The sequence below is a fragment of the Chanodichthys erythropterus genome, chromosome 5 (genome assembly GCF_024489055.1).
Source record: "Chanodichthys erythropterus isolate Z2021 chromosome 5, ASM2448905v1, whole genome shotgun sequence".
Taxonomy (NCBI): Eukaryota; Metazoa; Chordata; class Actinopteri; order Cypriniformes; family Xenocyprididae; genus Chanodichthys; species Chanodichthys erythropterus.
In genome coordinates, this window is record NC_090225.1 from 33,883,693 (window position 1) to 34,144,686 (window position 260,994).

The following is a 260,994-nucleotide window of genomic DNA, read 5'->3' on the forward strand; positions in this document are numbered from 1 at the left end:
TGTTATATATTTTGTTCACTTGACTACCTACAATATCCCAAATGTTCCCAACTATTTGTAAATCATGAGAAAATTTACATTTTAACCAAGGCTCCGGGACGTATGAGGAGTCTCCTGTCAATTGCGTCATACCCGCGTTACCCTCGGTTTCCGGTTTTATTTTGTAGAAACCACGGAAACACCAAATTAATACACTTTAATATATTACACGTTTTAATAGACATACTTGTTTAACAGTAATACATAATTTTCTCCATCATACAATACATTTTAAAATTTTTAAAATGAATTGCATGCCATTTATCAGCACAAGACATCCAATATTTAAAATGATAATCTAAAATCAATAGCTTACTGCAGTGTGCAACAAGTGTCTCACAGCAGCCGCCAAGCGAACGCACAGAGTAACATTATAACATTTTCAACACATTCAAATGTATCTAATATGATAAACAGAGCTGTGTTACCTCATACTCATGACCGGAAAAGCGGAAGCGGTGCCGGCGACTGTGTTATAATAAAAGTTCTGCTGCTCGTGAGGCGTGTGTTGCGCAATCGCTCCAGCGGCCTCGTTCAGCTCCCACAACACTCGGTCCTGCTCTGCTTCATACTAAATAACCTCATCCATGAACATGATTTGTTCCCGAGTCCTATCCCTATTCTTTTGCACCATCCATTGAGATGGAGACCACATGTCCCAAGATTCCGCTCTCAAACTTGGTGTCATCAAGCGACGCCTTTGTTTTGAATAGACCTCTAGCGACCTGTAGCGGACAAAATTATTACATATTGTACCTTTAAATAATATGGGTAACAGTTGATGGATCCCTTTGACTTTCATGAAAAAATACTATGGAATTCAGTAGGGTCCATCAGCTATTTGATTTCCTACATTCTTCAAAATATCCTGTTTTGTGTTCAGCACGAAGAAAGGAATTCATACAGGATTGGAACAACTTGAGGGTGAATAAATGATGGCAGAATTTTCATTTTTGGGAGAACTCTCCCTTTAAATGTTTAAACTAATTGAGTTTACAAACGTTTTTGCTTATTGATTAAAAAACTACTATCAAACACATTTTAAAACAGTTTGATGTAAGGAAGCCTCGTTCGCAGAAATCGCGTGACAGTCTAAGCACTGATTCGGGAAAAAAATATTCAAAATAAGATTTCAAAGAATCAGTAATCACTAATTCACTAATTTTTAATATAGAAAAAATGGCACTGCAATCCAGTCACAAAGCCAACAATCTCATCAGTCACATTGCTCGTTCCTGTGAATGTTGTTTTTGCTGCTCAGGTATCTGGTTTTTATATAAACATGGTATCACTTTACACACTTTGGCACATTCAAACAGTTGCTATAGTGACTAAAGAGCAGTGCAAAGTGATCATGCAGGAGAGCAAGTGGCCACAGGATAATCACCGATATATGATACTGACCATGAGACCTGGGTCCTCGTGCAAGCTGTGCTGCAGGAAAATGACACGCAACACTGAATGTTTATTGTAAACTCAAGATTCTCATTTATGCATTTGGCACACTTACTGTACATCCAAAGCATCACAGTGCATCAAGGGTAAGCTTTTGAACCATGTGGTTCAATCAAACCCCTGACTTTGGCATTGCTAATGCTATGGTCTACCAGTTGAGATACAGGAATTAAACTAATTTCTGATAATAATGAACTATTTGGGGCAAAAATAGTGACTAATAAGCAGTACCATCACAAGACGAAATAGCCACATGGGCATGAGCTCTTCAAAACAAATGTATTCTCTCAATTTACTCTTGAAAAATAATATCTGAAGGGTAAATTTCTCTCAGGATCTTTTAAAATGCATGCTCAGCACTGATATATGCTCCCATTCTCTTTATAAGTGCACTACGGACCGTATTGTCTAGTCTCAAGGAGAGTAGACTGATAGGCACCAGGCGACTTCCATTAGCTCTGAGATACTGTGAGATACTGAATCTAATACCCTGATTTCATTTAGTCTCTGCCTCATTTGTGGTCGTTTTATCAATCTCATTTGTCCTTTGTACAATAACCTGACATGAAAAGCTGGAAGTACAGAACATGATGGAAATTTCTAAGTCTCTAAATAAACCTTTTTTTTTTTTTTAGAATTTTCAAAGTGGCCTTCTATTATATGATATACCAACTTATATTTACTTCAGAGAATGTCTCAAATTCCAACAAAAACAAGATAAAGGTTGTTAATCCATGCTTCTGCTGAAGCCATCAGCGCGCATTATTTCAGCTTATTTTTAAAATAATCATGTTTGATTATTGAACCTTATAACAGTGAAATTCCTGGTGAAAAACATTACCCATGATGCTGTACAAAAAAATTACACCAATTAGGAAGTCAAAAAAAGCAACATGCGCCAAAGTAGCTCTTTAGCTCCGTCCCATGAAGCACTGCAAGTAATGTAATTGAGTTGATGTCGTGATGCTCTTGAACTACTTATAAATATGCATGTATTGCAATAAACTTTTGAAGCCTAAATATAAAACTATTCATATATATATATATATATATATATATATATATATATATATATATATATATAGGGCTGTTCAACGATAACCGTTGTTATCATATACAAAATAAGAGTCTGTGTTTATGTAATATATGTGTGTTTGTTTTGTGTATAATTAAATACACACACAAACATGTATATATTTAAGAAATATACGAATGTATGTATAAATATATAAATATATTTATATTTTTATATATTTAAATGATATATAAATGTAAATATTTGTATAAAAATATAAGATATTTTTTTCTTAAATATAATATATATATATATTAAATATAATAATAACCGCGGTTATCGTTGAACAGCCCTAATACAGTATAATTATATATATATATATATATATATATATATATATATATATACAGTATATGAGTAGTTTTATATTTAGGCTTCATATCGTAATTACTGTAAAAAGCTTTAACGATTTGTACCACATGGCTGCTGTACCAGCTGACCACTGCAGATTTACGGTGTGTGGGCTTTAAATCAAAGTTTGTAGTGTTGTGATTCACCTCGTAGCTGCTTTTATAATGGAAAAAATGAATGGAAAAAATACTTCTGCAACTAAAACATATATTTTGACCTGCAAATCAAAATTTGAAATATGCTAAAAAGCGTAATATATCTCATACAAGTCTAATAATTTGAATTTTAAAATCCTCAACTCTTCAGTACCATGTGAGGTTTTACAATAATATATATCAAATTCAATGTCAATGAATGACTTTGGCTTGCCAAACATCGGCAGACTGCATTTAGTTGTTCGTCTTTTGTATTAGACCTGGATAAATGTGAGCTCACCACTGCAGCAAAGTGAATGAGGTTTTTAGGACCTCTTGTTCTCAGTTGTGTGCCATGTCCATTTATTTTTCACTGACAAACCAAACAACATGAGATGCAGGAATAGAGCTATTGTCTGAGAAGCACTTTGGGGAAACAAAGCATGTGTACAAAATATACAAACCATATGGCAATAAGAAAGAGTAATATAACCCATGCTCTGGGTGATACAATGAGCTAAAAGACATTTAGATAGTGAGGAATATTCAACAAATGAGCAGAATGTAAACAGTATTACCTCTATTTCAATGACAGGTGTGTTGGAAAAACAGGTGTTCTGTCTGATATCAGATGATGTGTGGATTGGGATGTTTGTTTGCCAGGAAAACAGCCTATTTTAAAGTTTCAAAACCTGAAAAATTGAAAGAATACAAGAAAGCGTGCAATTTGAGAGCCAAACAGCAGCACCTATGAAAGTGGAGCAGAAGAGAAGTTAGTGTATTCCTCTGCTATATAAGAGAGGATCTTAAAATCCATGTACTAAGAGTTTGTTTGAAAGTGAATTAATTACTGTAACACACATCATCAGTCTAGAGATGAACATGATGTCTGCTGATAAAACTTGTGTATAAAGATTTAAAGGGGTTACTGGGGGATTATGATAAATCATACATGATTATGCTTTTTAATTTTTAACAGATTCCTTGTGCGTCTTTGCATGCGTAAACAAGTGAATGTTTTTCAGACTTCTCAGCCGTCTAGGCTCTGAAATAGGTGAACTTGCTTTGAGAAAACCCATTTCCACTGGTTATGATTTTTTGTACATGGTTTCCAAAGCAAAACAATATATATATATATATATATATATATATATATATATATATATATATATATATATATATATATATATATATATATATATATATAGTCTCACTAAAGCTGCATTTATTTGATCAAAAATACAGTAAAAACAGTACTATTGTAAAATGTTATTACAATTTTAAATAACTGATTTCTATTTTAATATTTAAAATGTAGTTTAATTCTTTGATCGCAAAGGTGAATTTTCAGCATACTCCAGTCTTCAGTGTCACATGATCCTTCAGAAATCATTCTAATATTCTAATATTCTATTTAATATTCTAATATGATTCTTCAAGAAGAATCATTTCTTATTATTATCACTGTTGAAAAACATTTTTTTCTGCTTAATGTTTTAGAGAAAACCATGATAAACTGCCATTCAAGTAAGATAAAAAAAAAAAGATAAAAAAGAAAAAGGAAATCAATACTTTTATTCAGCAAGGATGCATTAGAATGATCAAATATATATAGGCCTACTGTAAAAAAGAATTGTTGGTTTAACATAAAAAGTAAATTACCTGGTTACCTTAAAATTTTGAGTTCATTGAAATAAAAAAAATGAGTTAATACAATGAGTGATTGGTTTAATCAACAGAAACTCAAAATATTATGTGACGTAGATGTGTGTGTGTGTGTGTGTGTGTGTGTGTGTGTTTGTTAATAAAAATAAAACAAATATTATAACACTATATTACAATTTGAAGAGAAAACAAAACAGAAGCATTTTCACTAGTGTATACTCAAACTGTATTTGTCATCATCCAGGGGAATATCACAACCGATATTGATCTTTCATACTAATCTAGGCAGAGAAGTTTGATTCTCGGCCAGCATGTTGTCTTACATGTTTTCCTAGTGCTGAAATTCCCATCTGCAGGCTTAAGGTGGTTGTTCCTCGATGGTGGGGCATTCTTCAGCAGAACACAGGGGACATTATGATGCTATCACAGCCGAAATGCAAGTCTGCAAGTGAATCACAGCTGAGAAGTCTCATTGATTCCTTGTCTGAGAAACAGCTGTTCTGAAAGCAGCTGGGTTGGGGGTGCATGGTAATGTGGAGACACACTAAAAAGGCCAATACAAACACAACCCTAAAAATGTGTCTCATTATTCATCAGTGTTGAGGGCCTTGTGTAAACACAAAAGTGGTGGTCACATTAGTCAGATGGTCAGGTGACATACTGCAATGTGCTGCAAATCCCCGCTTCAATTGAATAAAAGTAGTAGATTGATATGAAAGCATCCAGAGGAATAAACAGGTTGCAGACATATTGAAAACACAGTGTTGGAATTCATATCTTGAGAAACACATTGTGTATGCAGTGTAAACTCACAATAAACCATTTATTCAGTTACATTTCTTTTTTTTATTTTAATTAGTTTATTAATACATTTTTATCTAAAAAATATTTGTGGTATTTATAGACTGAAACACACAAAATAACAAGCTCAACTGAACCAATGATTATTAAAACTAATGAACAATGACCAACCATAAGACATGATTAATAAACCAATAGAAAACTAAAAATAAAAGAGGAAAGGGAAAAGCGAACCCAGGCAAGACAAAGCACGATACAAAATAAAAGTTATATAAACTTCAAAATAAAAGACAATACTTAACTCAAATATGAAACAAAACCAAGTTTACATTTTATTAAAATATTTGTCAGCCAAACGGTGGCTGATATTTCCATGTTAGCTTTCAAATTGCTCTGTTTTGTGTATCAAACGTTGTTTTTACTCTTACTGAAATACCCTTTTTAAGGTTGTCTTAAGATTTTTAAAGCATGTGATAGAAATCGTTTTTATTTCATGCTGAGAAATATTTAATGGAGTAAAGTACTCTGGTTTCATTCATTTATATAATAGGATAGAATATAATATAGGCTAATATAATCGGCTAATATAATATGATAATATAGTATAATAGGCTATAATAGGCTACAATATAATAGGCTATAATATAATATAATATAATATAATATAATATAATATAATATAATATAATATAATATAATATAATATAATATAATATAATATAATATAATATAATATAATATAATATAATATAATATAATATAATATAATATAATATAATATAATATAATATAATACACTCTAAAAAATGCTGGGTTAAAAACAACCCAAGTTGGGTTGAAAATGACAAACCCAGCGATTGGGTTGTAGTTTTATTTAAACCAACTATTATTTAAAAATTGCTATATGGCTAGCTTAAAATGAACCCAAAATAGTTGGGGAAAAAAACAGATGCAATTAGAGACAACAATAATAGACAAAAGGTTAATGTTTATTAATAAGCTTTAATATTTTATTAATATAAATTTATTAATAAGCAATTTAATAAATGTTTATTGTTTAATAATTATTCATTAAACATTAATAAATGTTCATTTCCAACATACTTTGGGTTAATTTTAATTAAGCAATACAGTAATTTTTAAACAATAGTTGAGTTAAATAAAACTACCCAGCAGGTTGGGCAAACATTTAACCCTACAACAACCCAATTGCTGAGTTTGTCCATTTTCAACCCAACTTGGGTTGTTTTTAACCCAGCATTATAGAGTGTATAATACGCTATAATATAATATGCTATAATAGGCTATAATATAATATGCTATAATATAATAGGCTATAATACGCTATAATACGCTATAATATAATATAATATAATATAATATAATATAATATAATATAATATAATATAATATAATATAATATAATATAATATAATATAATATAATATAATATAATATAATACGCTATAATATAATACGCTATAATATAATATAATATAATATAATATAATATAATATAATATAATATAATATAATATAATATAATATAATATAATATAATATAATATAATATAATATAATATAATATAATATAATATAATATAATATAATATAATATAATACAATAGGCTATAATACGCAATTATATAATAGGCTATAATACGCTATAATATAATAGGCTATAATACGCTATAATATAATAGGCTATAATATAATCTAATATAATCTAATATAATATGCTATAATAGGCTATAATCTAATCTAATCTAATCTAATCTAATCTAATATAATATAATATAATATAATATAATATAATATAATATAATATAATATAATATAATATAATATAATATAATATAATATAATATAATATTATATAATATAATATAATATAATATAATATAATATATTATTATATTATATTATATAATATAATATAATATAATATAATAGGCTATAATATAATTTAATAGGATAGAATATAATATAATATAATATAATATAATATAATATAATATAATATAATATAATATAATATAATATAATATAATATAATATAATATAATATAATATAATACGCTATAATATAATATAATATAATATAATATAATATAATATAATATAATATAATATAATATAATATAATATAATATAATATAATATAATATAATATAATATAATATAATATAATATAATATAATATAATATAATATAATATAATATAATACAATAGGCTATAATACGCAATTATATAATAGGCTATAATACGCTATAATATAATAGGCTATAATACGCTATAATATAATAGGCTATAATATAATCTAATATAATCTAATATAATATGCTATAATAGGCTATAATCTAATCTAATCTAATCTAATATAATATAATATAATATAATATAATATAATATAATATAATATAATATAATATAATATAATATAATATAATATAATATAATATTATATAATATAATATAATATAATATAATATAATATAATATAATATAATATAATATAATATAATATAATATAATATAATATAATATAATATAATAGGCTATAATATAATTTAATAGGATAGAATGTAATATAATCTAAAAGGCTATAACAGGCTATAATAATATAATATAATATAATATAATATAATATAATATAATATAATATAATATAATATAATATAATATAATATAATATAATATAATATAATATAATATAATATAATATAATAGGATAGAATAGAATGTAATATAATATAATATAATATAATAGGCTATAATATGCTAAAATATGTTATAATATGCTATAATATAATATGCTATAATATAATAACCTTTAAAGAATCCCATTAAAATACTGTATACAGTATATGAATATACCCATATATTAATAGCCAAACAAAATAAATTTAATTTTGACATTACAAATTGCTGATTTAAAAGTTACTTCAACTATTTTCCACAGCATTGTTCTCACATTTTATTTTATTCAGTTCTATTATAATTATTACACTTGCCGTCATCATATTACTAATAAAAAAAAATGCATACAATTGATTACAATGTGGAAAAACTTATAAAAAATATAAACGATATAAAAAAATATAAACGATCTTACTTTTTATTTAAAGTTTTTCTTAAAATGTTGACCTGTAATTAAAAAAGAAAAAGAAGAAAAAAAAAAGTTAGTATCCATGCTATTGGTCAAGTACCCCGTGTACTGTAGCGTGTTCCACAGGGAGCCCCTCAGAGTGTCCTGTCCGTCCTGATGTGTGGTGCTCTAATGAGTGGGTGGGAGGGTCAGGCAGTGCGACAAATAAGGACACGGTTCCTGCACGAGCTTTCATTCTCACTTTTATTTGCAAGTGTGCTTTGGACCCACAGCTGCCTAAAATGCGCTAATTAGCCAAACAGGAATTGCTTGTACTGTGGGTTTACGCTGGAATAATAAACTTTCTCAGCAAATGTAAGTAGCCGGTGTTCATTTATCTTGGTTGCTGTGACTTTGTAGGTGTTTTTGCTCACTATGTGTGCGGTGTCATTTTCAAATGGTCATGTTTGATGTCATCTGAGTTTAACACGACACTGTGAGTCCTGTGCTGTCGGCGTTCGTGTACTTCAAGGAGAGAGAGAGAGAGAGAGGGAGCGATTGAATGTTCAGCATTGCTGATTTATCATCATTCATTTACACAGAGAAATTGCAGTAAACAGTAGCTTTTGACACATTTCACGTGACACATTTAGGTATCAGCTGTATGTTTTATTGTTGTTTATTGTTTAGTCAGTTTGGGTTGAGTTTTAAGAAGCTATTTTGACAGTATTAATTCTGTATATTTATTATTAAACAAGTGCACGTGGCGTTTGAGCACTTTTATTTATGGGTTAATATACTGAGATTAACGCTTAAGCTTCACATTGAATACATGCTTAGATAAAATTATACAGTTTCTCTAATTTAGATTAGCTACTATGGTTTTAGTGTGTATTAGACTTAACATATTTAAAATGTGTATGAATGATATTAGACTTAACATGTTTAAATGTGTATGAATGATATCTAGATGTTAAAATTCACGTTTAAAAGTACAAAAAAATACTAGTACAAAATTCCACATAGCACAATAAGAATGGCTTGTATAATCAGAGAGCAGCATAATTGGTTACAAAAATGTGTCATTTTTGATTGATAGGAGTTTTCAGATTTTTAACTTGATTTTATTAATCAGTAAAGCCTGAATTAGTTCAACTGCAGGTTGAAACTTTGATTTTACTTAAATTTCATTCACTATTTTCATTGCATAAACTACACTACCAATGTAGTATTTTGCATTCTACAAAGCATCTGATTTTCTTAGCTTTAATTAGAGATTGCACATTTTCAGTGTATTTCTTTCTTGAAAGTTTTTAAACTTTGAACTTGAGTTTGAAGTTCACAACAAACCAATTTACTCCATGTTTATGTGCAGAGATGCACTAATGATCGTAGCCTACAAAACTGCATGTGTTTTAAAACTCCACAGCAAGTGTTAAATTATTTAGCGCAATTTGTTTGCCCTGTTACTTAAGAGCTCAATAACAACAGTCAGCGGTGGGTAACGGATCGTATTAGTTTACAGGAATCTGGCACTGGGTCCCCAGAAGCACCTCATGCTGGAAACTTACTCTGGCCTGCTGGAGTTTATTCTGAGGAGTGAAATGTCACACTTGACATTTTTACGTTAAGACGTTTCACCACATAATTGAAGTGCTAGACGAATTTTGCACAGCATGATCTGTTTCTGCATATTCCATCTGATAAAGTAGCTCATATTCGTTTGATATCCTTGATTACAGGACACTAAAGTTAGTTTCAATGGTTGTTTATCAGTAAAACCTATTGAAAAGTAACTGAATTGCGAAGGAATATCAAAAAGAAGCAATCAATCATCATACAGACGGTAACAAGTGGTGCTGAGTTACCCAGAAGAGCATCAAAGAGTTGTAAAAGTGACGTTGCTTCTATTTCTAGGTTTTCAAGGAGCCCTTTCTCATGTGCCAAAGACGACATGATTCACTATCTCAGATGGACTGTTTTCCTGTGGATCGTAAATTCCATTCCTTTTACTTCAGGAATGGCAGTGAATGAGAGAATAGGTATGTATGCTGTCACCAAGAGCTCTGCACCAAGATGTTTGCTTATTCTTGTCCATTTACAAAAGGTTTGATTAGAAGAGATTACATCTGTTTGGTTTTTCAAGCCTTGTTCATCTCCGCAAAGAGGTCAATGTTGACTTCAGCGCTCTAGTGCAGAGCACCGCTGTCATCGCCGTTAATTAGCTCTCTGTTTTGGCTTTCTTGTTTGGTATTCTTGTATGCAAATGAATTGTTTGTGATGAAAGGCGTCTCGCCCTCCTTTAAGAAGCAGGGACTCTTGCACAGCTATTTGAAATTCCTTCCTGCGAGGACATGGCGTCAAGCCCTTGACCCGGGTGGCGTTAGTCAGAAAGCACCGGGACACATCCGCCGTGGTGTTATGTGTCCGATAGAATCGCTTTATCGGCCCCATTCAGATTAACCTGTGGCGGTTTAAGGAATATTATTGCACAGTGTAAATGCCCATGAATGAGAGTCGCCTGAACAAGAGGACAGGCAAGCAATATTTTTGCCAGCTGAGTGAATTGCTATCTCCCGTGATCCACTGTGCGAGCGTGACATCCAGGAAGAGATTTAGAGAGGATTTACAGCATGTGCTCCTTCTCCTTAAGAGTCGGCAGTTTGCCAGCAGATGTGCTGATTTTTGGAATTTCCTGTTAATGCTGTGTTTTGTGGGGGTGCGGCTGTGGATGTAGATATGTTTGTGTGTTTTTTTGCGTTTTTGTCTGTGTGAGCATCCTTCTTATTTGGTATGATTGTTGTTGATGAAGCAGAATTCGTTCTTCAGCAATATCAGGCTGCCAATGTTGACCGGGGCTAGTTGTCACATTGGGGTCACGTAGGGATGTGCAACGATTAATCGCGATTAATCGTTTGCAAAATAAAAGTCTGTTTACGTAATATTTTTGTGTGTTCTGTGTATAATAATTATGCATATATAAATACACACACATATATAAATTTAAGAAATAGATGCATGTTTAAATAAATATATATTTATATATATTTTATATATAAATATAACTATTATATATAAATATAACATTTTTCTTAAATATATACATGTATGTGTCTGTATTTATATACAGAACACACAAATATATTACGTAAACACAGACTTTTATTTTGCAAACGATTAATCACGATTAATTGTTGCACATCCCAGTAATTACTAATACTTATACTGAATTAAAACTTGGATACATTGACGCAAAAGTCAACTATATAAGGTGGATTTTGACTGAAATATTGAATTGTGTTCTCAGCATTGGGGTGTTTTAAATAAATATCAGGTTGGGGCAAGTTGTCGCGTTTTAAATTTTGTAATTTGCTTACAGTTTATAAATGTACAATATTTGTCAACCAAAACAATGGTTTGGGATGTTAAATTTTATATGTTTGCTGTTTCATACTTGTTTTACTGGTTCAGCTTCAATGAAAAGACTAGAGTGCAAAAGTGGGGTTTCGGAAATAAAAATCCTATTAATTTTCTCCATAGGGAAGTGATTTTTAACTTATAAACTGTTAAATTCAGACAGACTGTGAGCTACAAGGTTGTTAATTAATGTATGTTTTATTATTTCAACTTGTTTTTTTGTTTTGTTTATAATAATCAGAATTCTTGATGAAAATCTACATTACCCATGATTCTGAAAAAAATCCAGCAGGAATCACAACAAAAGCCTTGTCCAAATACCCACACTTGCCGTCTTTGCACTTGACCACTTGTCTACTTGCATGACGTATTTCCTGTATTTGGCTCAAGTGTTCAAGTGGGTGTGAAGAACTTCTGATTGCCCGATGGGACACGCTTATAGTCTTGTAAAAAATGCGAGCGTTTACAGCTTTTTATTATTATTATCAGTACTTTGCATTTTAAAATACACTTCTAAATGTCTGTTCAGTGGTGGCTATGCAACTAACATAAGACACTGTTTTAAAATTGTGGTGCTTCTTTTAGTGATAAAAAGCAGTTGCAAATGTTGTACAAAATACACATGGCCCACTTATCTTTGCATCAATAAAATGCGCAACACTTTATATTTTACTACCAAATTATATGTAATATATAATTAATTTAACTTACAGTCGTATGTTTTCCTTGACATCTTGCGATTTCGGGGCATGCAAGGTCCCAGACATAATACATAGTGGGATACGCTAGCCTCGAATACCGCTCAGAAGCGGTATTCAAGGTAGTGTGGGTTTAGTGTGCATTAAGGGCACTGCACTTGGGCATTTTTAAGACATGGGACAGTCTTGCGCACTTACTTCCTGTCGTGTGCACGAGCTCTCAAGTGGTCAAGACCGGAAGTGTGGGTATTTGTACAAGGCTCCGCCACTCACTCCCATGAAGCTTTGCGAATCATTATAATAGTCAGTCTTCCTAGGCTGTCAAACTACTTAAATATTTGTATATAAATATCCATGTTTTCCAATGAATGTGAAATATAGGTCTGGTTTCACAAACAGGGCTTAGATTAAGCCAGGATTAGGCCTTAGTTCAAATAGGATATTTAAGTATATTATATAAATGAGCTTTAGAAAAAAACATCACTGGTGTGCATCTTGAGACAAAACAATGGCACTGACATATTTTAAGACATGTCAGTCGAAGTTGCTTTCAGTTAAAGGTGCTAAAGAGGATATTTTCGTCGACTGAGAAACCAAAGACTGTCACTGAGTTTTTGAAATGAGCGCATGCGTAAGAACAACCCCCCTCCTTTCGAGGGAACGCCTCCCAAAACTCGTGCACAAGTATTGGAACACGAGTGTTTACCACCGGCATTCGCTGTGTCGTGTTAGTGGATTCATTATGTCGGACTCACCGCAGGTAACTCATAATCTGCAGTTGTTACTCCTGTCTCCTGACAAAAACATTGCCTGTGGAGTGTGGAAAGTTACTGGAGCGCGCAGCCACGCTCGTCTCTCACAAGGAACGTCACGGCAGTGATTGACAAGGCAGAGGGCCAATCGTTTACGCGATCATCGCATAAACGATTGGCCCGCTTGTCAATCGCTGATGTTTTTAAGGCCCTACCTTGTGCACAGATGATGTATATTAATATTATTCCTTTCAGTGCACCTAATAAATAGTCTTTTATCAGTTAGTAAAGACAGTTTCAAGTAATATTGCAAAAAATGTATAAAACAAATCCTCTATAGTACCTTTTAAAATGGCTCAAACATGAGTTTTAGTCTGGGACTTGGCCTAAGCCTTGTCTGTAAAACCAGGTGATATTGTTTTATATACATAATCAGCATCTTTAAATCAATAGTTTTATATTCGTCCTTCATCTTTTATTTTGATTGTCATTTGCAGTTCTTCATAGAATTGTACTTTTTTCCTACTTAAAAGCATTTAAGTATGCAGTCTTAATAACTTTTGTTTTTTTGTCAGATTTTCAAATACTTAAATTTTTTGATTCAAATCAAATTTTTAGTTCATCTTTTATGAATGTATAAAACATTGGTGTCCGACACACCATGAGCCTGCAGAGTGTAGTGTACACCGTGAGTTTTTAAAAGCTTAGCTTAAAGGTGTGCTATAAATGAATAGTGCTCATAAAGTCTGTTGAGGTGGTATTCTCACCTGAAACTAAGTAGCGGCTTGAACCTGGAAAGGTATTTGATGCATCACGACTAAACAAGCGGATAGGCTGTTTAACTCTTTCCCCGCCATTGACGTAATTTTTCAGCAATCCACGGTTTTCACTGTTTTAAGGTAGTAGGGGGCGCTATTATGCATCTTCTGAAAGAGTACAGAATCTCCGGATCTCAAAACAGGTGAAAAAGGAGCGGAAACAAGCAATATTGCTTATGCACATGTAAAATAATGCGATCGTCAAACATTCAACGGCATATAAATCAAAACTGCCTAATGTTAATGAATGAAATGTTGACCCAGGAAGAGGTATAGGACTGTGCAAGCTTTGGGGGTGTTGATGAACACAATCTACTCAATTTATGTTTTGGTAATCTTTCTTTCTGGCTCTGTTCTTTATTTTCATATATTGCATGTTCAGATAGTCATACATTAAAATATTCTGGGGGTGCTGGCAGAAGCTGGCAACGTTTTAAAAAACACTGGTGAGGAAAAATTGAATGGTAGATTTCCACTGTGACAACTAACCTTCTCTAATGAACTATCCCCCGGTTTCACAGACAAGGCTTAAACTAGTCCTAGGCTAAAATGCATGTTTGAGCTGTTTTAACTGAAGGAAACCTGGACTGACATATCTTGAAATATGTTAGTGGCATTGTTTTGTCTCAAAATGCACACCAGTTATGTTTATAAAAGCTACTTACATGTCCTAAATCCTAATCCTGGCTTAATCTAAGCCCCGTCTGTGAAACCATATATATATATATATATATATATATATATATAATATATATAATATATATTCAGCACCCCCAGAATATTTTAATGTATGACTATATATAATATATATATAATATATATATAGTGGTGTTAATATTTATTTATTTATTTTATTTTATTTTATTTTCTGTGCAATAACTAGCCGAGACTTGAAGTAATGTGCCTATACAAAACGTTGACCTGTGAAAAAATTGACCTGTGGAGTAAAGTGTGAGAAATATAAGTTCAATAAGCTAAAACATTACCAATTCAGTTGCTTCATTAATGTATAATATTCCTCTCCCCTGCAGATCATACATGTCCACCCTTAAAGCTGGAGGAGATATGGCATACCAGTGTGAACATTCACAGAGAATTCACAGGTACAAACAAAGATACTGTATAAACACATAGAAATCAAACACAGCTCATCCTTATGCAGTGCTGTTAACCATCAAACTGGCTGTTTAAAACATCCCTAATGTTGTACATGGCTGAAGCTGACAGAGCAGTTTATACAGTTAATGTTGCATTTCCTAAAGGAAATGCCAGTTTTTGCAAGCCAGCTAAAGAATACTGTTGTTGGTAAGCTTAATTTTTAAGATTTGATTCTGTGAAATACAGCATCAGTTCAGAGTTTTTGCTATCCGTTGGCTGCACATAAGAATCAATCAACAGTCACTGTGTAAAGATGCATATACTCTACCAATCAAAAGTTTATGGTTGGTAAGATTTTTCAGTGTTTTTGAAAGAAGTGTCTTATGCTCACCAAGGCAGCAAATTTGATCAAAAATACAGTAAAAACTGTAATATTTTCTTTTTTTTTTTTAATATATATGTGATGGCAAAGCTAAGTTTTCTAGCATAATTTCTCCAGTCTTTAGTGTCACATGATCCTTCAGAAATCAATCTAATATGATGATTTGGTTCTCAACAAACATTTTGAAAAATTTGTGAAATAGAATTTTTTGTGACATTATAAATGTCTTTAGTGACAGTAAAGACATTAATAATGTCACAATTTCTATTTTATCAATTTAATGCATCCTTACTGAATAAAAGTATAGACTTTTATCCCCCCCCCCCCCCAAAAAAAAAAAAAAAAACTTAACTGAACAGTGGTGTTAATGGTTAAATAGAGAGCAAGAAAGGAAAGACCAACTATTTAATATACAAGTATACATATATTAGTATATGCAAATATCATAATGCCATCATTGTATGTTAATGACAGGTTTCTGTCATTAATTACTCACCCTCATGTCGTTCCAAACCTGTAAGACCTTTGTTCATCTCCGGAACAAAATTAAGATATTTTGGATGAAATCTGAGAGGTATTTGTCTCCTCCATAGACAGCAATTTAACCATCACTTTCAAGGTCGGTGTTCTGATGTAGAACCTGAAAGCACTGAACGTAAACAGTATAATATCATGTCGATATTAAGATATTATTAAGATATTTTTGATGAAATCCATGTGTTTTTATTTTCTTCTTTAAATGTCCCATAGAAAGCAGCAAAATTACCACATTCAAGGTCCAGAAAAGTAGTAAAGACATCATTAAAATAGTCACCATGACTTCAGTGGTTCAAACTTAATGTTATGAAGCGACGAGAACAATTGTGCGCAAAAACAAAACAAAAATAACAACTTTATTTAACAATTTCTTCTCTACCCTGTCATTCTCCTGCGCAGTTTACATTGAAGACACATTGCAGAGCTTCCGTGTTTACGTATAGCATTTCTCAGGAGCAAATTACCCTCCTCCATCCCCAGCTCCTCCTCTCGTCAGTCAGGATTTAGCCTTATGATTTCCCTGAATCCGCGGTCACACTAGACTTTGAACGTGCAAAATTTTTTCGGATGCTGTAACGGTGGTGATATGACGTCACGGTCTACAGCGTCTTTTTTATAAACATGGGTTATTGCTGCTCTCCCTGCTCTTATCCATGCTAGGCTGCATGGATGCGCAGGGAGTTCTTGAACAGAACCATACCGCCAATACAAACTCTATGCATTATCAATCATATTTGACGATATTGGTCCCGACAGAAATATCTTAATTTGTGTTCTGAAGATGAATGAAGGTCTTACGGGTTTAGAATGCCTTAAGGGTGAGTAATTAATGACAGAAATTTAATTTTTGGGAGAACTAACCCTTTAAGTGTAAAGTAAGTATAAAGTGTATCGGAACAATGTGCCTAAAGGCTGAAATCATCTACAAAATGTACAAATTGCATAACTTTAATATTTAGAGGTTTATGACAGGCCCTAAACCAGAATGTTTTATGAATAACAATACAGTGATGCCATGCTAACACTAATCATTGCCCATAAAAGACTACAAATGTGTGTTCAGCAGTTTGTATGGGACGACATTTAGTGAAAATCTCTTTAGCCTGAAGCTAAGATTGTTCCTTTAGCAGAACATGGTGCTTACAGCTCTAAGGTCATGTTTTCAATTCCCCAAATGTTTACACTCAAATGTATTTTACGTTTCTTTTGACAGGCAAATGCATAAATGTAATGTATGTTTTTCTTTTTCTCCTTTTGTTTACAGGATTCGATTTAGCCGAGAAGTTCCTTCTCAGAAAAGGCATGGTGACGGATGACAGGCTGTTGTTTAGACTGGGGAGTAAACCCCTGTTTAAACCAACAGAGTAAGTTCTGCAAATGTTGATGAGGTTTTGATATTGTGCCTTTTATTTTTCCACTCGCACATCAATCAGATGGTCGTTTTGTCTGAAAACGGTGTACAGCTAACTGTGACGGCTAAGCTGGAAGTTATTGCAGCAAATGTGCATATCCATATGGATGTTTACGTAGTTTGGACGTGATCGATGATGTGCAGAATCTTCTCGCATCTGGAGAGCAGAAAGTAGGACAGTTCCTTGCAGAATCAGTGCTTCGATGAGCATGTTATGATGGGAGTTTGAATTAAAGCCCACATCCACATGTTGCGTGTTTTGGTTCGCCTTTCTGACAGATTCTCATATAAATCACCATGAGAGAGAGCGCAGGTCGCTTAGCTGAACAACTGCATTCTCGGAGCGGTTCGCACGAGCTTCCACCGCTCAAGTTTTGATAACACGCCAGGCCGTTATTGGGTTCCTGCAGAGCAAACCGATATTTTCTCATGGTGTAAGCTTGCTTTCACTTCAGCTGATATCCGGTGGAAGACTAGGTACATGTCGCGTACGCTTTTAATGGTGTGTTGACATGGAATGACCCAGATATGGCAAGCTCGCTGAGATAATTCCCCTCGCATTGGCTAATAAGGATAAACTGTGAGGTGAGCCGTGAGACATGTTGAATAATTTGGACAGAATTAATTTGCAGACCGTGGGCAGTGGGCTCGACCAAGGAGAAAGAGAGGTGACTGTAATGGAGTGCCGCCTAGAAGAGAAATCAAGCTGTAATAGGGAATCATGTCCTGTATATTAATTGCCTTAAAATGACTCTAATAACTTACAGCTCAAGGGTGACACCAAGTTCAAAGAAGGCTTCTATGTTAGTTAGACACTGCTGGTATGTTTAATCTACATATGACAGCATTGGACATGTATGCATGTTGTGTACGCTGTGTTCTGTCAAGGTCAGTTGTTCAGACCACAAGAACCCACGGCATATTCATGAATCCAAAGAGCTCAAATGAGTTCAAATTGATGTTCAAAAGAACTCCTTTGTAGTTTGCTGAAAAACTGGTGGGATTGGTGCACTCCAGACAGAGTTGGAGTTGGGAAGTCTGAGATTGAAATTGAAATTCTCTATTTCTGACTTCAAAGCATTCCAAAGTCGGCCATACGTCATGGCCAAACATAAACAAAATAGGGTGGTGCCATGACTGATTATGTTAATTATGACAGAAACAAAAAATGTTTTTGACTAAAAACATCTGACAAAAAGTGAAAAAAAAAAAAAAAAAATGTTATCATTACATTTTGTAACTCATTACACATTAAAGCATGTCTCTAGCAAGACCTAGATTTTGGGTTTGTTTCCTAGGGAATTCATAAAATGATCAAGTACAACTTGAATGCAATCTGCTTTGGATAAAAGCATCTGCCAAATGCATTTAGAAATAGGCTGCATTTGTAATTTTGGTTTCATTGTGATGCTGTGAGCATTTCATATTTAATATTTTTTGACTAACAATTTGAAATTTGTTTTCTTAGATGTATAGTGTCTGGCACACTGAAATCAATTGTAGGTGGGATGAGTGAACTTACATCAAATTTAAAATTATGTGCTTCTGTTTCGGGGTTGATGGTTCTACTTTTCAAAGTCTAATGTCTGTTCTTGAGTACCATTCCAGTGGTTATTTTCATGTAGGAAGTAGGAGAATTCTGAGTTGAGAGTTTTCTGGAACACAGCTTTATTTTCCTGTCTTTTAATGCACAGTGGACACAAACCTATTATCATTTATTTAAAGAGTTAGTTCACCCAAAAATGAAAATTCTGTCATCAATTACTCACCCTCATGTCGTTCCAAACCTATAAGACCTTTGTTCATCTTCGAAACAAAATTAAGATATTTTTGATGAAATCTGAGGCATCTGTCTCCTCCATAGACAGCAATTTAACCACCACTTTCAAGGTCGGTGTTCTGACGTAGAACCTGAAAACGCTGAACATAAACGGTGTAGGAGAATGACGCAGAAGAGAAGACATTGTTGAATAAAGTTGCTATTTTTGTTTTGTTTTTTACGCACAAAAAGTTTTCTCATCGCTAAAATTAAGGTTGAACCACTGCGTGGACTATTTTAATGATGTCTTTACTACCTTTCTCGACCTTGAAAGTGGTAATTAAATTGCTGTCTATGGAGGAGCCAGATTTCATCTCTCGGATTTCATCAGAAGTATCTTAATTTTTGTTCCGAAGATGAACAGATGTCTTAGGGGTTTGGTTTGGAATGACATGAGGGTGAGTAATTAATGACAGAGTTTTCAGTTTTGGGTGAACTAACCCTTTAAGAAAGATAGCACAGGCATGCTTCCTTAGCAAAATATAATTGTTGTAAAATACAGATTATTTTGATGGAAATGATTTCAACCATGAATTAAATAATGAACTATATTACAATTTATTGAACACTGGTACACTACCATTCAGAAGTTTTGTGTGTGTGTGTGATTTAGAAAGAAATCTCTTTTGCTCCCCAAGGCATTTATTTGATCAAAAATAAAGTAAAATGATTTTTCATTCTTCTGTGTCACACGATCCTTCAGAAATCATTCTGATTTGCTGATTCTGTACCCAGGAAATATTTCTATTATTATTTATTATTGTTATCAATGCTCAAAACAGTTGGGTTTTGTAGAAACCATGATATGTATTTTTTCATGATTCTTTGAAGAATGGAAAGTTCAAAAGAACACTATTTATTTGAAATATAAATCTTTTGTAACATTATAAATGTCTTTACTGTAACTTTTGACACTTAATCAGTGTCCTTGCTGATTAAAAATAATTGTTCCCTCCCAAAAAGCATTACTGTCCTCAGACATTTAAACTGTTCTTTAAGGTTGACCCTTTCTTGTGATATAATTACTGTACCACACAGCCGCTCATTGCTTTAGGATACGGTTCAAGATTAAGACAAAGCATTTGGACACTTTCAGTATGCTCATAGTTAATGTGATGTGCTACATCTGTGTAAACTTAAGGAGAACTGACTACATAAATCCATTAAAAATGTCCCTGGGACCAGTTAGTTAAATGTAATTGCTAGAGGAGGTTCTGAGAAAAGGTCTGGGGTAATTTGTTTTCGCAAATGCCACCCGGTTTGATAATTTATCTAAAGCAATAAGATTAATACATTAAGTGTCCAAAAGTCCAATATTTTGGGGCTACTATATCCTAATATGGAAAAACACTGTGCATTACGCACTAAAGGAGTACATTGTTTAAGGTTTATAGGCCATTTGTTAATTTGTGTTTCATCATAGTCTTTAGTTTTTATTCTCTGTGGTTTCAAGCACACCTGCTGGGTTGGCCACAGAGATTCGCAGAGCACCCAATGGACATCTCTTGTACCTCCATACATTTCACCAGTGAAAAATAACACCATGTCATCTGCACAGGGAAAGGGAGGATATTTTTAGCGTTTTTTTATACAACTGTAAACACACCGTTTGCTCCCTGGGACCCTGAAAGGACCGTGGGTCAGATGATTTGCGATCTGTTGCTCTATCTAGCGCTTGGTGGTCAGCGGCCTGCTGTGGGGCTTTCTCTCTGCCGCTCAGACCGGCCCTCATGGACCAACTGTGAGTCTCCTTGACTGGAGGTGGAGGGCAGTTTTGGGGTACGAGAATGCCAAGTTGTCTACCCGGACCCCCATACAGACGCATACACACACCGCGCCAGACCTCAATTAAGCTGAACTCTGACAGGTGATGGCGTTAGTCAGCTGGAGGTGTCAGGGGGTGCAGAAGAGGGGTCAAAGAGCCCCCAGAACAAACTCCAAACATCTCTCACTTTACTCGCAGGAAATGCAGCTGGGCCAGTCATCCAGTTGATACGGTCACATGGAAAGAGAAGGCTCCACTACCCCAGACTATTTTCCATTAGTTGTTTCACAGATGATTCTGCTAAGATGTGTTAATTGCGTGTTTGGTATTCATTTTTATGAGAAGCAAGGAGCGTGGGAACGATCTGAAAAGTGTTGGGGGAAGCGCAATATAAAGCTTATGAGCTTTGCTCATGAATATTAATTGTGTGACTTGATGTTTGCCCATTAGTCCTGAGTTGATGTTAATAAAAGGCACTATCTATAGTCGGCATACTGCACATTTATTCAGTTCACTGCTACGGCTGAATCTTCTGAGGCTTGTTCTTTGTCTTAAAGTTGCCGTTTCTGTGTGGCCGACTAATTTTATTCTTTTTTTTTTTTCGTTTTGGCCAAAATTAAACTCTTAAAGGTGAAGTCTGTAGTGTCTGTGCCACTATCAGCACAAAGCTGGCTCATATGCAATTATAAGTTTGGGGTAGCATTTTGTACCCATTGACTATGGAAGACTTGTGGAATGTTTTATTTATTTATTTATTTATTTATTTATTTTTCAGTGCTTTGTAGTGCCAGTAGTAGCACACAATTTTTCACTCTTCACTGACTTTTATAATTAGGGCTGTCAAGCGATTAAAGATTTCAATCTAATTATTTACACAATGTGGCGATTATCTAACTAATTATTCGCAAATTAATCGCACATCTAATTTGGCTGGGAATTACCCCCAAATGATATTCTAAAGTCATTGTGTTAAATGAGAAAAGCATCAAATAGACATTACAAAAAGTAGCTTTAGAATTTTTTTTTTTTTAATTCGATTTAACAGAATTTATAACACAAAATTTTAGGTTTCAGTGGCTATGAGGGTGAGTAAATGATATAATTTTCATTTTTGGGTAAACTATAATTTTAATGTTTTTTTTTATTCATATGGAAATATGATTTTATTTATTTATTTATTTTTTATTTATTTTTTTTTACTGAAATGATACTCTAAAATAAAAAAAAACTAAAACTGCCAGTAGGTGAAATGTCGTTAAATGTCTAAATGAGTAAGTCATTGGGCCCTATCTATACACCCGGAGCAATGCGACACCAGGCACCACGCAAGTGTTTTTTGCTAGTTTCAGCCCCACGCAGTTATCATTTTCATGTCCAACGCCACGTTGTTTAAATAGCAAATACACTCATGCCCATCTGTTCGCCCATGCATGCTGGTCTGAAAACAAGGTGTGTTCAGGTGCATTGTTGACGTGTTGTTAATTCGAGGCAACTGAAAACGACTGTGCCATTGACCAACAAAAACCTGGTCTAAAGTCAATGGTGCTATATAGCTATAATATAGTATTTTTTGTTGTTGTTGTTATTTAAAGGGTGCGTTAATAATATGTGCCTATGCGTCAGGTTGAGGGTGTCTATATTCCACCATGTAAATAGCGAATCTGCCATGGTGCAAGTAGGGCTGCACGATTAATCGCATGCTATTCTCACGCGCATTTCGTCAGTAAAGCCGGTTCCCTGATTACCGCTAAATCGCCATCACCTGCTTTTAAACGGAGCGCCTTTTAATAGACAGAGCCGTAGTTCACAGACAAGCCACGCAATATCGCGTTCATTATCGCAGGCGATTCATCTGCGATATGAACGCGATATTGCGTGGCTTTTCAGTGATCTATGGCTCTGTCTATTAAATGCCGCTTCATTTGAAAGCAGGTGATGGCGATTTAGCGGTAATCAGGGAACCGGCTTTACTGACGAAATGCGCATGAGAATAGCATGCGATTAATCGTGCAGCCCTAGGTGCAAGTGCACCTGGCTTTTAAAGGGAATGGGAGATGACACTCTGATTGGTTTATTGCACGTTTATGCCTAAAACACTCCCATGACTGATTAACAGACTAGGAACAACCCTTTTTAAACATGCCAACCAAACTAGCAAAAGCGTTAAACTGGCAAAAGTGGATTCAGAAAGTGCACCTGCGTCATGCGCTTCAGACCATGTGCTTAGATTGTTAAAATAGGGCCCACTGAGTCATTCATTCATTTATTCATTCAATTTGTTCAAATGACTGATACATTCAGGAATTAAGTAAATGGCTCCCTTTATGAATGGACCATTAAATCATTGGTTCACCTGATTGAGTCACTCAAAATGTGGATTCATTCAGAAACCAAGCACTGCGTTGTTTTGCTGAGTGATGCAGAACAGTTCTGCACTGGCTTTATAGGATATATATTTTTATTGGCAAAATTGAGCAAAAGCAGACAATATTGTGTCTAAAATATGACACAATATTAACTTCTTATTTATTGAACTGTTTTATAATATATTAATCAAAATGTGGGACACTTTAGTCGTTATGTTGTGTTGTGTTGTGCATGGTTGAATAAACTTATGGCTACTGTGAGATACTTTTTGTTGCAATGGCAGCATTTATTTGCTTAATCTGAATGTTCAGAGATTATTTTAAAATGGGCTGCGTTAGAGTGTTACATCCCATCATATTTGGCATATGGCCTCTGATGTCCTCATTTAACAGCTCAGTGATGAAGTGAATTGATGTCACGGTGCCCAGGTTGGTGTGCTTCGAAACACTGCCCTCACTTATGAGGTCTCGCTCAGCACAAGTCCATTCCACCGGCTGGTCGTATTAAGTCTAATTTAGGGTTGTAGTCATAAAATCAATTACTCAGCAAATCCATAAGTCTTTGTCTTGTTTTAAGTTATTGTTGTAAGTGTATCTTTTTCCTTTTTTTAGATAAATGTTAGATGGAATTCTCTTGGAATCCTCTAGACTTTCCAAAACTTCACGAATCTCTTTCTTCACTACAAGGTGAATTGACAACTGAATTTAGCTGCAGTGTGCATTCTTTTTGCACTTAACATATCTTCTGAAACCATAAGGTTTTTTTTTTTTGAGAAATATATTAAAGTTTAAGGCATTATTCAAAATCTTCTCACGCCTTCCACACATTTTTCTTTGTGTTCCACGGTATCTTAAGGGTAAGTAAATTACAATTTTCATTTCTGAGTGAAGTATGCCTTCGAGTTAGCCAACCAAATGCGTTTGAAAATTTTGTGGTCAGTTTTAGTCATCCGGCCATTGTCCCAAAATACGTCTTGACTAGTTTCCCATAAGCCTCTCTCTTGTGTCTTCCTCTTATCCAAAAGCATTTGATCTTGCAGCATGTAAAGTCAGAGTGTATATATCATTTTAATAATGTGCATTTTCCCTATTCAGCCTGTGAAAGCTGGAGACACACTATGCAGACGTGCCTAGAGAGAATAAAGAATGATCTATTTGAACAGAAACTCATTTTCAGCCTGTCTCTTGCAAGTCTGCTCTCTATCTCTCTCTCTCCCTCTCTCTCTCATTCTCTTTTGTCCTTTTAAAGTATTCATACATGAGATTTCCCCATTGTCAGTTTTCCTGATTGTGTTTGATGAAGTGCCAGTAAATTACCAAATAGTGTGTGAAAGGAATGAAAAAGGAAAATGGGGAGTAATTCTTTTTGTAACACTTACAGTTATGAGATTCACTCAAAAATGTAATATTATTCCTTCAACAATTTTAATAACCAGATAGAAGCTTCAAAAGTTTAAAGCATATTTTTAGTGTCTTGTTCCTTGAGTTTGCTTTTAGTCACAGCTACTGAAGTTCATTTAGACCAATGAAAACATCTCAGTGGTTTCAAACAATAGGGCAGGGTAGGCGAGTTCGGTCCTAGAGAGCCGCTGTCCTGCTGAGTTTAGCTCCAACCTTAATCAAACACACCTGAACAAGCTAATCAAGCTCTTCAGGATTACTAAGGCTATAGGTTTTTTTTCAGGGTTAGAGCTAAACTCTGCAGGACAGCGGCTCTCTAGGACCGAACTTGCCTACCCCTGCAATAGGGTGATCTCCTGTTATGAATGGACACATTTACATTGTTTTTGATCTGATGAACACTACAGAAAAAATATTAGTGCACTGGCATTCATGTTCTCCTCAGTATAAGTTATTGAAGCTAATAACACACAGGTTAACTGTCATTTCATATATAATATGTTGCTTTTAATATTTAGTAACTGTTAAATGACAAATGATTGAAAATAGCACTTTACTGCTGAACTGAAGCAATAATCAAAGATGTTTTTCTAGAACGTTCTTGTTAGGAAGTCTGATTCCTTTAGTTATTTTGTCTCGGCAGTTCCTATACAGTACCATTTCATAAACAATTTCATTTAATATCACTGTTGATGTCTTTCTCGTTGTATGAGGTACTGTATTTAATTAAATGCATATGTTTGTCACTTATTTTCTTACATAAAGGGTGTTTCTGGTGGAATTACTTGTATTTTATTTTTTAGAATTAATTTAAAGGATTAGTTCACTTTCAAATTAAAATTTCCTGATCATTTATTTACCCCCATGTCATCCAAGATGTCCATGTCCTTCTTTCTTCAGTCGAAAAGAAATTAAGGTTTTTGATGAAAACATTCCAGGATTTTTCTCCATATAGTGGACTTCAGTGGACCCCAAACGGTTGAAGGTCAAAACTGCAGTTTCAGTGCAGCTTCAAAGCATTTTACACGATCCCAGATGAGGAATAAGGGTCTTATCTAGAGAAACCATCGCTCATTTTCTAAAGAAAAAAAAAAATTATATACATTTTAACCATAAATGCTCATATTGAACTAGCTCACTTCTTCTTCTCTATTTGAATTCCAGCAGTGTAGACACTGCTAAGTGTATTACTGCCCTCCACAGGTCAAAGTTTGAACTAATTGGTATATACTTGCACTAGCATATTGTATATGACAATTTAGTTCAAACTTTGACCTGTGGAGGGCAGTTCTATGGTTAAAATGTATAAAAATTTTTTTTTTTTTTTAGAAAATGAGCAATTGGTTTCTCTAGATAAGACCTATCTAGATAAAATCCTGGAATGTTTTCATCAAAAAGCTTTATTTTTTTTCGACTGAAATAAGAGGGACATGGACATCTTGGATGACATGGGGGTGAGTAAATTATCAGGAAATTTTAATTTGAAAGTGAACTAATCCTTTAAATTGAATAAAAGGACCCTGAGAAGTATTCACTGGAGTAGGGTAACAGATAGACCTGGTCTATTACCGTTCAAAAGTTTGGAGACAGTAAGATTGATTATTTATTTATTTTCTTTAAGAAGAAATGAATACTTTTATTTAGCAAAGATTCTTTAAATCATTCAAAAGTAACAGCCAATACATTTTGAACTTTCTATTCATCAAAGAATCCTGAAAAACTGTATCACGGTTTCCACAAAAATATTAAGCAGCACAACTGTTTATTAATATTATTTCACAATAACAATAATATTTCACAGTTTTACTGTTTTTACTTGACATTTTATTCAAGCCTTAATTGGTAAGTATAAGAGACTTACTTACTCTTTCTTACTGTTGTGTCTCTTGTCTAAAGATCTGTGTTCCCAAATGGACTTTCTCATGAATACTCCATTATTGCCACGTTCCGGCTCAGAAAAACCACAAAGAAAGATCGCTGGTTTGTTCTGCAGATCTTTGATAAAAGTGGAGATACACAGGTATGTAAAAGATCCAAGAATTTAGATTTTATTTCTTTTTTTTTAATCTGTAAAATAGACATTGATCAATCAGGGTTTGCTCAAAACCAATATCTTCTGCAAGACTGACAAAATGATCATTATTTAAATGGTACTCTTTTGCAAAGTCAATCTCTTCTGACTTCAGTCAGCTTATCTCATTAACTGTCTTAATGAGCCACTAATGTTCATCTCTTTTTTCCTACTTCATTTAGGTGTCATTAATAGTGGATGGGGCTAAAAAAACAGTAGAGTTTTTAGCTCAGGGTTTTCTGAAGAACAGCCTCCTGTACATCTTCAAGAACCGAGACCTTCATGCCCTCTTCGATCGACAGTTTCACAAGCTGGGCGTTTCTGTCGAGAGCAACGCCGTCTCCATCTACCTGGACTGCAAATTAATTGAACGTCAGGTGACCGCTGAAAGGTCTGGCATGGAAGTCAGCGGACGCACCTTCATCACCACTCGAGTGGAGGATGGACGTCCTGTGGATGTGAGTTTTGGACAGAGGTTCTCATCATTGGTCGTAAATGAGGCTACACTCAGTCGCTAAAGCTGAATATGTATGCAAACGCTTGGTACAGTTAGTGAATGTGAAAGCTCCCTCAACCTATGATGGAAAGCACTTATAGATTAAGGGAACTTCACTAACTTAAGTCTGAACCTGATGCAGGTCAAAATTGAATAAGGTTTACTGAAAATCTGTTGTATTCATTTATCAGTTATGTGTGTTCATGCAAATAAATGTCAGTTTTACCTTTGCAGATTGAGCTTCAAGAGATTCTGATCTTCTGTGATGCTAGAATAGCCGACCTGGACAGATGCTGCGATTCTCCTGGAGTTACGGTAAGATGTTCAGGTTTATGGTGCTGCACTGTTCATGATACAGACTCTGTGATCCTTCCTAACTGACTGTAAACTAAGCCCATAATTTTCTGCACTAAACTTGAAGGCTTGGCATATTCATAAAATAAAATCTCAGCAGGCCAGTCACATTTTAACACTGCTTTGGAATAACATTATTCTTTCAGGGAATGTGTGAAAGATTGAACTGTCCCTTTTTGTTTTATCAGTTGTGTTTTCAAAGGCTCTGTTCCAAAATCAAGTGAGCTACCTTGCCGTCTACTGCCTACATTGACAGCTTCCTCGCAAGGGCTCATGTGGTGGTTTTGTTTGAGTAATAGACTAAAGTTTATGGCATTGTCTGAAAATTTCAGTTTTTGGTGTATATTTATAATAATCTTTCTCATTTCCTTTGCTGTTTTCAGTGTTTTTAAATTTTTTTTTTTTTTACTGATCTCATTGCAGTGCATTATGGGATTTGTTCTCTGTGACAGATATATTTACATGTATTCATTTAGGAGACGCTTTTATACAAAGCGGCTTACAATTGAGGAATACAAGAGATTCATCATAAAGAGGCAATAAACCCAAGAAGTGCCAGTAATACAAAGTTTCAGCCATCACTCAGGATAGTCCAAGCTAGAATAGGGAAGAATAAGAAATGGTGAGAACATAGAAAAAGTAATATAGTGAAGTAAATAGTGAAATAATTTATTTTATTTATTTATTAAGGGTTAGTTCAGCCTAAAATTAAAATGAAGTCATCATTTACTCACCCTGGTGGTGTTCTAATGCCGAATGCCCTTCTTTCTTTTATGGACCACAAAAGGAGAATTAAAAAAAAAAAAAAAAAAAAATGTCCCGTTTACGCTTGTCCATATAATGGCAGTGAATTAGTGACCAGCGTCAAGCTTTTTAAAAAAGACACAAAAGTATCATAGAATGATCCCATGTGACGTGCCGTATATTTCAAGTGTTCTGGGGTTATACGATAGGGTTTAGTAAAAAACAAATAGAAATTGAATGTATTATTATTTAACAATAATTATTTAAATAATAATTTCTAGGCATTGTAATTTATGCCATGTTTTTGTTAATTTTGATTTCTCACAACTTGTGTGCTTTATCTGGGCAAGACGGAGTAAACTGCAGCGCTAATGGGGTCTCACGAACACTCATGTCTCTCGGCTGTGCATAGAAGACCAATGGCCAAGGTCAAGAATTTCATTAAATAATACATTAAAGGGTTAGTTCATCCTAAAATGAAATTTTTGTCATTAATTACTCACCCTCATGACGTTCCAAACCCGTAAGACAGGGGCGCAGGAGACATTTTCAAAGTGGGGGGGACGAAACTGCATGTGGGGGGGGGGGGGGGGGGGGGGGGGGTTAATGACTAAATGTACATGTAAATTACCACGGGCGGTGCACATGTGCATACGTCTTTCCACGCTCATGGGCAAAGGAGCTTCTTTGAAAGGCTGAGCGGAATGCGGGAAATGAAGTATGCCCGGGCCTTAACCGCCTTACATTGTAATGGACTGGAGCCATTACAATGTAAGTTTCTCGGTTTCTGAATGGACAGTTTGGCTTTGATTGACAAACGCTAACGTGTCGGGCATGATTTATATATCATGACCTGTCCTAAAACGTTAGCATGCTCTGATCGATTGCTTGGAGATTGTGTGTTTCTCCGTTCGAGAGTGCATTTCCTGTTCACATTCGTGACAAAACAGTTGACTATTTACGAACGAAAGCTCACAGAAACGTGAAAATGGTCTCATTTGAAAGAAAATATCCTAAGCTAAAAGATGATATAGCCTAGTTTGACTGATTGAAGCCCTTATCAAAAGTGCGGGGGTCGATTTCTCTCTTTTCAAAACTGTGGGGGTCCTGACCCCCCGTCCCCCGTGTCAACGGCGCCCCTGCCGTAAGACCTTGGTTCATCTTCGGAACACAAATTAAGATTTCTGACCTCCCTATACACAGCAACACCATAACCAATTTCAAGGCCCAGAAAGGTAGTAAAGACATTGTTAAAATAGTCCATGTGACCACAGTGGTTCAACCTTAATGTTATGAAGCGACGAGAATACTTTTTGTGCGCAGAAAGAAAAAACTAAAATTGTGACTTTATTCAACAATTTCTGTTGATGGTATAAACAGGTTGTACAGCGTCAGCCATTACTGAGCTGGTGTTCTGACGTAGAACCTGGAAGCACTGCATTGCGGTTACAACAACATAGGGGATGTTGTTTTTTTTTTTTTTGTTTTTTTTTGGTGAACTATCCCTTTAAGTGCTCATGGATGGAAGAGTTCTCAGATGCTTCTTGAAAATTGTTTGGAATTGGCTATCTGGATGGGGTTTGGAAGATCATTCCACCAGCACGAAATGAAAATGTTCTCGAGAGTGATTTTGTGCTTCTCTGTGATGGCACCACAAGGTGCCGCTCACTTACCGACCGCAGGTTCCTGGAGGGCATGTAGACAAATCAGAGAGTCCTGTGGTCTTTCTGCAGGCAAGCACCAATGTCTTGAACCTGATGCGCCCGGAGGCCAGTACAAATAGATAAACAGCTGTGTGATATGGGCTCTTTTGTGTTTGTTGCCTCAGAATTTGGCCTAAAGAATGTATTCTACCTTTTGAAACTGTCTTAAAATGCTGTTCACATAGGCATTGATGTAGGTTTTGGAACAGAGCCATAGCAATATCCGTGTATTGTTCTTGGACTGAATGTTTCTACTGTGGACAAAGCCCTTGAGGGCATCCTTTTAGCTCGAGTTGCTCCGGTCAATAATTTCTGATTAATTAAAGGCAACATACTGTCTTAAACGATTGGATTAGAGAAAATCCACATCCCTGCTCAATGTTGTAATTGGTACATGGTCTTTACAATTGTGTGCTAATCCCCCTTCTCAGCATTTGGGATAATGTTTCCTTAGCATTTTCCACATGGAAGTGGAATGGTCCAAGTGGCCAACAGGGCCGGTCACATAATTAGGCAAAACATTCGACCATCTCTTTTGGGGCCACAGTTTACTGAGCCAGCTTTATTGGGGTAAGAGTAGGGATGGGGATATTAAGATTCCAGTCGTGAATCTGTACTAATAAATGTATTAAAAAACAGTAGTCTGTATGTATTGGATTCACTGAAAAGAACTGGCTCATAATCTACAGAGCCCCTAAAGGGACATGGTGAAGGAAAAAAATATGAGATTGGAGGAAAAATCAGTGCTTTTCCCTTCTCTCACAAATGTTTTTTGTTCCCCCGTTTTTTTTGTTCCCCCTCGCAAAAAACACAAAGTTTTGCGAGCGAATGCAAAGTTTCTCGGGGGAACACGAACATTTTTAAAGCGAACACAAAAACATTGACTTACTTTTCCTCCCATCTCCATTTCCACCACAATGTCCCTTTAGGGGCTCCATAGGAATACGGCTATATGGTTTATGTGGTTTTGTTTCAGTAAAAATAACTTGTCATTCAGGTTTAGTAAAATTGTCTATGTTGGCAATTAATTCCAAATGATTCAGAGAGCTTTCTGCGGAAAAGTTTGAAGTGGTTTCTCACTCAGGAAAACGTAAACCAAATAATATAGGACACAGAGAACAGAAGAGTGCTGGAAGAAAAATGTTTGCAATATACAGTATATGTACTCTTTAATGTTGCACAGTAATGCTGATATTTTTATTTTATTTATTTTTTTTTTTTACAAATATTATTCCCAAAGTCATCAGAATTGAACTCGTATTAATAACTTTACAGTACCAAATGATATATTTACCACAACAGTTTGCCAGTGTTAAGCATTACACAAGAATATGCATGCATGCACTATGCACATACTAATGTTAAAAAAAATCCCCTACATATCGCATTCAAAGCATATAATTGATTATCTTGGTGTACATTTGAATAATTTAACACCGCTTCATGTATTTCTTTATTTTCAATCTGACCAGTGTGAACCTGTAGTAACCCACAACCCCACAGCGGCCCCACTGGTCACAGGATACCTCCACAGAATGCTGTCCATGCCAGCTCAGCTCCCAACCGACCGATGCCACTGTCCCGCTCTGAAGGTAAAGTTAAACCATGAAAGCATCTTTAAAATGAGCGAGTTAGCACTCCACAATGGATGCTGAGGTAATGCCGCATGCAAAATGAATGGCCAATTAAATCACATTTATGCCAGTCCGTATACCTGGATGACAGCCAGAGGCAGAAATAAAAGCTTATTAGAAGCAATTTAGCACAAATAAGGGGGTGTTTGGGCACAGACATGCACTTCATCAGTGGGTGATGCTCAGCTAATCTCTTCTGAAGTACAAAGAGCCAGAGTTCAGGCTAGGACTCCTCTTTGAATTTTGATCATAGTGTTTTAGACCTGATACAGAGAGCCGATTTAACATATTAACATTGCATAATGTAACTTGTGTGTATTTGAAAGGGGGATCAAGGGCTTCCGGTTTTGGCAGGACATTCTGGACAAAAGGGAGATAAAGGAGACATGGTAAGGAATGGGTTTCATCAATCACACATTGATTTTTTTTTTTTTTTTTTTTTTTTTTAATTGCACAAAATTGCTTAGTTCTTTGTTCAGTGACATTTAATAGATTTTACTTTTAAAAGACATGACAGAGTGCATGTACATTTTAAAACTCACAATTTCTGGTTTACAGTACAAGTTACTAAAGTTGCTTTATGGCAGTTTTCTTGTCATTTATTATAAACTTTGTGGCACACTTTAGTTCATTAGCTTTTATCGGAAGTTATTATTATCCCAACGTATTTAATGCGATATTTGGCTTCTCTGTAGTCTTAAGGATATTGGCAGTAAATAGACATGTTCCCTTCCTTGTCTCACTTAGAGATTGGAGCTACTGCAAGAATGATTGGAATGCATACAAATGAACAGCTGATGATATGTTTGTTAAGGACAAATGGTCTTTAAGGTCATTAGTCTAATTAGTTTGTTGTGTTTTGGAATAGAGACGTTTCTTGACAAGAACCACTTGCTTAGTTTGGGGTGGGAAATTCGGAATACCTTTTGGGAACAAGCAGCCAATAAATTGCACTCCTATAGGACCAACTTCTGAGAAATGTTGCTTTACTTTCTTCATAATTAATGCAGCTGCTGCCAAAATTGTTTTTTGTTTTTAAATCCGGTAGGAAATGAGACTACAGTTTTTCTATTGATCTTTTTAAAATGATCCTACACAACACAGTTACATTACTGTATAGCCTGTGTTGCAAATGCAGACCACATATTTGAAATTTATCAGACAAATGTCTGTTCAATTAATTGCTCTGTTTAAACAATGAAGTTTTGCATATATTTTGCAGTAGGTGTTAACTGTCGACTGGAGTTTGTTATATTATTGCATTCTGTGGCTCCTGCACCTTCAGATGTCACATTTTTCATTGATTGAATCCTCAATGAATGACTGTTCAATGTCAAACTATATGTGTTTTTATCAAATATGATGCAGTACTTTCTCAATCGAATAGAATACAGGACAAGTGTAATTACTTTTGGAACAAGAACATGACATTCTGTTAATAGCATATTGAATTTATGATGCATTTCCAAGACATTGTATCAGATCTGTGAATGTAACATTTTAATAGAGGCCTGCTGAAGGTGAAAGTGAATTTATTGTGTTCAGGGTGCCTCTATGCTTGATAAAAATCATTGTTTTGGCTACTGGAATCTCAAATATCGTTACAGTGTATGGGCAGATAATTGGATAATTCAGCATTTCATGACACTCTGGCCTATTATTTTCTTTTTTTTTTTTTAATCGCTGTACTGTAGATGTGCATGCTCAGGTTCTCAAATTGTCATGGCTGGAATACTACATAGCTCCTGTGGAATAAGTTGACAATCCCATGGGATATTCTAGGATCAGCTTTAATGCTTGTCGGAGACTCAAATCTCCACTTGCAGTAGTTTAAAGTCAATAGGTCATCACGGGGAATTTAGTCTTCCATTGTCCCATTTTAGAATGAAACACTCTTGCATATCTGCCTCTGACTTTCGTCTTGTCACAATAGGGCGGTCGTTAATCAGCGCTCAGTGTCAGAACTGTTGGGACACACTTAAATTGTTACCCCTTGTTCGTGATATATTAGACAAAAGGGATATTACCATTCTACTAGATAGCATTTTATTGGACAAAGAAACTATATAAACCTCAGTGAACGTCATTTTTAGGAGTGTTCTTAAATTTGACTTTGATTTCCTGGAGGGCATTTAGACACTTATTTTGTTGCCATTTTCTCATTTAAAGTGAAATATTTTTTGCACTGGTCTGGTAGGGCTGGACGATTAATCGAAAAGTAATCGAAACCGAAATTCAGAACCTCTAATTGCTGTAATTTTCCCATTTCAGTTATTTTTTTATCCTGTTAATACTTTCCCCTAAAAACATACGGCTGTGTGTGTAGTCATGTGATTCCGCCCCATATATAATTTAAAATATATAAAACATATATTTTCAATAAATATATATATATTTACAAAACATGTTCAACTCTAAGGGTGCGTTCACACTCTTTATGTTTGGTTCGATTAAAACGAACCCTGGTGCGATTGCTCGGATAGTGCGGTTCATTGGAACATATGTGAACGCTGCCATCCGAACCCTGGTGCGCACCAAACAAGCGGACCGAGACCGCTGAATAGATGGGTCTCGGTCCGCTTCCAAACGAACTCTGGTGCGGTTCAAATGATATATGAACGCAACACGGACCAAAGACATGTAAACGAACCAAAAACGGTAAGACGAGGCCCTAAAAAGGACAGAATCCTCACGCATGTCGGTTTTTCTTGTCATAGTCGCGAGTTTGCCTATGACAGGCATCAGACGCGCGTCTCCACGCAGCAGATCGTTTGTGTGTGTGACGGAGGGATTCCCGCCGCTGTTTTGACTACTTTACACATTTTGTAAGCTCTTCACGAGTTCCCAGCTAGCCAAAAAACCATCACATGCAGGCTATACGCACCGCTACGCACACACAACGAGCGCATTTACCTCAGCACACAGCATTGTTTTGGATGTTCCGTAAGTTCCGTCTCAAAATAGGCAATACGTCATAAAATCCGACCAATCACATTGTGAATGTATCCCTATGCCTTAAAGGTTCGGTATCTAATCAGACCAGGACTTTTTTTCTTCTTTGGTCCGGACCAAATGAACCAAACGAACCGAACTACAAGTGTGAACGCACCCTAAAACTTCAAGAAAATCAAAGCTAAATATCTGAACAATTCCTGTGCCAAATTTTAGGTTGATATCTCAAAAAAACAACTTTCAGTAAGATTTTTTTTTTTTTGGTGCGCAATACCAGACTTTTTCACTAGTTGACATCCAGACTCCACCGGTGACCATATAAGGACTCTTCGATTTCCATATATGGTTTGAGTGATCTGAACCATATTTTTCAAAATATTTATGAAATAGACATCATATTCATAAGAAGTTTGGGCAGTAATGTTAATATTTTATTTGAATTCAATCCCTAAAACACATATAAAAAAACATACGGAAAGAATCAGAGCGTGTGTTATCACATCACAAATGAGGAATCTATCGCTATTTATCTATTGCTCTGTATGTATTGTATCTAATTAGGGTCACTTTGACCTGGCAGTCGCCAGAAACTGAACAGTGCATGAGGGTTAACGCTGTTGCCGCGGGTTGAAGCAACCCCAAGTAACATGATATTTGGCTCCTGGAATGTGAATTTTACCAGTAGAAACCCCGCCAAAAACGCAGATTTTACCCCCCAGAACGTGATTTTTACCGGGGTCCCCCCACCCCCACACTCACAAAACGTGATTGGGCTAATTTGGAGTTGAAATTGAGCGGGTTTTGTTGTGAAAACCTATCAACACACACAGAAAAGATCACTTTTGCTTGTGTCTTCACTAAACTTTTTCAATGGCATGCGTTTTAAGGCTTGCCAGTTTAAAATTACTGCTGATGGTGAGCTGTTAGGTCAGAGCACTTTTTCATTAGGAAAAAATATCCCACCCTAATAGTCAAACAAATTTATAGTACAAAAAAAAAAAAATTGCAATGTTCATTAATCGTAATGGAGGTAAAATGTTCAATTAATCAAGGTCATAGCGTCCAGCTCTACAGTCTGGAAACACTAAGAGTTCACAAATATGGACTAAAAGACACAAACCTTAGATTTTTAAATACATGAGGTCTTTTTTGAGTGTTATTTTGTTAGCTGTTATTGTCTAGTATCAATTATTCATACATTTTTGCCTTATGGCTGTTATCTTGTCTTGTTGCTCGCTCATTAATCAACATTCACTGTCAAAATACTCTGGACACACTTAATTTGTTGCCCATATTAGTTCTTCTGAATGTGTATTATGATTAGACGCCAATGAAAATGATGATTCCATGAAAGTTGGCACTCATTAATTGGATGTTAAGTTTTGTAAACAGATTGTAATGAATTTCTGCCCAAGCTCATTTTAACAACTTACTTTTCACTATAAGAACCTATAAAACTGTTTGACAAAACTTTCCTGTGTATTTTCTATAGATATAGTCAGTAGCTTTTGTTTACATCACAGCAGTGTACCATTTTCTATTGCTAAAGCTACATGTAGCAATTTTACTAGACAAAAGCCTTTTTTAATTTCAATTGCATAGTAAAATTCCATCAAATTAAATTGAATAATCCTTCGTATTATGAATTAAGAATTTTAAATGAGTAAAAAAAAAAAACTAGAGCTTAATAAAACATTTTGCATAAATCTTAATGGAACTAGGGAATTGACCATTTAGTTTGTGATTTGTATTCATAAATTGTAAACATTTAATTTATTTATTTAATTTATGAATACAAATCACAAACTGGTATCTTTTAGTAGTGTGCTGGCATATATAGTTGGTCTAATAAACATAAACTAAAAGCCACAAATCTTTGATTTTTATTTCATGGCGTCTTTATGTAAATGATTGCTGTGGTTACATAAGCCTATTGTGTGTATTTGCCACATATACATTAAACTCATAATTCAAAACTCATGAGAATCTAAGCCTCATGTTTCAGAGACTGTTTAAGCCAAAAGGCTCATCTCCAGCATTAGGAGAAGAATCAGACCTACATTTTTGCTATGTGGAAATTGGAAACTGAAAATGCATTACAGATAAACGAAGCACATGCATTTCACGACTGGTGGTATTTTCGGCGTCTCCCGCTGACTCTCTCCTCTTATTGCTTCCTCAAAGAGAAACATTTGAATATCATAGACTAGCAAGCTGGTATCAAACGGACATTTCAAGCTTTGTGTTGTCGATGTAATTTGTCAGCGACACACCATTCTTAGTGATGTTTTTTGTAGAAAAGAAATGCAAAGTTATGGAGGCAGGGAGGGATGGGAGGCATGCATATGTATTAGTACAGGCTAGATTTACTGCAGCACAGTGAATGGAAAAGTGGGGAAAAAAATCTTATATTTATAGACTGCATGCAGAATTTATTTATTTACATAAGTGTCTGTCTTTGAATTGCCTGATACTAGTATTTTTCACTATTGAGTTGCATGGTGTCTTGTGTACCATTCCTGTGTGCTAAAAAGTACGGAAGAGGATTAGGGCCAAGCAATAATAAAAAAATAAAACCTAGAGATTAAAGTTGTTAAATTTCGAGAAAAAAGTCTAAATAAAATGTTGAGAATAAACTTGTAAAATTTCAAGAAAAAAGTCGAGATAAAATGTCGAGCATAAACTCGTTAAATTACAAGAAAAAAATAGTTAAATTTCGAGAAAAAAGTCGAAATAAAATGTCGATAAAAAGTTGTTAAAGTTCAAGAAAAAAGTTGAGATAAAATGCTGAGAATGAACTTGTTAAATTATGAGAAAAAACTTGTTAAATTTCAAGAAAAAAGTCAAGATAAAATGTTGAGAATAAAGTCATTAAATTACGAGAAAGTCATTAAATTACGAGAATAAACTCGTTAAATTATGAGAAAAATGTCATTAAATTTCGAGAAAAAAGTCGAGATAAAATGTTGACAATAAACTCATAATTTAACGAGTTTATTCTCGTAATTTAACGACTTTCTCGTAATTTAATGACTTTAACATTTTATCTCGACTTGTTTCTCGAAATTTAACAATTCTTTTCTCGTAATTTAACAAGTTTATTCTCGTAAATTAAACAACTTTATCGTAATTTAATGACTTTAACATTTTATCTCGACTTTTTTCTCAATTTAACAAGTTTTTTTCTCGTAATTTAACAAGTTTATTCTCAACATTTTATCTCAACTTTTTTCTCGAAATTTAACAACTTTAATCTTGAGATGGTTTTATTTTTTTATTGCCTGTATTTGCTTTTTTCTTTTTTTTTTTTAATTGACTACTAACCATTTTACTCCTCATTATATTATTTTAAAATGACCCTAATGCTTATCTTGAATTTGCAAGCATAATGTATGCTCAAACCAATTGTTTATATGTTTAAGTATATTATTTGAAATCCGGTTCAATGAAACATCAGATGTATAAACTAGCCAATTAGTGTAATATGTTGTAATGCTACTAACCAACAGCCATTTAACTGCACTTACAAAATATGGTCATGATGGCCAAGTGTTTAATGTGATGTGTATTAAATCTGCTAACAGAAAGGGTCTCTGACCGTGAACATAGTCACCTTTAACCCCGAAAGAGAAACGGAGTATAAAACTCTGCCAATTTGCAAGGTAGTGTACAGATATTACAGCTTTCGACGATTACAGTGTTCTGAGCTATTAAGCTCACCGAATGTCACCCAAAGGTTAATTGCAGTGACCTACACAAGAACACGTTTTGTGGATCACTCCGAATGGGTCTCTCAAAAGAGTTTGTACCCAGCAATGAAAATTGCCAGTCGCAATCGTATTTCATGGATTGAGTGAAGTGGGATTAATCGCATGAGGAGTTCTGTTCAGAGCGAACCAGCATTTCTAGATCCTTAATACTAGCCAATGCACAACACGTCCAAAATGCAATTACCTGGGCTGTTTTTTTGTTATGGAGATGTACTTTCTAAACCACACTGCCTCCCTAAGAGCGCTCTCTCTCCTCCTGTAATCCAATATTCAACTATAACCAAAACGACGTGAGTTATTTTTGGGCAGCAAACCTGAATTCAGGGACCACTGGCATGCCTGAATTATTTATGAACTGGAGTAGTTGTTTTAATGGCACCGCAATTTATTAAAGTTTACTCAATATTGTTCTTTGTAAACGGATTAAAATCTAGGTAGTTTCAAGGTTATTTTTAGGTGAAATTGACAGCATGAGTGTAGTTTGATTGATAAGACCCCATGGCTTACAAAATAGGACTTTTTTTTTTTTTTTACCAGTTCATTTCTTAGTGTGTACTGCAAATTTTAATGAACTTCCACTGTAAAAAACAAAAAACAAACAAACTTTATTTAGCACATATCTTGTACATAAAGTACAAGGAATAAACACAACATCTAGATCAGGGATGGGCAATTCCAGTCCTGTGTCTGAAATTACCCCCATACCCTCATTCATTATTCCCTACATTAGTCCACCTATATAGTTTACTTAAGGGAGTAAATGAAAACAAGTGAGTGAATTCAGACACTGAGTGTGCCGGAAGGGCTGCCGCTTTTTCATAGTTTGTACTTATTGTTTGATGATTATTTGAAACCTAGCAAACTGGCAGCTCCAGTAGTAAAATGATAAAATTTATCTTGAACTCCGTCATGAAAATGTCTGTGAAGTTTCAGCTCAAAATACCCCATAGATTTTTTTTAATAATTTTTTTTAACTGCCTATTTTGGGGCATCATTAACTATGAGCCAATTCATGCTGCTGCCCCTTTAAATCGCGTGCTCCCTGCCCCCTCTGAGCTGTCGACTATAATACAGTGCATTCACACAGCTAATATAACCCTCAAATGGATCTTTACAAGATGTTTGTCATGCATGCTGCACGCATGCATCGATTCCTGTGAGTATAGTATTTATTTGGATGTTTACATTTGATTCTGAATGAATTATATAGTAGCTAGGCTGCAGCTAACGGGCTAAAGCTAACATTACACACTGTTGGAGAGATTTATAAAGAATGAAGTTGTGTTAAGCATTATACAGACTGCAAGCGTTTAATAATGAAAATAGCGATGGCTCTCTTGTCTCCGTGAATACAGTAAGACACGATGGTAACTTTAACCACATTTAACAGTACATTAGCAACATGTTAACAAAACATTTAAAAAGACAATTTACAAATATCACTAAAATATCATGTAATCATGGATCATGTCAATTATTATTGCTCCATCTGCCATTTTTCGCTGTTGTCCTTGCTTGCTTACCTAGTCTGATGATTCAGCTGTGCACAGATCCAGATGTTAATACTGGCTGCCCTTCTCTAATACTTTGAACATGGGCTGGCATATGCAAATATTGGGGCGTACACCCCGACTGTTACGTAACAGTCAGTGTTATGTTGAGATTCGCCTGTTCTTCGGAGGTCTTTTAAACAAATGAGATTTATATAAGAAGGAGGAAACAATGGAGTTTGAGACTCACTGTATGTCATTTCCATGTACTGAACTCTTGTTATTTAACTATGCCGAGGAAAATTAAATTTTTAATTCTAGGGCACCTTTAATTAAACAATTTAATAATCAATTAAAAATGAATTTTTACCTGTATGATATTATGCTGTAGCCACATTGGACCAGCGGTTTGGAAAATGGATGGATGAATGGATGATTCAGCTGTGGGCGCCATCACAGTGCATTATGGGTATTCTCTAGCCGTTGAGCTTACACTGGTTGTACTCATTATTGCTGTGCATTGTGGATTGAGTGAATACACTCGATAACGTCTACTATGCTTTCGGACATCACTACAAATGGCTGTCCCCTCAAATAGTGCCCTATTTAAGGGTATGGGGGTGATTTTGGACACTGCTTATCAATCATGAAAACATTGATTAGCTTGTTCAGGTGTGTTTGATTAGGGTTGGAGCTAAACCAGAGATTGGTCTTATTATTGGCAGATGTGAAGGTCTAGGGTTTTAACATTGGAGAAAACGTAATGGCTAACTTGGATCACGTGAGGCACCTCAGCCTATTATATAATGGCAGTGACGTCAGTGGCCAGCGTTCCTGACAGTCATGACGTTTTATAAAAGTCAGTTAAGCCTCGTTTACACCGGTAGCGGCACGTTAAGGCTGCGACGCGGCTACCGGAGCTGATACATGACCACTCTAGTCAATGCTCGTGTTTACACCAGCCGCACTGCGGTGCGTTTGAGAAGCGTCCCAGAAGCGGCTCGCCGCGCCACTTCGCCTATTTTTGACGGACGCCGCGTCCAAGACGCGCAGCTCAAATACAAAGTGAAAATCATCACCTGGTGTAAACTCCTGCTCATAGAAACTGACGACAAGAGATTCAAAGTTGAAAAACTTGTTGTCCATTACTGGAATTTTAAAGGTACAATATATAAAATTTTTGCAGTAAAATATCCAAAAACCACTAGGCTATTGTTATATATTTTGTCCAGCTGATTACAAACAATATCTCTAATGTTTTCAACTACTTGTAAATCATGAGAAAATTCCCATTCTAAACAGTGACACGGGGCAGTGCAGTCGCCTGTCAATGACGTCAGTTACCTTTGTTACCGCCTTTACTGACGTAGAAACCACATGACAACAGTGCCGTGGACAAATGCGGAAGTAGTGTCTAGCGTCCAGTAAACCACTAGCTTGCTTCAAGCAGTTCCTTATTTACTTCTTGCACGTTTTATGGTGGATTGTGTTACTTATTTATGGAACATAATTACTGTTTACCATCTGCCGCTGGTTCTGTCGACAAGGACAGCTCCCGTAAACTCAAAAACCGGAAAAGCGGAAGCGGCGCCGGCGACTGTCATAATAAAAGTCCCGCTGCTCGTGAGGCGTGTGTTGATCAATCGCTCCAGCTCCTCGTTCAGCTCCCGCAACACTCGGTCCTGCTCTGCTTCATACTACAGTAACGTTAATAATCGCATCCACGAACATGAGTTCTTCCAGACTCCAATCCCTATTCTTTTGCACCGTCCGTTGAGATGGAGACTACATGTCCCAAGTTTCCGCTCTAAAACTTGGCGTCATCAAACTACGCCTTTGTTTTGAATAGGCTTCTAGCGACCTCTAGCGGAAAAAAATATCACAAATTGTACCTTTTAAGTGTATTAACTTCATCTGTATGGCTACAGCAAAATAAAGTATGGCATAGCAATAAACACAATAAAACCGGACAAAATATAACAATTTAGTCATTAAAAATATGAAAAAAATCAACGAAAACAACGTTGGACAGGCAAATCTAGTGGTCTCGCGAATTCAGCCGCTTCGCTTCTGAAATGCTTCTGATGTGAGTTGACACCGCTGAGAGGACGGAACAAAACCTTGCCAGAGCCGTAACGCACCGCAGATGCATGCAGTGTAAACATGGCTTTACAATTTACTTTGCAAACAGTTTATTGTGGATTAGCATGTCTATCTTGTAAATAAATGTTCTATATTTTGAGCTGTGTCGCTAGTAAACCTACAGTACAACTGCAATGTTTGTGGAATGTCTTACTGAGCGGAAAAAAAGAATGAATTGCTCTTAGCTGCAGATTACTGGTCACTACATTGCGCATAAAACCACATTTAAGATTAGACCTGAATCTGTTAATTAAAAAACAGCTTTATAGGGCATACATAGCAATGATGCTAGTCACTAAAAATGTAATTGTAATTTAATTGTTGAAATCTGGAAGCCATAGAAAGAATACATATATAAAAATCTTTATATTTTGTTTACCTTCATTCATCACCTATTGCTACACATTTGCTGGTGGTAATGGCGTAAATTAAGATATTTTTGATGATAAATGAGGCCTGCATTGACAGCAAGACGGTTAAAACTTTCAATGCCCAGAAAGGTACTAAAGACGTATTTAAAACAGTTCATGTGACTACAGTGGTTTAACCTTAATGGTATGCAGCGATGAGAATACTTTTTGTGTGCCAAAAAAACTAAATAACGACTTTATTCAACAATATCTAGTGATGGGCGATTTCAAAACACTGCTTTGTGAAGCTTCGAAGCTTTATGAATTATTAGTTTTGAATCGGTGGTTTCATGAAGTAGTGTTCTGAAGTCGCGCATCACTAGATATTGTTGAATAAAGTTGTTTTGTTTTCACATGAACGGTTTTAAATGCATAAAATATCTTTAGTAGCTTTCTGGGCATCTGAAGGTGTTAATTATCTTGCTATCAATGCAGGTTGCACTAAGCCATCAGATTTATCAAAAATATCTTAATTTGTGTTCCAAAGATGAACGAAGGTCTAACGGGTGTGGAACGACATGAAGGTGAGTAATTAATGACAGAAATTTCATTTTTGGGTGAACTAACCCTTTAAATGAGAAGCTATTTTCTCACCAAAGCAGTTCATCCAGCATAGTGAAGCCTTTTAATTTGTCAGTTACACTGAATTATAATTTAATTCAATATTTCAAAACCATGGTAGGGCTGCACGATTAATCGCATGCTATTCTCACGCGCATTTCGTCAGTAAAGCCGGTTCCCTGATTACCGCTAAATCGCCATCACCTGCTTTCAAATGAAGCGGCATTTAATAGACAGAGCCGTAGATCACTGAAAAGCCACGCAATATCGCGTTCATATCGCAGATGAATCGCCTGCGATAATGAACGCGATATTGCGTGGCTTGTCTGTGAACTACGGCTCTGTCTATTAAAAGGCGCTCCGTTTAAAAGCAGGTGATGGCGATTTAACGGTAATCAGGGAACCGGCTTTACTGACGAAATGCGCGTGAGAATAGCATGCGATTAATCGTGCAGCCCTAAACCATGGCATCCTCAGAATATGCTTGCTAGTACTACACATGGACCACAGACTTGCAGTAGTTTTACTCTATTAACCTTGACTCTAATGTTCTCAGGCACATCAAACAAGGTTACTGTGGGTCTTGAGCTTGTAGCCTCCCAATTATCAAGTAATATTATCCAGCTCTGCAGCTGCTGGCCAGTGTGTTACAAAGAGCCCCAGACAGCTGTAATAGTGCAGAGCACTATAGACCTCAAAATCCACTGCTTAATGTGTCAATACGGGATTGTCCACCAACATACCCATCTGCCATGTCTTCTCCAGGGGGATGCAGGAAAAAACAGACTCGCTGTTACACCAGGAGAGAAGGTATGGCATCACTGTGGTGTATGTTAACAGAGGCTTTCGACTGTTGCCTTGCTGTAAGATGGATGCCATACTAATAGATTTGTATTATCTCGGTGTGCTTCAGAACTCATTAGTCTGTCATTAGTTTCTTTCCAATGTTTTCATTGGGCAATAAAGGGACCATAATATGCAAACCGTACTGTTAGACTTTTAACATAATATGCAGGGTATCATAAACCCATTTTATGAGGATAGATGCAGAAATTGGCAAAGCGTTCCTGTGAATTTCACTGTACTCTGTGACAGGTGGTAAATGTAGCCTGATGTTTCTCTGCAGATGTTATGAATATCTCCCATGAAAACACTTTGGTAATGCAAAACAAGTGAGCTGCATCGCCCTGTAGGATTAGACAAAACCTCTTGAAAATAGCATCTCTGGAAGTGGTAGAGGTTTTGCCGCCAGCCACTCTAGTGGTGACTAGAAGTATTTGTGTGATTCCACTACAAAACACTTTCAAAACCTAGTGAGCTATATGCATATCTAGACAGTATTTTAAGGCATGACATTCACATCAGTGCTGCTTTTAAAAATATAATATTTTGACCCATATCCTTTGCATATGGCAATCCCAGATTGCACTGCAACAACTGGGGGAAAAAAGTGAAAAGAAAGAAAATAATCTTAGTCACCATGAAATCAAAATGTGCCCTGGTCCACAAAACCAGTCATAGGTTGCACAAGTATATTTGTAGCGATAGTCAACAATATATTGGAGACATTAAGATATTAAGTAAAGATTTTGTTCCATGAAGATATTTTCCTACTGTAAATATATCAAAAATGTATTTTTGGTGTATGCATTGCTCAGGACTTCATTTGGACAACTTTAAAGGCAATTTTCTCAATATTTAGATTTTTTTGCACCCTCAGTTCCCAGATTTTCAAATAGTTGTGTGTGTGTGTGTGTGTATATATATATGTATATAATATATATATATATATATATATATTATACACACACACACACACACACACACACACACACACATAATATTATATATATATAATAATATTATGTGTGTGTGTGTATATATATATATATATATATATATATATATATATATATATATATATATATATATATATATATATATATATATATATATATATATATATATATATATATATATATATTATACACACACACATAATATTATATATATATATGTATATGTATATGTATGTATGTTTGTATGTGAAAAAATAAATAAATAAAAACAAAACAAAAAAAGTGTGTGTCAGAGCATTAACTAGGCTATAGGTGCCAGACATGAGTATATATCTAAGTTATGGTGACCAGATTTCTCATGGAGGAATAGGGATGGGATTTATTAATGTTTACGTTTACATTCACCTCACCGACTGCGTTTACGTGAGATACTCCATGATGGGCATTTTGACAACTGTGTCTGTATTTGACCATTCAGGTGTAAAAAGAACTGAATTCAGGATTGTGCACTGACTTTACATCTGACTTGATCTTCTCTGCCCTCACTAACTGCTAGTTAATTGATAATGAATTGTGACTGGATGGTAATTTTGTTCTCCAAAATATAGCCTGCTATGGCACGGTTGGCTTGATTTGGCTATTCTTGCATATGACAGAAGACTACTGCTCGCTTTTATGATCACCTATAGCAAAGAGAATTTAGGAAAGAAGACAAAGGGGTTTTTTCATAAGTCAGGACACTAAAAATAGAGCTGAAAGACAGGAAAATTGGGAAAACGGGACATCTGGACACCCTAATTTAAGTAGTAGAAGGTAGACATGATACAGCAAGGTAGTTCACGGTTTTAAAACCAAGCTAAAGTGTCCATTGAGAGATTCACAAGTCACATAAATTTTAAGTAGGTTTTAAAACCCTCTAATAACTCCACAGCAGCAGGGACACATACTACAGTATTTTATTGCCGTTGTAAATTTTAAGAAAACTCTGGAGAAAATTAGCCCATGAACCTCAATTATGATGAACATCTTTACCTAATGACGCTTATACAAATCTCCTTAATTTCAGACTTGTAAATTTCAAGCAACAATTTAAAAAATCAACAACTCTTGTTGTAGATCACTGTGAGACCCGAGTATTTGGTGTTTTCTTTTGTAAATGAAGTCAGTTGTCTTTCCTCAGGGTGACAGGGGTATAGTTGCTCTTGATCTGGATGGTATTTTTGGCAAGGTGAGCATTTATCCACACAAACTACCTATCCTTTCTTTAAGCATTTATAAAATAGTCTAAAAGACTTTGAATAGCATCTTACGACTATAAGTGGCTTCCAATTACAGTTTCTGTCGCTGGTCTGAAGTGGTCCTTCACATAGAGGTCCAAAAGCACACTTCAGAATGCATTCCGTTCTGTTTGAGGATGAGGTGTTTTTTTTTTTTTTTTTTCTGCCAGTGGATCTTGACCAGATGCATATAATCTGCTAGAAAGGTTTATTTTATCATGGGTTGTCTGGAGGGACTTGAAATCAGATTATGGCGATGGGATCTCTTCCATCAGTCAGTTAGGGATTAGACAGTGACAGACCACAGGGGATGAAGTCTGCAGATTTATGACTTCACATGCTTGTATTGGACTGAGCTGTTCACTTCTGGACTTTTAATCGCAGAGTTACTTTGTGGGAGAAAAGACTTTGATTTTAAGGGAATTGTTGACTGGAACTGCTTTAGCTACTGGAGATGGGATATACAATTTGTATGAAGTTTAACAGATTGTGACTGAAGGCATTTAGTTGTTTAAGCTGTCAAAATATAAAGGTCTTAAATTGATTTGGCTTTTTGTTTAGTACACATTGTTTTGCGGGTTCAGTAGTGCCTGCAAGGCAACACTGTATTGAAATTGTTCTCTTTATTCTCCACCCTTATTCAGCTTGAACGGTTTAATGTTTTTTTTAGATCATGTCAGACTTGGATGTGCCCTCAGTATTTTATGTATTTTATATTAAGGCTGTCAGTCTATTAAGTTGAATTAAATTATTAACACTGGTTTTATATAATGAATCATTGCAGCCCTCAAATTAAGATAATTCAAAAACATTATGTACATTTTATTCTGCCATTAAAAAGTGACTTTAGAAATTGCTTACTGTAAGAAAAATCGGGCAGTGTCCTGGCAGAAAAATACCAGTTCCATTAGGAGTACAGATATTTCTTTCAGTCCTAAAACACAAAACAATGAAATGTGTAATTCAAAGTATGACTGAAACACCTATGAAAAATCAATACAGAATATTATTTCATATTAACATGGTATATTGTACCATATATATATATATATATATATATATATATATATATATATATATATATATATATATATATATATATATATATATATATATATATATATATATATATATATATATATATATATATATATATATATTTTTATATATATATATATTTTTATATATATATATATTTTTATATATATATATATATATATATAAATATATATAAATAATATATATAAGCTAAATGCAGACGTTTATGTACCAAGTCACAGACTGGACTGATGAAACCTGCAATGATTAGTCTACTATTAAAGCATGAATTTGATGTAAACAGTATGTCTACATAATATTCACATGCAGTTCATAGCAGTTACAGTATGCAGTGATATTTAAACCTGTAACATTTTTCTCTCACAATTCAGATTTTTTTTTCTTGCATTTGCATGTTTATATCTCCCAGTTTGGACTTTATAACTCGCAAATTGTGAGTTTATATTACGATTCGGAGAAAAAAAAAAAACAGAATTGCGGGATATAAACGTGTAATTCTCTGGAAAAAATACAGAATGAGTATACCTCACAATTCTGTTTTTTTCCTTCTAAGAATTGTGAGATATAACTCGGATTTGCAAGAAAAGAATCAGAATTGTGATATATAAACTTGAAATTATTATTATTTTTTTTATTCTTCCACAAACTGCTACTGCAGAACTGGCCTTTTCTGCCAACAAGCAGGCTCAGCCCACAAAAAACATCACTGTTTGCAAACACAAAATAGGTCTATTATTGTCATATGCTTTTATTTTTCAAGATGTCATGTCAAGTTAAAAACAATTAAACTTGTCTCAAAAGCCCAGAATTCTTTCTTCTCACTTTGCTGCAGACTCTGGAAAACATGAACTTGGCATTTCAAGCTTGAATCGCTCTGAATCCCATTTTTATGAATTTGTTCAGATCCAAAGCCTAAAATATAAGCTTACCTTAAACTTTAACACCATTCCTTTACCGCCTTGCAAGCACTGGAAAATTTATTTTTGCAAAAGTGTATCTAGTTTAGTTTTCTGGTGGTGAACGTGTGAACCTTGACAGGAGGGCAGGGCATTGCAGGTGAAAAGGTAAACCGCTTCAGTTTATCACCTTGAATGCAAGAAGAATTCACATTCTGATTTCCATTCCATGCTATTAATATTTGATTTACCTGCAGAGTCACGGCTGTTGTGGAGTCAGTGTTTGCTTTTTAGAAGTACTGACAGCACAAACCCACTTTTCTCTTACATTCTCTTACTGTGTTACACGCAAATAAACAAACACATTTGCATAGACTTGCTGTAGCTTGGAAACCAATGGTGCTCTGTCAGGAGCGCATTGGCAATGAGCTGCATACATATTCATGTGTATATAAATCCCTTTATGCAGATGGGCAATTTAATGTGCTGTAATTAAGACTGTCCAGTTTGTAATCATCTCACCATGATTCGACTGAAAACACACAACTGACTTGTACAGAGAAAGACAGAGAGATTGTGTTTCTTTGGCCCCTGGAGAGCACGGGGTGGTGCATTGTGCATCGCAGAGAGTGAACCGTAATTATGAACTGATGCAAAACCACTAAAACAGTTTAATTGAATCTCATTAGTGAACAATAGCCTGTTTTAGTAAACACTCACACTGAGTAGCTTACAGCCAGAATTATTCACTGATACTAGTTGTATTATACAATATAAGGTGTATACACAGTTGTAGTCAAAAGGTTACATACACCTTGCAGAATCTGTTAATTTTTTTTAACAAAATAAGAGAGATCATACAAAATGCATGTGAAAATGCATGTGATCATACAAAATGCATTTTTTTTAGTACTGTCCTAAATAATTAAATAGCACAAAATAACACAAAATAGGTCTACTGTCCTAAATAATTAAAATATTTTACATAAAAGAGGTTTTTATATATATAGTCCACAAGACACAATAATTGAATTTATTCAAATGGACCCTTTTCATGGACTGTGATGGCGCATCAGCATCGTGAGTCTTGCAATTTTTTTTTATATTTTCATTTTTTTTTTAAATGTATGTACATTTATAACACTATACTTAGTATTGTATTACCTTTTTTTTTTTTTTTTTTTTTTTTTTTAGCAAATTACACAAACTAAACACTGTGTGAGGGTGTTTTTAATACAGTGGCTATGGGAGTTACGGTAAAGTTGACATCTTTCTCTCTTCTGACTGCCATATCAATGTCTCCCTATTTTTGTTCCTCTTTTTGAAAGTTGTGAAAGCACTGTTGTTGAGTTTATCTTTTGCTATTTGTGAAAAGGGGCATAAAAACTATATTTAATGTATTCTCTCACTCACCACCATAGAATTTTATAAATTTTACCCAACTATGACAACTTCCGCGTCGAGAAACCCGGACATGTGAAAAGGGTCTATGGCCCCATTCAAAAGTTCACATACACTTGATTCTTAAAGGTGCCATCGAATGAAAAATTTAATTTATCTTGGAATAGTTGAATAACAAGAGTTCAGTACATGGAAATGACATACAGTGAGTCTCAAACTCCATTGATTCCTCCTCCTTATATAAATCTCATTTGTTTAAAAGACCTCCGAAAAACGGGCAAATCTCAACATAACACCGACTGTTACGTAACAGTCGGGATCATTAATATGTACGCCCCCAATATTTGCATATGCCAGCTCATGTTCAAGGCATTAGACAAGGACAAAACGTCTGGATCTGTGCACAGCTGAATCATCAGACTAGGTAAGCAAGCAAGAACAACAGCGAAAAATGGCAGATGGAGCAATAATAACTGACATGATCCATGATATCATGATATTTTTAGTGATATTTGTAAATTGTCTTTCTAAATGTTTCGCTAGCATGTTGCTAATATACTGTTAAATGGGGTTAAAGTTACCATAGTTTCTTACTCTGAGAAGTAATTCTTATTCACTGAGACAAAAGAGCCGTCGCTATTTTCATTATTAAACACTTGCAGTCTGTATAGAAGATCTTTACACAGAAAAAGCGGCACAGAAACCAACTCTGAAGCGGCATAAAATCACAAAAATTTGCATTTACACAGACTGTTTAATGCTCCTCTGAAACAGCATAAATGCATTTACACAGGAATTAAAATCGCGGGAAACAATGCTTTGAACATAAGTATTTCAAAACTAACAGTTTTAACAAACAATGAAATATAACTCGAAATAAAAAAATACGAAAATTTAAAGTAGTAAACTGCGTGCTATATCTCACGCTTTGATGTTTGTCGTAATAAAAATTGAACGATGCAGCAAAAAAATATTCATTATTACACCGGGTAGTTCACAACATGATTAAAAGAGGTCGAACATTTTATTTTATTTTTTTAAAGGGACAGAAACAACAAACGATGCTAGCATTTGCGTGTATCAGGCAGCAGCCGATCACCAGACAGACCGTTGTGTGTGGGTGAAATATCGTCCTCAAGGAGATGATTTTTGGAATATAATATAACAGTACACAATCAAAGTGGGAACCGATTGTGTTAAGCATTTACCTTATCTGAGAGAAATGTAGCATTGCGTTGATCTGACAGTCTCTTAATAGGAAGATTACAAACGGCGAAAGCCAATTGATGACACGATGATTCTCTGCTGTTATTTTGGTGGTTTGCTTCACGATGTGAGTACAGGACTCTTACTTCAATGCCCCTTGTTGGAAGACATTATTTTTATTATTTGCCCTAAGTTATATGTTTCGTCTCCCTGCTTCTTGAATCTCGCGCCGCCTGAGCTGACTGGAATGCTTTTGGTTGTCATGACAATGACGTAGTTTAGAGCGGCTATATTTCGCGTTCATTTACACTGAACCAGAACAGTATCAGACTCGCCTTTGATACTAGGGGCTGCTGAGGTGGGTCAGACCCGGCGTATTTTAGGTCTTCTTTAACACGGCATTGCGTCTTTACACTGAATTCTGAGCAGGTACAGACCCGCTTCAGAACAGCCATAAATCGGCTGTGTAAAGATGCCTTAATTCATAAACACAACTTCATTCTTTATAAATCTCTCCAACAGTGTGTAATGTTAGCTTTAGCCACGGAGCACTATCAAACTCATTCAGAATCAAATGTAAACATCCAAATAAATACAATACTCACAGGAATCCATGTATGCGTGCAGCATGAATGACAAACACGAACTTTGTTGGTTGAGGCAGTCGAGAACTCAGGGGCGGGGGAGCGCGAGATTTAAAGGGGCAGCAGACCTGAATCGGTGCATATATAATTATGGCTCAAAATAGGCAGTTAAAAAAAAAAAAAAAAATTCTATGGGGTATTTTGAGCTGAAACTCAAATGTGGGAAGTAATGTTCTTCAGAAAAATCCTCCAGGTCCTGCAAATTCTTTGGTTTTCCGAAATCTTTTGCATATTTGAACCCTTTCCAGCAGTACCTGTATGATTTTGAGATTCATCTTTTCACAAAAGGGCGTTTCACACTGCACTTAACCCCAGGTTATCTTCGTTCTAAACACAGCTTTCACTGAAAACGTGACAATTTAAATGAAAAAGAGAGGTTTCAGTCTTACCTTTTATAGTCCGAAATGTCCATTCAGTATAAACTCGATAGTACAGTCGGCAATATGAAAACTGCGCAATGCTAGAATTATGTAAACAGGTTGCATGCTGCGATTATCTAATTAATGACACTGACACTGCAAATATGCAAATAAGAACATTAACCCAGGGTTAAGGAATGTACATTGTGAAACGTCAGCTTATGAATACCCAGGATGAACTGTTAACCCGAGGTAAATTATGAGCAGTGTGAAACGTAAAGCAAGATAACCCAGGATTCCATTTACCCGGGGTTTAGAATGATCCAGGATTAACTATTTCAAGTGTGAAAAGCCCTAATGAGGACAGCTGAGGGAATCATACACAACTATTGCAAAAGGTGAAAACATTCACTGATGCCCCAGAAGGAATTACGATTCATTAAGAGCCGGGGGGGGGTGAATATTTTTGAACAGTCCTCATCCTGATTTGCAAGCGCAGAAAACAGCGTGCAACAATGAAGACAATATGCTGGCATTATGCAAATTTGTTACAATCCTATTTAGATATGTTCAGAAGTGAGACCGGATTTGCTGACTACTCGTTTCAGCAGTTCAGAATTGATTCTTTCTTTTAGGAGATAATTACTTTATTTGTCATGCACTTTAATCTTTGCAGACCTTTCACATTCACAAACAGCTATATTACACATTGTGTGAAAGGTAATATTCGAAAAAGCATAATGGGGCACTTTAAAAATCACACTGCTGAATTGCATGGTAGCCAGTTCTCACATTCTTTTTACCCGTCCCTGTAGAGAACAGCTAGATCCTTCCATTAGCAGTGTGCAAAGCTGCATTGTTAGACAGCAATGAGGAACCAGAGGCCAAGTAGTTTGGATTGGATCTCCAATGAATCAAACGTAACTGAGAGTTGTCGTGACATCTTGTAGAAACCAAATGCTCAGCAAGGTGCACATATTCTCGGTCATTCTCACTATATCCGTCACATATTAGCGTCTCCTGAGGTTCGACATGCAGCTGTCAGCTTCACCTGCTAGACCGTTAAACACATTTGATCCTTAGTACATGCTGGTATGTCTATTTCAATTGTAAGTGCACAGATTTCTGGCAAATATTGCCAGAATATACAGTAATTCCAGCAACACAACTGGTCCACTTTGTCTGGGATGTTTATATTATCGTTTTATTTGTTTATACTGTCTTTTATATTACCACTCCTTCAATGTGCATTTTGCTGTGCTTTTTGCACACTTGGCAAACTTTTTAAATTTAATTATTTTTTTAGAAGGAAGCAAATGAGATGATTGACCTAAGTGTATAAAGTTTTAAAAGGAATGTGGATAGTATAGCTCTGATCAGTTAGTCTTAGAAAAAAATTTAAAATTATATTTAAGTAGCTTTGTTTTGGCAGATGTGAGCACAGTATGTGAATTTGAGATCTGTTCTGAAACCCTATAGGAGACACGTCTTTTGTTCAATCAGAGAAAGTGATTGTTACATCAAGCAAGGCTTTGTTTTTTTTTTTAAATATGGGGATGGGGGCAAAATGTGATTTGAGGGAAATGTTTGCAGGAGTTTCAGCATCACACCGAGGTCCATGTGCAATTTCAAAGATGGAAAGATGAACTCATTAAATCGTTAATGGGCTTCTAATGTGATGCCAGTTTATGCATTCTTAAATTCCACAGACATTTACTTCAGGACATAAACCATGATACTCAGTACTTTTTGAAAGGAATTGAGGTTTCTTCTAGTGGTCGACTGATATATCGCCAAGGGGCGATAGTTGACATTTTTAAATTATCGGGATCGGTCGATAAGTTTCTCTGTTTGGCCGATGTGTCAGACGCGAGACTTTTATTTTGACGGTTTTTGACAACGGCAGCTCCAGAGCACACATCACTCCCATTTTCTGTCTTGGTTAGTTTACCATCTCTTGTTTAACTGTTTTAAACCTAAATAAGTTGGGCTAACACTTAAAAAATTGAAGTAATCAGTTAATTTTTTTTTTTTTTTTATGAGTTATGATTTTCCCAGTTTTAAGTAAGCAGAACTATCAAGTTTTTGTACTTATGCATTTTAATTGATCCTAACTTGAAGTACTGAGTGAGCCAACTTGTACATTTTTATAGCAATTAACTTTTTTTTTTTTACTTTTTTTTTATACTTGCAAATCAAATTAGTTATTTACTTCGCTGTAAACCCTAATAAGTTGTCAACTCAAAGTTGAATGAGATTTTAAGAAACTCAAAGTTTAAGTAACTCAAAGTTTTATTTTGTACTCATACATTTTTATTGTTCTTATATACATTTACCTTAAAATTATCAGGTTATCTCAACGTAAATAATTTTCTAGCTACAGCAAAATATTTAAAAAAATGCTAACTTGCTATTTTGCTAACATGTTAACAATAGCATGGTATAGCACTTCCCAGCCCAGTTTCAGTTAAATTTTAAGTTGTGGTTCCCAAACTGGGGTACGTGAGGTGACAAAAGGGGGTACGCGAACGAAATGCTGAGTAGTTCATTTAAATAATTTAAACCTTAAAATAATATTAAAACTGAGCATGTATTCATCCAGTACTTTAATCTAATTACCTCATCTTTAGCAGTCAAAAACGACTGTATCCACAGAAGCAGCATGCACATGATAGATGTGTGCAGCATGCTGCCTTAAATCACACTAAATTACTGTTGTTCTTGACCATGCACCTTTTTAAAAGTGGGGATTTAGCACTTACTCGCATGAAGAACATATAGACACAGATAGTGGATTAATTGTGATTTAAGACTCAAACTTTCTCCGATACAAAAACATACCTTGTGTGAGTTCTTGTATTTAATGATGATAATGAGCAAGAATGCAGTTGTTCCCAAATATCCACTGCGAACGTGACATTAGACAACAGGTCAAAAAACAAAACATACATTTTAAACACAGTACTTACCGTATTTACTCTATTTTGCAATGAAATCATAGTTCTAACGAAAACCACAGCAGAACTAAAACACACGTCTGTGTTTTGCGAACAATTCTGCGGCTTTGAACGAATCGAACGAGTCAATGATTCAGACACTTGCTTCGTTACTGAATGAATGACTCGATGACTCATTCATAAAAAGTGACATGCTGCCACCTACTGGCGATTTTATAGTTTAATATTTAAAAGTTTTACTTAGTTTTACTATCATTGCATATTTCAATATTGAACTTTTTTTTTTTATTTAAAACATTATTTATTTTAGAAAGTTATTCATAAAGGTAAAAATATGCACTGGAAAATCAATTTAAGGTGGGAAATATCGTCCAAGGTGTGACTGCAGTCTAAGTGGAAGTGAGGGGGTACTCAGAAGGATGGTAATCCAAGCTAAAAAAGTTTGGGAACCACTGAGTTAGTCTAAATCAAAATAAATGAGTTCATACAACTCAAAACAATGAAACAGTTCAGCTTATTTGAAATGTCAGTGCTGTGAACTCAAAAGAAAAAGTTCTAAATACTCATAACAGTTAATTTAACTGAACTAATATGTTTAATTTCAGTTTGTCCTACTCAATCCAATTAAGTATTTTGAGTGTTAGGGTTGACATAGAAAATAGTTTTCTGTGATTACAAGGAGAATGTTCAGCAAACACTCATTTATATAATTGAAACAAGTCTTTGAGTATCTAATAAACATTTAATTTCACAAACCTTGCAAGACGTAGTTGAATTCAGCTGTGAGAGCTTCTGGAGTGTGCATTTGTACACTGCATACAAATGTGTGTATTCTGTGTGATTGTCTGTGCAAATTTAATGTGGACAAAGGAGTTGAGCTTCGTTGGAGATGTACGATCGACAAACGTTAAATCCTTTATTTCAAACTATGCTGGGCTTTATCCAATTGGCCACTATTACATTAAATTTATTTTTGAAATTACAGAATCAAAAATTGTCATCTAAAGTATGTCTTTTCATTTTACACTTTTTTTTTTTTTTTAACAAGTTCAATTTCTTTCATGTAATTCATTTTCAAGCGGTTAATTTCTAATTTAGCAAATATTAAGTAAAATGCATATAAATTACAGTATATAATTTCTGCAATTGTTATTCATGTGTTTTTACTATCTTTAAATTAGTGTGAGATTTAATATCAGCCACCCCGCTCTCTAAGGCATGAGCAAAAGAATCAATATTGGTCGACCACTAGTTTCTTCTCACTTTTTCACATTTAGTTTTTTTTTTTTTTTCTCAATGCAAGACAGTGTATTGCTTTCATAATACTAGTTTTTTGACAACTTGTGTATATAATGGATAAGACAAGAAACTACAAGCGGTTGTCATCTTTTATTTATTTATTTAATTCTCCAGCCAGGGACACTGGCAAGGGTACAGTGGCCCCATCCTTGATTATATTGCCGTGGTGACAGGCAGTTTTACAGCCTGTCTGATAGATTTAGCCATACTTTTAGGGGTGTGTTTAGACTGAACAGCCTCCCATGTCATTCAAGTGGCCATCAAAGTGTCTCAGAAACACTCATTGTGGCTGATTCTGACAAAGCTTCGATATGAAAATAAACTTCTTTCGCCAGACTGCTGCTGTTCTCTGTGAATTATGTCATGGCTGGGAGAGATTTTCAGCTCTAGAGTTCACTAAGCAACAAGTTTGATTTCTGCTTCTCTATAAAAACATGTATGTATGTGTAGATTGTTAGATCTGGTTTATATCTCATGATGAAAGTATATTGCTTACTTTAGGAGGCCCTTCTCTTTTGGTTGTTTATCCTAAGTGTTATGCAAGAATGAGGCTGGAATTGGGTGTGGTCTCTTTTATTGGTCGACCATTGTGATTTAAATCAACACAAGAATCCTATACATCCTATATGATGAATAACTGTGCAAAGAGAGAGCTTGAACAAAAAGCCCTTAAATGGAGATGGTTTGGGGGTGTATTATGCTAATTTCTATGCTAGCTGTGGGCATGCGCAATTATCTAAAATGATCCAAATTCATCAACTTTAAGAATGAGGGTATTTATGTGCATGGCTAAAACAAGTCAACTTTATTTTATTGTCTTTAAATTGATCATGGTTTGATTCTACAGAAAGATTTCTTGAATCTTTTCTGCACACAATTAGTGTTATTACTGAAGTCAGTCTTGCATTTGAGAGTTAACAGTCTTTTATTTCCTTAATGCAGATGTGGCACACCCAACTTAACTTACTAGACATTGAAAAAAGACATATATCATCTCCTCATAGGACACAGCTGTGAAATGATCATTTTTTGCCAGTGTTTTACACGGTTTGTTGAGACATCTTGGCAGAGGCGGTGTATTCGGTGTAGTGGTATTTACATGACGTCAGTGTGAGAGTTGCAATTGTTTAAGAATGTGAGTGTGCAATATCAGATATGAGACACAAAGAATACTTTGACATTTCCTTGGGAAGATCCTTTCTACAGTAATGAATGGCCATTTCATAAACATGATTGGCAGATGGATTGTAGATAGCATCGGCCAAGACTTCTGAGCTACTCCCTCTGAAAAAGGCGTGCTTGAATGGATATGCGAGAACAGATAACTCTCTAGGGTGAACAAAGCTACCGTCAACTGCTGTTCGAAAATCTGCTTTCTTTTCTTAATATAATGGAGGCTTTTTCCAAACTTCCCTCATTAAGTATGATTGCCCTTGATGTTGAAAAGTCAGAACTTTCCAGTTTCCACGCTTTCCTTTGCTATGAACTCCTTTCAAATCGCACATTAATTGAGCAATAGCCTTGTTTTATACAGTATGTTGATTGCAGGCAGCCAGGCCGCTAGAGTATGTGTGGACTGATTTTTGTTTGATATTCTGCATCGAGATATTTGTTAATCCTTCCTAGTGTTAAAACGTACATAAGTAAAGATGGTGCAAACAGATTGAGCATTGCACAATACCCTAATTTAGTTTAGGCTTCATTTGACATGTTTGCGAAACTTAATGAACATTATGGTTCCGATTCCTTCAACTACTTGCCAGATGGCAGGGATCAAAAATAAAGCTAGACCTCTATATTGTACTTTTTCAGTAATGTACATGCATGTTTATGATTTAAACACTTAAAAAAAAAAAAAAAAAAAAAAAAAAATATATATATATATATATATATATATATATATATATATATATATATATATATATATATATATATATATATATATATATATATATATATATATATATATATATATATATATATATATAATAAATAAGACTCTATAATACTGATCTATTCATTGAACACACCATTAGAAAGTATAATGCTTTAAAACACATGACAATTATTTATGAAAATAGGAATACATTTATAATGCTTTAAATACAGGCTTTTAAGAGATAGTTTACCCAAAAATTAAAAGCAATCCAAGCTGTATATGATTTTCTTCTTTCAGATGAATACAATCGGAGATATATTTTAAAATATCCTGGCTCTCCCAAGCTTTATAATGGCAGTGAATGGGGGGGGGCTGATTTTAAACCCAAAATAAGTGCATCCATCCATCATAAAAGTACTCCAAACCGCTCCTGGGGGTTAATAAAGACCCTCTAAAGTGAAGCAATGGGTTTTTGTAAGACTGTAAAAAACTTTAGAATCTATAATAACTGGCTTCCGGCAGAGGGATATTTTTTTTTTTAATATATCTGTGTTCATCTGAAAGAAGAAAGTCATATACACCTAGGATGACTTGAGGGGTAATCGTAGGGTAATTTTAATTTCTTGGTGAACTAACCCTTTTTGTAAAGTGTTACTGAATGATTTGTGATGGTGTATGTCATCAACTAGAATGGGTTGAAAATTACACATTAGTGAGTAATATTTTGTCATGAAAATCATAATTTCACAGAAAAAGTGTTTTTGAGTTTGTGAATTTATTTGCCTATAATTATAACAACGGTATACTATTTAGCTGAAAATACTTTTGAGAAAATGATACATTTTATTCGCTTGTTAAAGGTGCAATATGTAATATTTTTGCAGTAAAATATCCAAAAACCACTAGGCCGGTGTTATATATTTTGTTCACTTGAGTACTTACAATATCCCAAAAGTTTCCAACTATTTGTAAATCATGAGAAAATTGCAATTTTAACCAAGGCTCCGGGACGTGTGAGGAGTCGTCTGTCAATTGCGTCATACCCGCGTTACTCTCGGTTTCCGGTTTTATTTTGTAGAAACCATGAAAACACCAAATTAATACACTTTAATATATTACACGTTTTAATACACCAGGGAACAACTGTTTTGATATATTTATAGACAGAAAATGAATTTGTAGTATAGCTCAACACATTTAGTCTTATGGTTTAAACAAATTTTCTTAATTTTTTGTGAGTACCATGCTTTACCATGTCTCAGAGAAAAACACTATTTTGTGAAGTAGCTAACATAGCATAATCAGATGCAGCTTTATTTTTAGTAACAGTAATACAGTATTTTCTCCATCATACAAATGTTTTAAAATGAATTGCATGGCATTTATCAACACAAGCCATCCAATATTTAATATGATATTCTAAAATCGATCTAGCTTACTGCTTACTATTGACTGGAAAAGCGGAAGTGGCGCCGGCGACAGTGGCATATATATATATATATATATATATATATATATATATATATATATATATATATATATATATATATATATATATATATATATATATATATATATATATATATATATATATATATATATATATATATATATATATATATATATATATATATATATATATATATATTTATATTTTGAATGGGCTTCTAGCGGTCAAAATTATTACATACTGCACCTTTAAGTTGTGACGTAAGGAACGCTGTTTCTGGGTCCAAGCCTCAACTCGTTTCACTTGAGAATGCCGTTCTCAATGGCCGTTTATGAGCGCTATTTATTCATAATAAACATTTAACATTTCAAAAACTTAAACATTTAAAATACTTACAACAGTCTCCGTGCTCACAGCGTCACAGACATTAATATTTTAACTATTTATAAAAGATGAATCACTGTCTGGCCATCTGGGATTTTGGTATGAAGATAAAGGTTATGATTATAATTTTTAATTTTCTATATATATATATATATATATATATATATATATATATAATATTTTTTTTTTATTATTTATATATATATATATGATTTATAATTTTTTTTGTTAGTATTACACCACATTGTGTGTGTATATTAGCACCATTTGTTGTTTTCTTGAGGTATGAGATAGAGCGTTTGGACCCGGAAGCGCTGCCGCGTGACGTCAGACTCAACAACCAAATACTAATAAATGTTTTCAAAATTGTAAAAATATTAAATATGTAGGGAAAAAAAATGTTGAGTAAGCACTATACAATCAATTACTCATTACACAGATTCATAAGCTATACAAAAACCACATAAACGCTTTTCAGTTCGGTTTTCAAGACTCATTTCAAGTCAAGAATGGTCCAATTGAGTCACTGAGTGAGTCATATGAATGATTCAAAATGCTAATTAATGTTTAAAACAGTTTTGACCAATTCAATCTAATAACTCACACGTTTGTGAGTCTGAGTAAAAGAACCAGCTTATAAGAATCATGCATTTGTGAATCAAACTAGTTTGTTGTTGTGTTCAACCTGCGAGGACACTGCAAATGAAATATTGATCTGATTATTCTATTAATCTCATAAATTGTCTTGGTAGTATTTTGTGGCACCCATTCTTCGTTTCTCATCGCACTCAATTCAGACTTGCAAGGCCACAGCTCGGCTAAAACATCATCATTTCTTTTGCCATGCTGCTGTAGATTCAGTGTGCGTTCTGATGCTGTGTATTAATACTTTGATTGTAAGGTGCAGCCGCAGAGCCCGACACTGTGTGATCACCTTGAAAAGTTGAAAGAAACTTGATCAATCTACTATATCTAAAGACGTATGGCATTATTCACAGAGAGTCACCACCCTGAGTCAAAATGTTCTAATGCCTGGCTAATTTAAGTCTTTTAAAGTCAATACCTGATATCTGAGGCCCATGGGGGTTATGTGAGAACGTTCAGAATGGAATGTGCATGACGCCTTGTATCACTTGTCCGTTGAGACACTCGGAGCATAACATGGCGTGTTAGTTACACTATCCTTCAGAATATGACAGGTTACGTGTAGTGTTAATATAGATGTCCTATGCTATGAAAGGATGCAAATTTGTTTTCAATACTTGAATAGCTGAAGAAAGCATTTTTCATATGACATGTACTCTGAAAATGTAGAGTACAGTGTCATCTATGATAGACAGATATCACTGGCAATGGTGAAGCAGCTCAGCATGTTTTCCAAGTGAAAGCTTAATTCAGATGGTATCATCCTGAGCTCCACTACAAACATTTGTAGCAATGAATCGCTGAGCAAACGGAAACTTGCAAAAAGCATTTCCTGGCGTAACCCTCTTGGCATTTGTGGCCAGCGCTTGAGATATCTCTGTTACTCCACTGTATCTTGTTCCAAAGGTCTTTGAAGGCCTGCCATTCAGCATATCAACAGTTCTCTCTGCTTAAAACACGCGCGCCTCTGAGACAGACCGTGTTCGTTTTTCCTGATGAGAATTTGAATTTGAGTTGTAAAACCGCTGTGGAAACCAGTCGCTGCATGTTAAATGTGTTTTTGAGATGTGTTATAGGGTGTTATTATGTCTGTGAGTGTGTAAACATGTCTGCAAGTCCCTGTGCGTAGATATTGGCCAGATTTGCACACTTTTGGACACTCAAGTCACTCTTAATTAAATGGCATCTCCAAACATCTCAGAACTAACTTTTATTATTTTTGTAATCAATTGGTGTGATTGGTGGTGGTGTCTTTCCAAACCTATAAGACTTAACACAAATGAAGATCTTTTTGATGAAATCTGAGAGCTTTCTGTCCCTCTATAGAGAGCTACGCAATTGAAACTTTGATGCTTCAAAAAGTTCATAAAGAGATCGTAAAAATAATCCATATGAATTGAGTGGTTTAGTCAAAATTTTCTGAAGAGATCAGTCACTTTATATGATGAACAGATTTAATTTAGGCATTTACTCCCATATAAACACTGATCAGTGAACATAAACCTCTTGCGAAAGCTCGGACGTGCTGTGTATTGTGCGTAACGCGAGAATGAACCTCATTGGTTGATGAATGTTTATATGTGAATATAAGGCCCAGTTTACACTAGTGTGTTTTCGTTTTAAAACGCATAACTTTTGCAGCGGTTACACCTGTAATTTACACTACACTGGTGTGTTCGACCCTTGAAAACAGAGACTTTCGTGGCGTAGCTGTGCATGTTTGCTCGGTGTATCCTTGATGACCACGTAAACGCTAACATGGAGACTGAACTGCAATCTTTGCTGGCTTTGTTGTAATTTTTAGGCACCATTGTGCAGTTAAACTCTGCTTTTATTTATATATACATATATATATATATATATATATATATATATATATATATATATATATATATATATAATATACTGCAGCTACCTACATGCACAAGAGGGAACTGTTTACACTTGTACGCGAATGAACGGTCATGCGTTTTCGGCTGTGTAGTGTAGACGGAGATCGTTTCTGAAACGCTGTGGAAAAGCCAGTGTAGACGAGAATCGTTTTCATTTTAAAACACTGTTTTAAAACGAAAACGTGCTAGTGTAAACCAGGCCTAAGCCTAAATTCAATCTGGCCCCATTTACTCTAGTGCCTTTTTGTTTGAAAACGCATAAGTTTTGCCACGGTTACGCCTGTCGTTTACACTACGCCGGCGTTTTCGAACCTCAAAAACGGCGACTTTCAAAAATGCTACAGAGCCCATTTTAGTTTGAAAACACTGGGCTTGCTTTTCTGTGTAAACGTATCAAAACGGACACTTTTGAAAACAATGCCGTGGCTGCCCACATTCGCTCTGTGTATCCTTGACTACTGTGTAAACAATAACATGAAGACTGAACTGCAATATTTGCTGGCTTTGTTGTCATTTTTAGCAGCCACTCTGCATTTTTTTTTTTAATACTGCAGCCATCGACATGCGCAAAAGGCATCTGTTTACTCTTATATGCGCATGCCCAGTGTGCATAAACGGTCATGTGACATGCATTTTCGGTCATGTAGTGTAGACGGAGATTGCTGTGAAAATGCCAGTGTAGATGAGGATCGTTTTCATTTTAAAACACCATTTTAAAACAACAATGCACTAGTGTAAATAGTGTGCAATTTGAATGAACTGCTCGATTAATATGGATTAGTTTTACGATCTCTTTATGAACTTTTTGAAGCGTCATAGGCTGTCTATGGAGGGACAGAAATCGCTCATATCTCATTAAAAAGATTCTTGTGGTCCGAAGATGAATGAAAGTCTTATGGGTTTGGAACAACATGAGGGTAATTAATGAAAGAATTTTCATTTTTGGGTGAACTAACCCTTTAAATAATTAACTTTTTTAGTTAGTGGAGAGTGCTGGGTAGTAACTGATTACATGTAATCTGGATTACATAATAAGATTCCAAAAATTCCAAAAATCCAGCAACTAGTAATTAGATTATATTACATTTTAAAATACTCATAATCAGACCGCAGTTTGATTACTTGATTACATTTTACTCTCAATGGCAGTAAATTATTCATAATTCATTGATTCTCCCTACTACTTTTTTTTTATAGTTTTTAAAATTTCCTTTCTAAAAAAGCATACTGTTTATATATGTTCAGAAGGTCTTCCAGGTTTGTGGAATTGCACACACAGACCAGCCACTAGTCATGTGACTATCACTGAAAACTGAGTCACACAGTATTTGATCAGTGCATTTACAGAAATCATTCTCAACATTGCATATCTAATCAGTTCGTGACGAACACATTATTATTTGAATTATCATTAATGATTCATTTAACTATGTATTACTCTCTTTGGAAGGCTTTTGTCTTTCAAACACATTAAAATGTACCAATCCATGTCATTTATGTCATTTCTCTGTCTTTTTATATCAATATGGTCCAAGATTATCCTATTCAATTCAATGTAATAAATGGTCAAAAGTATTCTAAAAAAATAGGTCAAAAGTAATCTAAAAGTAATCAAATCGTCTAGTAGTCAGATTATATTACCTTAAATGTGTAATGTAATGGATTACGTTATTTAACTCTAAATTTTTGTCATGTATTTTGGAATCGGTAACAGACTACAATTTGTAAGTAATTACCCAGAACTGTTAGTGGATGTGTATGAAATCATACAGATGTTATAGCTGAATAACCATGTTTCCATTAGATTTTTTTTTTTTGTCTATTGTTTTGTAATTTGATCAATTTAAGCCTGTTTAGGTAGAAATAGGCTTCAGTAGAAGCTGTACATCTTTTTAGGAAGTGTTTTCAAGAGTGGCTTCAGTGTCCAAACACTTTTTGGGAACACTGCATGTGCCTCTGTATTGGGAAGATGCCAGATTGTTTTGTGACCTGGCCTGTTCTGCAGCCAGGACGCGCTGTGCTGTACATAATTATCAGGCAAGTGAGCAGCATCCCTGCAGCATTTTGACCTCACGCTGATGTGACGGGACCTGGATAGGGACACAGCCCTGATTTTAACCCATCCTTCACCTCAACGCTTGTGCTGAAATGCCCAGGGCAAGCAGAGGCTAACTATGTAGTCGGTCTCTCCATCCTCACTCCCGAGGTTGGAACAGCCTGTAGGCCTGGAGCTCAAATCAAGCCTCTCTGAAAAGGGCCAATGCAGCTGTTCTTAACTGGGGCTGCTCTCGGGGAGGTGGAACAACAAAGGAAAGGTGCACTGGTTCCCTCAAGGAGTCATTAGATTCTGCTAAAAGCAGGACAGGAGTGATCTCTCCAAAGACCCCTCTGAACATACATCATTTAAGGGCAGCCACAGTCTAACCTCCATCATGCCGTCCCAATGTGAGCTTTACCTCCACGTGTGTTTTCACAGTACTGCAGTCCTGATAAAGTTCAAGTGCTGATTCTTACTTGCATATACATTTTATAGCTCCAGTTTGGCAAAAGTTATAGCAAAGTTTGGTCTTAAAACCATAGGTTTAGAAATGTAATCGCTTGCTAGTAAGTGAAATAATAGGTATTATGCAACGATAATTGCTTCAAATTGTAGCATGCAACATTGTCACATGAGTTTTGCACGTGAGTGGCGGCAAGTTATCTTGAAAATAGTTATTTTGCCATTTTAATTAATTGGTAAGTTTACAATAAGGTCTCATTACTTCACGTTAGTTAATGCCTTAAAGGATTAGTTCACTTTCAAATTAAAATTTCCTGATAATTAACTCACCCCCATGTCATCCAATATATCCATGTCCTTCTTTCTACAGTCGAAATGAAATTGATAAAAAAAAAGTCACTCATTTTCTAAAAACTTTTTTTTTAAATTATATACGTTTTAACCAGAAATGCCCATCTTGAAGCTCTCTTCTTCTTCTCTATTAGAATTCCGGCAGTGTAGACACTGACCTGTGGAGGGCAGTAATACATTTAGCAAAGTTTGAACTAATTGTTATATACTTGCACTAGCATATTGTATATGACAATTCAGTTCTATTTTTCTATCTGTCGTTCTATCTATCTGTCGGTCTGTCGTTCTATTGTTCTGTCTGTCGTTCTATCTATCGTTCTATCTATTGTTCTATCATTATATCCATCGTTCTATTTGTTCGTTCTTTTGTTCTGTCATTTTATATGCTCTTTCTGTCTTTCTATCTATTGTTCTGCCGTACTATCTGTCGTTCTGTTTGTACTTTTGTTCTGTTGTTCTATCTATCATGTTCTATCATTCTATCTGTCATGCTATCTATTGTTCTGTCGTTCTTTCTATCGTTTGTTCTGCCATTCTATCATTCTATCAGTCATTCTATCTGTCGTTCATTTGTTCATTCATTGTTCGTTCGATCGTTCTATTGTTCGTTCTTTCGTTCGATGTTCTATCTATCATTCTCTGTCATTCTGCCATTCTATTGTTCTATCTGTCATTCTGTCTGTCATTCTGTCGTTCTATCTGTCATTCTGTCGTTCTATCTGTCATTCTGTCGTTCTATTGTTCTATCTGTCGTTCTATCAAGTTCTATCGTTCTATATGTCATTCTATCTATCGTTCTATCATTCTATCTATCGTTCTATTGTTCATTCTTTTGTTCTGTCATTCTATCCATCGTTCTGTCGTTCTATCTATCGTTCTGTTGTTCTCTGTTGTTCTATTGTTCTGTCCTTCTATCTCTGACGTTCTATCTGTCGTTCTATCTATCTTTCTATCTGTCGTTCTATTGTTCTAAATGTTCTATCATTCTATCTGTCATTGTATTTCTGATCTATCGTTTCATCATTCTATCTATCTATTGTTCTGTATTGTTCTGTTGTTCTATCTTTCATTCTATGTTCTATCGTTCTGTCATTCTATCATTCTGCCGTTCCTTCTATTGTTTTTTCTGTCATTGTTGTTCTATCTATTGTTCTATCATTATATCTATCGTTCTATTGTTCGTTCTTTTGTTCTGTCATTCTATCTGTCGTTCAATGTCTGTCTATCTATCTGTCCGTCCGTCTGTCCGTCAGTCCGACCGAGCAATTGTTCTCTCGCAATTTCATTTGCACTCTTTTGAACTACAGCCAGAGAATGGGAAGATTACATACCTAAAATGAATTTTCTATTTTGAATAACTTTTTTTTTGTAAAGCTTCACCATCATCATTCTCACAGAACAAGTCTCATAGTAAGACAGCTGATGCAAAAGAAGGTTTTCCAGATTTACACACTTTATTTGTATTGATCTTGTTTTATGGAGACATGGCTCCAGATTACTGTTCTCGAGAACGAGCTTTCACTCAACTGTCTTGACAAGTTTCGCCATCATAAGAGTAAATTAGTCGCATCTCTATCCGCGAACTCCGAGACATGATTAAAAAAAAGGGCAAGGCGCTCATCTGAGCCTAATATAATTCAGTATTAATAGTCTCACTCGAAAGCTTAACTAAGACAAATTGCTGTGTTTTGAGGGCCAGTGTTCCCTTCTCTCTAAGTACCCTCTGACTTATTTCAGAAATCTCTCTCTGTGTAGCTGCCAGTCTTGATGTGTCACACCTAACAAGAGTTGCTGTAAATTTAACCTGTCAATACGTGTCAGGCCTCGTTTATCAGCCACCTCTTCTTGGCCAGTTTTCTCTCCCTCACCTTCTTGTATTCCCCTTTTTTCTCCCCCACCTGTTCTCTCTCTATGTTGCTTTTAAGCACTATGACTTTTGACTTTGCCTGTGGTTTTGCCTTATCTCCAATCAGATTCCCCCTCACAAAGCTCTAGCTGGCAGGCGATGGGAATTCTAATCCCGACTCCAGCCGGAGGGCTTCTGAAAGAGAGTGTTTTTGTATATTTCGGGTGTGCAATTTGTGCAAATCATTCACTAAAATGTGCAGAACTAAACAGATTTGTCATGTAAATGAGACCACATCAACACCTTGAGACACACATTCTCGCCGCTTCGCCAAACACATACAGCATGATTTTACAAAAAGATGGCTGGAGTGGTTCCCTGCTGAATTCTTAACTTGGAGGAAGTCAAACTGATACATTGTTCACTGACTGGAAAGATTTCCCCTAAGTTATCCTGTCAGGATGCTGTGAGGTAGCAGACTCTGTGATTAAACTGGTTCCTGTTTGTTGTGTCTCCTCAGGGTTTGAAAGGGGATCCTGGACCTCAAGGCCTACCTGGTCTCAAAGGTGATAAAGTAAGTCGGCCTGCCAGTTTGATTTCTTGTAACAACCTTTACAAACCGTAGCACAGAGAGAGATAGAGGCAGAGTATCTATGATCTTAAGGATGTTTTTCAGTCAGTGAACTTTCCAGAGTTTCTGTATACATAGAAAGCCATAGTCTGTATGTGAGTCATTCTTAGGAAACTGTGCCATTTGAACATTTTTAATAAATTTTTATTTTAAAGTTTGAAAATGTCACCCCTAAACTTTTGAAAACTCATATTTTTCCCACTTTAGTCCCAATGTACCAGGGCCATATCTGCTAAAGACACCTTCAGCCCAACATTCAGATTAGCAGTCAGGTATTTGATATTGGTTTCCCATAAATTTGTGGTGATAGCCTTATCAGTAGTTATTTGCTGGAACTCAAATATGACGTCAGAAAGGTCAGACTATTATTTTTGTGGGAGAAATGTCTGCATAATAGGTTTGAACAGAAGGGACAAAAATGCATTCTGAATTTTATCAGAAACCTTTTACTTCTTTTAGGAAAAAAAGGTACATACTGAAATTATTATATATTTATTTATGTCATTTATATTATTTATGTATTTATTTATTTTTTTTACTATTCTGTATATCCCAATAAAATGTAATGATGGTGAATGAGACATACATTTGCTGACATTCTGATTAAATTTTTGGTATGCTACCGTTGAAAAAAAATGTAGGCAAGGATATTAAATTGATCAGAAGTGACAATAAAGCTGCAAAAAAAATGTGTTTCAAATAAATGATCTTTGAACTTTGCTCATCAAAGAATCTTAAAAAATGTAGCAGGGTTTCCCCGAAATATTAATCAGCACAACATATAAAGAAATGTTTCTTGAGCAGCAAATTAGAATGATTTCTGAAGGATCATGTGACACTGAAGACTGCAGTAATGATGCTGAAACTTAAGCCTACTATCATAGGAATAAATTACATTTTTTAAAAATATATTTAAATAGAATATTTAATATTTCACAATAAGTTAATTCACAATTCCTTGTTTTTACTGTATTATATAAAAGCAGCTTTGTCGAGCGTAAGAAACTGCTTTCAAAGACATAAATTCTTACCATAAAAGTGCTGTCAATCGATTAAAAAAAATAATCATATTTTGTTCTGTGATTAATAGCACGTAACATTAATCTTTTTTTAAAATATATTTTATATTGTAATAACTTCACATTTAATCTCCAAATTAATGCAGAAAAAACAGACAGTATATTTTAAATATTTGATCTAACGGGTAGAACATATATACAGAAATTGAATAAAGTTATCAAATACTTCACAGTCTTCACTTCATGCATTGTAAATTAAATTTAGATTAATCCTTATTTAAGCTATAAAAGTTATTCAGTCAAGAGCAGTGAGTAATTTTCTCTTTTTTCTTTTATTGTTTGATTAAAGGTATAATTTTTGCAGTAAAATATCCAAAAACCCCTAAGCTAGTGTTATATATTTTGTCCAGCTGATTACTAACAATATCTCTAATGTTTTCAACTACTTGTAAATCATGCGAAAATTCCCATTCTAAACAGTGACACGGGGCAGTGCAGTCGCCTGTCAATGACGTCAGTTACCCTTTGTTACCGCCTTTACTGACGTAGAAACCACATGACAACAGTGTCGTGGACAAATGCGGAAGTAGTGTCTAGCGTCCAGCAAACCACTAGCTTGCTTCAAGCAGTTCCTTATTTACTTCTTGCACGTTTTATGGTGGATTGTGTTACTTATTTATGGAACATAATTACTGTTTACCATCTGCCGCTGGTTCTGTCGACAAGGACAGCTCCCGTAAACTCATGACCGGAAAAGCGGAAGCGGCGCCGGCGACTGTGTCATAATAAAAGTCCTGCTGCTCGTGAGGCGTGTGTTGATCAATCGCTCCAGCTCCTCGTTCAGCTCCCGCAACACTCGCTCCTGCTCTGCTTCATACTACATTAATAATCGCATCCACGAACATGAGTTCATCCAGACTCCAATCCCTATTCTTTTGCACCGTCCGTTGAGATGGAGACCACATGTCCCAAGTTTCCACTCTAAAACTTGGCGTCATCAAACTACGCCTTTGTTTTGAATAGGCTTCTAGCGACCTCTAGCGGAAAAAAATATCACAAATTGTACCTTTAAAAGACAACAGCTGCAGGTTTATAAGGCTGCTGTCACTTTAATGCTGCGTTCACACCGAACGCGTCTGGGGCGTCTGAGGCGTCTGACTTACATATGCTGTGTTCACACCAAACGCGAATAGAGCGTCTGACGCGAATGATTTCAATGTTAAGTCAATGTAAAGACGCGTTTACGCGCGTCTGGAGGTCTCGCGGCGCGAATGAGGCGTTTAGCGCGGCGCGGAAGACGCGAATTCGCCTCATTCGCGCGTCTAGTTCGCGCGAATGACGCGAATTGAGCGTTTCGCGCGATACGCGCGTTACGCGCGAATGGTGCTTTTTGTGCATTTAGCGTTTGACGCGAATTCGCGTCTGACGCCCGAGTTGAAAAATTTGAACTTTGGCGTAAATTCGCGCCGCGTTAACCAATCAGGAGCCTGCTTGCTGCTGTGGCGGCAGGCCCGCTCGGAGTCACTCATTCAAAATGGAGGAACGATTGATATTATCAGTGAGCAGTCACCCAGAGATTTATGACACAAGTTCATACTTCAGACAGGAATAAAAAGGAGCTCGCTTGGAAGAGTGTCGGTGAGGAGACTGGGCTACCTGGTAAGTTGTAAATACACATTTCACTTTTAAATCACGTACACGTTTATCGACCCGCGGCCTTCCCGCGACGCTGACTCCTACGCCGCTGTTCTGCTCTCCAGAGCAAATACAAAGTGGTAGCTCTCGATGAACGCACGATCAACATCAGCCATCTTACAAACAGACAACCGCCTAGCACTTGCCCCTCCCACTCGCCTCGGACTCGCGTCAATAGACCTTTTTCACACTTCCGGGTTTTTGGCTTCCGGAATGAGCCACGCAGTGTAAAAGATTTTCCGGTTACAGTGATAGATAGCCTCGATCAGAACCAGTTCGGGAATCAAAGTCGTTTTACGAATTAAATGTCTTGAAAATGTTTGAACGGCCTTGGTGAATTATTGGTGAGACTACAGAGCTCGCATTAAGAGCTAAATTTAATAAATAATTTGAAGTGATGGCGGTTAAACTGGTTATATTCTTCGTGTATGTTTGGCGCGGCTGTGCATTATCGCGCTCCATGTGCTGTAAAGACAGTGTCTGTGTCTAAACGTGCATACTATGTGACATCATTAATATTCAGTACTATTTAGGGTGGATAGTATGCACATAATGAGATGTATAGAGTGTTTTTAGCGACGTGCTGGGGAAATGATCGACTGGTAGATCCCTTAATTATCACACAAACCTGATCCTCTGATTCGTGAAGCAGGACTGCTCGCACCATGATATTTCTGGATATAAACACTTCAGTCATCTCTCACTCATTTTCCTGTCATCATCATCTTAAAGTGTGTATTATGCGCAGCATTGTTGTGCTATTGCAACATGCAAAGACTGATAGTTGTGTACAGTGTGGTTTTGGAAATTGTCTTAGTTTAATCATTTTAATCGATCAGGATTAATGATAACATATGCTTGAATGTGGGATGTGATGCCATATGAGACATGCTATATATTTTTTAAAACGTAGCTATTAAACTCACGACAATATTATGTTATCTCACGACTTTATATCCCACATTAAAGTATATATTGGGAGTTAATTTTTTTAATTAATAAATTATATAAATGTTCGTAGTACGTAATACGATCTGGGAAATTGCTGAATGCGTAGCTGCATAGCCTTTGCTGTATGACAGCTGGTGATATAAATCCATCTTCCGGTAAATTCGATCAACGGTCTGAGTGGCTGTATAAGCTACAAAGTAGAAAATAATTTATTTGTAGATTATACAAAAGCTATTTGGAAAACAGACAAAACAGAAAAGGTAAGAAGCGATATTTGAGAAAAGAGCATATCAATGTAATAGCCGTAGACGCATAGCGGAACTAACTTTACCCTGCGTCACGTGATTTCCGATTTTTGTGAAAAAGGTCTATTTCGCTTCAAACTCTTGTTTTTTTACGCGCGTCTATTTCGCTCTAGACGCGCGAATGCATTCAAAATGTTCTTCGCTTATTCTCTTCCAGGCAAGGTCCTTTTTATTCCTGTCTCGATAAAAATATAATGACACATCACAGAACTCAGGGTGGCTAACGTTACACACAGCGACATCTTTGTTCTGGTCTCCGGCATCACTGATCACATCATAAACACGTTACTACCAAAGCAGAGTCCCTGATTGGTTAACGCGCCGCGAATTTACGCCAAAGTTCAGATTTTTCAACTCGGGCGTTTGGGCGTCAGACGCTCAGTTCGCGCGTCAGCCGCGTGAACGCTCAATTCGCGCCGCGCCATTCGCGCGTCAACGGCCGATTCGCGCCGCAGGACCTCTAGACGCGCGTTTGCATTGACTTAACATGTAAGTCAGACGCCCCAGACGCGTTCGGTGTGAACGCAGCAAGACCTGATGCACATGAGGCGCATCGGACACTCATCCCGTTTCCTCACAACTGTTCATTTTAAACTTCAGAACTTTTAAGACTCTGCTTACGAGGACACTCGACAAAACGGGCATTTTGGCATGCAAAAAGCATTTGAATGAATAAGAATGTGATCATAAGATGTAACTCTAGCTAATGGATGACAGAAAAAATGGATGCTGCGTTAATTGAGTTAAATATTTTTAACGTGTTAACCTGAAAAAAAATAAATTGCATGCATTAACACGTTCATTTTCACAGCCCTTATATAGGTATGTGTATATTTTTCACAGCCATTATGTGTGTGTGTGTGTGTGTGTGTGTGTGTGTGTGTGTGAATTAAACCTACTGATTGTACAAGGAAACATGTCTACATCCAATAATTGATAATGTAGCTTATATTGCTTGTGTTGAGTGTAGCATGTAGTAAATGCCTCCGTAAACAGGCACACGGAATGCTGCTCAGTTTTGTGGGATGGAATCAATTTTATTACTGGAAGTCACATATATGGTGACACATATGGTGACAGGGAAAACTATAATGTATGATGAACAAACAAGAAAAAAAATAAAATTTGTTGTGAGACTTTATAACAGTGAGATTATATGTAAATATTAAAAGAATGTTTCAGATTGCAAACAAGTTAAGCTCTACTGGCAGCATCTGTGGCATGCTTTTTGATTAATTTCAACTTATTGGTAAAAGCAGTTATGCATTGAAGCATATAGGACAAGGCATTCTAGAAGGTTTCAAAGTAGAAATGTGAAGCTCATATTTTTTAATGTTTAATTATGTTCGCAGATAATTTATATTTTCTTAACCTAGCATTTTGTTTGTTAGTTAAAGGTGCCATTGAACGTTTTTTTACAAGATGTAATATAAGTCTATGGTGTCCCCTGAATACCCCATAGATTTTTTTAAAATAATTTTTTTAACTGCCTATTTTGGGGCATAATTAGAAATGTGCCCATTCAGGGCTGTGGCCCCTTTAATTGCTTGCGCTATCATGTTATCATGGATATCATGTAATCATGGATCATGTCAGTTATTATCACTCCATCTGCCATTTTTCGCTATTGTTCTTGCTTGCTTACCTAGTCTGATGATTCAGCTGTGCACATCCAGACAGTTAATACTGGCTGCCCTTGTCTAATGTCTTGAACATGAGCTGGCATATGCAAATATTGGGGGCGTACATATTAATGATCCAGACTGTTACGTAACAGTCAGTGTTATGTTGAGATTCGCCCTTTCTTCGGAGGTCTTTTAAACAAATGAGATTTATATAAGAAGGAGGAAACAATGGAGTTTGTCATTTCCATGTACTGAACTCTTGTTATTCAACTATGCCGAGGTAAATGCAATTTTTAATTCGATGGCACCTTTAAATCTTCCTAAATGTTATTATATTTATGCTTAAAACAAAACAAAAAATGCAAGTCTGGTAAAATAATAATAATAAAACTTAATTTAATATATTTTGCAGTATATTGTGCAATTTTAGTAAACAAACAAACAAAAAAAAACCTGTAAATCCATACAAAAATGAATTAGAAAATATTTTTTTGCTGTATTCGCCTCAAGTTCCAAGTGCCTTGCCCCATAGAGTGCATCACTGTACTGTAAACACAATTTATGTTTGTTATCACAAATGTATTATTTTCAGCGTAATGGCCCATGTGTCACAGATGCTGTTGATAGAACAGACAGACCTTCACAGCAGGGAAGTTGTGAATTCAGTGAAACAGAATGTAGAAGAGAGCTTCTTGCTCTGATATCTTATTCCCCAACCCCCCGTGCACGAAGACACACAAGGCCCACAGCGGGACTACTTTCCAAACAATAGATCAAATGTTATTCTCTAATTAGCTACCATATTACCCATTGTCTTTTACAGTATTGGGCTTCTTTGTTTGCATGTGTGTGCACGTAATTATCAATGCAGTGTTTTCAAGCCTTGAAGTTCTAATGAGCTCCTCTGCGTTAGAGCAGAGAATAACTAGCTTCTTTTTCATCTCATCTCACAGTCAGACAGAGGGAGGGAGGAAAAACGTTAGTTTGGATTGAAACTGACAGTAGGAAAGACACGTCACGCTCTTCAAACATAGAATGACTCAGAATATCTTCAAACAGGCCAGCTTTAGGTGTTCACAACTTTATATTTGAGCAAACTTTGATGTGGAGTTTCTGTGGATTTAAAATGAATTTGTGGAAGACTCTGCCTGTTTTTGTCAAAGGGGTTTTAACTTAAACTGATGTATCTGCTTGTATTTCATAACCTTGACTATATGAAAGTGCTTTATTTAAGAGCAGATAAGCACAGAGGAACAGCAGGTTGTTTTATTTTTATGAATATTTTCCAGATATGCCTAACAGAATTATTCCTAAAGGAATAGTTTTCTTAAAAATGAAAATGTTGTCATCCTCTACTCACCCTCATGTTGTTCATAACCCGTATGACTTTATTTCTTCTAAGGAACAAAAAAAAAACATGGTTCTTTAAAAAAAACTGAGGAATTTTCAGGGAGTGTCAACTTAAATACATGGAAAGATTTTCACTTGTGCGTGAACTATTCCTAAAATACATCAGCCTGAATGATTACTTGGAAATGAGTAGAATCCCATAGTACAGATAATTTTAAAATAATTCTTTAGCGCAAAAGAACTTCCACCAAATTTTAGCGCAAAAAACTTCCGTATTCTGTAAAACAAGTTACATCACTTCCGGTCCAGGTCTTTTGAATGTGCTTCATTAAATCACAAGATGCCTTAAAAAAAAAAAAAAACACTTAAAAAAGAGTTAGTTCACCGAAAAATGAAAATTCTGTCATCATGTACTCACCTTGAAGTTATTCCAAACCTGTGTGAATTTCTTTGTTCTGCTGAAAAGAAGATATTTTGAAGAATATGGGTAACCAACCAGTTGATGGGCCCGAATGGCTTCCATAGTATGGAAGAAAAAGAAACCACTATGAAAATCAATGGGGTCCATCAACCATTATTGTACTCACATGAACTGATTTAAATATGTTTTTAGTACATTTATGGATCTTGAGACAGAAAATGCCATTGCTCCCTATGGAGGCCTCACGGAGCCATCGGATTTAAACAAAAATATTTTAATTTGCGTTCCGAAGATTAACGAAGGTCTTACGGGTGTGAAACAGCATGAGGGTGAATAATAAATGACATTATTTTCACTTTTGGGTGAACTAACCCTTTAACTGTGTAGTAAGTGGCATTATGTCCAGTTAAAGCTGACTGTTAACACTCTATAAACCCCTTTGCACCAGGGTCCTGATTTAGTTTGTGATAATGATCTGTTAACTGTACGTTATCATTTGCACTTCATCTCGTTCTGTATATTTTAGGAACAAAATGTAGCTCTGAACAAAAATCACTCTTGGATCACTCTGGATTTGATTGCTTCTCTGTTGCAGGGGGAACCAGGCCCACCGGTTTCGGAAACACTGTCGGTACGTATCTCAATTCACCCTACTACAAAGCTGCATGTCATTTCAGAGCTCAATATACTGAAACTGACTCTTTTTGAAGCCGTATGAAGACCCATATGAAGCATGATATGCATAAGCAGCATTAAGCACTGAAATTAGATTTATGGAGAGTCTTTGCTAAGGTTTTAAAGAATGGTTGACTCTTTCACAGATATGAGAACGGTGCTCAAACAGGGTGTTATGTTACATACAATCGTTGTACAGTAAGAAATATAGGTGAACAAAATTTCAGAGCTGAGAGACAATTACTATTATTGACCTCAACTTTTGTTAAATTCAGGTGTGTAACTGTCAATTTACATAATCCAATCAATACCCGAAATCACTGCCAAGTTTCTTTTTTCTTATGCTATTTTACTGTCATATACATCAATACACGTCTGCTACATCTCATAAAACAACAGCGGAATGTATGTTCTTTGTGTGTTAGGAAACTACAGCTCTGCCCCTTTATGTAACCTAAACTTTTTCAAAATTAATACTTCTATTCAGGTAGGCCTCTTTATATTGATCAAAAGTCACAGCAAAGACATTTTACAATGTTACAAAACAATTCTATTTCAAATACATGCTGTTCTTTTGAACTTTCTATTCAAAGAATCTTGAAAAAATGGATCTCAGTTTCCACAAAAAATATTAAGAATAATAATAAGAATAAGAAATTTTACTTGAGCACCAAATTTGCATATTAGAATGATTTCTGATGCAGTTTTTCTCAACCGGTGGGTCATGACAAAGTAGTGTTGGAGAAAGTTACTTTTAAAAGTAATGCATTACAATATTGCATTACTCCCTAATTGCGTTACTAAGTTACTTTTTATGGAAAGTAATGTGTTATGTTACTTTTGCATTACTTTTTCTCATCTGGGCTGGGCTGTTTGTTTGTTTTTATAAGAACAAAAAGGTTCTAATTTTGGCAAATGTAAAGGCCCTTCCACACCAAAAGTGAAATGAATAAGCCTCAGGCTAAAGGAAATGCAAATTCACGCCTGTACAGTAAACAAACCTTTTAGCGGTGCTGCCATTTTGATTTAGTCTAGAACTAATTTAGAATAATCATCATGGAGAGGCGTCAGTCAAAAAACGCGAATCTGAATACATAACTCAAGTTACTTGTAATGCGTTACCCCCAAACTTTTTTTCGCAAGAGTAGGTCGCAGAGTGTGTAGTCAAAGAAACAACAGAAACTTAATTCTAAATGTTTTTCTGATGGAGGACTTTTATTTTGAAAGACATGCGTGAAAGCTGTTCCATTCCACTGTGGCATTTCCATTGTTTTTCTATTTAATCACGCTAGACGGTCGGTTGACCTTTGCGCTTGCGTCTCGTGCATGGAATAGCGTTCTAAAAACATGGCGCTCAAGTTAAAAGAAGTTAGGGGCCGCTCACACAGAACATGTTTTTCCATTCAACTGCGCAAATATTTTTAATGTAAACGCGCTAGACTTTAACTGCTGCGTTCACGTCAGTGTTAGGGGTAACGCATTACAAGTAACTTATGTAATCAGATTACTTTTCCAAGTAACTAGTAAAGTAACACATTACTTTTTCAATTTACAACAAAATATCTAAGTTACTTTTTTCAAGAAAGTAATGCAAGTTACTTTTTCACATTTATTGACTGACAGCTCTCCTGTCCCCATGTTGAGAGAAATAAAGTGCAGAGGTGTTGTGTGCGCTGTGTGAACATGATGGATATCGTAGTTCTAATCTAGAGCATACATTTACTCATCTCACTTGCACGAAAACATTCAGTATTCCTCAAAATGAATAAAAACAGTGAAATGCATTAGCAGAATTTTACGCATTTACTATATTAAATTACACAAATGCACTTTATGTATTTAATCTCACTTTATTAACCAATGTCTTTGCTGCTGACCTTCAATGATCCAATTCAACCATACTAATAAGCAAAAATTACTTCAGATTAGATTTAGAAATAAGAGTGTTGAGCTTCCTTCTCCTTTATCCTATTCTTCTTTTATCCAGAATGGCAGCACAGCTGAAAGGTTTTGTTTGAGCTGCTAAGTAACACAATTAGTTACTTTTTTTAAGGAGTAACGCAATATGCATTACTTTTAAAAGTATCTTTCCCCAACACTGCGTCTCACATCTTCTGCAGCCTCTTGCAAATGACACAGCATTCTAAAAACGTAGCACTCAACTTTAAAAAAAAAAAAAAAAAAAGTGTCTCTAGATCTTGTGCTTTTTTCCTAATGACCTGCGTCTCACGTTTTTAACAGCAAAAGCGTGTTCTGTGTAAACCGACCTTTAAACTTTTTTAAAAAACACATCTCTAGACCTTGTTAGGTCCAGTTCAAATAGAACGTGTTTTTGCTGTTAAAATTACAACGTTAAAATGCAATATAATATTTACGACCCCAAACATTGTTGAAAATGTGTTCTAAGAGAAGTTCCATGTAGATTTTAATACTATATGCCATTTGCATTCTTTATCTTCAAAACTAAAACAAATAAAAGTCAAAGGACAGCCAGCACATGATCACTCAGGGGCGACCCGAACAAGCACACAGTGGAGGTTAGACATGTCCTTCAAGTAGGGAGCTAACAATTCAGCACCTCATATGAGGGACACGTCTGCTACATCTCATAAAACAACAGCAGGATAGATGTTCTTTGTGTATTAGGATACAGTATACGGCTCTGCCCCTTTATGTAACCTAAACAGTGAACTAACCCCAACGGAACTGTATCAGGGCATAACGGTTATTTACTCATGCTAATTTTACATTTTATGAGGACAAGCAGGAATACCAGGGATGCAAACGCGAAAGCCGACAACACACTCGCGCATCACCACTCCCTCTTGTAGTCAAGTTGTAAATCATGTGGTACAAAACCATTTTAACAAGCTTTAGTGGCTGAAATTCTTTATGTATATACAAATAGCTTATAGCTGACATTTCTGATTTGATCAGTGTTTCAGGTTATTTTATATTCTATCACGGATCTTGCCAGTGTAGACATCTGTCGTTCTTATTTACGGCCTCTAATGTCACAGGCCGTCTCTCCCCTGTTACATTTTGACAGTTTTAGGAGCTTTTAAAGCTCTTGTTCTTTGACTTTCACCAGACACTAGGAGTGAATGGCTATTTTTGCAGCTGTTTCTAAGATGTGTCAGTATTTTCAAGGATGCCAGCTGAAAGATAACACCACACTCTGCATCTGAAAGGCCATCTGTATGTGTCTTGTATACATGCGAATGGTCATGTGGTTTGTCCTTTCATGTAGGTCATGTAGTGTAAAGAAATCTTAGCTCCTGACCTTTGTTTTAACAGTATTAACAGCTGAAGTTAATTGCCATCTTTGTTTGATGAAACGTGTTATAATTTCCCTTCTGCTTTCTCTTAGATTGAAAAGCAAGCTCAAAAAGGAGACCAGGTAAAGACATTTTTGAATTCTGAAACTGAATGTCAGCACACTTTTTTTTTTTTTTTTCATGAGAATTTTATTACAGTGCTTGTAAGGCAGCCCTCATTACTGATATCCTTCCTTCTCTGCATTTTCCTGGAATTTTTGATGATTCATAGTGAAAGCCTGTTGCCTTTTTTAATTAAACAAAACTAGAAATGTCATTCTGCTTCTGCTGCTGCTTCAGATATCTCTGTAGCTAATTCAACTAGAGCTGCTCAATGTATCGACTTAATTAAATATATATATATATATATATTTTGTAGATAATTTTACTTTAATTATAAGAATTATCAACAGTGAAACTGTAACCCAAATCGATGACATCACCATAACATTTGCATTCAAAAATGTTCAGTCTCTTCTACTTGTTTAAATCTATTTTACTATCTAAAAGGCAATATTATGTAATGTAAAGCATGTTTACAGAAAACATAAAAATGTAAAGTCGCAAAGCATGTCATTTAAATAGAACTAAAGCCTAAATTTAGCTATCCAGCACTATTCTATTGCTGCGTTTCAAGCCCTGTCATTTCCAAATTCAGTTAAACCAATTACACTTACAGTTAAAAGTTTGAGGACAAGTGTCAAGTAGTTAAGTAGTACTTGTATTCAAGAGTGTATTAAATTGATCAAAAGGGACAAATCTTTTTATGTCTTTGGGTAATACTTTACAATAAGTTTTCATTAGTTGAAGGATTAATTTAAATTACCCCATGATTTACTCACCCTCAAGCCATCCTAGGTGTATACAACTTACTTCTTTCAGACGAATACTATTGGAGTTATATTAATAAACACCCTGATGTTCCCAAGCTTTATAATGGCAGTACACAGAAACCACCTGTTTGAAGCTCAAAAAAGTGCATCCATCCATCATAAACATACTCCACATGGCTCAGGGGGGTTAATAAAGGCCTTCTGAAATGAAGCGATGCATTTGTGTAAGAAAAATATCCATATTTAACATGTTATAAAGTAACAGCCATACAGATTCTGTCACGGTGCACACAAGAACAAGATGGTAAGATCCAAGTGCAGCGATGTTTATTACAGGAAACTCCAAGCATGTAATCCAGAGCACAGGCAAAGGTTAAACTCCACAAAAACAGTCCAAAACAGAAAGCCAGAGAAAACAAAAGTGCACGTAACAAAATACAATAAACCACAACCAAGGACAGAAACAACTCAGTATAAATAGACAGACACTAATAACATAATACAAAACAGGTGTGTGTAATGAAGTGATCATGAGATAATGAGTCCGGCAGTGCGTTATGGGTAATGTAGTGAATGCAATGGGTGGAAATGAGAGTCCGGGATGGAGTGCCCTCTAGTGGCTGATAGGGCACTCTCACTGGTGATCATGACATTACCCCCCCTCAAAGGAGCGGCTACCAGACGCTCCACCAGTCCAAAAAAAAACAAAAACACAAAAAACCCAGGAGGGAGGTGGACAGGTGGAGGATCAGGGGGAGGGATGGTGGGCCAGGACCAGAACCCCCAACCGAAGGCCAGGGGGGAGCCGGAGGAACAAACCACGGGGGGCTCAAAAGAGTCAGGGTTCTGGCTGAATGCCAGGGCGGCGCTGGAAGAACTGACCAGGCGGGTTCCCCGGGGTCTGGAGTCCTGGCTGGTTGCCAAGGCGGCGCTGGAGGAACTGACCAGGCTGGTTCCAGCGAGTCTGGAATCCTGGCTGATTGCCAGGGTGGTGCCGGAGGAACTGACCAGGCTGGTTCCAACGGTTCAGACGGCCTGGGCAGTGGCGGCAGGGCAGAAAGCCTGGGCGGCGGCGGCAGGGCAGAAGGCTTGGATGATGGCGGCAGGACAGAAGATCTGGGCGGTGGCGGCAGGGCAGAAGACTTGGACGGCGGCAGGGCAGTAGGCCAAGGGTGCTTCATGGCCATATCAGGGAGAGCAGACAGCTCGGTGACGGCCTCCGTGGCCATATCAGAGAGAGCGGACAGCTCGGTGACGGCCTCCGTGGTCGTATCAAGGGGAGCGGACAGCTCGGTGATGGTACCAGGCTCGGGCTGCTCAGGCGGCAGGGTAAGGCGCTTCGGTGGCGCCGGCAGGGCAAGGCGCTTCGGTGGCGCGGCCTCCGTGGCCGTATCAAGGGGAGCGGACAGCTCGGTGATGGTAGAAGGCTTGGATGATGGCGGCAGGACAGAAGATCTGGGCGGTGGCGGCAGGGCAGAAGACTTGGACGGCGGCAGGGCAGTAGGCCAAGGGTGCTTCATGGCCATATCAGGGAGAGCAGACAGCTCGGTGACGGCCTCCGTGGCCGTATCAGGGAGAGCGGAGGACTCAGGGACGGCAGCGGGCTCAGACTGGGGCTGCTCTGGGACGGCAGCGTGCTCAGGCTGGGGCTGCTCTGGGACGGCAGCGTGCTCAGGCTGGGGCTGCTCTGGGACGGCAGCGTGCTCAGGCTGGGGCTGCTCTGGGACGGCAGCGTGCTCAGGCTGGGGCTGCTCTGGGACGGCAGCGTGCTCAGGCTGGGGCTGCTCTGGGACGGCAGCGTGCTCAGGCTGGGGCTGCTCTGGGACGGCAGCGTGCTCAGGCTGGGGCTGCTCTGGGACGGCAGCGTGCTCAGGCTGGGGCTGCTCTGGGACGGCAGCGTGCTCAGGCTGGGGCTGCTCTGAGAGCATCCTCCAGGCACGCAAAACCGCCACAACATAGAACGTGAGGACAGCCCTCTTGGCCATCACTGGACTGATAGGGAGAGCATGCCGTACTGGAGCGGACTCACTGGCTGGAGCGGACTCACTGGCTGGAGCGGGCTCTGTAGTAGACTCACTGGCTGGAGCGGACTCACTGGCTGGAGCGGACTCACTGGCTGGAGCGGACTCACTGGCTGGAGCGGACTCACTGGCTGGAGCGGACTCACTGGCTGGAGCGGACTCACTGGCTGGAGCGGACTCTGTAGTAGACCCACTGGCTGGAGCGGACTCTGTAGTAGACCCACTGGCTGGAGCGGACTCTGTAGTAGACCCACTGGCTGGAGCGGACTCACTGGCTGGAGCGGACTCACTGGCTGGAGCGGACTCTGGAGTGGACTCACTGACTAGAGTGGACTCACTGACTGGAACGGGCTCTGGAGTGGAGTCACTAACTGGAGCGGGCTCTGGAGTGGACTTACTGACTGGAGCGGACTCTGGAGTGGACTCACTGACTGGAGCGGACTCTGGAGCGGACTCACTGGCTGGAGCGGGCTCTGGAGTGGACTCACTAACTGGAGTGGACTCACTGACTGGAACGGGCTCTGGAGTGGGCTCACTGACTGGAGCGGGCTCTGGAGTGGACTCACTAACTGGAGCGGGCTCTGGAGTGGACTCACTGACTAGAGCGGGCTCTGGAGTGGACTCACTGACTGGAACGGGCTCTGGAGTGGACTCACTGACTGGAACGGGCTCTGGAGTGGACTCACTGACTGGAGCGGGCTCTGGAGTGGACTCACTGACTGGAACGGGCTCTGGAGTGGACTCACTGACTAGAGTGGACTCACTGACTGGAGCGGGCTCTGGAGTGGACTCACTGACTGGAGCGGGCTCTGGAGTGGACTCACTGACTGGAGCGGGCTCTGGAGTGGACTCACTGACTGGAGCGGGCTCTGGAGTGGACTCACTGACTGGAGCGGGCTCTGGAGTGGACTCACTGACTGGAGCGGGCTCTGGAGTGGACTCACTGACTGGAGCGGGCTCTGGAGTGGACTCACTGACTGGAGCGGGCTCTGGAGTGGACTCACTGACTGGAGCGGGCTCTGGAGTGGACTCACTGACTGGAGCGGGCTCTGGAGTGGACTCCAGGCCTTGAGGGATGACTATAGCCTTCCTCCTCCTCCTCCTTTTACGAGTGTGAAGCGGAGACTCAGTGCCAGCCTCCTCTGAGGCCTCAGGAGCGGATTCACGGGCTGGGACGCACTCATGGGCTGGAGCAGGCCTTGAAAAGGACACACGGGCTGGAGCGGACTTACGGACTGGAGTGGAGTCACGGGCTGGAGCGGGCTCTGGAGTGGACACCCGGGCTGGAGTGGCCTCACGGGCTGGAGCGGGTGCTGGAGGTAGTCGAAGCGGCCCATTCCCACGCAGATGCAGGTAATTGGAGAAATTCCAAAAGTTTAATCCCCTTACCAGCTCCATCTCCCACTGCGGCAGAGGTTTATCCAGACAGTTATTAATTGTGTCTTTGAGGACCGTATCAGAGAGACCATACCCCTCCGCCCGTGACCAGAACTTCTGGACGAATGCCCGCACTCCCATTCTCTTCTGGCGGAGAGTTGCCAAAAGGGCCTGAGCCTCCTCAGCCCCCACTGATGACCAGAGTCTCCTGCTGCTGGATCCTTGCATGGTGGTGGTTTATTCTGTCACGGTGCACACAAGAAAAAGATGGTAAGATCCAAGTGCAGCGATGTTTATTACAGGAAACTCCAAGCATGTAATCCAGAGCACAGGCAAAGGTTAAACTCCACAAAAACAGTCCAAAACAGAAAGCCAGAGAAAACAAAAGTGCACGTAACAAAATACAATAAACCACAACCAAGGACAGAAACAACTCAGTATAAATAGACAGACACTAATAACATAATACAAAACAGGTGTGTGTAATGAAGTGATCATGAGATAATGAGTCCGGCAGTGCGTTATGGGTAATGTAGTGAATGCAATGGGTGGAAATGAGAGTCCGGGATGGAGTGCCCTCTAGTGGCTGATAGGGCACTCTCACTGGTGATCGTGACAGATTCTACTTGCGTCTAAAGTGTAACTTGCGTACTAATGGTATTACGCTACACCATGACGTAATACGCTACTTCCTGTGTTATACGTTGCATAAGCTATGCTTTAGACGCAAGTAGAATCCGTATAACATGTTTATAACATGTTAAATATGGATATTTTTCTTCACAAACACATCACTTTGCTTCAGACTGGAGTCGTGTGGAGTACACGTTTATGATGGATTGATGCACTTTTTCAAACACAATGCACTACAACTGACCCTTGGCCAGGAGTTTGATTGACAAGCGATCTAACCAATCAGAACGCAGTCAGGAGTTAGAAGATTAACCTCGGTGGGGTTAAACTTGAAAAAATTGTGTGTATTGACGTCTTTCTGCGTTTGAAACAACATTCATTTTCATTTTCATTCATGTTTATTTGATGCTATAAATGAACTAGTAGGAAGAGATTATCGGTTCACGAGCTTCTTGAGCTGAGGCGCTACAGCAATCTGTCACGACCATGGTCACGACACATTAAAGAGCAACAAAACGGTATTTATTGTTTGAATTTCTTAAACTACACAGTTTGAAAGCTGGGACTTTGTTTAATATCATAAGTAACCTGCTCTGTCTTGTCTGTTGACATGTTGTCAGTGTCCTCTTTGCTCCGCGATGTATTTTTCACTGTGTGTGGCGTGACAGCGCCACGGCTTGTCGGACAAAGCAACAGTAACTAAGGGGGGCGGGTCTTTGCGAAGGGTCAATTATAAAGCTTGGGAGCATCAGGGTGATTATTAATATAACTCTGATTGTGTTCATGTGAAAGAAGAAAGTCATATACACCTAGGATGCCTTGAGGGTGAGTAAATCATTTTAAAGTAAACTAATCCTTTAACATTAGTTAACTACTTTAGTTAACATGAATTAAGAATGAACAATATTTCTACAGCATTTATTAATCTAAATTAATGTTAATTTCAACATTTACTAATACATTATTAAAATCAAAAGTTTTGTTTGTTAACATTAGTTAATGCACTGTAAACTAACGAACAATGAATGACTGTATTTTTATTAACTAACATTAACAAAAATTAATAAATACTGTAACAAATATCTTGTTCATTGTTAGTTCATGTTAGTTAATACATTAACTAATGTTAACTAATGAAACATTATTGTACCATGTATTTACTTTTTCATTATAAATGGTGTTTTTTGAACTGCCTATTCTTTAAAGAAGTGAAAAAAATGTATCACAATATCCCTAATATATTAATCAGCAGAATTGTTTTTAATATTAATAATAACAAATGTTTCTTAAGCAGCAAATCAGAATGATTTCTGAAGGATCATGTGACACTGAAGACTGGAGTAATGATGCTGAAAATTCAGTTTTTCACAGGAATAAATTATATTTTAAAGTATATTAAAATAGAAATGTTTTTTAAGTGTAATAATATTTAACAATATTACTGCTTTTACTGTATTTTTATCAAATAAATGCAGTCTTGGTGCACATAAGAGACTTCTTTTATAAACGTCTAGTTATAAAACTAGATATAAAACTATAAACTTCTAAAAACTATAAAACTATAAACTTCTAGTTATATACTCAGAATGTTAAAAATCTTTATTTATTTATTTTTTGCAGGGTTCCCCAGGAGTTCCTGGAGAAAAGGTAAGCGTTTCAACAACATTTTCATAAATTAAATCATTTTATTTATTTATTTATTTTTTTACCTTCCTTAATGAAGTTCACCCATGAGTTGTGAACATGCCATTTAAACATCTGTCTCTCAGCACTTTAATAAGCACCGACATGTAAACCCGTCCAGGCAGAGCCAGCTGCTTCTGCTCATATTAGCATCAGTGTTGCTTCTGGATCTAATCATGTTTTTGAGGGCAATTACGACCACAGACAGGTGGAAGCCTAGATCCAGACTAGCCTGCAATGCTTTGAGAACTAGAACCCTGATCCTTTACCCATCTTCCCCAGGGAGATGCTGGCCTGCCCGGTCAACCAGGAGCACCAGGAAAAGAGGGCAAAAGGGTGAGTAAACCGAAGCAGGTTGCTGCCTGTGTGGGCTGAATCCATGTTGCAAATGTGTTTGTGTAACCGACCAGTCAGCGAGACAAGCCTTCGGGAGTGACCCGGCAGCAGCTGGAAGGAGAAAAAGATCGGAGAGCTCTGTGTGGGCCTGGTCTCATGGGAATGACTCTGAATATTCAACTGTAAGGTCAATCATAGACTGACAGCACGTATGGCCAACCCCAGCAGGAAGCAATCTCAAGGGTGATTTACGGTTCGACATGCTCGAATGTATTGAGAAAATGATACTGTTTCATTATTGATTTTATCCTTGATTTTCTCAGTGCCATCGGTCAAGGGTTAAATTGTTGCTCTGCTCACAGCCTGAAAAGCTTTATGGGAAATTTGACTGCCTGCAACAAATTGCAGTTGCATGTTCCGCTTATTTGAATTACCTAAGCCATTGAGCCATTTCACTAGAGGCATGCTAACACCTGTTAACGCAAATGTTATCTCGGCTCCTCGAGTGGTTAATGGTCCTGAATGTGGTACAGTTGTTTCTCGACTCCCTTGAATGTGATAAAAAGTATTAAAAATGCATGCCACTTAGATGGAGGAGAATACTTGGGTCCGCCGCAGGGACTGTAAGCGCAGCATTAAGCTATTCAACAGAATGAATGAATATTTATTATCCACTGCAGTGGTGTTCACTGGAGTGTTATCATAACACTGTTGGGTATTTTCAGTTCAGTGATGGATTGAGTGATGCACCGTGCCATAGACATCTGGATTTTGTCCACACTGGTTGGGAATGTTTCCACTCGGAATGGTGAACAATTCCCTCTTCAAGTCCACAATTGGTGTATGTATTCAGGGCAAGAAAAAAGGATTCATTTTATATTTATATTTTTATATATATATATATATATATATATATATATATATATATATATATATATATATATATATATATATATATATATATATATATAATATTTTAAATGTGTTCTTTTTGTTAAATTATTAATATACATTTCATTCAAATTTGTATTTTAAAATGAAAATTTGCTAGAAATTAGAAAGATAGGAGTTATATAGCTATCCAACTCCACATAAATTCATTAGTCACCATGAAATTGACCATTCTTATTTTTTTAGGGAATATTGCAGTATTTATTATAAATGTTTTATCAGTGCACATAATTTTTTATTTAAATTCATGTGCCCTTGTAATCTTTAATCCCTTTTGCTGCACCATCTCTTCTCTTCTTTTCTCTGATGATGTGTTTACTGCCGCATAACCTGTCACTCACATGAGATCGACCAATAGCAAATGACAACAATCCAATTAAATCCTGCCCTACATTTTTTTTTCTCGTTTTCCTCATATATATGTAACAAAAGGGAAAAAAAAAAACATTATTGTAATTTTTGTAATTTTGTTGGAAAACTATAATGAAATCATTACGAATTTGCAGGGCATAAAATTGTTGTACAAGATCAATGAATGTAAAATTTTGTGACATTTCTGCCATCTGGCCTGAAACGCTGTCAAACCGGCCCCAGGCCAGCAAATCCATCCTTATTGTTGAGCTCTGCTATTATTAGTCTTGAATATCCAGACATTTGGCATATGATCTGGATCTGGTGCACAGTGTAGCAGAGACCAGCCAGAAGAACCAGGAAGAGCCATTTGGCTTGACATGTGAAGCGACCACAGTTCACTCTGTTTTTATGTTGTTTTATGGAAATGGATTATACCACGAATTAAATTTTTTTTTTTTTTTTTTTTTTTTTAATCAGAATTTCTGTCTGTCTGGAATTCAATGATCATATTTCACAGATATAGCTTTAAAGGAATAGTTCACCCAAAAATGAAAAGCTGGATTCCACCAAAGCATTTTTCTTTATGCACACAATAATAATCTTTTACATTTGTAATCCTTTTATTTTTAGTTTTTGGCATGTTTGTGTGCTGCTGCATGTCCCTGTGTGTGTAATAATCAGAGTGTATGTGCACCGGCATATAGGCGCATATTACTAACGCGCAAAACAAATATAGCACCATTGATTTAGACCACATTTCAGTTGGTCAATAGCGCAGTCTGTTTCAGTTGCCTCAAAATAGCAACGCGCCAACAATGTGCCTGAACACACCTCGTTTTCAGACCAGCACGCCCATGGGCGCACAAATGGGTGCAAATGCATTTGCTATTTAAACAACGTGGAGCAGGATGTGAAAATGATAACTGCGTCGGGCTGAAACTCGCAAAAAACACTTGCGTTGCGCCTGGCGCCACATTGTACCACATTGCGCTGGGTGTATGATAGGGCCCTTTGTATACTATAATCACTGGCTACCAGCAATGGCAGTATGCGATGTATGATATAGGCGTAGCATAAGTTTAGTTTTAAATATGGATATTTTTCTTACAAAAGCCCATCATTTGCTTCAGAATGCATTACAAAAGCTGCTGGAATCGTATGGATTACTTTCATGATGGATGGATGCGCTTTTTGAAGCTTCAAAAACTCTGACACTATTTAATGCCATTACAAAACTGGGAAGAGCCAGGATATTATTTAATATAACTCAGATTGTGTTCAGTTGAAAGAAGAAATTCAAATACACCTAGAATCGCTTGAGGGTTAGAAAATTATGGAATAATTTACATATTTGGGTGAACTATTCCTTTAAGAGATGACATAGTTTACTCATGATACTAATCATTTATCCTCATGTCAAACATCTGTTGTGTTCCGCAGAAGAAAGTAAGTCATACACGTTTGGAAGGACATGAGGGTGTGTAAATGATGCCAGAATTGTTATTTTTCCCTTTAAAGCAAAATGTACAGTTCTGTAAATGACATCTGAGAATGCTGTCTCTTTTAAGTCGCTGCTAGATAGTACTGTCTCACTTAGAGAACAAAACAAGAAGGGTACTTTCGAGGCACAATGACCCATACACATTTTACAGACAGTTAAACATTTCATTAAACTTTTCTCTGAAAACAAGCACAGTGTTTTTGTGCCTCCATCTTCTGCGAGATTAAAAGGCCACTAGCATATGACCTTTCGTGCAAAAATCTGAACATTATGTCAGCTTCTACCAACATGATTCCTCTTTAATTGGTTGGTGTTACAGAAAAAAAGCTGTTTAGAATCCAGACGCTGTGTTCTAATGATCTTGTGGTCGGCACCCCGCGAATTCATTAAAATCTCTGCGCTCGCGAGGGATCGCGCTAGCGTTTACCGCCCACACGAGTTAGTTTGCTGCGAGACTTAGTTAGAATGAATTCTTTTCCGGCTGCCATTTAAATCAGTGTCAAGTGTGTTGTTTTGTTGCAAAAGACACTATTTGGCCCTATAAATAACTTTGCTTTGATGACTGCACAGCTTCCCGGCAAGCAGGGATGTGGTAAGGTTTCGGGTTATATTTGGCGAGTCACATGCAGCCGGGTAACTTGTTGAGCAGGACTGCGGCGCTCTGCAGTCTTGTAGGCTATTTGGGGAAAGGAGGGACATGGGTCATTATTACTGGCCTTCTAGACGACGACGAGCCTCTGTTGGCGAGAGACTCTCACCCAATTAGCAGCTCTCATTTTCCACACCACTATCAGTCATACACGGCTGCCATCTTTGCGGCAGTGAATTTTTCGCTGCTAGCAAGTTTAACTCATTGGCCTGTGTCACACGACAAGCGTAAGCATTTATTTGTGTGGATTTATTTCGGAAGCCATCCAAGAGGTTACAGCATTGACAATGTGCATGTAACAGTTTTGGTGCCTTTTTTCTGCCCAGGATCCAACAGAAAACATTGAAAAAATTATGCCATTATTTTGCGATTATGTTCTTTTCCAAAAATAATTTTCTGAATCAGGATTTTTAATAAAAAAATATGAAAATAAATAAACATTAAAATAAACAAAATTGCTCAAATCAAAATTGTGTAAGATGTTGTTTTCAAATATTATTTTTTTATTGTTTTAAGCAGAAACCTCGTTCAGTTTTATGTTAAAAACAAGACAAATTTTCTACGGGATATTTAAAGGAGCCACCGAATGTTTTTTTACAAGATGTAATATAAGTCTAAGGTGTCCCCTGAATGTGTCTGTGAAGTTTCAGCTCAAAATACCCCATAGATTTTTTTAAATCAATTTTTTTAACTGCCTATTTTGGGGCATCATTAACTATGCACCGATTCAGGTTGCGGTCCCTTTAAATCACGCGCTCTCTGCCCTTGGAGCTCGTGTTTGCCTTAAACAGTGCATAAACAAAGTTTACACAGCTAATATAACCCACAAAATGGATCTTTACAAAGTGTTCGTCATGCATACTGCATGCATGCGTCAGATTATGTGAGTATTGTATACTGTTATATTGTTTACATTTGATTCTGAATGAATTTGAGGCTGTGATCCGTGACTAACGGCTAATGCTACACTGTTGGAGAGATTTATAAAGAATGAAATTGTGTTTATGCATTATACAGTCTGCAAGTTATGAAAATAGCGACGGCTCTTGTCTCTGTGAATACAGTAAGAAACGATGGTAACTTTAACCACATTTAACATTACATTAGCAACATGCTAATGAAACATTTAGAAAGACAGTTTACAAATATCACTAAAAAATATCATGATATCATGGATCATGTCAGTTATTATTGCTCCATCTGCCATTTTTCGCTGTTGTTCTTGCTTGCTTACCTAGCCTGATGATTCAGCTGTGCACATCCAGACGTTCTGCCCTTGTGTAATGCCTCGATCATGGGCTGGCATATGCAAATATTGGGGGCGTACACCCCGACTGTTAAGTAACAGCATCCTGTATATATATGATGCTATTTACACTGTGCAAATAGCGATAATGCTATTTAAACTAAGTGTAAATAGAAATTAGATGCTATTTACACTAAGTGACAATAGCAGAATTTTTTTTATAGATATGCTGTTTACACTAGGTAAAAATAGCGATATATTCTATTTACACCATGTAAAAGTATCAGTTTTTTGCAAGAAGTGTAAATAGCAATTAGATGCTATACTTTATATTGGCAGATACTATTTGCACCTCAGTATTTTTGTACATTAATAGGATGCAGTAATATCATAGAGTGTAAATGATTATATCTCTATGATCAGAAGAGCGAGCTCAGCAAAAGGCGGATTCGAAACCGTGCCAATCGCAATAAAAGCCGTACTACGAGCCTCACGCGCTACTTCTACACAACTGGAGACATTGAATTCTGCACGTCTTTTTTAAACTTGAAATTGGCCGAACCAAACATTGGTGGACGGAGCTAGTGTAAATAGCGTTTGCCAACAAGGGACGCTATTTGCACTTAGGGTAAATAGACACTCCGAAATTAAAATTCTGTCATCATTTACTTACCCTCAAGTTGTTCCAAACTTGTATGAATTTATTTCTTCTTCTAAACACAAAAGAATATATTATTCAGGTTAACAACAACTTGAGGGTGAGTAAATGATAACAGATTTTTCATTTTTGGGTGAACTATCCCTTTAATAGTTCAGAGTTATTGGAAGAGATCACATTACGGTTACCTGCCTTCCTCACTGATTAAGCAAATACAATATCTCTTATAATATATTCAGGAAATTTGAGACGTGCGGACTGAATCAATGTTCATGGAAGCGAGCTGGAAAGCCTTTGTCATAGATTTCTTAGTGGAAGGGGTCAAAGGAGTCAGCCCTCCTGCCATCCGGATGATGAAGTTTAATTAATAATGTCTGAATGTCAATATCTGTAATAACTCAAGCATATAGCAATAAAAGACACTAAAATAACAATGGAATGAATCTGACCACCCCTGGGATAAGAGCTCATGTTAATTATGAGATGGAAGATCAGAGAGAGAGAGCAAGAGTGTTTTCACACTACAAAAAAATCATTTTATTAATTGGTAATTTCTTCTAGTTTTCAAACATTCTTTAAATATGATCAATTTACTTGAGAAGCAAAACTGCATAAGGCTTGTTTTCAGAAAATATATTTTGAATCGTTCTCTCTTGGCAAATATATACTATACCTCTTTGACATTGTCTTTTTTTTTTCTTGTTTTAAGTATAAACCTCACACAATTGTGTTTTTTTTTTTATGCTTAAATAAGAGAACACATTAAACAAAAAGGGTTTTAGAACTATCTGGTTTCTATTCATGCACTGTCATGTTAGGTAGCCCCACCCACCACATAATTTAATTGGTCCAAAATTAATGGTGTTTTCTAAATAGCTCTAAATATATAATAACATTTCTCACAGAGTTGTGACCACACAGCCTTGCACTCCACTTCTTTTTGGCTCAACCACAGCAGTTTCTTGGTATTGTGCCCACTCTGCCCGCCTGTTCCTCTCATCGAAAATGAATTGCTACCTAACAGGTAACTTTTTCAGAGCAGGTCCCAGTGCTGTACTTCACCGCCCCCTCTCACTTCTGCTGCTATCTGTCTGTCTGCCCACGGAAAAAGTTTTTTACTCACTAGAAACTGTTCCAGTAAAGCTAATCAGATCACAGAATGAACGCACCCAAATTCCTAATATATATTTGAAAATTTAAACTTTTGACCCTTGTCACCACTTTGCCACTGAGGTATGAATGTATGTTTTAATATATTACATTAAATAACATTATTATAATAATAATTGTATGCATTTTATTTATTGTACTACTACAACTACTACTGCTATTTTTTTTGTTGTTGTTGTTATTATTATTGTTGTTGTTGTACATTACTTTAAAACATTTTATTTTATTTAAAATATTTTATTATTGATATTTTTACTATTATTACTATAATAATGTTATAATGGTCATTTATAAATAAATGAATGAATGAAAAAAAATTCAATTAACTATTTTTGTAGTTATGCATTTATTGCATTAATATATTATTATTATTATTATTATTATTATTATTATTATTAAATGTATAGATTTAATTATTTTAAATATTTTACTACTATTATTATTACTCTGTTTTAATTTATTAACACTTATGAATGAATAAATAAATAAAATATTACAAATTATTAAATGTATATATTTTAATTATTGTATTTTATTAAATGTATTATTATTAGCAAGGTTATATTTAATTTTTATTATCATTATCTTTATATTATAATTGTATCTTTCATTCTTCCTTTTTTACTTGATAATGCTTTTTTTTCTATAAAAAAAAAATAAAAATGCAACAGTACTTTGAATTATTTACTTGCAGACAGCTTTGCATTATGGTATGGTTCTAATGGGCTAAGCACTTGAATATTTAGTGACGCCCCTAATAATGAGACCACTTTGGTGTGTTTACATGTGCTTGCGTGTGTGTGAACGAGTCAGAGTGCGTCTGTTTACGTGTCTGTGTATGTTGGAGGTTGGCATTGAGCTGATTTAAATAATAATGCGTTGCGACTGGATTGCACTAGGAGAAAAGGCATGAATAGTAATGTGCAAAGGCTTACTTTTATCCATTATGGATGGTACTGACACCACATGATGAGCAAAACTGGAGGACTTTGGGACCATGTGACAAGCTACAAGAGATCAAACAGGAAGCAGAGGAGCGCCAGCAGAAAAAAAAAAGAAAAAAAAAAAAGATTTCTCCTCTTCCCGATGGCGGCACACTGAAATATTCATCAGTGCTTGGAATGGTGTGCAAAGCTGTGCTTCTGGCTTCCTGCGCCACAGGACGTAGAAAAGCACAGGCGCGCATGCCATGGCAACGGGGCTGCCAGTTTACGTTACACATAGTCAGCTGCCAACTTCAGCTGACATACATTTGCGCAATTAGTCAGAATTGAGTTGGAGAACAGCTACTTGTGCTACAGGTGTGTGTGGGAGGGCGTTCGTGTGTGTGCTTGGGTAAACAGAAAGGGCACAAACCTCTGTAATACACCCACAGTAAATAGATGGTTTTATTAGGAGACAGAAAAGCACCAGCCCACACTTGCGTATCACAGTGCGCTCGCCCCTAAGCCAGAACATACACGGAGCATGTTCTCGTTTAATGTTCTGCCAAGTTCTCCAGCGCTCAGCACTGCCCTGGCTGGCATACAGTCATGTGTGGGTTCAGTGTAGATGTGTTCAATGTGTGCGTTCACCTCACACTCACACATAATGGTGTTCATCGCCTGTTAAGCTAGTGGGATGCAGAGTATTATCAAATAGGAGCTTCAAACTCTTCACTGAGCGGCTAAGGACATGGAGAGCTCACTCTTTACTGTAATGTACAAATCTGCTGTTTCACACAGTATGCAGCATTGAAGATCTGAACAAATTAGTTCAATTAAATCATCAATTTGGATCCATTTTGTAAAATCAAAACAGATTTATCAAAGCCAAGGTATTTGACAATTAAGATCGCTCACAGCGATAGAGAAGTGTGTATACATAGTGTTGTCGTCTTTTTTTTTGTTTTTTAATTAATATTGCAGCTGTATCTCAGTGAATATATATATACTAGCATATTTTATTCTGTTTATTCATTTTTTATTCTAAATAAATAGACCTACGAGATGTGAAATCAAGAATTTTAAGCTTGCATTCATTCATTTAGCAGATGCTTTTATCCAAAGTGACTTATGAATGAGGAATACAAGTGATTCATCTTAATGAAAATAGTGAATATTTTTTAAATGAATATTAGTAGTATAGTATATTATATAGCATATTTTTCTTAACTTTTTGTTCTTAATTTATATTATATTACTATTATTATGGTTATAAATGTAATTGTTAAATATAATGTATCATTAATATTATTATTGTATTTGTATTTTTATTTATTATAGTATTACATTATTTGTGAAATTTAGGTGGCATTGTTCTTTTACTTATTTATTGACAGTTAGTGAACAAGTCTTTTTTTTTTTTTTTTGATGAACTGATGGATAGACTAGCATTTTTGGATAGAAATACATATAAAGATGAAATGAATTGATGTGTTGTCAGTAGGCACACGACCCTCTAGCTTTATCTATCGATTGATCAAGCGTTCGTTTTTTTCATTTGTTATATCTATCAGTCATTCTGTCATTCGATCGTTAATCCTATCGTTTGATCATTCTATCGTTTGAGCATTCTATTGTTTGTTCGATCTTTCTGTCATTCATTTGTTCTATTGTTTTGTTCTATCATTTGATCGTTGTATCATTCGTTCTATCGTTTGATAGTTCATTTGTTCCGTCTAACATTTGATCGTTTATTATATCATTCGTTTGTTCTATCATTTGTTTGTTCTATCTATTTTTCATTCTATAGTTTTTGTTCGTTCTATCATTTTTGTTTGTTCTAACGTTGGTTCTATAATTCATTCGTTCTATCGTTCATTTGTTCTATCGTTCGTTCTATTGTTCCTTCTATCATTTGATCGTTCTATCATTTATTTGTTCTATCGTTTCATAGTTTGTTTGTTCTATCATTTGATCATTCATTCTATCGTTCATTCAATCGCTAGTTTTGTTTGTTCTAATGTTGGTTTGTTCTATATAACGTTTGTTCTATAGTTTGTTCGTTCTATTGTTCATTTGTTCTATCGTTGCTTCTATCATTTGTTCATTCTATCATTTGATCATTCTTCAATCTGTCGTTTGAACATTCGCTTGATCGCTCGTTCTATCATTTGTTCGTTCTAGTTTGTTCTATCATTCATTCTATCGTTCATTCTGTGTTTGAACGTTCATTCGATCGTTCTTCAATCCGTCGCTTGATCGTTCGTTCTATCATTTGTTCGTTCTATCTATTGTTCGTTCTAGTTTGTTCTATCATTCATTCTATCGTTCATTCTATGTTTGAATGTTCATTTGATCGTTCTTCAGTCTGTCGTTTGAACATTCGCTTGATCGCTCGTTCTATCATTTGTTCGTTCTAGTTTGTTCTATCATTCATTCTATCGTTCATTCTGTTTGAACGTTCATTCGATCGTTCTTCAATCTGTCACTTGATCGTTTGTTCTATCATTTGTTTGTTCTATCTATTGTTCGTTCTAGTTTGTTCTATCATTAATTCTATGTTTGAACGTTCATTCGATCGTTCTTCAATCTGTTGCTTGATTGTTCGTTGTATCATTTGTTCGTTCTATCTATTGTTCGTTCTAGTTTGTTCATTAGATCGTTCTTCAATCTGTCGTTTGAACATTCGCTTGATCGTTCGTTCTATCATTTGTTCGTTCTATCTATTGTTCGTTCTAGTTTGTTCTATCATTCATTCTGTGTTTGAACGTTCTTTTGATCGCTCTTCAATCTGTCGTTTGAACATTCGCTTGATCGCTCGTTCTATCATTTGTTCGTTCTAGTTTGTTCTATCATTCATTCTATCGTTCATTCTATGTTTGAACGTTCATTCGATCGTTCTTCAATCTGTTGCTTGATTGTTCGTTGTATCATTTGTTCGTTCTATCTATTGTTCGTTCTAGTTTGTTCATTAGATCGTTCTTCAATCTGTCGTTTGAACATTCGCTTGATCGTTCGTTCTATCATTTGTTCGTTCTATCTATTGTTCGTTCTAGTTTGTTCTATCATTCATTCTGTTTGAACTTCTTTTGATCGTTCTTCAATCTGTCGTTTGAACATTCGCTTGATCGTTCGTTCTATCATTTGTTCGTTCTATCTATTGTTCGTTCTAGTTTGTTCTATCATTCATTCTATCATTCATTCTGTGTTTGAACGTTCATTCGATCGTTCTTCAGTCTGTCCTTTGAACATTCGCTTGATTGTTCGTTCTATCATTTGTTCGTTCTATCTATTGTTCGTTCTAGTTTGTTCTATCATTCTATCGTTCATTCTATGTTTGAACGTTCATTCGATCGTTCTTCAATCTGTCCTTTGAACATTCGTTTGTTCTATCGTTCGTTCTATCATTCATTCTATGTATCATTCTATCTCATTAGTTTTATCGTTCGTTCTATCTATTGTTCTTTCTGTCTATCTCAAAGAATCATCAGTTTTTGTGTGAATCTAACCCATGACTTTGGCCTTGGTTGCACCATACTCTTCCATTTGAGTTATGAAAGTTCAGGTTTACTCCCTTCTTCGTTAACACAGCAGAGGAAATGTGCAACTCCCACTTTGTGCATAGAAGACAGTGAGATACTGACATGTTATATTTTCCGCTGTGAGATTAGAGCAGAGAGTGCAGGCATCATAATTGCTCCTTTTATCTTAGCAAAAGTGTTACTCACTGAATAAGGAGTATAATGAATCCGCTAATTGTGGTGATGTATGTAATTAGTGACTCTTGGGCTAATTGTAGTCAAGTCAAAATGTTAATGAAGATTGAAGACTGCAGCTGTAGAAAATGAGCCGTTACTGTAGCTTGCAACTTTGCCAATGTTGTAATACCTCATCCATGTTGATCAATGGCGGTGATCCGTTTGGTTTTTCATCTCCAGTGGCCTGTAAAATGTCTCAACATGCTCAGCCAGAAGAGCAAAGCACTATGGGAAATGACCATATACTTATATCTTATTTTTCTCTCCAGATACTGTAGCACTACCTTTACTGCCTGAAAGTGTACATTCAGGTCATTTTTTTTCCTCGTCTACTAGTTGACATGGATGGGTTGTGTTTCAAACCACTTGTTCTCTCTAGAGACCTGGGTCAGATATCAGTTTGAAGTATACTTAATTACTTTGGATGCTTCACTGAACACTCAGATGCTGATTTAGAGCTTTGTTCACTAAAGCACAGGTGCAAAGAACATGTCCATCTGTCCGTCCATCAATCCATTTATTTATTAACATGTAAAATCTTCAAACCTCAACTTTTTTTTTTTATTTCAAACAAGGATTTGTTGTCTTAGTTGTGCCATGCTCTTCCATTTGAGTTAATGGAAGGTTTTTATGGTTTACTCCCTCCTTTTGTTAAAACAGCAGAGAAAATTAATGTTTTGTTATGAGGGAATGAATGTCTTTGTTAAATTATTTTAATAAAATAATTTAATAGAGATTGTGCTTATAAAGAGCAATTTTAGCTTAAATGTAATTTAATAAGTATTGATTGACTGACTGATTGACTCACTCCCTCACTCAGCAAGTTCACATGCACACTACGCCGATAACTCACAAAAATCAGCTTATTGGCCGTTGTCCGTGATTACATGCAAACCAATAAACCGACAACGCAAGTAAACTGAATTTACGTAACTTTATTAATAAATCAGGCTAATATATCAGGCTAATAATAATTTGCATATTAAAGCATTAAAAACCAAAGAAGAGTATTGCAACATGTCAGCAGGAAACTTACGGCTCATCCTCTCATGCAGTTACAGAGGCAGCATTTTTGACTGTACCACTTCTACTTCTGCTGCATAAGATGAGAACACATTTTTATAATTCTTTGGGTCAAGAAAGAGTCCGATTTTTGCAGTATATTCCCCCCTCCCTTACTTCAAAGCGTTTACTCTGTCTGGATGTGCTTAAATCCGCAGTAAGGATGCACTGTCACATCACACATATGTGCACTTCAATAAGCAGACAGAAATCAGGTTAATGTGTTTACATGCCTTGCAAAATCAGTGTAAGGGGCAAAATCTAGCTGTGGCGATCGGTTTATGCTTAAGTAATTTATGTCCTAACTCCAACAAGGAAAACGGGTATATGCGTTTACATTACCTTGTGCATTGTTGGGTTAAGAACGTACATGTAAATGTACTCACTGACTGCGTTTACATGTGCACAAATATTGCGATTATTTTTAATAATCAGAGGACTTAATTGCAGTAAGATGTTTACATGAAGACACTCAAGTTTACATGCAGTTTTCATGATTCTGATTATTCGCCAATAAGTACGGTTATACCACACTCATAAGCATACACTCTAAAAAATGCTAGGTTAAAAACAACCCAAGTTGGGTTAAAAATGGGCAAACCCAGCGATTGGGTTGTTTTGACCCAGCTGTTGGGTTGAATCTTAAACCCAACCTGCTGGGTAGATTTATTTAACTCAACTAATGTTTAAAAATTACCTTATTGATCACTTAAAATGAACCCAAAATAGGTTGGAAATTAACATTTATTAATATGTTTAATTAATAATAATTAAATAATAAACATGTATTAAATTGCTTTTTAATGAATGTTCACCTTTTGATATTATTGTTGCCTCTAGTAATTATATGTCTGATTTTTAATTTCCAACATATTTTGGGCTCATTTTAAGCCAGCCATATAGTCATTTTTAAACAATAGTTGAGTTAAAAACAACTACCCAGCAGGTTGGGTCAAACATTTAACCCAACCACTGGGTTAAAACAACCCAATCACTGGGTTTGTCTTTAGTTTTTTTGTTTGGGTTTAAAAATGACTGTATTGCTTGCTTAAAATGAACCCAAAATATGTTAGAAATTAACGTTTAATAAGTTTAAAGCTGCTGTCCGCGATTTTTGGCCCTCTAGTGGTTAATAAACAGAACTGCAAGCGTCTTGCGGAGGAACATTCTAGCCGGAGCTACTTTTCTCCATGTAAGTCTATGGCGAGTCAGTTACTGTGATACTCTGCGGAGAGTCCTAACAGTCGGGTCTGAAATAGTCCGAATATAAACACTTATTATAAGTTTACCATAATGATTCAGGATGAGACAAAAACACGGTTTGGAAAATGGATTCATGTTTTATAGTCTCAATATATCATTTTTGTAAATTTTTAACACCAAAAAAGTTGCAGACTGCAGCTTTAATGAATAGTAATAAAACAATAAACATTTATTAAATTGCTTATTAATAAATGTTCACCTTTTGATTATTATTGTTGCCTGATTTTTAATTTCCAACATATTTTGGGTTAATTTTAAGCTAGCAATATAGTAATTTTTAATAGTTGGGTTAAATAAAACTGCCCAGCATGGGTTAAAACGACCCAATCACTGGGTTTGTCCATGTTTAACCCAACTTGGGTTGTTTTTAACCCAGCATTTTTTAAAGTGTACACTGCCATCACATTCTTCACGCTGTCTGGATGAAGATACGGATCAGAGACTGCTCAGCGAGTTGTGTTGACAGAGGTTTAGCAATTTGATGAACAGAAAACCTCAGAATAATATGTCAGAGTTCATTCATGAAGTTGTGTGAACAACACACAGATTGCACACTTTGGTCAGAGCAGTAATAATGTGATTAAGGTGTTTACATGCGTAATTATTGCGATTAAAATTGGCGTAAGCCACATAGTTTAATGAGAATATGGTTATTACGATTATGAGCTTAATCGCATTAGTTTGATCAAAGTATTGCATTTACATGAGGTAAAGTTTAATCACAGTATTGCCAAAATCCCATAATCGCATTATGAGGGTGCATGTAAATGCACTCATTGACTGATTGAGTGACTCATTCACTCTATATTTTTATTTTCTTAATTTTTCTTTTTGATTTTATGCTTAATTATTGAAAATTATTTGTGTGACCTTCTAATGACTCCCAAAATCTTACTATCATCCCCAACAGATGGCATGTGTCCGACTCTCCATGCATCTCAGCCGACATCAGCAGGCGCCTAGAAACGATTAGCCATGTGATACATGCTGTAAAACATGAGGGAATGAAATCAGAGTGAGTACTAGTGTATAAACCAGTGAGCGTGTTACTAGGTCACTCCGTGTCGTGTCATGGAAGTTTTCCCCAGCTGTTCGAGGTTGATGGCCGCTGTAAGAGAATATTACCTCGTAACTAGAGGATCCAGCAGCAGTGATATCAATTTGTGCCCTTTAAATAATTAATGGGAACCTCGTGCTGCGATGTGCCGAGCGGATTGCCACGGTCAGATAGCCACGGTTTTAAGTCATTTGACCTGCGGATTTGACAGTTTTGCATGTTGTGAAAATGGATTGCAATCATCCAGAAGTTTCCGTAAAGCATCACAGATTTGGTATTGTCATCGTATAATATATTGCATGTGTTTTCGAAACAATAGCAAGTAATTGCGTTCTATTCTCAGCCTGTGATTACAATTTAAACGGACAAAGTAGATGGTGGAGCTCGGTGGAAAAACAATTTTCTCTTATTTAACGTACAATGCTATCTCAAGTGGTACTGAAAAGCAATTTGCATACAGTAAGGAAACTGTAGGTTAATTTAAAGTGGATGCCCTGCTGTTTGTGCATGAGAGGGAATGAATGGTAATTGTGCATATTTACACTGACACAAATGTTTTTCAGTGGACCATTTCTTTAGTGACAGCCTCTGCTGGTGACTGCAGCGGCGGAGAAAAGTTTTCACACAAAGCTACATTTAAGTTAAATTGTCAGTTTTATTTTCAGGTTTCCACTTTTCCAAATGACTCAAACTGTTAGCATTACTTAAGTAAATGCTGAACATCCTGAAGTGTTTCTGCAACCTATGAACTATGAAATCAAAATGAAATGCAAAAACAAACAAACAAAAAAACATTAAGTTCGAGTACTTTATTAATTCGTTTTTGTTTTTGCATTAAATAATTACAAAATGTGTCTTCATAAAAAGTGTAAACAAATTAAATAAGACGCTGGACAATTTCAGGAAATCTGTAAAAATAGTGTAAGAAGTTTATTGCTAATTAAGAGAAAAAATATAAAAAATAATTGCTTTATATTTATAATATAAAAAATGTGACATAATCTGAAATATTACTTAACTTTAAGCATAAGTTATGTTACTTTATCAATCCATTTTGTTTTGTTTTTGTATTAAATGTTACTTTATAAATCCATTTTTTTTTTTTTGCATTGTTACTTTATAAATCCATTTTTTTTTTTTTTTTTTTGGCTATGAATAACAGTTTTGGGTGTAATGTATTTGGGTGTTAAATGCTGCATAGACAATAGAACAATTGAAACGATGAAACAATAGTGGCTTTAAAATGAAAATGTTATATTTTAATGTTAAATGTATGTTGTAATGTACTGTAACCTTCTCCCTTTAAATTCTTTGGGTTAGTTGAAGAATAATTTATGCAGTTTTATATAGGGCTGCAACTAACCATTATTTTGATAATCGATTAGTTGGATGATTATTTCGATTAATCGGATAAAAAGACAAATTTTCTTTACTTATTCTATTGAAAAAACACACTATTCCACATCCTGCCCAATGCTGTCCTTCAAACAAACATGCCAACTGAATGCTATGAAAACATATATAGTGATTATATCTATACTATATGTAAAAGAGCAATAAAGCAAAAAGAGTTTAAATCACTACATTAAAAATGAAGATAATAATAGAGAAAAACAAAAACAAATTAGGTGTCAACAAATAAGAGGAATGTTCTGCAGAAACGCACACATTCACTCTGGACACAGTAACCTGTTACTGTCATTTCTTTATCCTGTAAATGTAAGAAACATCTTACATTTTTATTCATTTACACGCATTTATTCCATTAGTTACCACTCTCATAAAATACTTGAATTACATCTTAACATTTAAACCTAAATTTACCGTCCAAGAACAGATATTTCAGCAAAATTAATATTTTGAGCTGAATTTTAATTGTCTCCCTCTCTTATGCATCCTGCCTGTTTTACACGCATGCGCGCCAGCGCTCATTCGGTAAAGCTTGAAGTTTAGCGCAGACTGTCAGGACGAGTCTTCGTGCAAAATGCCATGATTTTTCTAACACTTACAGATAAGGATATAACCTTGAAAATGAAAGTTTTGCGGTGAGGAAACACATTTCACACCTTAAACAGCACACGCATTTGTCAAAGCGCCTGACAGGGCAAGCCATGTTAAACATTACGTTAATGCATTAGCTTGAAGCTGAAAATAAAGAATTCTCATGTTTTGGGCAGCTTGGATCATGTACCTTTCCTGCTGTTTCCTCCACGATGTATTTTGTCCACAGAAATGCGTTATTCAGTGCTGTAATTTGATGCGACTGGCAGAAGTTTTCTGTGCATGATGGTCAGACGCGACTAATCGATAATGACATTTGCTGTTAATTAATTTATAATATTTATTTGAAAGAATTAAAAGATGAGTTTCACGTCTATCCTTGTATTGTTCAACTGGTCGAAGTTGATAAAGGATTTAGAAAGTAAGTAATGCAATACTTTTTAGAGAGAGTAATTTGTAGTACAGTAATCTAATTACACTGTTCAGAATGTAATTAGTAGCTAGTAATTAATTACTTTAACTTACCCAATGCTGTTAAATAATTAAAAAAATGCATCTTTATAAAAAAATGTAAGCAAAAAATGTAAGTATTTAGCATAGCCAAAAGCCTTGACATCTTACACCATAGATTAAAGTAAAGAATGAATGAATAAAATCAATGAGCGTAAGTGCAACCAAAGACACTCTGATGAGCTATGATTTGCTTTATGTTATTGGAAGTTGCAGGGTGGCATTTATAATTTAGGGCATACATTTTATAGGGCACACCCTCATCCATATTTTTGTTCCATTTTGTTAGATTAGAAAATTTCAACTTTAATTAGTACGCTAGCATAATAACAAGCTTTACTGATTGGATATAATGCATCTTTTCATGTAGATGCAGTCTTTGCCAACATGTCTTGGGCATGGTTTTCTAAATCAAACTTCATTTCCTTAAGACGATGGATACAGCCTTGCATCATGGAACAACAAGTGTTATGCATGTTTTTCCTTTTCTTCCTCCTCTCTTTTGTGCCATATCTTCTGATCTCTCTGTGTGTGGACAAGGTGACACAAGGTCACCGTCCTCCTCCTCTGTAAGTCTCCTCACGCCTTTGCAAAGTCTGCGAGTACGCAGACAGAACAGCGATTAGCTTTTCCGAGACCTCATGTCATGAGAATGTCTTAACACTCAGAGCCGCCCAACTGGGCTATGTTGGTCATGAGCCAGATCTTTGTTTTACATAAAATCTCAAGATAAATTCAGTATACTACTTACATCCTTTTCCACCAAGGCTTTGACAGTATATAAAGCGGTGGTTTGTCTTAGAATTGAATTGGTAATAACGAATGCCCTGTAGACCGTTCCATATGTGCATTTCTGTGTCCTGTCAAAGGCAGACAGTGGGAGAATGAGACATACCAGCGGGATGTGGACCAGTTGGCAGTGTTTTTCATTGGCTAGCTGTGTTAGATTAGGCTGCACACATGCCGGTGACCTCTTGACGTGCACCTGTAGGGTGAGGTTATTGGCCTTGCAGACTCCTGATGAGTGTTCACCCCTCTGTGTTTGGACAGTGCAGTGGAAGAGGGCCTGAAGATATTTGAGACACTGTAAATGGTGGTTAATTTTACTGTGGTATGCTTGTTTGAGACTAATATTAAAGGAATATTTTGTGTCCAATGCAAGTTAAACTCTATCAGCAGTATATGCAGCATTGATGTAGTTATATGAATTGTTCCATACAAAAATTTCATTTGAGCTGTGAAGTTGTCAAAGGGGACCGATTATGCCCTTTTTCAAATTCTTGATTTTGTTTTGGGGGTATACTAGAATAGATTTGCATGATAGAATGTTTAAAAATCACATTATTTTTCACTTTGTTGCAGCACCTCTTTTTCCAGTCTGTCAGTAACACACTGTCTAGTTCCTGTCTCTATGAAGCCCCTCTTTCTGAAAAGCACAATGTGCACTAATTGGTTGGCTTTACTAGTGTGTTGTGATTGGTCAACCGCTTCAAGTGTGTTTCAGAAATGTCCCACTCCATATTTGCAAGTTTCAGCACACTTTTGTGTATTCCTTGGGTGGGAACTATTAAAATGAGGAATATTGTGACATGTACATTCCCTGAAGAAAACTCAAGACTATAATCAAGGCGTTTCAGTGAGTTCAGAAACATTGCTTATTGATAGGGATGTACCGATACCACTTTTTCCAGAACAAGTCAGAGAACTATACTTTTATTTTTAGTACTTGCCGATACAGAGTACCGATACTTGTATTTTCATTGCATTTATAATATTTAAAAAAATATAGGGCAGAGAAACCAAAAGAATATGAATTAAATTAGTTAGCTAAGCAAATTGTTATTTCCATGCCTAATTATGCTTGTTAAAATGTCTTGTTGGTGCTACTGTTGCCTTTACTGTTATTATTACTGCTCAATCATATTTTATAATTAATTTAATAGCGCAGTGAACAATTAGAGCTGCTCCAGTGCTCAACCAGTCAAGAGCAGTGGGTAATTTTCTTTCTTTTGTTGTTAGATGAACAATAAGTACAAAGAGCAGTAGGCTTATTAGGCTGCCGTCACTTTAACAGCTGCACGTATCCACTCACACATTTTCTTTCTCAACTGTTTACATTCACTTAAGACATAACAGACTATGTTTCACAAGGATATTTGCCTATATGGGTGTTTTGACATAATTTTGTGTGAATTTGACAGTTCAAGAGCAAGAAGACATGAAAGAGAACTCAAGTTAATAGGCTATTTATGTGCTGTCTGAGAGGCAGCTTTCTGGATGCGTGCTTCAGATGTTTGCGCATAGAAAACTTCTTGAAAATTAAAATTTTTCTTGAAAAATTTAATTTGTTTAACATTCTATTAATTTGATACATTTACTTCATAGATATCCCTCTCTGATATATCCATTCTGCTTTATGTTTGCTCTGTTGTCAGTGTTTTTTTGTCACAAGCACTGTACATGCCATATGGTATCTGTTATTGGTATCGGAACATTTTAATGAGTATGAGTACACGAGAGCAGTATCGGGCTCTATACCGATACTGGTATCGGTGCATCCCTACTTACTGATATAGAGAATAACTCCCTGTGGAGTGACTTTGTGCTTTGTAACTTTTCAGACATTATTTCATGATCAAACAGCAACATTACTCAATAAAATCAGTTTTAATAAATGTAAAAAAGCATAATAGGTCCTCTTTAAAGTTAACACATGTTATGGTAACATATTAAAATTTGTTTTTTGGTTATATTGTCCAAACAAAACATATATAAAAAAACGATGTCCTAATTATTTGTGGCCTGAGGTCATTGAGTATGTTTCTATTAGTTGATTCAAGCCTTCTGAGTGACATCCATATGTCGCAAAGCCATGTTGCTGCAGGGCTTTTTGAGTTTTTGAGATTATATATATTATCGTTTTTTTATATATGTTTTGTTTGGACAATATAACAAAAAAAAACAAATTTTAATATGTTACCATAACATCATTTAACTTTATATTGCATTTCATTTTATTTGAGCTTCATTTTAATGTTGTTTATAATGTCTTTTAAGAGTTCTGTTTTAATTGCATATCATTTAAATACACTCTTACATAGAATGAGACAAATATAGATCTGAACTTAATATTACAAGGTGCTATTGAACTATTTATTTATTTATATTGAATGGGATAAAAACATCTCAGCAATCTTATCAGTGAAGTATCTTATTATGGATCTGATGCGTTAAACAGGACATGGCATGTGTGTTTGCCGGCTTTATCTTCATTGTTTTAACACCTAATTTGGTGGATATGACATTGTCTGAGACCTTCTCTATTTATATCCGTGTTGGAATACCCTAAGCACGTTCAGTTTTTCCAGGCATCTCTTTTTTTACAGTGCAAGAGGCACAAGTGTGTCTGGTGTTTGTCTCTGTCCTTCAAATTAGCATCTCAAATATTTATATTTTACATCTGCTAGCATATACATCCATGCATAGATACATATGGGTGAATGCTAGCAATTTACAATGATTACCATTTTCATTGGCAGTCCAAGATACTTACTTAAATAATACAAAACTACTACCATAGTACATGTCCAGAAAACTATAGAAACCTCCTAATAGCTTATAATATACTTACATACTTTTTTTGTTGGTGAAACTAAGTAAAACAGCTGTACTTATCCATCATCTCAAATTGTACTGTAATATTGCATGGTACTTCAAAGACTACTGCTTTGATACATGTCCAAAACACATGGTAGCACCTTAGTCTGTTGTCCAAAAAACATCCTTTACAATTGTGGTGTTGGCCTTAATTTTGCCCTTGATATACATAAGGGTGTGATATGCTTGTTAGCACTTCTGTGTGTTACCATACAGGTAAATAAAACGCTGGAACAAATTCAGCCCTGCCGTATGGAGATTTCAAGAGTTGATGCTCTCACTGCTGGGAGTTTACTACTAGATTTATGCCCTTCACAGGTAGGCTGGCTTCAGTTAACTATTTGTGGTCTAACATTGCGGAACCCGGTGCAGTGACCTTGTCGTACGGCGCTATTATCTGAGCAATAGATCTGAGTGTGTAATATTAACCTATGGCAGCAGCCTGTGGAAGAGGTAGACAGAGACAAACGTCCTCACCCAAAGGAAAAGAATTGCTTGAGTCTCAGATGAGGAGAAACGGAGGGAAAAAGAGGGAAAAGCGGTGAGAGAGGGAGGATGGATGGCCACGACTGGGGACAGATGTGCCGAGTGATGATTTATCTGACTGTCTCAGCCTGTTCCCAGGGTGCCTCGGTGTAGCAGGAGCCACGCTTGCATGGGATAAACACATTAAGCGGCCAGTTAATTAAAGGGGCCGCACGGGCGACCCGAGACCTTGAGGATTTGATTTTGCTGGTTACGGACTAGATACAGTATGCAATCAGGATGTGTGTGTGTGTGTGTGTGTGTGTGTGTGTGTGTGTGAAGGATGGTGTGGTGAAATGAACTCTCTCTGTGATACTGTAGACGGGTAATGTAGGTCAAAGCATTTCTCCTGAATGAGGAGGAGGCTTGTTCAATACAGTCCAGTTTAATTTAAAGGAATAGTTCACCTAATTGACTAACTGTAGGACTGACTTTGTTCCGTGAAACACACAAAAAAGAAATTTTAAGGCGTGAACTCTATCAATCTTTTCAATATAATAATAATAAATGTAAAATGTCAAAAAGCACCATGAAAGGATTAGTGACTCATATTCTGTATTCCAAGCAGTCTAAAGCAAAATGATAGCATTATGTAAGGAGCAAACAGAAATTCAATTCTTAAGTAACAGTCCTTAAGCTGTAGCTCTCTGCCATTAGGTTTGATTTTAATAGTTTGCTGTTTTAATGATGCCAAAATGTCCAACTTAACGTTTTGTGTGTTAAAGGTGCCATCGAATGAAAAATTTAATTTACCTTGGCATAGTTGAATAACAAGAGTTCAATATATGGAAATGGCATACAGTGAGTCTCAAACACCATTGTTTCCTCCTTTTTTATATAAATCTTATTTGTTTAAAAGACCTTCGAAGAACAGGCGAATCTCAACACAACACCGACTGTTATGTAACAGTCGGGATCATTAATATGTACGCCCCCAATATTTGCATATGCCAGCTCATGTTCAAGGCATTAGACAAGGGCAGCCAGTATTAACGTCTGGATGTGCACAGCTGAATCATCAGACTAGGTAAGCAAGCAAGAACAATAGTGAAAAATGGCAGATGGAGCAATAATAACTGACATGATTCATGATAACATGATATTTTTAGTGATGTTTGTAAATTGTCTTTCTAAATGTTTCGTTAGCATGTTGCTAATGTACTGTTAAATGTGGTTAAAGTTACCATCGTTTCTTACTGTATTCACGGAGACAAGAGCTGTCGTTATTTTCATTTTTTAAACACTTGCAGTCTGTATAATTCATAAACAACTTCATTCTTTATAAATCTCTCCAACAGTGTGTAATGTTAGCTTTAGCCACGGAACACCATCAAACTCACTCAGAATCAAATGTAAACATCCAAATAAATAATATACTTACGCAATTAGACATGTTGCCTGATGAACACTTTGTAAAGATCCATTTTGAGGGTTATATTAGCTGTGTGAACTTTCGTTTATGCTGTTTAAGGCAAGCGCGAGCTCCGGGGGCGGAGAGCACGAGAATTAAAGGGGCAGCAGCCTGAATTGGTGCATTTATAATGATGCCCCAAAATAGGCAGTTAAAAAAATTAATTAAAAAAAAATCTATGGGGTATTTTGAGCTGAAACTTCACAGACACATTCAGGGGACACCTTAGACTTATATTACATCTTTCGAAAACACGTTCTTCGGCACCTTTAAAGGGATAGTTCACCCAAAAAATGAAAATTTTGTCATCATTTACTCACCCTCATGTTGTTCCAAACCTGTATGAGCTTCTTTCTTCTGTTGAACACAAAAGAAGATATTTTGTAGAATGTTGGTAAATAGACAGTTGATGGCACCCATTGACTTCCATAGTAGGAAAAATAATACTATGGAAGTATAATACTATGGAACTATAGTTACCAACATTGTTCACAATATCTTCTTTAGTGTTCAACAGAAGAAAGAAACTCATACAGGTTTGGAACAACATGAGGGTGAGTAAATGATGACAATTTTTTTTTTATTTTTGGGTGAACTATCCCTTTAAGGCACTGTATTTGCTGACTATGGGCCAGATTTACTAAACGGGCAGATTAGCTCTTCTCTGCGGTGTCGTCTCCTCCCAGCAGCAACAATTGCAGTCATGTCGCAAAACGGGTTAAGACATGCTTTCTTAAATACTGGCACAAATACTAGTAAATTGACTAGCGCGAACATCGCATTGCGTGATTCATTTAAATACTCCCCTCCCATAAATTTTGCATCTCAAAGGGAAACTCCTACAAATGCATATGCAATAAGGTCAGCCACAAAAACAACTGTCCACGCATTTTGCACCGCTTGTCTTTAGTAAATCGCGACAGTAGATTTTTAAAACCCAAAAGACTGTTTGCACTGGCGCAAGCTGTTCGTAAATGTGGCCCTATAAAGGGTAAGACTTTCAACAATGACTTGCCTGATCCTCTCAATCTATTCTATGCCTACAGAAGACTTTGAATTTAGTCATGAACTTCTTTTGTGATGCTTTGTGAATACTGCTTTTTTGTAACAATATACAAAATATTGACTTAATTATTGGCTGATATTCACTAGTTCTTAACCAGATAAGATAAATCTGTAATTAATCAAATCTACTTGTTCTGCATAGTTTTATTTAGGAAGTATTGATTTATTAAATTAACAAATAATTATTAATTTTGTGATTCCAGATGTTTCAAGAACTGTATGTAATAATTAAAAAAAAAAAAAAAAAAACTGAGAGGAAAGGGCAATATGATTTTAATTTAGATTAGAGTTCAATGTTTTTATAACACATTTTTATATAACAATTTATTAATTTAAATACCTTTTGAGTCATTCAGCTCACTTGGAAGTTTGAGCCCCCTAGTTGAAAACCAATGGAACATGATATACGATATTTAATTGAGCCCGCTCATTTCTAATTATTAATTTAAAACAAACGTTTAATGTAATCTTTTGCAGATCTCAAAATGAAAATCTGTATTTTATTTATTTATTTATTTATTTCACAAAGTAGTTTTTTTGATGTTGGTCGTAATTGTTGGCTTATTGTTAATGCCCGCGATGTTGAGATTGGTGCATCTCTAATTTTTTCGAGGTCTGGATCTCCATTAATATTAATTATATTGGAAAATTTAATTAGTACATTCTGAAAAATGTCCTTTTGTTTTCCATTAATGAAAAAGTGAAATGGGATTGGAACAACACAATGGTTAGCTTTCTCTTTAAAACAGAAGCCAGAATGAAATGAGGCGCTGCTAAGGAGAGCAACAATTTAAAGAGCAGCAATTTTTACGCTTCTTCTGTCACGCACATTTGCTGACTGATGTTTGTATACAGTGAAGTTAATTGGCTAGATGACAGCAAATTGCCTGATTAGCATTTAGTCTTCTTTCATTGAGCATTTGGACCTTCTTTGATTACAGACTACAATAACAGTTGTCACACTAGCCTGCTGTGTGACTCCACTGCCTGACCTTGTTTGTTCAAGTTGGCTTGGAATCCTGGTCCAAGCGCTTCTCTGGCACCAAGCTTCGGTCTGCAGGGTCAGTCCAGTTGCTGTCCGGTAGGGTCAAGGGGTCGAACGATGTGACCTCATTATGGTTTCCAGTGATGACATGGTGTTTGAAGACTTTTGAACTGTATACTTTCAGACGGCTGCAGACCAGACGAGCTGGTTATGACCAATCAGGAGCTCTGGTTCTCCATTGACCCTCTTGCAAAAGGCATGATTGTTGTAGAGTGTGTTTATTTGTGTAGCCCTTTCCTTGAACTGTCTGTGAGGTCAATGAATATGTAAGTTAACACTTAGCCAATATAGTCATTCAGTCATGTAATTGTATTAGTGAAGGCAACACTTACTATAGAAGAAGGTCTGCTAGTTTTTCCTCCCTGCACATACTTCACTGGTCCAATGCCAGTTTACATTTGTGCATTTGTGCTTTATGCCACCGATTGGCGTGAGACATTTCCCAGATGGTGTGTGTGCTCTACTTTAATCTACTCTGCCCATCCTCTCGCTAAAGACCTGGAATACAATACATCCGGAGCTTTGAGAAAATCTCTAGTAATTTGAACTGAATCTGGATTCATAAAGTGTGGTCTTTCAAATGCACCGTGGGCTTTGCTGTATGTCACTCATCTACATTTTTTAGTACGAAATGCTCTGCAAAGTGCTCTAAAGGGTTACATTGAAAGGTCCTCAGTGAGCTGAGAAGAGAACTAATCCCAGAAAAGGGGCACAACAGATCTGCCTGTGAAGTCTCTAAGAGCCGTGACTGATTATGACCTGCTTTAAGATGGGAAAGTGTTTAAGACTCTCACGTTTGTGCATGCACAAGTGCACACACACACACACATATATTTATTCACAACGGTTATGCCATCACTGCACAGAGGAGGTTTGAATGCGTTTAGACATGCTCTTGTTCAAATTTTTTAATCAGTTTATTAAAAAAAAAAAAACTTTTATTCAGCAAGGTTGTATTAAACTGTTCAAAAGTCACTGTAAGGACAAAACGTTAAAAGGATTTTTATTTTAAAAATCCTAAGAATCCGAGGGGAAAAAATGGTTAGTTTTGACAAAAATTAAGCAGCACAACATAGTTTTCAACATAGATAATAGGAAAAGTTTCTTTAGCCACCAAATAAGCATATTTTTGTTAATTTATTTGGTAACACCTTACAGTAAGGTTTAATTTGATAACATCAGTCAATGTTAACATGAACTAACAATGAACAATACTTCTAAAGCATTTATTAATCTTAGTTGGTGTTCATTTCAACATTTATTAATACTTTTTTTTAAACTCAAAAGTTGTATTTGTTAACATTAGTTAAGGGTGCAATATGTAATATCTGCTAGAGGTCGCTAGAGGCCTATTCAAAACAAAGGCGTAGCTTGATGACGCCAAGTTTGAGCACAGAATCTTGTGGTCTTCACATCACAGCCAGTGGAAATAATTGGGATAGGACTCTGGAAGAAATCATGTTTATGGATGCGAGTATTAACGTTACTGTAGTATGAAGCAGAGCAGAGTGTTGTGGGAGCTGAACGAGGCCGCTGGAGCGATTGCGCAACACACGCCTCAGGAACAGCGGAACTGTTATTATGACAGTCGCCGGCGCTGTTTCCGTTTTTCCGGTCATGAGTATGAGGTAACACAGCTCAGTTTATCATATTAGATACATTTGAGTGTGTTGAAAATGTTATAACGTTACTCTTTGTGTGCGCTCAGTGGCTGCTGTGAGACACTGTTACACACTGCAGTAAGATAGATCAGTATTAGAATATTGTATTAATAAATGCTGCATGGCTTGTGTTGATAAATGGCATGCAATTCATTTTAAAACATTGTATGATGGAGAAAATGCTGTATTACTGTTACTAAAAATAAAGCCGCATCTGACTATGCTATTTTAGCTACTTCACAAAATATCAAAACAATTGTTCCCTTGCCTATTAAAACATGTAAATATTAAAGCGTCTTTGATGTTTCCATGGTTTCTACAAAATAAAACCGAAAACCGAGGATAATGCGGGTATGATAATTTTCTCACGATTTACAAATAGTTAAACATTTGGGATATTTTAAGTACTCAAGTGAACAAAATATATAACACTGGCCTAGTGGTTTTTGGATATTTTACTGCAAAATTCTTATATATTACACTGTGAGCTAACATGAACAATGAACAACTGTATTTTTATTAACTAACATTGACAAAGATGAATGAATTTTGTTAGAAATATATTGGTTACTGTAGTTGATGGTAGTTAATACATTAACTAATGTTAACAAATGAGACCTTATTGTAAAGTGCTACCAGTTATTTTATGTTTTTGTCTTTTGTGTTTGTATGTGTGTTGTGTATACTGTATAATTTTATGTTCTGAGATTCCCAAGTGAACGTTTTGTCATTACTAGCTCACTTCTGAGAACAATTTTGTTTCCAAAGTATAGCTAAGCAAACAGACACAAACATCAGACATAGTTTAAGGAGGAAATTGGACTCAGCACTAAATATAACATTCATTATGATTCATATCCTATAAAAAAAAAAAAAAAAAAAAAAACTTGAAATGACATTAGCACAAGTTGTTAACACTAATGAGCTCTTAATCGAAATAACATTACTGTAATGTCCTTTTTAAAAGTAGCGTTAGCATTCATTCTGGGTACGAGCAAACAGTGTCGAAACAAGGTTATTTTAAGGTGTATTTTGGCATTATAATAAGAAACATGGCTTACTTTCATTTTTGATATCCACACTGGCTCATGAACAGCACAGAAAAGGCTCACCCATGCCTGCCTGCTCTCCACACCTATTTACCATTTTTATATTTTGGTTGTGTTTTTAACTCTAAAACATGATGTGAAAAGCACTAAATCATCAGCACTTTACGCTCAGTAAAAGCTTGTACACATCTTCCTCTAATTCTACACACGTTCGTTTGGCTTCCCATAGTGTGCTTCATTCACTCTTTCCAGAACCTATTCATGGAACCAGATCGCCATCCAGTGGCCAATGGCGGAAACGGTTTTCCGGTTCGTCCTGAAGTGATCCGTGTAGAATGGATCAGAGGGTGACAAAATCATCAATATTGAGCCTGAAGACGTCAAACAATGCATAGAGTGAAATGTTGGAGCTCCATTTTGGCCAGAGCGAGCTGAAGCTCTGCTCTTGACTGTCAGGCATCTCTGTATGCGCATGGTGATAGTTAGATGTTTGGAGGGTTGAATAGTTGCATTGTGTGCCACTCAGAAGAGGGTGAACGTTAAGCTGCGTTTGAGAGCCTGCCAAGCAGCTGTCAGCTTTAGCGCTAACTATCTCTCTCTCCCTCTCTCCCTCTCTCCCTCTCTCCCTTACCCCCAGTAAACAACTGGAACAAATCCTGTTTTATTGAAGTTTTCATTGTGCCAGTATACCGTGGGTGAGCATTCTTGATTTGCTGGGTTTTTAAACCATAAGTGTTTTTAATGTTATTTTACTTAAGGTTTATTGTGTCAACATATAATAATGTAGTTACATACACCCTCTGACCTTACAATAAAACAGCCTTTTTTGTTGCTGTACCTTTAAGATATTTTTTTTTTTTTTTGCGTGTGTGTGTGTGCGTGTGTGTGCGTGTGTGTGTGTGTGTGTGTGTGTGTGTGTGTGTGTGTGTGAATGGCCCCTGTTGTGATTGTGAACTAAGATGGTACTTGAAGGTTAGCCAATTGTTCATCAGTGCGGTCTAAGTAGGAATTTATATGTAAATGTTAATGGATTCATGATCTTGATGTCACAACCGTAATGATGTCTGATTTTTTTATTTTTATTTATTTTTTTTATATCATGGCTCTGTTCCTGAGTGAGCTGCCTTGTTTTCATCCGTAAGCATCATCATAACTGATTTTGAACGCTCTACAAAGGCCTTTCAAATATCTTATTTGAGTAGAGTTAGCATGTTGCTAGGTTACCAAATTTAGGGTAACATATTCTATTTTAATTTGGTTGGACTAATTTTATCCATATTTCTTGGTATTTAATGATATTTGTCATAGTAACAGAGTGCAGCAGTCCACCCCCCCCCCCCCCCCCATACACACACACCATTTTTTTCAGCAGCCTTTGTTTCTGAACAAAAAAAAAAAATCCTATTTATTTTTACCCATAGGGGTTTAAAAAAAAAAAGGCTTTGTGAAAAAGTTTTAAGCCATGAACCAAATCAACCAGCTACAAGGTAAATCACATTACAGACTTTGATTTGAAGCAAAGAAGTATTTCAAAATCTGCAAAAAGACAAAGATACAAGATGTTTTCGTCGACTGAGAAACCAAAGACTGTTAGTGAGTTTTTGAAATGAGCGCATGCGTAAGAACAACCCCCCTCCTTCACAGCTCATTTCGAGGGAACGCCTCCCAAAACTCGTGCACAAGTATTGGAACACGAGTGTTTACCACCGGCATTCGCTGTGTCGTGTTTTTTGGATTCATTATGTCGGACTCACCGCAGGTAACTCATAATCTGCAGTTGTTATTCCTGTCTCCTGATAAAAACATTGCATGCGGCGCCTGTTGAGTGTGGAAAGTTACTGGAGCGCGCAGCCGCGCTCGTCTCTCACAAGGAACGTCACGGCAGTGATTGACAAGCCAGAGGGCCAATCGTTTATGCGATGATCGCGTAAACGATTGGCTGATGTTTTTAAGGCCCTACCTCATGCACAGATGATGTATATCAATATTATTCTTTTAAGTGCAACTAATAAAAAGTATTTTATCAGTTAGTAAAGACAGATTCAAGTAATATTGCAAAAATGTATAAAACAAAACATCCTCTTTAGCACCTTTAACAGCTTTAATGAGGGAAAGAACTACAATCCCATGAAGCATTGCGAATGACAAAGTAAAAATAAAAAAATAAATAATATATAAATTAAGATAAATTATATATATTTCTAGTTGGAGAGTGTAGGCAGACTGATTTGCTTCACTAAAAAGTTATTTTAGCACAATTTGCTTTGATTCTCTTGTGGAGATTTCTTTTCAGAATCATGGGTAATGTAGTTTTTCCACCGGGAATTCTGATAAACATGATTATTTAAAGGCACAATATGTAATATTTTTGGATTAAAATATCCAAAAACCACTAGAACAATGTTATATACTTTGTCGACTTGTGTACTTATTCCCTTTGAGTGCCCAGAAAAGTGCTATATAAATGTAAGGATTTTTTTTAAATTATTATTATTATTCCAAATGTTTCCAAGAATGTTTAAATCCAGAGAAATAAGCAATTTTAACCAGGACATGGATTGTGTCCGTGCGTCGCCTATCAATTACATACCTGCATTACCCTCGTTTTCCGGTATTATTTTGTAGAAACCATGAAATCACCAAAGACGCTTTAACATATTATGTGTTTTATTAGACACGGGAAGAACTGTTTGGATACATTCATCGCAAGAAAACTTATCATGTTATAAAGCTCAACACTGTAAGTCTTATTATTAAATCTAATTTTTTTCATAGTAGCCTGTGTTACTCTACATACGCTTCACAGGAAGAACCGGAAGCGGTGACTGCAGTATAATAAAAGTTCCGCTGCTCTTTATTTGTGTGTCATGCTCATCTCTCATTAGCAATTGCTCCAGCGCCCTCATTCAGCTCCAACGGCTTTCAGCCAAACCCTGCTTCATTCAGTAACGTTAATAATCTCATCCATGAACATGATTTCTTCACGAGTCCAGTCGGATACTTTTCCACCAGCTGTAGACAATGAAGACGACACCTCCCATGATTCCGCTAAATCAAGGCGTCATCAAGCTTCGCCTTTGTTTTGAATAAGCGACCTCTAGCAGCAAAAATGTACATATTGTGTCTTTAAAAAAAAAAAAAGTTGAAATAATGCAGGCTGATGGCTTCAAGAAAACAGGATGCTGCCTTACTAGGCTTAGAAACATGGTTAAACATTAATTCAGTGGTTAAAGGTGCAGTCTTGAAATCTGAAGGCTGTCAGTTCAGTTTGAATGCTAAGCATGTTTTTTGTGTTGTGGTTCATGAACTTAAGCAGTACTGTTATCATCATTGTGCCTGGAGCAAGTTACTTCTCCTCAGGTCGCTCCAGGGTGACTCAACCTGCCGTTCGCTTTAGATAAGAACGTGTCTGCTAAAACGCTTAACTGTATTGGACATAACGAGATCTTATTTGACTGTAATTCAGCAGTTCAGAGCACATCTAAAGCATCACAGAACTAAATCAACTGGAGTCAGAAATTGTACTACAGTACCCCAAAGGTGTGCTCAAAGCACAGCTCAAATGTTTTTTGAGAAGAAAACATCTGCAGAAGGGGGGCAACATTTCAGAATTAATCTTAATTATAGAATTAATTAGCTATGTTTGCCTGCTGCTGGTAGACAGTTGAGATAATTGCAAGTGTCTGGCAATTATGAGTGTTGAGATGGGAAAGGTTAGCATCTTGTATCCTGGTTTGACCGAGAGGCTGATCAAAGGTGTGTGTTGGGAATGTCTCACTCTTGCCAGCTTTTCATCAGTCAAAGGCCAGACATCAGTCGCATCAGTTCCAGATAGGGAGGGTGCCATGGCAACCGCTGGGATGCTGTGAGATGATGCTTTATTCTTCGCTCATGTATTTGTATGTCCAGATCAAGTACATTATTTCCAGTTATATAAGGGGCTTTGCACGTTTGTGTGTGTGTGTGTATAATATATATACCTCACAATGAGCTCTAGCTAGAATCCTATTGAAAATTCTATCCTGATTTGGAGTCGATCCTAATAGGAATTTTCTTTCAGGATTTTCAAATGAGATTTATTAAAAAGCTTATTTCATAACGTTACTGTTAAGATTCCCAATAGGATAAAAGCCCCAGCTGAATATCAAAATGAATTTAAAGAAATTCTTTCAGTGGTTTTAAATCTGCAGCAGCTCCCAGAGCAATTTCCTTTCACTGTCCCGTGGCAGGACCTTATTGCAGTGTCTTGTGTTCCTATACCTGTATGGTTCTGATAATGATTACGCAATATCCAATAAGACTAAGAATCAGTAATGATCACAATCTTCATTTTATCCAGTAGGATTTTATTTCATTCTTACAGGATTCTTACTTAATTCTGTTAAAATTGGTTCCAATATATGGTATCAAATCCAGTATAGGAACGTTGTACACATTCCAAATGTTTTTTGACTAGAGACATCCTCATTTTTATGTGAATAACTTATATAAACTGTGGGCATATACATCTATTTATACATCAAATAAATGCAGCCTATTATTTATATATAGGCCTATTGGGTACAGTACATAAATTTCCACAAGGAAAATTTATTTTTATTTATTTATTTATTTATTTATTTTATTTTTATTTCAAAAGGAACAGTGTACATTAATCAACATTCAGTTAGATGTAAATATACAAAGTTAGCCCTAAGGCTAATATAATCCTGTAATAATCTATACAAGGAGCCCTGTTGGATACATAATTATAATATTAAAGGTTAAAATTAACTGATTTGTAGGCTACTCGTTTTGAATGACAATTATGTTTCTACTCGTATATGTATATATATATATATATATAATATATATATATATATATATATATATATATATATATATATATATATATATATATATATATATATATATATATATAATATATATTTAAATGGTGGCTGTTATAAAAACATGAATTTATTCAGACATTAAATATTAAAGAACAGGTTAAATTAAAATACAATGGATATGCAATATAGTTCATATATTTATCAAAATGCTTCTCTCTAAGTTCATCTTTCTAGTTGACTAACAAGTTTATTTTGGACATTGAATGGCTTTTCTGAGGTAAATGTGTTGCGTGACTTTAACAAGCTGTTTTATTGACGTCTTTCCGCAGTTGAAACATTGAGTGATTACATTAGACATGAAACACATTCCACGTTCCTTCTGATGTTCAGTCATGTTTATTTTGTGCTCTAACTAGTCATAAAGAAGAAGAGATGATCAGTTTGTGTGCACCAAAACCGTATTTATTATTTGAATTTCATAATAAAATTGACTGAATTTGAAAGCTGCGACTTTGTTTCATGACAGAAGTAACAACACATAAAGCTTATTATGATTTATTGGATGACGGGTGCTACAAAGCTTTGTTCATTCATTAACTAAAAACATATTGATTCTTGCTATTTATGAATCGACATTGATTCTTCAAAATGAGAATCGATTAAAATCGAGAAATTTATTTATTTATTTTTTTGCCCAGCCCATATAAACTGTTGTGTGGGTCTGACTATCTGTCTGTGGCCATAATAGTTGAGTGTGAATCGCCAGCACACACAACCTCTTGTGTGGCTCCCAGATGAGTCACGGTGACACCAGTGGTGGAGCACAAGATCAATTGGCACAAAAGAGACTTCATTTCATCAGACATCACTAGAGGAGCAACCTGTAACCATGGAGACAAGACACAGGCTGGTGGCTGCCATGTCCTGTAGTAGCGCGTTTCACGGGGTTTCACGTTGCATTTGAGCAGTGCAACAACATCAGGTCTGTTGAAGAGTGTCTATATACAAATGCATCCACAAAATATTGTGGGTAACTGTAATGAGTGATAAGTGCTAAATTGCATGAGGTTTTATTTTTTGCTGCTTGTTCTGCAGATTTTTAATTACACCATTTTTAGAGAAGCCACTCTGTTTGCTTCCAGGACATTCTGAGCTTGACTGTAAGTGGAAAAAGAACATAGGAAAAAGACTACATGGAAATGCAATAAAGAAAATATAGACAATTTCTGTAGCTGTGTTCATAAACTAAGTGCACTGTCTACCTAGAGAGCATTTTAAGGCATCATATGTGTACTCAAGAAGCCCAAAGGTAGAAAAATCAACATTATGCTATATATATATATATATATATATATATATATATATATATATATATATATATATATATATATATATATATATATATATATATATATATATATATATATATATATATATATATATTATATATATATTATATATATATATATATATATATATATATATATATATATATATATATATATATATATATATATTAGGGCATTCAATCAATTTAAAATTGTAATCTAATTAATTACATGCTCTGTGATTAATTAATCTAAATTAATCGCATACATCATTTTTGCTGTGAAAGTATTAAATATTTCAATTTAAATGAATCAATGCAGGGTTTTTTCTGGGTCAAAAATTCGGTGGTGACAGACATGGTCATCCACACAAACAGTAAAAAGTGCCCTAACCACGTGATCTGTGAGCCTGATACTGACAGTAAATTACTCGTCACTCTCACTGTAATTCTTTCTTGCCCTCTTTGCAAAAAAAAAAAAGTGATTTTATAGCTTTGTAAGAGAAGATGCTTTTTTGCTAAACCTGAAAAGTATTAAAAAGTAGCATTTTATATTAACTAATAAGCACACTTATGTCTCATTTCAGAGTTGTTCGAGTAAATGATTCATTGTAGACCATGTGGACAGATCAGTTGTTGTCACGATTCATTAAAATGAATTTGTTCAAATGAGTCATTAGGTCGCAAATTGGACATTAGCAGACGTTGACGCGTTGCATGTGAATCGCAACTGTTATTAGGACATCGCAAAAGATTTGTCAACACAGAAAACACTTCACCACTGGATAGGATTTTCTTTTTGTTTACTGAAAGTGTGGTTTATGTCAGCTGCACGTGCAGGGCGTCTGTCAAAGAAGATGAAGTGACGTTCTTTTGAGCACTATTCACACCAACGGTAATTCAGGAAAAACATTCTCCGAATGCGCCTCGTGAAACATGGATTCGGTCTTACGAACTTTTAGCATTGTGTCAGTTGATTTAGATATTATGTGTGAGGTAGAGAGAGTGTAAAGATGGTGCTTACTTTGAGAGAGCTCGCGCGCACGAGGGAAGAGCTCTCTACTTGTTCTGTCCGTCAGCGCAGCAGTCGTCTCCCTCCATTTTACAGTCGAATGGTGGCTAGAACGGCTCCAGGTTCAAAGGTCAATACAGAATGGATTAATCTGCGTTATTTCTTTTTACGCGTTATTTTTTTTCTCAGATTAATTAATCGAAATTAACACGTTATTTTGACAGCCCCAACACAATATTGGTAAGGTGGTCATAATGTTATGCCTGATCTATATATATATATATATATATAGATATAGATATAGATATAGATATAGATATATATATATATATATATATATATAGATATATATATATATATATAGATATATAGATATATATATAGATATATAGATCAGGCATAACATTATGACCACTTTACCAATATTGTGTTGGTCCTCCTTTTGCTGTCAAAACAGCTCTGAACCATCGAGGCATGCTGTGGTATCTGCACCAAGATGTTAGCAGCAGATCCTTTAAGTCCTGTAAGTTGCGAGGTGGAGCCTCCATGGATCGGACTTGTTTGTTCAGCACATCCCACAGATGCTTGATTGGATTGAGATCTGGGGAATTTGGAGGCCAAGTCAACACCACAAACTCGTTGTTGTGCTCCTCAAACCATTCCTGAACCATTTTTGCTTTGTGGCAGGGCACATTATTCTGCTGAAAGAGGCCACAGCCACCAGGGAAAACTGTTTCCATGAAAGGGTGTACATGGTCTGCAACAATGCTTAGGTAAGTGATACGTGTCAAAGTAACATCCACATGGATGGCAGGAGCCACTGTTTCCCAGCAGAACATTGCCCAAAGCATCACACTGCCTCTGTTGGCTTGTCTTTTTCCCATAGTGCATCCTGCTGCCATGTGTTCCCAGGTATGTACCCGGCCGTCCACGTGATGTAAAAGAAAACGTGATTCATCAGACCAGGCCACCTTCTTCCATTGCTCCGTGGTCCAGTTCTGATGCTCACTGTTAGCGCTTTCGATGGTGGACAGGGGTCAGCATGGGCACCCTGACTGGTCTGCAGCTGTGCAGCTCCATACGCACCAAACTTTGATGCACTGTGTATTCTGACACCTTTCTATCAGAACCAGCATTAACTTCTTGAGCAATTTGAACTACAGTAGCTCGTCTGTTGGCCGGTTTATCACTGTTCCTTCCTTGGACCTCTTTTGATAGATACTGACCACTGCAGACCGGGAACACCCCACAAGAGCTGCAGTTTTGGAGATGTATATGTGTATATACACACATATACGTGTGTGTATGTGTGTAGAGGATTAGATGCTTTAATGACAGACATTACAGGCTCTCTCTGGCTTATCATCTGACCTCTTCTTTGTAGGAGAGTGTGTGTTCTCAGCAGGTTACAGGAGGTTTTGAAATGCTAGATCTGCCTTTATGTCCATCATCCCCCCCACCCCCATGTGTCCCTTTAACACATATTCTGTAATCCATGGCACCTGACCCACGCGGGGTCTCTGTGAGACTGTTGACATTTCAGATCAGGATTAGAGCGCTGCTTTAAAGATTACCCAGGTTGATGTTTGTTTGCTTTGCTCCTGGCGAGACAGAAGTGGGTTAGATGTAAGCAACCCATCTCATCTTAGTGTACTCCGTCCAGCGGGTACGCTGGCATTCTCCAGGCCCGACTGTGTGGGGCATGGTTCAAATGAAAGATTAAAGAATGCGGTAAAACCCTCAGATAAGGCTTTGCAAAGTCCTATCCTGAGTATAGAGATCCCTCGTGTTTAGTTCTATTAACGATTCTGTAGTGTCTGAATTCCTCCACCGAATAGTGAATACTCTGCTGCTGAATAGAGAGCGAATCTTTAGTACCACAGAAACAGAAATCAAGTTTTAGTTGAGTTGTGAGCTTGAAATCTGAATAGAATGTGTTAAGAAAGTCTGGGGGCTTTACAATAATACAAACAATAAACAGAGTAGACGGTGTTTTCCTTCATACAATGAGACCAATGTGCTTGCTGTGCTTTTGAAATGGCCTACAATGACTCACTCATCATTGAACCACTTTCATGTTTAACTCGAACTGCACACTACTATTGCTGTGTTGTACTCAATGCTTGCAAGTATGTTTAGTAACATACACTACAGTGCAAAACATTGTGGTTAAGATTTTGTTTTTCTATTATGCTCACCCAAGCTTAATTTATTTAATAAAAAATAAGTAAAAACAATCATTCTAATTTGCTGATTTGGTTTATCCTGTTATTTGATTAATAGTGCAAAAGATCAGCATTTATTTGAAATACAAAACTTTTGTTAAATTAAATGTATTTAGTGTCCATTTAGTGCATTCTTATATTAATTTATTTCAATAAAAAATCAAGCGTTTGAATGGTAGTGTAGATAATATACAGGAATCAGAACCAGAGTAGTTCATTTTGACCTCATATGATTCCCATTGCTTCTAGTCAGTATGGTAATTAAATATGACTGTATGCACAGAAATCTTGAGGATATGTGTGATGCTCGTGTGAATGGATATTTTCATAGGATTACAGAGTTTTGGGTTGTGTACTTTCAGACTCTGCAATTGGATGAGTTTATTTGAATTGGAAATTTGTTCATGTAAACAATCGTTAATCAGTCTTTATTTATCCTCCTCTCTCCAACACACACACACACACACACACACACACCTACCTCCCACAGCTGGTTGATCTCTAATGTATGTTTGTGACCTAAACTTGGCCCTTGCAGGAACTTATAATAATCAATGTTGTCAAAATATAAGCCACTCTGTGTTGCATAGCAACAGGAAGAGAGGAGAGAGAGGTGATGCTGTGTGTGATCTGAGGTCTGTGTGAAAGGGTGAAGTGTCACACAGTTGATCTCCTTCTTTCTGCCATGCAGAGATGCACTTGTCTGACCAGGTCTTCCAACAGCCATAGGCACTTTATTTTATGTACTGTATACTGTATATAAGTACAATCTGGTCTGACATTAAAATTATCTTTTATTTTTTTTTATCTTTTAATTCAAAGACCTTATTTACTTGTCAGTAGGCTTGCAGTTTTCAGTGTTACTGGAGTTATACAGTGTTCTGCCGTTTTGCTTTTTTATAGAAATAAAATCCATTTAGTTCAGCTGGACAACGGACACTATATTATAAATTGAACGTGTCTGCTCTTACCCATGCAGCACGAGCTGCAGAATCGCAGCAGGAGTCAGATTTCACTTATCAGCTGACGAGAGTAAGGAGAAATGACTGACAAGACGATGGTGGAGGATTTGGTGCACAACAGATCCTGAGCATCATCGACAAATATACTGTATTATCTTGTAAAATGTGTGGCCAGTACTTTTGCTTGGCCGGTCCCTTTACACAGAGTATGTGTGATCGCGAATTCAAAAGCGAAAGTGAAAAGCGATTGAAAAGTTATACCCTGCATATTGATAGCGGCTCCCTAAAAACCACACATTATAGGCCTATACACAGAGTACACATAATCTCAAATTCGAAAGCAAAAGTGATTATCGGTAATACAGGTGTAACACAGTTCGTATATACGGGAAGAAGGAGTATCAACAAAACTTTAATTCAAAATAAACAAAGAACAAAATGAAAGTAATGCGGACGTCTGCCTGCCACACAAACATAATAAAACATAAAATAATTTCCAGGCCTGGTCCTTTCTCGTCCTTCACGGTCGTCGCTCCTTCTTTTATGCTCCCGGAGCTCCTCCGTGAGAGACTCAAGGCCGGTGCGCCTCCCAGGTGATGCTCGTTATAACTTGCGTCACCGGCCTCGCGCCATTCCCTCACGGCTCTCGCCCGCCCTGGTCGCCACATACCCCCATCGCCCCTCGCAGGCCGGGGGGTACTCCCGAGACTGCGCTCTACTCCCCTGCGGTGGCACCAGACGCTCAGTGGACGGCCCGTCCCCCGTCCCCTGCTCCTCCCCTTCATGGCGGACGGCGGCGACTCCTCCGCTCCTTCCTGGACGGCAGCCACCCCACCTCGTCCCAGGAGCACGGCATTCGGGTCTCCGTCCCACCTTTCACAAGGCTCCAGTACCACCGCCTCAGGCAGCCTCTCGCGGTCTTCACTCCCGCGCTGCCCGAACTCCGCAGCACCGCAATCCCCCTCAGCAGCGAGGGCTCTCCGACAGCATGTCCCTCCTTCCTCTCGGGTTTCGGCACCAATGTAACACAGTTCATAGATACGGGAAGGAGGAGGCGGGAACCGGCGAACATTCAACAAAACTTTAATTCAAAATAAACAAAGAACAAAAGGAAAGTAATGCCACACAAACATAATAAAACATAAAATAATATCCAGGCTTGGTCCTCTCCGATCCTTCACGGTCGTCGCTCCTCCTTTTATGCTCCCGGAGCTCCTCCGTGAGAGACTCAAGGCTGGTGTGCCTCCCAGGTGATGCTCGTTATCCCCGTTTCCTCACGGCTCTCGCCCGCCCTGGTCACCACAACAGGTGTTGTCGCTAGTTTATTAATGTGCAAATTTCCTCACCATGACATCCCTAATGGTCAGTTTATTAAGATAATCAGCTGAATATTTTAGCTTTCTGTAGCAATGTAGCAAATCCCATAGCTGTGATTTGGTTTGTAGCCACTTCTAATAACTTTATAATCAAAGCATCTTAAACCTAAATACATCCGTTGTTATAAATAGTCTACCATCTGCATGTTCTTTTGCCCATTTTAACCCTGTGGTTCTTCTTTGCCAGTGTCAGATCTGGCTTCTCTTTGAAACTCTGTGTAGGGCAGCATCATCTCAGAGTCTGCTCTTCACTTCACTTGTGTTTGGTTTGTTCAGTGAAGCTTCTAGCTGAGCAACAGTGAGGCATCTGTTTCTCAAACTAGACACTCTGATGTACTTGTCCTCATGTTGAGGTGGATCTGGGCTGTCCATGTCTCTTTCTGTCCTGGTTAGATCCATTGCTTTCTATTGTCAAGACAGTGTGTATGGCCTTCAATACTGTTTCCAATAGTAATGTAAATGTCATGGAATGCACAGACACAAAACGATAAGATCCACATGCAGTTTAATGAAGTAAGTCCAAGGCAAAAACAGTCCACAAAAACAGAAACCAGAAACAAAGTGCATAAAACAGAAAACAACGAACCACAACAAAGGCAAAAAACACTGAGACTAAATAGACAGAACTAATGAGCAAACACAAAACACCTGAGTGCAATGACATGAGGCTAATAAGTCCAAGGGGTGATTTATGGGAAATGAAGTAAAACTGGTGACGTAGTCCGTGCTGGAGTGCCCTCTGGTGGCCAACCAGGGTACTCCGACTGGAGATCGGGACATTACCCCCTCCCTACGGAGCGGATACCAGACGCTCCACTTAACAAAACAAAACAAATCTCAGGAGGGAGGTGGATAGGAGGAGGATCAGGGGGAGGGATGGCGGGCCAGATCCAGCGTGCTCCCCCAGAAAGCCAGGGCGGTGCTGGAGGAACCAACCAGGCGGGGGCACTGGCAGGTCTGGAGTCCTAGCTGTTTGCCAGGGTGGTGCTGGAGGAACTGACCAAGGGGATTTCAACGGTTCAGACGGCCTGGGCAGTAGCGGCAGAACATAAGGCCTGGATGGCGGCGGCAGGGCAGAAGATCTGGGCAGCGGCGGCAGGACCGATCGAGGGTGCTCCGTGGCCATATCGGGAAGAGCGGGCAGCTCTGGGACGGCAACGACCTTGGGCTGCTCAGGGATGGCAGCATGCTCGGACTGCTCAGGTGGCGTCGGCAGGGCAAAGCGCTTCGGTGGCGGCGGCAGGGCAGAAGGCTTGGATGGCGGCGGCGGCAGGGCTGACCAAGGGCGCTCCGTGGCCGTATCAGGGAGAGCGGGCAGCTCGGTGACTGCCTCCGTGGCCGTATCACGGAGAGCGGGCTGCTCCGGGATGGCAGCGGGCTCTGGAGTGAACTCACTGGCTAGGGTAAACTCAATGACTGGAGCGGGCTCTGGAGTGGACTCACTGGCTGGAGTGGACTCTCTGACTGGAGCGGGCTCTGGAGTGGACTTACAGGCTGGAGTGGACTCACTGACTAAAGCGGGCTCTGGAATGGACTCACTAGCTAGAGCGGGCTCTGGAGTGGACTCACTGGCTGGAGCGGGCTCTGGAGTGGACACACTGACTGGAGCAGGCTCTGGAGTGGACTCACTGGCTGGAGTGCCCTCTGGAGTGGACTCACTGGCTGGAGCGGGCTCTGGAGTGGACTTACTGGCTGGAGCGGGTTCTGGAGTGGACTCACTGGCTGGAGTGGGCTCTGGAGTGGACTCACTGGCTGGAGCGGGCTCTGGAGTGGACTCACTGGCTGGAGTGGGCTCTGGACTGGATTCACTGACTAAAGCGAGCTCTGGAGTGGACTCACTGACTAAAGCGGGCTCTGGAGTGGACTCACTGGCTAGAGCGGGCTCTGGAGTGGACTCACTGGCTGGAGCGGGCTCTGGAGTGGACTCACTACCTGGAGCGGGCTCTGGAGTGGACTCACTGGCTGGAGTGGGCTCTGGACTGGACTCACTGACTAAAGCGAGCTCTGGAGTGGACTTACTGGCTAGAGTGGACTCACTGACTAATGCGGGCTCTGGAGTGGACTCACTAGCTGGAGCGGACTCTGGAGTGGACTCACTGGTTGGAGCGGGCTCTGGAGTGGACTCACTGGTTGGAGCGGGCTCTGGACTGGATTCACTGGCTGGAGCGGGCTCTGGAGTGGACTTACTGGCTGGACTGGATTCACTGACTAAAGCGAGCTCTGGAGTGGACTTACTGGCTGGACTGGATTCACTGACTAAAGCGAGCTCTGGAGTGGACTTACTGGCTAGAGTGGACTCACTGACTAAAGCGGGCTCTGGAGTGGACTCACTGGCTGGAGTGGACTCACGGACTAAAGCGGGCTCTGGAGTGGACTCACTGGCTAGAGCGGGCTCTGGAGTGGACTCACTGGCTGGAGCGGGCTCTGGAGTGGACTCACTGGTTGGAGTGGGCTCTGGAGTGGACTCACTGGCTGGAGTGGGCTCTAGAGTGGACTCATTGTCTGGAGCGGGCTCTAGAGTGGGCTCTGGAGTGGACTCACTGTCTGGAGCGGGCTCTGGAGTGGACTCACTGGCTGGAGCGGGCTCTGGAGTGGACTCACTGGCTGGAACAGGCTCTGGAGTGGACTCACTGGCTGGAACGGGCTCTGGAGTGGACTCACTGGTTGGAGCGGGCTCTGGAGTGGACTCACTGGATGGAGCGGGCTCTGGAGTGGACTCACTGGATGGAGCGGGCTCTGGAGTGGACTCACTGGCTAGAGCGGGCTCTGGAGTGGACTCACTGGCTGGAGCGGGCTCACTGACTGGAGCGGCCTCCGGGCCTTGAAGTCCGAAGGAAGCCTTCTTCCTTCTCCTCCTCCTCCCTTTACCGGGGTGAAGCTGAGGCTCAGTGCCCACCTCCCCTGTGACTTCAGAGACGGATTCATGATCTGGAGCATGCACACTGCCTGGTTGACTTGGTGAGGCCCAATCTACCCGGTGGCGGAGATAGGCGTCGAATCTCCAGAAATCCAAGTCCTGTAGCCCTTCCATCTCACACTGAGGTAGAGGATCATCAATGCAGCAATTAAAAATATCCTTCAGCGCTGCATCGTTGTACCTCAGCCCCACCGCCATCGTCCAAAAGACCATGGCGAAGCATCCTACCTCTTCTCCCTCCTGGCGTAGAGCCATCACTGCCCCAAGCAGTGCCACACGCTCCCTGCAAGTGCCTGCCAGAATGGTCCTCATGCTGCTGGATCTTAATAGTGATGGTCGATTTCGAAACACTGCTTCATGAAGCTCCGAAGCTTCGTGAATCTTTTGTTTCGAATCAGTGATTCGGAGCGTGTATCAAACTGCTAAAGTCACATGATTTTAGTAAACGAGGCTTCATTACGTCATTACTGTTTCGAAACATTTCAAAACAGTTTGAAATTTCAATGGTTCACCGGTAGAGGGCGATGATAAAGTGAATCCATGAATCATGCAGATTCAATGAGAACTATTGAACAAGTGTCTAGGGCTTTACCCTATGGTTTTACCTGATCTCTGATCAGTTTTATACATTTGTAGATGTTTTAATTATACATTAGCATAATTAATATTAATAATGGTAATTATTAATGTCTTATTGGCCTGTTTAGCTTGAGCCATGGAACAGAGAAACACGCAATGAAAATTGATAAAAGAACACATATTATACACACACTATATTTAATCGTATTAGATAAGTGAATTCCATTTAATTGATTTTACTTTAAATAAAACTTTTGCAATACATTTGTTAAAGAGTATTTTTAATGCGTGTTTGGCCTGAGTTTTGTTGCATTTGCACTGTTCTGACCACTAGGGGTCACCGTGGAGAAGGGTGTCAGATTGTTTCGAAGCCTCGAATCATAACGGCACATTTGATTCAACTGCTTCAGTGTTTCATGCAGCCTCGATCTGCCCATCACTAGATCTTAATAGGTGGTTCGTTCTGTCACGGAATGCACAGACACGAAACGATAAGATCCACGTGCAGTTTAATGAAGTAAGTCCAAGGCAAAAACAATCCACAAAAACAGAAACCAGAAACAAAGTGCATAAAACAGAAAACAACGAACCACAACAAAGGCAAAAAACACTGAGACTAAATAGACAGAACTAATGAGCAAACACAAAACACCTGAGTGCAATGACATGAGGCCAATAAGTCCAAGGGGTGATTTATGGGAAATTAAGTAAAACTGGTGACGTAGTCCGTGCTGGAGTGCCCTCTGGTGACCAACCAGGGTACTCCGACTGGAGATCGTGACAGTAAATGTATTTAAAAAATTGTATTTTTTGTCTTTTTGTATTGGGCCAATGAGCAACTACAGTTGTCAACATTTAAAGTGGATCGAAAAAGTTCATCAAAGTTGTCCTAAGAAGAAGTTTTAGGACATCTTTGATGAAAGGTTTTGATCCACTTCAAATGTTGACTACTATAGAAGAAACCCAGACCATCCAAGCATCGTGGTTGGTGAGGTTTGCACACTCATTTATCAGATCAAGTCATTATTTCAGCATGCTTTTCCCCCCCTTTTTTTTCACTTTACTGCATTGTGAAACCTTAAAGGGTGTTTAACATGCAGATTCATGGTACTGATGTTATCTACAACATTTGCCTTCCATTTAACACTTTATTCCCCTTTTCTATAATGCATGATGCATATTTCATGGCCACCCAGATATTAGTATTCACAGAAGAGCTATGTTTTAGGGACAGAAAGAGAAGATAATTAGAAAATACATTATTCATCATCTGTTTGGCATAATATAATTATGATTTTTTTTCATATAGCCTTTTTGAAAGCACAGGCTGAAACGTGAACAAACCATACATTGACCTGTTTTGCGGAATCTACAGTACATCATGTTAACACATAATTGCTACTGATAACAACCAGCCTGATTTTCAATGCTGAATTGGAGATGGATGGAAAATCCTGCTTAACACCATGTTGTAACCAGATACACAATAAAAGCTATCTTTTCCTTGTTAGCTTTTGTCCTAACCAGCCGTGACGGCAATATGCAACAAGCGACAGGGATTCTATTTTAGAAACGGTTTCTATTTCTGTAACGTCATGGCTGGAAAAACAATATACAAAGTAATCTCAGGTACCGATTATAAGCTTATTTTAATGTTTAAAAAATGTAATGTGAGTTTGTATATCATTTTGCGTGAACTTTATAGCCATATTGAAAGTGATGATGGATAATTGACTTTATATCTTAAAGTTCAAACTGTGTGAACTCAATGTTAACAAGTAAGTGTATTCTGTGAAGATTTTAATAATGTTTAAATGGTGTAATATTTATGAATTTGATTATGTACTTATCCGTTTCATTGTGAGTGCAGTGCGCTTGCAAACAGACTACGCCCACACACTCTTCTGATTGGCTGTGATTTTTTCATTGATTTCTGGTGTGGAGAGACAAATTGCTTAACGCTGGAATCTTACGGAATTGCATCTGGTTAGGACATGGTGTAACTGTTTGGGAACATTTTTCTAGCTGGTCCATATTAGCTGATGATCACTGGTTGGTTGACCACCATCTTCCAAAAACCAGCTACCATGTTTGAAAACCATGAAAGTGGCACTCAAACCATATCAAGTGACTAGCCTATCCTGGAGTCTTGTAGACCAGGCAGTAAACAACCAATTAGAAACACCCAAGCAACCATCCACAACACCCTAGAATGAGAGCTTACACACAAAGACATCAAGAAGAGAAACATCTGAGCAGGGAATTTCAGACAATGTCTGATACAAGGATCTCATGAGATTCATTCTGGTTATTTTTTTGGCATTAAGGTTAATGTCTCCTTATTGCTTAGAAATTACCAGCACACATGTATTCATACAGGGCCTGATGATGAAAGCAGTTCATTTTTTGGGAGTTCTTTATGTTGCAGTTAATGAAAATGACAAACACTGGCAAACTCAACATCATCGAATCAAAGACTATGTAAATGAACAGTTCTGAGGATACAGACAAGCCATTACCTTTTGTGTGCATGTTCCTCTTCCTCTTTCATCCAGCCATGACCAGCGAACTCTCAAACACTCCCCACTTTGACAAAAAAAAAACCTCTAGTCCTCCAACTCCGCCTGATGAATTCTTAATAATGGTGTACATATTGCTGAAATTGCACCGTGTGCTTGTATATAAAACGTCTCCATAAAATTAATTTAGCAAAGACGACGCAGCCATCAAAGAAATGTCCGGCTTATTCATCGAGGGACAATGTGAAAACTAATTTCCCCGAGGTTGCCACACTGGCTGTCTTTATGTCAGTTTTTCCGATACGCTCATGTCATCGCGCAGCGTCGAAAAATTAAACCGGTGACTGGCAGTTTTGACGGCTTTCACTGAGCTCACCTCACGCACTTTGCCAGTTTGTGTGTTTCGAGTATGTGAATTGAAGGCGGTTATTATATTTGTGAATAGTCCATTATGTCCAGGCGAGCATTCGGGGCCGTGCACAGGGGCCCGTTCTGTTTGTCAGAGGGCCTGCTTTGATTGATGTGGCTGGGGTTTGTCACAGCTGGAAGGGAGGTGATAGACTTGGGTGGTATAGAGAAAGCGGTGCACCACACAGAGCTCTGCAATTAAGCTGTTTTCTTTCTGTTAATTAAAAGCAAATTAGTCACTGCTACAAGAGGAGCTGTCTTCTTCTAATTGCCACCCAGCATTGCCAAACATGAACCTGTTGTTGAAATGGTCTGTCTTTTCTTATTCTCTCAATTTCTGTTTCACAGGGTCGACGGGGAAAAACAGGAGAACCGGGGACTCCAGGACCACCGGTAAGACTTTATAGTTTGTGATAAAAGAGTGTGGACAAGAAAGTGACCATATGTTCAATATTGTGGGAGACTGAAAGTAAAAGTTGATTGATTGGCCATTCAAAAAAATTGGATGGCCTGGCCCACCCAACCATTAAGCTTGGCAATGCAAAGGGGATAAGAAAAATAAGCTTCAAGATGTTTCTTAAAGGGTTAGTTCACCCAAAAATTCTGTCATTATTTACTTACCCTCATGTCGTTCCAAAACCTGTAAGACTTTTGTTCATCTTCAGAGCACAAATTAAGATCTTTTTGATGAAATCTGAGAGCAGTTTAGTCCATATAAGGATTGAATAAAAGGATTTAGTTTTAATTTAGTGAAGAAGCAAAGATGATTTTGATATTACATGTTGATGCAGTGGATGACATATTTGGTATATATCAGCATTAACATTATGAGGCACTCTCAGGCCCACACAGAATCCGTTCCTGCAAAGTTTTGCAGAGATCTCCACAGATTTCTACACCTGTCATTCACAAAGTTTCAAACCCTGCATGTTTGTCCCTTACAGATTTTAGTGAGATATTTCAGCTGCTGCAATAGCTCCATTTTACATCATTTAAATCCATGACCAAAAATTGACCAAAATTTCTTCTTAAACTGAAAACAGAAAGTACAGATGTTGCATGGTCCAAAAGTAAGAGATCAAGTTTAGATTGGTTTCCTTCATTCTTAAATACCAGGCAAACTGTCCATTAGGTGAAAAAAGTTATATCAGTACTTTTTTCAGTATTAAATGATTGAATATACAGGGGTTGGACAGTGAAACTGAAACATTTGGTTATAAACCACAATAATTTATTAGTATGGTGTAGGGCCTCCTTTTGCGGCCAATACAGCATCAATTAATCTTGGGAATGACAGATACAAGTCATCTACAGCGGCCAGAGGGATTTTGAGCTATTCCTCTTTCAGAACAGTGGCCAGGTCGAAAATGGATACATTTTCTGACTTGCTCCTCCAAAATATCCCAAAGTGGCTCAAAAATATTTTGATCTGGTGACTGCAGGCCATGGGAGATCTTCAATTTTACTTTCATGTTCATCCAACCTTCTGTCACAAGTCTTGCTGTGTGTATTGGTGCATTATCATGCTGATGCACAGCACCCCCTTCAGGGTACATTGCTTGAACCATTAGGCGCACTTGGTCCTCCATAGCGGTTCGGTAGTGCTTTGCAGTGATGCACATATCAAGCACAGAAGAGAATGCCTAGGCCTGTCATGATAATCAATAAATCGACTAATCTATCACACGATATATGGACATGACCTTGATCATTTTTGGTGACGCAACATATTGCCCATTATGTTTAGAAAAAAATAATGTCACCAACATTTAGCCTCTGTCATCTTATCTGCTCTCTGTTTGGCAGTCGCGGGTGTCTACGGTAGTTCATTTTCACAGAGAACACGTTTTTTGCATTCCATGGTTTTTCCATGCAAACGTGTGCTAGATGGAAGAATTTGACCATTGCGTTCACGCCTTTCACAGTATCTCGTGCATAACGTGGCTTTATAAACACAGGGTGCTCAAGTTAAAAAAAAAAAAAAAAAGTTTTTTTTAAAAAACTTTTAAAAAACACGCCTCTAGAGAAAAATGACGTCACGGACCAATGGTAGTATGAAGGTTTTGGAGCTGGAGCAAACTTTTCCAGAGAGGTCGCTTTGGCAAGCCATTTCGAACTCCCAAAACAAACACAAAACGAACTAAGTTTTGGCCTGATTTTGTTCGAAATTACATGTTTGAAGTATATCAGTGCCTTTATTTTACTGAGAAAAGAAGGTCAGGGAAGAATCTGCACATGGAAAATCTCCATTTGTGCCTTTTGTGCATTTAAGTGTGTTTGTTTTTTTCTACTTGTTGTTTTGCACTTTTTGTTAGCAAAGGTTTAATTGTTATTTATTCAACATTCTAATTTTTTTTTTGATATTACAGTGTCTAAATATTCTTGAGAGTTTAGTTCATTCTCATTTGAAAGTGTGTAGGCCTACTATTATTATTATGCCGTTATATTATGATTATATATTCAGTGGCATAAAATGGTCTTTAAATGACAATAAAATCGCATATCACAATTAATCTGGGACAATATAGCTCCCAACAAAAAGCAGTTATCGTGACATGCCTAGGAATGCCATGATATTGCAGCCCAAACCATCACTGAATCACCCCCGTGCTTGACTCTGGGCAGCGACAGTCCGTTGCTAAGCCTCTTTGGAGTTTCTCCACACTGTAACTCCCACAGATGCAGGAACGACAGTGAAGGTGGACTCATCAGAGAGTAATACATGTTTCACATTGTCCATAGCCCAATATTTGCACTGTTGGTACTATCGAAACCGACATTTGGCATTGGCACGAGTGACCAAAGATTTGTCTATAGCAGACTCTGTGGAGCTCCCAATGAACAGTTTTGGTAGAAATAGGAGAGATGAGGTGCACATTTAATTCTGCAGTGAGTTAAGCGGCTGTGGTTTTGTTTTTTGGATACAATCCGGGTTAATACCTGACATCCCTTTCAGACAGCTTCCTCTTGCATCGACAGTTACTCCTGTTGAATGTGGTTCGTCTTTTGAGGAGGTATGCCGACATTACCCTGGATACCATGGCTCTCGATACACGTCCTGGTCACAGATGAGCCAGCGAGAGATGCACCAACAATTTGTCCTCTTTCTCCCATGATGTGTTGATTGCAGTATTTTATGTACAGCTACTAATTCAACACTTACTGATGGAATGTTGAAGATTGGCCACCAGGCCGCACATATATAGGCGTAAAACCTCCAACACTATATTAGCCAGTGTTTGTTTCATTGTCCAACCCCTGTATATTGAAATGGAACTCATTTGAACCATTAAGTTTAGTTCACTTCTGTTCCTAATTTCCTTCCCCTGCAATTCAGTCATTTCAGAGTCATAAAGCATAATTGTTGTCATAAATCTGCTTCAAAAAACAAACTAAATTTGTCATATTGTGCATAATGGTCAGATACCTGCTGCTATATTTACCCCCCTTCAGATGAGCAGAGTTTTCCTGGTTTTTGCGTTGGTTTGAGTGAAATCTCACACATGCTGTGTGGCTCAACGTTTCAAATTACGATTTCAAGCAGCCCAGAGGGCCATATTAAGAGCAGTCCCATGCATAAGTGTTATTGAAGATCCTGATGAGACTCTCAAAGGGGCGCTAGTTTACTGCTTGATAAATAGTCTCATCAAAGCTGTGGCTTCAGTATGAAAATGTGTGTGAAGTAAAAATCAGACATGCACACACTTCATGCCTTGAAAGGTATGTTGCATCAGAAATTGCTGGCATATTTACATTGCCTTTGGCTTTGTGTTTGTACCCACATGCATAGAACTAGATAAACATTGCCAGCTTTACTGAATCTCTTTTGAGTGGGAAAAGAGTGATTAATGAATTGCCATACTGAATGAATATTTAATAGTTCACCAAAAAATGAAAATTCTAACACTTTTTTTTTTTTACTCGCATTTTGTTCTAAACCTGTTTGACAGTCTTTTGTCAGACTGTGCAGGTCACTCTTTTCTATGCAGTTACTATAAATGAGAACTGGATCTCAAACTCAGATTTAAATAAAACATGTAAAAGCATCATAAAAGTGGTTCATTTGACTTGTGAACTATATTGTGTTCTGAACAATAAGTGTTCTGAAGTCATATGATAGCTTTGTGTGAAGAAAAGTTTGAAATTTAAGTAGTTATTCACTAATAAACTTCTCCAAATGCTTCAAACAAATAATTCAAACTGGTTCTGTGAATTGAAACAACTGATTCATTGAAAAAATTCAGTTCCAGATGTTAGGATTTTTAGTGAATAAGTATGGAAACTTGTAGCCGCCATTGAATAAAACATAAAAGAGGTAATTGCGACTTTTTATCTCAAAATTCTGAATATTTTTCTCGCAATTGCGAGTTTACATCTCACAATTCTGACTTTTTTTCTCAGAATTGCTTGATGTAAACTTACAATTGTAAGTTATAAAGTCAGAATTGCGTGATATAAAGTCGCAATTGCATGTTATAAAGTTAGATTTGTGAGATATAAATAATAATGTTAGGAAAAAAGTCACTTGTGTATTATATCTCGCAATTCTGACTTTTTTCTCGCAATCGCGTGTTATAAAATCAGAGTTTACATCTCAAAATTCTGATTTTATAACTTGCAATTGCGAGTTAATATCATGCAGTTCTGAGGAAAAAAGTCAGAATTGCGAGAAAAATATTCAGAATTTTGAGATAAAAAGTCGCAATTACCTTTTTTATGTTTTATTTAATGGCGGCAACAAGATTCTATACTTATTCACTAAAAATCCTAACATCTGGCACTGAATCTTTTCAGTGAATCAGTTGAATTCACAAAACCAGTTTGAATTATTTGTTTGCAGCATTTGGAGAAGTTTATTAGAGAATAACTACTTAAATTTCAGTCTTTTCCCCACACAAAGCTATCATATGACTTCAGAACACTTATAGTTTAGGACACAATATAGTTCACAAATCAGAATTGTGAGAGATAGACTTGCAATTGTTAAATAAAAGTCACAATTATCTTCTCCTTTTTTTATTCCGTGGTGGAAACAAGCTTCTATTTCTCACACAAAGCTATCATATGACTTCAGAACACTTATAGTTCAGGACACAATATAGTTCACAAATTAGAATTGCAAGAGATAGACTTGCAATTGTGAGATAAAAGTTTGTCTTTTCCTTTTTTATTCCGTGGCGGAAACAAGCTTCTATTTCTCACACAAAGCTATCATATGGCATCAGAAGACTTGAAATATGAGTCATATGGACCACTTTTGTAATATTTATATGATATTTTTGCAACTTTTTGAAGCTTGAATAACCCATTTTGCATTTTTGGGTGAACTGTTCCATTAAAGATTCACTAAACTGCAATAAGAACTGCAAAACTGCACACCTGTTCTGAATCAGTGATTGACCCTTTAGTTTCACACATGCTACTGTAAATCTGTCACTCTTCACCACAGGAAAGTTATAAAGTGGTGAACACAAAGTCATAAGAGTCTGGAAATAAGGGGTTTTATAGAGTGACATTTTTAAATGGCAGTGTCTCGATAATTTCCATGGCATGTGCCAACCTTGCTTCTGTCCTCGGGAGCTGGCATTTATAAGTGGCCTGTTGTCGGCGGCGGGGAGGAGGGCCCCGAGCGGCATAGACATCCTCCCCCAGCCTCGAGGTGTCGAGGAACGCCATGTGCGGTCCAGGAGCCCTTATCTGTCTGGATATTTAGTTGAGCTGATGTGTCTAGTGACCTTTGTCAAGGACATTTGCAGGTGTTGTTGCTGCAGTCATGGGCGACAGAGGCTAATACGCAGTGAATGTTGTCATGGTTGCTGTGTCGGGGAGTTAAAGCTGAATTTCCATAGTGTTGCATTGTACAATATCAGATTTTGGATTTTCTTGCCCAATACATTTACATGTGAACTACCAGTTTAATTCACTAATATTGAGATTTATTTCTTCAACACAGGGTCCACCTGGAACATGTGATGCTGAAGCTGTTAAGGTAAGGTTTAGCTCTGTTTTATTTGACATTATTAATTTAAATTATTTTGACAGTTCTGTTTGGTAACTCTAGTGGCAGTCTTTTTGTGTAAGCTTTTGAATGTTGTAATGGTGTTCATGCACATGTGTTGAAGTCTGAGGGTGCATCTCATTTCTAATTTGTGCATCCTCGCTTCCTTTCCTATACAAATAAGCTTTCTTTTGATTCCTCCATTCTCATTTTCTTTCGTTGCATCCTTTCCTCACGTTGTAGGAAAGGATGCAACAAAATTTCATGAAGAAAATGAGGATGGAGGAATCGAAAGAAATCTTATTTGTATATTGGAATATTCTTGATCACTGAAGCGCCATCAGCTGCGATCAAGGGATCTGCCTTTATGTTGTTGAAGTTTGGTTATTTAAGAAATTCATAATACATATCTGTTTTAGTCATGAAACTCTAGACGGTGCAGACTGAACTTTACATGCAATCTGCAAGCAATCGCATCATCACCACATGCCAATGCACATGGCAAGTGCAATATTTCCTTTTAAAATTTGATAAATTCCTGACATATATCACTTTATTCTATAAAACCGGTTTAGTTTGAATTCATTTTTAGTACATTTACATATCATTTTGTTTTATGTTTTGTTATCTTAAACCCCCAAAATGTCAGGTGGTGCAACTGTCTGAAAAAGACTAATACTGAATAGACTAAGAAAACTATTTAAAATGGTGTCACTTTTATGGTGTCAAACATTTCCTGATAATTTACTCACTCCCATGTCATCCAAGATGTTCATGTCTTTCTTTCTTCAGTCAGAAAAAAAAAATGTAAGTTTTTGATGAAAACATTCCAGGATTTTTCTCCTTATAGTAAACTTCAATAGGCACCAAACAGTTGAAGGTCAAAATTAGTTTCACTGCAGCTTCAAATTGTTCTACACGGTCCCAGATGAGAAATAAGGGTCTTATCTAGAGAAACCTTCGCTCATTTTCTGAATTTTTTTTTAAATTATATACGTTTTAACCTTAAATGTTCATCTTGAACTAGCGCTCTTCTTTTTTTCCTCTATTAGAATTCCAGCAGTGTAGACACTGCTAAGTGTATTACTGCCCTCCACAGGTCAAAGTTTGAACTAAATTTTATATGCAGTATGCTAGTGCAAGTATATAACAATTAGTTCAAACTTTGACCTGTGGAGGGCAGTAATACACTTAGCAGCATTTTTCATCTGGGATCGTGTTGAACAATTTGAAGCTGCAGTGAAACTAATTTTGACCTTCATCTGTTTGGTGCCCATTGAAGTCCACTATAAGGAAAAAAATCCTGGAATGTTTACATCAAAAACTTAAATTTCTTTTCGACTGAAGAAAGAAAGACATGGACATCTTGGATGACATGGGGGTGAGTAAATTATCAGGAAAAGTTTATTTAAAAGTGAACTAATCCTTAAATAATAAAAATAAATAAATAAAAACTAAATGGCGTCATTTTAGGTTCTTAACTTTTCATATAAACAAATTTTAGAAATATCAGTAGTTTTAAAGCTGTTGAGATAATTGAAAAACCTTTGTCCGGCAATTTGTATATTCTCAAATGTCAGGGTGGCACAACTGCAAACATGGCTCTTTTATAATAAATTGACAAGGTAATAACTGTGAATAATGCATCAACTATAGATCCTTGTGGCATATTGAAAAGGTTTGTAAATCTCTCTCAAATACTGCTAATTTCAAGTATGTGTAGGATGGTACACTTTCCATGTCAGGTGGTAAAAATACAGTATATACATATAACTATTTGGTTGTAGTGTCTGACATAAAAGCAGTCAAAAAATAAATTTACATACTTTGAAATGTTATTTAACAACTGAAACTTGTTTAAATGCATTGTTCATGACTCAAAAATATGCATTACATCAACTCTCAGGAGATGGGTATGGTAATGGAGATTGGTATTGTAACGGATATGGAAATGTTAGTGTATTTTGTCTTGGCAGAATAGATCTGCTACGCTGCTGTTGCCGCAGAGCAAGTACCGAGACTTGTTACTGCAAATACATTCACAGACATTGCTGTACCCATAGCAGATCTATACAGGTGGAGCTGGGGAAGGTGGAGGGTTTCTGAAAGCACACTGCAAACTGCTAACAGCAACACTACCGGTATTTGTTTGAATGTTTGAGCTCATTGGCCACTGATGCAACAATTACTGTAGCTGTGCTATGTTGATAATGACGTGATCGCTACCAAATAAGATAAAGACTTATTAGCCTGCGCCATCTAGAGTTTCATGCCAGAACTAGGTAATTTTGAAACGATTTTTAAAAAACACCTTTTTTGAAGTTTTATTTTTCAATGACCCACAAGCTGATTGGCCTCTGCTGATCCTGCTGCCAATGAGATTGCTTGCTTAACATTTAAATAGCCTGCTGTAGGATAGATCTGCAGCGTGCTATCAGCATTCCTCTGAATCCCTCCACCTCCCCCAGCTCCACCTGCGTAGATCTGCTACAGGATTTATGCAAAACGAGAAAGCATCGATATGAGTACTGATTATGATTTGAAAGGATGCTTAGGATGCTAAGTGCATTGCTCTTAATACGCTTAATATCCCACAATGCGTTTAACGTAAGTTTACATAAAGAATGACAGCAGATTTGATTTTTAACACGGTCGGACTGCCAAAAGTCTTGAAAAATGTGATGAATGATGACAAAATATCTATTTCCAAAATTATTGGAACTTGATGAGGTCGAATGACAACAATATAGCATACTACATTCATCATGGAATGATGTAATGGTTTCATTTACTATCTTTTTGAAAGAGTAGTTAGTGGTAAACAGTGCATACTGCACACTAGACATCAATAGATATGAGTTGTTGTGAGGTCAATGGTAACACATGCACCACTGTCAGTGACCTAGAAGACTGTTGAGACGCATGTGCTGTCTGTCTGTTGGTAAAGTGAGATGAAGCATTTATTCTGTGCTGTCCTCCTGAGAACAGAGAGAAGGACATGCTCGCATCCTACCGATTGGCTTCCCTCAGTCAAACGCTGGCTGTCTGCTCAGCATGTTAAACAGCCACGCACACACACACACATCCTGCCTCACTCCTCAGACTCAAGCCTGACAGATGGTAATTATGAACAGTGCTTTTGCAAAAGGTCTGCAATAATTTTCATGAAGCCCAGGGGTGTCATATCTCACCAGGGGCAATGGCAGTGTATGAATATAAATATACAGTATATAAATATATATTAAACAGAGCAAGAGTGAGTGTTTACATGCAGCTCCTTAACTCGTCAGTTCACACTTGCCGCTGACACACACAGTCAGGTCTCGGTGGACAACATGCCTGTCTGACCTTTAACCTTCCTCTGATAAGTTAACTGTACAAGTTAAACTGTTTGCTCACTATTTGACCTCTATTTTTTATTTTTTTTTACCCCATTGCCTATTGTATTTATTAATTTTATTTTTTATCATAAACCTCAAATTTTGTTAGATGTATGTGTAAATAAGTAAATAAAATAATTCGGCAGTGGGACAAAAAGAATATATATTAAAATTATGGTCTTAGTATCTTATGCAGTCTAAGTACATTTTTTAGATATTTTAATTTAATTTATTTTTATTTTGTATTTATGTATTTATTTATTTTTTACTGTACAACAAGACAATAACTACTGGTTTAGCTATTTATTTATTTATTTTTGATGTGCAGTTCTATACCCAGTGTTACATGTCTGTTTTCTTATGCTCATGAGTTTATATCACACCAAAAGAGTCTCTAGATACCTTCATTAATTAAAAGATGTTTTATAACCTACATTTTTCCTTTCCAGTCAATTTGATACAACCTGCTTCAAGTGCCTCATTTGACAAGTACAGTAATTAAAGTGAGATCATTTTATCTTTCAGATGGTGTAATGTCTAAACACTAGATTATTTTTGAGTTGTTCTGCTGTTACTGGCCAGTTTGGATCAAAATAATCTTAATTTCTTCTAAGTGACCGTAATTACTGTTTTAGTGTAGTCAAATGGATAAAGTAATCAGGAACGTTATTTACCTGATCCCAGACAAGCCAACCTAACATATTACCTCCTTTTTGTTGTGGAGGGACAAATGATGTAGGCTTAGGAATTAAAGGAACATCCTGGGTTAAAAACTGTCTAAGCTCTATTGACGGCATTATTTTGTTACATGCTGTTGATTACCACAGAAACTAATTTCATCTTGTCCCCCAGTTTGTTACAGCCATATGGTTATAACAGGAGTCTTTGAAACAAAATATTACAGAGGGTTTAAAGTGCCTCTACACTCTAAAAAATAAAACATTGGTTCAACAACAACAACAAAAAAAATGTTAACGTTTTCCACTAGAATTTTTAACTAATATCCAATTGGGAGAATTACATTAATTCAAAGCAATATTTTGAGTTGATCCAACATAATGTTTTAAGTAAGGTGAAGATGTTTTTTTTTTTTTGCCACAATAAAAACACATTTCTAAGTAACATAAACTTAATAATTGTCAACAGGAATGCAGCTATGTAAGTTGATCCAACACAACATTTTAAGTAAGGTGAAGATGCTTTTTGGACACAATAAAACTGCATTTCTAAGTAACATGATCTTACCAAGCACCGCTTGTCACCATGATGGTAACTCTCCAAAAACCCACATTAACACATTAACTCTTCTAAATTAGCATAACAAAACCCTAATTACTGCTAAATCTCCCTTACCATTAATTTTGTGCAAAGAACATTATATAGCACTTAATTTTAGCATTTACTCTCCCTTTCAAGTGCCATGGGCAAAGCATGATGGGAAATATAAATCCCAGCCCAGTTAAAAGAAGTGTTCATACAACTCAAAACAATGAAACACATTTAAACGTCATCAGATTGTATTTTACATTAACAGAACTTAAAATTAAATGCATTTTTGATTAACTGAAAATGTTCAACTATGACAAGTCATGATAGTATATCGAATCAATAGGCATAATTTGTGTGTTATCCAAGCTCAATAAAATAACAATTACAAGTAAAAAGTGTAACAGCATTTCAGAACTTGATTTTTTATTTCACAACAATATATATATTTAAGTAATGACTAAAGGTCCCCTGAATTAGTTTTTAGAGTTTTTAGAGTGAATTAGTTTTTAGTTTTTTTTTTTTTTTTTTTTTTTTTTTTTGAGTATTACCTTTCATGCTGTGTGTAATATAGCTGTTTGTGAATGTGAAATGTCTGCAAAGTTTTAAAGATCAAAGTGCACAATAAAAAAAAGACAGAGTTGATTCTGAACTTCCTGTTACATGCCTATGTAATGTTGTAATAAATTTGCATAATGCCAGCATATGGTTATTAGCTACTCGAAAACATTTACTTTGACCTGCCCTCAAACTCTGTAATTGTAGCCGAGGCCTGGAAGAGTTTGTTTTGTGTCAAGAAGATGAATTCAAATCCACTTTGCGTTCACTTTCAAAGGATGAGGACTCGTGCTGGGATTGATAAGGAGAAACTGACGCCATTGTTCGTGTCAGTGTGTTTTAAGCACTGAGGAAGCTGAAATGCAGGGTATTGCAGTAGACCAATCAAAACAGACAGGGTTTTGAGAGACTGAATATTCAAACGTACTGTTTTCAGACACTTTGAGAAATGAGGTGATGTGCAATGTGTTTTATGAGAAAATGTAAGTATTATATACGTATATAAGCATTTAACCTTGGATGCATGTAAATCTATTGTAGGAGACCTCCAAAACAAAATTAGAAACCTTTAAAATAGCATAATAGGAGCATTTTAAAAGCAGAAATAGGAAGCTGATTTTTGTTATGGACATTTAAAAAAAAAATAAATAAATAAAAATAATAATAATAATAATAATAATAATAATAATAATAATAATGTAAACGCATTGAAATATGAGCTGAACATTTCTGCTTTTAAACCCTCCAATAGACTTCCAATATCTGGAAACTGGCTGGAAACTGTTTTTCCTGGAGCATCAAAAACGGAAAACTCAAGTTCATCAAAAAATATTTGCTTTTATTTCGAAAAGCCATGTAGCTGTGTATGTTTTCAAGTACCGGACATGCCATGATTCAACCGTTCTAAGGCCCAGAGGAATGAAAGGACAAGGACAAGGACAAGCAATGTAGGCTAATTTATTGATGATAAATATAGAATTTCAAGAAATTTCCTGTAGACTTATGACGTAAAATGAGTCACTGCCGTATGAGCTATTTTTTTGTATCATTGTTTAGTTTAAGTGCCTTAGCAATAAATGACTGCCGGTCAGCATGTTTGCTTGCATTAGCCAATTAGAAAACCTGGAGATGTACGGGGTTTTGTAAAGATGTGTGGTCAATAAATTGGTAAGGCATGCTATGATCCTGATACACACAATTGAGTTTTATGTATGAAGATGGACAGACTCCAAACCATTGTGTGGTGAGAGGTTTATTTTAACCTCTAGATGAGCTGAATTCAGAGATGAGAGGTTCCTCATTGTCTCGATGGGGCTTGGACCCTTTGGCTTTGCATTCAATGCCATCATACAGTATCAGGGCCGCCTGTCAATGTTTGACCTTCCTGTGGTCCTTTCATAGAACAAAAAATGCCTCGGGTTTCTGGTATTTTTGCACAGGCCATTAGGAATACAAATACACAAGACAGCTAATCAGAAACACTGCTGGCTTGTTTTCAGAACTACTCCTGTCCTGAAACACTTGTTTATTGGTTCAAATCTTTGCTCACCACAGAGACCTTTTGCATCACACTAAACTTTGAGCATGTGAAATGTATTTTTTTTTCTCTCTCTTATTCCAGAACCACTTTAAATCTAACAAAATATGAATTAGTGAATGTGTTAAAACTATTGAGTTGTAAATCTAACTTATTTTGTGAAAAAGATTATCAACTGAAAATTTTTGCACAAATTATCTGTGTAAAATAAATTATTAACTGTCACATCATTTCCACCTGCAGATGCATTTTTGTTTCAAATAAATCACAATTCTGAATAGACAACTAAACAAAATAACATGTCATTTACTAGAGTTGCTGGCAAAATATTAATTGCTGCAGTCTTTTCTTTTATTTCTAAATAATTTGTATAAATAGTTTTTTAAATGTCGGTTTGAATGAATGATTCAGTGACTCACTAATTAAGACTTCACTTGCTTCATGGATGAATCAGGGTTTTTGAACAAATCTCTTGAATGAATGATTCAATGACTCACTCATAAAAGGTGTGTTCAACTTGAAGCGGCACTGCGCGAGAGCCTTTCGAAAGCATACAGAGCCGTCTGAAAATTAATCTCTTGGATGAATGATTCAATGACTCATTCATAAAGACTTCACTTACTTCATTAAAGGATGAATCAATGTTTTAGAACAAATCTCTTGAATTCATTGACAAATACGTATATCACTTGTCGCCACCTACTGGTGTAATGATGTAATTGATACAATCTTTATTTGAAGCATCAAGTTACTTTCAAAAGGTGATTTACTCTATTTTGATCACTACCGCAGACGCCAGTGTTTATATCCGAAATGTAAATTTTTATCAAAAGATTTGTCAAAGATTTAATAGACCTAAACAAACCGTTTAGGAATGAGATTGCATGGGTGTTTGAATCGAGAACGTGATCTTTTAACGATTAATTGTTCAGCTGTAATGTATAAAAGTTAATGTAAGAGAAAATGTGAAATTAGCCGTTGCAAGGAAAAAAACTTTCATGTGTTTAAAAGAAAAAAAAAAAATTATTTAAACTGCGTAATGTTTATCAAGCATTCATAAGATGTGGTATAAATAATATTTGTTGGGGCAGAGGAAAATATGGATGGTTCCGAAAAATGTCAAAAACCTAATACTTCTGCGATGCATGTACAATGTTAGAAAAGTTCTGTTTTGAGTTTTGTTGTTGTCTCTGCTTATTTTATATGTGTGAGATATGTTTATAAGTCAACAGGGCCAAATGTTCTGACAGCGCCTGCATTTACATAAGTATGAATAGAAATGAAAATGGCCTTGCATTTGCTGATTTTAGAGGGGTTTTGGACCCTTTATCAGCTGATCAGATTTGCTTGTTGGTTGTTTTAAAGTGGTCAGGCAGGGAGACCAACTAGACTACATAACTGCTGTTTTACCAAGCTGCAAGACCAGTGAACCATATTGGTTTAAGTTGCTTTTCTCAGCAGGAGAGCCCAAAGTGAGAAGAGCAATTGTGTGGTCGAACTCATAGTAGAGCTATTCAGACTGTGTCCATTCTGCGTGGCTTTTATTACTGTTCACGAATGACCGTCTATCATCAGCTGGCCGTAAAAGACACACTTCCCTCAGTGAGAACATTTCCTATAAATCTTCACGCAGGGATTCAGGATTACACAGGGGTTTGGTGAGGGTGCTGGTGCTTGACAAAGAGGACCAGAGGGAGAGGCTTTTTGCTTCACTGCACCTTTGAGCTCAGACAGAAAGAGTGTGTATGCACTATGCAGTGCTCCAATTTGCTCTTGTGAGCGGTGTGTGTGTGTCATCTCCACCCGTTCACACAGGCAGTGGACTGTGACTGGACTCTGAGAACACTGTAGCATCTGCATATGTTTGTCCTGACAGTGCAAAGAGAGGGCTTTGACAGACTCATAGTACAATAGTTCAGAGCTGAGTAATTTCTGCTCTTTGTTAGGGAGTTGTTTGTGGTGAATACACACAGAGTGTGATTAACATACTTTTTTTTAGGCTTAGCGACCTACTGCGGGTAACAAGTCAATGCAGGGATATCTACAGTACATCATAATCGGTGATGGGAAGGAACGGTATCTTTTTTAACGGTACTCTTACTGATTCTGCAGTAACACTTTATAATAAGGTTCATTAGTTAAAGGTGCCCTAGATTCAAAAATTGAATTTACCTCGGCATTTTACCTACTCCATTGTTTCCTCCTCCTTATATAAATCTCATTTGTTTAAAAGACCTCCGAAGAACAGGCGAATCTCAACATAACACCGACTGTTACGTAACAGTCGGGGTGTACGCCCCCAATATTTGCATATGCCAGCCCATGTTCCCAACATTATGAAAGGCATTAGACAAGGGCAGCAAGTATTAACGTCTGGATCTGTGCAGAGCTGAATCAACAGACTAGGTCAGCAAGCAAGGACAATAGCAAAAAATGGCAGATGGAACAATAATAACTGACATGATTCATGATAACATGATATTTTTAGTGATATTTGTAAATTGTCTTTCTAAATGTTTCATTAGCATGTTGCTAATGTACTGTTGAATGTGGTTAAAGTTACCATTATTTCTTACTGTATTCACGGAGACAAGAACCGTTGTTATTTTCATTTTTAAACACTTGCAGACTGTATAATTCATAAACAAAACTTCATTCTTTATAAATCTAACCAACAGTGTAGCATTAGCCGTTAGCCACGGAGCATAGCCTCAAACTCATTCAGAATCAATGTAAACATCAAAATAAACACTGTACTTATGCGATTAGACATGCTGCATGACGAACACTTTTTAAAGATCCATTTTGAGGATTATATTAGCTGTTTGAACTTTTTTATGTTGTTTAAGGCAAGTGTGAGCTCTTGGGGTGTGGAGCACCAGATTTAAAGGGCCACACACCCTGAATCGGCTCATTTCTAATGATGCCCCAAAATAGGCAGTTAAAAAAAATGAATTAAAAAAAATATATGGGGTACTTTGAGCTGAAACTTCAGACACATTCAGGGGACACCTTAGACTTATATTACATCTTTAAAAAAAGTTCTAGGGCACCTTTTAATATATTAACTAACATGAGCTAACCATGAGCATTACATTTGTTACTGTATTTACTAATCTTCGTTAATGTTAATGAAAATACAGTTCATTGCTTGTTCATGCTAGTTCACAGTGCATTAACTAATGTTAACAAGATTTTAATAATGTATTAGTAAATGTTGAAATTAACATTAATAAATGCTGTAGAAGTGCAGTTCATTATTAGTTCATGTTAACTAATGAACCTTTTTGTAAAGTGTACCGATACTGCTTATCAATCCAGAACTTTAAAGCTATTCTTATTGTTTTTTTGTTTTTTTTTATATATATATATATTTAAATTGTTATCTTTTTGTTATATTTCATAAAAATGTGAAACAAATTAAGAAATAAAGATGCTGTAAGTAGTATTTGAACTACACTTTTGGACATTGTTGATATTTGAAATGAACCCAAACAAATCCACCCCTCTCTTCATTGCTCCGCCTCCAAAACTCAGACTCCAATCCTAACCACCCTCAAACCCCAGCCTGATCGCTGCTGGCATGTGAGGTGAATGCACTATCAATGACGTTAAACACTGCATTCTCTAACGGTTGTCAGTGTGCAGTAGTTTATCTGCGCAACTCTCACTATCTGGCCACTGTTATACACGCAATGCAAGAGTGGAAAGTGCAGTTGATGAACAAATGACAAGGAAGCACAAAAAATGAACATACAGTACACAAGAGTAAATACAAATAAGTGTTCGTTGTCAGTCACCAACAGCACAGAAGCTCCAGACAGTCAAACCCAGTGTACTCACATGAGTGGGATCAAAGCAGCCTCCGCGTCTGTCTTCAGGCCTTCCCACTTAGCTCTCTCCAGTGCTGGAAAGTTTTTCTAATATAAACCGGGTACTAAAGCGCTGGCCTAGTCATAAACCTTTATTCCAGTGATATTCTTTTGAGCTCTTTTGTACTGTCCCATTTCTTGCTCTGCAGTTTTTTTCTTATTATTTTTAAATCTTCCTCTTGGTCGTTCTCTCCTTGACCATCAAAAGTTCAAAATGCTGCAGCTAGATTTCTGAGGAGGCGTAAAAGATTCGATCACAATCCAAGATTCGACACACCCATTACAGAACTGAGTATAAAATCCTACTACTTGTTTTTAAATCTTTAAAGGTGCCATCGAATGGAAAATTTAATTTATCTTGGCATAGTTGAATAACAAGAGTTCAGTACATGGAAATGACATACAGTGAGTCTCAAACTCCATTGTTTTCTCCTTCTTATATAAATCTCATTTGTTTAAAATACCTCCGAAGAACAGGCAAATCTCAACATAACACAGACTGTTGCAGTCTGTATAATTCATAAACACAACTTTATTCTTTATAAATCTCTCCAACAGTGTAGCATTAGCCGTTAGCCACGGAGCACAGCCTCAAATTCATTCAGAATCAAATGTAAACATCCAAATAAATACCATACTCACATGATCTGATGTATGCATGCAGCATGAATGACGAACACTTTTTAAATATCCATTTTGAGGGTTATATTAACTCTGTGAACTTTGTTTATGCACTGATAGAGTCGAGAGCTCGGGAGGGGCTGGAGAGTGTGAGGAATTAAAGGGGCCACAGCCTGAAATGGTGCATTTCTAATTATGCCCCAAAATAGGCAGTTAAAAAAATTTATTAAAAAAATATATGGGGTATTTTGAGCTGAAACTTCACAGACACATTCAGGGGACTTAGACTTGTAAAAAAAAAACGTTTGATGGCACCTTTAAATAATCTAGCTCCCTCCTATCTGACTAACCTACTTCACCCTTACACTCCTGTGAAAGGACTAAGATCGGAGGGAAAATTACTCCTAAAGATCCCCAGAACCCATCTTAAGACAAGGGGTAATCAAGCTTTTGAAGTGGCTCTATTAGAATGGCTTCCATTTATCTGAGTTTAAATCAGATAAACTCAGTTTATCTGAGTTTAAATCATGCCTTAAAACTCATCTTTTCTCTCTTGCATTTTGTATGTAATATGTATATGTATTTGAGTATATGCATGTGTATATGTTTATACGTGTGTGTGTATGTGTGTGTATATAGTGTGTATATTTCTCTGCCTTCTGTTCTTTATTATTGAATGGTTTCTTGCATATTTACACTATGCAAGGAGGAGGAGTGTACACATATGCACTTTGGTTGGCTTCTGGCCATTTTTAAATGTGCTTAAGAAATAAACCAAACTTGAACTTGAACCATCATACGCCCCCTAATGCTGAATGGTTAGATGTTTGTTGTTGGTCTCGGCCCGACTAACTTCCAAACAGTGTATTTGAAATATTACCGAGTCCCCCTTTAATATCCCTTTATATTCTGAAATGTAAAATAAATATCTATAGCAAAAGAAACATCAATTTTGAAAAAAAAAAAAAAAAAAAAATGAATATAAAACATTGATTTGTATAAGTTTTCACTGTATAAATTGATAGATGAATGCTTATTGAAGCTAAAGTTATTCATTCAAGAATAGTGAGTGACTTTCTCTTTGTCTTTTGTGGTTTGATTAACATTAATGGCATGAGCAGCAACCAAGGTTTATTAGACTATTTATTAAACTGCTGTCCCTTTAAGACCGAATGCACTGATCTAATATACTTATACACATCAGATTTTCTCTCAACTTTTTACCTCCACTTAAGACATAAATGACTGTGTTTAAGTGAATACTCTCCAAGCTGGTCATTTTGACATAAAGTATAATTTTCTAGTCTAAGGCCCTGTCCACATGAACACGGATATTTTCAAAACCACAGCTTTTTCTATGTGGTTTAGCCATTTCCTGTCACATCCGCGACAAAACAGCTAATTATTTACGAACGGAAGTTCACAGAAACATGAAAATGGTTTCATTTGAAGGAAAATATCCTAAGCTAAAGGATGATATAGTGTGACTAATTGAAGCAGCCCCTATCAAAAGTGCGGGGGTCGTCTTCTATCTTTTCAAAACTGTGGGGGTCCTGACCCCCCTGTCCCCCGTGCCAACGGCGCCCCTGTTACTGTGCTTTTAATAATTCTTTTTATTATCAAACATGTCCCTCAATTTGGCATCATTAGACTGCATGTTACAAAAATCACCAATTTTGCTGATTTCGACGTTGTTACTTTTTTATTGATTACATGTTATTCTGACAATGGCAGTAAATTATTCATAATTCTTTGATAATTGATAATTCTTTAAGTCAGTAATATTAATAATCAATAAATTTAAGTAGGTATATTGCTACATTTTACAATTTTTTTATAGTTTTTTCACACTTTTAATACACTTTTTTGATGAAATATCTTGCTTAATATGAGGTGATGAAAACTGAATGCACAACAATTCTAAAACAATTTGAAAAATGCTGTTTCATATAGGTTAAAGTGGCCACATGATCATTTAAACGTGTGGCCATTTTATTGCTTTTGATTAGCATTAGTGTCCTTCAAGTCCATTTATTTTTTTATTTAAAGTAGTAGTCCACTGTTAGATACACTTTTCCTGATAAATTTACTCACCCCCATGTCATACAAGATGTTCATGTCTTTCTTTCGTCAATCAAAAAGAAATGAAAGTTTTTGATGAAACCATTCCAGGATTATTCTCCTTATAGTGTATTTCAATGGCTACCAACAGGTTGAAGGTCCATATTACAGTTTCAGTGCAGCTTCAAGGGCTTTAAACTATAACAGATGAGTAATAAGGGTCTTCTCAACCGAAACGATCGGTCATTTTCGGAAAAAATACAACCGTTTATGCTTTATAAACAAAATATCGCCTTGAACATACTTTCTGCTTCCACATTCTTCATAACGCTTACGCTGAATGTCCTACACCTTCCCTGTTCAACTTACGGAAAAAAAACTAAACTGGCACCACGTTCGTTCCGAAAATGACCAAACGTTTTGCTAGATAAGACCCTTATTACTCATCTGGTATCGTTTAAAGCCCTTGAAGCTGCACTGAAACTGTAATATGGACCTTCAACCTGTTGGTAGCCATTGAAATACACTATAAGGAGAAAAATCCTGGAATGCTTTCATCAAAAACCTTCATTTCTTTTCGACTGACGAAAGAAAGACATGAACATCTTGTATGACATGGGGGTGAGTAAATTTATCAGGAAAAGTGTTTAAAAGTGGACTTTTCCTTTAATTTTTTTTTAAATGTATTTTTTTAACATTTATTTAAAATGGAGTTATTTATTTTAAATATAATTACTTTATTTAATTATTTTAAATGCATTTAAAATGTTTATTTAATGTTTTTATTTAAAATATAAATATTTATTTTAATTTTAATTAACTCAGTTATTTTAAATGTATTTAATAAAGTTTATTTGTGTTCAAGGAAACTAAAGGGAAAGCTTTAAATTATATATTTTTTAAATAAATTGTTTAATAAAATATAATTCAGTGATATGATCACTGACAGAATTTTTTTTTATTGCAATAAAAAAAAAAAATTAAATGAGGTTCTTATTTGCTATGCAACACTGGGGACATACTAGGGAAGGCTATTATTTCCATATTTCTCTCAAAATTACATCATGAAATTGAAACAAACTCAAAAGTTAATAAAAACACTTTTTTTTTTGTCATTAATTTACGAATATTTTTGTCTTTTTCATGAAGCATCAACAAAATGTCAACTTCTCAAATATAACTTAAAGTTTTTGGTGCTTTTTTTTTACTGATTGGATTGCTATAGCACATAGCCCTCTAAAATGCAATCAAAACAGATAGCAATCTGATCACTCAGGAGGTGGTTTGGGAGGTGGCAATTACACAGAAGAACAGAGACTGTGAGCTTTGGCATTACACCAAACACACTGCTATCTTTTGTGTGTTCTTGGTTGTGCCTGTAAGCAATTTTATGAAAAAGAAGAGGTTGTATTGGGGGGAAGAATGTCTTTTTCCAGGTTGAGTAGACACATTGTATTACCTTTCCATGGAGCTCCTCTCAGGAATTTGAATGTGTCAGACTTAACCGAACTCTGAACAGTGTACAGTATGTGCCAGTAAAATCACCACAAGACTGTGGTGTGATGGTCCCTTCTCTCCTCAACAACTTCCCGAAGCACTCTCTCAATGCAGTTACTGGTGTTTGTTTTGAAAGAAAACACAGCATGCAATTCTAAATCCTTCATCTTTACAGCATTTAACTATGAACCCTGTGTATTGGAGTATCCAAAACCAAAAAATGGTTTCCTGACTCCATATATAGTGACTAACTGTCACATCTGCCAGTATAAAAGATGCTCAGTTTGCATTGTTTAGAGACAGGACAGCATCTCAAAATGGATGCAGAAGTAAGATAGGAATTCATCTTCAGTGAGAAAGTGCCATCTATTGGCCGATAAAATCCTGTCCTGGTTGTGTGACATGATGTTCTGTGGCGAGTTACGGAACATTGATTTCATGTTTAGTGGCTGTAATTAAGTGGTAAGCCACCATGTGTGATGTATGCAAACATGAGAACATTTGTGTAATTGAAGTTAGATCAAATAAGGGTTCAGAGACCGGTTTGACTGTGCAACATCACATTGCATCAAAACCACCAAGAAAATATAAAAATAAATAATAAAATAAGTGTGATATCTGGGGTGCTGGATGCTAGACTCATGCATCACAGTATGAATAAATCATGCATATTGCAGCTTCAAATTTTTTATAATGTTTTCTGTTTAATTTGAAACGGTGTTGTCTTTGTGGGATTTTTTTTTTTTTTTCTTTAACTTGTCATAATGTGTTTTTGAGTGTCACTGTCATTGCAGTTTAGTCATTGCTACAAATTGTGATTTCCTGGCCTGAAAAAGACCAAGAAAATAAATAATAGTCAGGGAAGTGTCTGTTGAATGTCTGTCTGTAAAAATAAATAAATAAATAAATAAAAAATAAAATAAAATACAATAAAGGTAACATTGTAAAAGTACATTAAAATTAATATCTTGTGTTACCTCCTTTGAAGTTTTTTGACCCTTAGACAATAATATATGTGTATTCATATGTTGTATGCATATGTGTGATTGCTTTTGATATTTTTCAGGGGGTGAAGGGTGACCCGGGTGTCGCAGGAGTCGATGGACTGAAGGGCGATAGAGGGGATCCTGTATGTAACATTTCAGAGGCCTGATTAAAAATTCCATTACAGACACAGACATCAGATTCATCAGTGTTGTGTTACCTCATAATACATCCATCTCTTCTACCATTTCACTCAATAGGGTTTGCCTGGCCTGGAGGGAACCAGTGGATTAAAGGGGCAAAAGGTGTGTAATGCATGTTTTATTTGTTAGTTCTGTGCATATGTGCTGGAAGAAGGTTGATCTTTTCACTTGTTTGACAGATCTTTGTAGTCTCATGTAGACAGACTTCTGACTGACAGAGGTTCAGATCAAATGAATCCTGTGGTTCATTTGATTCAATCTCTTGACACTTGTGTCTCTTTTATTATTATTCCTTTAGGGTGAAGAAGGACCCAGAGGACCACCGGGCCCTGTGAGTACTGTACCAATTCAGCCAGAGGTTCTGATGCTCTGTACATAGTACATAGACACATCAGTCTTCATGCCATGAACGACTCTGACAAATGATTCAGAGCCAGTGCTCTAGGATTCATTTAAACTTTTCATTTTTATGAAGCCCCTTAAGGGACATGGTGATGAAAAATATGTCAATGCTTTTGCGTTTTCTTGCAAAATTTTGTAAACACTTTATTTTAGGGTCTTTTAACTAGTTGCTTATTAGCATGCATAGTACTAGAATATTGGCTATTTATTAGTACTCATAAAGCACATATTAATGCCTTATTCTGCATGACCTTATTCTACATTCTTAATCCTACCTAATATCTAAACTTAACAACTACCTTACTAACTATTAATAAGCAGTAAATTAGGAGTTTGAGGGAAAAGTTGTAGTTAATGGATTATATGCGTTTCCTTTACTAAAGTGTTACCTTTTTTTTTTTTTGCGTTTCCTCGCAAAACTTTCGCATTCCACCGAGAAATCGAGGAACTTTCGCATTCCCTCACAAAACCTTTGCGTTCTCCCGAGAAACTTTGCGTTCCCTCACAAAATGTTTGCATTCCCCTGAGAAACTTTGCCTTCACTCGCAAAACCTTTGCGTTCCGGCACAAAACTTTTGCATTCCCTTGAGAAATTTTGCGTTCCCCCAAGACATTTTGTGTTCCCCAGAGAAACTTTGCCTTCACTCACAAAACCTTCACGTTCCCCAGAGAAACTTTGCGTTCCTTCACAAAACCTTCACGTTCCCCTGAGAAACTTTGCGTTTCTTCACAAAACCTTCACGTTCCCCAGAGAAACTTTGCGTTCCTTCACAAAACCTTCACGTTCCCCCGAGAAACTTTGCGTTTCTTCACAAAACCTTCACGTTCCCCCGAGAAACTTTGCGTTCCTTCACAAAACCTTCACGTTCCGAGAAACTTTGCGTTCCTTCACAAAACCTTCACGTTCCCCAGAGAAACTTTGCGTTTCTTCACAAAACCTTCACGTTCCCCCGAGAAACTTTGCGTTTCTTCACAAAACCTTCACGTTCCCCCGAGAAACTTTGCGTTCCTTCACAAAACCTTCACGTTCCCCCGAGAAACTTTGCGTTCCTTCACAAAACCTTCACGTTCCGAGAAACTTTGCGTTCCTTCACAAAACCTTCACGTTCCGAGAAACTTTGCGTTCCTTCACAAAACCTTCACGTTTCCCAGAGAAACTTTGCGTTCCTTCACAAAACCTTCATGCTCCCCAGAGAAACTTTGCGTTCCTTCACAAAACCTTTACGTTCCCCAGTGAAACTTTGCGTTACTTCACAAAACCTTCACGTTCCCCCGAGAAACTTTGCGTTCCTTCACAAAACCTTTACGTTCCCCAGTGAAACTTTGCGTTCCTTCACAATACCTTCACGTTCCCCCGAGAAACTTTGCGTTTCTTCACAAAACCTTCACGTTCCCCCGAGAAACTTTGCGTTCCTTCACAAAACCTTTACGTTCCCCAGTGAAACTTTGCGTTACTTCACAAAACCTTCACGTTCCCCCGAGAAACTTTGCGTTCCTTCACAAAACCTTCACGTTCCCCAGAGAAACTTTGCGTTTCTTCACAAAACCTTCACGTTCCCCCGAGAAACTTTGCGTTCCTTCACAAAACCTTCACGTTCCCCCGAGAAACTTTGCGTTCCTTCACAAAACCTTCACGTTCCGAGAAACTTTGCGTTCCTTCACAAAACCTTCACGTTCCCCAGAGAAACTTTGCGTTTCTTCACAAAACCTTCACGTTCCCCCGAGAAACTTTGCGTTTCTTCACAAAACCTTCACGTTCCCCCGAGAAACTTTGCGTTCCTTCACAAAACCTTCACGTTCCCCCGAGAAACTTTGCGTTCCTTCACAAAACCTTCACGTTCCGAGAAACTTTGCGTTCCTTCACAAAACCTTCACGTTCCGAGAAACTTTGCGTTCCTTCACAAAACCTTCACGTTTCCCAGAGAAACTTTGCGTTCCTTCACAAAACCTTCATGCTCCCCAGAGAAACTTTGCGTTCCTTCACAAAACCTTTACGTTCCCCAGTGAAACTTTGCGTTACTTCACAAAACCTTCACGTTCCCCCGAGAAACTTTGCGTTCCTTCACAAAACCTTTACGTTCCCCCGAGAAACTTTGCGTTTCTTCACAAAAGCTTTGCGTTTCTTCATAAAAACTTTCACATTCCACCAAGAAACTTTGCGTTCCTTCACAAAACCTTTACGTTCCCCAGTGAAACTTTGCGTTCCTTCACAATACCTTCACGTTCCCCCGAGAAACTTTGCGTTTCTTCACAAAACCTTCACGTTCCCCCGAGAAACTTTGCGTTCCTTCACAAAACCTTTACGTTCCCCAGTGAAACTTTGCGTTACTTCACAAAACCTTCACGTTCCCCCGAGAAACTTTGCGTTCCTTCACAAAACCTTTACGTTCCCCAGTGAAACTTTGCGTTCCTTCACAAAACCTTCACGTTCCCCAGAGAAACTTTGCGTTTCTTCACAAAACCTTCACGTTCCCCCGAGAAACTTTGCGTTCCTTCACAAAACCTTCACGTTCCCCCGAGAAACTTTGCGTTCCTTCACAAAACCTTCACGTTCCGAGAAACTTTGCGTTCCTTCACAAAACCTTCACGTTCCCCAGAGAAACTTTGCGTTTCTTCACAAAACCTTCACGTTCCCCCGAGAAACTTTGCGTTCCTTCACAAAACCTTCACGTTCCGAGAAACTTTGCGTTCCTTCACAAAACCTTCACGTTCCCCAGAGAAACTTTGCGTTTCTTCACAAAACCTTCACGTTCCCCCGAGAAACTTTGCGTTTCTTCACAAAACCTTCACGTTCCCCCGAGAAACTTTGCGTTCCTTCACAAAACCTTCACGTTCCCCCGAGAAACTTTGCGTTCCTTCACAAAACCTTCACGTTCCGAGAAACTTTGCGTTCCTTCACAAAACCTTCACGTTCCGAGAAACTTTGCGTTCCTTCACAAAACCTTCACGTTTCCCAGAGAAACTTTGCGTTCCTTCACAAAACCTTCATGCTCCCCAGAGAAACTTTGCGTTCCTTCACAAAACCTTTACGTTCCCCAGTGAAACTTTGCGTTACTTCACAAAACCTTCACGTTCCCCCGAGAAACTTTGCGTTCCTTCACAAAACCTTTACGTTCCCAGTGAAACTTTGCGTTCCTTCACAATACCTTCACGTTCCCCCGAGAAACTTTGCGTTTCTTCACAAAACCTTCACGTTCCCCCGAGAAACTTTGCGTTCCTTCACAAAACCTTTACGTTCCCCAGTGAAACTTTGCGTTACTTCACAAAACCTTCACGTTCCCCCGAGAAACTTTGCGTTCCTTCACAAAACCTTCACGTTCCCCAGAGAAACTTTGCGTTTCTTCACAAAACCTTCACGTTCCCCCGAGAAACTTTGCGTTCCTTCACAAAACCTTCACGTTCCCCCGAGAAACTTTGCGTTCCTTCACAAAACCTTCACGTTCCGAGAAACTTTGCGTTCCTTCACAAAACCTTCACGTTCCCCAGAGAAACTTTGCGTTTCTTCACAAAACCTTCACGTTCCCCCGAGAAACTTTGCGTTTCTTCACAAAACCTTCACGTTCCCCCGAGAAACTTTGCGTTCCTTCACAAAACCTTCACGTTCCCCCGAGAAACTTTGCGTTCCTTCACAAAACCTTCACGTTCCGAGAAACTTTGCGTTCCTTCACAAAACCTTCACGTTCCGAGAAACTTTGCGTTCCTTCACAAAACCTTCACGTCTCCCAGAGAAACTTTGCGTTCCTTCACAAAACCTTCATGCTCCCCAGAGAAACTTTGCGTTCCTTCACAAAACCTTTACGTTCCCCAGTGAAACTTTGCGTTACTTCACAAAACCTTCACGTTCCCCCGAGAAACTTTGCGTTCCTTCACAAAACCTTTACGTTCCCCCGAGAAACTTTGCGTTTCTTCACAAAAGCTTTGCGTTTCTTCATAAAAACTTTCACATTCCACCAAGAAACTTTGCGTTCCTTCACAAAACCTTTACGTTCCCCAGTGAAACTTTGCGTTCCTTCACAATACCTTCACGTTCCCCCGAGAAACTTTGCGTTTCTTCACAAAACCTTCACGTTCCCCCGAGAAACTTTGCGTTTCTTCACAAAACCTTCACGTTCCCCCGAGAAACTTTGCGTTCCTTCACAAAACCTTTACGTTCCCCAGTGAAACTTTGCGTTACTTCACAAAACCTTCACGTTCCCCCGAGAAACTTTGCGTTCCTTCACAAAACCTTTACGTTCCCCAGTGAAACTTTGCGTTCCTTCACAAAACCTTCACGTTCCCCAGAGAAACTTTGCGTTTCTTCACAAAACCTTCACGTTCCCCCGAGAAACTTTGCGTTCCTTCACAAAACCTTCACGTTCCCCCGAGAAACTTTGCGTTCCTTCACAAAACCTTCACGTTCCGAGAAACTTTGCGTTCCTTCACAAAACCTTCACGTTCCCCAGAGAAACTTTGCGTTCCTTCACAAAACCTTCACGTTCCCCAGAGAAACTTTGCGTTCCTTCACAAAACCTTCACGTGCCCCAGAGAAACTTTGAGTTCCTTCACAAAACCTTCACGTTCCCCAGAGAAACTTTGCGTTCCTTCACAAAAGCTTTGCGTTTCTTCATAAAAACTTTCACATTCCACCAAGAAACTTTGCGTTCCCTAACAAAACCTTTACGTTCCCCCGAGAAACTTTGCGTTCCTTCACAAAACCTTCATGCTCCCCAGAGAAACTTTGCGTTCCTTCACAAAACCTTTACGTTCCCCAGTGAAACTTTGCGTTCCTTCACAATACCTTCACGTTCCCCCGAGAAACTTTGCGTTTCTTCACAAAACCTTCATGTTCCCCAGAGAAACTTTGCGTTCCTTCACAAAACCTTCACGTTCCCCAGAGAAACTTTGCGTTCCTTCACAAAACCTTCACGTGCCCCAGAGAAACTTTGCGTTCCTTCACAAAACCTTCACGTTCCCCAGAGAAACTTTGCGTTCCTTCACAAAAGCTTTGCGTTTCTTCATAAAAACTTTCACATTCCACCAAGAAACTTTGCGTTCCCTAACAAAACCTTTACGTTCCCCCGAGAAACTTTGCGTTCCTTCACAAAACCTTCATGCTCCCCAGAGAAACTTTGCGTTCCTTCACAAAACCTTTACGTTCCCCAGTGAAACTTTGCGTTCCTTCACAATACCTTCACGTTCCCCCGAGAAACTTTGCGTTTCTTCACAAAACCTTCACGTTCCCCAGAGAAACTTTGCGTTCCTTCACAAAACCTTCACGCTCCCCCGAGAAACTTTGCGTTCCTTCACAAAACCTTCACGTTCCCCAGAGAAACTTTGCGTTTCTTCACAAAACCTTCACGTTCCCCCGAGAAACTTTGCGTTTCTTCACAAAACCTTCACGTTCCCCAGAGAAACTTTGCGTTCCTTCACAAAACCTTCACGCTCCCCCGAGAAACTTTGCGTTTCTTCACAAAACCTTCACGTTCCCCAGAGAAACTTTGCGTTCCTTCACAAAACCTTCACGTTCCCCAGAGAAACTTTGCGTTCCTTCACAAAACCTTCACGTTCCCCTGAGAAACTTTGCGTTCCTTCACAAAAGCTTTGCGTTTCCTCATAAAAACTTTCACATTCCACCAAGAAACTTTGCGTTCCCTAACAAAACCTTTACGTTCCTCCGAGAAGCTTTGCGTTCCCTCACAAAAAATTTGCGTACGCAAAATGTTTCTGTTCCCCTGAGAAACTTTGCCTTCACTCGCAAAATCTTTGCGTTCCTCACAAAACTTTTGTGAGCGAATGCAAGCGCATTGAAAAATATTTTTTCCACTCATCACCTAGTTTTTCCATCACCATGTCCCTTTAAGGGCTCCGTACATTTTAAACTGTTGTTGGTAGAAAATTTCATGGATGCAAAACTAGTATAAACAAATGTTTATTTATACTACCATTCAAACATTTAGAGTCTCTAAGATTCTAAGACAAAGATATGTAATTTATTCCTGTGATGGCAAAGCTGAATCTTCAGCATCACGTCACATGATCCTTCAGAAATCATTCTAATGCTGATTTGCTGCTCAGAAAATAATTTCTTATCAATGTTGAAAAGAAAACAGTTGTGCTGCTTAGCATTTTTGTGTAAACAATGATTTTCAAGATTCTTTGATGAATAGAAAGTTTAAATAAGAGCATTTATATGAAATTTATGTATTTTGTATCAATGTAAAAGCTTTTGCTGTCTCTTTTGGTCAATTTAATGCATCCCTGCAGAATGAAAGTAATAATTCCTTTAAAAAATGTTACTGACCTCAAACTTTTAAACAGTAGCGTGTTAAAATGCAGAAATCGCTTATAGATTACTTGTATATTCTGCTTAATAAAATATTTTCTTAACCATGTTTCATTAAAAGATCACTTGAATGACTTGAAGCACGGTCAGTGCTTAATTTTCATACTAAATTCAATTTAATTTGAACTTCAATGTTTATTTGAAAAGACACATGTTAAAGGAGTACGATTCGCTCCCATTCAGACATTCGGGAAGACACGTCCACATGAAAATGTGATCTAGGATTTCTTTACTTCTTGTTCATTCTGGCTTTTGTGTTCATCCAATTTGAAATGAACTACCAGCACCAACACATTTTCTAGTACGGACAGTGGAGAGTTTACTGCATCAATGCAGCACTGTTCATCGGCTTCATCTCTGCTGACTGGCCACTAATAAGAAAGCCTTTGAGAGCTGGGAAGCCAAAAGCTTTTTGGTTGCACTTAGCAAGAAATTTGCAGGTTTGGAACAGCATCGCCGGTGTCAATTAAATCAAAGGGGGGAGACGAAAGGTGCGATTTGACAGCAGGGCACAAAATCAATTGATACTGCCTGCTGTGTGAATCTCTAGCTAAATGGGAAAAGTGAGATGACTGTGGCCCTTTTAAACCAATTTACAAAGATTCAGGAAGACTAAAGAATTTTTTTTTTTTTCCCCCTCCTGTTCTGAAATGGCTAATTACGATGATGGGTGACTCAAATATGAACTGGCTTTTAAGAGTTTGATTATTCTCTCATGGTTTCCTCTGAAGTTTGTAATTTGATTGGCTCTGAATGGAGCATGTTGTTTAGAGCTAGTTCTCTTTTAATTAAGGATGTGTAATTAATGCTTTTTTCTGTCCAAGGAAAAAAGTCTTTGAACAACTGTAACCTAAATCCCATTTCAAGATTTTAATTACATTCTTGTTATATGGTAATTAGCCATTTTTCTGAGCTCACACTAGAGTAAGTCAATGTATGGTTGTGCTCTACTGACTTCAATGGATTGTTTATTTTTTTTTAAAAACACTTCTGTTTATTTTATGATGATGTATTGCACATCATAGCACTTTTTCAAAACCTAGTGAGCTGCCTACCATAAATTAGATTCACTGCTGAGTGCTGACACAGGTCCAAAAGGTATACACAGATCAGGCATAACATTATGAGCACTGACAGGTGAAGTGAATAACACTGATTATCTCTTCATCACAGCACCTCTTAGTGGGTGGGATATATTAGGCAGCAAGTGAACATTTTGTCCTCAAAGTTGATGTGTTAGAAGCAGGAAAAATGGGTAAGCGTAAGGCTTTGAGCGAGTCTGACAAGGGTTAAATTGTGATGGCTAGACGAATGGGTCAGAGCATCTCCAAAACTGCAGCTCTTGTGGGGTGTTCCCGGTCTGCAGTGGTCAGTATCTATCAAAAGTGGTACAAGGAAGGACAGGGCCAAAGAATATACACTAACAAGAAGCGACACTCAATAGAACGTTCCATTGCAACACCGGCGTCCAGCAGCAGCCCTGCGCTTCCGCCATTTTGTGGTGAAAGCGACTCGGCAGTCCACTAGTTTCTGTGGCAATATCAGCTGCTTTGTTAAAAAAACAAAAAACAAACATACATTAAAGCTGAAATCCAACCTGAATGATGACAACACAGAATAAAATGCTATCACTAGTGATCATTAAATCCTTTTTACAGTTTATTTTACACACTTTGGGTCTCATTCATGAAACATTTGTAAATATACGAGTAAATATGTGAGTGATTTGCGTGTAAAGAGACCTTCCCGAAAACTCTTCTCCTGATTCACAAATACTTCGTTAACGTCAGAAGTGATAGTGAAATGTGTGTGTGGGTTATTGAATTCCAATCAGTCGTAAATGGGACGCGCGTGCACGCTCGTTCTCAATTACCATAAATCCCACCCATTAAATCCGACTGACAACTATATATGGGCATCATATTATGACACCAAACGAAGGATTTTGGCCATTTTATAGGAAACAATTTCCATAACAATTAAGGGGCCCATAGTTTGCCCAGCCCTATTGAAATCAATTAATTATTTGATTAAAGTGCTCCGTTTGCAGATGCTATTACTGGCTCTCACAATAAAAGTAAAAAGAAAAAACATATGTAACTACTATATATAATATTTTTTCAAAATGCTGTGTAATGTACATTATTAAGGTGAATTAAAATGCAACCTTATTAATGAGCAAAACGTTCGGATGTTAAACGCACTATTTACGCGTGGCTGGGGGCAGGTGTAGATTTCTTTCATACCAACTAACATTTGGAAAATACGAACATTTTAATGAATCCGAAAATTTACGCCAGAACCATTTTACACACGATTTACACAAAAAAATTGTTCTGCTCGTGTTTCATGAATGAAACCCATTATGTTTAAGTCTTTCACTTTTTTCACAAAACCATTGCTCTTTAGAAACCCAGTCAGTTTGGGTTAAAATTCTTTAAAAGGCTTATAAACACTGAATTAATACCAACATATGAAATTAAATTAAGGACATGCACCAGAAAAATTGGGAATGTTGGACAATAAATATATGAATATAACAGCTTGATTTTGCAGTTTTGTCTAATGTCCGTTAAAGCAAAAGTGTCCAAAAGTGTGAATTATGCGATAACGGACACAGCAATGCATCATGTATTATAAGATCATTATGTTTGTAGCGTGATCCATTAAAACGTACAATATATACATTTCAATTCAGATAGTGGAGTAATACTATTATTATTCCATTAGGTCTGATCCATATTGTTCGCTGCAAACATGATGATCTTAAATTTATTAATTATTAATTTACTATTATTAATAAATGTGTAAAGTTGTATAAAATGGAAATACTCAATAAAGTAGGCTAACTACGTTACCTCAGATGGTTGAATGGTTGGATTCCACAACTGGTCAAATAAAACGTATATAAGACAATACAACACTGTAGGAGCCATACAATTTACTGGTGATTAATTTAAAAAACTGTTCTATTGCACTTCTGATTTGGTAGTGAAATTCGTCGATTTTGGGTGCGTGAGATGTGAAGGATTCTATGGTCCAGTTAGTATTTTCACCCCATAAGGGCGGCCGCGCTACCGGAGCGCCATCTAGTGACTGTTGCCCAAAAAATATCAGTGTCGCCTTTTGGGTCTATACCAGCACTTTGCAAGGTCCGGACTCCGGACCCGGAGGGAATTCAATCCGGACCCGCCTCCATTTTGTATTTCAACAGCAGTAATTGTGTGTAAGGGATTAAAAGTCTAGATTTCCTACTTTCCTATTTAAAGTTTTCCTCCGTGATTCAGTTGCCATGACATCCAGTGATTGTATACTTTTGACGTAATTCGGCGCGAGTCGCGCAACGCGACACCGCAGTAAGCGTTTGAATGGGTGTGGAGCATAGACAGTTGTGGAGCAGTGGTTCTCAACCTGCGGCATACAAGCATTAGCATACATTTTATTTTTGAAATTTTAATTAAATTAATTAATTTAATTTTTAAATTAAAGTGAATTAAATAAATATAAATGAGCTATAATGCTTTATTTGTCATATAAAATAATTTTGTTGAGCATTTATTATTTTCAGACATCAGGCAATGTATGCTAATGACGCAATCACTCAGTTAACGAAACAAACACAAGTGCTTGATATCGTCAGAGATTGTAATTAGCCTACAGTGCGCTCAGTGTTGTTTGTAAAAAGAGCTTAGTAACATTTGCTTATTAAGGCGTTTATGTGATTGTTTTGTGATTATTGCGATGCTGTTGTTGATGCTGATGCTGTTTGTTCATTGAGCATTACTGATTATTATTGTAAAGCTAATGTCAGTAAGTTAGTTTTTATTTGTTATTTATTGTGTGCAATATCTAGGTATAATAAAAGTATTATCTGCTAATTCCATAACATTAGGTAAGTCTGATTGGTTTGCATTGGTGACGTCATATGTAAATTATATGTGGCCCGTGAGACTTGCACTTGGACCATTGTGCGGCCCACTGGGAAGAAAGTTTGAGAACCACTGGTCTATACTCTTTGACAGGGTTGTACGTATGGGGCTGCATAGCCGCAGACCAGTCAGGGAGCCCATGCTGACCCCTGTCAATTATTTGTGAGTCTAGTTTCAAGTCAGTCAGTTGTCAGTTTCACTTTGGATGTCTTAGACAACTTCCTATGCAGGAATTATAATGCTAGGAAGCCCACTAGGTTTTGGAGCAGAGCTCATATATTTTGCATGCTTTTATTCAGCACAATGAACTAATGAACAAGAAAAAAAAATCTACATTTTGTTCTCTAGACCAACTTTGTCTTGAAGTTACTTCAGGCCTCCTGTTGTTTCATCTTTATTGATGTAGTAAATGAAACCACAGATACATCCAACGAAACAATCTGTTTTTCACCATTGACTGAAAGCCGTCAGAATGATTGACAGGCTACTAAACCTGCTGAGCACTGGTAGATAATGTATAAATGGAAAGCCCTAAAGCAGATAAATTCACCTCCATGTGCCTTGAAGAGGGTTTGTATTTGTTGGGCTCTTGTTGCAGTAAAAGGCTCTTGCCATTTTAAATGTCATAAACCCTGGATTAATGTTAATCTCTCATGCAGAGGCCATCCAGACAGAGAGAGAGGAAGCTTCTGTTTTATTTTTGTGTGGAGATGTTGATGTTTTCACTGAACTGAGATCTGAGAGCAGAGCCTGAGAAAACATTAAATCGCAACTGACGGGTCCATTCTAGCACATGCACCCTGCAGCTGCTGTCAGTGTTGCCTCTTATGATGGTTAATATCAATATTAAAGATTGTCTTTTTTTCTTTATTCAGGTCATGACAGCACATGGACTGAGACTTCTTTCTGGACCTGTAAGTTTAGTGGTGTCTGATGGCAAATTTACACAGCAAAAGTGGCACAGAAGCTCTTCTGAAATGGCATTTACACCTGCTCAGAGGTGGCATAAATGCATTTACACAGCAATTATAACTGTAAACCTTGATACTAGGGGCTGAAGTGGGTCAGAGCAGGCATAATGTATTCAGGCTTTTTTGCTGTATTTCGTCTTCAAACAGAAATTTGAGCATGCAGCCTTAACTCAGCAGTGTAAAGGTGTCTTCTCCACTAGTAAAAATGCTTCTGCTTTGCATTTTTTTTATTAAATATTTTACATTTAATTTAAATTAATAATAATAAATAAAATAATGTTTTTAGTTTAACAAGAAGTACAGTCAAACCCAAATTTATTCAGACGCCTTGAATATTTCATTCATTAATACAGTTTATTCACCATAGTTAAAAAAAAAAAATTGTAATAAAATATGACAAGATCTCAGAGTTAAACTGTGTCAGAAAAAAATAATCTTAATTATGTCAGATAACACTTAAGCAAAACATGGTCAGGTCAAAGTGTCTGAATAATTTTTGATTCCAAATTTTTATCAATTTTACTGGTAGTCCACTGTATGAAGAATGTCTGGGTGTAATATGTCATAGTTTACTTTATTTTGCTATCCTCACTTACATAAATGAACTATAGTGTCCTGCACCCACTAGTAAAAATATTTCAAAAATGTCTGAATGATTTTAGGTTTGACTGTACATTTTCATTTTTCTACTATTTTGTAAATGCAAATCTATGATGAAATATTAACAGAAAATTATATCAAAATAAAAATAGTGAAAATGCATCATAAATTTACATCATAATCTTTCTTAAAAGCTTAAAACTTTTATATTTTTTATTGATTTAACCCTAACATTTTTCAGGTTTCAATTAGATTTACATTTGCAATGCATTTCAAAATGATTTTCAGTCATATGAGCTGTTTTAATAACTTGCTGTTAATAGTAAGCTACATCCTGCTGTGCTCTTTAGAAATATACCCAGGGATGGGCAGTATTTATGATCCATGTATTTCAAATACACATTTCAAATACAAAATAGTATTTTGTAATTTGTATTTGATCGGGTTGATGAAAATGGCTTTGTATTTTGTATCAAAATACTTTAGTGTTTTGTATTTTTGTATTTTTAAAATACTGTAAAATACTTCGCAAGAAGTCTACATTATGACATCATAAAAATGCAGCCTCTGATTGGTGCTTACTCAGTGGTTTGCCCAGATTTGTTCAGAACAGATGTTAAGTTTTGGTGTTTGTTTTAGTAGCCTAGGCTAAATAGTTCACCAATTTACATAATGTTCTTGAAAACTACTATACCGAGCAGCAGCCCCCTATATTTATGATTAACAATCAAATGATTAATTAGTTAGAAACTAATTGCTATGAATACAGAAGCCATCAGTTGTCTTCTTATGATTGACTTGTTTGTCACTGAGTCAGTGTTGCTGATGCAAAGTAGTCCCTTCATTACCAAACACCAAGTAACTAAATTAGGATACAATTATGAGTCATTCGCAAACTGTTAAACACTAAACTGTTGGTTACTTTAAAACTAACCTTCATCTGGGAAATCACATGAATATGTGAATATTTGATCTGTTAAAGCCACATTATGTAAATGTTTGCCACTAGAGGTCACTTATTTAGTTGCTTATCCTTGATTTTGTGGAATCTTGGAATGTGTTATTTTCACGTCTACAGCCAGTGGAAAAGAATCGGGATGGGACTCGGGCAGAAATCATGTTCATGGATGAGGTTATTAACGTGACAGTAGTATGAAGCAGAGCAGGGCGAGTGATGTTGGAGCTGAATGAGGCCGCTGGAGAGATTGATAATGAGAGACAAAAGCGACATGTCTTGAAAGCAGCAGAACTTTTATTATGCCACGGTCACCGATTCTGCTTTTTTCGGTCTAGCTTATGTGGGGTAATGCAGCTCTGTTTATCATATAAGATACATTTTTGTGTTGAAAGTTGTTATAATGCTACTCTGCGTTTGCTTGGCGGCTACTTTGAGACACTTGTTATAAACTGCAGTAAGCTAGATCGATGTTAGTCATGGTAAAACATGGAACTTGCGATAAATCAAGAAAACGAGATTTAACATGAAGCTATATAACATGATTAGTTTCAGTCAATTAATGAATCCAAACAGTTCCTAATCTGTCGAATAAAACATATAATATGTTTGATTAGTCATATGAGGATTATAATGCGTCTTTGGTGTTTCCATGGTTTCTACAAAATAAAACCGGAAATTGAGGGTATGTAGTCATTGATAGGTGACATGAACACAGCCCGTGTCCTGGTTGAAATTTCTTATTTCTCTGGATTTAAACATTATTGGAAACATTTAGGATAATGTAAGTACACAAGTCAACACAATATATTACATTATTCTAGTGGTTTTTGTATATATATATATATATATATATATATATATATATATATATATATATATATATATATATATATATATATATATATATATATATATATATATATATATATATATATATATATACAAAAACCACTTGTGACTTGTGTATATATAATATATTAATACAAAAATCCTACTGTACATATTGTGCCTTTGTTGCATATGTTAGATTTATTGATTGAAAAAGCTGGGTCTATCAAACATTGTTTACTTAATCAACTGAGTCAGTATAATGGTGAAGGGATCGATAAAATAGGCCAATTGATGGAAGGTTTGCAAAGAAATTTCATGCTCTCTTGTAAAAGTATTTTGTAGTATTTTTAAAATACAAAAATACAGTAGTTTATTTTGATACATATTGTGGCTGCTGTATTTTGTAGTTTATTTTGATACACTTAAAATTAAGGTATTTGGTATTTTATTTTAAAATACTTTTTGATGTATTTTTGCCCAACCGTGAATATAAACATGTATTTCTTCCATTAATAACCTCTGTGCATTATTTTGTTTGTTTTCTCTCTCTATAATCTATGAGGGGGAAGGAGGTGAGAAAGGCCAGAAAGGAGAGAAAGGAGACCAGGTTAGTAGCCACACATTAAAGGGATAGTTCACCCAAAAATGAAAATTCTGTCATCATTTACTCACCCTCGAGTTGTTCCAAACCTGTATTTCTTTCTTTCTTCTGCCAAAATATTTTAGAATATATAAGAAGATATTTTGAAGAATATGGGTAACCAAAAAGTTTAGGGGAAAAAATACTACGCATGTCAATGGAGCCCATCAAGTGTTTGGTTACAAACATTCTTCAAAATATCTTCTTTTGTGTTCAGCAGAAGAAAAAAATAAATACAGGAATGGAACAACCTGAAGCTGAGTAAATGATGACAGAATTTTCATTTTTGGGTGAACCATCCCTTTAACATTGTTTGTCATGCCTTCATAACAGTTTGTAAGATCATTAAAAAGTTGAACTACTGCCGGATGGTGTTTTAAAAAAGTTTTTGAAGCCGTGTCTCAAAAAATATAAAAACTGTGCTACAATGGCTACAATGGACAGCCAATCAAAACACTCAATCCGGCTTTCTCTTTGATCTGTCAGATGTTAGTAGAGGTTTTAAAGGTTTTAAAAGGAGGGACTGTGAGGTATTTTAAAAGCATGGCCACATAAAAAGATGTTTTTCGACCTTGGAAGTCTTGTTTTACTGTATGTCCTCTTGAAAATGTGATTTCAAGCACTGCGGTCATCATGTTCTTTTCTTTCACCAGGGTGAAAAAGGTTCTGAAGGCTCACAAGGTCTACAGGTAAATAAAGTCTAAGAAAAATGGTGTGCAATTTTTGGCATTATGCACATCAAAGGAACAGATTGTAAAGCAGTCAGCATGTTACTGAGAAATTATGTGAGAAATTAAACTTTATATGAACTCTCTTTATTTGTCTTCATTCCAACAATGGTGCCATTTGTGCACTGCCTATGTCCTCGTGATACAATTAGCTTAGTCACATAATACATTTAGTGTGTAATGGAAAATAATAAAAAAATAGTTCATCAAAATGTATTTTTATTGAAATTGTATTAAAATATCCCTCAATGTCCTCATTGTCTAATTATTTCTTTTTCTGTAATGCAGAATATTCCCTATTACGGAAGAGGATTAAGGCCAAGCAATAATAAAACAATAAAACCATCTTGAGATTAAAGTTGTTAAATTTTGAGAAAAAACTCATTCAATTTCGAGAAAGTCGAAATAAAATGTTGAGAATAAACTCATTAAATTCTGAGAATAAAGTCATTAAATTACGAGAAAAAGTCATTAAATTATGAGAACAAATTCGTAACTTAACGACTTTGTTCTCGTAATTTAACGATTTTTTCTCATAATTTAATGTTTATTCTCGTAATTTAATGACTTTATTCTCAACATTTTATCTCGACTTTTTCTCGAAATTTAACAACATTTTTCTCATAATTTAACGAATTTGTTCTCGTAATTTAACAATTTAACAACTTTTTTCTTGTAATTGACTTCATTCTCAACATTTTATCTCGACTTTTTTCTCGAAATTTAACAAGTTTTTTCTCGAAATTTAACAACTTTAATCTCGAGATGGTTTTAATTTTTTTATTATTGCTTGGCCCTAATCCTCTTCCGTATCCCTACACTATAATTTAATGTAATTTATAATATAATATAACATATTATAATATAATATATTTCTGTTAAATATATACATGCATGTGTGTGTATTTATATATACATAATAAATATACACAGTACATAAATATATTATGGATATTTGGATGTGATTACTCATTTGACAGCACTAAATAGAATAGAATAGAATAGAATAGAATAGAATAGAATAGAATAGAATAGAATAGAATAGAATTGAATAGAATTGAATAGAATTGAATAGTATAATACATTGAATTATAATTTATTTTTATGGCCTTGGTACTTTTTCAGCCGAGGTGGGTTCCCCGGTATTGTTAGCAGTAACCTTTTCAAATGAAATGATACAAATTTATTCCGAAATGTTCTGTTAAATGGCACATTTTTCTGAGAAAGATCGATTTCTCTCTTTCGCACTTTCTTTTTCTTACTGCATTGTTTTTTCTTTCCTTTAATTCTCATAAAGGGCATTCGTGGATTGCCTGGACTGACAGGGGCACCAGGACTTGAGGTATGAACCTTCCTGTCTCCATAAACCCTCCATTCTGACATCTTATGATTTGACCAAGACAGAAAGGACGTTAAAGTCTTTCTAATTTAGTGCGATGAATTATTGTGGACCTTTTCAGCATGGTTGACCAGCAAGAGAACATCTCTGCCATGATCTCTCGCTGATTTATTGACCAGTGCCAAAAGCTTTCAAACGGGTGGCTTATTGCTACCAGTTCTTGCTGGGTTAAACGTGTTCAGTCACATAAAGCATTTGATTGTGGCCTTCATTTTAGTTAAGGGTACAGATGGGGACCTCTCAGAATAGCAAGCAGTCAAAATGCTACAATTTTCACAGCTGGTACCTGAAACAAGAGCTTTCAGAGCATGTTTTCATTTGACCTGAAATAAGGTCATACTGCTCATATGAAGAGATCTTAACATGTTTTATTGTGTTTTACAGGGAAAGGAGGGTCAGCCTGGTCCCATTGGCCTCCGTGGTCTTTCAGGAGACCCGGTAAGAAAGAAACTTTGTAAAATGCATATTAAAATACCTTTAATGGAGCAACTTGATACATATTAAGGGACCAGAATATTATACACTCTTAAAAATAAATGATTGCAGCAAAACCGTATAAGAATAATTTTTTTAGAAATGCACTGATATAAATTTTTCCAACGATGACGATTTTCCTTAAGGGAAAAAAATCCGAACTAATGCTGTAAAATATACAGGGAACCCTCTCATTTTGTACATTACTATAATATTTATATGAAAAAATTATCAACAGACCCCATACTATTTTAGTCAACTGCTATTTATTTTCAGATATACACTGTGTGCAGAATTATTAGGCAAGTTGATTTTCTGATCATATATTTTTTCCAAGCACATTTTATCAATTCCAAACCACATCAATCTTAATAACTACTATTATTTTTGCATTTAATCATTTATAAGTGATATATAATTGTTCATGAAGGCTGGAAATGAAAAATGCCTTATATTCAGGTGCACATAATTTGTAGGCAGGTTTTCTTTTACAGGCAAAATGAGCCAAAAATACTAGAAATTGCAAAGTTAAGGCATTGGACAGCAAAACGCTCATTGGGTCAGCAGGGTCAGACAAAAACAGATTAGTAGTAGTTATTAAGATTGATGTGGTTTGGAATTTGCTTGAAAAAAAATAATATCAGAAAATCAACTTAAGTGTAATAATTACACTTAAATAAAAACTAAAATGCTTGTTTACTCATTTGCATATAAGGTAGTTTTCATAAACAAATTTGTCTTCATGACAATTAACAGTAAATAAGCCCCTTTATAGTGTTTTTTGTAGCTAACAAACAAACTGTGAACATTGGATAACTTTCCTGAGGTAAATGCAAGGTTAAGTGACATTGTTCACAAGCTGTCTTATTGACATCTTTCCGTAGTTGAAACACTGATTGAGCCATTACATGATACATTTTGGTATCTTTCAACATACCTTTTGATGTTCATGCATGTTTTTGTTATGCTTGTCTTAAAGTGGAAGAAAAACTTGAACTGAGGCGCTACAGCTATCTGTCACATCACATTTAAGAGCGTCAAAACACCATTTAATTTCATGATATAGTGGACAGAACTTGAGGACAGAACCAGCATGGACCTGGCAACCCTGGCTTGAACTATGGGTGATTCATAGGGTCAAATAGCGTTTGCTTTAGTGTTGCTACTTTTTACTGTTAATGCATTATTGTCACAGTAACTTTGACAGCCCAAAATTCAACATGAGACATTTTTTTCACACACATTTGAAAAAAAGATTTGCAGTTTGACACATTTTTCCACCCCCTTTTGATTGACAGGATATAATCTGCCCCAATAATTGGCTGTTTTTACTGCCAGTCCATTCATGGATGGTTGTGGTTTGCTATTGCTGTGATGTCATGTGAGCGACAGGTTGTTCCGCCCTTACCAGAGTAAACACATCATCAGAGAAGAGAAGAGATGTCACTGCAAGAGGGAGGGGAAGTTATTTGATTAAAGATTAAAGGGCACGTGAGCTTTAAAAAAAAAAGTCAATAAAGAGGCTTTTTAAGAGCGTAGAGACTTGAGGATGAACGCTTTTGACCACATAGAATACCCTAGCAATCACATAGCACCCCTAAACATCCCTCAGAATATCTTATCATCCGTATAGCAATGCTGTCACAACCACCCACAAAGTCTTAGCATAATGGCAGTGAGTTTTGCACAGCCGAACACTCCACGGAAATGTAAAAATCTAGTTTAATTTTAATCACGCTCTACGCATCCTTTTAGGTTTTCCCACTCTTGCTTACACACACAAAAAGACAATGCATGTATAAATAACAGAGGCGAGAAGAATGAGGGTGCAGAGCTGTAAATTGTTGCGCAGACAATCAGTAATCAATCAGTAATCGAAAAATTAATTTGCAAGGACGGGTACATCTGAGTTCTCTATGTGTGGGAGGAAACAACATCAGCATCACAATCTGTTCTAGGCACCTGCTTCTGCTAACGAGCATCTGCTTTTATTCCAAAAAGATGGGAACATGGGGATGGGGGATGTTGGGGATCAAATCAAAAATGAAAAAAGCAGGAACTGCTAAAGCTTATAGGCATGTGTCTTATCGCTCCTCACTTTTTCAGGGCTCTCCCGGTCAGCCAGGACTACCTGGAAAAGACGGGATGAAAGGAGAAAAGGTACGCAAGAGCATTGTGCATTTGGAAGCACACTGTGACGGGGGCTGCATGTTTCTGGTGTGATGTTTTCCATGTTTCTGCATACTGTATGTTGAAGCACAAGGTCATGTTCAGAAGAATTTGTTCACATTAGGCGTCACTTTGCTTATACATTTTGACAGTTTGCACCATAGTGTATGCTGGAATAGTTTGTTACTTGAGCTATTTCAAATAATTATTGCTTTATTTTTGTTTATTGGGGTCCTTTGGAAGTCAAAATGTGATATCTGTGGAGATACTGGAAAGCACAATGAAACTAGAAATCCAGTCTAAAGTACAAAACTACCTCTGATATGAAGGAATGCAGTGAAATCCTCAAATGATTTATAGTGATAATTCACCTAAAAATTGACAACATTTACTCACCCTCATGTTGTTCCAAACCTGTATGTGTTGCTTTCTTCTGTTGAACACAAAAGCTATTTTTAAAAATTGTTGGTAATCGAACAGCTGACTGTAGCCATTTGCTTCCATTGTAGGAAAAAAAAGTACTATGGAAGTCAGTGGCTACAGTCAACTGTCTGGTTACCAGTATTGTTTAAAATATCTTCTTTTGTGTTCAACAGAAGAAAGTAAGTCATACAGGTTTGGAACAACATGAGGATTAACTATCCCTTTAAATAACTAATGGATGGCTGCATACTTAGCAAATTTATTTGATTCTCCCCATTTTTGAGTCACAAAACCGGAGGAATAAAATTAAAATAAGTGATTATGCAAAATGCCTTTTTTAAGTCAGTCTTCCACTAAAACTATATATAATGTGTATACAACCCGAATTCCGGAAATGTTGGGACATTTTTTTTAAATTTGAATAAAATGAAAACTAAAAGAACTTTTAAATCACATGAGCCAATAGTGTATTCACAATAGAAATACTTCCAGAAACCACTGTCAGTAAACATAATCCGCCGTGCCATCTGCTGATGCCAAACTAAAGCTCTATCATGCAAAAAGGAAGCCATATGTGAACATGGTCCAGAAGCTCCGTCGTGTCCTGTGGGCCAAGGCTCATTTAAAATGGACTGTTTCAAAGTGGAAAAGTGTTCGATGGTCAGACGAGTCCAAATTTGACATTCTAGTTGTAAATCACGGACGCCGTGTCCTCCGGGCTAAAGAGGAGGGAGACTTTCCAGCATGTCATCAATGTTCAGTTCAAAAGCCAGCATCTCTGATGGTATGGGGGTGCATAAGTGCGTACGGTATGGGCAGCTTGCATGTTTTGGAAGGCACTATGAATGCTGAAAGGTATATAAAGGTTTTAGAGCAACATATGCTCTCCTCCAGATGATGTCTATTTCAGGGAAGGACTTGTGTATTTGAGCAGCAGTGTCTTTCACCTATAGAGAACATTTGGCACATCATTAAATGAAAAATACGTCAAAGACGACCACGAACTCTTCAGCAGCTGGAAACCTATATCAGGCAAGAATGGGACCAAATTCCAACACCAAAACTCCAGAAACTCATAACCTTGTTGCCCAGACGTCTTCACACTGTTTTGAAAAGAAGAGGAGATGCGTGTAGCATGGTAAACATGCCCCCGTCCCAACTATTTTGAGACCTGTAGCTGGCATCAAATTTGAAATGAGCTCATTTTGTGCATAAAATTGTAAGAATTTCTCAGTTTAAACATTTATGTTATCTATGTTCTATTGTGAATAAAATATTGGCTCATGTGATTTTAAAGTCTTTTAGTTTTCAATTTATTCAAATTTAAAAAAAGATCCTAACATTTCCAGAATTTAGGTTGTATATTCCAATTACTTATGTTGATCTTACGCCTCAGTAGACTAAGATATTACATTATGGCAGGAAGGGCCTTAACTACATTTAATTTTCCTCCAATAATAATAATAATAATAATTCACATTTGCAAATGTGTTTGATTTATTCTTTTTTGTTCAGACCACAAAATTAGAGTTATTATGGGAAAGTCGGCTGCCGAAAATGCTTTCAAAATATCACACATCTTTCAATCAGTCATTACAGCGTTTCTAATGATGTGAGCGAGTTCAGCATTGTGGATGTTTAGTGAGCTTTTTTTAGTCTCTCAGCTCACCTCTGAAGCTGCGTGAGGTGATTCCAGGTTGGTGCCATTTGCCCCAGATGCCTGTGATATTTACGTCCTGCTCTTGTTTTGTATGTGCGTGTGAAGACGGGCATGTGTGTGCATTTGTGTGCTGCTCCTCAACCTGTCAAATGACAAACCGGAGGTGACAGTGTCTCTAAATGCCAGCTGTCGGTATGTGTTTACAGGGTGATGCAGGCGGAGCACCAGGACCGATAGGCCCCCAGGGCCTCAAGGGTGAACCTGGAGAGCCCTGCTCTGTCGGTCTTTGCAATGGGGTAGGTACACAACACCATTCCTGTGTTTCTCTTTCACTTCACCTACAGTTCCACACTCAATATCTTCTCTTTCAGCACCTCTTATAGACACAAACAGAATATCACTCAACACTTATCCAACTTCCCACCACTTTGATGACAGCTCCGATATAAGAGGGACACTGACAATGACGTTATGCCCCTGTAAATCTGCAACAGCTAATGCGAGACATTGCTGCACATTCATTCTTCCTCCGCCAGCAGCCGTGGGTTATTGATGACAGCTCCTTGTTTTCAGTTGTGACAATGAAAAACTGTTCATGCTAATACACCGCTTTGGTAAAACTATCTAAATGTTACACCTGTCAACTGTCCAAGCCATGGGAGAGAGAAATAACCATTGAGATCCGCTAAATAGCCCAGTTGCTTCTCTTAGAGACCTGTGACATAAAATGAAAGCAAATCACGGTTTTTGCAGAGTGCTCAGAAATACAACATAACAATAACAAAACCTTGATTACCCTGACTGAAACAAACCGGGTATAAATAAGCAGAAACTAATGGCATGAGTGAAAACAGCTGAGTGCAATGAACAGTGATAGTCCGGGACAAAGGATTATGGGAAATGAAGTCCGATATGGTGAGGCAACAGTCCTGGTGGCTAACCAGGGCACTCCAACTGGTGATCATGACACGTAATAGCACTTGCTGAATGAGTACAGCAATATAAAGCATTTAACATACTTGCTCTCAAACCAAGCCGCATGCCCCGCGTCACCATGATGGTAACTCTCCACAAAAACCCACATTAACAGAAACTCTTCTAAATTAGCATAACAAAACATTATTCACTGCTAAATCTCCCACTTAAGATTAATCTTGCACCAAAAACATCATATAACATTTAATGTTAGCATTTACTCTCCCTTTCCAGTGCCATAGAGCATGCTTGGAAATATAAATCCCAGCCCAGTTTCTGTTAAACTTAAGTTTGCCTAAATTAAAAGAAGTAATTTCATAAAACTCAAAACAATGAAACAGTTCAGTTTACTTAAAGTATTAGTTCACTTTCAAATAAAATTTTCCTGATCATTTACTCACCCCCATGTCATCCAACGTCCATGTCTTTCTTTCTTCAGTCGAAAAGAAATTAAAGTTTTTGATGAAAAAATTTCAGGATTTTTCTCCTTATAGTGGACTTCAAAGGCCTCCAGATGGTTGAAGGTCAAAATTACAGTTTCAGTGCAGCTTTAAACGATACCAGACGAGGAATAAGGGTCTTATCTAGCAAAACGATTGGTCATTTTCTAAAAAAATACAATTGGATATGCTTTATAAACACAAATGATCGCCTTGAACATACTTCCGGTTTGTTTCCGTATTCTTTAAAAAGCTTATGCTGTATGTCCTATGCCTTCCCTATTCAAATTGCGGAACGAACGCGGCGCCAGTTTAGTTTTTTTCCGTAAGTAGAATAGGGAAGGCGTAGGACATACAGCGTAAGCTTTTTAAAGAATGCGGAAAGCGGAAGCACATGCAATGCGATGTATTTTTTTAGAAAATGAGCAATGGTTTCCCCTAGATAAGACCCTTATTCCTCGTCTGGGATCGTATAGAATGCTTTGAAGCTGCACTGAAACTGTAATTTTGACCTTCAACCGTTTAGAGTCCATTGAAGTCCACTATAAGGAGAAAAATCCTGGAATGTTTTCATCAAAAACCTTAATTTCTTTTCCACTGAAGAAAGAAAGACATGAACATCTTGGATGACATGGGGGTGAGTAAATTATCAGGAACATTTTATTTAAAAGTGGACTACTCCTTTAAAATATATCAGTTCTGTTGAAAGCAACTTGAAAGAAAAAGAAAGTGCTAAATACTCATAAAAGTTAATTTGACTGAACTAATATGTTTAATTTAAGTTTTTCCTACTCAAACCAATTAATTAGTTTGAGCGGCAGGGTTTACATTGTTCTTGGTTTTCTCAGATCTAAAAAAAAGCTTTGGATCTCAAATTTATCTAGAGTTTCAAAGGAATATCTGCAATATCTCAGAAATCTCAATTTAAACTATGGATGTTGTAGATATGGGTTACATTTCTAGTTTGTGATGTAGTAGGACTATCACTATTTAAAGTTGCCATGAAACATAAGTTACGATTGATATTTCTTTCCTATTGTGACTTTTATCCAAGAGAAACTGCTTCTCAGATGAGAAAAAAAAATGTATGACTTGATTGGGTATTGATTGGATTGTTGGATGTTTGTTGTTTGTTATTGGTCGATCTCATGTGAGTGAGTTGTCCCGCCCTCATGCCAGTAAACATGTCATCGGAGAAGAGAATGACATGTCTCTGCAAGAGGGAGGGGAACTTATTTTGTAATTTTTTTTTTAAATAAGTTATTTTATTAAAATAATGATGTGCATGGATAAATAATTTTTAGTGAATACAGCAAAGAATTGTCAAATTTGATTTCACAGTTTTCTTGCTTGTTAGATGCCAGCTGGACTCTGACCTAAGAAATGATGTTTGTTTGCAAGAGAAGGAGATAAACTGCACATTAACTGTGATGGTGGCAAGACATCCAGCATGAAGCATATAGACAGATGGGTGGTGGGCAGATAAAGCACTTGTTGATCAGTTGAATGATGGTTTGTTGGTCTGAAATCAATACAGCATGAAGTCATCAGCCACCTTCATCATTTCTGTTTTAGTGGAAAAGAGAAGAAGAGGGAAATTCACAAGTGAACGAATGAAATCAAAAACAACGCTATTCACATTTTAATGCACATTCCTGGTTTCATTCTGTATTATTATAATTATAATTCATAATACTACTTCTACTTTTAACACACTTTTCCATTCAATCCAACTTCTTAAAAAAGACTTGCTGTATAATCAGTTCACTATACTTCCGTATCCTGTATTCCGACTTCATGGGATGCAAAAAGTCTGCAATGCATAAACTACTTGCTAATCTAATTCTTGCTGACCACAAAAATCAATTTTCCATCAGTGGTTTATAGCAAATAATGCTTACTGTAACTCTTTCACACTGTCAGCTCCTACAGTATCACTTGCAAATCACACTGAGAAAAACAATTCAGTATTTAGCGTATTTATAATATTTAGGTCATGCAATATTTAGCGATAGTGAGGAAGCTATATTTAAAAATGTATTTTGTCAAGCTACAAGCTACTAATTTGAAGTGGTTTATAATAAATATACATATATGTCTTTCTTTTTATATTTCTTCGTTTCTTTATTTTATGTCTTTAGTAACATCACTACTTTTAGTATTCCTGAACACTGATTTTCAGACATTTTTCAGCCAACTATTTCTATAAAAGTTCCTCAGTTCATCACTTCTGTCTATTTATCTGGCTGAAATTGAATCTTACATAAGTTCTAAGGACATGGCATTCATTTGAGTTTATATTTCATGTCTTGTTTTGCTCTAGGAGGAGGTTGTTTCTGGTCCACGGGGGTCACGGGGCCCTAAGGTTGGTTACTGTGAACTTTCTTTTTCTTTTTAGTATTCAGTTTTGTGCTTGCGAAGTTAATCTGTAAAGGAACATCCCCAGAGTTCATATCAGTCATCTTACCCTGTGCTGTGCTTTATGTCTTTTAGTCCACTTTTTTTTTTTTTTTGGTTAGTGCGATGAGAAATATCAGCATTGTGAATAATTAAAGAAAGGTTCTGGGTTCATGAGTGGCATTGTTGACTACCATCATTTTGATTCATTTCTGTTGTTTAAAATGAAACATAAATTGTGTTTACAGTTTCAAACTGAGTTACAAGTTGAAATTGTCTGTGGTGAGCTTAACTTGTATTGAACCCAAAACATTCATTTAAGCCAGTTACATGCTGTCATAAATGATTTGCTTATGCTGAACGCTTCATTAAATCTCTTTTTTACTGCTGTGTAAGCATCTGTTTGTAAGCGTTTCATTTTAAATATATTAGTAGATACTGGCTGAAGATGTTCATTATGTTGCTGTAGCAGAAAATTAATTTTAAACCACAATAATTATTCAGCCAAGCCTTATTGCATTATTTTGTGACTTTTGGACTCACTCAACCCTGAGTTTATTTAGTTTGGCTGTATGAACTCTCTGCCAGGGTGAGCGAGGAGTACCTGGAGTACCAGGAGATGCTGGAGAGAAAGGAGAACCTGGTATTGGAATCACCGGACCACCTGTAAGTACCCGTTTGGTTTTAATCTTAACTTCATTGTCCTTCACAAACACTCAGATTGTCTTCATTTAAAGGGATAGTGCACACAAAAATCTAAATTCTGTGATCATTTAATCAACCTCACGTTGTTCTTAACTTTATTTTGTGGAGAACAAAAGAAGATAAGCTGAAATTTCAGTCTGTTCCACTTGGAATCTAGTGCACAAGTCAAATGAAAAACTATAATGGTCAGAATTGACCCTTCGCTAAGCCACGTCCGAAAACCGCCACAGGCCAATCGTGGTTTAGCAACCGTTACTAGGCGCGGGAGGTCTGTCAAGCTTTCAAGCGAGGGAACATGCCGAAGCATTGTGCTCATGGATTGCGTTAACCTGATACCCGGTATCCTAAAAGTTTGGACGGGGTGGTGGAATTGTTTCCCCTTCCCGACACCTAAAACCCAAGTGGAGAAATGCCAGGTGTTCTGAAAATGTGTGCTACCCTGTCAGATTTTGAAAGCTTTGAAATTCTCCCATTGAAACAGTAGGTAACGTTAGCAAAATCTGACAAAATCCGAAAAATGCAAACGTTACCTATCAGGTTGTGCTTCCAGTGTAATATTATTAACATGGTCTGTGGCTTTATTAACATCTCCACCTTCCTCAACCCTGAAACTACCCCTATAATAATGCATATGCAGTAATTTTGTGTTATTTATCATGACAACAATGATGTAATATTGATGTATGCATATGCAGTAAGCCCGGGTAGGACAATCTGATGGGTCGGTTAGATAGCTAGCTAACTCAGCACATCACTGCTTGGAAATAATGACGGTTCTTTGTTCATAATGCATATATTTGAAGGTGAAATAAAATGATTAAAGGCAAGACGGCGTTACGTTAGCCTGGCGTGCTAAAAATATAAGCGGGAGAATGTTATCATTGCAAAGCAGTCAGGCTAACGCTTATTCCACAAGACTTATGGATAAGCTGTTTGATTTATAATTATTAGGTTATTTTCACAAATTTCACTTAATCTGCTGTGGATGAACAAAGCTTTTCCTCAATAAATTGTGTGTTTCCCATTTGAATGGTCAGCATATGAGGCAGCTGCTGCTCGCGCTGGGAGCTTTAGCTTCAATTTTGATCAAATTATTTTCTAATCTGTTGCATATTATGTCGTGGATACATCCCTTGAATGCACACTGCAGTCCCTTTTGTCTTGCTCTCTCAGATTTTTCACCTGTTCACCAAAAATGACTAATTTTCTCATTGAAAATGTCTGACACCGGTGCATATGGTGCGTTCAAGTCATGTAGGAAAGATCGTATTTACGAGCAGAACCGACATGAACGCCACCACAATGTCGTAAATACCAGTGGGAAGCTCGTAATTTTCTTTAAGCTCCGATCTGTACGAGTTGGGGGCGTGTCAGTCAGAAACATGGCGAAATACCACAATACAGTGACATTGTCAGGCTTTTCCATTTACAACGAAGTAAGCTGATTCCCAGCAAAAAAAATACGACAGCATTACAATATAAAAATGAAATATGTAACAATATTTTTTTTTACAATGGCTTCATAAATTAATTAAAAACATAAAAAAGCAACATGCAACTAATGCACATTATTTGCTCTCCATTTTCTAGAAGCAGAAGTGTTGTTATTTTGTGTAATTAATTTAGAGAAGGCACACCGCCATCATACTCCGACGAAAGTGACTTGAACACACCTACCGTCGTATACACGACTTCCCACCTCGTAAATACGAACTTCCCAGGAGGACTTGAACGCACCAATACATACTGTAAATGACTTGCCAGATGCTAAAGCTTGACAGGCGTAGCAACAGAAACTAAGGAGGGCGGGGCTTAGCGAAGGGTCCATTGGAGCTGACACTGGATTTATTTTGTTCCACTGAGTCATACAGGCTTGCTAAAACACAAACACTTTAGTTACCACTTTAGTTACATTCACAAAGTTCAAACTATATAAAAGCATTTCAAGTAGATTTTGATTTTAGCATTTCAGTAAATCCATATCAGACTGAAAACAATAGTATTATGAGAAAGTGTAGTGATTAATATAAAAATATTGTTTTAATTTATTTATTTTTTGTAGGGTCTGATGGGACCTAAAGGGGAACCAGGAATTCAGGTAAAGGGCTAATTAACATCCAAAAATCAACAATTACATGTAAATTATGTCACTGTGCTTAATATATTTTACACCTTAATATTATTTATTTTTCTGGAAGTTAAACTCTAGAAGTTAATCAAGTTAACACTGAGACTGAATGTAGATTGTGTTTAATATGTTGAAGCCAAGGAAGTGAATTTACATGATGGTGTTATTTTCACAGGGTCCTCGTGGACCAGCAGGGACAGTTGGATTGCCAGGAAATATGGTGAGAAGTGCTTTTAATTCTTTGCATTCATATCATGTCAAAAGGTGGAAATATCCCAATATGTACAGTATATTCCTATATGTATTAATTATATTATTTGAAGAATTATTTACCTTGAATATTCTTATATTCATACATGTGTTTGTTTCTTATTCTGAAAGGGACCTCCAGGCCCACAAGGAAGACCAGGGCCCCCTGGACCTCCCGGAGAACCGGTTTGTAACATTTTTATTTTATTTATTTGTTTAACTGACATGCTGATATTGCCTTTTTCTGAACAGTCTTGTTAATATTGAGTTGTGCAGCTGTTTTGTTTGTTTCTGCTTCAGTCCTTATCCAATCCTCAGTTGGATTACGGCCTTGAAATTGCACTTCATGGAGAATAACAAAAATATTTTGCGTCTCAATTTTTAATGTTGTAATCTAATGCTGATCTAAATAATGTTTCCCTTTCAGACAGCACTACCCATTGTGGGAGACATGGGGACATTACTGAAGGTATTGTTTCATCCAGTCTATTGGATGCTGAACGTTAGATGTATGACTTATAATAAACAGAGCTAAAATAAATAAATAAGATGTTGAATTTATAGTTAGACTTCATGCACCTAAAAAAGTTCCCTTTTAGATGCATATCAGCAAGACTTTGAAACCTGACATCTGAAAACTGTGTTCTCTTCAGATAGACTGTGTATGTATCTTAAGACCGATCTAAGCCTGTGTTACCTAGAGGAAGCTTATTTTTCCTCTATAAAACTGGAAGATTTCAGAAGCTTTGCCTTTCCTATTATACATAATTCTTGAGTAAAAAAAAAACACAAATGAAAGACTGTAGCCAGAGGGGATATAAAGCCCAATTTTATCTGAAATTGCTCTGAATAACTTTTAAGCATGTTTTATAAATTATTTAATTGTCTGATGTATTGCTGCCTTTGAAACTCTTTATATTCATGTATATTCAGTGCTTAGAAAAAGAAAAAGAAAAACACTATAAGTACATTCTGATCTGTCTTCCTCCTCCACTGCTCTTTATGTTTCTGTTTGGACATCATGCATTCATCTCTTAGCGACTGAAGAAACTTCTGACAAGATAAATGCCCATTTGCTGAAATACTGATGCAGTGAGATTCTTAGGAGTGAACTGTCAACCACAACAACACATTGTGCTACTTACAAGAGCTAATGTACTGTAGTTCATCTCCAGTTTAGATTCATACACAAAGAAAATTCCATCAAAACGTACTTAAATGTCAAAAGAACAAGCAAGCGCATGACTGCTTTCTACAGAGATTGATTTGGAGCTGCAGTCAAAGATGGATGGATGGGTGGATGGATGGACGGATGGATGGATGGATGGATGGATGGATGGACGATGGACAGATAGATAGATAGATAGATAGATAGATAGATAGATAGATAGATAGATAGATAGATAGATAGATAGACAGACAGACAGACAGACAGACAGACAGACAGGCAGCCCCCAACTTAAGATTTTCCTATTCAACTGTTACTTGTTCCTTTAAGCCATTATTCGGTTAGTTGGGGGAGAAATACTAAATCATAATAATGAGCATTTAAAATATAAATTAAATGCTGCAGCACACACATAAAGCTTTCCCCAGCGACACCGGAAAACATTGCTTTAACCTTTCTGAGATCAGAAGATAAACAAAATAAATAACCTATAATTATTGCCTTAATAACAGCCTTGTCTTAAAAACTGAAATGTAACAAATATATTTTTAAAATGTAGGACATAAATATAAATTACAAATGAATAAATGATGAATACATATTCATCAAATGAATAAATATATTGCAAACTGAAACAGTTAAAAGAGACATATCAGTGCAAACATATCCAGGCTGATGGAAAGTATAGCCTTAACATTGTATGAAAACTCAGGTCAGAACACAAACAAAATAAATATACATTATATAAAAATGAATAAAATATATAGCGACAAACTGAAACACAACAGTATGGACTATTAGGCTATACCTGACTCACCTTCACAATTTTTTCCCTCCGATCTCAGTCTTCACATACTGTATTATGAGAAAGGAACACAAATTTTTCCATGTTGTCGGGGAGAAGTGAGCTCCGTGTCTTGCTCACAGTGATGCCCGAATTTCGATCCACTGCCAAATTATTACCCCCCTCATTGAAGTCGCTACCTGATTGCCTAATCTTAACCCCTCCCCTAATCCTAACCCCTCCTCCATACCTACTCGTATAGGGGGGGGGGGGGTAATAATCTGGCAGTGGGTCGAAATTTGGCACAACACCGGCCTTTGAAAAGATGTGCGCCAATGGCGTAGACATGGAAGTAAAGTAACATGTGTTGTACAGTAAGTGTGGTAATAATTTAGCTTTCACACTCTGCAAAAACACTCGGATATGTGTCTAATATTGGCACACGTTTATCTAGGTTAATGTTAGAATGGGAGGCCTAGTAGAGTGGCTAAAATTAGACTACATGTTTTGAATGATAACTCACATTTGAGGTTGCACATCACCTTTTTGAGGTCATATTTACCCTCTCGAAACGTTCTCACAATTTGGATTTTCTGCCTGACATATTACTGAATGGAACAGCCATGTTAAAGATCTGTCACTGCATGACTTCACCAATTCCTGTGGGGTTCTTTTTTCTGCAACTGACCGATGGATGGATGGATGGATGGATGGATGGATGGATGGATGGATGGATGGATGGATGGATGGATGGATGGATGGATGGATGGATGGATGGATGGATGGATGGATGGATGGATGGATGGATGGATGGATGGATGGATGGATGGATGGATGGAAAACTGCCTACCCTAGCTTTAAAGGAATAATTCAACCAAAAATAAAAAAGTCATCAGACTCATATCATTCCTCATATTATGGCTTATCCTTTGTGAAATAAGAAAAAAAGGACAAAAAAAACCTACATAAATATTCTATAAAAGTTGTTTGCATAGCTAGTCATATATTTTACGATTTTAGAAAAAGCCATACCGGCATACTTTTTTGTGTTTTGTTTTGTTTTGTTTTGTTTTGTTTTGTTTTGTTTTGTTTTGTTTTGTTTTGTGTTTTGTTTTGTTTTGTTTTGTTTTGTTTTGTTTTGTTTTGTTTTGTTTTGTTTTGTTTTGTTTTGTTGTTTTGTTTTGTTTTGTTTTGTTTTGATTTTTATTTTATTTTATTATTATATTTTTTTATTATTTTTTTTTTTTTATTTATTTATTACATTTAGCAGTGTAATTCATCATTCACTTTGTATGGAATAGAGCAGCTGTAACATTGTTCCAAAAATCTGAAACAAAATTTTGTTGGCTAAGCTATTTCTTTAAATTCATTTTATTCATTTAATGAAGCTCTGATTCGTATTTTTACAGCAAAATCTAAAAAAGTCAAAGTTTTTGTTACATTTTCACCATTTGCAAAATCTTTCTAATTTCTAAATGTGTTCACATGTCCTATTTCTCCTTTAACGCTAAATCTCTGCTGCTATATCGGTCACATGCTATTTGCTAATTGTCAGTCTTGCACAAAGACTATAATATATAAATGCACTTCCTGAACTGTCCTGCACTTACTGTGCAGGTTGGACTAATGCACTAGTAAATTGCTACCTTCAGAGACACGCTGGTGCCATGCGCGAAAAGTGCATCCAGTGTGAAATGTCAGCGCAATCCCTGCGACCCATTACAGTAAACCTTTGATTCTGCTTCCCAGGTATACAGTTACATACTTTAAAGAGCAGAGGAGAAAAAGGTTGCTTGCTAAGCCCCCGAGTTTAAAACTGTGTTTGAAAGCACCTTCGCTTTAGCTTTTCCTGTTTCTCTCTGTATCATTGGGCAAATGTATTGAGTTGAATGCATCAGGCTGGCAAGGTTAAAATCTGGGGGAGAAAGGCTTTGATAAGAAAAAAAAGTACTTCTCTAATGCATGCCTTTTATGAAGTTCTCTGCCTTTAAGTTGTTTGTATCTCTGAGTTTGACCTTTACCTTTTTAGCAATTTGCAAAGCTAGCCATACAGTATGTGTCTCTGAAAGCTGGTAAAAGCATGAATCCTACACAAATTATGCTATAAAGGTCAATATACAGAAACAGATAAATGTTTTTAGAGCTCATCATCACAAGTAAGGACTCTGAAGTCTGTTTAGTGTATTTCCACAGAAAGTTCAGTTGTCCTTTAGTGGAAATGAGATGGAGGTGAAATGAATCCTCCTCATAATATTTCAGAATATCTGATTTGAGAATTGAGAATGGGAAAGAAGCTTTATGACATGGATATATCACTTCTCAAAATAAAAAGGCTCCAGCGACAAAACTTAATTCCATGTCAAAGGATAAGTTGTATCATCGGTGAATTTTTCAAACCATGTTGAAGTAAAATATGAAGATGAAGTTTTTTTTTTTTTTTCTCTCTGCTACCATTTTGAGAAAATTCCTAATTTTAATAGTTTTTAGCTAATCACTAGACCAATAATTTGCATTGTTGTATGCAGTGGTAATTTAATAAGATGTATGATATGTATTTTAAACCTGGATAAGTTTGAATTTTGAAGTAAAATTCCTTTTACCTGCCAAAATTTACTTTAATATGCAAAAAAAGCACAAAAAATTTAGATTTTCTCATCTACATTTCATCATCTACATCACATGCATCTTTATATGTTGATCCTTTCTAAATATGTGGATAAGAGAAAGCTTCATTTTGAAATGTGTTGAATCTGGAGCTCATCTGAACAGAAGGAGAATAAGATTAAAGGAAAGAAAGTTGGATTGCTGCACCTTACATTGTGTGTGCTTGTGTGTGTGATGTTGGCAGAACGCCTGCAGTGTGTGTCAGACCAGAGTACCAGGATTACCAGGGCAGAAAGGAGAAAAGGGTTCCCCTGGAGCTTCAGGTATCCCAGGAATGGATGGAGAAAAGGTAAAAATGGCTGCAATTTAATTTCCTCACTAATAAATATTCTGCTCCTCTACCTGAGATTCTCTAGCACGGAGTGCTGTCATCTTTTCTGGCTGATGCAGTGAATGATTTGTTTATAAATGATACCATTGTAGACACAAAAACACCAGACGTTTCTGCAGTCAAGTTTTATATATATATATATATATATATATATGTATATATATACTTGTATATACAGTGCTCAGCGTAAAGGAGTACACCCCCTTTGAAAAGTAACATTTTAAACAATATTTCAATGAACACAAAAACAATTTCCAAAATGTTGACAAGACTAAGTTTTATATAACATCTGTTTAACTTATAATATTAAAGTAAGGTTATTAATATAACTTAGAGAACAAAATTTTCAGTTTTACTCAAAATAGGTGATGCAAAATTGAGTACATCCCACTGAAAGTCTAAGGCCACTGTTGGATTTCTGAAGAACAGGGTGAAAGTGATTCAGTGGCTCCTTATCTGAACCCAATCGAACACCTATGGGGAATTCTGAAGAGACAAGTTGAGCATCACTCTCCATCCAGCATCCAGTCTCTAAAAGAGCTCATTCTTGAAGAATGGAACAAGATAGATGCTGCAAAGTGTCGCCAACTTGTTCATTCTATGCCTAGAAGACTTGGTGCTGTCATTAAAAATCATGGAGGCCATACAAAGTACTAGATGTAGTAGTTTTTGTTGTGGGGTGTACTCATTTTTGCATCACCCTAATCTGAGTAAAACTGAAAAATGTGTAATCTAAGTTATATTATTAACCTTACTTTCATGTTATAAGTTAAAACAGATGTTATATAAAACTTAGTATTGTCGACATTTTGGGAATTCATTGAGATATTGTTTAAAATGTTACTTTTCAAAGGGGGTGTACTCATTTAAGCTGAGCACTGTATAATATAACATTTTTAAGATTTGCTCTACAACAGCCCCAAGTAGCATCACAAGTCACCCTTAAAAATGTATGTATGTTCAATGCTCCAATTGGGCCAGTTTTTGATTTCAATGAACTCAAAATTTTAAGGTAACCAGGTAACTTACTTTAAGTTAAACCAACAATTCTGTTTTACAGTGTTTAGTTTTCCTTCAGTGAAAACAGAATGTGAAGACAATTTAGAAAAATCATTTTTAAATTAAAACGTTTATTGTGGATGTGGAATTAGATTTTCACATTGAAATTATTAAAGACACAATCACACTGTCCGCAACTTTTTTTGTGTTCAAGATTTACAAAAATTATATGAGAATGTACAACATGAATTCATTTTCCAAACCATGTTTTTGTCTCACCCTGAATCATTATGGTACACTTATAATAAGTGTTTATATTCCCACTATTTCAGACCGGACTGGTAGGACCCGCCGCAGAGTATCACAGTAACTGCGTGACTCGCCATAGACTTACACGGAGAAAAGTAGCTCCGGCTACAATGTTATTCCGCAAGATGCGTGCAGTTCTGTTTATTAACCACTAGAGAGCCAAAAATCTCAGACTGTGTGTGTGATGACTGCAGCTTTAAAGTAGCCTAACCTAGTTGCCTTAATTTTGAGTTCACTTAAACTAAAAAAAATGAGTTGATACAAAAAAAGAGATTAGTTTATTCAACAGAAACTCAAAATATTGTTATCTGAACATTTGTGAACCTAAACTAATTTGACAAAAGATTTGTGAGAAGTTGTGAATGTCAATGCACTGATTTAAACTGCATATCAGAGTGAATGACAGAGACAGAGATACATAGTTATTTTGTTCTACTAAATAATGACCCAGCAGCTGATTGTGACATTTATAGCCTCAGTAAAGGGATTTGTGGTTTTTGATGTCACTTTGAATTATACTGTAGAAGTGACAAATTGATAGATTCATGTTGTTATTTTTTTTAGATAGAAAACTAAAAAGGAATGGTTTAATATAGGGCACATTAAGCATATTGCCAATCTAGACAATTACAGTAATATAACCAAAAAACCGACCATTTGCAAAGCATTTGGACTACGTCAGAAATAGAATGGGAAATCAGTCTGGAATTTGTTGTCACGCCGCATCCAGTGTAGACAATATTACTGGGTATAATGGGTACTATTGTCTTTTAACGCCTTGCGTTGTGCCGCTCGCGTCCAATTTTCAATCTGGACGGGTCAAGTATAGTTGCCGAAAGTCTGCGCTAATCTGCAGGTTTTGCCAGTTGACAGATTTTAAAGAAGATCGCGTAGTATATGATGCTCACAGACTATAATATTTTATTATATTTTTATTTTTTTGCTGCAGTCTATGACGGCGCCACTCACCTTTAAAGGGTTAGTTCACCCAAAAATGAAAATTCTGTCATTTATTACTCACTCTCATGCCGTTCCACACCCGTAAGACCTTTGTTAATCTTCAGAACACAAATTAAGATATTTTAGTTGAAATCCAATGGCTCCAGGAGGCCTCCATAGGGAGCAATGACACTTCCTCTCTCAAGATCCATAAAGGTATTAAAAACATATTTAAATCAGTTCATGTGAGTACAGTGGTTCAATATTAATATTCTAAAGAGACGAGAATATTTTTGGTGCACCAAAAAAAATAAAAAATAACGACTTATAAAGTGATGGCCAATTTCAAAACACTGCTTCATGAAGATTCGGAATGTTATGAATCAGTGTATCGAATCATGATTCAGATCGCGTGTCAAACTGCCAACGAATGAAATCACGTGACTTGCTCCGAACAGCTGATTCGATACACTGATTCATAACGCTGCGAATCTTCCTGAAGCAGTGTTTTGAAATCGGCCATCACTTTATAAGTCTTTTTTTTTTTTTTTTTTTTTTTTTGGTGCACCAAAAATATTTTCTCATCGCCTTATAATATTAATATTGAACCACTGTACTCACATGAACTGATTTAGATGTGTTTTTAGTACCTTTATGGATCTTGATAGAGGAAATGTCATTGCTCCCTATGCAGGCCTCACGGAGCCATCGGATTTAATCAAAAATATCTTAATTTGTGTTCCGAAGATTAATGAAGGTCTTACGGGTGTGGAACGGCATGAGGGTGAGTAATAAATGACAGAATTTTCATTTTTGGATGGACTAACTCTTTAACTCCAGTTGTATTCTGTAGAGTCCATTCTAACCTCGTATACATACCTAAAACTGCATCCAAATGTGCTTGGCTCATTTTTCTTTTGCAACTCGGCACACATAGCCATCTCCTCCACATCCATGTTTGTTTTATCTGTCATGAGTTTCCTAGCAACAAAGCATGTGTTTCTGTGCGAGTTTGTTGTGTTCGGGATGGTTTAAAAGTTTGGTTGTGTATGATCCTCAGTCATTTAGTGTATGATGCCCAGTTTTTCTCTAGACATCATAAAGTCATGTAGTGTATTCCAGTGTTCAAATAATATTCTGGGCCACTGCATATTCTTGTGTCTGTCCTGTGGATCTGGCTTCTTTTATTCTATGTTGGCTTTGACAGGGGGATCAGGGTCTGCGGGGCCCAGCTGGTAATCCCGGAAAAGAGGGCCCGAAGGTAAGCCACCCTAAATCACAGATTAGAGAAAAGAATGGTGTGATCCGTAGACACATGAGCCCCAGATATATCCACAGACTTCCCTTTAGCTGTAATTCTTTTTGGAAGTACAATCAAATGCATTTCTTCCATTATAAAAAGTTGTTATGAGGTAATTTTTTTATGAATGGTGCAACAATTAAAGCAAAACACATAGTTTATATACAGTACAGTACAGTGCCTGAATGCGAGACATTCAGTGACAGGCAAGAATTGAGGCCAAAGGAAAAGCATTAATAATATATGTGAAGATTCTTTAGAGAGAAACTGCATCAAAAGTGTGTACTTCCTGTCTCAATGATTGTTTATCTGTATCGTCAACATATAGGGAGTGAAGGGTGAGAGAGGCTTTCCTGGTCCAATGGGGGACAAGGGTGATGAGGTGAGTTATCAGAATAACACTGTGTTTCCACTGTATGTGTGCGGCTTGGTGCAATGCGACATAGATAAACGGATCCTGTTATAGTTAGTGGAGATTTCTGTCACACTTAACTATACAGCTACACCAGTCACTTTATTTTCCCTGTTTGTCTGAAATAAACAAATTTTATTATCGGATTGCTGTTTATATATGTATTCAAATAAATTCTGACTGTTATATAATTTGTTTATATCCAATATAACAAATATATATATATTGTATATACACATTATGAACATTATGAAATAAATGTTTTTCTCCAAAACACGTTAGCCACAATTATTGGCACCCTTTTATTCAATACTTTTTGCATCCTCCTTTTGCCAAGATAACAGCTCTCACTCTTCTTCTATAATGCCTGATGAGTTTGGAGAACACCTGACAAGAGATCAGAGACCATTCCTTCATGCAGAATCTCTCCAGATCCTTCAGATTCCAGCTCCATGATGGTGCTTCTTCTCTTCAGTTCACTCCACTCATTTTCTTTAGGGTTCAGGTCAGGGGACTGGGATGGCAAAAAGCTCTTTTTTTTTTTTGTTTGTTTCATCTGGCCATAGAAGCCGGTCCCGTTTGAAGTGCAATCTTGTCTGACAGCTGAATATGTTGGAGATTGTTTCTGGATGGGAGCAGAGGATTTTTCTTGAAATATAACTTGAAGAATAACTTGTGGGGAAGTAGGTGCTGTTTGATATTTTTTTTTTTTTTAGGCTTTCTGAGACTCAAGACTCAACTAATCTCTGCAATTCTTCAGCTGTGATCCTTGGAGAATCTTTGGCCACTCAGTCTCCTCCTCACCGCACATAAGGACGATTTAGACACACGTCCTCTTCCAGGCAGATTTGTAACATCTTTAGTTGATTAGAACTTCTTAATTTTTGCCCTGGTAGTGGAAATGGGGATTTTCCATTTTCTATTTTGTGAAGCTCAACAATCTTTTTCTGCACACCAGAACTATATTCTTTGGTTTTTCTCATTGTGATGAATGATTACAGGAATTCGGCCTTTGTGTTTCCTCATGTTTATACTCCTGTGGAACAGGAAGTCATGGCTGGACAATTTCATGTTCATGATCACCCTGGTGTGCTAAAAAAAAGTAAATATGAATGGGAATATACTTCAGAGATATTTTACTCATAAAAAATTCTAGGGGTGCCAATAATTGTGGCCAACGTGTTTTGGAGAAAAACATTTATTTCATAATGTGATTACCCCTTCATATCACTTTTAGGTTTTTACTTTTAAATATTGTTTCCAAATATTTTTCCCCTTCTTTTTTTTCTTCTGTGGGTTTCCAATAATGTTGAAAGACAACAACAACAAAAAAAAAAAAAAAATACAAATTTAAGATACTAACATTATACTAACATTAGAAGGAAATGTATTTTGCTCATCTTAGACAGTTGGACCAATGTATTTTCATTCAGCACATTTATTTTTTGTTTTATTGTTGTTGAAGTCTAGCCTCAAACTTGCAGTTGATTGGTCCAGGGTTAAAGAATGCATTATCATACAATTCAGTTATTATCACTATATTTTACAGGGTTTTTTTTTTTTTTTTTTTTTTTTTTTTTGAGCTGTGATCTGAAATTCTCTGTTCCCAGGGGACCCCAGGTGTGCCGGGATTGCCTGGATCCACAGGCCGTATAGGTGCACCGGTGAGAATGTCCCAACAAAAATAAATGTTATTATGTCTTCATGTTTTCTATATGGGGCTTAGTTTAATTCCTTAGCAGTCTTTTTTCTTCCCAGCATTGTGTCTAATCAAAATGATCCTTATGCATATTCCTCTGCATCCAGGGACTTCTTGGCAGACCAGGACCTGTTGGCCCCCCAGGACCAAAGGGAGAACGGGTAAGCATAATCAAGTTATAATTTCTGCTTTAATAATTTAATATAATATTAAGGACCTTCAAAAATGATGATGATGATGATGATATTCCAAACCATCTTCTTTGTTTGAACCACATAGCGTTCACACTACTCTCTTCCATAGAATGAAAATGAATTGAGATGGTCAAAGTCAAGTGAATAAGTGAACACAAGATTTAAGGGCTGAGATTGAAGGAAAAATTAAAAATGTCTCAGAAGACCTGAAATATAGTGCAAATGGACCACTTTTGGTGGCTTTGTGTAATTTGTCAATTTTAAGCTTTAAAATGGCTCATGTTGTGTACAGATTTAGCACGACATGAGAACTGAAGAAATAATTATCCAAAAATTAAAATGCTGTTATTATTTACTCAAAGACCAAACAAAATAAAATTATTATTATTATTATTATTATTATATCATCCATTATGTATAACATTTTAAATGTTTTGTTTAAATATTCTGCAATTATATTGAATTTCAGAGGGGGATTAAGACAATGTGATGCACATCGTTTTCTGTTTTCACTTTCCCCAACATTATAATTCATTGACCCATCTGCATCAGTATGAGTCACACACGCTGTCTGATAAATGGCTGAAGTAATACTCTCACAAACGGTTAGCGGGAGATAGTGAATATGCTGCTCGACGTGTTCGACGAGCTTGTGTGGTGCCCTGCAGTGTGCAGATATGAATTAGAAAAGGAATAGAGGCATTTTTCGTTTTCATCAGCTGGTCGGCTCAGCTAAGAGCCAACCCAATAAGAGCCAAGGGGCACCGAGTCTATCCTAAAAACTTCCAAAGGCTCTATCTGACTGAATCCTTTTATTATTCACACCATTTGCTAACACTGCAGCTTGGTGTTGGCCCTGACTCTCAGTGCAATCACATACCGTGTTAAGAGAGGCAGAGTTTGTGTTACGCATGTAAAAAAAAGAGATGTCTTTTTATTTCAGGGCAGCGAAGGACCGCAAGGTAGACCTGGACCTCCTGGACCTCCTGTAAGTTCTGGTGCTGATTGCAGTTGTTTATGATGACTTAGCTTAAAATTTAAAGGTGTGGAATGTTTAAAGTGCGCATTTTCACCATCACTAAGAATTGTAAATGGAATTGCAAAACCAATGAATGCTTTCCAACAGTTTTCCATAAAACTTCCACTTGTCTGTCATTGGTCACAACCAGATAGATATTTTATTAGGGTATCTGTACTTTTACTCAAGTACTCTACCGATCAAATGGTTTACTCCTAGTTCTCTCTGCATATTAAAATGGAATATATTTTTACATAGAAAAAATTGCACACTTCAGCTATAAATTATTTATGAGATCCCAGAGAAACTTTTTTTTGTGTGTATTTATATTTATAATTTCTTTCACAGTTAGCAATTTGTATGTATTTCCAACAAAATTTAAAGGGGTGGTTGATTATGATTTCACATTTTTAACTTTAGTTAGTGTGTAATGTTGCTGTTAGAGCATAAACAACATATGCAAAGTTACAACGCTCAAAGTCCAATTCAAAAGGTGATATTTTTTTTTTAAGAATTCTCTATTTAAAGGTGCCATCAAACTTTTTTTTACAAGATGTAATATAAGTCTAAGGTGTCCCCTGAATGTGTCTGTGAAGTTTCAGCTCAAAATACCCCATAGATTTTTTTTAATACATTTTTTAACTGCCTATTTTGAGGCATAATTAGAAATGTGCCGATTCATACTGCGGCCACTTTAAATCGCGCGCTCCCAAAGTTTACACAGCTAATATAACCCTCAAAATGGATCTTTACAAAGTGTTCGTCATGCAGCATGTCTAATCGCGTAAGTATGGTGTTTATTTGGATGTTTACATTTGATTCTGAATGAGTTTGATAGTATGCTCCGTGGCTAAAGCTAACATTACACACTGTTGAGGAGATTTATAAAGAATGAAGTTGTTTATGAATTATACAGACTGCAAGTGTTTAATAATGAAAATAGTGACGGCTCTTGTCTCCGTGAATACAGTAAGAAACGATGGTAACTTTAACCACATTTAACAGTACATTAGCAACATGTTAACGAAACATTTAGAAAGACAATTTACAAATACCACTAAAAATATCATGATATCATGGATCATGTCAGTTATTATTGCTCCATCTGCCATTTTTCGCTATTGTCCTTGCTTGCTTACCTAGTCTGATAATTCAGCTGTGCACAGACGTTAATACTTTCTGCCCTTGTCTAATGCCTCAATCATGGGCTGGCATATGCAAATATTGGGGGTGTACACCCCGACTGTTACGTAACAGTCAGTGTTATGTTGAGATTCGACTGTTCTTCTGAGGTCTTTTAAACAAATGAGATTTATATAAGGAGGAGGAAACAATGGAGTTTGAGACTCACTGTATGTCATTTCCATGTACTGAACTCATGTTATTCAACTATGCCGAGGTAAATTCAATTTTCAATTTGATGGCACCTTTAAGGACTACAACAAATGGCTGGTAGGGACTACAACAAGCTTCTTCCTGGGTTAGTGACATCTTTAACCCTAAAATTTACATAAACCCCGCCCCCGAGAACACACAACAAAGTGGTGATGCAATAGCATGTCATAAAAGCAAGACAAGTTATAACCGTAATTAAACTAAACTATACCTGTTCGATCTTCATGCAGCATATATTCTCTGACTCTGTAGGATCTTACAACAGTTCCCACAGGAGCAATTTATAGATTATCATGACAGAATATCAGCTACTTGAATTCATCATCTAACCATTTAGAAACTTCCTGTTGCATTCTACATGTGTTCACTCCTTCTTGAGTCTCTCCATCATTGTCCGTCTCCGGTTTGAACATAAAGGCTGAACAGTTTCTGACATTTTCAGTGAGTCTGCGTGAGGTAATCGGTGCTGCTAAGCTAACATGAGCTCTTGAAACTCCGCCCTCTTCTTGAGAGCAGCAGCTCATTTGCATTTAAAGGGACACACAAACAAACAGAGCATTTTTGCTCACCCTCAAATACTGACAAATTTGTCATGCTATAAAAAATGATCTGTGGGGTATTTTGAGCTAAAACTTCACATACACACTCTCGGGACATCAAGACGATTAACCTTATAAAACCTACTCTGTCATATTTCATACATAGACCTCTAAATTATAAAAATGATAAACACATATTTCCAATTTAGTCCTCGAAATAAAATTGAGGTGAGTTTTTTTTTTTTTTCACTCCTCATTCTCACTATATCTTTATATATTGGCCAGAAAAACCTGATGTATAAAATGATACAAAATGTAAAACATGTAAATGTGCTGCAAAATCTATTTTCTTTAGCACTAATGAAATGAACAATTAATATTTACTACAATAGATTTTGCACAGTATGCAATGCTCTAACTGACACATAACATTTTCAGCCATAATTTCATAACCACATCAATTGAACATTCCAACCTATTTCTTGGACCAATAAATACAAACGAAAATGGCAACTTTATATTCATAGTTTGTTTTCCTTTCGGTCACACTTTAGTTTAAGGTCCATTTCTTGCTATTAACAAACTATTAACAAACTACAACTGCTTCAATAAACTCCAAATTACTGCTTATTAATAGTTAGTAAGGTAGTTAAGTTTAGGTATTGGATTGGATTAAGGAATGTAGAAAATGTTCATGCAGAATAAGGCATTAATATGTGCTTTATAAGTACTAATAAACAGAAAAATATCCTTGTAATATGCATTCTAATAAGCATCTAGTTAATAGTGAGAATTGGATCCTAAACTAAAGTGTTACCCCCATGACACATCTGGAGACAAGAATATCATATATATATATATGTATATATCATATAATATATAAGTAACTACCTAGCAACATGCTAAAAACCTTGTAAACCTGTTTTTTAGGGTGTTCCATTTGCAGAGGGCAATGGGATGAGCAGTCTTTATAAGCTTCAGGTAAAACTTACACCTGATACTAAAACACAATCACGGTATTTTACTATGTTATTTTATTTGTCATATTGTTCATTTTGATACATATACATATAAAAATTATTATTATTTTCTTTTTTTGCAGAATGGAGCGGCTAGTACAGGCCAACCCGGGCCACCCGGGCCTCCGGTATGTTTTTATTTTCTTATTTTGATATTTATTTATTTTTTAATTATGTCCCACATAAAACAAAAATCTGTTTTGAAGTTAACTTACCACAGGGAATCAGTTGTTGCACTTTTAATAAAGTTTAAATGTCAGTACACAAAGAAGCTATATTGATTTGGGAATCTGTATTCGGTTTAGCTGCTGTCTGCCCCTGTTTTCAAGAGTTTTGCACAGCATGATTTGAAGGACGGATCATGGCCACACAGACACAAATCGGAAACTCAGACAATGACATTAGCCCAAAGGGAGAAGGGCAAAACAAACCAGTCACACATAGTCAACAATGTAGCTGCTTGTAAAGAAGGGGTAATTGAAATGCAGTGCTTTAACAGGGGAAAAAAATAATATATAACAGAGCTTTTCTGCCCTAGCGGAATCATCCGATTAGCTTATCAACACAGCGACATGCACACTTATCTACTCTGTATGTAATATGTCCTTCCTTTCCATAAAGAACAAGAGTGTATTCCCTCCTGGGCCGTCTTTTGCAGACCGCCCAGAACTCTGAAAAATGCTAAACCCTTATCAGCACGTCTGAAAGAGGACACTCTCCAATCTCCCTCCTCACTGTGATGGACACAAGGAGCTGCTTACAAGTCCCCCAGGGTGCTTTGTTTCGGGTTTATCCTCAGCTGAACCTGTTTTAAGTGGGATGTGGCTCCTCCTGTTGATGTGCCGCAGCAAGGGAATGCACTCAGACAAAGCTCACTTAAACCTAATTTGAACTTCATTTGAACAATCAAGAGGCTTGTGGATGGGAGAAAGAATGATGTGATGGGGTTATGTCAGCATGCAGAGTTCTGATATATTAGCTCACTGGTGTGCTAAAGGGTAAAATTGGCTTTAGAATGTAATATTTAATCATGTTTTATGGGGGAAATTAGGTAAATTGGAGCCACTCCTGGCTGTCATCTCAAAAAGTGTCTCAATGTATTTCATGTCTAATGCAGCTCTGTGTAGGCTCTGTTCCACAACCTAAGGCAGATCCCTTCTAAGGCAGCATCCTAAGCATCATGGAACCTCATAAGTCATCCATGCATATCACACAACTAGTGTTCTTTTGATGCCTTGAACTGCTAGATACTGAATTGAAGTAGCCTGTACCCCACTTTTGAACAAAAATCCAGGAATATTACATACCCACCAAAATAGATATATTTCATGAAGACCATAACTTTACTACCTGCAGTTACAGTCTCATTTGAAAGAAGATACTTGGCAGTGGAATTAAATGAATTGCTCTATCTATTGTTCTATCTATCGCTCTATCTATCATTCTATCTGTTATTTTTTCTATCTATCGTTCTTTCCACCCATCCATTGTTTTATCTATCATTCTATCTGTCATTCTTTCTATCTCTCCTTCTTTTCATCCATCCATCCATCCATCCATCCATCCATCGTTCTATCTATCATTCTGTCTGTCGTTCTTTCTGTTCTTTCCATCCATCGTTCTATCTATCTATCTATCTATCTATCTATCTATCTATCTATCTATCTATCTATCTATCTATCTATCTATCTATCTATCTATCTATCTATCTATCTATCTGTCTGTCTGTCTGTCTGTCTGTCTGTCTGTCTGTCTGTCTGTCATTCTATCATCCAATCTCTGTCGTTCTTTCTATCTTTCTTTCCATCCATCCATCCATCCATCCATCCATTGTTCTATCGCTCTCTGTCGTTCTTTCCATCCATCCATCCATCCATCCATCCATTGTTCTTTCTCTCTATCTATTGTTCTATCTATCTATTAGTCTTTATCTCTGTCCTTATTTCTATCTATGGTTCTTTCTATCTATCTATCTATCTATCTATCTATCTATCTATCTATCTATCTATCTATCTATCTATCTATCTATCTATCTATCTATCTATCTATCGTTCTATCTATCGTTCTATCTATCGTTCTATCTATCTATTGTTCTATCTATTGTTCTATCTATCGTTCTATCTATCTCTGTCTGTCTGTCTATCATTCTGTCGTTCTATCATCAATCTCTGTCGTTCTTTCTACCTATCTTTCTTTCCATCCATCCATCCATTGTTCTACCGCTCTGCCATTCTGTCCATCCATCAATCGATCCATCCATCCATCTATTGTTCTTTCTATCTGTTGTTCTTTCTATCTATCTATTAGTCTTTATCTCTGTCGTTCTTTCTGTCTATCTTTTGCTCTGTCGTTCCATCCATCCATCCATCCATCTATTGTTCTTTCTATCTATATATCTATTAGTCTTTATCTCTGTCGTTCTTTGTCTATCTTTCATTCTATCTCTGTCGTTCCATCCATCCATTTTATTAAATTTACTTTTACAAAATGTAATTTTACAAACTGTGGTAAAAGAACACTTCCCATATTGTTTCCCAGAATGCCTTAACATCATTATATAATCAATAAATTTAAAACATGTCAAATATTTATAACGTTGTAGTGAACATTTTGTGGTGCAGTGCCAATTTTGTCTGTTTAACTTGTATGTCTAGTCTGATGAGTAAAAGTGTATTCTACATATAAATGGTCATATTTAGTAAAAGATAATATAGAATTATTTTCATCACAAACTTCCTAACATTCCTTTCTTGTGTGACTATTTACTTTCTTTAAATTACAACCCACCAAATTCTACTTCCTGTCATGCCAGTGAAACATCCAGTGATACGTTGCCAGTTCAGTTCAAGTTCACACTCATAAAAAAGCAGCAAGAGCTCAGATTCTTAAATTCATAATCATGCTCAACGTTGTTAGATGGGCAGCTCACTAGGTTTTGGAACAGAGTTCTGTCAACATAATTCCCTTGTGGGTCTTTTGTTTGACAGTGACTTGATTGTGTTAATATATGACAGCAAATCTAAGTAGATGTCATCCAGCTAATTACACAGATTGGATTAATTGATAGCACACATAGAAATAAGGTCAGTTTAATGGGTTATTCTGTTCTTTTCTTTTCCAGGGGCCCAAAGGAGATGAAGGAAGGATGGTGAGTGTTGCTTCACTGTGATTTGTATTAAATGTTCCCCTTCCTTTCTGTGCCTGTGGATTGAGAGAAGCAGGTCTGGCCAGCACTCGCTTTCTGGCTAGTGTCCATTAATCACAGCTCCTGGCTCAGAAGTAGCCCGAGAGCAGCCGAGCACAACAGTTTAGTCACACAGCATTCTCAACAACAATAGGAGTGATCAGGAATGCCGCCTAAATCAAATTGTCGCCGAATATTCCTCTGCCTGTGGGAGATGTTGTGAACGCAGTACATGTACACCCCCCAACAAAAGCACATGCACGTCAGCAACGGACCCCTACAATAGCAACAATTCAGCTCCGGCAACCAAAAAGCTGGCACTTCCTGTTCTCACGGGTGCAATTTTGAATTTTTTGTTTCTTTTTTTGCAAAACGATTTTTCAGCGCCATGCTAATTTGACATTTGAATAAATGGTCCCAGCAGTCTCCCGCACTGTGCTAGAATTGCACCCATCTGTCTCCAGTCGATCCTCTTTCTGGTCCCATGTAGGTCTGCGCTCTGCTGTACATGGCAATCTACACGTGCGACAATTACTGCCGCAATCCGTCTCGGTGGCGAGGCCCGTTAACACGGCGCCCACTGCTGTTCGTCAATAGCGACTGAGGCATGAGACGAACATAATATACGACACTAGAGCACAGATTCTTCAGCGCTCCGTGGAAGGGTTCTGTGTGGGGTAGCAGCCAATCACTTGGGGTGAATTACGAGCTGCTCTGTTTGCGCCGAAGTACGTGTGATTTATTAACATGGCACGCTAAATGAAAATGGAAGGGGGAAAGTAAATGCTTTGTCAGGATGGTAATGCGACAGAATTAGAGTTAACGCAACGCACTTGCCAGGATGAAGATAAATCTGTGGTTTTTAATTGAAATAATCAGTGACATGCTGGATAAATGGCATTTGGTGTTTGTTTGGTTGCACATGTCCCCCAACTATTTGGTAGCTGCACCGTTGTGATCCGTTCCATCAGTCGTTGTAACCTAGAAATACATTTTGAGTTTCCTGCACTGAAGGAAACGGGAAAGTCACAGCTTTCTAAAGACATTTTTTCTACTCAAAATCGTTGCTGTGATAGTCATTTAATGGTATTTCTTCAACTTCAGGCACTTGTATGTCCCAGGGGTTGATTTTTATTACATACAGTGGGTACGGAGAGTATTCAGACCCCCTTAAATTTTTCACTCTTTGTTATATTGCAGCTATTTACTAAAATCATTTAAGTTATTTTTTTTTTCCTCATTAATGTACACACAGCACCCCATATTGACAGAAAAACACAGAATTGTTGACATTTTTGCAGATTTATTAAAAAAAGAAAAACTGAAATATCACATGGTCCTAAGTATTCAGACCCTTTGCTCAGTATTTAGTAGAAGCACCCTTTTGATCTTATACAGCCATGAGTCTTTTTGGGAAAGATACAACATGTTTTTCACACCTGGATTTGGGATCCTCTGCCATTCCTCCTTGCAGATCCTCTCCAGTTCTGTCAGGTTGGATGGTAAACGTTGGTGGACAGCCATTTTTAGGTCTCTCCAGAGATGCTCAATTGGGTTTAAGTCAGGGCTCTGGTTGGGCCATTCAAAAACAGTCACGGAGTTGTTGTGAAGCCACTCCTTCGGCCCAGTCTGAGGTCCTGAGCACTCTGGAGAAGGTTTTCGTCCAGGATATTCCTGTACTTGGCCGCATTCATCTTTCCCTCGATTGCAACCAGTCGTCCTGTCCCTGCAGCTGAAAAACACCCCCACAGCATGATGCTGCCACCACCATACTTCACTGTTGGGACAGTATTGGACAGGTGATGAGCAGTGCCTGGTTTTCTCCACACATTAAGGCCAAAACGTTCTATCTTTGTCTCATCAGACCAGAGAATCTTATCTCTCACCATCTTGGCAAACTCCATGTGGGCTTTCATGTGTCTTGCACTGAGGAGAGGCTTCCGCCGGGCCATTCTGCCATAAAGCCCCGACTGGTGGAGGGCTGCAGTGATGGTTGACTTTCTACAACTTTCTCCCATCTCCCGACTGCATCTCTGAAACTCAGCCACAGTGATCATTGGGTTCTTCTTTTCCTTTCTCACCAAGGCTCTTCTCCCCCGATAGCTCAGCTCTAGGAAGGATTTGGGTCGTCCCAAACGTCTTCCATTTAAGGATTATGGAGGCCACTGTGCTCTTAGGAAACGTAAGTTGGCAGACATTTTTTGTAACCTTGTCCAGATCTGTGCCTTGCCACAATTCTGTCTCTGAGCTCTTCAGGCAGTTCTTTTGACCTCATGACTCACATTTGCTCTGACATGCACTGTGAGCTGTAAGGTCTTACATAGACAGGTGTGTGGCTTTCCTAATCAAGTCCAATCAGTATAATCAAACACAGCTGGACTCAAATGAAGGTGTAGAACCATCTCAAGGATAATCAGAAGAAATGGACAGCACCTGAGTTAAATATGAGTCTCACAGCAAAGGGTCTGAATACTTAGGACCATGTGATATTTCAGTTGAGGAAAAAAAAAGAACTTAAATGATTTTAGCAAATGGCTGCAATATAACAAAGAGTGAAAAATTTAAGGGGGTCTGAATACTTTCCGTACCCACTATATGTTTAATTCTTTTACATAATCAAACCCAAAATGATTCAGACATTTTGATTTATTTTTTCTAGTGGGTGCAGGACACTACGGCAAGGCCATAACCACCGTAAACATTGAGGGGGACAAGTCCCCCCCCTATAATAAAAAATGGCCAAATCGCCCCTCCCCCCCAATATTTGAAATTCTTACACTGCTCTGTTGCACTTCATTACAGCACTCTATATGTTGGTTTAAATGTTTAATTTTTAGTCTGGTCTGCCTCAGCGGTTTAAGAGTGCTCGTCAATGTCAAAATGATTGAGATGGCCGATCAAATCAAAGTAGGCAGGGTTTACTTGCTCTTTTTGCTCATGCACAGTCTTCATAGCACAGGCGAGCGCGTCAAACGATCACTTAACGCCGTTGCGGAGGTTCTATTCTTTCCGGTAAAATCACAAAACATGCACATAAATGTGTCCCTGATCTTGATGTACAACCATTGATGAACACAGTGAGGAAAAAAAAAAAAACTTTACGAGGTCAGATTAGAACATGGAACCTTTGATACTGTTAACAAAAATTCTACCACCAGCCCACTAGGGAATTCAGATAATACTATCGGATCTATGTATTTATTCACTAAATTCAAGAATCTCGGAACTAAAAATATATTGTATTATGAAACTATCACATTAAACATGAGTTCTCAATGCACTATTGAAATTGATTTCTGGACATTGTAATGTTATTTTTTTTCTACAATTGTTATTGTACATTTTTGATATAGCATTTGTGTACATATCTGATATAGCATTGTATTAGCAACAATTTCCTTCACTGTTTTGTTTCTTTACGCTTTATTAAAAAAAAAAAAAAAAAAGTCCCCCCCAATGTTCAAGACATTGTTACGGCCTTGAAGTGAGGATAGCAAAATAAAGTATACTGTAACATATTATACCCAAAAATTCTTCATACAGTGGATTACCAGCAAAATTGATAATTTGGAAACAAAAATTATTCAAACACTGTCACAATCTGACATAATTAAGATTATTTTTTTCTGACACAGTTTAACTCTGAGATCTTGTCATATTTTAGTCAAATTATCCAAAAGGTGTTATTTAATGTTGTGTAGGTAGAACACACAAAATACTAGCTTTTAAATTAGCTTTAGTAAAACAAACAAATCTGCCATTTTATTCCAAAATATAATGCTATTAAACGCATTACAGTAATTGAGAAGTGTCGTGGCGGTGAACATTTTCATTACTTTATTAAAAGTACATAGGGCCAAAAGTAGTGCAGTAAAACTTTTTTGAAATTGTGACAAAACTACCAAAATTCGAAACTAACTCAAAATCATCATTTATGCATTTATTTGCAAACAACTCATTGCGACAAACCCAAAATGATAACATTCCTTACTGCTACTCATTAAAAACTAGCTTGTTAGTTATACTAAAAATTGTATTGGCGTTAGTTGCATTGCCACTTTTACTTAGTCACTCCCCAATTCTGACACAGACAGACTTTCACGCATGAAGGTGCCTGTGCTGAGCTGGAATGTGTTTCTTTTTTTCCAGGGTGAGCCGGGACTGATGGGATTACCAGGACTAGAGGGGCTGCCAGGTGCTAAGGTAAGCGCATTTGAATGAATCGTGTCAGTGGACACTCTCTCACACTTTCTGAGTGTCCCAGATTACACACAGCTTTCAGCAGCTCAACTAGACGCTCCACTCTGTACCTTCACCATTTGACATGACATTGCAGTTTCGGTGTGTATGTGTGCGTGTTTGACTGACAGAGAGATGGAGAATGGCGAGCAGACATTCATAATTGATTCAAGCATTGTTAGTATTCTAATTTCACTGCAGTGCTTAGTCAAAGCACTCGAGAATTCGACAGAAAGACCATGAATACGAGAATACTAGAGAGGCTAGAAATAATAGGCTTCATTAAATCGAGCCCACAGAACCGTCCAGACCCCCCCCATTCCCCACCACAGAATGTTTCCTCCTGCACGTATCAGAGCGCTGGTGCATGGAGACTCTCTTTCGTCTGTCTGCCAGAGCAGCTTCCTCCTTTGAGCAGCATCAAACTCGCCCACTCTTCCCAGAAAGGACTTGTCAAGATGTAGTCGCAGCATTTTGCGCGCTCGCCGACTCCACAACAGCCACGAGGCTGCCTGATCTCAAGCTGTTTATTTGCATGCTGTGCCCCAAAACTTAAAAGCAGCTCATTAATTCCTAAAGTCAGCAGAGCGCATATGGAGGAAAGAGAGCAGCTCACACACACACAGATACTCAGAGAATGATTTTGGAGTTGGACTTGTCAAGCACAGTTGGTATTGAGAACAGAAAGAAAAGCAATCATTGTGTTTTGTGACATGTTCTCAGGCATTTTTGCATTGAAGATTCATCTTACATGAGTATGTTTGTGTGTTGTAAGGGTGACCCTGGCCTTCCTGGTCCTCCTGGTGTTTCTGGTCCTGCTGTAAGTTATTCATTATGTCATTTTTCTGCTTTCGCTAACACTGACACTAAAACACATAAAACTGTATATTTAGGCAATAAGCTACAAGCAATAAAGTTAGTAAATAAATAAAGCCTTCAGCCTTCTCTATAGTCACAATTCTCGAAATATTAAAGGTGCCCTAGAACTTCTTTTTAAAAGATGTAATATAAGTCTATGGTGTCCCCTGAATGTGTCTGTGAAGTTTCAGCTCAAAATACCCCATAGATTTTTTTTAATTCATTTTTTTACTGCCTATTTTGGGGCATCATTAACTATGATCCGATATATAGGTTGCGGCCCCTTTAATTCTCGTGCTCCCCCGCCCCCGGAGCTCGCGCTTGCCTTAAACAGCATAAACACAGTTCACACAGCTAATATAACCCACAAAATGGATCTTTACAAGATGTTCGTCATGCATGCTGCATGCATACATCCGATCATGTGAGTATTGTATTTATTTGTGTGTTTACATTTGATTCTGAATGAGTTTGATAGTGCTCCGTGGCTAAAGCTAACATTACACACTGTTGGAGAGATTTATAAAGAATGAAGTCGTGTTTATGAATTATACAGACTGCAAGTAACGACAGTCTTGTCTCCGTGAATACAGTAAGAAACGATGGTAACTTTAACCACATTTAACAGTACATTAGCAACATGCTAACGTAACATTTAGAAAGACAATTTACAAATATCACTAAAAATATCATGATATCATGGATCATGTCAGTTATTATTGCTCCATCTGCCATTTTTCTCTATTGTTCTTGCTTGCTTACCTAGTCTGATGATTCAGCTGTGCACAGATCCAGACATTCTGCCCTTGTCTAATGGCTTGAACATGGGCTGGCATATGCAAATATTGGGGCGTACACCCTGACTGTTGCATAACAGTCGGTGTAATGTTGAGATTCGCCTGTTCTTCAGAGGTCTTTTAAACAAATGAGATTTATATAAGAAGAAAGAAACAATGGAGTTTGAAACTCACTGTATGTCTTTTCCATGTACTGAACTCATGTTATTCAACTATGCCAAAGTAAATTCAATATTTAATTCTAGGGCACCTTTAAATGGATAGTTCATCCAAAAATGAAAATTATCCCATGATTTACTCACCCTCAAGCCATCCTATAGGTGTATATGACTATCTTCTTTTAGACGAACACAATCAGAGATATATTTAAAAATATCCTTAGTCCTCCAAGGTTTATAATATTTGTGAATTATTTAAAAATAATGCATCCATCCATAAAAAAAAAAAAATCTATACGACTCCAGGGGTTAATAAAGGTCTTCTAAAGTGAAGTAATGCGTTTTTGTAAGAAAATATCCATATTTAAAACTTTATAAATTCAAATAGCTAGCTTCCGACGGACAACCGTACGCAGAAAGCTCAAATTGGGCTGTGCAACAAATTTAAAGGTGCCCTAGAATCAAAAATTGAATTTATCTTGGCATAGTTAAATAACAAGAGTTCAGTACATGGAAAAGACATACATTGAGTTTCAAACCCCATTGTCTCATTTCTCATTTGTTAAAAAGACTTCCGAAAAACACACAGATCTCAACATAACACATAAACACACTGTTACGTAACAGTCGGGATCATTAATATGTATGACCCCAATATTTGCATATGCCAGCCCATGTTCAAGGCATTAGACAAGGAAAGGCAGTATTAACGTCTGGATCTGTGCACAGACAAGGTAAGCCAGCAAGAGCGATAGCTAAATGTTTCATTAGCATGTTGCTAATGTACTGTTAAATGAGGTTAAAGTTACCATCGTTTCTTACTGTATTCACGGAGACAAGAGCCGTTGCTATTTTCATTTTTAAACACTTGCAGTCTGTATAATTCATAAACACAACTTCATTCTTTATAAATCTCTCCAACAGTGTAGAATTAGCCGTTAGCCACAGAGCATATAGCCTCAAACTCATTCAGAATCAATGTAAACATCAAAATAAATACTTTACTCACATAATTCAAAGCATGCATACAGCATGCATGACAAACATCTTGTAAAGATCCATTTGAGGGTTATATTAGCTGTGTGAACTTTGTAAATGCACTGTAATATAGTCGAGAGCTCGTGTGGCAGAGAGCACGCGATTTAAAGGGGCGGCGCGCTGCCAAAATCAGTGTATAGTTAATGGTGCCCCAAAATAGGCAGTTAAAAAAATTAATTAAGAAAAAATCTATGGGGTATTTTGAGCTGAAACTTCACAGACACATTCAGGAGACACCTTAGACTTATATTACATCTTGTTACCTCTTCTCTTATATCGAAATCCTCCGACATTTCTCTTTAAAAATTATCATTTTAGACTTATAATCCATGACCAGTGATTTGTTTTGCTCTATCCTCTGTGCCTCCACGTTCATCATTACGTTGTGTGTCAGGTCAAAGGATACTCTTCTGCCGCAAATTGACTTGCGGATTTTGTGTACGGTTGTCCACTGGAATGTAGTTATTTGAATTTATAAAGTTTTAAATATGGATATTTTTCTTAGAAAAAAATACATTGCTTCGCTTCAGAAGACCTAAAGTCAGCAGAGCGCATATTGCGCATATTAACCCCCTGGAGTCATATGGATTACTTTTTTTTTTTTATGGATGGATGCATTATTTTTGGCTTTAAAACATGGCCCCCCATTCATAACCATTATAAACCTTGGAGGACTAAGGATATTTTTAAATATATTGTGTTTGTCTAAAAGAAAATAGACATATACACCTAGGATGGCTTGAGGGTGAGTAAATCATGGGATAATTTTCATTTTTGGGCGGACAATCTGTTTAATGGCACAATTTTTCATAAAAACACTATTTATTTAGCAGATTTATTAAGTGCAGTGAAGATATTTGTAATGAAATCTGAGAGATTCTCGTCCCCCCATTGACAGTCTGCGCAACTACCACTTTGACGCTTCAAAAAGTTCATGAAGAGATCAAAAAATTAACATAATAATCAACATGAGAATGAACATCATTGGTTCTTGCAAGTCAAGCAGCCAAGATTTTATCATAACTGATGTGTGCATTGATCAATGTTTATATGTGATTAAAAGATTAAATTAAATTTGTTCATTATATAAAGTCATTAAGTCTCTTCAGAAAATTTGGATTAACACTAGAAGTCCCAGAGAGCAGCCATTTGGCTTTTCTACCTATAAAACCCGCAGGACAGCCGATGGGCTGGAAGTCTTTAGGCTAATATCCTTAATCAGCTGTGAACAGTTGCTTTTGTTATGTAAACAATGTGGGGCCATGCTGAGCCACTTCAAGGAAACTTGTGTTTCACTTTGCCATCTTAGGGAGAAATCAACACCCATGTTTTTTTTTTCCTTTGTTGCTGAGATCTATTGATAAAAATAGTACAAAATAAAATAAAGAAACCAACCATTTGTACACATATTTACAAATAATATTAAAAAGTGAGTGAGTACATTCCAGCAATCAATCACAATCCTGGCACTGCCTGGTAATATATTATAAATACATTTTGTATATATTCATTATATATTAATCTTATATTTGAAATACATCATAAGTCCATTTTTAAAAGTGTTTGAAAGATGGGTTCAAGTGTACTATAAGTGGTAACTAAATACATTTTTCTATACAGAGATAGTATGTTAAAAGCACATTTTAGTTCAAATTCATGGTGTCTCAAAATAGCACAGTTGAGTACACTTAGATGTTCTTAAGATTATCTTAAGAAGTACTAAAGAAGAGCTTTTAGTATATTAAGTACAAAATAAGTGCACAGAAATAGAGCACTGGACATTATGGAAGTGTAAAAGTGTACTAAAATAAAGTGTATTTTACGGCACTTTTTTTTTCACCTGGGTAGACACTCCAACACTTTCCGTTTGCATTAAGATTATTTTTATTACCACACTGGCAGATATTGATCATTTTACTTAAGTAAAATGCACTTAATTTAGATCCCCCCAGGAAACAAGACTAAATATCATATATAATTTTCTCATATAGAAAATCCATCTTGATTTAAGATTTTTTTTTAAATTTACTTGAAATAGGATAAAAAAATACTTAGTATGAAAAGCATTTTTGCAGTGTGAATGAGTGAGTTAACTTTTTAAACATCACTTGCACTCCCTCATTTCAGGGTTAACATACTCAGAGTTTTCACTTAACCTCCTTTCTGAAACCGGCCCATGGTCAATCAAGTTCTCTGCTTTTAGCAGCCCTCCCTCCCCCACACATACAAACAAGCCACCAGCAACCATTCACACACACACCCCCAACCCCCCTGCAGATTGCTCAGGTAATGACCATATTTACACATGAATTGATGCTAATGATAGCCAAAAGACTAGCCAGTTAGCATCCACTTGGCTAAAGGAGGGTTACAAATCTCTGGGACTTCTAGTGTTAAACCGTTCAATTCATATGGAATAGTTTTATGATCTGTTTATGAACTTTTTGAAGCGTCAAAATTTCAATTACTTAGCTGTCAGTGGAGGGACAGAAAGCTCTCGGTTTTCATCAAAAATATCTTCATTTGTGTTCTGAAGATGAACAACAGTCTTACAGGTTATTATTATGAGGATGAGAAATTAATGACAGAATTTTCATTTTTGGGTGAACTAACCCTTTAAATCAAATACATAATATATTTTGTTTAATGCATATTCTAATTTATTCACAAAAACTAGTTTGAGATCAAAAGGTATCTTTAATCAAAGCTAAATAAAGTAAATATTTTATTAAAATATAATTAAAATAAAACACACTGGCCAATGATTAATATTGTGCATGCTTACTTTCCATATTTTTACATTTAGATAACCTTTTCATTACTTTTATGTTTGTTTGATTCTTAAAGTGATCCATCACAAGATATAGGTTTTATATATCGAGCATGATTTTTTTTTTGTTGATAAAATCAGTGCATGTTGTAGCTGTGTCCCCAGCCAACAGGTGGTTTAGATGGACACCAGGTTTGCGGTCTAACTCTTTCTGTCCTTCTCTTTCCTATGAAGGGAAAGCCTGGTCCGCGTGGTGAGACAGGGATCCCTGGAGAGCCGGTGAGATTTTCTTTGTTGCTTGTTAGCTGCTGTCAATCATACAGCAGGTTTTGCCAACAGGATGATGCGAGACTGATGATGTCCAATTTTCCCTCTTTGTCTTTCCACACAGGGAGAACGAGGGCCTCTGGGAGAGACTGGCTTCCCTGGACCCGAAGGGCCTCCTGGAGCCCCTGTAATCAATCTTAACATTCACTACACATGTAATCTGTAATATACACTAATGTCTGTAATCTACAGCAAGGGTTTTTTTTAGACTTCTTTATGATAGGACTCGAAAATATCATAATCTATTCATAAGGGATCCATATCCTAAAATATAAAGGTATCTGTATCTGTAGAAAAGATACAGATTTTTTTTTTTTTTAATGCAATTTTATAATATATATTTATTTGTAAGCACACTGTGTCTGAAGGCACCAACACCAACATAAGAACCTATAGAAGGACAAGACCTCACAAAACAACATGGGAAACACAAGGGCTAAACATACAGACAAGCTAACAAGATAAGATAAAAAGACACAACCGTGGATGCAATCAAGGGGAACCAATGAAAAAAAAAAAAGGGACTACAAAGGGACTACAAAACTAGACTGGAAATTCTCATATATATGCAAGTTCAGTGTTCCAGGGGTGTTCCAATGAGCACAAATGTTCTGAGATGCTATAAGAAAACCATTTTCATAATGTTCTTTTAGCAGTTTCACGGAAATTAATATGGAAGCCAGGTTTCACCTCAGAGTAAAAAAATTAAAAGGTGCAATGTACCTTGTACTATGTAATGATATAAAGATGCAATTTTAAAGAGGTGATTATGATTTCACTTTTTTAACTTTAGTTAGTGTGTAATGTTGCTGTTAGAGCATAAACAACATCTGCAAAGTTACAACGCTCAAAGTTTAATGCAAAGGGAGATATTTTCTTTTGAAGAATTCTCTGTTTAAGGACTACAACAAACGGCTGGTAGGGACTACAACAAGCTTCTTCCTGGGTTAGTGACATCTTTAACCCTAAAATTTACATAAACCCTGCTTCACAAACGAGGCTCAATTCAACGCTGGATTTGCACAAATGATTAACATGACGGCACATGTTAGTCGATGAGTTGAATCAACTCCACAGCAAATGCATAATTTATCCTCTAACCGTTCAGAAACATCCAGTTGCATTCAAAAAGTTGTAACTTCTTGAAGTCTCTCCATCAGTGTCCGACTCCGGTTTGAACAATATAAGGCTGAACACCGTTACTGACAATCATCATTTTGGCTGCGTGAGATTTTCCAGCTTTGTTGTTGTTGAGCAACCGAAGAGCAAGCTGTTAAAGCTCCGCCCTCCTCTGGAAAGGGGGCTGGGAGCAGCAGCTCATTTGTATTTAAAAGGACACATTAAAAAAAAACTACTTTTTTTAAAAGTAGTTGCAGTTCTGAAAAATAAATTGCAATTGTGAGATATAAAGTTTTAAACATATGAATGATTGAGAAATATATGTAATTATGAGAAATAAAGTTGCAATTGTGAGAAATACACACATAACTATTTACATAACCTGAAGAGAAAAGAATAGAATAAAACTTTATGCAATGTTTTATCAAACACTATTGTTTTGTTTTTTTTTGTTTTTTTTACAATTGCTCATGTTTTCCTTTTGTGGCCCCCCGGGTCCCTGGATCTACCTGTAATCTACAATTTATGCTGAACCTGGCTGTGATCTACACTGCCTATAATAACATTTAGTTCTCATTAGTTTATGTCCTCTGTTTTCAGCTCTGTGATCTTATAACAGATAGATCCATCATTTGATCCAGCCTTGAATTGCAGACCAGATTTAATTAACTGATTAGTGTGCTGATTGATTCACAGTTTGACTCGCTGTGGATTCAGTGTTCTGACTCAAACATTCTTTTGGGGTTTATTTTTCCTCGATTCTTGATTTCTGCTCACTGGCCTGTAGTTTAATTCAGAGTTTGGGCTGTTTCTGTTTCTATTAGATATCCCAGAATGCTGAGACAAAATACTGTAAACAAGCATCAGAGATATTACTGCACAACTGGATATATACAGTTTTTGATCGACTGAATTACTACGATTTCTAATATAGTGTGATATAGCAGAATACACCAGAGCTCTGTGTTAGATTATTCTGTATAAACTACAGCAACTATTTTCAGCTGTAATATCTCACTTCATAGCACAGAGTAATCTCTTCATATACTTGTACTGTGGTGTTAAACCCGGCTGATTTGTGCTGTGGTAATGAGTGCAGTCACTGGGGTAAACGTTTGATTGGCTGTCTCGGTGAAGGAGTACAGTGGCTGAATGGGTCTCATAATTGCTTCGTTATTCACACAGCCATAATGCCTTCGGCATCTCCGTTGAATACACAGAATTCCCCAGAGGAATTCCTGTTTCTTCTAGGTGATGTTTCACAACTTATTTCTAGTTTATCTAGCTCAATTCCTAATTGTTCACACTTAACCTTAGTGGAACAGTGTGCGCTAAGCTAACGAAAGATACAAACTAGACTACATCAAAGTTGACATGGTGTTTGCGACATAATATGACATACAGTGGCTCCAAGAAGTATTTGGACACTTTAGACACTTAAAAATGCATGAATGCCATTGCATTTGATGATTCAAAATATCAAAGCAAGTGGCTTTTTTTTTTTTTTTTTTTCTAAATGAAACAGGACATTTAACAAAGAAAAACACTTTGGTAACACTTTACAATACGGTTCATTTGTTAAACATTAGTTAATGGATTAACTAACATGAACTAACAATGAGCAATACATTTGTTACTGTATTTACTAATCTTCGTTAGTGTTAGTTAATGAGAATACAGTTGTTCATTCTTTGTTCATGTTAGTTAACAGTGCATTAACTAATGTTAACAAGCTTTTAATAATGTATTAGTAAATGTTGAAATTAACATTAACAAAGATTAATAAATGCTGTATAAGTGCAGTTCATTATTCATTCATGTTAACTAATGTAGTTAACTAATGTTAACTAATGAACCGTATTGTAAAGTGTTACCAACACTTTTTTCCCCCTTTGCAACCACCTGCACTGGCCAATCACTACATGACCAGGAGCTTATATTAAGAAAGAAAATAGGGCCAAATTTGATTTCATATTGACTTCTGATTTCTATGGAATTAGTTTTCCTTAATATATTTCAACTATCAATGCATTTATCATCACATAGTATAAATAAGTAAAATTAATTAAAACTTTCTCACAATTGCAGCTTCATTTTTCAACCTTCAAAATAGATTTTCTATTCAATTTCTCATTTGCAACTTTTCTTTTAGAATTTCAACTTTTTCAGAATTGCAATTTTTCTGTCAGTTATGAAAGCTTGTTTCTGTCGCTAAATAAACAAATTAACATGGTAATTGCGACTTTTTATCCCACAATTCGGACTTTTTTTCTCACAATTGCGAGTTATAAAGTCAGAATTGAGATATAAACTTTTAATTTGGAGAAAATTTTTTTTCCCTCATAATTGGACATTATAACACATAATTGCGGGTTTATATCACAATTCTGAATTTATATCATACAATTTTGACTTTATATCATACAATTTTGACTTTATATCATGCAATTCTGACTTTATATCATGCAATTCTGACTTTATATCATACAATTCTGACTTTATATCATACAATTTTGACTTTATATCATACAGTACAATTCTGGCTTTATATCATGCAATTCTGACTTTATATCATACAATTCTGACTTTATATCATACAATTTTGACTTTATATCATTAAATGCTGACTTTATATCATACAGTACAATTCTGACTTTATATCATGCAATTCTGACTTTATATCATACAGTACAATTCTGACTTTATATCATACAGTACAATTCTGACTTAATATCATACAGTACAATTCTGACTTTATATCATACAGTACAATTCTGACTTAATATCATGCAATTTTGACTTTATATCATGCAATACTGACTATATCATACAGTACAATTCTGACTTTATATCACGCATCACGCAATTCTGACTTCATATCTCACAATTCTGACTTAATATCATACAATTCTGACTTTATATCATACAATTCTGACTTTGACTCGCAATTCTGACTTTGACTCGCAATTCTGATTTTATCACGCAATTCTGACTTTGTCACAATATTTGACACTATAACACAATTCTGATTTTATATCAAACAATTCTGACTATAAATCGCAATTCTGACTTTTTATCACAATATTTGACTTTATAACACAATTCTGATTTTATATCACTCAATTCTGACTATAAATCGCAATTCTGACTTTATATCACACAATTCTGACTTTTTATAAATTGCAATTCTGACTTTATATCACACAATTCTGACTTTATATCTCACAATTCTGACTTTATATCATGCAATTGTAAGTTCATATCTCGGCATTCTTAGAAAAAGTCAGAATTGTGAGAGAAAACAGCAATAAAAATGTCAGAATCATGAGATAAAAAGTCGCAGTTACCTTTTTTATTTTTTATTTCATGGTGGAAACAAGCTTCCATAGTCAGCTTCTATGTGACAATCTTTACTTTAAAATCTCACAGTTAAAGTAACTTTTTTTTTTTTTTTTTTTTTTTTTGAGGTGAAAACTGGCTTCCATTTTGTGGTTTTCTAATAGCATCTAAAAACATTTGTGCCCACTGTAACATCTAATTACCTATTGAATGATAAACAGTGCAAAGTTGCTTTTATTGCAACAGTGTTATTTTAGTATCATTGAGATACTATTATAGTTTTTATTAATATTCTAAGTGGGTTTTTATTTTTAGATTTTCTACGTTTTAGTAATTTTGTTGTTTTTGTCAAGTTTTTTTTTTTCAATATGCCTATAATGATGTTGTTGTTTTCAGTTATAGTTTATTTTAGTACATCAAGTTTCAGTTATTTTTACATTTTTTTTTTTTTTTTTTTATTATTATTTTTATTTTAGTTTCAGTTAAGTACAATAACCTTGGATTGCAAAAATCGATGGGAATGTTCTGTCTCCTCCACAGGGAAGGCCGGGGAAAGATGGAATTCCAGGCTATGAGGTATGTGAGTGTGCAGTAAATGCTTTTGAGAGGGCTTTGGCTTCAGTTATATAATATTAGTAGAAAATTAATGCTTTTACTTTAATACATGCAGCATCTAATAACTTGTGCCTTAATATTTTGCCAGCAAGTTAGAATAGTGGATGACAAGGGCTTGAATCTGTGCTGGTCTACATTTATCTCCGTCTCACTAGATTTCTTTCTTTCCCAAGCAAATAAAAGCCCAACACTAGTCATTAGTCTTGTAAAGTTTTCAATAATAAGACCGCTTACTCACTGCTAATGCTCTCCAGTGTGGATAAAATCCTGCCCATGAGCCATTAAATCATGAATAATGCATGCGATCACTAATTAAATGTCCCCTACAAACAGGGTTTGTAGTTTCGAAAGCCTTGTCACGTCAAAAATTAAAAAAAAAGTTCTGTTTTCTGATGCCTTGTCACAACAGAACGCATATCTACGGCAGAACTGTGTGACAAATCGCACTTCTGCACATTACGGCAGCAAACAGACACATCAGAGAGCCGCCAACACACGAACGCACATATATAGACGCCTCCGTCACAGACAGACAAATGCGGTAAATACAGCATACATCTGCAGATCTTAATGAGGTGAGCGAGAAAGAGCAGAGGATGAGTCAGAAGTCAGTTTGTTCAGCGGCCATCTTGCTAACGTTCATGGGCAGCTATTTTCTATAGAGTGCAACAGTGCCCACTGCCCACCCAGTTTTTCAGCAGTGCTTGTTCTGGAAGTATTTAAGTCTTCTTTAAAGCATTATAAGCCACAAACCAAGCCAACCAGCTACAAGGTGATTCATAACATTACAAACTTTGATTTGAAGTAAAAAAGGATTTGAAAATCTGACAAAAATACGAAGGTACAAGACTGTGTACTTAACGCCTTTAGTGGGTGAAAGAACTACAATCCCATGAAGCATTGCAAACAGCATAATCGAATTAAAAATAACGGAGAAATATAAGTCTGCTCATTTATAAACATTGATTATATATATATATATATAAACAATATATTTTAAGTTTATCGCAAAATATGCTTAACTATTGAAATATTGAAATATTTCGAGAGTCTAGGGAGACTGACTCGATTACGCAGTGCTTCATGGGAGTGGGCGGGCCTAAAGAGATCTTTTGCCCATAGACAGTAAAAGAAATGGACACAGCGACCCCATTGGAACTCAATTGAGTCAAGTGAAGCCCATTTTTAGCGATTTTTAGCACTTCCCTTTCTGACGCGCAGACTCACACTAAGCTTGATGACGTCCGCAACCTGTCTGTCAGATGTAAATCTTCTAGTAGCTGTGCGTGCAAACTGCCATCGTTAATCTCGCAGAGACGGCGAGCTTGAGCGGGGAGTTCTTTGGCGTGAGTGAGCAGGAATAAGTATTCTGATTAATTAGTTTGTATAGTATTTTAAAATGTAACGCCAGTAGGCTTCTCTCTTGACGTCTCCCCGATTGCCTGCGAGCTTCTCCTCCTGTCTGTACGGTAATTTCTCTACTGTGCGACAGAGAGTCGAGTGGTTAAGACGCAATCGTTAGCTTATTTTTACAAAAACTGTTTCTACGGGGCCATAATGTAACATAGAAGGTAATGGAGCCCTTTATACATTGTTGTGTATCTTTGGAAATAAATAATGGACAAATGGAGTCTTTAAACGCCTCAGATGTAAAGTTATTCACTGTCAAAGTGACGCCAAAATGAATGGGAGTCAATGGGGATGCTAACGCAAGTGAAGTTCTGCTACAAGATGGCGGCACCCGGCCGACTTCAACTTCCGGTCGACTTCCTTGGGCACTGGTTTTGCTGCAGTTTGCTTGTTTCGACTCTCTGGTGGAATTTTCTGTACAGCATCATCCATAATATAGTTTTTCACCATGGTAAAAAAGTATTTTAAAACTAATTTTTAAGAAACTAAGAAATAATGTGGGCTGATGGCTTAGACTGAAGCAAATACTATCGATTAACAACCTCGTAGCTCACAGGCTGTTTTTAAAGGTTTATTAGTTGTTGTTAAAAATCAATTTCCCTATGAGTTTTCACTTCTGGAACCCGTCTATAGGCTGTAAGGGTCCAGGTTTAGCTGGTTAGCATGGTCAAGTTTGCCCTAGTCTCACGTAGCCAGACCTTCAGACTGACGGCAGAAGGTCTGGACTCTATCGCAGCTTTCAAGGTCCAAGGACCGCCCAAGAGGACGTTTGACTGACATGTAAAGCAACCAATCAGAGTTCGTTTTGCTCCACGTCATGTTTAGGGATGTGAAAATGAAAGACGATGTCCCTACAATGACAGACCGTCGTGCATCTATAAATTATTAATTCAAGAACGTTGTGCAAGTTTACTGCAGCAATGGAGCCGCGAACTTCACATACCTTTGGAAATTCAGCATTTATTTGATCCTGATAAGCACTCGTTGTCACAGTTGTAAACATGACGGCATTCTTCTATGAGGGGGATTGGAGTCACGGAATTTGTTTCCAAGCGGACCATTAAAGAACGCAACACACACGTCTCCCGGACATCCTGTAGATTAAACCGACCAGATGACGACTTTGATACTGCTGAAGTGTTTCCAGATAAGTGTACCATATGCATCAGACATTCAGCCAACGGTCTATGGGTGTGACATCTGTGGCTGAGACTAAGTTTGCCCTTGCTGGTTGATTCTATAACTACAACATCTTGCATTATTTTGTACTATTGTAATATTTTTTAATATTTTTTTTTTGCTTTTTTATATTTCTATTTAACTTTGTTTTTCAGTTTTAGTAATTTTAGCACTATTTCAGTTAGTTACCAAAGCAACATTTCTAATTTTCATTTGTTTGTTATATTTTTTTTGTTAAAGGGCTCCTTTTATGCTTTTTTACATTTTCAGCTTTTATTGTATAATGTTGCTGTCTGAGCATGAAAAAGGTCTGCAAAATTACAAAGCACAAAGTCACTCCAAAGGGAGTTATTCTCTATATAAGTATACACTGTAAACCCGAGTAAGTTGTCAAAACTTTAAATGCCTTAAAATTTTTTAAGTTGAGAAATTCAATGTTTAAGTAAGCAGAACTGGCAGATTTTTATTTTGTACTCATACATATAACATTTAGTTTTAGCATTTACTCTCCCTTTCGAGTGCTGTAAAACCATGCTGGGAAATAGAAATCCCAGCCCAGTTTCAGTTAAACTTAAGTTCTTCTAAATTAAAAGAAATAAGTTCATAAAACTCAAAACAATGAAACAGTCCAGTTTATTTAAAATATATCAGTTCTGTGAACTTGAAAGAAAAAGAAAGTGCTAAATACTCATAAAAGTTAATTTGACTGAACTAATTTAAGTTTGTCCTACTTAAACCAATTAAATATTTTGAGCGTTAGGGTTTACAGTGAGCAATGTTTCTGAAATCCCTGAAATGCCTCGATTGTAGTCTCGAGTTTTCTTCCGGGAACAAACACATCACAATATCCCTCATTTAAGTAATTCCCGCCCAAGGCATACGAAAACAAAATGGTGAGGCCTGGTTGAGTTGGTTTGTCATGGTTAAGGGTAAGGGGCGTGATTTTTCCGAAAACACGCTTAAAGATGTTGACCAATCACAACACACTGGTCCTGCCGACCAATCAGTGCACATTGAGCTTTTCGAAAGGAGGCGCTTCATAGAGACCGGAACTGAACAGAGCTTTACTGACAGACTGGGAAAAGAAGTGCTGCAACAATGTAAAATATGTGGAAAATAATGTGTGTTTTGAACATTCAAGCTTGAAAACCTATTCTAGTAGATCCCAAACACAAAATAAAGACTTTGAAAAAGGGCATGATAGGTCCCCTTTAACATTAACAACATTCGTGACATCATTTCCTGCATTTCACATGGGTTTTGTGGCTAACTTGAACTGACTCAAAACTGAGCACCCATGAGCAAAGATGGTAGATTTTATACCGAGATTTTCGACGAGCAGCCCACCTTTCAACCCTTTATGCTGTCTCTGGATGAGTCAAGGTTCAAATGGGTGCAGATCATCTGGAGGAAGTTCACTGGCCTTATTTTCGCTTTCATTCACGTCACTGTCTTCTCAAATGGCACGACTGCGTGTTCGCAGGGTGTTGGACCACTCATTGAGAATTTTCTCTATTTTCTTTTCCCCCTCCCTGCTTCCTTGTCTGTCTGTCTCTTTCGGTGGTGCAACAGTGCCATCTAGCAGGAAGGAAATTCCTCAGTCCTCTCCGTTTCATACCTTTCCATCTCTTTTATGGCAGGGGCTGAGGGAAACACATTTCAGTGGGCACGGTGATGGCTTTAAGCTCTCCTCATCAGGAGCCTGGGAATAGAGAGGAGGAGAGAGAGTGTTAGACATTGATGGGGGTGTGGATGAAAGCAGATGGTTGAGGATGCTTTCACAAAGTGCCTCCCGCTTTAGAAACGCAGGCTAGATTGCATTTCTTTTTTGCTCGGCTGCTGTAATCCAGCAGGAGAATTTGATACAGAGATGTTCCCTGAGGAGCTAGTGGGAGCCGTGATGCGAGAGAGGAGCAGAGATAGATGGGAAAGCGAGGGGAGGGAGAAATGCAAGAGTGGTTTTGGAGTACAATGAGAGGTGTTTCTCTACAGAGCCCTCTCAGAGGAGATGGAGAGAGAGGAATAAGAGAATGAGAGATCCAGAGGTTCACGGCTTTCATGAGTTCGAAGAGAAAATGGTCATTTGTAAATCCACCAAGCACTTTCACTCTGCTCTCAACTGAATTGATAGAAAAGTTGGGCCATTAAAGCAGCCAAATAATTTCATTCCTCTAATGCAGTTTGGGAGCAGTCTATGAAAAATAGAACGGTTTAGCTGTCTATATGTATGAGGGTTTACTTTGGGGACCAAAAAAAAAAAACAAAAAAAAAAACATGACTGTACGTTTGCTAAATCTGACAGAACCACTTTTGGAGACCTTCTCAGTTTGAAAAGAAAATTGAGAAGCTAATTTTGTGTGTATATACTGTATAATGTGTATGTATACATGTAAAATGCAAAATTAACCACCAAATTATTTTTGTCCTAATTTTCTCCGTTTGTATTTTCACAGGGAGCCACAGGCAGACCTGGAGACAGAGGCACTAAAGGAGAACGGGTAAAATTTTCATACTTTGTTTTGATGGATTACATAAAATATAATGGTTTGACAGCGTGACAATCATTTGTGTGTCAGAATCCATTTTTATGTCAGAAACACCAGTTTAATGCTGAACATGTTTTCAATTTCTAAATATATATTACTGATGTTTGAAAAAAAAGAGAAAATCACTGTAGCATAATTACAAATCAGGAAGACATTTTGTTGTCATGTGACAAGAAAACCATAAAATAGAAAGTATCACAAAGGAGAAAACATCAATAATCAAAGTAAACGCATTTAGAATGTATATCTATATTATTGACTAATATCTCTTAGCCACATGTAGTAGTTTCTATTATTTTATCATGGATTGAATGTAATCCAGCCAGTCTATTATCAGTTAATCTTAAGGCAGCTCCCAATAGCCAGCATGTGTTTTTTGTGTTGTGATGTTATTCATATTCTGGCTTTGCCTTTGCAGGGAGATCCGGGGATTCCAGGAGAGAGAGGAGTCCAGGGAGAAAGAGGGAAAGCTGGAGACATAGGGCCTATTGGTCCTAAGGGGCCGCCTGGACAGAAAGGAGAACCAGGCTCACCTGGATCTTCAACAACACCGGGGACCGTCAATCTGTTGGTATGCACAAAATCCTACTGTTATAAGCCATAGAGACAGACTGTAGTATTTATTAAATCAAAATTAAACACTTTCCATTTTGAAAGACTTCATGACACTTGTGGAAAGACTCGAGGTTGGGTTGGCTTTCTTTAGGACTGCTAATGCTTAGATATACGTACACTACCATTCAAAAGTTGTTGGTCAGTAAGAATTTATTTATTTATTTATTTTTTGGGTGGGGGATTTATATTTCAAATAAATGCTGTTCTTGTCTATTCATCATAAAATACTGAAAAAATGTATCAGTTTACACAAAAATATTAAGCAGCATAATTGTTTTCAACATTGATAATAAGAAATATTACTTCATCAGCATAAATCAGCATATTAGATTAATTTCTGAAGGATCATTTGACACTGAAGACTGGAGTAATGATTCTGAAAATTACAGGAATAAATTACATTATATAATGTATTAAAATATAAATATTTTTAAATAGTTTTTACTGTATGTTTGATCAAATAAATGCAGCCTTGGTGAGCATAAGAGACTTCTTTCAAAAACATTAAAAAACCTTACCAACCCCATACTTTTAAACCATGGTTCCCAATTCCAGTGCTCCAGAAACTCAAGACGTGCATATTAGGAGTTCAAGGTTTGATGCCATAATATGCTTCTGTAAATAAATATAATATAAATTACCATACATTCATTTAATATACGTGTATAATACATCATTTCATCTAATCTGTCAAATTTAAAAGCCCTAAACTGCATGATAAATGTATGTTGCGATGTTAAATATGAAATAAAAAAAAAAACATTTACCTGTACAAAAACTTTACATTTGTGAACAGCTGAATACAAACACTCGGATTGGAATCTATGATTGCAGTCTCCGCTCTAATTCATCCCAAACGTGTTCTTTCGGGTTGAGGTCAGGACTCTGTACAGGCCAGTCAACAAACTCCGCACCAAACTCGCTCATCCATGTCTTTATGGACCTTGCTTTGTGCACTTGTGCGCAGGCAGGGGCCATCCCCAAACTGTTCCCACAAAGTTGGGAGCATGAAATTGTCCAAAATGTCTTGGTTCTGTTGTGGCAAAAATCAACTCCGACTCTACTGCATAAGAGACAAACACGTCCAATTGTCTTTAAAGCTTTTATTTCTTGCAAGAAAGGTCAGACAGGTCATACAGAAACACAAGTAGCTGCAGAGTGTAAGACCAAGAACGAAAGCTTCCCCTCACTTTTATATCTCTAACCTCAAAGGCCGAAGCCTCTGTCCTTTTACCATATTTGGAACATCCCTTAGTGGCTGTAACTTTCCACACATTGTTAGCACAGACATGTTTTAAACATACATCTTGTATTTCCCCATACCATATCTTGCTCTTTCTATTTCCAACATCTATGTTAACACTATGTTAAACATCACCACTTAAGCCAACATCATATCATGTTCCATAAGCATCATATTTCACAAGAATACAGGTAAAAAGCATATGAAAATTTAAAATTTCCACAACAGTTCCTTTGACTGGAACTAAGGGGCCAAGCCCAACCCCTGAAAAGCAACCCCACACCATAATCCCCCCTCCACCAAACATTGCACTTGGCACAATGTAGTCAGGCAAGTACCATTCTCCTGGCAACCGCCAAACCCAGACTCGTCCATTGGATTGCCAGACAGGGAAGCGCGATTCGTCTTTCCAGAGAACCCGTCTCCACTGCTCTAGAGTCCAGTGGCGGTGTGCTTTACACCACTGCATCCAACGCTTTGCATTGCACTTGGTGATGTAAGGCTTGGATGCAGCTGCTCGGCCATGGAAACCCATTCCATGAAGCTCTCTACACACTGTTCTTCAGCTAATCTGAAGGCCACACAAAGTTTGGAGGTCTGTAGCTATTGACTCTGCAGAAAGTTGGTGACTTCTGCGCACTGTGTGCCTCAGCATGTGCTGACCCCACTTTGTGATTTTACGTGGCCTACCACTTCGTGGCTGAGTTGCTGTTGTTCCCAATTGCTTCCATTTTGTTATGATACCACTAATAGTTGACCGTGGAATATTTAGTAGTGAGGAAATTTCCCGAATGGACTTATTGCACAGGTGGCAACCTATCACGGAGCCACGCTTGAATTCACTGAGCTCCTGAGAGCGACCCATTCTTTCACAAATGTTTGTAGAAGCAGTCTGCATGCCTAGGTGCTTGATTTTATACACCTGTGGACATGGAAATGATTAGAACACCTGAATTCAATGATATGGAGGGGTGTCCCAATACTTTTGTAAATGCCGCTCTTTATCAATGGGCCACTGAATCATTGATTCACCCGATTGATTCGCTCAAAACGCGGATTGATTCAGAAACGAAACGAAACCGCTGTGTGTTAAGCAAACGCAGACAATATTATGTCTAAAATATAACGCAATATTAACTTCTGATTTAGTGAGCTGTTGTATAAAATCAATATCGCATTTGGGACAAAAACTATGCTAGTTGCGCTAGTTACTGGTGTGATATAGCTTTACTATATCATATGACAAAAATATGAGATAACTTATACGTTTTTGCCCAGATATCTTGAATTTTAGGATCATTCTAACTGCATTCTAATAGGCTTCATCATGCAGTGAGTTATTGCCCTGCTTATTTGTCATCAATCAACTGTATGAAATGTCAGATAACCTACGTAAGTCAGGGGCAGGACGGGTGCATTAATTGTGTTAATAATTTTAACGCATTATTTTTCACTGGTACTAATTAACACGTTAAATCAACAGCCCTAATTTTAATGTAATTTCCAAAATGTCCATTTTTTTATCTAGGAAATCTTTGTTGATATTGATAAACAGATTTTTTTTTTTAATTATTATTTATATTGATATTTTAAAATGAATATTTAATAGCAAGTTATGATTTCTTAATATTAACAATTTCATACATTATAAAAATCATGATCAAAATGTTTTTATCAAATGTGATAGAGCAGGTATTTGAGGTGTATTTATGTAATAATCAATTACATTTTTACATCAAATTTTAAATAATTAAAAAAAAAGTTAATATATTTTGTTGAAGTTTCGATAGCTTGGTTAAAAAAAAAATATATACTTTTTTTACTGTTATTTCATGTGTCAGGCTTTACAAGGTTAAGGAACGTTCACATCAGCAGAGATTTACAGCAATAGAGCAACCGGTAATCAGCGATTTGTGATGTGAGTTGGCATTGAAGCAATTTGAAGTAACATCAGTGATACATGGTCATTTTTTTATTTTCTTTGTCAAAAAAAAGCGGATTCAATGTCAAACAGTATATCCCATTTGAAATCAGATTTTCAGAAGCTGTGGCCAGTGGCACAGCCACTCAAATAAACTTTAGGGCCTTCAGCAGCATGAACACCCACTACAATCAACTGTACTGCTACTCCATAACCTGCAGCAACTGTCAGTGTGAACAGATTACAGTGACTGCACACTCTTCTGGAGGTGGAGCACATCTTTGACCTCAGTAAAGATCCAGTTGCTCCCGATCTGCACCAGCCTCCTGGCCCCCAGCCCGAATCCATAACCGCGGGGTCACCCCACGCTGTTCAGAGGGCAACCGTCATTGATTGCTTTGTTGTGCATAACACAAGCGTGAACACTCCAGAATAAATAATTAGTAACTCTGCACAACAATAATTACCCACACATGTCCACGAACCCATTAGCCTCTGAAAAGCGCAGGATGCAGCAAATAGCCGCCTGCTGCGATGCCTGTATCCAACGCGCTCAGTCCCAATCAACCAAACTCACAACCATGCTGCTCAGGAGTGTATTGTGTGTGTGTGTGGCGGGGGTGGAAGGATATAGTAGCGTCAGGAGCTCCACGAAACTCCACCTCTGTAAACCGCGCACACAGAGCAACAAACATTAATGTTCTTTGAAAGATGGCTGTTTTTATGGCAAGGTTGTGAGGGGTTTAAAGAGATTGTTCACTCAAAAATGAAAGTTCTGTTATTATTCACCCTCATGTTGTTCCAAACCTCTTTTTTAATTTTTTTTCTTCTATGGAACACAGCAGCTGAGTTTGTGAAGAACATCCTGGTTGCTTTTTCATATAATGAAAGAGAATGAGAACTAGGACTGTCAAGCTTCAAAGAGCAATAAAAATGGAGTTCTGAACTTGAACGCTACTATCAAAAAGTTTAGGGTCAGTAAGACCCTAAACTTTAAAGAAATTATTACTTTTATTTAGCAAGAACCCTTATCAAAGGTGACTTTAAAGACATTTATAATGTTAAAAAATATATATATTTCAAATAAATGCTGTTCTTTTGATTTCTATTCATCAGAGAATAAAAATATTAAGCAGCACAACTGTTTTCAACATTGATAATCATATAAAATGTTTCTTGAGCAGCAAGTCAGCATATAGAATGATTTCTGAAGGATCATGTGACACTGAAGACTGGAGTAATGATGCTGAAAATTCAGCCTTGCCATCACAGGAATACATTACATTTTATAATGTATTCAGGTAGAAAATAGTTATTTTACTGTTTTTGCTGTAGTTATATAAATGCAGCCTTGGTGAGCATAAGAGACTTCTTTCAAAAAACATAAAAAAAAAATCTTACTGACCCCAAACTTTTGTGAGGAACACAGTACAATTTGGGTCATGAACTGTTGATCATGAATTGTTTTGTGAACTGGATAAACTGAATCACTGAAAAGAATAACTCAAAATAACTTTTTCAATCAAACATCACAACTTCCTCATGAAATTTTATGAATGTGCCAAGATGAGCAGTGTGGATATAAAGCTTTCTTTTTTCCCTGTGAATAACACCTTCAATTATTTTTGCAAAAAGAAAATTATGCTACATTCACCAAGACCATCTCAAAGCAATTATTAGTACTTTTTTTCCTGAGTTCAAATGTATGCAATTATTCGTTTTCACTATTTTCTATTTTTTTCTGCCTGTTTTGTGCTTTATTGCTACCAGCCTTCAAAAATCGTCCTTCCTTGACACTAGCTGTGTTTCCTTTACCCTTCAAACTGCACAAATTTAAATTGTGAATTAAAAATACGCCCAATGGAAACACTTCAATTTCCAAAAACTCCCATATATCGCAAAAAAAGATTTTAAGCTCGCATGAGGCAATTCGGAAAAGGAATATTTCGCAAAACTACAATGGGTTTTTTTGCATTTACATGTCACCTGCCATATTTAAAAGTCGCTCATTCTTTAAAGATGGAGTATGTTTGGAAGACGAGACAGATCATAAAAGACAAAAGAATTACAGGAATACTGGATTGTAAATTTAAAAAAAATGCCACAACTTATCAATACCTGGGGAGAAAAACCCAGAAAACCTCATATGTGGCCACTCCCAAGTATAAGGGGCTTTCATTGGCATTAATGCTTGGACAGCACACCTACTGTACGTCTATTTCGATAATGGCTAGTGCATAAATAATGGCTAGTGCAGTGGCTGCAATACACTTAAACCTACTAACATCCATTGCCGTCCATTTTTTTTGCGAATACCATGCTTTATCATGCCTCAGTGAAAAACACTATTTTGTCAAATAGCTAACATAGCATAATCAGATGCAGCTTTATTTTTAGTAACAGTAAGAATTTTCTCCATCATACAGTATGTTTTAAAATTAATTGCATGCCATTTATCAACAAGCCATCCAGCATTTATTAAAGGTGATAGAGAGGATTTTTTCATCGACTGAGAATCCAAAGACTGTTAGGCTGTGTGTCCACCTCTGCTGAAAACGCCTATCTGTGAGCGCTTGAGAGCGCTTCTGCAGCGCAGCATTTTTTTCCGTTGAGACGCTTTGTTGCTATGATACGGAATATCCGCGTCACTGTTACTTATAACTGATTTTGCAGGCAATTTGTTTCAGGCTAAAAATGTTCACACAATGTGGAATTACTTGCCATGTATGTTCGGAGACCAGCAATATTAATTTCTCATCCATTTTGTTTCTGTTTGTTGATGTCTCTGTATAGCAAGAATGTGACAGTTGGTCGGAGTTGTATTTGTCCCGCCCCTCCTCCACTCTGATTGGACAGCTGGCTAAAAAGTGACAGTGATGAGCGCAGCGTTTTACTCAAAGTTGAACATTCTTCAACTCGAGGCAACCAGTAAAAAACGTCCAGCTCTCAGCACTTGAGCGTGAAAAAGACGTTCAGCGCCTCGTTACGCTCCTGGCGTTTAAAAAACGCGGCGTTCCCATTGAAAACAATTGAAAAAATACGCTAGCAGCTGGAAAAAATGCTTAGGTGGACACACGGCCTTACTGAGTTTTTGAAATGAGCGCATGCGAACAGTTCACCTCCTTCACAGCTCACTTTAAAGGAACGTCTCCCAAAACTCATGCACTAGTATTGGAACACGAGTGTTTACCACCGGCATTCGCTGTGTCGTGTTGGTGGATTCATTATGTCTCATAATCTGCAGTTGTTATTCCTGTCTCCTGACAAAAACATTGCATGGGGTGCCTGTGGAGTGTGGAAAGTTACGGGAGCGCGCAGCCGCGCACGTCTCTCACAAGGAACGTCATGGCAGTGATTGACAAGCCAGAGGGCCAATCGTTTGCGATGATTGCGTAAACGATTGGCTGATGTTTTTAAGGCGCTACCTCGTGCACAGATGATGTATATTAATATTATTCCTTTCAGTGCACCTAATAAATAGTCTTTTATCCGTTAGTAAAGACCGTTTCAAGTAATATTGCAAAAATGTATAAAACAAAACATCCTCTTTAGCACCTTTAATGATATTCTAAAATCGATCTAGCTTACTGCAGTGTGTCTCAAACAAGTGTCTCACAGCAGCCGCTGAGCGAACTCAAAGAGTAATGTTATAACATCATTTTCAACACACTCAAATGTATCTAATATGATAAACAGAGCTGCGTTACCTCATACTCATGACCGGAAAAGCGGAAGCAGTGCCGGCGACTGTGTTATAATAAAAGTTCTGCAGCTCCTGAGGCGTGTGTTGCGCAATCGCTCCAGCGGCCTCGTTCAGCTCCCACAACACTCTGTCCTGCTCTGCTTCATACTACAGTAACATTAATAATCGCATCCATGAAGATGATTTCTTCCCGATTCTTTTCCACCGGATGTGAGGTGAAGACCACTTGTCCCAAGATTCCGTGCTCAAACTTGCCATCATCAAGCTACGCCTTTGTTTTGAATAGGCCTCTAGCGGACAGAAAATCTGACATATTGCACCTTTTATGAAAGCACCATCAGTTTGCAATAGTTTTTTTATTGACATTCAGGAAATATCACACAAGTTTTGCACAAATATGTCATGGAAACCTGTCTGCTGTCTGCAAATATTTTCTTGTGGAAGTCAAATCTGTGCATGACACTTGTGGTGTTAGGGTATGGGTGGGAGGGTTTTTTTTGTTTGTTTGTTTGTTTTTTTACCTTACCTTTGGAGTGTTCCAGGTATTGTTAATGACTTTTTATGATACTGAAATAGCATCTGTTATTTTCTATGCTGTAGTGTTTTGGGGTGGTGGGATTTCTGAAAGGGATAAACAAAAAAGACTCCACAAACTGATTAGGATGGCCAGTCTTCCATCATGAATCATAAATCTCACATACTTCATGAAACTCATTTAGTAATAGACTTATTTATCAATAGGGTGATAAAGAAAGCCTTTTCTTCCATCTGCTGTAAGACTGTTTAATCAAAGTTGATTATGATTTGTTATATACTGTTATATTGTGTCAGACATGTGTTTGGTTGGTGTAAATGTTGTTTTTTATTTAGCTTTTATATATTTATCTTGTAGTATGTGTTGCTGTTGTGACATATGGAACCACCCCCACCCCACCCAGGGGATAAATAACATTTGTCAAATCAAATCAAATTTTGAAGCACTGACACGAGTCATGTTAAAGGGCTTTTAGACTGATCGCTGAAATTTTCAACACGGAAAATGCATTAGCCCATTTCGTTTTAACCGACCACAAGCATTCAGGTGAGGATGCTGCCTGAGGCACAGAGCTTCGCAGGGCCTCTGAGCGTTTGACAGAATGGACTTGAACTGTGAAATGTTTGTTTTTGATTGGAAGGAAGAGATTTGTTTTCCTACGAGATGTTCTTCAAAATGCAGGCCTCCTGTGTAGAGCAGTGATCATGAATGGCAAGATGCTTTGAGGAGAGATGGTGATTACGCCATTATGTGTCATCCATCCCTTCGTCTCTGAGAACTCCAACATTTCTCAGGATGAATAAAACATGAATCACTGCCATTCCGTAGCTGCACTTTTTAATCTGCAAATCATGTTGTGCTGTTGTTTGTTTTCCCTCTCTGCCTTCTTTTCTTCACTTTCATTTCTTTTTTCAGGGAGATACAGCTGCCTTGGAGGAAATTAAAACATTCATCCGAAATGAAGTTTTGCGTATATTTGAAGGTACATCATTTGCCACCACTGAGGTGTTTTCTTGTAGTCTCCACCAGTAGATGAGGGTTTTCAGTTCTTTTTGTGTGTCTGTGTGTGTGTGTGTTTGTGTGTCTTTCAAAACTTTGAAAGACATTTAAAAGGCAGTTGTCAACGTTAACAGTATGTTACGTTAACAACAATGTTAACAAATGAGATCTTTACCAGATGGGCTTCAAAAATGAGAACAGTTAGGATAAAGTGTAGTGACTTTTAGTGTAATACCAGCTTGTGTTTTAATGTCGACTTCCACAGACCTTTGACCTTAGACTTAAACGAATGTTTCTTGAGTAGCATATCAGCATATTAGATTGATTTCTGAAGGGTCATGTGACACTGAAGACCTCCGGAAATGTTGGGATGTTTTTTTAATTTTGAATAAAATAAAAACTAAAAGACTTTCAAATCACATGAGCCAATATTTTATTCACAATAGAACATAGATAAAATAACAAATGTTTAAACTGAGAAATTTTACAATTTTATGCACAAAATGAGCTCATTTCAAATTTGATGCCTGCTACAGGTCTCAAAATAGTTGGGACAGGGGCATGTTTACCATGCTACACGCATCTCCTCTTCTTTTCAAAACAGTTTGAAGACGTCTGGGCATCAAGGTTATGAGCTTCTGGAGTTTTGGTGTTGGAATTTGGTCCCATTTTTTCTGATATAGGTTTCCAGGTGCTGAAGAGTTCGTGGTCATCTTTGACGTATGCGCCAAATGTTCTCTATAGGTGAAAGTTCTGGACTGCAGGCAGGCCATTTCAGCACCCGCACTCTTTTACGACAAAGCTATGCTGTTGTAGTAGCTGCAGTATGTGGTTTTGCATTGTCCTGCTGAAATACACAAGGCCTTCCCTGAAATAGACGTCATCTGGAGGAGAGCATATGTTGCTCTAAAACCTTTTAAATACCTTTCAGCATTCATAGTGCCTTCCAAAACATGCAAGCTGCCCATACTGTACAATTATGAACCCCCATAACTTCAGAGATGCTGGCTTTTGAACTTTTTTAACTTTTTTGAACGCTGATAACATGCTGGAAAGTCTCCCTCCTCTTTAGCCCGGAGGACACGGCGTCCGTGATTTCCTACAAGAATGTCAAATTTGGACTCGTCTGACCATAGAACACTTTTCCACTTTGAAACAGTCCATTTTAAATGAGCCTTGGCCCACAGGACACGACAGCGCTTCTGGACCATGTTCACATATGGCTTTAGTTGGCATCTGCAGATGGCACGGTGGATCGTTTTTACCGACAGTGGTTTCTGGAAATATTCCTGGGCCCATTTAGTAATGTCATTGATGCAATCATGCCGATGAGTGATGCAGTGTCGTCTGAGGGCCTGAACACCACGGGCATCCAATAAAGGTCTTCGGCCTTGTCCCTTACGCACAGAGATTTCTCCAGTTTCTCTGAATCTTTTGATGTTATGCACTGTAGATTTGTAAAGCCTTTGCAATTTGACATTGAGGAACATTGTTTTTAAAGTATTCCACAATCTTTTTACGCACTGTTTCACAGATTGGAGAGCCTCTGCCCATCTTTAAGACATCCCTTTTATAGCTAATCATGTTCCAGACCTGATATCAATTAACTTAATTAGTTAGATGTTCTCCCAGCTGTATCTTTTCAAAATTTCTTGCTTTTTCAGCCATTTGTATTGTAAATATTGGCTCATGGGATTTGAAAGTTCAAATTTAAAAACGGCAATCATTTCTGGAATTTGTATTGTATAATAATAATAATATAATATAATAATGTTTTTTTGTTGTTGTTCTTTTCAGAGAGGTTTTCAGACAGTTACGCACTGCTGCAGAAGACACCAGCAGCTATATTAGCCGCACAGGGTCGACATGGCCCTCCGGGGCCACCCGGTAATGATGGCTCCCCAGGACCCCCCGGAGAGCCTGGACCTCCAGGCCCCCAAGGTAGGAGCCAAAACCCAAAAGACTAAACATATTATGGACCTCTTTACGCTGCTCCTACAATGGTCTTGGCTCACAAAAAAACACAGATGCGCAAGACCATGATTTATTTATATGACTCATCTGTTTTCCCAGTATTAAGCTAAGTTTTTTTGCTAGCTTCTCAAGGATTCCAGGGCTTTTTTTTTTTTGTCTCTTGGTGGAAAAAGTGTGTTTATGTGTATGTATTATATTTGTATTTACTGTGTCAGCTGCTCCTCAAATGGTTGATTGAGTTACTCTGAACTGAGCGGTTTGAGGTCATGTTGCTTTTTTGGCCAAGTCGAGCTTTGAACCTCAAGTTTTGATCACATTAGCCTCTATTATTTGAGCCAACATTATCTTGCTCAGAAGACTAGAAAATGAGCAAGACTGTAATGTCCTTCCTGCACGGCATGCAAAAATGGCCGTTGATTGGAATATTAGGTGTGAGAGATCTTGCTTGCTACGTCAGAGGAGAAAGGCAGCAGATAGCTGCATGACAAAGTGGCATATGGTGCCTAGAGCCTGGCGGGACATATGAAGACGGATGAAGAACCGGCCCAGAATAGGAGAATGTAATATCGCCCTGGACAGACTTGTGAGAGCAAGAAAGATAAAGAGAAGTGAGCAGATGGAAAAAAAGCCACGCAATATCTCACTTTGTTGGATTAAGCTCAGCAAAAAAACGAAGGGGAGTGAAAAAATAAGCAATTCTGAACATTCATCAAAGACTGGCAACTAATGTACTGCTCCTCTAGGGTTTCTCATCAATAATAACTTGCAGTTTGGTTCTGTCCCTCCTGTCTGAGTTCCTAAGGACCCTTAACCATTAGGACATGATGCTTTTCAAGATATGAAACTATGGGGTACATTTGAACTCTAATAATTGATGTCCATGCAAAGAAAACACATACTTTGGGCTGTGCTGAGTGCATATACAAATGTTGTGAAGATTGTATTATTTATATATAGATTGTATTGATGCATTTATAACAGCGGATGAAGCTCTGAAATGCCGATTTCTATCACTTTAATGTGTATTTGTGTTGTGTGGCACATTGAACTGCGGATTGTGCTTTGGAGAATGTTAGAGAGAAAGGTTTCTCTGCAGGCACAAATCCAATGCGAGGTATCAGAGATGGAATTTTAACCCTGATAAATCAGAAATTGAGCATCATCGTGTGGCTTGACAAAGTTTGCCGGTAATATTTCCTCATTATTCCTCGTCATCCTCCACTGGAGTCTGAGTCTGTCCTCCTTTGGAATCCACAATTTGGCCACTTTTTTCATGTGATATGCTAAAATATATTGTTATGAAGAAAAATATCTCTGCGATCTTTACATGTCTGAGTCACATTAATTCCACTTGGGGTCAGTTTTCTTGCTGGTTAAACTAAATGAGAATCTGCACCAATAATACGTCTTTGTAGGTGTTGCTCAAGAACGCTTCTAAATGCTGGTGTTGAATTTAAATGCTTTTGCTTTTTTATGTCATTTTGTGTCTTTTTTGGGTGCCATTTGGTTTTTACTTATTTATTTTTATTTCAAATACACTGCCCGTCCAAAAAAAAAAAAAAAGTTGCTGTTTGGATTTTAATAGGCAAATACTTAACAATCTATGAATGCATCATTAATACAGTGATTATTATGTTTCTAGCTTGTTTTGTGTTTGACAACGGTTCTTTTAACTTAGCTTTTCGGTTCTTAAACAACCATGTATTAACACACATCATGGCCATATTCCAGGATGACAATGCCAATATTCATCAGGATTAAAACTGTGAAAGTATGGTTCAGAGAGCATGAAGAGTCATTTTCACACATGAATTGGCACCTCTGAGTCCTAAACTTAATTTCATTGAAAGTCTTTGGGATGTGCTGGAGTAGACTTTACAGAGTGCTCACCTCTTGCATTGTCAATACAAGATCTTGACCAAAAATTGATGTACGTTACAACGGAGCTAAAGACACCTGAAGAAGAAAATGGGCTTTTCACTAATCTCAAAGTGCATGATTGCAGAAAAAAAAAAAAAAAATGTTTGTATTAAACTTTGATGTAGCAACAGATTTTGTGTGAAAATAAATCATAAAAGTGGTTCATTTTGTTTAAAAAGTCTAATAAATGTATGAGGTGGCGAGGGGGACCTTTTACCCCACACACGGGGTTATAACAAATACTTTTAGCTAAAATAATATGTTTTTAGTAATGTCTAGGTTAATACTTGTTCAAAGGAATCACTGTTTATTTTGAGTAATATTTTTTTTTTGTTGTTCAAAAAAGTTTATATAAAAATGTTTTAAAAATACAGAAATACAATTATTTTAAAAAGTAAAGATTCTGCAAGCATTGAAGGAGATACCATAATATTTAATATAGATTAACAGTAGTAACAATAAATATTTTATTATATGTCATGATTAATATAATCTTTTTAAATATGATCGTTTCATTATAAGTATGGGTATTATCTCTAAAGTGGATACCCAATTTATATATGATACCCATATTTACCCATATCATGTCATGTCAACAAATGGACAAGTCAGATTTATATTATGTTAATTATTGTGCCTTTTGCCCCAACAGCAGGAGCGCTTTTTACCCCAAAATACCATACTTTTTCATATTCTTCCCTTTTTTAAAAAAAGAAACTGTTGCTTTAATTACCTTGAACAAAACTGAAAATCATTAAGAAGACCTTTGTCTGAAAAATAAACATTAATTTAATCGATTCTCATTTGCTACTTAAATCAATAACATTTTAAAAAAAACATCACATATTACTGTAGATCAAACTACCTCAGAATCAACATTGCACTGCTGCCCACGATCACGTCAAGGATCAGAAAAAATTACGTTCATCTTGCAAAGCGTATGTTAAGGAAAGTGCTGCAGCAAGTTTTTGTGCCATTTAGAGCTTTAGATTAAAATTCAAATAAAATTAAACTCTTCAGTCAGTACTTTTGACAACACTAATCCATACTCTCTTAAGTATTTGGCTATAAAAATCCAAACTGTGACTTTTTTGGGGGGGGGCCGGGCAGTGTATATTCTTAAAAAAAATTATTTATTGTGTTTCATATTGTTTCTTAAAATGACATGAACCACATATATATATATATATATATATATATATATATATATATATATATATATATATATATATATATATATATATATATATATATATATATATATATATATATATATATATATATATATATATATATATATATATATATATATATATATGGTTCATGCAATTTGAGAGTCATATAACATCATAACATCTAAAACTACTTATGCAACTGTTTTACAAAGCTCAAGTGTTATCAGCCATGCTTTTGTATAACAAATTTTTTTGGGATAACATTTTTAATCCCTTTGTAACGTTTTTTTTTTTTTTTTTTTCATTTAAAGGTGTGTCCTATGGTGATGAAATCCTCTAACTTGGTTTCATTAAAATGTGTCTAATTTATATTTATATTTTAAGCTGTATTTTCCTGCATGCCAAGAACATACCCGATTATACTTAATGCTGATTGAGCAGTTATTATCAGATATTGTCATTTTATGCAGAGTAATGTACCAAGCTTTTTTTGTTAATCTCAATGCAACATTTTTAACGATTTTTTATTATTATTAACTGGTGGTTTATATGAGCAAATCTGCAAATTTAATGGAAATACGAAGGCATTTAATGTTGAATTAAATGTTAAAATATTTCTATATAATGTTTTCATTCTCATTTTTATTTCTCCACAATATTTTTTTTTTTCGAGTATGAAAATGGATTTTAAGTGTAAGATCTTAGCAAGACAACAGTTTGTAGGCTGCATTTCGCAAGTATTGTATTGCAGCTCCCCCTGCCTTATAACTGTGCAGTATGAACTCCCGCCTCGAGCAGGGGGTGATAATGCAGTGATTGTGAGCGGCCACAGGAAGCCATGATGTGATGCCGCAGGTAGAGTGCCGTCCTTCCATGGAATGCCATTGCATTGGATTGAATGCATCTGAAGGTGTCGACACACTTCAATTAGTTAGCTAGTTAGTGTGATTGCTTGTGTAAATTGCACATTTAAAGTAGCACTGGTCGCACTGACGATTACTGCATTATTTGGCATCTCTTGGGTATTTTCTTTATTAATACCTACAGTGTTTTTCTTTCAGGCTATTCTGCCTTAGAGGAAACACATCACTAATGCATGTGTATTTTGACTAGAGGTAGTTTTCTGCATGCCATTAAAATGATGGTCTTATGATTGGTTTCTTACTGAGTGTGTGAAAACGGTACTAAAAGATCAGCATCAGCTAATGCGTTTTTGTTTGTTGGTTTGCCTGCCCGCTGTGTGAAACATGCCGTCCAGCACTGTCAGCATTTGTGGTGCTCTTTAAATACTTTGAAAGCGTGTTTCTGATAGATGGATTTGTCATTACTTTTGAAGGGCTTAAAAAAAAACTGTCTGAATTCAGAAAAATCTGAGACTAGTTGTGTAACACGGCAGATTTGAACAGGCTTTACAGTATGTACGGTTTCCAATTGTCACTACTTATTTATTTATTTTTATTTTTTATTTTTTTCTTGGATGACACACTTTTATGGAGATTATCTGAATCTAGAAGCCAATTGTTTGGATATTATATCTATTTTTTATTTAATAAAATACTAACTAAACAGTGTAGTGATGGGTAAATGTTATCTGCCAGTTAGTAAATTATGGATACATTATAAGGTGTTATAATAAAATCATCACATGACCATAACTCTCTCCCTCCAACTGCATAGATATATAAAGACATATATATATATTCTACATCTGACATTGGGTTTTTGTGTGTTTTACCCCCTGCAGGGTATCGGGGGCAGAAAGGGGAAAGGGGTCAAATGGGGTTGGGAATTCCAGGAGCTTCAGGCCCCACTGGCCCACCAGGTACAAAACTCTCCAGCACTGTTGAGCCAATTAGGAATATTTTGGATAAACATTTCAAATTGTGTTGACTCTTTCTGTGACATATATTTCATAAACCACAAAAAAAAAAAAAAAAAAAAAAAGTAGATTAAGTTATACAGTTGTTTACTGAGTAATTCATGTGCATTACCATTCAAAGTTTGGAGTCAATATCTTTTTTTTTAAATAATTATTTTATTCAGCAAGTACACATTAAGTTGATCAAAAATGACACTAAAAATTTATAATATTATAGAAATAATGATTCTTGAGCAGCAAATCAGCATATTAGAATGATTTCTGAGGATCATGTGACAATGAAGACTGAAGTAATGATGCTGAAAATTCGTAGGCTGTTTGTACCACGGGCAGCCGACGTAGCCTGATGTGCACCTCTTCAAAAATGTAACAACGCGTAAATTCTACGTGGACCGCAAGCGCTGTGAACCCCTCCCTCTGGTCAAAAAACTGCCGCAGAGCACTCGGAGAAAAGCGAGCGTTTTCAACTCCCATATGAATGAAAAACCCTCTGTTCAGGGGACACATGCAGTCAAACTGCAACAAAAGTCGTTACCTATTTGCCGCTTGTATTCGTAAGCTTTTCTGACAACTAGGCATGTGACGGTATCAAATTTTCATGTTGCAATTAATTGATGAAGCTTTTATCACGGTATACGGTATTATCACGGTATTAAAATAAGTTGCAAAACCATTTTTGTCATAGTTTAACAGGTTTAAGAACTCTTTTTGTAATAAAACAAAAACAACTCTGACTGAAATTTTCAAACAGATTAAAATGCAAAAGAATTAGGCTATAAAGAACAGCAGATAACACTTTACTCTATTTAATGCATTAACTAAGATTGAGCAATAGCTACATTTGTTACAGAAAGTGTTATTTTTTGTTCATGTTAGTTTAGAAACACAACTGATCATTGTTAGTTTTTTAGATTTTAGTAATGTTATTAAGCAGTAACTAAGAAATTAACATTAATTAATAATAATTAATACTTTATAAGTATTTTTATTGTCAGTTTAGTGATAATGAAGTAACATGTTAACTAATGAAGCTGTATGTTTTCAAAGTTTTACTGAACAATAACAAATAATCAGAACATTTCTAATCATTAGGGCATGTTGTAGTCCAGATTAAAATATAAAAAATGTTTAGGTTTGAAAATAAATATCCTTTTAAGCCTTTTTTAAGTATTCAGTATTTGGTGCTGTGATGAACAACACTGAGATTACAAAAAAATGAATGGCTGTTTGAAGCATTTTAAAAACTTCACTAGCGCAGTTACTTTGCACGGTTTCCGTGGTAACCGCTGCACGCTGCTGTTCCATCAGCGCCCTCTGCTGTCAGAGAGTGAACGCGCACTTTCATTCAGCTCGTCCCCTTCACTGGTTCCGCCATGTGCTTCTCGTGCACATTGGGATTGTTTACATCTAAGCACGTGTCCTTTTGACACAGAATACAGCGGTGTTGCTTTTTTTATACGACTGATGGGTAAAGTTTTCTTAATTGCCTTATAAAAAATTAATAATTGGTAATAAATTATTATTTACGGTATTCTGAAGTGCCGACGATTACAATATCGTGCATATTCATTATCGCGATTTATCGCATTACCGAATATCGGCACAAGTCTACTGACAACGTACATGACAAGCTGCTTCTTCTTCGTCTTTTGCCTTGATACTCAACATGGCCGCGTACACTGCCTCCTAGTGGTCTGCATGCACGTCGACGCGGACAACGACGCAGAAGTATAAATGAAAACAGACACATAGCCTATGGCACAGAGGCTCCGGCGTAGGTCCGACGCAGAAGTATAAATCAGCCTTAAGGGTGTTCACACTTGGCATGTTTGGCTCGATTAAAATGAATCCTGATGTTTCCTGAGATTTATTTAAGTGTGAACAACGCTGCCATCCGAACCCTGGTGCAGACCAACACCTATCTTTTCAGTAGTCTCGGACCACTTCTAGATGAACTCTGGTGCGGTTTGAATGAAATGTGAACACAACACGGACCAAAGACATGTAAACCAACCAAAAACAGGACATGATGTCACAAGAGGCGACCCTAAAAAGGACAGAATGCTCAAGCATACCTGCTTTTTCTCGTCATAGTCGCAATGTTGCCCATTACAGTTCAGTACAGGCATTAAAACCGCCAGCAGATCTTCATTTGTGTTTGCGACCGAGGGATTCCTGCTGCTGTTTAGACTCCTTTACACATTTTATAAGCTCTTCACAAGTTCTCAGCTGGTCAAAAGCTACACATGTACAACAAACTCGTTTAACCCAGCACACAGCATTGTTTTGGATGTTCGGTAAGTTCCGTCACCAAATATTCATCATAAAAGCTGACCAATCAGGTTGTGAATGTATCTTTAGATTCGGTGTTAAAAATGCCAATGTGAACGCTGGTCCGGACCAAACGAACCAAGCGAACCACTACAAGTGTGAACACACCCTAAGTCATTTGTATTTCAGCTCTAGACTTTTCAGAATGTATTTTCATATAGGCTTCCATAAGAGCATTACCTTAAACATGTTTTTATCTTTGTTTTTACAAAATGAGGGATAAATTAAACTATTTTCTGTGGTAATTGACTGCATGCCTCAGATGCTGCCAATGGACCTTACGATGTATTTAACCCAGAATATTACTTAAATACATGAGCCGTGACACTATGTAATGAGTAGAGATAATTAAAAAAACAAAGGAGGATGATTGTTTTTAAGGTACATTATCTCTTATATAATAGAATATGTTTTTGAGTTGGACATGCTAGATCAAAATCTTGTTGTCTTGTTGAACAGTAAAAACATTGCTTTGGGTTTTTGCTAGGGTCCAGAAAGGCCTTCGATGAGCGTACTTTACACTTCTCACACTCTTGAAATCTGCAAAACACAGATAGCAGTAATTATTTAAATTGGTGCTTTAATGTTTTACTTTTTAAAAGGAGAGACAGATAATGGCTCCAAACTAAACTAATGACTACGGCATCCTTAATGAACGGCTCTTTTATAGAGGTACAAAGAGCTCACTGATTATTCTTCAAATGAAAAAAATACAAAGGAGACTTCTGACTGTGGCTTCTTTATAATTGCATAGCACACTGTTATCATTGTGTGCTGTGATTTCCATCTTCCTCCCACCCTCTGCAGTTAAAGGGTAACAAGCCCATGAAAAGAAATTTTATTGTTTATTCTGAAATATTCTGTTTTGACCACTCAATGGTAAATGTGCCCACAATACCTCAGCATCATAGCCACGAGTTCCACACAGACATTATCTAGTTTCTATCAATCTAGTTTTTTTCTTTCTTTTTTTTTTCACTACAGTGCTCAGCGTAAATGAGAAAAGTAATATTTTAAACAACATCTCAATGAACACAAAAACTATTTCCAAAATGTTTACAAGACTAAGTTTAATATAACATCTGTTTAACTTATAACATGAAAGTAAGGTTAATAATATAACTTAGATTACACATTTTTCAGTTTTACTCAAATTAGGATGATGCAAAAATGAGTACACCCCACTGAAAGTCTCTGGAGCAAAGCTAAATTTTAGACTACAAATGTCTAATTTAACAAGAATTCAACCACAGGTGAGTCTAATTATTCATTACACAGGTGTCCAGCAGACAGTTTACTATAAAAGGGTGTTAAAACTCCTTCCCATTTCATGCTGTCAGCAATGGCACCACATGGAAGAGAAATGTCACAAGACCTGCGAAAGAAAATAATTTTACACCAGAAAGGTGAAGGCTACAAGAAGATCAGCAAAGCTTTACTTATCAGTCAGAATACTGTAGCAAAAGTGGTACAAAAATTGAAAAAAGATGGAACTGCAACCATCTCACAGAGACGTCCAGGTCGTCCACGGAGGTTAACACTTCGAAAGGAGCGTCTTCTGATGAGAAGGCTTGAAGAAAATCAGTATGCAAGTTCACTTCAGTTATCTAAAGAAGTAGAAAGCCAAACTGGGGTGACTATTTCCTGTGACACAATACGGCATACACTGCAGAGGAATGGCATGCATGGGTGACATCCACGAAAGAAGCCTTAAGTTTGCCAGGGCCCATTCTGACAAAGATGAAGACTACTGGGACTCTATACTCTGGATTGATGAGACCAAGATAAATGTTTGGCTTCAGAACAGTGTAGCGTTGCAAAGGTGAGGAATACAAAGAAAAATGCATGGTGCCTACAGTGAAACATGGTGGTGGCAGTGTCCTTATGTGGGGCTGCATGAGTGCTGCTGGTGTCGGGGAGCTGCATTTCATTGATGGCATCATGAATTCACAGATGTACTGCTCTATACTGAAAGAAGATGCTACCATCACTCCGTGCCCTTGATCTTCATGCACTTTTCCAACATGACAATGATCCTAAACACACATCTAAGGCCACTGTTGGATTTCTGAAGAAGAAAAGGGTGAAAGTGATTCAGTGGCTCCTGATCTGAACCCAATTGAACACCTATGGGGAATTCTGAAGAGACAAGTTGAGCATCACTCTCCATCCAGCATCCAGTCTCTAAAAGAGCTCATTCTTGAAGAAAAAGATGCAAAATGTCGCCAACTTGTTCATTCCATGCCTAGAAGACTTGGTGCTGTCATTAAAAATCATGGAGGCCATACAAAGTACTAGATGTAGTAGTTTTTGTTGTGGGGTGTACTCATTTTTGCATCACCCTAATTTGAGTAAAACTGAAAAATGTGTAATCTAAGTTATATTATTAACCTTACTTTCATGTTATAAGTTAAACAGATGTTATATTAAACTTAGTCTTGTAAACATTTTGGAAATAGTTTTTGTGTTCATTGAGATGTTGTTTAAAATGTTACTTTTCAAAGGGGGGTGTACTCATTTACGCTGAGCACTGTACCTGTTCTTGATTTGTCTACAGGTTCACCCGGAATGGGATTCCAGGGGCCTTCAGGTCCCCCAGGGCCCCCAGGTCCACAGGGAAGATGTAACCCCAGTGACTGCTTCCATCCTTACGCCAGACGGGATGGATAGAACCTGACGCATCCTCATCAAACCTGATGAGACCCTGTAAAACCAATGAACCAGCTCATCTACATAAGCTTTAAATCCTAACAAATGTAGGATCCCTGCTGCAGGAGAAGACTCAAGCAAACTCCATCCCCATAGAGCAGCCATTACTGGTGATGTCATTTCATTTCATCATTTATCTCCGTTTCATTTCCTATATTTGTGACCAATGCTTTTACTCATTTTCCCATGTTTTGTGGGTATGACTTGAGAATTCAAGTCCCATCATTACACTAATCACAACGGACAGCTTTGTGTATTTTGAATGCAGGTGAAATGAGAATTTTATGTACATTTGCTTATTTTCTTCAGGCTGAAGTTGAGTTTTAATTCAGTTGTGATGGCGCTATGCAATCTAAAATAGATAGCCTGATGACAAACATTAAGTTAATGTAAATAACAGGCTTTCAGACATCTAATTTTGAAAAAAAAGAAGGAAAAAAAACTTTTAAAGAAGTGTACTTTCCAGCCCTGCTCATGAAGGGAGTTATTGTCACGTTTATCACCTCAGATGCACTGATGATACATGATAATGGAGCGCTGAATATAAAGACTGACACATTATAAACACTAAATAAATCATAAAATAATTTAACATATAAATATTAATTTATATTTATTCATTTGTAGTATTTATTTATTTTATTTAATAATTATAAATCAGTGTATACAAAAATATTTTTTCATTACAAATTGTATAATCAGAAATTGGAAAATTAACACAGACAGAATATCTCACATCATTTCTTCTTTATTTTAACTGTTTTCCATGCTTAAATTAGATTTTGAATCCCATATATTCAATGTGGCATCAGACTTTTATGTTCTTTTTTGACCAAACACAGCAAAGATAAGAGATTAGAGAAGTAATAGTGATCTTTCTGTGTTGGCCAGTGCTGGTGAGGTAAAAACTGCTCATGACATTGATACGCTTTAAATTGTTTACAGGGAAATAAGCGCTGTTCCTTTTTTTCTGACTGTTTAAACGCCCTCATACTGGTGTTGTATGTATATTTTGTTCTTTACTTGGTTTGTTTGTTTGTTTTTTTCCAAAGAATGTGCAGATGTGGAGTGCTTTTAAATACCTATATTTATCTTTGCATATAAATATAATTCTCTATAATTTCTTTTGCTTTGTATGGAAAACATCCTTCCATGTTACTTGAATATTTTTATAAGACATATGTCAATATCATGTTCACAGTTTAACATATGGCAAACCTTTTAACATCAAACTTTGTACATTTTTCTTTTCACGGGCAGCATTGTGTCTTAAGACCATGTTTCTGTGTAATTTAGTTGTATAATTTTGCAAGGATTGTAGTCTGGATTGATTTATTTATTTATTTTATAGATGATATTAATATGGTGATCCAGAATCAGTAAGGTGAGATTTACTGAAGGCACATTCGAGTCATTGAACAGAGCATGTGAGCGACGCTCAATATTCTGCTCTATGCCAGTGTCGCTCACGGCCCAAGCGAATGCCCGGCATGGGAGCAAATCCCGCTCCAACATGAACCTAGCTCTGTTTATTTCTATGACATCGCTGTCTAAGGGTAATTAGCTGGTGAAGTGGATTTACTTATTGTAGAGTTAAAGGGTTAGTTCACCCAAAAATGAAAATCATGTCATTAATTACTCACCCTCATGTCATTCTACACCTGCAAGACTTTCGTTTATCTTCGGAACACAAATTAAGATATTTTTGATGAAATCCGATGGCTCAGTGAGGCCTGCATTCAAAGTCAAGTCAAGTCAAATTTATTTATATAGAGCTTTTACAATTGGTAATTGTTTCAAAGTAGCTTTACATATTAGAAGCACAGAAAAAAAGGGAAGTGGTTAAAACTGTACAAACAAGCGTGGTAATATGTAACATATACAAGATGGTGCTACATTAAGCCAATGTCGGCTGACTTCCAGGGGTGGAAAAAACCCCCTAGGAGAAAAACCCAGCGTGCTAGCACTGGGAAAAAAGTCCTAGGAGGGAAAAAACCCCTTGGAAGTTATATATATGTAAATGTATATGGAGATCAATTCAAAGCAATGACATTTCCTCTCTCAAGATCCATAAAGGTACTAAAAACATATTTAAAACAGTTCATGCAAGGTCAGTAGTTCTACGTTAATATTATAAAGCGACAAGAATATTTTTGTGTGCCAAAAAAACTAAATTCGAAACACTGCTTCGGAGCTTTACGAATCGAATCAGTGACTCATATCTCCTACCAAACGGCTAAACTGCTGAAATCATGTGACTTTGGTGCTCAAAGCTCCGAAGCAGTGTTTTGAAATCGACCCATCACTATATTGTTGAAAGTTGTTTTGTTTTTTTGGCGCACATAAATATTTTTGTCGCTTTATAATATTAAGTCAGAACTACTGAACTCTCATGAACTGTTTTAAATATGTTTTTAGTACCTTTATGGTTCTTGAGAGAGGAAATGTCATTGCTGTGAATGCAGGCTTCACTGAGCCATCGGATTTAATAAAAAAATCTTAATTTGTGTTTTGAAGATGAATGAAGGTCTTACGGGTGTGGAACGACATGAGGGTGAGTAATAAATGACAGAATTTTCACTAAAGTTGTTGTGAGCTTTGAAATGTTTGAAGCGAACATCATAACAAATGTCAGTAGTGTGGGAACATTGAAAATGAGCAGTTCATTCATAAATCCGTAAGATCTTACCTTCAAAGAGCGCAGCATTGAAAGGGGGTGGGGCTACATAAGGTCTATTCATTTTCCATTCACCTTTTCATTTTTTTTCATTTTTCTCATAATTTAACAAATTTGTTCTCATTTAATGAGTTTATTCTCAACATTTCATCTCGACTTTTTTCTCGAAATTTAACAAGTTTTTTCTCGTAATTTAATGACTTTATTCTCAACATTTTATCTAAACTTTTTTCTAGAAATTTAACGAGTTTTTTCTCGTAATTTAACGTTTATTCTCGTAATTTAACGACTTTTTTCTCGTAATTTAATGACTTTATTCTCAACATTTTATCTCAACTTTTTTCTCAATTTAACAACTTTAATCTCGAGATGGTTTTATTTTTTTATTATTGCTTGGCCCTAATCCTCTTCCGTATAACTCAGAATTGCGAGTTCAAATCTCACAATTGTGAGAAAAAAGTCAGAATTGTAAGATGTAAACTAGCTATTCTGAAAAAAAGTCGATAAAAAGTCGCAAATACCTTTTCATTTTTTTTATTCAAGCTTCCATACACTCGAGATGTTCACTAACAGATGTGAAGGTATTTCAAACTCATTTTTACCCCTAAGCAAAGAACGAAAAAGAACTTCGCTGTGAGTAGATCACAAAATAAATCTTTGAAAAAAAATTAATCTTTCTCCACACTCCCTTTCAATTTCTTCTCATTCTTCGTTCTTAACCACTTTATATTTATGTATACAATTCGCAACTTAATTAAAACAATATTTGAACTCCATAACCTTTCGCATATCCTCGAACCAGCATATCACTTAGGGCATTCTGGGTTGAGCGAATGGCCCTGAGCGGACCAAGCGAGCAGAGCGGAAAAAATAGAAGCGCTCTGCTCACACGCTCTGTCACTGAATCTTTTGACTTCACCCATCTGCCTCTGTTCGGAAGATGAAAGTATACTGGAGCCAAGTATACTGGATGACAGTTTTGTTTTTGCAGTGTTTGTGCTTCTTTCTTCTTTTCATCTCAGTCTTCCTAGTCTCATCCATTCTTTCTTTCTTTTTCTTTGCACCTACGATTGTGTGACGAAGCAAACCCTTATTAGGTTTTTGCTGTTTTAATCCTTTTATGCTTTTAAATTTGTATGTTATGCACCAGATTACCTCTGCTGAGAGTTTAATATTGATGGTTCAGGTCATAAGACACTTTTTGTGAGGAGTCAGTGAATTGCTTGTCTGAAAGCATCTCAGTGTTCATATTTACCTTTAATAATAGCCTACCAATAACTTTCGTCAGTTTTATTTATCATAAAAATATATTTGCATTGTTTTTCAGTCAACCACAGATGTTTAATTTACAGAAAATGGGATATAAAGAAAGTGATGACATGTAGCATGAAGACAATATTCTTCTCAAGGGCTAAATCTGTATGGACTTACTTGAAGGACAGTCTTAAGACAAAACACCACATCTACCTGATATGCACTGCTTCACCAACTCAATATCTGGAATATATAATATGGTTCTATTCTCAATACAATGGATGCTCATTGTGGTCAGATACAGTAGCACACACACTATTTGCCAGTTCCTTTTGCTTTTTTTTTGTGCTTGGTCTTGTAGATGCATTTGGTTTGCATATTTATATAATTGTACATTGTTTTAATAAATTTACTTAATTTAACATTCATTGTGAATATTTCTCAATATGCAACTCAAATTTGGTCGTATAGTGTGTATATATATATATATATATATATATATATATATATATACGATATACTGTATGAGGGATATGGTGTTCAGTATATTTCAAATGGTAGGCAGAAGTTAACTTTGCAGACTGTTATAGTAAACTATGAATGTACTAACACGTTGGTTCATTATAAGTTTACTAGCATTATTTGAATTAGAAAAGTATTGTACATTTTTTTTGTGGTGTCATGTATATTTGTTAATAATTTAACGTTATTGGGTGTTTCTCATACTTGTGTGATTTAATGCCATATTGCAATACCTTTAATATTTACTGTGGATTATTTGTTGCTTGGTGTTTTCAGGATGCTCAGACTTTCAGCATTCCACTCATATTGTTGTCATTTGTATTGAGTGCATGAGATATTAATGTGTACAGTGGATTCAAAAAGAATTTGGACACTTATTATTGTTCGAAACGTTTTTGGTTTATAATGCGCCGACGGTATGTACAAATGCTTTTTGATGCCACTTTATATATTAAGGAAATTTCACATTTTAATTAACATTTAGATAATTTATTTAATAAACATGCATTTACTTCATGCATAACCATTATAAAGTCTGTATTCATGTTTGAAGTTTTAATTGAAGTGAATAACATTTCGAACATTTATGCAATCCTTGCTTCAAGTCTCCCTCACTCGATTCTGTTACTGAGTAATTGCTGAGTTCAGTTTGCCATCATTTCTAAATTAGCATCTACACTAAAAGAGCAATCTGAATGTGTTTGTGCCAACATTTTTGCACTGGCATGTAATGAGTTATTTTAGTGAGAAATGAGTGTGGAAAAAGCTGCGATGAGTGCAGTCGGGCTTTTCAACAAAGAAGCATTTGGTGGGGAAGAAGCATAAGAATGTCCGTGACCTACATTTATTTTTGAACTCATATAAAAACATTCAAATTTATTCAAATGTCTTCCTTGGATCTCTGTACAAACTTAATCATCATAAAACACCTATGTAAAATAAATAGAAATACCATGAAATGACATTATCTGCATTTCTCTTGTGTATATGTCAAATGCATCGCCTTCCCGCCCACAACCCTGGAACAATAAATCGCACTGATGTTTTTTTTAGCAGGGGGAGTGAATTTCTCACAAAACCACAAATCATTTACATAGATGTACAGAATTCATTGCAGCATGTTTATATATATCCTCTCTCTGTTTTTTGTTTCTGACAGCAGGTCTCTGGCAGCCATTTCTGTTATGAACTTTGAGCACCATCAATATTTCTGCCAGGCTTATCTTTGCCACACAGAAATTAAAAAGGCCTCAGGTCTGAAGGCCACATTGACGTTTGTTCACTTCCTAGAGTGAATTTAAAGTATGAGCTTAGAAACAAAACAAAAAAAATTCTACAGTCTACTGGATTTCAGGAGAACATTAGATGACCAATAAGTTCATTTGCACCAGCAGATAACATCAGGTGAAAAAAAAAAAAAAGTGTCTTATTTGAAATGTTGCCATTTTCTGGACACACGTTAAAGTGTTTGTCATTACAGCTGTATCGCGGTAGTAAATCTATCTGTGAGGGCGATAATGTTTTGTGCTCTTCGTAGAGCTGTAAAGGAGTCTTTCTGAATGTCCTGAAGCCCCAACACTGAGGTTTTTAGTTTCCGCCCGGTCCCTTCATGCTAGAGTCTTTCAGAGACTGGTGGGCGGCGCCTGCGCTAAGATTACAGGCCGAAGGATCGCAGTAACCGGGTGGTCCGGCTGAACCGGGAGGTCCAGGAACGCCCGGCTGACCTGGGGAACCAGGTAGACCCCTTTCTCCATCACGCCCGTCTTGACCGTATCCCGGTTTTCCAGGTTCACCTGCAAGACAGAAACAGGTCAGTCATCTTCATTCTCACTATTTTTTTCCAATAAAAGATTCAAAGAGCCAAATTGTAAAGTTAATCTCATTTGCATTTCTGCATATTCTCAAATCTCATTCAGGTCGGTGTATTCCGAATAAGAGAAGTCGGACAATTTTTTGGTGTTTTTACATTACATATGAACTACCTTTGTTTTTTTAGGCAATATTTTTGTTTCCACATTTATTTATTTTATTTATTTCTTTTAAAGGTGCCCTAGAATCAAAATTTGAATTTACCTCGGCATAGTTGAATAACAAGAGTTCAGTAGTCATACATTGAGTTTCAAACACCATTGTTTCCTCCTTCTTATGTAAATCTCATTTGTTTAAAAGACTTCCAGAAAACATGCGGATCTCAACATAACACCGACTGTTATGTAACAGTCGGGGTCATTAATATGTATGACCCCAATATTTGCATATGCCAGCCCATGTTCAAGGCATTACACAAGGAAAGGCAGTATTAACGTCTGGAGCTGTGCACAGCTTAATCAGACTAGGTAAGCAAGCAAGAACAACAGCGAAAAATGGCAGATGGAGCGATAATAACTGACATGATCCATGATATCATGATATTTGTAATTTTTCGATATTTCTAAATGTTTCATTAGCATGTTGCTAATGTACTGTTAAATGTGGTTAAAGTTGCCATTGTTTCTTACTGTATACACAGAGACAAGAGCCGTCGATATTTTCATTTTTAAATATGTGCAGTCTGTATAATTCATAAACACAACTTCATTCTTTATAAATCTCTCCAACAGCGTGCTGCCAAAATCAGTGTATAGTTAATGATGCCCCAAAATAGGCAGTTAAAAAAAAAATAATTGAAAAAAATCTGGGGTATTTTGGGCTGAAACTTCACAGACACATTCAGGAGACACCTTAGACTTATATTACATCTTGTGAAAAAGCATTCTTGGGCACCTTTAAAGAGAAAGCTATGGAAGCTTGTTTCCACCACAGAATAAAAAAATGTAAAAGATATTTATCTTACCAACTCACAATTGCGAGTTATGTCAGAATCGCGAGATATAAAGTCACAATTGTGAGAAATAAAGTTAGAATTGCAAAATATAGTCGCAATTGCGAGATGTAAACTCACATTTGTGCAAGAAAGTCAGAATTGCGAGATAGCAAAAAGTCAGAATATAAACTCTCAATTCTCACAAATCTCGCAATTGCGACTTTATATTTTGCAATTCTGACTTTTTTCTCTGAATAGCGTGATATATAAATACAATTGCGAGTTATAAAGTCAGAATTGCGAGATAGAAACTAAAAAAAAAGTTCAGATCTGGACTTTATTACTCGCAATTGCAAATTTCTCACAATTCTAAGAAAAGTCAGGATTAGCAAAAAGTCAGAATATAAACTCACAATTCTGACTAATCCTGACTTTTCTTAGAATTGTGAGAGATAAATTTGCAATTGCGAGTAATAAAGTCCAGATCTGAACTTTTTTTTTAGTTTCTATCTCGCAATTCTGACTTTATAACTCGCAATTGTATTTATATATCACGCAATTCAGAGAAAAAAGTCAGAATTGTGAGATAAAGTTGTAATACCTTTATTTTTTTTATTCAGTGATAGAAACAGGCTTCCATAGAAAGCAACATTCTGCTAAATCTCCATTCATGCTTTATGGACGAAAGACAGTCATACAGGTGAGTAAATGGTAGATTTTGTATGTTTTGGGTAAAATACTTCTGTAGCATATCATTTTAAAATACCTTAAAGTAGGCTACTGAATGAAAAGCTTGAAAATATAAAACAAAACCATTTTTTACATCAGCACATGGAACTGCAGCGGATCTGTCTTTTACAATTAGACTACTAGGTAATGACTGCATAAGAAATCCTATTTAAACAGACAGCTTCATTCGGCTGACAGTAAGTGTCAGTGACACACATACAGCGACAACAGAAGGCTTCATATTCCTCCAATTCATCAGACGTCTGACAGCTTCATTTAACACCAATTTAACTTTGCTTTCAAAAGTCTATTACCAGGATGGAGCTAAATATATCTCTCCAATATCATTTTAGAAATGAATTGAGTTGTTTCAGAATGAATTGGTTTGCATATTCATTAAAACCACATCCATTTATGCATTAATACCATCATTTCCTTTGACAAGAGGAAGTAGGATATGAGACGCAGTCGGAACTGACCTGGTAATCCAGGAGGTCCCGGCATCCCTTTGGGTCCTCGAACTGTAGGTCCCCTGTCCCCTCTGTCTCCCATCTCACCTGTAACACATACACAAACACTATTCAATACTACGATTACAATCATACTGTTAGAACCATGCCTTTACTGTAAATACAACACATAAAATATTTACGTATTTCAATAATTTAATGTCCCATTTGCATGTTCGTGGTTATCTGATGTTGGTTAATGTCCAAGTCTGGAAGCCCTGCGGTAGTTCGTTACATCATATGTTGTTCCAGGACTAACAAGCAGTCCAAACTCACAGTCCCAAAATAGCTCACCTTTCGGCCCCTTGAGACCCAGAAGTCCCGGAGGCCCTTTGAGTCCCGGAAGTCCTCTTGCACCAGCATGCCCAGGGAAGCCGCTGTCACCTGGGGGTCCAGGAGGACCGGGGGGACCAGGTTTGCCTGGCAGTCCGACCGCTCCAGACTCAGGTCTTCTCAGACTGGCAGCCAACTGGGCCAGCTGCTCTGAAATGGCAAAGACCAAATGCACTAATGAGTGTGAATGGTCCCCTGCTATTAGCACAGCTCATTTTTATTTCATTTCTACATTGATTTTGCAGTTGCACTCACTAATGAGAGTCATCTAACACTGCACACTGGCTGCTTTGTGATTTTTCTATTGTGCTTCTGTACTAATGTTAGGGTGCCTCCTTGAGGTTGATCCATCTTCCTGCTCTTTGTCTTCACATAAATCCTTCATTTACACCACAGTTAACACTGTTGATATTTGAAATCAACCCAAACAAAAACCTCCCTTCGTTGCTCCGCCCCCAAAATGCACAAACACGCAATGCAAGAGTGCATGTGTCTTTATCATAGCTGAAGCCAAGCAAATTAATGCTTTGTGGAAAAAAAAAAGTGAAGATGATTAACAAATGACAAGGAAGAACAATACATGAACATATAAACGAGTATAAACAAGCAAGAGTTATAAAGTCAGATATAAACTCACAATTCTGACTTCTTTTCGGAGAATTGCGAGTTTACATCTCGCAATTGTGAGTTTATTTCTGACTTTATAACTCGCAAATATGACTTTATATCTCACAATTCTATCACTCAGAATTGCTCATTTATATCTTGCAATTCTGACTATTATAACTAGCAATTGCCAGTTTATATCTCGCAATTGTTTATATCTCGCAATTCTGACTTTAACTCGCAATTGCCAGTTTATATCTCGCAATTGTTTATATCTCGCAATTCTGACTTTATTTCTCGCAATTGTTTATATCTCGCAATTCTGACTTTATTTCTCGCAATTGTTTATATCTTGCAATTCTGACTATCACTTGGAATTGCCCGTTTATATCTTGCAATTCTGACTTTTATAACTAGCAATTGTTTATATCTCGCAATTGTTTATATCAATTCTGACTTTTTCTCGCAATTGTTTACATCTCGCAATTCTGACTTTATAACTCGCAATTGCCAGATTATCTCACAATTCTGACTTTATTTCTCGCAATTGTTTATATCTCGCAATTCTGACTTTTTCTCGCAATTGTTTACATCTCGCAATTCTGACTTTATTTCTCGCAATTGTTTATATCTCGCAATTCTGACTTTATTTCTCGCAATTGTTTATATCTCGCAATTCTGACTTTATTTCTCGCAATTGTTTATATCTCGCAATTCTGACTTTATTTCTCGCAATTGCCAGTTTATATCTCGCAATTCTGACTTTATTTCTCACAATTGTTTATATCTCGCAATTCTGACTTTATTTCTCGCAATTGTTTATATCTTGCAATTCTGACTATCACTTGGAATTGCCCGTTTATATCTTGCAATTCTGACTTTTATAACTAGCAATTGTTTATATCTCGCAATTGTTTATATCAATTCTGACTTTCTCGCAATTGTTTACATCTCGCAATTCTGACTTTATAACTCGCAATTGCCAGATTATCTCGCAATTCTGACTTTATTTCTCGCAATTGTTTATATCTCGCAATTCTGACTTTTTCTCGCAATTGTTTACATCTCGCAATTCTGACTTTATAACTCGCAATTGCCAGATTATATCTCACAATTCTGACTTTTTCTCGCAATTGTTTATATCTCGCGATTCTGACTTTATTTCTTGCATGTTTATATCTCGCAATTCTGACTTTTTCTTGCAATTGCCAGTTTATATATCGCAATTCTGACTTTTTCTCGCAATTGTTTATATCTCGCGATTCTGACTTTATTTCTTGCATGTTTATATCTCGCAATTCTGACTTTTTCTTGCAATTGCCAGTTTATATATCGCAATTCTGACTTTATTTCTCACAATTGTTTATATCTCGCAATTCTGACTTTAACTAGCAATTGCAAGTTTATATTTCATAATTCTGACTTTTTCTTGCAATTGCCAGTTTATATATTGCAATTCTGACTTTATTTCTCGCAATTCTGACTTTATAACTTGCAACTGCCAGTTTATATCTCGAAATTCTGACTTTTTCTCGCCATTGTTTACATCTCGCAATTCTGACTTTATAACTCGCAATTGCCAGATTTCTCGCAGTTGTTTATATCTCGCAATTCTGACTTTATTTCTTGCATGTTTATATCTCGCAATTCTGACTATCATTTGGAATTGCCCTTTTATATCTTGCAATTCTGACTTTTATAACTAGCAATTGCAAGTTTACATTTCACAATTCTGACTTTTTCTTGCAATTGCCAGTTTATATATCACAATTCTGACTTTATTTCTCACAGTTGTTTATATCTCGCAATTCTGACTTTATTTCTCACGATTGTTTATATCTCGCAATTCTGACTTTCTCGCAATTGCCAGTTTATATCTCGCAATTCTGACTTTATTTCTCACGATTGTTTATATCTCGCAATTCTGACTTTCTCGCAATTGCCAGTTTATATCTCGCAATTCTGACTTTATTTCTCACGACTGTTTATATCTCGCAATTGCCAGTTTATATCTCGCAATTATGCTAAAAAAAGTCAGAATTGTGAGAGAAAAAGTCGCAATTATCTTTTAAATTGTTTTATTTTGTGGCAGTAAGAAGCCTTCATAGATAACATGTAGATAACCTGGCCTGACTCTTTATTGCACACACTTTAAAAGTTGCTTTATGTTTTGGAAGTAAATAGACCCTAGACTAATTTTACTTTGTTATAGCTCTGGTATTGTTATGTGAATAAGCAGATCATTTGCCAGCTTTAAATATTCACTCAAAGCTGTGTTGCAGAACGCTGTTAAAGCTCTCGCCTTTCATTTGTCCTCATTCATCCTTTTGAGTGGTGTTCTTTTACGTTTTCAATTTGCAATGGGGAAATTGAGCATAAAGGAAGAGCATTGCTGCTGTTTTTACAACTTTCTTTTTCATTGTGTGAGGGAATAAAAGGGCAGACCGATTTATTCATGATGTAAAGAATCCAATCGCAGGCCGTGAGCTATTGAGCAGGGGCTAGGGTACAGTGAATTTCAACTTTCAGTCGGAAAACGTCCTGAAAATGTATGCAGCATGATGCTTGACTGAGCTTTTTCAGGGAGTTTTTTGGTGGAGGAAACCAAGCTGAAGGAGGAAACTCATCACTATGGGGGCAAAAGTGCAGATCAGCTGAAACAAAAATGAATATTTCAGTGAAATGTGAATGAAAAAGTCATGAGGGAATTGCTGGCATGTGCACAAGAGGACTTGGAGAGAGGCAGAACTGATGGCTAACTTTAGTAAAGTGTCTCTGCTCATCAGAGAAGAATCAAAAAGAATCTTTGAAACGAAACACAATTTTTCTTTCAAAAGTGTCTCTTTCATCTGGTCAGTAGTTGTGTTCTACTGCCTAGAGAGTTCTGATGCTCTGATGGCAAAAGTGCAGCTCTGCATGCATAAAAGGAAGTTACATTTACTTCTGAAATGATAAAAATATCGGCTTCCAGACTCACCCTGCATAACTCGCATACAGACTTGTCTGATGTGTTGATCACTTGGTTCTTTACCCTGTGAACACAGGAGGAGTTGTTTGGAAGAAAATCACACAATCCTGTTACTGTATTCTGATCATTTCATCTCATTTCAGACCACTAATTAGCTCTACTTCAGAAAATAACAAACAAAAACACTGGAATAGGAATTAAGTGTTCTTAAAAGTGGAAGAAGCTTCACAGTACTGTTTCTAATCATTAAGATTTTTTTCTCAATATACCTTTTCAAACATAATGAGTGTGTACAACAAAACACTAATTTTGGCCATTGAATTTTCAGTTTCTAAGACTTTTACTGTCATTCATGATTACTGGATAAGGATGAACAAATATTCATTTGTTAAAGATTGCACTCAAAAAGAGCAATTTTTAGCCGATTAAATATACTTTGATTTAAGTACAACAAAATGATAGTCACTTTAGACACTTACAGGTGTGGAAATTTCAATTTCATGATATTAACAGGTTTTCAATGACTGGAATGGAAACCTGTACATATCAAAATCATCTTCTTTTTCCCCCCTCTGGGATTAATGTGAAAATGTGAACATGAATGATACAGAATAAATGGGCAAAAATGCCAAAAAAAGGAAGGTATTTAAAAATCAGCACCTTTTTTATAAAAACACAAACACATTGAATAAGCTGACAGAATGGCAATATAGTCTGGGGTTGGTAAGATTTTTAAAAAGTTTTTAATGAAGTATTTTTATGCTTACAAGGTTGCATTTATTTGATCAAAAATTCAGTATAAACAGTATTATGAATACAAAATAAGATTTACATTTAAAATAAGTGGTTTTATTTTAATATATTTTATTTAAAATGTAATTTATTCCTGCGATCAAAGCTGAATTTTCTGCATCATTACTCCACTTTTCAGTGTCACATGATCCTTCAGAAATCATTCTAATATGATTTGCTGCTCAAGAAACATTTCTTTTTATTATTATCAATGCTGAAAACCGTTGTGCTGCTTAATATTTTTTGTGGAAATAGTGATTGTTTATCAAAGAATCCTGAAAACACTGACAATCTTTTGTAATATAAATGTATTTACAGTCGCTTTTGATCAATTTAATTTTATCTTTGCTGAATAAAAATATTAATTTCTTTCAATAACAACAACAAAGAAATCTTACTGACCACAGACTTTTGAATGGCAGTGTACATGCAAAGCAAAATCAATATAATGGGCAAAATCTAGATTTTTTACATGTGCAACAAAACGATGAAAACGACCAAAAATACCACCTTAATAAACTGACAAAACACCGATAATACAAACCTGGTCTCATTAGAAAAACGTACCTGTGGGAACGTTTTTGCAAGTCTTAAAATACGTACCAATACATACACATCACTGCAGTTTCAATGTGAAATGTCCACTGAGTTGTGCTAAAAGCATGTTTATTTTTTTGCCGGAACAGATAAACGTGAATATGGTACGTTTTTTTGACGTTGATTTTTATATGAATTACCGCAGTTCTGGTTTAAAATTTTTACCTGTAAGTGGCGCTAAAAGTGTAGTGCTCCATTATTTTTTTTTAGAATAATGTACCACCAACACTACATCTAAACCTACCCGATAGTGTTAACAAAAAGCATCCGTAATCGTGCTGTTTTAGCTTGTTTTGATCTCTCGTCTTTGAGCTCTTTTACCGTGACTCGTTTTTCCCCGGATTCGTACTCTAGGCTTCCCTCATCCTGAATCCAGCTCCGTATAAGCTGAACTACAGAGCAAGCTTGTCATGTCAGAAAAGCAAAACATATGTAGCTGGTTAACTGATGCAAAGTCCAAAATATATTTGTTTACAAATCGTGCACTTTGGTAAAAAGTGTTTTGAAGTCATAACATAATATTGTGCAAGGAGACATAAAAACAAGTCTTTATTAATCCATAATCTGACCCTGTAATCATAACCGTGTATGAAAACTATTAAAAGCGCTTGCTGTTTTACTCCCTCTAGTGTTCATTTCTGTTGAAAACAGCAGTGATATGTACATACAGTATTGGCATGTATTTTTGCGACTCGCGAAAGCGTTCCCACAGGTACATCTTTCCATGAGACCCACAAAATGTGGATAATACATGTGAAGAGAAATTTAGGAAAAGGGCATAAATCTATTTGTGTCAGTCTCATTTTTTTTTTCATCTATACACAGCAATGGCTTATGAAGCATAATCATAATCATTAATTCTCTTTGAGTGGCTGGAAACATACCGCTGGTCCCTGGGAGCCACGAGGACCTGGAGCTCCTCTGTTCCCCTGCATGCCACGTGGTCCAGGACTACCAGGGGGCCCCTCAATGCCAGGCTGCCCACGGGCACCTTCTGGCCCTCTATTACCCGGATCTCCCTGGTTACCAACCTGAAATTACACCAGAGATGCATGTATAGATAAATAGATGTAATTCTAGTGTCTTTCTTACAATAAATCATTACAACGTTATAGATCCTGTTCTGTCATCATTGCTTTGTGCCAATGTCAATGCTTAGTCTTATGTAACTTTATTACTTTGAGTTTGATGAACTTAAACTATTTAAGGCAATCAGTTTCCTCAAACATGGAGTGGAATAAACTTAAAATCTTAGTGAATTTAACTTAATGTACAGGTGCTGGTCATATAATTAGAATATCGTGAAAACGTTTTTTTTTTTTTTTATTGTAAATTATTTTTAAAAATGAAAATTTAATTTATACTACATTCCCTACATGTAAAGTAAAACATTTCAAAAGTTTTTTTTTTTATTTTTTTTATTTGTTGATTAGAGCGTACAACTAATGAAAGTCCAAAATCCAGTATCTCAAAATATTAGAATATTTACATTTGAGTTTCATTAAATGACCATCCCTACAGTATAAATTCCGGGTATCTCTTGTTCTTTGAAACCACACTAATGGGGAAGACTGCTGACTTGGCAATGGTCCAGGAGACAATCATTGACAGCCTCCACAAAAAGAGTAAGTCACAGATGGTCATTACTGAATGTGGTGGCTGTTTACAGAGTGATGTATCAAAGCATATTAAATGCAAAGTTGATTAGAAGGAAGAAATTGGGTAGGCAAATGTGCACAAGCAACAGGGATGACCACAAGCTTGAGAATACTGTCAAGTAAAGGCGATTCAGACACTTGGGAGAGCTTCACAATGAGTCAAATGAAGCCGGAGTCAGCACATCAAGAGTCACCACACTCGGATCTTACCTGGGCTAAGGAGAAAAAGAACTGGACAGTGAACAGTGGTCGAAAGTCCTCTTTTCAGATAAAAGTAAATTTTGCATTTCATGTTGAAATCATGGTCCCAGAGTCTGAAGGAAGACTGGAGAGGCGCAGAATCCAAGTCTAGTCAAGTCAAGTCAAATTTATTTATATAGCGCTTTTACAATTGGTAATTGTTTCAAAGTAGCTTTATATATTATAAGCACAGAAAAAAAGGGAAGGGGTTAAAAATAAGCTGTACAAACAAGCGTGGTAATATGTAACATATACAAGATGGTGCTACATTAAGCCAATGTCGGCTGACTCCCAGGGGTGGAAAAAAAACCCTAGGAGAAAACCCAGCGTGCTAGCACTGGGAAAAAAGTCCTAGGAGGGAAAAAACCCCTTGGAAGATATATATAATATATGTAAATGGATATGGAGATCAAAATCTGAATTATACATTTTTATTATAGAGATTAAAAATAGATTATAGTCTAGTGGGAAGTGTCTGAAGTTAGTAATGATTTGGTGGGCCGTGACATCTGGTGTTGGTCCATTGTGTTTTATCAAGTGTAAAATCAATGCAGCCATCTTCCAGGAGATTTTGGAGCACTTTATGCTTCCATCTGCTGACAAGCTTTATGGAGATGCTGATTTCCTTTTCCAGCAGGACTTTAGCACCTGCCCACAGTGCAAAAACCACTTCCAAGTGGTTTGCTGACCATGATATTACTGTGTTTTATTGGCCAGCCAACATGCCTGACCCCTGAATCTATGGGATATTTTCAAGAGAAAGATGAGAAACAGTCGATTCAATAATATACAGATGATCTGAAGGCTCAATAGTGCCTCAGCAGTGCCACAGGCTGATCACTTCCGTGCCACACTTCACTGATGCTGTAATTTGTGCTAGGAGCAAGTCATTTGCTGTAATATGTGCTGCCAACCAAGTATTGAGTGTACAAATGAACATACTTTAAAGAACTTGAACTTTTTTGTTTTGAAAATCCATTTTTTGATTGATCTTGATCTTGTGACTTACTCTTTTTGTGGAGGCTGTCAATGATTGTCTCCTGGACCATTGCCAAGTCAGCAGTCTTCCCCATTAGTGTGGTTTCAAAGAGATACCCGGAATTTATAATGTAGGGATGGTCATTTAATAAAACTCAAATGTAAATATTCTAATATTTTGAGATACCGGATTTTGGACTTTCATGAGCTGTACGCTCTAATCATCAAAATTAAAAAAAAAAAAAAAACGTTTGAAATGTTTTACTTTACATGTAGGGAATCTAGAATATATGAAAGTTTCATTTTTAAATATTTACAATAAAAAAATGAACTTTTTCACGATATTCTAATTATATGATCAGTACCTGTATATGATTTTACAGTACTTATACTTATTGGTTTTAAAATCTAAATGGTTTAAGGCAATCGGTTTCCTCAAATGGTTTGAGTTAATTTATCGGGTTTTTACAGTTTGAGAGAGCTAGAGCAAGCTGAGATAAAGCCAAGGAAAACTCTTTATGGATATCTGAAATCAGAACCAACAGCTGACTAGTCAAAAATATTCATAAGAACACTGATCAAAAACTCACTTCTCCTTTAGCTCCAGGTTGGCCAGGATCACCCTAAGTACATAAAGAATAAGAGTTCATTACAATATTTAAAATCTCAGTGTACATTTGCATACTGCAGTCATATTATTTTCAGCACAGTATTTCAGAGCTACTCACAAGATCTCCCTTGTCTCCTGGCGTTCCCTCGGCACCTTGATCTCCCTACAATAAAACACATCACTGTGAAGGAGATCATTTCATAGATGTCTATGAATAAGTTTTGTTATTGTAAAACTTCTAGAATGGATAAGTTTGGTTATAAAATATTATTGGATGAGCTGCATACATAACCTACAGAAACAGAAATGTGATTTTCATTATTAATAAAATTGAATTATTTAATGATTATTGCTGTGTTTAATCATAAAACATGATTTTTTTTAAGATTCAGTAAACCATTTTACTGCATTTTAAGGGATGTGGTGCCTAAAAATACTCTTTAACTGTGGTACAATTGTTTTAAATAAATAAAGCAAAGATTTTTGTAATACATTTTACAAGAAAATACTATTTCAGTCATTCTACTTCAAAATTGTTAATTGCCATTTCACCGAAATTGTTTCAGTGTAGTCTTTCTTACGTTAATTTTCTTTGTTTTAAAGGTATCTGATGTGTTCATTTCAGTTCTGCAGTGCGGTATCTGATGATAATGTGAATCACGCTCTTACCTGTTCTCCCTTTGGTCCAGGTTCACCTGCTTCACCCTGTATAATATCACATTCAGAAATTCATTCCAATGAATATTTCACTCAACGCATGTGTTTGAAGAGTTCATTATAACAACAGTTATTCAATAATGTACGCTCAGCATTTTACTCTTTCTATAAATCCTACATCTGTTTGAGGTGCTTAAGGTTTTTTCTTTCTTTTCAAATGCACTAAGGAAATCATTGAGTTTAAAAGGGACAAATTTGATTTTCAAAAGCCTCATTGTACTTTCAAAGTGCTTTAAACTTTAAAACACCAGTGAGAGCACAAAATAATTGCAATGCCTTAAAGGCTGAAAAAGGTGAAACGCTCACTGTTTAATTGAACAAGAACAGTGAATATAAAGCGGTTAGCTGTTTTTAAAGAGATGTGGATAATTGGATAGTGGACTGATTTAGCAAAACTCCATGTACACTTTGCTGTTCCTTAAACTACACAATTCTTCCGTGATCAACCTTCTTGTATTGTTAATTCTGAGTGTCCGGTTCACTATCTGACGATCTGATGCATATTGCACACAAATCATGAAAAAAATCACTTGAGAATTGCAAGCACCAATCAGACTGCCTGACTGCAACACATTTTCCACAGGTGCAGAGGATTTTATCAGTTCACTAGGGAACAAAAATAATGACGAAAAAGTTTTGGGAGCAATTTAAAGATCATTTTGAGATTACAAAAATCTGTTCGGGATGTTCTGAGAAATGTTTTAGGCAGAGACATCCTCACCCTATCTCCTTTTATTCCTGGCAGGCCCGGCGGTCCAGGAAGTCCAGGCAAGCCCAAATCACCTTTCGGACCCTGAAGAGACAATCAATGTAAGATGGCTTGCAGAGTCTGACATTTACTGTAAAATTCTGGCTCATGTGTTTATCAGTTCCTTCCTCTCTCGCTGCAGGATTTCCAAACAGATGGGAAAGGTTCAAAACTGTTGTCAATGAAGAGAAAAGACTTCAGAATCATGTAGTTCCTCCCTGCAAAAACACACTCAGGCATTTTTCAAAAAGAGAGTGCAGTCTGAGAAAATGCGAGACCAGGACAAAATGGCAAATGCTGATGAATTCGAGTGTTTTTCTTGTTTTGGGTTGAACAGTTTTGGAATTGGTATATAAAAAAACAAAATCAGTCTTGAGAAAATAATGGCCATAATGTGTCATTAAATTTAATTCTCACAAATTTGTGTACATAATACATAACATTTCAAACATACAGTAGTGGCAACAACATAAAGTGTTGTCCAGCCTTGGAAAATTGTTATTAAAAGTTTAAAATTATATAGTTGTGCTGGGAGTCAATTGTTGTATTTGTGATAACACAATGAAACAAGCTAAATTGTGCAGACATAATTTTTGGCCAGGCTGTCATACAAAGAAATTATAAACATGCAAAAACAAGAGTTTTCCTTATATTTTAAACAATTGTCCTGATATTTTGATGGTTTAATCAAACTTGTAGAGTCATTGAAAGTTTACGTTCAGTTTTCATGGACT

General features: G+C 36.6%; 2 protein-coding genes across 5 annotated transcripts in view; one reads left to right on the top strand and one right to left on the bottom strand.

Moving 5' to 3' along the window:
* Positions 1 to 8,848: 8,848 nt before the first annotated feature.
* On the top strand, positions 8,849 to 243,574 carry LOC137020243 (collagen alpha-1(XIX) chain). Of its 4 annotated transcripts, XM_067385510.1 has the most exons (52): positions 8,849 to 8,984; positions 10,527 to 10,651; positions 15,326 to 15,397; positions 17,576 to 17,675; positions 26,970 to 27,093; positions 27,327 to 27,602; positions 27,875 to 27,955; positions 31,914 to 32,033; positions 32,402 to 32,464; positions 67,765 to 67,818; positions 75,837 to 75,872; positions 79,287 to 79,316; positions 85,718 to 85,744; positions 86,063 to 86,116; positions 132,138 to 132,182; positions 137,743 to 137,778; positions 153,646 to 153,708; positions 153,824 to 153,868; positions 154,065 to 154,097; positions 165,295 to 165,333; positions 168,342 to 168,386; positions 169,073 to 169,108; positions 170,445 to 170,489; positions 170,931 to 170,984; positions 173,127 to 173,180; positions 175,479 to 175,568; positions 179,011 to 179,052; positions 179,673 to 179,750; positions 181,852 to 181,887; positions 182,093 to 182,137; positions 182,299 to 182,352; positions 182,594 to 182,635; positions 186,967 to 187,071; positions 190,568 to 190,621; positions 190,989 to 191,042; positions 192,683 to 192,736; positions 192,879 to 192,932; positions 193,909 to 193,953; positions 196,848 to 196,898; positions 197,020 to 197,064; positions 200,058 to 200,084; positions 204,270 to 204,323; positions 205,135 to 205,179; positions 210,215 to 210,259; positions 210,372 to 210,434; positions 215,306 to 215,341; positions 220,423 to 220,467; positions 220,934 to 221,086; positions 229,448 to 229,514; positions 231,329 to 231,472; positions 236,345 to 236,422; positions 241,368 to 243,574. In XM_067385510.1, coding segments are annotated over exons 1-52 (3,378 nt in total). In that variant the 5' UTR covers positions 8,849 to 8,982; the 3' UTR covers positions 241,481 to 243,574. The 4 variants fall into 4 exon arrangements, with proteins under 4 accessions (XP_067241611.1, XP_067241612.1, XP_067241613.1 ...); XM_067385511.1 differs by lacking the exons at positions 31,914 to 32,033; positions 32,402 to 32,464; XM_067385512.1 differs by lacking the exons at positions 190,568 to 190,621; positions 190,989 to 191,042; positions 192,683 to 192,736; ... (14 more) ...; positions 236,345 to 236,422; positions 241,368 to 243,574 and having other exon boundaries at positions 181,871 to 181,887.
* Positions 243,575 to 250,466: 6,892 nt separating this feature from the next.
* The window catches only part of col9a1b (collagen, type IX, alpha 1b), a 25,563-nt gene continuing 15,035 nt past the window's right edge, over positions 250,467 to 260,994 (bottom strand). Inside the window, 8 exon segments of the mRNA XM_067385515.1 lie at positions 250,467 to 250,496; positions 253,930 to 253,984; positions 256,194 to 256,292; positions 256,294 to 256,340; positions 258,776 to 258,808; positions 258,914 to 258,958; positions 259,465 to 259,500; positions 260,234 to 260,305. Coding sequence (XP_067241616.1) covers positions 250,467 to 250,496; positions 253,930 to 253,984; positions 256,194 to 256,292; positions 256,294 to 256,340; positions 258,776 to 258,808; positions 258,914 to 258,958; positions 259,465 to 259,500; positions 260,234 to 260,305 — 417 coding nt within the window.

Coding starts and splice junctions, on each gene's coding strand:
- LOC137020243 (XM_067385510.1), top strand. Junction 27,094..27,326: donor ATAAAAGTGGAGATACACAG/GTATGTAAAAGA, acceptor TACTTCATTTAG/GTGTCATTAATAGTGGATGG. Junction 79,317..85,717: donor AAGCTCAAAAAGGAGACCAG/GTAAAGACATTT, acceptor TATTTTTTGCAG/GGTTCCCCAGGAGTTCCTGG.